General features: G+C 39.0%; 3 protein-coding genes across 8 annotated transcripts in view; 2 read left to right on the forward strand and 1 right to left on the reverse strand.

Moving 5' to 3' along the window:
- The window catches only part of NOL4 (nucleolar protein 4), a 200918-nt gene extending 168673 nt beyond the window's left edge, over window positions 1–32245 (forward strand). For all 5 annotated transcript variants that reach the window (XM_074819979.1, XM_074819996.1, XM_074819988.1 and 2 more), the window contains 3 exons: window positions 19771–19951; window positions 24019–24099; window positions 30301–32245. In XM_074819979.1, coding sequence (XP_074676080.1) covers window positions 19771–19951; window positions 24019–24099; window positions 30301–30494 — 456 coding nt within the window. In that variant the 3' untranslated portion in view covers window positions 30495–32245. The remainder of the gene's footprint in view (window positions 1–19770; window positions 19952–24018; window positions 24100–30300) is intronic.
- Window positions 32246–84548: 52303 nt separating this feature from the next.
- Window positions 84549–224145, reverse strand: ASXL3 (ASXL transcriptional regulator 3). 2 transcript variants are annotated; one of them, XM_074820037.1, is made up of 13 exons: window positions 223836–224145; window positions 199765–199847; window positions 199415–199417; window positions 158621–158729; window positions 157154–157265; window positions 147478–147599; window positions 134886–135003; window positions 133866–133985; window positions 129163–129326; window positions 103694–103790; window positions 103121–103226; window positions 96106–98059; window positions 84549–93437 (listed from the first exon to the last, which is right to left on the reverse strand). In XM_074820037.1, the coding sequence occupies exons 1-13, from the start codon at window positions 223887–223889 to the stop codon at window positions 89760–89762; spliced, it is 6720 nt and encodes a 2239-aa protein (XP_074676138.1). In that variant the 5' UTR covers window positions 223890–224145; the 3' UTR covers window positions 84549–89759. The 2 variants fall into 2 exon arrangements, with proteins under 2 accessions (XP_074676138.1, XP_074676129.1); XM_074820028.1 differs by lacking the exons at window positions 199415–199417; window positions 199765–199847; window positions 223836–224145 and having other exon boundaries at window positions 158621–158723.
- A 33342-nt stretch (window positions 224146–257487) lies between these two features.
- The window catches only part of CCDC178 (coiled-coil domain containing 178), a 177961-nt gene continuing 147090 nt past the window's right edge, over window positions 257488–288358 (forward strand). Inside the window, 10 exon segments of the mRNA XM_074822648.1 lie at window positions 257488–257560; window positions 259448–259569; window positions 261598–261632; window positions 263333–263427; window positions 264772–264972; window positions 267827–268047; window positions 270028–270170; window positions 279650–279803; window positions 282808–282903; window positions 283026–283162. Coding sequence (XP_074678749.1) covers window positions 257503–257560; window positions 259448–259569; window positions 261598–261632; window positions 263333–263427; window positions 264772–264972; window positions 267827–268047; window positions 270028–270170; window positions 279650–279803; window positions 282808–282903; window positions 283026–283162 — 1262 coding nt within the window. The 5' untranslated portion in view covers window positions 257488–257502.

A 288358-nucleotide genomic window follows, 5' to 3' on the forward strand; every position in this document is an offset into this window, starting at 1 on the left:
TTGATCTTCCTCAGGCCAGATCAGGCAGTGGGTACAGAGGCAATGCAGAGCTTTTATCTTGCTCTCCAAATCATCTCTGCTGAGTCTGGATACTGAAAAAGAATTACTCCAATCTTGAATTTTGAGGACTTTTTTCATCACAGTTGATAAAAAATATAGAAACAATAATTGGATTGACCTTCATGACTTGCTTCAGTCAAAGATAGGAGAGGCATTATCTGAATCCTTAAGATTTCCTGTGCTTCTGAGTGATATCTTGGGATGCTCTCCTGGGAAAATTACATCTCTAACAATATTCAGTGTGAAGCAGTTTCACTGAAGTGGAAGTTCTGGACTACTGTCAACAAGACAGTCATGAAACAAATTAAGTAGAGCTAAAATACAGCCTTTTTTACATGCATTCATTATGTGTGCTGAACAGGATGACTTCTTTTGTTGTGTCCTTCACTTTACAAACCAAGTTGTGTCTTGGTTGGCAAAAGAAGAATGGCTAAATAAGTAGAAAAATCTGGAAAAAGTCATCCACTCATTACTGTCCTGGGCAGTGAACAGAGGTTGGGATGCCTGTTTTGTGGGCTGCTGCTGCAGAGGCCTCGGCTCTGTGGCTCTACTTGTTGTCGATCACAGAAATGGAAGTTTTGTTTTAAGAGCTTAACCATTTTTTAATGGTTACCAGTCTTTGCTTTTTTGGAACAGGTATGTGTGTGGTATAGTTTTTATAAAACCTCATCATAAAACAGCCTGGAGCACTGTTGGGCTATGGTACTTTGTGGAAAGTGGAGGTGGATTAGTCTTGTTACTGTCCTGTCTGAAATCAAAAAGACCTGTGAAAAATCTTCAAGGGAAGATCTAAGAGGAAACAGTAGTTTATATACATCGGTGTGTGACAGACCTGCCCCTTTATTTTTCCTAAGGAAGATGAAAAGGTGAAATCTTCCTTTGGAAAAGCAAGGAAGAATGATACTAGAAAAAAATTGCCTTCACCTTTATTTGGACACAAGTATATTTTATAACAGCTGCCTTTTGTTTCATTGTTTTGTTTTTTAGAATTAATTCTTTTTGCATGCTATCATGATGTAAAATTAATGACTAAGCATTTTTCTTCTAATTGAAATAAGAAGTCTTTGGCGATCAAGGCAAAATGTCAGCACCTGGGAGCAAAGAAGAAGGATGAATATGGGAAAGCAGGAAAAGAACTGAATCACAGAGTAGTATGTCTGTAGAAGTGTATGAACCTTTTTATGGACATGTCGTGTATAATCAACTAGATCATTTAGAAAATTGATGTAGCTTCATTTGCACCACATTGATTTGTACCAGTTAGGAATCTGGACCTCTGAGAATTCATTATTATATTTGTGGATAGGACAACAGTGGTCACATATGACTGTGAAGCCAGTGGACTGGATTCTCTCCTGGATTCAGTCCATGTTATTTTAGCAATTTGACCTCCATTTCAGTGAATAATTCATGGAGGGGCTACGATAGCATGCAGAGCTTTCTGGTCAACCAAAGGAGTGAGTTACATACACATCCTTTCATCCAAGTAGTCAGACATGCAATGTATGATTCTTTTGTAGTTACGTAGCAAGTAACTAGTTGAGACCAAAGAGAGCTTAAGCTCAGAAGAAAATGAAAGTTATCTTACATATCTCCCGTCCTAACAAAGGCATTTCTCAGGCAGAGCTGGTGCTTTTTAAATCAGTAGGCTCTTCACAGAGTGCTTGTCAGTCAATATTTTATAGAATATACATAATAAGGAAAATGTTTTCTGCATTTTCTTTTTTTTTTTTAATGGGAGTTTAAAGAGTACAGTTTCTTTTCATTCCAGAGACTAGCTGAAAATAACAGTCATACAACTTTATAGCCTGACAAAGGTGTTGTCCTCATACCTTCACTGCACAGACATCAGAATAGTACTTTTCTTGTAAAATTCATAATTTCTTTAGTTTGATTTAATTCAACTATTCTTTATGACTATCTACAAGGCAAATGGAAGATAATACAATGAAGCTATTAGGATATCTGTTAATCTCCAAGTGCACATGGGAGACAATTTCCCTTTCACTGAACAAACCAGTTATATGCAGACTTACATTAATTCCTCACATGAGCTCGTATTTGGAGATGGATGCAAGACAACTTTGAAGTTGCAAGAGTATTACTTCATCTCTATCTCTGCTTGAATTATTTCACTCTCTGCTAGGCATCTCAATAAAGTTCCCTCAATATAAACGTTAAATGTCTTTTTTAATAATAAGGTTAAAAGATATGATGTAATGTTAGGATAAATAAGATTACGATAAATGTGTGGGTTACATTTCTGAGTCTCGTGAAAGCTACCAGTTTCTTTAATAATAAAAGCTAAACTCAGTAAAAAAAATCTTCAATTATTTGAGCTTTTCAAGTTGATAAGAGCAAGTCCACGCACTGTGCACAGACTGTCATGCACTATGATGCTATGAAGCAGTTCTTTATGATAAACACTGAATGCAGTTTTTAAGAAACCTCTCATCAAGATGACAGCTATAATTTTTTCCATGCTGTGATTTGTAACCAGGCAAATTAAATATCAATAATCATCATGGTGGAGTGAAAGATAATATCTAAACCCCAAGGAAGAGAAAGTTTAATGATCCCAGGTTTACACTGAAACATAAATGAACATAAATTTGCAAATAGGCACTTTAAACACATTCTTCACCTGTATTCTAGTTTGGGGGATAAAAGGAAGGCAAATGTAAAGTTTTCAGTGCTTTGGTAGCATATGAATAGGGTGTTAAGAATATTGCAATATTTAGTAATTTTAACAGTATTGCTTTTAGCTGTTAGAGGAGTAGGAGTAGGTGGCTATTAGGTTTCTGACAAAGCAATTATGGCCTAGACACATATGCTGGGAGCTGACCTGACATTTGCCTCTGGATAGTTGTCATAGCAGCAACCTGAATAGAGCAGCTTGATACAAGTGCCGGTTGCAGACCGGGGTACAGGTTCTGTGCTAATGCAATACATCTGAATATTAATAAAAGTGCACATGTACTGCCACTTGGAAATCACCACTACTGTGTTTCCTTCCATTTATATCTAATTCCTAAATGTTCATTTTTAAAGAAATTGAGGTTTGTAAGGAGATGTTAATGATCTGCCTCCATACAATTTCTGGTGCCATTTCTCTGCATGTAACAAGGGGGTTGACCTAAAGAAAGACTCTTCAAGCACAGTTTTGTTAAACAGAAAAAATGTCTGGCTGTTGCAGACCAGGAGCAGTTTGTGTCTCGATTAAGAAGGAAGGAAATTACTGATGGACAAATTACAGGTAATTGTAAAACTGTTTTGGAAGAAACTAATTAAAAATCTGAATTGCATTGAGGGCATGGACCTCCACTGCAGGATCACTATATGTGGCTTTCAGCAGTGAGGGGGAAGAGACCTTAAAACCTTTATATTTTGAGGACAGAGAATTTGTTTCAGCTGTGCCACTAATGCACAGCTTCTAAATCTTGACACTGAGCAGGTATTTCCTGTATTACCCTTCAGACAGCAGGAAAGAAGGATATATATTTGTGTCCCTGTATGTATGTTGTTGTTCTCTTTCCTGATCAACGCGTGCTGCAGCTGCCAGCAGGAAGGAACAAATTGTAGGGTTCTTAAATGCTCTCTTTCTTCTGTTACTTGTATTGTCTGATTTTGTATCAAGGGCAGACTTGGACAATATTGGTTACAGAAAAAGGAATTATGCAAAAATATCTCCCACTGAACGGTGGAGAATGCCCTGATAAGGCAGTGCTTCTGTGGCAGAAGGCTGCAAATTCAGAGAGAGCACGGAAAAGTGGTTTTGTTTCAAGGAAGTGGAGTCCTTGCCACAGCTATTCAATACACAGGAAAAGCACACCAACTATACATCCTTGTTAGAGGTGGAGGAGAAAGCATCAGGAGTTCCCTTCCTCTTGGGTTTCACAAAGCCTAATTTGCTCTAGAGGATGGGAAAGAAAAGGCGCTTCATCCGTGCTGACCACAAGTGGCAGCAGTACGGAGGGATGGGGCCATGTCCTTGCTCTGCTGTATATTTACATACGACCTGAAAAATTCCAGCTCAGAGTGATTTTTACTTCAGAATGGGAGGCTTACGGAGTCTTAGATAATAGAAAAGAGCAAAGGGAAGCAGATAGTTCACTTAACATAAAGCAAACAAATAGAAATTGGTATCCCAAAAACCACAGGAGGCAAAAGTCACTTTAACTTTCAAAGAGCTCAATGCCTCTTACACTACAGAAGCTTTATTAATAATAGCTTTTTGTATTCAGACATCTCTTTGTGATTTGGTATTTAATAGGGATCAGAGTGATTTCTGTACTTCAGTACTTTATCCTTTTTTATCTGTGTTCAAAACGATCACTAAGACGACTGTAACGTCCTTGGATACCCACATGCTAGTTTGCATTTCAGGCCTTATTCATTTCCATCATTTCTCGACCTAATGATTATTTTACTTCTGAGTTGGTCTTTGGTTTGCTTTTGTGGTTCTAAATGATATGCTTTAACCACTGAGGCACAAAATGTTATGCAGGCACCGTTTAGCTGCATGTGGATTATTGTCAAGAGATCAAATTATGTACTAGTATTGGGAAACTTAGCTTCCTACCCAGAATGCACTGGCCATATTGTCAAGGGGAAGAAAATAAGCAGTATGCATTGTAATTTTAAATCCTGCTGCCTTTCAAGGCAGTGGCAAAATTCCTGATTTCAGCAGTGCTGGATAGGGTTCTGTCATTAGCAGATGCAGCTGGAAGGGACTGCTGAGTATCACAGGGCAACCCCCCTCCCTCCACGCTCCAGCCCAACCTACGTTAAATTTGCCACATGTATTGGAAAGGATTAATGTGCAAGGCATGCAATTGCAAAGAATTTCATGCCTTGGATTTACAGTGAGGCCCTAAGGTGAGCAGCTAATTTTTCACCTCAACACAGAGATCGTTAAATTAGAAAATGCTTTATTTTTCCAGGCTCTTCGTGCTGAGCATATATGGTTGAATTTCAAGCTGCTGATTTCAGAGAACACTTTGAACACCCTGAGCTGCAATAATATCTTGAATGTGAAGTAAAATTGATGCCAGTGTAAGTTTTCTGTTCCGAAGGTTGATAAAACTGAAGACTCAAAAATGGAGTGTCAGGTTGTTTCTCGGACAGGAACTTTTGAACAACCTTATCCCCCTTCCTGTCATAAGTGGAATGAAAATGAACAGGGACTGGAACAACCTTCTTCTCTGTGTCTTTAATATCCATCTCCTGTCAAGGAGGCAGAAGAGGAAAGGCTGGTCGAAATGTAGGTATAGAAGTTCTCTCCTCAGGCCCAAAGATGGAGGTTTTGAAGTCAGGGCTTTTGTTCTTCCTGCTCCCATGTTGAAAGCCAGGAATAGAGAGCTTTTTACTTATCCCTCTCTTTCATATAGCAAGAAGATATTAAATGTGAAGAATTTTCTTGCCTTCACATGTTTCTAGCATAGAGACAAGTATGTTAAAAACATGATTTTGTTTTTCCTTTCCTGTGTTTAGCTATCGACTTCATTGCACACACCCTCCTGCCTACATCACAGGGAGGGAATAATATTTCTGGTGAGTAAATCCCTGTGGTCACTCAGAGTTTGGGCCAGTTTAATGAAATCAATGCAAACCCACTATGCATGTGCAAATTCTTATTTTTCAAGAGTGGTGTATTTTAGTTTTGGTTAATGAATTACTAGATGTAGAAGGCTTTAAACAATCATAAATTACTCCTAAATTCAAAACATCAGTTGCACAATGGATTGAGCTATATTCCTCAGTTAGAACAGTGCAATTCACCACGCGGAAAATATATGTAGAAATGTACGCACAGACTGCTTATGTTTGGTAGCCAGAACATGTTTGTGATTCAACAACTGGCTTGAGGTCCCTAAACTAAATTTAGAAACATATTTTTCTAAGAAAAAAATAAAATATATAATAAGCTGTGGGAGCAGGAGCCGAGTGCATTGCCTGGGAGCAGCACCAGCTGCTAAAGAGGCTAGGCACAGGGCAAGGCAGCCAAGCAGGCTGTGGCCAGCAGCCCAGGCATTGTGCCAGAAGAATCCTCCCCTGAAATGAGAATATTTGGGGAATAGATTTGTACTGCAGTGCACAAATTTCATGCTTGGTACACATGGTATTTCATATTAAGCTTCAGTTTTACTGTCTCCATTAATGAAGCAAATAAGAAAGTGCATCCTCCAAAGGCCAGTCAAAGTTCATTTCTTTGTTTTTCCAATGGCTTATGCCACTCTGGTTTGATGATTGTGGAATCAAAAGGCCATACCCCAAAGCATCACTTCTTATCTACTGAATCTTTTAAAATACTGGAGTTAAAGGATGTGCACCAACTTCTGTCAAAAATTTATAGCTGGTCTTCTTCAGTAGCAAAACATTTTCTTTCTACTAAATAGTTTGAGGCAGGGTGCTGAGGTCACATTTTTTAAAAAAATACCTTTTATTTTTAAAATATTTTTTCCTTTTTTTTTGAACTGTAAAAGTCAAGTTGTACCTGAGGCAGTGTTCAAAAGCAGACAACCAGACATCCTGCATTGAATTCATAGAAAGAATTTGGGTTTTCACAAACATGCAGTTCAAGTTTTAACACAGATTTGAAATTAAATAACTAGCAATCAGATGTCTCAAACATAGGGCAAAATATCTTTAAAATATCTGAACCTACTTTTGAAAAGAAGAACCAGTCATTAAGTGCGTGCAAAAAGATAATTGCTCACTCTCCAACAGACAAGAAAATAGTTTTTGTAAAAGACAGCTATGTATAACTCCCACTAGAATTTACCTGTGGAAGATACACCATACTATAAATATGGCAATATGCTGGAATCTCCAGTGTGCTTATTTTTTTCTTTTCCAAACAAGAACACACAGACATTTTTAATTAGTTGAAACTTGAGGAAGTTAATTCAGCACTGACTTCAAATGCTTCATGTCTAGGCTGTCATCTTCTGTTTCTAAATGAAGAAGTATTTCATTTAGAATCTAATGTAAAGTGCTTTTCTCCATTCCCCCTGCCACATACTCCAATATATGTAATATTAAAAGAAAGTGTGGGTCAGAAGAGAAGTAGGAAGAGGATCTCAAAAGTCCAAATCATACCCCACAGTTTTCCAATAAAGCCTTTTTCAGTAATTGCATCTCCATACTCCAGAGCTAGCAGGTGTATGGAAAGCTGGATTGTGTCAAGAAAATATGCTGTCAGTGGTGGGAGTGATACCAGTTGTAATGCAGTAGACGAAGAGACCTATAGTGGGAGGTTTAATTATGTTGACCGTGATGATATTGTAGTAATAAATCTGCAAAGCTGGCACAAGCACTGCTCCAGTACTCCCACACACTTTCCCCTGCATGCTCCCTAAACATTTGATTCATGAGTTTAAAAATTTTCTCTGTTGGTGCTCTGGTGCTACAGTCCTCCTGCACTGAATGGAGTAATGCTGATCTATCCCAGCTGAAAGTGTTGCCCATCAGAGTCACTGAAAATGTCATGTTGGCAAGCGGGAACAGAAATGTCTCTCCCTATAGGAATGTTTCACTAAGATAATTTCTTGAGGACAGTACACATAAGTATGAGAAATGAAGAGAAAAATGCTTGATTGTGATCATAAAAGTGGAGCTGCCTGAGGCGTATCAAGGCTTGTTCTGAATGAGAGGAATACACCGCGAAGGAGGAATTTCTCCTGCTTTGCATCCTTCTAGTTCAGTAGTAAGTACTGCTACGCCTTTGTCATCATGTATCAGTTTCAGTAATACGTTGGTTCATTCAGCACCATTACCTGCAGGCAAAACTGCTCTTGGGATGGAAAAAGATGACATTGTTTTCTTGTGGTTTATATTGTTTCTGTTTGGAAGAAAGGTCAGATATTCAGACTCCTCCATTTGTACTGCCTGTCAGTGAGGAAGCAGCAAAAATGATCAGTAGCCATGTTCTGCAAGGTTCTGGCCTCTGCAAAGGAACTAGCTTTGAAAAGACTAGAGGGGATATGCAGCAACAAAAGAATAAACATGACATAACCTGTACTTCATTTCCACTGAAGTTTTTTACCTTTATTTTCTTCAGATTTTCAGCTAATCTAATTTCAGCAGGGGCATCCTAGGCTCTGGAGTTTATTATGCAGTGCTTCACTTTTGGGATCAGGCATGTACCAAATGAGCTCTCTTAGGAGCAGGCTTAGCAAGCAAGGTTCTGTGCCTTGAGCTATCTTAGGCTGAGTGGTGCAGTCAACAGTCTGGAGGGAAGGGATGCCATCCAGAGGGACCTGGACAGGCTTGAGAGGTGGGCCCGGACAAACCTCATGAAGTTCAACAAAGCCAAGGGCAAGATCCTGCACATGGGTCGAGGCAATCCCAAGCACAAATACAAGCTGGGCAATGAGTGGATTGAGAGCAGCCCTGCGGAGAAGAACTTGGGGGTATTAGTGTGTGGAAAACTGACTATGAGCCAGCAATGTGTGCTCGCAGCCCAGAAAGCCAACCATATCCTGGGCTGCATCAAGAGAAGTATGGCCAGCAGGTCAAGGGAGGGGATTCTCTCCCTCTACTCTGCTCTTGTGAGACCCCACCTGGAGTACTGTGTCCAGCTCTGGGGCCCCCAGCATAAGAAAGACATGTGCCTGTTCGAACTGGTCCAGAGGAGGCCAGGAAGATGATCAGGGGTCTGGAGCATGTCCCTTATGAGGACAGGCTGAGAGTTGGGGTTGTTCAACCTGGAGAAGAGAAGGCTCTGGGGACACCTTATAGTGGCCTTCCAGTACTTAAAGGGGGCCTACAGGAAAGATGGGGAGGGACTCTTTAACAGGGAGTGTAGTGATAGGATGAGGTGTAATGGTTTTAAACTGAAAGAGGGTAGATTTAGATTAGATATAAGGAATAAATTCTTTACTGTGAGGGTGGTGAGACACTGGAACAGCTTGCCCAGAGAAGTTGTGAATGCCCCCTCCCTGGCAGTGTTCAAGGCCAGGTTGGATGGGGCTTTGAGCAACCAGATCTAGTGGAAGGTGTCCCTGCCCATGGCAGGGGGGGTGGGACTAGATTAATTTTATGGTCTCTTCCAACTCAAACCATTATATGACTCTGTGATCTATGGAGGTGGTACAGCAAAGCAAAGGATCCTTCGATATTCTCTCTGGTCCCATCCTCTGTGGCAGGCTGAAGGAGTCGGTGATGCTGTTTCCCAAGGGAAACCGTCTTTCATTTGAAGGAAAATGTTGGCTGAGAGTGGGTGGGGAGGTGCAAATAGAGGAGGTGGAGATTCTCAAGATTGACTACTGAAACAAGGCCTAAATCAGTAATTTATCATAAGGCCCAAGGCAAGAGCCATGCTGTGCTGTTCTTTAGGTCAGAGTAAAAATCTGCCTTTGTTTTCTGCCTGTCCTGAGAGGAAGAAATTCTGTATGAGGCCTGGGCCATAACAAATCTCTTTTCTCTGCTGGTACAACGGGGAGGAACAAAAGTTCTACCTGCCTCCTCTCCTCTGGTGTTCCTCAGCAAAGCAGAAAATGGTGGCCCTGAAGACTCTTCTGCTTTTTGCATGGCACCTATGTCCCTTTGATTTTCTACCACTTTCACCATGGGAAATGTCACATGTATTTTGTGAAATACACCGTGAGCACTTAGGAGTTTTGCCAAAACTCAAAGACACTGGCACAGTTTATGTATTCAAACCAGGTCCAGTTCTTCCTCTTACATGCTTGTAGCTTTTTGTAATCTGGTGGTGGCCATCATTGGACACATTATTTAAGATTGCACTGAGGACGTCACTGCTGTGCGTACACTGCAGTGCACTATGCAGTCTTGCACTATGCACCTGTCCTGTATGTTGAGCCAACTTTAAATTAATAGTGGTGAAACCATTAGCTAACTAAATTTTTTCATACATTAAAATTCTCTGGAAAAATAAAGAGCATGACCATGTCCAATATAACTTATGAAATAGCTTGTGAAGGGTGATAACTACAACCAAAGGCAAGAACAGCAGGAGCTATAGAGAAAGTTAACTTGCAGGATGCTTTCCATCATTAGTCCACCTCAGATGTGATTGCTACACTGAGTTACACTTTTTAACATTCCTTTGTCCCTCATGGAAGAAAGCACACCAGGGGAAGCACATTCAAAAACCAACTATCTAGAACTTCACTAAAGAACAGTAAGTTTATCTCAAGCACCACAGAAAAAGATAGATGCTATCCTTTTCCATTTGGACAGAGACATGGTCCTTTAGAATAACCCAGTTTCTCTTTCTCCAGTGACTTTGCATCACAGTTATCTAAACTGTAGGAATAGCTCATCCATGTGTCCATGCTCAACCAGCAGCACTGGTGACCTCTGAAAGCCCATGTTGCTCTTCTGCTATCACAGTGGATAATGAACTGTCTAAAGCTGAGAGGCTGTGAAAAATGATCCCTCTGCTTTGCTATTGCTCCAACAAAAGTGATTCTCTGACAACTCCTTGCAACAGCCATACAAATACCTCTTCCAGAAAAGTTTTGTGTTCTGCAGATGAAGTGGCAGTGGTGAAAAAACAGGACTCAGACACTGCAATGTGAAAACACTAGCCTTTTATTTAATGTTAATGTACCCCTTCTAGAGTATAAATAATGTGTCATTCTATCAGAAATGCTGAAGACTGAGGTTCAGTTTTCTCTCTTCTACACAATAGCACCTTTTTGTTTCCATCTTCTTTTTCCGTGTCAGTCTTATGCTTTCATTTCTTGTTGAACACTGGCTCGTGTCATTTTTGATGCCTGGTGACAGCACTGATGCTGGCAGTTCATTTCAGTGTTAATAACCTGAAAGCAAAAGGAACCTACTGCCCTTCTAATCTGAAACTGAAGCATGGTGCTTTCTTTTCTTGGCTCTGTACCCTGTGTCAGGAGGACAGTTTGGAGGTCTTTGAACTTTTGGCAGCCAACTTAACATTTTGATAGACACTCTTCAAGTTCCTACATCAGCATTGGCATTACAGGAGTTTAGATGCCTAACTGGATTCTGTATTACACCTGATTTAGCTCAATTAGAATATATCAATATTTTCTCACCATCTAAAAAATTGTGTTTATAGTTTTTTATCTAAAATATGAAAAACATTTTGATACTGGACTTCACAGCAAAATCATCATTAATACCTGGATGTCTGGCAGTAATATGTTCAATATGGTTGTATCTGCATTCTAGGAGCACTTTGTCATATAATGTTATGTCTATGCCAGAAAATTCTATGCTGAGACTGATGTGGTCTCCATGTAATGATGAGATGACAGACAGAAACAAGGAGTGTGGGATACAGGGTATGCACTACTGAGTTACAGGCAAGAGAAAGGCAACAATCTCTAGGTGTTTAAGAAGGGGACACCTTCCAGACCCTGCAGTGGGAACAAAGAATCCCATGGCTCATCTTCCTTTAAATGCCCTGCTCCATGCAGGTGAAGATGGCTGCTTACCCTGGCCACTGCTTCTCTGCGCAGGAGCCAGAAAACTCTAAACTGAGACTGATGTCTCTCCATGTAATGATGAGATGATAGACTTGCAGCTAAAGCACAAATGTTCATCTTAGCTGGAATACCCAGCTCCAACTGAGCTACAAATTGAGTAGTATGTCACACATGAATAGGCTTTCTCATTTTTTTTCATACTCGATTTAAGTAAGTAAAAGTGAAGAAAATAATGCAGAGGGAGTGGTAGAGAAAAACATGGTCTAGGTCTGATAACAGAGGGTGGGAAATTGAAAGCTGTGCAGTCCCCCAGCTGTCCTTACAAGAGCAGAAATAGTGTGCATGCCTGAGGACAGCAGTTATTGCCCTCTTGATTTCACTGCTAAGTCCACCCCTGAATTATCACTTCCCAATCTAAAAAATATTTGGCATGAGTTCTGTGACATTATTTGAACTTGGCTTCATGTTTTATTTTAGCGAGCTTACTCAAATTCACTCTTAGTACTTTTGGGGAAAACCTTGGGGGACTTTCTGGTGGTTGTGCGTAGACTTCATTCGTAATTCTAGTGTCTTATCCTCTGACAAAGACCTGGAATGCTGTTTATGAAGGACAACTAAACTTAAAGGATAAGGAATCTGTCTAGAGGTGCAGTTATTTTTTAAATCTATCTGTCCTGATGATTTTGGACAACAGGCTATGGGACTGTCAAAGGTGTTACCTTTTTCTACAAAACTTACCTTGCCTCCATGCTTAGATCACAGCTGTAAGAGCACCTTCTACAATATTAAAAGATGTTGTCCTTTTAAAGGACTATAAGTATTCAGTACTTTATATATGAAGGTCATCCAATGCAAAGGACTACTGTGAAGCTTCATTTGGATTTCAAATTCAGTGAATTATGTAGGTTTATTTTGTTTTGTTCAGACCGACCAGGTTTTATTTAGTGAGTAGTAATCCCAACACAAACCGTAGCAACTGGAGAGGGGAGATAGAATGTGCGATGGAAATCAAAACTAAAGTGAAAACTCACATTCATCATTTGCAGAAATACTGTTTCCACCATTGCTAAGCACACTGAGTCAACAGCCTTACTGCAGCGTTAAAGGAAAATTTAGCCTACTGTGATGTGCCAAAATAATGTTTAGCTGTCTAGGCTTCCAGGATATTCGTCATAAAATTAAAAGCTGGGTCAAACACTAGAGAATTAATTTAATTAAAGCTAATAAAAGATCCAGTGTTCTGTCCAAACAATGTGTGTCATCAAAGCATTTGGTAGTATCATCACTTATTAAGATTACCTGACAATTCCCATTATAATACTAGTTAGGCAGTTCGGTGATTAGCTTCATGACCTTCAGCCCCCAGGGATTACATTTACTGTTCTGTATGTCTTCCATCTGTTGAACTCTTTCAGAGACAACTTGAGCCACTTTCAAGAATGAGGAAACTTTTGTCCTGTAAGGGTAGTTTGATCCTTAAATGATTTGCCATTCTTTAAAAAAAAAAAAAAAAAAGGCTCTGTGTTTGGTCTTGACAATATAGTGGTGTTGTTTATGCCAAGGATGTGAGACTGGATGCACATGCTTACACTCTCAAAACATTTTAGTTGCTAAATTCCCAGATTATTCAAATTTCAGTGGGTGTGGCTAGGAATCTGATGTCAGTGCAGAGCAGAAAGGAGGGGAGGAGTGTAGGGGCTGTGAACCATGGCAGGAGCAGAGATAACAAGGGATGAAGGGAAAGTAAGATTATGAGATAGAGTTGGATGAGAAAGTGAGTAGCTGATGTTGGTCTTGGACCAGCCGGGATTGGGGCGACGCGCAGAATAATGACAAACTCACACCAGTTTGTTGAAGGGGGAGCATTGCCAAGAGCAAATGCCGCCACACTGTATGCAAGCTCCCAATTTATTACCACTTGTTTACATAGGTTCATTTTTATTTCTACATCCTACTGACCTTCAGATTTTGTCTGTTTACTGCTCACACGCTCACCATGCACTCTGCAGGTGGTGTTCCGACCTGCTGTTTCTCACGCTCGCAACATGGTGTTCCGTAATGTTGCCTCAGTTATCCACAATCATTCCTGTAACCTCAAACTCAGTTTACATTTTGGTAACTACCAATTCTTAATTCCCACAAGCTGAGGCTGGCAGTGAGAAGGAAACTGGTCAGGTGAATTAAAGAACTAGTGGTGAAAGAGTATCAGCTATTACTAGAGAAAAATAACGTGGGTTGAAAACAGGAGCTGCCCTGGCTAATTATGGAACCTGGCTTTGCTCCCTGTGGGACAGGATTTTGGGGGATTAGGAGACTGACAGGAGTCTGAGGAGGAAGAGAAAATCTCAGATGGGACCATCAGTGGATGTGACACTGATTAAATATAAATTAGGAAATTAAAGGGCTTATGTTGCTGAAGCTGCTCAGGTATCAGGCCTCAAGAGACTTGTTTGGGAAGTAGAGTTTAGGATTTGCTAGGCAAGAAGACTGAAACTGAGATAGAGAGTAGAAGATGAAACTGGAGAAGCAAGGAGGATGGAGTGAGGAGTCAGGGATTTTGAAGAGACAGTATGAAATGAGTTTGAAGAGACAGACCACAAGGTATGTCGTGGGCAGGGAAGTAGCAGTGATCTCCAGGTGTCTAAGAAGGGGCCACCTTCTGGGCCCTGCCAGGAATCCTGTGGCTCATCCTCCTTTAAACACCTTGCTCCATCCAGACGATGATGGCTGCTTACCCCAGCAGATGCTTCTCTGCGTGAGAGCTGAGGTGGACAGAGAGCTCCCAGCCCCACAGCCCCCTGCAGATTCAGCAGGGTGACCTGTGATGGAACTTCTGAGTTTCTTCCCATTATTTTAAAAATTAAGTTTCACAAACAGAAGCCTGTTATGTTGTTACAGTTGCAGAACTCAAGCACTTTACATATTAGGTAATGCTAGCTTAAGGTTGCCTTTGTTGCCAAAATCTCACCATCTGAAAAGCAGTGATAAAAGCCCTATCTAACAGGAGTATTGTGAGGATTAATTGGGTATGCTTTGAAAAGTGCTGCATGGTTTTATCATGTGTTTCTATTTATTTTACTTTTGATTCAAAAATCATAGAAATAAATTGGCGGGTTCCAAATGGGAAAAATATATGAAACATTATCTCCTTTCTTCTAAAGCCATACTACAAACTATTGAGGCTAAAAAAGAATTTAAAGCACATGAAAGCATGTTTTGTTTTTTCATGTGAATGAAATTTTTTTTCTATGCTGAAAAAATGGAAGACCATATGCAAATATTGGGTCCCTGGCTTGCCTATTTGTTTGAAGACTAATCTGCATTTGAGTTTTCCTAACCTCAAAGTGGTATTCTAAGAGAAGTGTTTCTTGACAAGAACAACAAGCAATCCACATTTTTCAGTTTAACATATTAAAAAAGAAAGCATCAAGAAACATGAGGCAAAAAAGTGTTTGCCTTTTTGTAGCTTTTCTAATTGAGTGGGAAAAAATCACCTTGACATAGGGGCAGTTAAAAGCTGTCATTCTCGGAGTTGTTAATTTGTCAGTCTGGTGGATGCTGCATTCATGAAAGCAGTAATTAAATGCACGTTGCCATCTTTGCCATTTTTGAACATTATCATTTCTATTGTTGTTGCAGAAGTTTTGTTAGCTTTCTGGTCAGCTAGCATTGTCCATGTGAGTTGATCTGCATACATACTCCCTTTTGGGATTTACATTTATATTTACGTATTGCCGAGGCAATAGCACTGCTCTCTCTTAATGGAAATACACAGAATTTCTGACATTTGTGTATTCTTCTGATCAAAACTCAACGTAGCACAGATTTGCCAGTGCTTTTTATTTTAACAAGGTATTACTTTTTTCTATTATTTTGGTGGTGGTGAAGGAGATGGGGAACAGAAAGGAGCAGTGGCATTGCTAGAGTTGCTTCCACGAAGGACAGACTTTTTGAAAAGAAATGTGTATGCAGTGCAACCGCTGGCATGGGGAACGGGAGGCTGGGACACTGCCAGTGAGCCTCGCTCTTTGTACCACAGTCATGACATTCTGCACTAGCATCTGTGTTGCTGTGGATAGTATTTCCTTTTAAACTATTCATTAGCTGCTCAGGATATCAGTCAGAGCAGAGTAGGGTTTCCTCGATATACGGGTTATGCAATAGTTAGTTCATGAAATCTTTTCTAAGTGTGTACTGCCCTTAGAGGATTACTTAATTGCTTCTGTGATTAAAATTAAAATAAAATAAATTGCATCTATCTGCACTTTTAAGGAAGAAAAAGTGTTTTCCTAGTACAGACCTGGACACAAAACTGAGACATAGATCTCTGATCTCTGAGGATCACAGTATATACTTAAGCTTCCACTTTTTCAAGTGACCAGGTAACTTTGTATTTTAGCATGCTTTTGCACCTAAAAGGTATTTTTGCCTTTCTGTGATTTACATCATTTTCCAGATGATATGTTCAAGACTTAAATTGCTTCTCCTCCAAAATAAATTCAGAAGAGAAATATTGTTAAAAGGATGAGTTACTTTCATTGCCATATACAAAACGAAGATGGTATAAGTCAAATTCTAGATGGACAAATGTTTTAGCCACATCTTGTTCATACTTCTTATTAAATTATAAATAGGTTAAAAATAGTTAGTTAATACTTTGCAGGTTTTATAAATTTGTTATGAATTACAACAGTGTGTGTTCCAGGTAGCTAGGTCAAATATTTTAATAAATGGTTAGTTAATTGTTACTGATTATTATGAAATTTAAAAAAAAAAACACCAACCAGTTTAAATAAATTATTAAGACTTTCTAGTGTAAACGTAATGTAGGGGGAAACAAGAAATGCTGAATGACTAACACAGAATATTAAAAAAATCTGTTCTGGAACAACACTATTTTTATTTAATGTCAACATTCGGTTAAAAGCAAAGGCAATGAAAATGAAAGAGGATGAACCTGTGCAGAGTAAATCTCAGGTATACAAAAGTCATTAGGATATTCATGTTCTCTCTCTCTAAGAAAAAGACAGCCTGGCTTCTTTATCCTTGGTGCGGCTGCAAGGAAAAAGGATACAGTTTTGCCTTTGGAAGTACAAAACATTTCTGAAAAATGGTTAAATCCCAGGGGAATGTATGAGAGGTAACACCTAACCCCCTGGGACCATGCTAACGGTTTATAATCTTACCAGTAAGGCTGACAGCTGAGCCTGCTCAGAAAATGCTCACCAAAAATCCTTCCCTGCTTCTGCATTTATTCATCCTGAAGCATTGAACTAAGCACTTACATGAGGCTCAGATTTCAGGTCTGAAATGTATGGTAACTGTTTCACCATTTAGGTACAGGTGATTGGTCTGCTCTTTAAAAATATATATAATATTTAGAGGAAGCCACCTTTTGTATAGTGGCCGAGAGATTAGAGCTCATACGCAGAACCGGGAGTCCTGGGCGCAGCATCTGCCTCAACCCCTTTCACCCCTTCAAGGAGTGCCTTCCCCACCAGGACACCGGGGCTCCACCTCAAGCCCCAGCCCATGGCACACCACGGTGTGGCACAGGGCTGCAATTAGTTCCATACAAAGATCCCCCTTGGGCAGCACGGCCCCAGCCTTGGATTCCTGACCTCAGAACAGCTTGTGAGTTTTGTGTTAGGGAGTAGCTGGAAGGGAGCAGGGCTGGAAACCTTCCAGGGCAGCACTTCTCTGAAAGGGAACTGAGTCATGCTCCCTTTTTGTTTGCTATCTCTGTAGCCCGATGAGTTGTGCATTTCTTTCCACACAGTGGCACAGCTTCAGCTGTGACTCCCACCACAGCTTTGCTTTGAGCCTGGTTGCTAGGAGATGGCAGCTCTGAGTTCAGGTCCTCTCCTCACCACAGCTAGCAAAGACCTTTCATTCCAAATTTACCGCCTCTTCACCATGTATTGCAACAAGGAACCAGAACTTAGTTGTCCCACTTCTTGGCCACGTGCTCTAACATGTGGGCTGGTAGGCACCAAGGTGCACCAGGTGCCCTTGCTGTGCCCTCTGGCCAGGCTCTGCTTGCGGTGCTCTCCTAGAAGCTCAGTGCATCAGCTCTGCAAGAAACTCACTGTTAGGTTTTCAATGCAATGACTAGTGGGGCTCTGGAGGACATATAAATTCAGGGACAGCAAACCTGTGGCTTCCAGACAGGTTAAGGAGACAGGCCCTGAGATACTCTGCTCAGCTATAGGAGCTAGTACCCTTTGCACTGTACTCCATGAACACAGTCCAGGCCTTGATAAATTTGCAGAAGGTCCCTTACTGATCTTCGTGAGAATGAAATGGCTCTGAGTGAGTCTATGGCAGGAAGTATCATCTAGTTCTAGACACAAGGATACAGAACATCTCAGCCTTGAGAGTGTTAAAGATTTGGACGATGAGTTAAGCTTTGTTGCCAAGATAGAACTTTACTGTATAGCTTATGAATATTTTCTCATAGAAAATAATACATTTTCTTTTATAAGAGACAGCAATGTCCTTTGGAGATAAAAAGTAAATGATATTAGAGTCAAATTCCTGGCAAAAATACGATGCAATTTTGGCCCTTTGTTTAAGCCTGTTATTACTTAAGAAAATGCGTAAGAGACCAGTTTGGCCAACTCTCTTAAAAATGCAAAGCTTTGCCTCAGCTCATATTAGTGCCCAAGAGGCCCCATTCTGATTGTTTATGGAATTAATTATCAGATGGTTAAGTGTTCTGTATTAAATATTAAAATTTCTGTTAATAATATATATACCTTCTCCTGAGTCATCTCAGTTGTGCCCAAGTCTCTTTCACCAACAAATATCTACAAAACAGGGATATCTTAATCTCAGAAAAGTTGATAGTTTCTTATTTGAGACATGGAACCGACAACTGCTGCTAATGCAAACAGGAAAGTTGCCTCAGAACCCTTTTTGCCTCAACACAGAGACTGGACACTTTGAATTATTTGATCCCTCTGTGCTGGTATATACATTCTTATTTTTATGCAAACACTGTAAAAAAGGTTTGAGATATTTTATAGCATTCTTAATAAATTTGGTATATTTAGCAACCATTGTTGTGCAGAAGAGAGAGGCATATAATGGACAAAATCTTACACAAAGGGGAGATAATTCTAACAGATCATTTTTCAGTTAACTACTCTGAAAAGGTCTGCAAACATTCTCACCTCTGTTTTTTAAAATACTGATCTTCCATAGATCCATTTTATTTGAAATCACTGAAATGTATTTTCATCAGATAAGACTGTAAAATCAGGCCCGTTAAAAAAGTCTACAAGTTAAAGGAAACAAAGAAAAAGTTCAAATACGTTTGCAGACTAAATCAGAAATCCTGGCACTTGGGTCCCTGTGGTGGGCTGAGCAGTCACACACTCATAGTTTTCCTTGTTTCCAACTACTAAAGTGCATTAAATCTCCTGTTAATGGTTTTCTTTTTTTTACCTGTGTCATTACTAAAGTTGCCGCAGGGGCATTCTGTGATCATGAGTGGAGGTGAGGTGCTCTAAGCAGTACCTACGCTAAGTGCAGATGGGGAAGAATACATTTTCACCTGAAACATCATCTCCTTTAGAGGAAAATTGAGGACTGTTGTGCTAAATCCTGTTAAGTATTATGCAAGCATCTAAGAGGCAAACAAGGGAGCATTGAGGGGAACTCATGGTGTACAGTCGCTGCTCATACACAGATAACAAATGCTTTCAAGTTGCGTTTGTAGAAGCATCCTTGTCACTTGGCCCTTGTGTGGCTGGACACTCACTCAGCCCTCTGCAAACATAGGAAACACTGTTTTTTTCCATTCCTCCAGTCATTTTTGAGACTGATACATCAAAAGTAGTTGGTGCATTCTGTATTGGTTTGTCTTATCAAGAACGGTATGATTCTTTGACTCGGAAGTGTCACTTCTGTACTCAGAAAGTAATGGCTTTTTTCTATCGTTTCCCACAGTATGGAAAGCGTGGACAGAGCTGGGTTTTGCAGGAGACTGTGAGCTCTTCAGGGTGTGAGAATGCTTGTTCTCCTTTGAGAAACAGTATATGGTTGGCTTGTGGAGCACAAATAAATGAATATTCTCAGATTTGTAGGAAACTTATATTCTTGCTTATTTCTATTCTTTTCAGCTGATACTTGGACAATCAGAAACACAACTGTGCTTGTTTAACATGTATTATACTTTTCTGAAACAGTAGATGTGGAGTTGTAACAATGGAAAAGACCCTCTCGTGCAAGGTAAAATGTAACAGTAATTCAAAACCTTTCCTTGTTTTTGCAGGACGAGGCTGCTCCAGCTGACAAGCAGTACAAACAGGAGCCAGCCCAGGTCACTTACTCAACATCAGCTGTTTCCAGCACACAGGAGGTGTTGTACATCAATGGCAATGGGACCTACAGTTACCATAGCTACAGAGGGCTCGGAGGTGGGCTGCTAAATCTCAATGATGCTTCTAGCAGCGGTGAGTTTCCTTACTTACAAAATGTGCCTGTGTGTATATGTGCTCATGTGTACGTTTCCCCCTGCTGTACAGAAAGCTAGTCCAAGGGGTTCAATATCCATAGGCTATTACCAGATAATGAGCAGGAACACAGTCCCACAAACAGCTACTGCTGAGCAAAATACTTGCTCACTGCATGCTAGTCTCCTTTTAGTTTCAAGGGACTAATTCACAATAGGGCACGACTGAACCTGAAGTCTCTAACAAAGCTCAGTAAAAAAATGCCAGGTTAGGTCTTCAGTCAATTTGCATGACTTTATGAGGACCTGCCCTGTCATTACTGTCCTCTCCTATATTGAGCACAAAATGAGGCCATTTGTGGAGTTTGGAGTTTGAAAACACTGAACTCTGTATTTTGTAACACAAATTAATTGACCTAGATTTCTTACATGGTCTTGCTAGCTACTTTAATTTACTGCAGATAAGGATCTGGCATACCAAGTGTTAAATGAGAAATCAGCATATCCATCTATACTCTAAACTAAAAATGATGCAGGCAGTTATGTGTCACCATGAGCTTCTATGCACCTCTGAAAAAAACAGTGGTGTCATTCATTTAGACAACATTCCTTTCTTCTTACATTAGCAAGCTTTTGTAACAAACAAATGTAAGTGAACTGTATTATTTGTTTGAAATAGTCCCCTGTATTGATTTCATACAAATTCAGAGCAAGGGAAAAGGTTTGCCCATTCTGATAAACAAGGGTATTGTCTGTCTGTCAGAGAAAAGTGATTACTCTGGAAGCCTGAGGGTCTTTTGCCTCCAAGAACAGTATTTAAAAAATGTCTCAGAGGATGGAGAAATCCCTGGGGTTTTGTCCTGGCTGATCCCTCTCTGGCTGAGGAGAGGGCTGCTTCAGGCACATGGGCTGACTTAGGCAAGATGGTAATTGTTCAGCTACAGCCTCTCTATTCAACATGCTAAGCGATTTTCAAAGTGCTATCAGGGCTGCAGCCTGCAAGGAGTTATTGATATATGGTGTCCTGGTGACCTTCAGTCATGTCTACTTCCTCACCCCCCACCCCCAAAATCCTCAAAGGTCTGTGAATGATTTGCATTAAGTTTTCAAAAGGCTTTAAAAAGATAGTATTTTAGTTGCCAAAAGTCTTTGACTTAAAGAGTGTGAATGATGATTACAATTGTTTCCATACGCATGAAAAACACATCTGAGATACTCAATATGATCTCTCAACAAGTATTTTTGTAAGAGTAAGACAGGCTGTGGAAATCTAGTTTCTTGGGAAAATGCACAAGAACTTTAAAATTGTCTTTTACATTGTGGCCAGAGAAGATCCAAGCCAGTTCCCACTGAAAACAGTTGGCATTTGCTCTTTCACCAAACTAAGAGTAGGATTACAACTCCCCATGTGTTATTTGTCAGAAGAAGCTATCAGAATTGTCCTGGTTTATATAATCTTAAACTGTGAGGAATCACAACTGTTTTGTGTATTTGTTCTTCCCTTCAAACCTCTAGTAATAGGATACATTTTCATAACTCCCATTTTTCAGTGAATTGTGGGATTTAGGCAAAAGTATTCTGTGTCACTTCAGCATGCAATTTTAAAAAATGAGGTACAAATTCAACATCATAAATTAGTGTTGCTTTCTGATTAGAAGCAACATTTTCTTTGTACCTTTAATGTAGAGGACTCCAGTGTTTTTTCACAATTAAAGCTCGAGATGGTTTTGCAGGACAAGCAGTGTTTATTCAGGAGTTGCCAGATGCTGCACAGCTAACACAGCCAGGGAACTGTGCAGTGCACTGCATTTCCCTGCGTAGCATCGCTGGGGTGGGGGTGAAGGGACCAGTGGATGCTTACAGTTTGCATACTGACATATGCTCAAACATTTCTTCTCCCTTGCCTTACATGCACTGGAAAAATTTTGTCTGTACGTCCTCTTACTTTGGCAGACTAGTAAACCATCGCACCTCTCCCAGATGGTTGTGCGTAGTTGGAGCGTTGTGGAAAGGTGTCTGTCTTCTCCACAGCGATCCTACAGGAGCCAAAGCACATAAGCTACACGAACCAAAAGTCTGTGTGCCAGCACTTGGAAAACTGTTGTTGATGCTAACAATATAGCTGACTGCTGATTTGTGACCCACCTGCCAGTTCAGGAAGATCATCAGGAAAGTTGTGGAAAGGCAACTCCATCAATTTCTTAGTTTCATTGACACAAAAGCAATCAGTAGCCAACCTAATTATCTCTTGTCTATTGAGGGTAAAGTGCTCTGCCTCCATTAGCTGGTTTCCCTATAGAAGAAATGGGAGGACTTGGAGGCCAGTTCTTCTCTGTTAGTCTTCTCTGATATGTCCATGGATGTTTGCTTTTTCATTTGTAGACTAAGAAGAGTGGATGGAGTTGCAGTTGAGAGGGGTAACCATTGCCCTCCTGACAGACCTCACAGGACTCTTGTTTGCAATAGTTATTCTGTTTCAAGGACTCTGGTTCCAAACATATGCAAGGCTGTTAGGATGGTTAATGAGTTCCCTCTATGGAGAATAGGGTGTTGCTGGCAAATTGTTTTCAGGTCCTGCAAAGTAATTTAAGAATGCATTTCCTTTTCAGTGTAGTAACCCATCAAATGTTCTTGTCACGTTTACAAATGTTCTCCTAGTGTAAAAATAAATATACACCTCAGTCAGGACGTGTGTATAAACAAATACAGTCTGTTTTTGTGTATCTGCTAAAACAGAAAAAAGAAGTTGCAAAAGCTAGCTAAAACTCACTGCTTGAATACCTATTTCTGGACCTTCCCCCACAGTAATATGACTATGTCCAATTAGCTCTCCTATCTAGTAGTCCAACTGATGTGTGTATTTTGTATGCTGTGACTCATTTAATTTGATTATTCCCTCCACTATGAAGTTCATCCCTACTCTGATCCCATCTTACAGACTTAGCTATCTGCTCACCCAACTGTTTGGTGGCTCTGGCTCAGGGACCTCTCTGTGCCCACTGTTGCAGTGCTTCCCTCCTCAGCCTGTCCTTCCACATAGCTAATTACAGAAACATAATTAGCTCCTTACACAACTGTATGGAGCAAGCCTTCATGCAACTGCTCAATATGAGCAAGCAGAATGCAACAGCTTGTACAGTGACCCCTCCTTTATTGTGGAAAAAAGCACAGCAGGAAAAGGTTTGGGCTTACAGCACCAAGGTCTTTTTTTTTCCCTTGCTTTTAAACCCTTCAGGCCAAGCCATCTCGGCTGGAAAGCTTCACCCCATCACCAAGCAATCTGCAGGTTGACAGAGCCTCTGTCAGCCTGTACATGGGCTGGGGAGAAGCCTTTGTGCATGTTATCCTTGATTCTTGGGGATGTTAAAGGAGAGCTGCTTTTTGAGAAGGGTGGATTTCAACAGCTGTCTGTTTTAAGGCTAATGCAATTCCTGCTACAGAACTGAATGGAGAATCTCCAAGGTGGGGTAGCCCAGTGCATGTAAACAAAATTTTCTTGCCAGCTCCTAGCCAGCCACAAAGGTTTCAGCTGGCCCTGCTCCATTACACCTGGACTGAGCTTGGAGGGATGCCCAACTTGAGGGCAGGAGGGTGAGGACAGGAGACAGGATGCTCTGTTGGGAGCAAAATCTCTTGCTGTCGCCAGAAGCTGTTGAAGTCCCTGCATGCTTCCCGAGTCTCTCCTGACAAAGTGAGATTGCCCTGTCTCCCCACATCCAGTGAGTTGCTGTCTGCCCTCTCCCAATGACTGTCAGCTGTCAGGACTCTCTGAAGCCAGGGCGGACTTGTCAGAGCCTTGCTCTCCACAGCCACTTTGTTTCCTGAAATTCATTTTCCCTAAGAGGTGTGGAGAGTGTTTCTGCTGCCATTGCTGCGTTTCCTGGAGATGATTTGGGGCTGTTTCTTCTGCATCATTGCCTAGTTTTCTAGGCAGAAGTGTCAGTCATTTCCCTTTGTGTGTGTAAAAAGAGAGGGTGTTTCAGACTTGATGGCAGACTGGCTGTGGAGAACATGCTCTTGTGTCATGATAAAACAAAGCAGCTGTTGTGTCTCCATTTCTCTACACAGATCTGCAGCCTACCTCCACCACAGCCACAACTCAGCACTGCATCCCAGGCACCACAAACGTCCAGTCCCCTTCCAGCTCAGGTGAGTCCTCCCACCGAATTCGAACACATTCACACCACGAGAAAATCCTGAGCCCTGACAAGCTTCTCTTTCAGCTTCCTCTCCCACAGATGGACCTTCAGGCCATGGCGAGTGGCCCCATGGTCCAGCTGGTAGCTGCCGGACGCCCACCACACGGCTCACCTCTCCCCACTGCTCCCTTCCAGAGGCCCAGAAGGGCTGTGGCCTGCCAGCCCTTCCCCGCTTTAGCCAGGCCTCTTACCCACATGAAAATCAGTCTTCCTGGTTCTTTTGGCTCCTGCTCCTCCAGGCGATGCAGCCCTGCTGAAGACAACAGGGTAGTTGGGGGAAGCTCCTGGAGCTGATGCTGCTGAGCTGGCTGAGCCCCAGTGATCAGTATGTCTGTGCTGCTCTGGGCCAGGGAGAGGAGGGCCGAGAGCTCTAGTCTGCTTTTGCATGTGACAGTACGAAGGGTGCCTCATTTCCGCACCCTCAAATTTGGTGAAGTTATAATGTTCTGTAAAATCTTGGCATTTGCATGAACAGTTGAGGCTTCCTGGCAATAAACTAGGGAAAAGAAAAGTCCAGCTGAGAATATCCAGTATGTAGCTAATTCTTAAAGTGCTCACTGGGTTACCCTCAGCATGGCTGGCCATGATGCCATGATGTAGGGATTGAATGGGATTTTTGCTGTGGTTGCTCTCTCTACCTCTTCTTTATACCTCTACTCTTGCTCAGTCTTCTGTGTTCTCAGTGCTACCCTGATGACATCAAAGTGGAGAGAGGGAGGAAAGACAAAACAGTTTGTCTCTAACACAGCTGGAGCCTAGGGCATCAGGAGACACAGAACAAGAGTGATAGAGTCAGGAACATGGGAGAGTGTGTTTAGTCCTGTTTAAAAAAGGAAAAATGTGGGGTTGGGAGACGTTAAATAGTTTGACCTTTGACAAAGGTGGGAATTTCTTGCTGGGAAATGCTGACTGAATTCTACATTAAGATCATCCCCACATTCCTCTTGCCCCTTCCTCCTCCTCTTCAAATTGTCGGATACATGACATATGCAAGTATTAGTCTGCTCCTACCATAGGAATGCAGATGGAATGTCTGTGGATATATTTGGCAGTATCCTATTTTTCTACCTTTGCACAAAACTCAGGAGACAGCCATTAAGGCAAGACAGGTGTATGCCACATAATTAATCTCCTGTGGTGGATAGGAGACATTACTGGCAGACCTCACATAATCATTTCATCACAAACCAGTGTGTTTGCTGATTGTTGAAAATGCATGATGTTCAGTGGCTATAGGCATTTCTGTGTTTTCACATCTCTTTCCTCAGGCAACACAGCAGTTTCTTCTGCTATCTAAACTAGCTGAAGGTATGTTTTCCAGAGGGAATGGTGTAGAAGGGAGAAAGAAGCTTAAAAGGTCCTATTCATTAGTCCCTGTTTTCTTGATCTGAGATCTCTTGGCACTCAAAACAATAGTTTTAGGCACATCTGCTCTCTGTTTGAAGGCAGGAGGAAAAGAAACACTGACAGATGCATAATATCACAATAAAACATTCTTGCAATAATAAACACATCTGATTTGGAAAAAGTGGGATACTTTGATACTTGTTTCTATTTGGTTTTATTGGTGTATATGAGAATTTAGTACATACTCACTTCTAAAGCCGCTCATGGAACAAAAGGGGAGAGGAGAATAGGTGCAATAGAAAAGATCCACAAGAGAGATTTCAAAGCATGGATAAATGTATTTTTCTATAAATAAATGCCACTGCTTTTTACATCTTCACTGAAAAAAGAGGTTGCTTAACTATTAATGAAAATGTAGAAGCACAGATGCTTAAGCACATATAGCTTTTTGAAATTATTTTTGTTATTCTAAATTATCTGCAATAGTGATAACCATTTTGAGATTCATTGACACATTTATTATTCTTTCAGTAGTTGTTAATTATAAGATTGGTAGCTACCCAGTGACAGCATACAATTCTTAAGGGATTTTTTGCTGAGACAGTTGATAGTATCTAACCAATCAGTTACAGCACATCTACATCTGACCCGTGTTTTGGAATTTGATATAAATCATGTTGCTAATGAGTAGCTCATGAGGCAATAACTAGTTCCATTTAAGTCTTGCAATTTACAGAAAAGCCATTTGTCCCACAGTGTATTTAATGGCAGATATTCCTAGCAGCTAATTTGATGAATGATTGTCTTGCGCATGAAGAGTGGGTTTTCAGAGTTCTCATATTCAGTTTGATGTGGTTCCAACAAGAACAATTTCACCTCACCGGGGAAATTAGGTCTGTGTAACTGGACTGAGGTGGTAAATCAAAAATATTCCCATGTTAAAGTGTCAATCAGGTGGCCTCAGCAAGAGGCAGCAGAACAATACTTCAGTCTTCTGAAAGAGTATAAAAGAAAGGATCTGTCTGAGAAATTTAACCCACTGCTTGAGAGAATGTTGTACTATTTTAAAAACATGGGAGGTGACAATTGTGAATTATAATAGTGTGCACTAAGAGAAATAAATAAATTTAAAAAGTATCCTGTCTTCATCTCTGCGATATATGCTTAATCTTTGCTTGCACACATAGACACTGTGGAACCTGGTAAGGTTTGCAATCAAGCTTTTTAATTGTCCTGAAGTACTCCAGGATATAGGAAGCAGTATGTAAAATGTACACTATCACCTTGAGGGAACCTGACATTGCAAAATTCATTGCAAAAATATTCAGATTGCTCTCTGTATAAGGGTACACTTCCTTGTTCCTGTGAAGACTGGCAGCTTAATAAATAATGTTAAGTACACTAAGGAAATAGTTCTATTTAAAGTAAGGATAGTTATTAAAAGAAATGGTGGTGAAGCTGTTCAGCTTTCTCCAGATATAGTCACCAGCTATTTTAAGTGTTCAGAATAGCTGTGATTTATTTGTCTGGTTAAAGAAATGTGATGGATATTTATGAGTAAGATGTAGGTTCCTGTGTTTCGATAGCCGATTTGCATGAAATTACACAGGAAAAATCTACACTATAAGAATAAGATGCATTTATTCCTTATTTTCTGAACGACCAGGTGTGACTGATGAAGCTACAGATAAGTTACAGCGTTTTTAGCATATAGCAGCCTGGACAACCTTTAAGAATCAGTAATACTGCCAGTGAGTGTCTATCACAGCTATTAAAAGCTGAGACCAGTATAATACATCCTGGAGCTAGTCTCTGAGTGAGGTATTCTCTCAGTTATAAAGCTTGGGCTGTTACAGGCAAGCTTTGGAGGTGGGATGTAGGGGTCACAAGAGAATTTAAAAAAAGAACTAAAATCCTTATTGCTACATCAAGCATGGCTCGTTCGCTTTCTGTTCAGCTCTCTGCCAGCACATGCAGCTTCCCTTCCTGAAAAGGCAGGGGTGTACTTGCTGTCCTGAAACCATAGCTAAGAACACTTTTCTGTGTGTGTAGATTTCTTTGCCTTTTTGCTCAGGGGGCTTTTCTTTGAGGGGAAGGAAGACAGCACTGTGACTTGTTAAGTACAAGGCAGAAGTTGGGAAGTGAAGTAAAATCCTACTTTCCTAGTATATAGAAATAAAACCAAAATCAAGTAGTTTGCAGTAGCTGGGGTAAGTTAAAATCTGAGATTTCTTATTTCCTTTGTATACCCAAACTCTGCTGGGTCCTGATGGTTTCTTGTGTATACAGACTGCAGATTTGCACTTGCACAAAACTTTATTTCCAGTACCTTCAGGGATTCAAAGATATATATTTGAAGAATTCAAAAACTTTCCTCAGGAAGGAATACAGGGCCAGATTTTCAGTTTGTGTAAATCACTGTGACCCTATAGACCTGGGATGAGTTACACTGATTTATGCATACTGGACATCTGGCCTTCTAGCTTTCCTTTCAGAGCAGTGCTTTTACTTTGTGTCATCAATTTTCATAAGGAAAACCTCAGAGATGTAAGCAAACACCTTTCTATGTATTTTTTACTTATGAGTGAAATAAACTTAATATCCTATTCAATCACTTAAAAATATGGATTGCCAATGAGAAACGCCCTTCAGTTTTGTTTCAGAAAAAGACATGCTCTGCCACAGAAGCTCTGTTCTGCCGTACATTGTGTGTGTTTTTGGCTGTGACATGAATGAGAGTCAAGGAAAGAACATAAAAGTTAAAGTAGGTTCATATGGAGCACAATGCCCTCAATATGTCAGTGGTAGCTTTTTCACTACCGCCTCAATAAATATAGAAGTCTTTAATGGCTTCTTACAACCATTCAGTCCAGCTGGCTTTATGATTTGTATACCCTTCTTCTTTGTGCTGTGTTAAGATTTTACTTAGAAATATCCTCTGAGCTTCTTCACACTGTGATCGTTTCCCTGCAGCGTGCGGTCATGCTGAAACAAATTCACTGGGCTAATTGTCCTTTTATTTATCCTTTGTACACTGGAAGTTATTTAAAAGTCAGTTCATTTATGCCGGTGTAAAACTGGATAATACAGTTGTAAGGCTAAGTGCTGTTCATGCTAGTTGCATAGTAGGAAATAAGATCTAATAGGACGCTTTCTGTTTGAGTAGTTTCTTTTCATATTCCTAGCTCTGCTTTCATTCACTCAAGGGGAGATTTTCATTAACTTCAATGAGTGTGGGGACGTGGCAATCTCCACATTCTTTGTGGTCTCAGCCATATCTCTACATAAACATAAAAGAAAAAAAATAAGGTTTATGACCAGATCTTCATCTTCTGGAAATCAGTACATCTCTTTCCGTTAGTGCTTAAGATAGTGAGTCTGGTTTTGAACCTTGTGATTCTGGTGGGATTATTTAGGAGAACCTCTAGAGTATGAATTTATATGTTCTGTATTCTACAGTTGAATATGCTAAATTTCAAGGCTTTTTAGGAAGCAAGGTCCATCCAATAAGCCAGTGCTGAGAAAGCCTTGGCATTGACATACATTGTCCAGATGAAATTGAACAGTGACATTTTTCTCATAAGAAGGCAAGACACATCGCTTTAGATAACTTGATCCCAATTTCCAGGAGAGTATTAAGATTAAGATCAGGCTAGTCTGATCTTCTGCCTCCCAGAAGTATAAATTTGCTACACTGTCAAAATGAATGAGCAGTATTTTTCCAGATTTGCACATAATAAACCGCTTGATAGGTATACTTGCCATCTGTATCCTTCTATGTTTAAAAAAGTTCTCAGTCTAATTCTACCTGTCCAGGTTTACACTCCAGGAAGAAAAAATATGTTGTGTTAAATGGGAAACACAAACATCTCGTCAAAGCACCATGCATCTTAGCTGATTAATAACTATGGTCAAACGACGAGGGAAATTCCACACAAAGCCAAACTTCCTGGTGGCAGATGGTTTTGCTGATCATGGTAACCTGCAGACTTGCCCTCAGGAGTGCTGTTGTCTCCATGCAGCATACATGGTCTCGAGAATATTCTTTGATGAAAAGTGCTAAGCATATTGGTATAAGCTGCCAGTGCAACATGGTGATAGCTGCAGATTCCCTTGTCAGTGTTCAGACCTTACAAGATCCTTGCAATGTATCGCCAGCTGTGTGCAGCCCCCCCCGAGATGATAGTGTACTCCTCACTGGGGCAGCCAGATTGTCACCAGCCTAATCTCATTCATGACCAGCTATTTATGTAAGTGATGACATGGCGTCAGGGCTAGTCAAGTGAATGACCATTTATCTACGTCTGTAAGGGATTCACAGTCTGGCCACAAGCTGATTGAAGCATAAAATGTGAAAATAGGTATCTAGACAACATAAGTTTTGATATTCTGTGATAAAAACTGCAAGCGTGCAGATTGCCATGAAGGCTACGATGGGAGCTGAAGCTGGGGGAGGTGCAGGAGATGAACCTTCTGCCTGCTCACCAGCATCAGATCCCAGGGCAGTGTTGGGGTGCAAGTGGCTTACACTGTTGGGATACGCCCCCAGAGGGTAATTTTCTGCTGGCCTTGCCCCTCCTGTTACTTAAGTAGAATTTAAAGGGTGCCTGTCATATATAAATATAAATCGCTGTGGTTCTTGTCAAGACAACTGGTAACTGAACAGTTATTGCTTGTTCCTGCTGCTTCTCACTGGCACTCAGCTGAGAGCAGATTTTGCTGCTCTGCGTTTGTAGCTGCAAACCTGGGAAATGTCTCTGGCAGTGAATCTGAAGCTTCTTTTCTTTTCCTTTCTTACCTGCAGGTCCAACAGATCTCAGTATGAAGAGGCAGTTAGCAACCAGCTCTGGATCCTCCAGTAGTTCAAGCTCTAGACCCCAGCTGAGTCCAACCGAAATAAATGCAGTGAGGCAGCTTGTGGCAGGGTATCGAGAATCAGCCGCGTTTTTATTGCGTTCTGCAGATGAACTGGAAAACCTTATTTTGCAGCAGAACTGAGTCATGTGACCTTCACACTGGCCTGGTCTTATCTCAGAGTTTCCACTAATGACATTTTGATTTCCCAGAGCACACACTTCAGTTACTGCACAGTCTTTTAGGAGAGTTAATTACCATAATGCCACACTGTTCTTGATCCATAAAGTGATGTGTTAAGGTGCTTCAAGTGAACTTCGACCTCCGGTATTTCTGAGGTACTTTACTGTGTCCAGCCTATTGCTTTTGTTTTAGTGTGTCAGCATAAATATCGAAAAAGTGGCTAGAAATTAACTCGTTCTAACAAGTGGAGGAAACAGAAGATGCTGTGATGGTTTAAAAAAAATGGTTCAAGATCCAAGTGCAATATTAGTGGAATGTGATACTGACTCATTGGACTTAAAGCTGCAGTATATGGCAAAACGTTGCCAAATGTCCTGTTGCTACAGGGCACAATTGCAATTAAAAGGATCTTGTATTTTAAAAAAATGTAATTTTTATAAAAAACAAAACAAAAGATTTTTGTTTTCATTCAAGATTTTTCATTTTTACTTTGGTAAACTTTTTCACTGGTCCTGAAAATGTTTTGAGGAGCTATTTTAAGTCCCCCCTTCCTCTCTTGAACCCCTGACTGTGCCCTTCTCCCCAACTTCATATTCTTTCTACAACGAGTAACTCCTGATGCTGGATAATTCTTCCCCCATGTACTGTAAATTGTCATCTATGGAATACCTTCCAAAGGAAGCATGCATTTCCTGCATTCATACCATTCTCAACTCCATTCTGTAATATATTGCAGCTTTATTAGCAATTAATAAAGAGTTGAGGGTTTTTTAAAAAAGACATATCATTGAGAAAAAAAAAAGATAAATTGATTTCTTACAGTGAGCTCATCTAAGTCCATGATCACTGCTGCTGTCCTATACAAGTCCCTCTAGTTGTGATTGGATGTAGATGATGAATGTTAAGAGGTTGCAAGTGACAATCTGAAAATTTGCACTCTTGTGTGTATTTATTTTTCTTTCCTTAATTTAAGCAAAATTCTACCGAGGAAGGTCATTGACACTTCTGGTATGATTTGTATAATTCCCAGGCCTAGCTAAAACCTGTACAAACCTGTAAATGGATGCAGCTGCAACTATAATAAAACTCTTCTCTCCCCTTCCCCACTCTTCCCAACCCCTCTATTTCTTATTTTATAATATTGATTACACATAAATGGTGTTTTCTTTGTGCACTACAGCAGGCTTATTTTTAAGTATATAGAAAAAAGTACTTTAGTTTATGCTTACTGTACTATCTGTTCTGTTGTTTAGCTTTTGTTGAATAACAAGTTTCTTGTGCATTCCTAAATTTGCCTTATTTCATGTACAAAATTTTATGTAATTCCGTTTTTGACAATGAGTTTAAGGCATCAGTGATATTTTATATCTACTTGTTACATATAGTTTTCCAAGTAATGACTGTGATTGTGACCAAGTAATGTGCACTTTTTCTTGTAACTGTGGACATTGCTATGCTTTTTTTTCTCTAGTGTTTCTAGAATTACTGTTGCTTACAGTTATGTAAAAGAAAAAGAACTTTTGTGATACTGTTGGTGAATATTAATGTGAAAAAGCCTATGAAATATGAGTATTTTGGAGGTACATAGATACACAAACATCTCTAAGTTGTGGACTGATGTTCACATATTTAAACAAGAACTCAAAACCTGAGGGCTGGAATCATTTCCTCTGTTTTGTTTGGGTAAATAAACAGATTTCTGTGTTTAAATATATGATTGTGAAACATTATCACATTTAACTTGACATAGCATTTAAAGCTGTAAATATTATTGTCTTTGAACAGGAAAAAGGGCCTTCCAGTCCAATTTATGCAGACACACAAGCCTCATTTCTCAAAATTATTGAGTAAATTCAGTAGGCTGATCTAGCTGGAGCTTTGTATTAATGAAGAATTTCCTCAGTAAGAACAGAAGTGGGTGGTCCATAAATCATGAGATCCGAGTCACTAGCATTTTATAATTTTGAGTTGGCTGGAGGCAACACCATTTTGCCACTCTACATTTGTTCTTAAAGATCTATCGGATGTCTTTTTAAAGGCACTTATTTTTGGCTATGAGAATATTGTTGCAAATTCTTACTAGTTGCTACCCATCAGATGAGAGAGATGCATTTGCTCCTAACATCTCACCATGCTTGTGAAAGCCTATAGCTTATCTCTACCATCAATGTGTGTTTGCCTCACCTTTCATTTTACCAGACAGTCAAAAGCCTGTTAGGAATCAAGTGCCTTTTTGCTCTCTTCCACTTTCAAATATCTACAGCTTCTTCTGTCTCTTGCATGCCAGGAGGGGATGAAGCAGGTACCTTGTGCCAGGTCACTATCCTGGCCTCATCTGAAAAAAGCTCTGGCATGTATCTTCCACAAAGAAGAGGAGTGACAACTGTGCCTAGGCTTCAAAGTTTCCTTAGTCCTGTTTCAGGGCACTGTGCCTCAAACTGCCAACTAAGCAGCAACCAGCAGTTTGTTTAAGAGGCTCTTTGCCAGCCAGGAATGCTTCTTCTCAGAAGGGCAGCCTTTTCAAGCTGTCTCACTAAATCTACATGAGGAGAAGACGCTAGAGGATGGGGAGGTAAGAGATTTACTTCAGTGCTCTACCCTCTGACTCCTCTTTCCTCTCACCCAATTACTCCTTCTCTCAAGGGAAGGGTAGGAAAGTTGGGGATTACCATATGATGTTCAAGGTCTACACCTGGTCTCCCCTTTTTCCTGCTCCACCCCCAGCCTACTTTGATAGTTCTCCAACTATGTCTTCTAATGCACACACATCCTCTTCTTCTGTCTGCCTTATCTGAAATATTTAGGGTCTTCTTCAATTATAGGATCAATTGATGTCCTTCTCTAAAGGCTCACACAGATACTTAGTTTTCAGTCCTCAGGTGGTTTATCTATGACAAATTCCAGCAGACTGATGGGGTTTTTACTCTGTAGCATTTCCACCTCTAAGTACTGGGTTTATTAATCTCTTCTTTGGAACAATCATAGATTCAACTATAGTTTTAATTTCCTCTTCTTCTAAGAAGGTACTGAAATTCAGACCCATCCTGTGAAGGACAGACCATAAATTTCAGTCCATTTTTGTGTGTGCAAATCTAGATCCAAGCATCGCAACTAAATCTGCCCTCTTGGATCCAGTGTAGGTCTCAGAGCCACCTGCTCTCTGCCTGCCTTGAACCTCCTAAGGAAGTAAAGGCGCAGATGGAGAAGATCTTGCTCCAGCTATAGACTGAGTCAGGTATCCAGAAATAACTTCAGAGTTATTTCTTTCTCTTACCCACATCTTCTGTAGTCAGTGCCTGATCACCTCACCCTAAATACTGCTGTTAGGATAAGGCCGGTCCCTTCCAGCATAGGCATGTCCCCTGAGTACAACTGCTTAAGGTTGCCTTCAGAAAGATGTCATCCTTATATCCAATATCTTTATTAAACTAGTACTTCGTGCTGATTGATGTCTCACTACAGAACCTCATCAGTGGAGACTGGCAAGTGCTGGTCTTCCTTGAGACAGCCTCACATCTTCCCAGCTATCCTGGAGTTTCCTTGGGAGTGATTCTGAAGATCTTCAGGCTTCAGGGAGTTCCTGGAAAGGGAAGGATTGTGGGAGAATGTCATACAGTGTCACTGTTCCCATCCAGAGTTAAGTACCAAAATTGACCATGGTCTCAGTGGGTTGAGTCTCTTCAGGCTTACATCCAGACTGGGAAGACAAGTCATTTATCCATTCTTCTCTCTTCTCTCCCTGATTTCCAGGGTAATTTTTGTTGATAGGGCAAGAAACTGTGGGTAATAACTTTAGGTGCAACCTTAGGTTGTGGGAGTGGACAATCCAACCAGCTTAAAAACTAAACCAGATTTGTTTACTGCTTTCGATGTCACATGAAAATGTCCTAGAACACATGAAAAGAAATCTGGAGTCAAAAGTTTTTATCCAGATTGGCACCTTGCTGTCTGTCATCGAAGGAGAACACCACCATATCAGCCATGACGAGTACCAAAAGCTACAGAAAGACAACGCATAGGTAAGCAAGTACTTGACAGCTGAAAAGCTGCCCGTCCCATATGGAGAATGAATTTTCTGAATGATGAAAAGCAGATGAATGTGTACATGACCATAACTATAAAACTAATTGGAAAACAGAGTTATACTGAAGGGATTGGATATTCTTGCTGTAATGACCTGAGTCCCTGCTGAATATGGTTTAAGTGGAGGTAAGTTTTGTTGGTAAAAATTCATTGAAATAAAGAACAATTTCATTTCTCTCAGGTTCCTAGCACTGTGTTAAAAACTTCCCATAAATTTGTTAAAACTCCGCTGAATTTGGCTTTGAGTGGATTGTGAGGCATTCATAAGGAGAACATATGTTTTTCTATATAAAGAAAAGCTGATCTCAGTAGATCCTGGAGTCAGGATCTAGCCCTAACTCCAACCACTGTTGAAGAACAGTTACCAGCACATGAAAAAGAATTGTGAAATAATGGCAGAAATCAAGCAATGCCACACAGATGGTTATTGGAGTAAGTATGTAAGAATATAAAATGGCTGTACTGGACAAGACCAATTGTTCACAGCCTTGTATTCTGTCTCTGATAATAAATAAAACAGATAAAGATGTAGCAGATATGGCAGACCAGAAGAATAGAGCAAGCATATAGCAATGTTCTCTAAATGTACATCCACGGCCTACAACAGTTTGAGGCTGCGGTGGGTTGCCCCCGGCTGGCAGGTAAGCCCCCACCCTGCCACTCGCGCACTCACCACAGTGGCACAGGGAGAGAGTCGGAAGGGCAAAAGTGAGGCAAAAAAGGTGGGTCAGGTTTAATAAGTGAAGAATGAAGAAAGAAGTGATGCAAAGGCGATCACTCACCAGCTCCCACCAGCAGACTGATGCCCAGCCAGTCCCCAAGCAATGGCTACTTTGGACACACAGCCCACCCCCATTCCCCTCCATGTTTTATTGCTGAGAATGATGTCATGTGGTATGGTATATCATAAAAAAAATATCAGGCACAAAAGGCAAATGAGTTGCTTGAGGCCATGCAATCTGTGAGTGCCTGAGCCAGGTCTGTTGCCTCCTTTCCAATGTCCTGCTCCAGTAAAGCGTGCTCCAGATGTGCCAAGTGCAGTATGTAAAGTCCAAAAATCAGATTCTCTTTTTCTGCTAAGCTGTCCTCAGGACTGGATCAACTGTTGGGGAAGAGGATGCAGAAATGTTTTTTTTACTCCAACTCAAATAACCTGCTTAAATCTCTTTTTTGCCCCTGAAAAAAGAGCACAAAGGAGCTGGAAAGGCTGTAAAATTAATAACTGCTTTATGAATAGAAACTGTATGTTGCGCCACCTTATTCAGTTAATTTTTCTGAGTGTGGAGAAAGATGTTTTATGCAAAGTTTTTTGTTCCTTTTTCTAATAATGTCTGGAAACACAATGGAAAGGAGTTCTAATTATTGTGACTACATACATTTAATTTGTTTTGTAAGTACACCCTTGCTGTGGTAAGCCAACTATAAAATTATGGTGTAAGGAGAGTGGGGAGAAGGATCCAGTCTACCAGTTGCACATAGATAGGATCGTCCTCATTTTGCCTGAGAGTCTAGGCAACCGTTGACTCAGCAGGGGAGTAGGTCACAGTAGCTAATTAAAAAGAAAGTGTTGCCATATTTTCAAGGTTTTTCTAGAAAATAATTTTAATTTTGATTTAAGTTTTTCCTAATGCTCCCCTGGAAATTTAAATCAGATAATTTTCCTCTTTTTCCTGCAAGGCTGCTGTTTTGTTATTGTAGGGATGTTAATCAGTTCTTGGTGCTGGTTCGTTTTTTACACTCAGTCATGACACAGTGAAGCACTTATAGCAGGAAAAGCACTAGGAAAAACTGGACAAATAGGAAGGATGTCTTACTATTTTTTCAAATATGTCTCTGTTTAACTGTTTTAAATTATTTTTATTTGTGGTTGCAAACTCAGGGTGCTTTAGCACCACAAGCTTGACCTATTTATTTTCTCTCATATGCTGTAGCAGGGAGGGAAGGATTTGCTGTGTGGAGGAATAGCTTCTAGCTGAGAAAAGCTCTTACTGTCCTAGCCAGCAGGCAGCCTTAACGGCGCTCATTTGCTGCCCCTGATATTTGAAAATTGCAAGCTACAAGGCATGCTTAACTTGCAGATCTGTTATCTAAGAATTAGAGGCACAGGTTAATTTTTTTTAAATGTCTTTCTCCAATCTTATTTTTTTTTCTTTTCAATGCAAACATTAAAGTATAAAGAAAAACAAAAAGTAAAATTATAGTTTTAATATAAATCTTTAAGATACAGCATACAGTTGAGGTCCACATTCAGAAAACTTTAATAGTCTCAGTGCTAAAGTAAAAAATCATACGATTGCTCCTTTTAAAAAATTATTATTAACAGTGTTTGTTTACAGTATATGGAGTCCAGATTTCCTCTGTTATGTGGGGAAATCTCTACAGTGGAAATCCACCCTCTTCTTTGGACTAGGGTGTCAAAGACAGCAGCACACCCTGTCTATTCTCCCTGCCAAGTTCTTTGTCACTCTGTTACCTTACAAACATTGCTGATGAAGGGCTTGAAATCACACTCAATTAAAAAACTATCACATGGTTATTGACTAAGTTTAGTGGTTTAAACACCAAATCCTTTAGATCCTGGTAGAATCACAGAATTAATGAATGGGTTGGAAGGGACCTTCAGAGATCATGCAGTCCAACCCCTCTCCCATGGGCAGGGACACTTTCCACTAGGTCAGATTGCTCAAAGCCCCATCCAACCTGGCCTTGAACACTTCCAAGAAGGGGGCATCCACAGCTTCTCTGGACAACCTGTTTCGGTGTCTCATCAACTGCACTGTAAAATATGTCTTCTTTATATCCTATCTAGATTTACCCTTTCAGTTTAAAACCATTGCCCCTTGTCCTGTCACTACAGGCCGTGGTAAAAAGTTGTTTTCTGTCTTTTTTATATATTGAAAGGCTGCATTAAAGTCTCCCCGGAGCCTTCTCTTCTCCAGGCTGAACAACCCCAACTCTCCCAGCCTGTCCTCATAGGAGAAACGTTCCAGCCCTCTGGGGTTTTTTGTGGCCCTCCTCTGGACTCGCTCGAGCAGGTCCATGTCTTTCTTTTGCTGAGAACTCCAGAGCTGGACACAGTACTCCAGGTGGAGTCACACTAGACCAGAGTAGAGGGGGAGAATCACTTCCCTTGACCTGCTGGCCACACTTTTTTTTAGGCACCAAGGATACGATTGGCTTTCTGGGCTGTGAGTGTACATTGCTGACTCATGTCCAATTTTTCATCTACCAGTATCCCCAAGTCCTTCTCCACTGTCAATCCATTCATCCCCCCGTCTGTACTGATATTGGGGACTGACCCAACCCAGGTGCAGGACCTTGCACTTGGCCCTGTTGAACTTCATGAGGTTCACATTGGTCCACTCCTCAAGCCTCCCATGTCCTGCTTTCAGCCAGGATAGAGTTAACTTTCCGTGGGCTGACAGGGAGCACAGCTGAAGGGCTAGGTCCTGATCGGTCATTGGAGCATTCCATATCATGTGACGTCAAAGCTCAACATATAGGCGGCCGCATGCTCTTGCGCATTTTGTTTTCGGTTTCCAGATTTGCTGGGTGGAGTTCTCTGGTGCAGTCAGATTGCTTCTGGGGACAGGCTCTGTACTGGTCACCGCTCGGTGAGCCACTACTGCATTTTACCTGTTTTGGACTACTATTATTACTGTTGGTTTTGCTAGTAAATTTTTTTTATTTAATCTACAAATTTCTTCTTTTGTCCCTCCCCTGTTTCACTGTGGGGTGGACGGGAAGAGTAAACAACTGGCCACGTGGCAATTTGCTACCGGCTGAGTTCAAACCACAACAGTTTTTGGCACCCAACGTGGGCCTCGAAGTTTGAGATAATGGCAGAACGGTTGCTCGGCTCCTTAAGATTTTGTTACCTCATTTGCAGTATGTATTTCCCATGCTGTTGCTCACAGTCCGTGAGAGTTGGGTTAAGATTTTGTTTTTGCTGTACTATGTGATGCTTATCTATGATGGGGTGCTGTCATCAGCCCTGGGGCTTTTTACAATTGTGTTTGAGGAATTCAGGAATTTCAGATACCTTTGGAATACTGATATTAACGTGGTTGTCTTATTGCTAGGAGCTAATGTGTTCCTGCATGTGGTTCAGGTTTTGTTCAGAGTTAAGCAACTATTTAAAAGTATCACTTGGAAACCTACCCCAAGATTGCCTGGGGGTGTGCAATAGCATGGACAAGTACCTAGAAAAGTGACCACCTCCAGTGTATTGGAGCTTCACTCCTGCGCAAGTGCAGAATCCTGAAGAACTAGTAAAATATTTGGAAAAAGTATGTTGTCACCCAGGTATTCCAGAGAGGCACAGCTCACTGCAACATGCTGGGGGCCTAGCCCACGCATACAGAGTGCTATTAAACACTGTTCAGCACCCTCAAGAGGAAGAGAAGGGCTCTGGATCTGTTAACAAAGTAACAGACAGTGCAACCACTCCAAAGTCCACAACAGAAACTGCAGCCACTACAAGCCCGAGGACGGACGCTGCAGCTGAACCAGAGAACCAACCCACGACAGTGTCAGTTGCTCCCATACAGAAGAAGAAATACAGAAGAAGAAAATCCCCTTGTGGCGTACAGGGTGATGACAAACCAGGCCCATCACGAGAACAGAAGGAGGCAGAGCCAGTGATAGTCACCTGATCCTTATCCCTGAGTGAGTTGCGAGACATGCAAAAAGATTTCAGCCGCCATCCAGGCGAGCAACTTGTTACCTGGCTGCTCTGGTGCTGGGATAGTGGGGCCAGTAGCGTGAATTAGAGGGCAGGGAGGTGAGACAGCTAGGATCCCTGTCTAGGGAAGGGGGCATCGACAAAGCCATTGGAAAGAAGACACAAAATGTCAGTCTCTGGAGGCGATTCCTGTCAAGTGTGAGGGAGAGGTATCCCTTCAAGGAAGATTTTGTATGCCGTCCAAGTAAGTGGATCAGTACGGAGAGAGACATTCAATACTTGAGAGAGCTAGCTGTACGGGAAAAGGTTTACTATGACCCAGATAATGCACGACTACCCACAGATCCAGATGAAGTCCAATGCACCCAGCCCATGTGGCGGAAGTTTGTACAAAGTACACCATCACCATATGCCAATGCATTAGCAGTAATGGATTGGAGGGACAAAGAGGCACTAACAGTGGATGAACTGACTCGCCGACTATGACAATATGAAGGAAGTCTCTCTTCCTCCTTCGTCGTGGCTGTGGAGAAATTATCTCAAGAATTCCAGCAATTTAAAGTGAACATGTCCTACTCCCCACCCGCACAGACTAGAGTCTCGGCTATTAGGAGCAATCGTTTCTCTACTTGAGAGAACCGGTACACACCACGGGGGAAGCTGTGGCATTGCCTGCATGACTATGGAGAAGACATGAAGAAATGGGATGGAAAACCTACCTACCTCCTAGAAGAGCGGGTATGTGAGTTGGAAGGAGGAACAAGAACAAAACAGGGTTCTTCTAAGAGAAATGCTGCTCTGGTTTTCAGTAATCAAGTGCCCGAACAGAGCAGAAAGGTCGACTTTGCTCATGATCCTATGAGAACTTCTGACTTGTATTCATAAGAAGTGAGTGATCAAGATGAGACTGAAATCCATGCACACCACACTAACCCATTTGTCATTAGTGGGTATTATGACCAACATTAGAGGGGCCCTGCCTCCAGCCAGGCGGAGGACAGGGACAACCGAGTTTACTGGACTGTGTGGATTCGATGGCCTGGCACATCTGACCTCCAGCAGTATAAGGCTCCAGTGGACACTGGTGCACAATGCACCCTAATGCCATCAAATTTTAAAGGAGCAGAATGCATTTGTATCTCAGGAGTGACAGGGGGGTCTCAACAGTTGACTGTATTGGAGGCCGAGGTGAGCCTAAGTGGAAAAGAGTGGGAAAAACACCCGATTGTGACTGGCCCAGACACTCCATGTATTCTTGGCATAGATTATTTCAGGAGAGGGTACTTCAAGGACCCAAAAGGGTATTGGTGGGCTTTTGGTATAGCTGCCTTGGAAACAGAAGGAATTAAACAGCTGTCTGTGTTACCTGGTCTTTCACAGGATCCTTCTGTTGTGGGATTGCTGAGTGCTGCCGTGCCAGACATGTTGGAACTTCAATATGAGCTAGAGTCGAAGGCAGCCAAGTGGTATGGCATGATTGATATTGCCAACACATTTTACTCCATCCCTCTGGCAGCAGAATGTAGGCCACAGTTTGCATTTACCTGGAGGGATGTCCAATACACCTGGGATTGACTGCCACAGGGGTGGAAACACAGCCCCACCATTTGCCATGGACTGATCCAGACTGCACTGGAACAGGGTGAAGCCCCAGAACATTTACAGTACATTGATTATATCATTATATAGGGTAATACAGCAGAAGAAGTTTTTGAGAAAGGGGAGAAAATAATCCAAATCCTTCTGAGAGCCAGGTTTGCCATAAAGTGTGGCAAGGTCAAGGGACCTGCATAAGAGATTCAGTTTTTAGGAGTAAAGTGGCAAGATGGACGTCGTCAGATTCCAATGGAGGTGATTAATAAAATAACAGCTATGTCCCCACCAACTAACAGAAAGGAGACACAAGCTTTCTTAGGCATTGTGGGTTTCTGGAGATTGCACATTCCAAATTACAGTCAGATTGTCAGCCCTCTCTATCAAGTGACCCAGAAAAAGAATGATTTTATATGGGGCCCGGAGCAACAACAAGCTTTTGAACAAATTAAGCAGGAATTAGTCCATGCAGTAGCCCTCGAGCCAGTTTGGACAGGACAAGATGTTAAAAATGTGCTCTAATACACTGCAGACAGAAAGAATGGCCCCACCTGGAGCCACCAGGGGAGACTCGGGGTTGACCCCTGGGGTTTTAGAGTCGGGTATACAGAGGATCCAAGGCCCGCTACACTCCAACCGAAAAGGAGATATTGGCAGCATATGAAGGGGTCCGAGCTGCTTCAGAGGTGATTGGGACTGAAGCACAGCTCCTCCTGGCTCCCCGACTGCCAGTGCTGGGCTGGATGTTCAAAGGGAGTGTCCCCTCTACACACCATGGAGCCGATGCCACGTGGAGTAAATGTGTTGCATTAATCACACAATGGGCTCAAATGGGGAGCTCCAGCTGCCCAGGAATACTGGAAGTGATTACGAATTGGCCAGAAGGCAAAAATTTTGGAATGGTGGCAGAGGAAGAGGTAACACGTGCTGAAGAGGCCCCACCATATAATAAACTACTGGATAACGAGAAGCAATATGCCCTGCTTACCGACGGGTCCTGTCGCATTGTGGGGAACATCAAAGGTGGAAGGCAGCTGTATGGAGTCCCACACGACTGGTCACTGAAGCTGCTAAAGGTGAAGGTGAATCGAGTCAGTTCACAGAGGTGAAAGCCATCCAGATGGCCTTGAATATCGCTGAGTGAGAAAAGTGGCCAGTGCTTTACCTCTATACTGACTCATGGATGGTGGCAAATGCTCTGTGGGGGTGGTTACAGCAGTGGAAATGGAGCAACTGGCAGCGCAGAGGCAAACTCGTCTGGGCTGCTGAATTATGGCAAGATATTGGTGCTCAGGTAGAGAATCTGGTTGTGAAAGTACGCCATGTAGATGCTCATGTACCCAAGAGCCAGGCCACTGAAGAACATCAGAACAACCAACAGGCAGATCAGGCTGCTAAGATTAAGGTGGCTCAAGTAGATCTGGTCTGGCAACATAAGGGTGAACAATTTATGGCTCGCTGGGCCCATGACTCCTCAGGCCATCAGGGAAGAGGTGGAAAATACAGATAGGCTCGTGACCGAGGGGTGGATTTAACCATGGATGTTATTGCACAGGTAATTCATGAATGTGAGACATGCTACGATCAAGCAAGCCAGACAGTTAAAGCCCATTTGGTATGGAGGACGATGGTTAAAATATAAATATGGGGATTCCTGGCAGATTGATTATATCACGCTCCCACAAACTTGTCATGGCAAACACTATGTGCTTACAATGGTAGAAGCAGCCACCGGATGGTTGGAAATTTATGCCGTGCCCCATGCCACTGCCCAGAACACCATTTTAGGCCTTGAGAAGAAAGTCTTATGGCGACATGGCACACCAGAAAGAATTGAGTCAGATAATGGGACACATTTCTGAAACAACCTCATGGATGCCTGGGCCAAAGAACATGGTATTGAGCGGATATATCACATTCCCTGCCATGCACCAGCCTCTGGGAAAATTGAGCGATACAATGGATTGCTAAAAACTACACTGAGAGCAATGGGTGGTGGAACTTTCAAACACTGGGATGTGCATTTAGTGAAAGCCACCTGGTTAGTCAATACCAGAGGATCTGCCAAGCAAGCTGGCGCTGCTCAATCAAACCTCCTACATACTGTGGATGGGGATAAAGCCCCCATAGTGTCCATTAAAAATATGCTGGGAAAGACTGTCTGGGTTACTCCTGCATCAGATAAAGGTAAACCCATGCGTGGGATCACTTTTGCCCAAGGACCTGGGCGCGCTTGGTGGGTAATGAAGGAGGACGGAGAAGTCCAATGCGTGCCTCAAGGAGATTTGATTTTGGATGAAAAAAGCCAATGAATTGAACTGTCAAATAACCCTGTTATTGCAATTGGTGCCTCACAACATCCTCCTGCCACATCCAAAGCCTTCTGCTTCACGGACTGAGCTGACTCCACCTCATTCCTCCAGCCTTAAAGACTGCCATGACAGATGGAACCCAAAGTTATGGACTAAATGAATCCAGTAGACATTTTGGAAGGATGGCCCGTAGACTGAGGGAATGATATCTGTGAGACCTGGGAAAAGGGTGGTGATTCCTTAGAATGTATTTGGAACCTGACCATGATGTCAATGGTATGGAATAAGGGGTAGAGACTGTCCTGGTTTCATCCAGGATAGAGTTAACTTTCCTTGGGCTGAGAGGGAGCACAGCTGAAGGACTGGGTCCTGATCAATCACCTGGCCACATGGTGATTTGCTACTGCCTGAGTTCAAACCACAACAACCCATTACTACATTGTGCATAGGAGTAGGCTGTGATGACTGTATGATGCTATAAAAAAGCTCTCTGCTATAGGAAAGCTATAGAAAAGGCAATGGCCTTTTGGCTGGTCATTGCCTTCCCAGTATTTTTGGGCTGAAGGGTTTGTGGAAAATCTCTGTGAAATGCTATAGCTCAGGTACTGTGGGCAGTTTGGGGATCTTTCAGTAGTAGTTCAGAAAACCCTCCAGTGGCAGTTTCTTGTACCACTGTCACTGGGACTTCAGATCGATGTTTTAGAACTTGAAAGAGAATTCTACTGTAAAGAAATTGAGAGGCAAATGTGGTTATTAGCTGTCACTCTGTACATCATGCTAGATGGTACATTTTTATGATGTGAAGAAGTGAAAATTAATCTTCTCTGCTTAAAAAGGGCCATCTGCCCTTCCTAGTCACTATAAAAGACCACTTTCTTCTTTTCTTCTGTAGGAGAGAATGGGAATACTAACAGGGATACTGATTTTTTTATTAGCCTTCTATTGCTTCCCACCAGTAAGAGGATGTCATTGTTATGGTAATATAGTGTGAATGACACAATACAATGGAAAAAATCTGTAGGCATTAGTTACTCTTATGAGCACCAAGCCCCGAAAGGACTCTACAGATTCAGATCTGTTTGTCTTAAGTTACTTGAGTTGAGACTCAACTCAACACATTTTGAGTGGGCACATTTTACTCTACTTGTCAACATTTTTTTCACTAAATTTATATTAGTGAAATATAGTGACTTACCTGCAGTTCAAACATTGCAGATCCTGTCCCAGGGTGTGAATAACAGCTACTGGGGATACTCTTGAGTGGGAAAAGGGATGGCACTTGTTGAACAGAGAGCAGCTCTCAAGCTAAGAACTTACAAAATCTCTCTAAAAATGAGAAGCACTGACCTAAGTCATAGCTTTACCCAGTTCAGCCTTTGGCAGACCTCATGAACAGGGTGCCTTATGATGAGGTGCAATTTCAGTTGTAAGTGCAACTAAAACAGTAAGAAAGATACTCAGCTAAAACAATGACATCATTTACCTGGCTGAAGTTCAGCGTTGATTACATGTCTCTCATTATAATAGTTCTTCCAGTAATCACAGCTGATCTGGGAAGCCTGTACCAAACACTCTGACTATATGTTGCTTTCTAGAAAGCTGACAGCTCTAAGATGAAGGTATAAAGCTCTTTCATTACTGACTGATTCTCCTTCAATTCAAAAAAAGTGTAAGCATTTGGTTTGGGTGCCAGAGACTCTGTGTTCATCCACTGAAACCTGCTAGCTAATTTGCTAATGTTCACTTGTAAAATTTAGTTACCAAGTAGTAGACTCAGCGTGAACACTAATAAATGGTAAACTGCCCTGAAGTGGTTATTATTCATGACAAGCAGATACATTGTAGTAGCTTTTCCTTGTGAATATTTCGCTGTTGTTTTATATGAGAATATTGCTTTGAAACTGAGGATGAAGTAGAGACAAGTGAAAAACTGGCCCAGTGTGGCACCAAGCAACCAGACCTGTGCTTTTGCAAGCTGCTGAGCAGCAGCAGTTTTGAAAAGCAGTCTCTGGAAAGGTCCCCAGAAGAAGGTAGTTACTTTCTGTTTGAGATGCACTTGGATAATTAGGAATAGGATTTAAGGTAAGTATTGCCAAGACTGGCTCCTGTGTCACTGCCTTCTCTTTTCCCGAGGTGTATTTAAGGTAAGTGTATTTATGGTAGCAGTTCAACAGAGACTGGACTTTTCCCCAAAGTATTTTGAGATACCAAAATAATGTAGTGATCTTGTCTCATTTCCTTCAAGAATGACAGTATGACATGGTGGAGGTGTACTGTGTAAAACCCACACTTGTCAAACTAAAGAAGTTTTATTAACAATTAAGCAGTTTTGATTCTGTTCTGCAGATGGCAGTGCTTATTGCAGCACTTGAGTGTTACATCCAACACTCAAGTAAGACTTGGGTGATCAGCCTCTCCAAGTCAGAGGTACAGCAAGATTTCTGTGTGGGTAGTTGGTGAGGCTGAGCTAAAGAGCTTGTCAAGTCTTGCCTGACTAGAGGTCACTCATGGGGTCCTCGTGATTAGCCCTGTACACTTCCATGGTGCCTTCTTAACCCCATGCTATCTATTTTTTCTTACACTTCCACTTGGCTTCTTTACTGAATTTGTAGGGTTGGGGTTTTCACTAAAAGGAAATGCATATTCTTAAATATTTTTGCTTCCATCTGTCCTGAGGAATCCATTTAATGAGACTCCATTTATTTTCTCATATTAACCCTTTAAGAATCTAGAAATTCAGTTGTAAGGACAATTGCCTTAAAACACAGGAGTAGCTTCAAAATATGTGTTGCAAAAATCATTAAAAATACCTAGAATGGATTTACATGATCCCTGGAGCTTCAAGCAAGACCGTTGCTGAGACCATGAAGCAAGGGTAGACAAAAGAGGATTTATACATTTCTAATAAGATACTACACTCTGTTTTTTCTTCCCTAATTGAACAGTAACAGCTCCTTTCATGTAACGTGGTGGGGTGTTTTTTTGCAACCACAATCTTTAAAGGGCTAAGATAAACACAAAAAAGAAAAAAAACCCAAACTCAAACATTTTAACAAATGCTTTCATTCAGAGCAGGAGACACTCAGGAGAAGTCGTCAGGCCAGCAATCAGATCAAACTTAAAACCACCGCTACTTTATTCTTCTTAAACTGCAACATGTCTGTACAGGCAAAGGCTTGAAAACTAAACATCCTATCTGGCATTTGTACCCTCAGCTTGCAAGGATGTCCGTGAAAGCTGAGAGTGACTGCTGCTCTGCAGGCTTGGTGTGGGGAAGGTGAAATAAAGCACGTGTTGTACACATGTAATTTGCAGCAGCTCATATCTGTGAATGCAGCTTTGCCTATGCTAAAGCATTTCTCCCACTCTCTGGTCATTTACCCCACTCTGGAATGTGCTTATTAATATGACATTCTTTCACGCTTATTTAAAGTATTTTTATGTTTCATCATCTTCCTAGCAGGAGGGAAGAGTGGGTAAAAAGTGTGACATGCAGTTATAGTCGTACTTTGCTATGATGTTTTTACATTTAGAACTGCAACTTCAGTGGGGAACAGCAACATTACTGAACGGGGATGATCCTAGCTAGTCCAGGCACCTGATTGACTATCTGACCATTACTTTTAATTAATTTCTCAGAATATACAGCTTTTTTTTTTTTTTTTTTCCCCCAGAGGGATAAAACCAGGATCATCACAAAAATTGACATGGCTGTGAGTGTGCTTTGATGTGTTACAAAAACATGTAAGCGGACTGCTCTTAGATGTAGCAAATATATGTGGCATTCATTTTGAATCTCTTTCTTCAAAGGAGAGGTTATCATGAATTTCTTCAGAGGATGTAACTCCTCAGTCACTTACCCACCCCAGTATTAGTGTGTCCCACTGAAGGGTAGGTACCATTCCTTGTACAAGGGAAACAGGTATATTACACAGGCATCAAAAAGAAAATTTTTGGGCAATGACAGAGGTTTTCATTTTCAGTGCACACAAAAGAAGGAGACTTATGTCTGGGTGGCAGCATCTAGCAGAATTAACCACCCTTTTAACCACTGACATCCAATAATTTAAATAAAATTCCATAATTATTAGTGTTTCTTTAACCGCTTTATCTCCTACTACACCAAGAATTTTCACAGGTTGCTGTATCATGACACCTACTGGTAGAGATAATCAAAATAAATAGATGCAGCTCTTTCTGAACCATGAAATAGATGTTTCTGTCTACATTAGGATTTTTGTTTCACATTGAAGTGATTACTGATGCATGTGCTTTCACACAGGCAGCTAGGAAATGGGTGAGGAGGAAAGGGAGGTGGTGTTTAAACACAACAGTGTCTGCAAGGGGCAGGTGCACCCCAGACTGGTGTGGGACGGATGAGTACTGTGTACTCAGCTCCTGTGCCCTGGAGTCAAGACAAGCCACTTCCTTTTGGGTTTTATCTTCAGTTGAAGCTGTAATTCATTTCTGGTTTGTCCTAGTTAAGAGAGCAGAGCAATCATGTCAAAGACACCATCCCTGCTTCAAAAGTATAGCTGCTGGTTTAGCCTAGGTTTTTGGAAAGCGGTAGCTTATCACTGAGAAGCAACTTGAACAGATGTATTCTACATGGGCTGCTGTAGGTAAGCTTGAATTTCTTTTAATTGAGGTAATGTAAGAGTTGATGGACTATTCTGAATACACTAGGGATGGATTGAAGGTGCTGTGAAGAGAAGCAGTAGAACTGAGCTTTAAACCCTTTTGTATGATTGTCATCACCAGGGGATTTTTGACTTACAGACCTTCTTACTTTATATCATCTGTCCTTTGTTGGGGCAAAAATACCCATATGAACAAATACAGAAAACAGATTTGTATGAACTATAATCAGGCACTGGTGGGTTGAAATGAAAATACCATATTTTACTATACATTTACTGCATCAATGGGTGCAGAATTTTCCAAAATATTTCTAAAACAAGAAACTTTTTGGCATGTTCACGAAAATAAAGCATCCTTCCATTCCTCAGAGCTAACTTGATTGGACTCTGACCCTTTCAACCATTTTATTCCAACTCAGACCCACACTCATACTTCTCTTACCACCTTGAAAGCCATCTGCTTCCCTAATGTGTCTTGTTTCTTTACTGAATAGAACTTCCCTATTTGACAGCACACTGGCAGAACTTTCATTCCTCAGGATATGGTTTACCAGTGAGCTATTATCTATGTCTACTCAAGCTTTTGAGATCTAGTTTAGGTTTTCTCCTCTTATTAAATTACCGTAACAATGTCAGTTATCAAATTGTCATCCCTGTTAAGTTCTTCCACTGTGCATAAATCCATTTTCACACTGCACAAGGCAGAATCAAGCAGCTTTTCCAGCAGTGTACAAGCAGTATGTCTGGCCAATACTTCAGCTGCATAAATCACCTTATGTCACACAAATATGAACGGGAGCTTAGGTATATGTAGAGATAGAGGAGCAAAAGATAGTAGGGATGCCAGCATTTCTCATTTGTTGTTTGGTCTTTCTAGGAAGAAGGAGCGTAATAAAAGGAACTTTTTCCTATTGCAGCTTCCAAAGCAGTAAAACAGATGGCACAGTTGCCCAGTAAGATAAGTACCTTTTACTATAACTATTTTTGAAAACTCCAGTTTGAGATGTCAAAGTATTTTTCCTCACATGACCATCCCTTTAAAAGCTGTGATTGTATTTTGGTTGCACTCAGCTGGATTTCACCTGGAATAATTTTTCAGTGTGTGTTTTTGTATGAGCTGGAGAAGGTCCTAAGCAGATACCCCACAGTTTTTTCAGGGAGGAAAGTGCAGATCCTGAATTTTGTGGTTAGATCCTTTTCGCTGCAGCCATGTTGCCTCACTGGTTTGTGCATGAGAAAAAAACCACATTCTTCACTTGTATTTTCTTTTAGCAAATGAGGACTTGCTCTTGGATGTTCCTTTCAACAGCAAATTGCCTCTCACCTGAGATAAGACAGTGGCAGGAGCCTTCTTGTTAGATCAACCTCTCCTGAGACCTTTAACTGATGGATTTACTGTGCACTGCAACCATCAGAGGCTGAGCCAGGATATTTGTCTGCTAAATCTTTGCAGAAAGAGACTGTTTCTTTCCATTAATTTACACCAGATAAGGTGATATCTAAGACATGTTTTTCCTTGAAAAAAGCTTAATTCGGTAATTACAGCTGCAACACCACTTCCACTGTCATCTTTCCTCCTGGGTAAAATTTTGTGCCAATTCACAGAGATAAGTTACTTAAAAGGGAGTACCTCTCCAAGAACCAGCTTTTCAGCTATTTTGCAGTTATGAGGAATCCTTTCCCAGTGTCATCCCCTATAGTAGTTCTTTTACAAGTTCCAAGGATGAATTTCAAGTCCAGTGAATTGACTGTTCGACACCATCTGCATTCCCATGCACTGGCATTGCATCCCTAAGCCATAGCAAAGAGGACAGCTGCCACTTTGGGTGTCCTGAAGGTCTTCTGAGCATGGAGCAAAGCAACTGCCTGGACTTGGGGATGGAAACAAATCTAGGTACTAATGACCACTAAAAAAAAAAAAAAAAAACCACGGAAACAAATTCCATTTACACATCTACATTTAACTCCATATAAAAACTGCAGGTTGCACTTATATATGATTCACTAATCCTCCCTTTTCTTGGTGGGGTTTTCCCTTTATAAAGTTAGTGACCTAGTGGCCCAAATCCAACCAAATACAATTACTGTGCTCCCCTTCCCCATCCTTTCCCCCATGCCTGGGGCAAGAGGGAAGAAAAGGAGGGAGGCTCAGTTCTGGGCTCCCAAACTCAGAGCAGCCCCACCTGCTTTTGCTAGGCCTGTGGAAACTGTGCCCTTAGGGATCTCAGGCTCCTGACACAGCAACCCATTTTTCACCTCTGTTCAGGCAATCAAAATCTTAAGCTTATCCTGAACACACAAAATCTGGCGTTTCTTTTCTTCATATGCCATTGTGTGCGTAAGAGGAAAAAGTGTGGATCAACAGCTGCCTTTAGTCAACACAGTCAATCGGCTTAAGAATGTAATCATCTAGGAAAAGGAAGGGAGGCTAAACTGCTGTCACTTGCTGCTAATAAAAGTTACAACATTAAGCAACAGCGGGAGACAGGCTTTTGTTCACTCTAAGTGAGCATTTGGCTCTCTGTGTGCCTTATACTGTGGCAACACTGTACCCTGAGAAGGGCTCTCACAATGGACCAAACTTGGAAGAGACATTTATTCAACGTGCTACTTACTCTGCCATTCATTTCCAGTGTCCCTGCTAGTTTGGTGAACATTAGTGCTCGAATAAAGCTTCCCTGTCCTCTACCATCTAATTCTGCATTGTTAGGCACAATCCAGTCATTTTGTTTCTTGGATTTTGGGGGGTTTATTTTCTAAACAGCAGTTGGTTGGTTTTGGCACAGTAATTACTGTTGTGTCATAAATTCAGCATAATGGCTGCACCGCAGGACGAAGCAGACAGGCTGTGAGGCAGCAAGCCCTTGTTTAAACAAAAGAGAGCTTTGATAAATAGCAATATTGGCCAGGAAAACTATTTGAAAATATTTGCAACAAAGTATGGGCTCAGTTACCTGACAGATACCATATCTTAACATGCCCTTCCCTTTAAAAATATATTATTTCTCTTAGTTTATTTGGGATTGTGGGTTTTGGGGAGGTCTAGCTGAGTTTACTTCTCATGTAGCAATCCCTAGGAAGGATACTAGAGTCCTGTTCACCCACAGAAGAGATGAACATTAATTCAGACTTCTGCATCGCCCAATGTGACCAAGAACTGATATGGGATATCAGACACCTTGGAGCTAGTACTTACCTGATGATTCAGGTCTTTGTGTCCTTTCTGAGACCTTCAGGAATCGTACCAGTATTGCCAGTAACTGTGATGTCCACTGTAAACTGCAAGAAGGAAGTAAAATCACTTTAGATAGATAGACACTGAATAGTTACCTGAAAGTTTGTCCCTTTTTCAGTATTGCTAATGTGCTGGAACAAAGCAAGAAAACTGAGGCTAAACAAACTGATCAAGCCATGACAAAAAGAAAAGTTCAATATCCAAGTACAAGACATGAAAAACCAAAGCCAACATGCAAAAATGAAAAATATTCCTAACTAAAACAACAACTCTGGTTGATCTACTGGCTACTGCTAGTTGTTTCTAGGAGGAATCCCAAATCTGATGAGTTTTCTACATGCTTTACAAACTAAGTAAATACGAAAATAGTGCTATAGTTGTTCACATGGTGGAAATTATGATTGCACCAAAGCACTTGAACTGGGAGAAAAAAGGCTGCCTTTCCTATACAGAATGTAAAAAAAGGAGGAATGATATAACATGTAACTCAGTGGATAAAGTAAGACTCCTAGACTCTAGTTTATCATTTACATTCCTTCTTTTTGTTATACTCTTGTTTCTAACATCATCAATATTTGGGGAGCTTGGGATGACAATGTATTAAGATTCAGTTAAGCATCTGTTTCTCCGCTCCTCTGAACCAACTCCTGTACTCTGCTCTGTATACACTGCACTTGGGATTATTAAAGGCATTTAACAACAAGCATTTAATGTAAGCCAGCATCAAGTATATTCAAGATGCTGGGATCAGCCCTTGAAAGAAAGCTAAGTGTGGTATTTCAGATAATGTCAGATGCTAATGATGAGTGAACACAGACTTGAATTGTAACTCACCACCATTTTCTGCCCTGCGTGGTGAGAAACTCTTGTCCGTGCAGGTCAGAAGTCACAGCATGCCTCGAATGCCCAAAGAGTGACTGCAAATGCAGCAACCAAAAACCTCTCATTTGAGTTCTCACTCACCACTCAGTGCTGGCCTGGTTAACACTTCCAGAGGCCTTTCCGCCAACAGAGAAGGACAGGCAAGGCACACACTAATAACACCGTGCTGGAGTTCATCCTATGAGGGACACAGCAAAGCTGATAGCCCTCAGAGGCTCGGGGGAAGAGTTAGGGCATTGCAGTTTCCCATGTGAGGTCTTGAGTTTTCTCACCTGAGCGCTAAGGTGCTAATGTCTCGCTGGGTAAGGAATGCAAGGGGCTCAGCAGCAGACAGACATAAGGAGTTGTTCAGCCCAGAAGTTTGGCTCTCAGCCTGAGATCCTGAACTGAAAGTGAGAGCCTGAGTCCGCAGAGCCACTCAAGGAAGGAAAGAAGAGCAGCCTTTAAGCCTGATATTTATGTGCCTCCCTGGTACCGGAATACCAGAAACATGTCATGGGAAGATTTAAATAGAAAGTGTTCCATTTAATAGGATTTTTGTCACAGTACTGTGGATCTCTTTAGCAGCATAAAATGTACATTTGAAGCACTGCCTCTTTCCCTTAAACTTCTGGTTCATTTTTCTTTGCTAGTGCCTTAATGGTGGGCACTTTTTTTGCAAAGGGAGAAATGATCTGCAGCACATAGAGAATTTGATGGCTTAACACATTGCACTGCCAGCTGCTGAAGGCAAAATACCAACCACTGCCTCTTTGCTTTATCTGTGTTATATGCTAAGTGATGTAACTGCAAGAAAAAAGAATTAAGTATGGGATTGTGCAGTTAATTTCATTGAACAAGAGCACTACACAAGTCAACCAATATGGCACTCCTCTTCAATTGAAGATTTTTTTCTCTGGTTTGTATTCCACTTCTTCAAACCCCTTGTTACTTCAATCCCTTCTTACTATACTGAAGAAGCTCAGGCTTCGTGTGTGAGACCTGCAACAGGGACAATAGAGAGGGTGAAATAGATGAGAGAGTAACTGGCAAAGAAGACAGGGGAAGAGAAGTTTGATGGGAGGGGAAGAAATAAAAGAGTGAAGGTGTGTCTTTACATTTTTCATCAGAACATCCTTTGCTATCATGTGCCCCAGTTCCAAGTGGGAAATGGCATGATTCATGGAGGAGCTGCCCAGTCCCACCTGAGATAACCATGTTTCCTCCATTCAACAACCTGCTCTTTTCTGAGGCAGACTGCAACCCCAAGAGTGGATACTGTTTTCAGCCATACTGCAAGATTCAAACAAAAATCAATTTGAATAAATTCAGGATATACAATTCTTCTACCACCAAGAATACACAATTCTTGATCAAGTCCTACATACTACCTAGAGCTCCTTTGAGGCCCTTCCACCCCTTAGGACAGTGGTGCACTCCGTCCCCACACAGAAATCTGTGACAGTGTATTCATTTCCCCTCTTTGGTCTGGTCATCATCTTCAGAAGCAGAAATAAGTCTTCATTACCCTACTCCACTCCCTGGTTCCCCTTCAAGACTGAAGCCCCCCTCTCCTGTAGAAGGCAATTCCTTAAACCTGCTTCCTTCTCTGCCCCCTCACTGCCCCCAGCCAGTAGCTTCTGAAGCAGAGGGCCTAATGATATCATTGCAATGCTCCTCTTTCTCACACCAACCATTATCCACTGCCAACACACTCTTTTTGAAGACCCTAAAAAACAGTACCTAGTTTCCACTCCGAAAACTTTCCTGATGCCTTCTACTATTTCTGCACATCCTGCAAGCATTTGCTAATGTTCCTGCCAAGAACAAACAGTACATGGTCCCATGATTAAATGGTGTTTTTAGAGAAGCTAGTAGTTACTAAGCATTCTGTATTTGCCTATAGCTATAACGTATCTGATTTTTTTAAGTTCAGGAGGAGAAACTAAGTGGGATTGTTATGCAAATAAGTAACAGAATGCAAATGTGATATGCAAATCACTATCTTTATAAAAATTATGGAATTGCTCCATAAATAATACTTTGCACAAACACTGACATTTGGGGTTAAGGGCAGGGAAAGTAATTCACAGTTCCAAGTGGCCCATATGGTCTTAGAAGAGAAACTTCAGCCATGGCTCCCACCTCACCTTTTGTTCTTCCCTAACTTTCAACATCTTGCTTTTTCTACTTCTCATGTCATATCTGCTTCGCTTCCCCTCCTTTCTCCTAACCCCTCAGCCACGGAGGCCCCTGTAAATGGTTTCCAGCTCAACGCATCATTGTGCACGCACACACAGCATGAAGTACATCTCCAGCCCTTCTCTCACCAGCAGCAGTGAGAGGGGTCAGGCTCCATGAGCCCATCCACATGCAGGAGAAGGCATTTAAACTGTAGTTTAGCAGGGACCTGCAAAGTCCCTGTTGAACCCCACTTTTGTCTGTTGCTTACAGATAATCTCATCCTCTTAGTCATTTTTGGTTTGTTCTCCTTTCTTCTCCAGGTCAGTATTCTGTAACTTGTGCATACACCCAACATGTTTTAACACTCCTGCTGAACAGGTAAAGGGCTAAGTCTCAACTTCCTTGGGAGTTCTGAGCTATTGCTTCCTTCCACCCTTGCAGCCATCCACTCTCCAGCAGAGAGGATGGGCCATTCTGTAAAGTCAAAGTTATCCTTTTACAGGCACAGTGGGCAGAAAAAATAATATCCTGTATACAAGGGCTTTCCTCCTCCTATGAAGCTCCTTCTTCCTTGGTTTCTTGGTTCAACTGCAATTCATGCCACCACTTTCCTGAAAACTCTGTTCTCACAAATGTGTTCCCAATTCCCAGCCCTGATTCTTTGCTCTGGTCTCCACATGGCATAGAACTGCATTGCTAAAGAACTGACATAAATACTATTACTTCAGGCTGAAATGAAGTTAGGTTCTCTGTTTTCTGCTCACTAAACAAGTGATCATGCTTTCAACCTCAATGCAGACATATTAGCAGCACCTTCCACTTTGATGTGCTGATAAGCCTCCTATCTTTCCATTCTTTTTGATGTTTCTCTCTCTGCAAGACACAGAGACATGATCATACAGCAAAGCATTTTGCATGCTTGTGATGAGCTGCCCTATATACCTCCGCATCTCCCCACTGGAGTCCCAGCACCCTGTGGTTGGCTACAGGTCCTCTGGCAATGGCATGTCTGAAAAAGGGGGTTCCCATGAGCCACGCACGGCTGAGCTGCCGGTGCTTTGTGTTGGCAACAGTCTTCTAACTCTTTGTGATCAGCAAAGCCCCAGCAGGCGACACTTGCCATTTCCAGTGGTGATGCTGCTGAGGCTCTTTGTAGGCTCCGTTTTGCATCTGTTGAAATCTTTGTACTCACTTCAGTGGGTGCAGTTTTGACCATCGGAAAAGGCATGACTACACTATGTGTATTTAATGATTCAAAGACTTCCTTCTCAGCAACATGTAGTTTACCCTCCGACAGCTTTCACTTGAGACCTCCTCTGATTACTTTTCCTATTCTACTTTAATCTTCTTCCTCATCGACCTCTGTTATTCTTTGCTTTGATACATCATCTACTTCCAGTTTCTCTATCCTGTTACCCATTTTATTTTTGTCTTTTATCTCATGCCAGCAACTGCATTTGCTTGGCCTTTACACAGAAGTTCACTGGATGGCTCTATTTCAGAATGTTACTTTGAACTTTGTTTAAAGACTAAAAATAAAAAATAAAAGTCACAACATTTCCTAACAGTTACTACTATGTGGTACCTAGTGTAACCCCTTAAGAATTGCTACTAGCAATGGACCCTAGTATCCCACTGAGTTATTGACTTCTATAGGTTAGCTTTTTTGAATCATCTTAATTTATGTGTTGCCCCATTTTTCCATTGAAATCTTGTCTCATTGCCCATCTCCCTGCCATAACTGAAGAGATCATGCGTTAGAGAGAAATTATTAGCATGACTTTTCTTGATTAAAAATAAAAAAGTGATGCAAAAATCCTTTTTTATTAACTTTTTTTTTTTTTTTTTAACTCTAGAAATCTGAATTTCATGGATGACATGGCAGTATTTCTGAAGTGTAGTAATCTGCACATTATCCTGTGGTGGTCCTGGAAGTGCTACCTTAATCACAAATAGTGCATATTAATGAAGGTCCTCACCAGATGAAAGAGAATGTTAAAGAGTAGATGAAGCTTGATGGAATTAATACAACCAACTTTGAGTTGTTCTCAGATTGAGTCAAACAGCTTCCAGCTACATTTCTGTAAGAGGGGGAGGGGGAAATCCCAAGATGACAGATGCCGTGCAGAGCAAAGCTCTCTCTAAAGAAAGAAATAAATCATTTATGTACAGTATTCACTAAAAACTGCAGGGGGCAAGAGACTGCAGGTTTTCCCTTCAATAAAGAAGAAAAATGCACATATAATAATTGTTGTTGCAAACATACACAGTACACAGAAAGTGAGTCTGGATAAGAGTCATTCCCTTCCTCATGAAGGAACGTGGCTAAGTTACTCCTGGGAGACCCATCTACTAATAGTATCGGGATTGTCTTGTTGTAAAACAAAAGGAATCTCTAACTTTATCTTTTATATTTGTGAATTTCTATCATTCAGTTGGACACTCCAAAGTGCACAACTACCCGTACTAGCAGGCGTGCACACATGGTCCACCTGCCTAAACATGAGAAGTGGTCACAGAGAGTACAGAGTTGCAAACAGAAGTGGTTGGATGGAGTTTGCAGGAAGGGGGGTAGGTTGCTGTGCTGCAGCACTGTTGCTGTTGTTGAAGTCATTAATTCAGTAAGGTCAGCGATCTAAGCAACTGTTGCCACAACCACATTCTGAGAAAGATTTCTGCTTTTCCTTTCAAAACAAAACACAATTCAGGACAGCAATCCGCTGACTGTCTCAAACTTTATAAATCAGACCACCCATTTATGTGCTTAAGCACACAGGAAAAATAAACTCTTATGGTCTAATGTACGACAATTAATTGAAAAGCCTTCTACGTATAGGTTTCCCCTCCTTATGTTACAATTGTGCTAGTTGTTGTAATTCTGTAAGCTGCAGGACCCTGTCCCCAGATGGAAAAGCCTCCCAGGGCGAGGTCTTCCCCCCAGACCCGGTGCTTGGCACTGCTGGTGCCCATCCCTCCTGCCTGTGGGCCGGAGGGCAGGACCCACATCACTGTTATGATCCAGCCATATCTGGCTGGTCGATGGTCCCTTGAGGGCTACTAGCCACAGACATTGTGTAGAGGATCTCTGAGAGATGGCTACTGATCTCTGGCTGAGTCACCTCCGAGAAGGACCAGCCTGTAACTCTTTTTTGGCCTCTTCCCCTGAGTTACACTCTCAGAGGATGACTGCAGCAGAATATCTGGGTGTCTCATACACTGAAGCAGTATTCATCATATGCATTCTCAGAAGTGTATTAATCATTGTAAGATAGGCTTTTAAACATTTCAGAGATCTCATTTTTTCAGTAGTTGCATCTGTTCTTTCCAGGGGGAAGTTTGTGACTAATGACACTAAGTGTACCAATCTCAGTTAACAGATCGGAGATCATAGCTGCACTTGCAAATCAATTAAGTGGCTAACCCACAAGCCTGCCTGTCATGTATGTGGAGGCAAGAAAGCTCACCCAAAACCCAGGTTCCCAGGGGAAAAACAGCTTTATGCTGAAACAGGTTGTGGCGGGCAGGCATGGTGCATGTTACAGCTCCTCCACATGCATTGTACCTTTCTCCTGCTGTCAGCAACGCAGCACCAGTTCACCCCACTTACAGACTGGGCCCTGTGTGTTTGAGAGGGCAAAGTCTGATGTGGTTGTTGGTGTTTCTCAAACATCCTGGCCTCGCATCTGCTGGAGGTAAGGAAACACTGGCATATCTTATCTCTTCAAGCCCTTGCTGTGATAGCTGGCGCACACGTTGCTGTCAGCTAAACCCACAAATGGCTTAATGGCAGGTACATAATAGCCCGTTAGTATGGGTTTGCCTGGGATGCTGGCAGGTGTTTACATGAAATTTTGCCCTGCTTGTCATAGCATATAGGACAGCCAGCACCTGGCAACCTCCTACCGAACAACATATTCTTTAATTGCTCCAAAGCGGTAGCAGCAGCTGCCGCCAACCTTGTTAAATAAACAACAGGTTCTGCACCTGCCTGAGCAAAATCCTGACCCGGCTCCCAGCCAGGCAGCGGATGCACAGGTAACCCTGCCTCCCCTCCGCACAGTGGCTTTGGGGATTAGTAGGAGTCTATCAGTATTGATTTGTCCTTCGGCTGCAGAGGTTTGCCCTGCCCTTCTCTTAGGAGTATTTTACTGAGCTAGGAGATGTGAAAATGTCCCTAATTAGATTTCTGGTTTATGGATGATTCTCGTCACACACACACACAAACACACACAGCTCCCCAGACATACAGACACAATGGTAATGAGAAAAAATGACCATAGCACGATAGCCCAGTGCCTGTCCCTTGTAGAGCACTTTGATATAGTACAGAACAATTCTGAGTTGTTTCTGAGGAAAGACTTGGTACAGGACAGGGGTTTTTATTCTCCAAGGAGTGAAGCTATGCAAAAAGCCCGATTTTTTTAGGTATAGCCAGCAAAGAAAACTATGTATCCTGATGTGTAGCAGGTGAGCTTGTACTCTCAAGGCCATAAATGATTATTTTATCATTGCCCTTTCCATCAGGTTTAATTAAATCTTGGTATCTTATTAGATTCTGCAGTAAATACAGTTGCCTGGATCCACAAACTTACCAAATCAGGAGGAATAGTGGGGAGAAGGAGTTACTTACCTGCTGCCAGGTTACTTCCCCTCGGGGCTTTTTTTTTTCCCCTTCTCTTCATGCTGTTGAACAAGATGTGCTCTGAGCAACACTGTGGCACTTCTTCCAGCCTCTAGCCAGTGGCAGGTGCCTGTAAGAGGCTGCACCTGAAGCACAAGGGAGTAAAAAGGAGTAAATGCAAAGGTCCTTGTTATTCACTGGTAAGACAAAAGCCACTGAAAGAGACAAAGTGATTACAGCAAAGAGAGTGGAATTCCAGGTGAACGCTAGGGAAAAAAGCAAACTAAATAAACACCCCTCGAAAAACAGGTGACAAAAGATCAAGATGGTCCATTTAAAAGCTGTATGGGACCTAGTTTGGGGCAGCATTCCGAGAGCAAACCGCCATGCTGATTGGGCTCTGTTCTTTTGATCCATAAAGCAACATTTCCTCCATATACATGTTTTCTTGAAAATTAAAAGGCAGAAAATTCGTAACAGCAGCTCTTATACTACAGCTTTAACATACAAACACAGAAAGGTCCATCTGTTGGGTCTCTCAGCTACAAGAGAAATGAAAAAGAAAAGGTGAAACAAGACAACTGCATCTATTTGATAGCTGTATATCCACCCAGACATGGGGATACATTAACTATGCTTTGGGAGCATTAAATTCCTGACAGGGACAAGTTATTTACTACTAATAGTTCACAAAACCAAGGTGGCACAGCTTCACACAGTCATACAGAGCTTCAGGTCTAAGAAACTAGATCATCAAGAGACTATTATTTGCATTTAGCTATTTTCCAATAAATTGCCATCAGCCTGCTTTGCAAACATAGCTGATTATAAATACAGTAAATGCTGTTAAAGCACAAGACTGAAACACCTGCGTGCCATCAGTGACCACTGCCTATTCTCGTGCTCTGCTTTTCAAATGGCATGTCACTGCAATCACTGCACAAGTCAAACACTGTATTTTTAATAGATCCCCTACTAATTACACATACAAGTGACAAAAGTGATTTTATTGAGCAGAAGTGCAGGTTTCAGCTTAAGTAGCTCCGAGGGAATATTGCCTTTGGCTGTTTGTGGGATCACGTTGCCTTCTAGTGGCTGGCCCCAGTTGACTTGTACCAGAAAGGTTTCAGGATACTTTTCCACAAATATATCCAGTGTGCAGGAAATTTTCTTAATTCCTTCTAGGGGAGTAACAACTGTCCAAGAAGACTCATGTTCTGTCTTGCTTAGGAGGCAAAAAAGAACAGACACAAAGAAAGTGACACACATTACTGTTTGTTTTGAGTATCTTCTAGAGGAAATTTTGAATCGGTTTTAAGCTCTCCACAACCTGTAGCAAGTCAGAGCAATGGAAGTTTATCAACTCATAGTGCTGAATAGGCCTGTCTTTCCTGTCTGAGCACAAAGAAAGAAAATTTTAAAAATCAAGAAAAGTGAAGTAATTTCTTTCAAAATACTGATCACACAACACCCATGAGAACGGGAGCTGAAGGAGAGCTCTGGGATGAGGTTTCCTTACTGAACTCTGAGAACCAAGGTGGTCTCCATCTTAGCAAGTGAGGAAAAACCAGGTACTGCTGAAAAGCAGAAATATGTTGGGGAAATATTTAAGTCAGTAGATTCAGGAATACGGAAAGCAGGCGAGAAAGAGAGATAACAAGGCAGATGGGGCAGTCTGCCCTCCCAGACTTGCTAGAGGAAGAATTCACTAGTGAGGCAGTTAACTAAAGCTCTTTTTTTTTCTGCATGTAAAAACAATTTCATCTGAAGTGGCTGCACTTGAAAGGCGTTGGCTGCTTCAACAAAATACTTCCTACGGGCTTGATGTTGGTGGTCCATATTACCTTCAGGATCATCTGCAGGGCTGGATCCTAAAATGTTTATCTCAAAATGCAAGAAAAGTCATTACAAGAATAGGAATTAGAAATTACTGCAAGAAAACAGTGAATAACCTACATCACTGAAAGAGGGAGCCACATGAAAATGACCAAAGCTGTGAATTATTTAAAGAAGCACAGTTATAGAAGGCAGTTTTTTCCTCCTTTGATGTACAAAACTAAGGCTGGGGCGGGGGGGGGGGGGGGGGGAAATAGAGGTTGGACACAAAGAACAGAGGGAGAGGAAACAGAATTACAGCTGAAAATTAGAAGCAGAAGCCAAATCACTGGAGGAACAGAGACTGGATTGTCAGCTCAGAGGGTAAAAGAAAATGTGACAGTAAGTAAAATGTAAGGGGCCTGTTACAAGACAGCTGAAGAAAATGAAAAAAAAATGGCAAGAAATTTGAAGGAAAGACTTGTAATTGCACAAACTACAAAGAAAAAGTGGGCAAGGACAGATGGATGGGCCTGGAAAGGAATCCAGTCATTGATGGGTTGGGTATTTTTAAAAATTCAACACCCACCCCACCCACCCCCACCCCCACCTTCCTGATTCAACAAATTTTATTAGCTTAGGAGAAATAAGGTCCTCAATACTGGGGACTACTGATTACCATAGCTAAGGAAATAAATATTTAAAATGAAATGGGATGTTTCCCTTCAAACTCTTTTATGCATGTACAGAACAGCATGATATAAATCGGATTAGACTCTTGCAGTCATCCCTCTTGGCTCCGTAATTCTATGAATATACTTGCAACACATGGCTGTGTCATTTCCACCTGTTCTCCAAAACCCTGCTCACGCACACATTGCATACATAATGGAGGAAAAAGCAACACATACGTGAACAGTAAGTGCCTTCAATGCAATCTGCAAGAGATAAACATGACACAGTTGAGTTAAACACATGACTATATCATGCAAAATCCAAGACTGTTTCTTCTATTCAGAGCTCCCAGTACTGACTCTTGGGGAACTACCAGTTTGGAGAACGTAGTTCATCTTCCTTGAATATTTAAGCAGCAGGATTTGTGGGAATGCAGGTTTCCTCTCTAATCTATTCGTTATATAATTGCAACTCTGAATCTCCTGCAAAGTAGAGGAGCACTAATTAGTATACATTGGTATGCCTCTTTTTTAAACCCAATAATCAGAAATAACAACTCCTCATAACTGTGAATTTATACAATTTATACATAATAAGATCGCATGACTTATTATGATCCCTTTCCCAAAGAGATTGCCATCCAAGTAAGTTAGGTGCTTTGTAGAATATTCCTTTCTGTTGGTCCAGTGAAGGAATGGATGCATACAGGACTGAATTTAACATATTAATTGCCTTTTTTTTTTTTTTTTTTACACCTAAGGCCATCAGTCACCTTTTTTCTGTCTTGTTAGATTCTTGGGCGACATCACACTGCACAATAAATGCAGAATGACTTGAAACACACAAAATAGTCTTCCAAATTGTCACCTGCGAACTCAGGTCATAAAAGGAAAGAGAAGGAGAGGAAAGAGAAGGAGAAGGAGAAGGAGAAGGAGAAGGAGAAGGAGAAGGAGAAGGAGAAGGAGAAGGAGAAGGAAGGAGAAGGAGAAGGAGAAGGAGAAGGAGAAGGAGAAGGAGAAGGAGAAGGAGAAGGAGAAGGAGAAGGAGAAGGAGAAGGAGAAGGAGAAGGAGAAGGAGAAGGAGAAGGAGAAGGAGAAGGAGAAGGAGAAGGAGAAGGAGAAGGAGAAATGTTAGAAAAATGTTACTAGTAACTTCCTTATAGTTTTGGTGTTTTAAGAAAGTTGTGGCTCAAAACTTAACACTGTTCTCTAATGAAATGTCACCTAAAGTATTCAGAGTGCTACCTCTTAGAAAGAGAAAATACTCCAGACTACTGTAATCATTGTGGTCTATCTAATGAGATGATCCTGAAGGTAATATGGACCACCAACATCAAGCCCGTAGGAAGTATTTTGCTGAAGCAGCCAATGCCTTTCAAGTGCAGCCACTTCAGATGAAATTGTTTTTACATTCAGATAAAAAGAGTTTGGCTGTGGTAAACAAAGGAATGCATTTGGTATAGGGTAACTAATCACTGTAACAGTCTGCCACTAACTGGAATACCACCTCACTCGACAAACAGTAAACTTATTCCTAAGCTTGAGAAAACTATCCAACTTTAGAAAGAGCAATTCCTTTTTCTTCAAGAAAGATAAAAAGCTCCCCCTCCCATATGTTGATAAGCCTGATATATATATTATATATATATATAATTCTACAATATGATCTTTCCAGAAACTCATAGTGTCAAATGAATGGTATTCGTGAGACAGATTGAAAGTAGAAAAGAAAGTGGAGTTCAGATTTTAAATATAAAATCATTGGGATTCAGTTAGATGAAGTAGTGCCAAGGGAGAATTCAAAATTTCTTCAATATTCTTCAGGTTCATCATAGCACATTGAATAAAAATCACAATGTCTGTTCCTTAATCTTCCAGAGCGGATTAATAACCAAGGTAGGCAGTGTGGAACAATATTAGTGTTCGTGTCTATGAATTTAGATAGTCATACCACCATTCTGCATTTCTAACTTCATTTATTTAATGAGACACAAAAATAAAGCCTGGTAGCCCTTATGTCAGCACCCCCAGCTATGCTTCACAGGGGCAAGGTTCCATCCCCTTGTGGATGGAGGCAAAAGTTTTTTGTTCCCAAGCAGGTAGTTCTTATTTTCCAGTGTAAACTGAGCTACAGGTATTATGTAGCTTAGTGCATATATAGCGCTTCATTATTATTCTTTCCCATATTGTTACCAAGACAAAAAAATCCCTGTGCTTGGAACTGTATTAGCCTCTCTGTTTACAAGCAATGGGAAGTTTGTCTCAAGATCATAAAATGCCATCTTAGATTCAGAAACAATGACTGCATGTGGATGACTGATTTCATATGAGGAACCCTAAAGTGTAAACCAAGCAGCTTTTCTAGGAGGAATCTCATTCTAAACAGGGAGTGTTGATTCATCAGTTTGCTTCCTTTTAACTTAATCACTCACTCTCAAATTGAAGTATTAAAGAAACATCATGTTTTTAAGAACCATGAAGAACTCGGTTACATCTACATGGCATTTTCTGTACTGTCATTCTCTTATTCTGCCCACACTAGAAGTTAGCTAGAAGCAAGCAACCTCGGAATGAAAGCTAGACAGCCATGCTTGCATAAAGCTGGGCCCAAGCTAGTCCGCCTTGCTGAGAATCAAATGTTTTTGTTGCTGTAGGCTGGCAACATGTTAACATGGTTATGTAGCCTCCAGTAAGGCTATAGCGTCAGTGAAGTAAGTTCATGTCTGCTCGAGGCATGTGTAGACATACTCAGACTGTGGGAATAAAAGAAGCAAAACAGAGGGTTTTATTTGTTTCAAACAATAGACTTAGTGCCTGTGCTGCAGTCATCCCCTACGGACCAGTCAGCACAGTCAATCTGCTGCTAGTAAGGAAACACCTACTAATCCTTCTCCGTCATGTCTCAGGGAGCACAGAACCATATGACAGCTTCCAGAGTCACAGCTCCATCCCCAGTCTGCTCCCAAGACTGCCCAGCTGTACCCCACAACTGACTGCTGCAGGGGCCATGTTAAAAGCTAACAATTGGCTTATGATTAGTCTTAATTTTCCATTACCAGACATAGATTTTGTCTCTTCTTTTACAAATATTGTAATTAAGATTATGTGAATGCTTAGTAATCCTGATTTACAATAATGACATATTATCCATTCCTAATTGTTATTCAATCCTAATTGTCTCCTTGGAACACATACCTGATTAGAACAAGTTTTAAAGGCAAGAACCAAAGCAACTGCGTGGGATCTCAGACCACTGAGGACAGGGCAAAAGAAGGTCCATCGAAGTCAGAGGAGGTAGCAGTGCAAGACAGTAGAGTACAGTTAGAAGAGAGACTCCACCATGCCTCTGCTTCTGCCTGGAAACTCCATAGCTGTAACACCAGCTTTGCATCCGATGTTAAAAAAAAAAAAAAGTCGATTTGGAGTGTGAGACACCACATGTCAGAAGTGTACTGTGAAACATATGTTCATGTTTTCCCTTTAAGACAGAGTATTTCACATTTCATTTTTTATATATACTTTAGATTACAGATGAATCTATTGTACCAAAATATTGGCAGCTGCTTTCCAACATGGGAGACTGCCTTCCATGTTCAGCGAACTCTCCGTGCTTTTGACTCTAAAACATTTCAGCAGACTCTTGTATATTGATATTCATTACCAGTACAGTTTGCATAACAGACATGCAAACAGCCCGACCAATATTATCAGCTCATATTGACTAGCTATTTCTACCCTGAAATAGCAATGTCAAGCTTCAATTGATTCACATTCATGCACTGTGTAAACTTAATTTAAAATTAACATGCACAAGATAGAGCACATACTATTACTACCATGTGGAGTAACCTGGGAGATGGACTGTAACACAATGCTGGCCTACTAAACAGAACTAGTCAATAAAATGCAAGGTATAATTTGCCAGCTAAATATCCCATAAACTCCAGCTGCTGCTGGCTGCTACAAAGCCCATTCTTGCACTAGCACCAGTAGCTCCCTGCAAGCCACAGGAGGGACAGTGAGAGAAGGTACAAAACATGGCTAACCAGGCCGGGGCTTCCCAGGAGGAGGAGCTGTAGCTGCAGCTAGAAGTCCAAGAAAGGGCAGTGACTGGGACAAAGGGATGCTCTGAGTACCAAAATACCTCTCTCTTTCCTCTACAGCACACTGAAGAAACAGACTCCCACCTACCTTGCACAACTGATTAGAAAACAAAACTTAGCTTACACAACATGGTCTAAATATTTCATTGAATCAGAATATCTCAAGTTGGAAGGGACCCATAAGGATCATCAAGTCCAATTTCCTGCTCCTTGCAGAACTGCCTAAAACTAAACCATATGACTAAGAGCATCGTCCAGATGCTCCTTGAACTCTGACAGGCTTGGTGCTGTGACCACTTCCCTGGGGAGCCTGTTCCAGTGACTGACCGCCCTCTCAGTGAAGAACTTTTTCCTAATGTCCAACCTGAACTTCCCCTGACACAGCTTCATTCCTACCACTGGTCACCAGAGAGAGGAGATCAGCACCTCCCTGCCTGCTGCCCCCCTTGAGGAAGTTGTAGACTGTGATGAGGTCACCCCTCAGCCTTCTCTTCACCAAGCTGAACAAACTAAGTGACATCAGCCACTCCTTGATATCTTGTCCTTGAGTCCTTTCACTAGCTTGGTTGCCCTCCTCTGGACACGGTCCAATAGTTTGATGACCTTCTTATACTGAGGTGCTCGAAACTGCACAAGGTACTCAAGGTGGGGCTGCACCAGGGAGGTGCAGAGTGGGACAGTCACCTCCCTCAAACAGCTGGCTATGCTGTGCTCGATGCACTCCAGGACATGGTTGGCCCTTTTGGCTGCCAGGGCACACTGTTGACTCATATTCAGCTTGCCATCAACCCAAACCTCCAGATCTCTTTCCACGGGGCTGCTCTCCAGCCTCTTATCCCCCCCAGTTTGTACATATAACCAGGATTACCTTGTCCCAGGTGGAGTATTTGGCACTTGCTGTTGTTAAATTTCATATCGTTGGTGATTGCCCTCAAGAGAGTCCACAGCCCCTCTTAGCTTAGCATCATTGGCAAAATTACTTAACGTACATTGGATTCCTGTGTCCAGATCATTTACAAAAACATTAAAGAGCACTGGCCCTAAAATTGAGCCCTGGGGAACCCCACTGGTGGCTGGCTGCCAGCCTGATGTAACCCCATTTACTATAACCCTTTAAGCCCAACCCATCAGCCAGTTGCTCACTCAGTGTGTTATGGACTTGTTGTCACAGATAGTATCCTGAAGGATACTGTGAGAGACTGTACCGGGTCTGGCTGAGCCAGAATTGGTTTTCCCCTGTAGCAGCCCTCATGGTGCTGTGTTTTATGTTGGGAGCTGGCAGGGTGTTGATAGCACACTGGTGTTGTGGCTACTGCTGAGTAGTGCTTACACAGCACCAAGGCTCTTTCTGACATTTCCCCCCCCCCCCCCAGTGGGACGAGGTGGGCAAGATCTTGGGAGGGGACACAACCAGGACAGCTGACCCGAACTGACCAAAGGGATATTCCATACCCTATGACATCTGCTCAGTATAAAGCTGGGAGAAAGGAGGAAGGGGGTGGGGTCACCCTTGGTCCTCCGAGGCAACCACTACGCGTATTGGAGCCCTGCTTCCTGAGAAGGCCCAACATCGCCTGTTCATGGGAAGCAGAGAATAAATCTGTTTTCTTTTTTTTCCTTCCGCGCGCGGACCTTTGCTTCGCTTTGCTTATATTAAACTGCTTTTGTTTTACCCACAAGGGTTGTTTTGTTTTCCTATCTTATTTTCTTTCCCCTCTTTGCCCTGTTGAGAAAAAAAGGGAAAAGGGGGGGAAGTGATAGAGCGACTTGGTGGGTACCTGGCATTTAGCCAAGGTCAAACCACCACAGAGACAGTATCAAAAACTTTGCTAAAATCCAAACTCACTACATCTACTGGCTTCTCCTGGTCAATTAGATGGGTGACCTTGTCATAAAAGGAAATCAAGTTGGTCAAGCAGGACTTTCTCCTCGTGAACCCATGCTGGCTATGACCAATGACTGCATTGTCTCTCAAGTGTTTTTCAGTAACTCCCAGAATAACCTTCTCCATAATTTTACCAGGCACTGAAGTGAGACTGACAGGCCTGTAATTACCAGGGTCTTCCTTCTTACCGTCATGAAAACTGGGACATTTGCCAGCTTCCAGTCAACTGGGACCTCTCCAGAATCCCAAGACCACTGAAAATGGAGAGAGGTCCTGAGATGGCATTGGTCAGCTCTGTCAGTACCCTGGGATGAATCCCATTGGGGTCAATAGATTTATGTGCACCCAGCTGGAGCAGCAAGTCTCAAATCATAGATTTGTACAACTTCATGTTATATTTGGCTTCTCATGCTGCACATGCTGGTTTTCGTGCACATTATCCATAGGAACGCTTCTCAATTTGGGCCAGTACCAGGTTCCGGTTCAAACCTCTGAAGACCTAGGAAGACCCCACTCACCCTCACTCTGAGGACCACTTGTACCATCCTCTCTCTTTCCTCCCCAGGTGCCTGCCACTATCTGCTGCCTTTGTCATTTGATCACGCTGGGGAGAGAAAGAGAGAGGTATGCAATCCCTTCTTTACTTATGGTCAACCGGGGCATAGCAATTCCCCCAACACACAAAGGAAAAATGTGGCTGAGTAGTGCAGTCCTGAGTTAACTATTACACCCTGATGCTCCTCAAACACACACATGCATTTCTGAACATCCACAGAACTTTTTTCAGTGCCTGTGCTGTTCAGTGATTCATGGCTCACCCTTTGCAAGGCTTTGATGTTCTTGTCTCAGTAACTAGGGCTGAACAAAACACCCAAAAGATGTTTTTCCATGAGTTTATATCCTCTCCTGTTACACTGACAGCCTAGAGTTGGCTGTCCTGGCCCTCCCAACACTTCATCCCTACTCTGCTGCCTTGGCAGTGAGCTCCGCAGCCTCTGTAATCACAAGGTGGTCCAAGGAGGGATGTGGCAGAATAAACAGCCAAAGTTTAGTTACACGTAGAGGTAAAAAGATACAACATAATTGTCTTTTAACTAAGCTACTATCAATTAACTGTGAGAAGGGGAGGGAGGGGACAAAAATCTCAAGCTCTAGAGATAGTAAAATAGATAAAATTAAATCCTTTCTACAGGGTGTCAGTGAAATCTATCTGGTACTGAAACACATCGTGAATCACAGGACAGTCACTAAGAGCTGTAGGAAGAATAGCTTTTTTTCTAGTCCTGGGGAACAAAAAAAGTCATTAAAAAATCAGGATAATATTCACAAACTCCTCTAGAGATTTCTGCCTCTCTTTCGGTACCAGCACAAAACCCCTGACAAGATTTTGCAGCTATTTTCTCACCTGGCTTTGCTTGCTTTTTAACAAAGAAAAACCCATAAAAAAACAAAAGCAAACTGCTCAGCACAAACATTACCATTATAATGACAGCCTGAATGAAAACAATTAAAAAAAAAAAATCAAAGAACTAACTAGTTCGTTTTACAAAAAAGAAAAAAAAAAAAGAAAAGGAGTTCCTTCAACAGAGGAGAAAAAGACACTTCAGCTGTCTTCTTATCAAGTCAGGACTAGACCCTGGTCCTGCAGCTCTCCAGTTCCACAAACAAGTTTCACTGACACTCTCCGCTGGTGATGAGAGGGACCATATTTTATCCACCAGCACCCTGATGCTGTGCCCTACATTTTTATCTATTGAGGTCTCATCATCTAATGTTTTCAAGGAAAAAAAATGAAGCTAAATGATGAGAAGAAAAAGATACCATAGAGCAGCTGCAGCTGTAATTGGCTGAAGGGCTAACAAATGACCTAATATTTCTCTATTCAGGATTTATCCAGCTGCTCACTGTTCTGATTAAATAGGACTAATCCATCAAATGAAAATTGGTTCGTTGGTTCAAGAAATAAACTTACCTGTTTCTTAATTTTTCTTTAATTTTATTATTAAGAGATAAAGCTCCACTTCTCTAAATCTAATGTTTGTTCTAAATTATTCATGGATAATTTTGTAAATTAACACATAAACCTACTCCCATAGAGCTCTCTTATGAAGCTGCTGTTTCTGATCTTTATTTAAAGCTGTGAATTAAAACAAAGCACAAGATGAACCACTGAAACTCCCAGACTTCTCTATCAGTGAATGTATTTCATACAAGCTACAGAGTTTTTTCTAGTATTTGACCTCTGAAACAGGAAGCTACTACAGTTATAATTAGCATTTGATTGATCACAATATATACGTATCATTGTTCCACTTCTGATAAACGGTTTGCATTCCGAGATAAATATGCCCATTTAAATTGTAATCAATATGATTTTTTGAAATCATTTGATTCCCATCATCAGAAAAAATATAAAAGGAATGTTAAAAATGATTGAACTTTTGACAGTCCTCACCTTATTTCAGTTCTCTCTCCTGATTCAATTTCTCAGCATCCTGCCCGTAAATCCTGGCTGACAGACAGGTTCCCTTTTGCCCTGAACTCCTCAGTGTGAACTCGCCAGCCACAGACCACCATCTTTTGGTATTCTGCTACGACAGTAATGGAGCATTTTCTATCTCATCACCATCTTTGTCTTAGCCTTCCTTGTACAGAGGAGAATAATGATTCAAAACCCTGAGTGTGCTTCTATCAAAAAACCTAAAACTTCTAGTATCAGATAGTGTACTACAGTATATTAGACACCTTTGGCTAATGTCACTGTGCTTCAGCAAACATTATGAGTCTAGTGCTAGTAAACATCACTTGATCTGTTACTAAGTCTTGCCAGCTGAATACATATTAAAAAAAAAAAAAAAAAAGAAGAAAAAGAAAAAAAGAGATATAAAGGGAGAAAGCAGGAAAACAGAACAGTACAGAAGCTTCCACTTAGAGGATAAACTTGTTATGAATCCACTTAATGAGCAGAATGTTCCTTTTCCAGTGACATTTGCAAAAGCCAATTTCCAACACTGCATGCCTTTTTGCACTGAAATACATGACAAATCTTCTCTATAAAGTCATTCAAGGGCTTAGCATGCATACAAGCAAACAAAAAATAGTCACTGTGGCAGCATTTCTTTCCCCCATTGCTCAAGTGACCTCCATCAGTATGTTTCACTTCAGTTCCATATGGCTGAGGTCATGTTTCAGGGTCTTGCTCCCCATCAGTACAGAGATTGCTATGGCTTGAGTTCTGGGACAGCTTCACTACTGAAACCAGGAAGAAAATGGAGGTGCTGGAAGGTTCTCCAGTGCTGGAATGGACCATTAAAAGAAACAAAAGACCAAAGACTGAAGAGTTTATGAGTGCAAGATCCAACTTCCAAGTCTCTCTTCATTTACAATACACAATGTGGTTTAACTACCAAAGAAATGGAACAGCAATCAAAGCTGTAATGTGACTTGTATTTCACCAGATGGCAACATCAAAAATAGCCTTTACAAGATCTAACCAGCCAGATAGAAGATGCGACTTTGGTAGAGCGCTGTTTGCTGGATCTGACAGAGTACCTTTTACAAGGTGCACGTCTCAGCATTAGAATAGTTCACTGTTTTATTCTGTTCAAATCAATAACTGCAAACTTGCTACAAACTAATTGTTTGTAAGTATACAAAATCACGAAAATCAAAAGAGTATAAAAATATTTACTCTTAAATTTCATTTATATTTTTGTTAATGAATCAAGAGCGTGCATTTTGGAAAAAAACCTGCAACCTTGCTTGGTCTGATTTCTTATCTGCTCAGAAACGAAGGCAAATAATAGAAGATAGCACTAACAAAAGGTGCTATATATGTTAAGTGCAAGTGAATACTGTTACTGAAAGAGCTGTGTATAGATATGGTCCTTCAGCAAGAAACTTAGACTTAAGCAACATACTGTCTTGCCTGAGGGTCCCAATCACCAGCCACAGGTTCATTTCAACATTTCTGACATTTGGTCCTTAATTCTCTCCGACATCTGGGAGTCCCTTGGGACTGAGCCCTCCTGGCAGAACAGGAGAGATGGCAGCAGTTCCAGGGAATGGGTTTCTCATGGGTAGAGCAAACATTTTCTAGTGCTAAAACTGGTGGTAGTCAGCTCCCTGCTAAGATCACTCCACACTTCCCATTTTCATCTTGAAGCTTACATGAAACCTGTGCTCTGTCTAAGGCTCCAAAAAGCTGATCTAGAAAGAAATGTCAAGGCCTTTACCATCATAAGAAACAGAGGCTCATAAAATTATTATTATTAAGCCTCCTCAGCCAAGTGAAGCAGGAAAAAAAAATGTATCTAAAGGTTTTAGTAAACACATCTGAATTTGTCATCTTGGATAACTGAGTACTGCAATAAAGTGCCAAGTAGAGATGAATACATACTTACATGCTACTAATTTCCTGGTTTCAATAAATCCAATATAATAAAATTGACAGATGCTGTTTTACCTACTCAAGTGATTCATGAAGGGCCTGAAACTGTAATGCTGGATCAAGATATGCCATCTGTGCTAGGGTTTGGGGTTTTTTTTAAATAAAAAGAACTGACTGGCTGAAGAGTGGTGACAGCACATGATTTGCCTAGCACAAAATGAGAAGCTTGCCACCTTTACCTACAGAGGTAAGAGAATTACTGGATTCGGTTACTATTTTCCTATCCATTGTCTACCCAGACTGTTATTTTGCAAATGCTCAGTAAATCAAATAAGTAATTGAAATTTAAAGCAAAATTAGATATTTTTTCATGTGTCCTTTTAAGATTATGTTAATTGGCATGCATTTTTAATGACAACATTAGCAGCAAGTAATAAAAAGTCAGCAGGATCTATACATGGATAAATAACAACACACTAATGATAATTACATAAACCTTCTGTGTAGTGACATGTGGGTCAGGAATTGAATTTGCACTCTCAAATTAAATCATCTATCAGGTCCCCACATCATCAGTAACAAATGTCACTCATAGGTTTCATTCTCCTGTATTGAGTGCTCTCGTAGTTCTGTTTGTTAATATCCAATAAAAGATTACGTTTCAAGGTCAAATCTTGACACCTAATGGTACTCAGCGGGAGTGCTGATTGCAAAAGGGTAGCAACATTTGAGTTTCAAAAAAGAGCTTATTTCAGAAACTTAGAGAGTGTAATGTCTCCTTTATATTTAAGCACTTAGAAGGGCCTTTCTGATAAAAATACATGTGTGTATAGTTATATGCTGGCATAACTGCCTTTCTGAAATGAGACATTTTCTTAAGCGGATGACTTTAACAGTGAAGATTTAAAGATGGAGCGAAGTGCTTCTGAATTACTGAGATCAGGCCAAACAGGGAATGATTGAAGTCAAATAGAAAGGTTGCCTTTAGTTTCAGAGAAAATACACATTTTTACATCCTTTTTTTTTCAACATAATGGGGTATGCTTTCTTGTCATTATAGAACACACTGAGAAAGTAGCTGAAAATAGTTCTCATAAGATCAGAACATGGTGCTTCTGAACATGACTTTTTTCTGTGGTACCACGAAACATTTTACAGAATAAGTCACATAACACAGGAGGTTTGGGAACCCTGAAAATGGCACCTGCTCTGCCTTGCTTTAGGCACAGGTAGGACAATGGTTTGCTTACAAAACCTGTGGTCCTGAGCTACACTGACATATGAAAAATAAAAACTAATCTAATACCTGTTCTAATGAGCATAACTGGCAGCATTTGGGTAGCTGGGGGCTGCATGGGAGAAGGTCATGAGTTGCCCTGAGCAGGTAACTGCTACATCCAGCCAGCTCTGAAACTGGTGTGAGCAACCCATTGCCTGCCAAAACTCCAATATGGAAGGAGCACGTGGTGCTTCTGCTCAAATGCATTTCAGAAAAAGTATCAGCTGCAAAGGGCAGGGGACACATGGGAAGATACTCTTGGGCAGATACATGGAGGAGCCACAGGGAAAGACACATTTTGAGGCATAGAGGTGACCTGTGTTAGAGTGGGGACAACTTCAAGGGACTGCAGCCCAGGGTGACCCATGTGAGGGTAGGGGCACTCCTGAGGGACCTTGGTTGTGGGTGGGCCTCACTGGAGCAGGGTCAAAATAAGCAAGGAGCAGCAGAAAGAAACCATTAGGCACAGGACCTGCCCATGGACTCATGGAATGAATACAGAGGAACTGAGCATAATCCACAGCAAAAACAAGGCAAGGTGATACTAATAAGAGGAGAGCAGAGATGTTTGCCTTAAGATGAGCCTAGGAAAGAGGAACGGGTTACTTAAGTGTTTGTTTTCTCATTTATGCTTCTCCTCCCCGCCCAATACCTGAATCAGATAATGGTGTTGATTGGCAGTAGATCAAACCAAGTGAAATTTCCCCAGTTGAGACTGTTTTGCCCATGACACCTGTGTCTTTTCAGTTGCAATTGTTGAAACAGAAAAGATCTAGTGAAACATCCTGTCAAGTTTGACATACAAATTTACAATGGTTGATGGAGAATCCACCACAACTCTTGATGCTTCAGGACCTCTTTACCATTTATCAGTTTCCTGTCATTGTTAAAAACATATATTTTAAATTGCTTACTTTACCTGCTAGCCAATAGATTTTGTTACACCTTCAACAAATACAGTGAGTTATTAATAATCCATGTTCAAGTTACTTCTTTACCTTCATTATTTCAATACTATGAACTTTCAGGGTCTTTTATCTTCAGATTTTCTAGTTTTTAAATCATTCTACAGTTATTTGGCAATTTCTTACCAAGTTTTCAATGTTATTCATTGGTTACGGACACCTGAGTTGGTGAATTTTAGTAGCAGATTCACAAAAGCCAAAGACAGAGGTAACACAGTCTTGACATTCCAATTTAAATCTTAACAGGGTTGCCTATTGCCGACAAAAGGTACACTAATTTGTTAAACTCAGTCTATTAAAGTCTATTGATGATTACACATGGAAGGGTAATACATTTTTAATTCATCCTTTTTGTTTGCGAATTTCACCTTGGACCAATATTTGCTGTGTTAATTTGAGATCCTGTTACTCTGTTTTCATGGAGAAAATATCAATTTCTTTTCATAGACAGTGTAGATACACAAACAGTGGTGAAACCATTGTTTCCTGAAAGTCAAGTTACAGTTTTGAAAGTTTGATATGATTCTCAGAAAGGATAAATTAAAAATAGGGTTAATTATGTATCAAAGTGCAATATGCATTTAAAGTTAAATAATGGGGAAATGTAGCCAGGCAAATATTTCAAACAAAATGTAAAGAATTAGCATTTTCTTCCCAGAATAACCTGTCTATTCTTTTTTTCTATAAAAGTAGTTATATTAAGTATGTATAGTTCATTAATATCATGAAAAAGAATGCATAAAATCTAATAGTCTAATAGAACACCTCTCACCTTTTGGATATTTCTTGACAAGGTCAGAACTCCATCAGAGTAACTACTGATTTCAAGAAGTTATTTTTATCCTGAAATCCTAACTCCAATTTCTTAATATACTTGAGAAGCCAAAGCTAGATTCCTTAGCGTGGACTAGAGAAAAACAGGTGACTAGCCAAACAAAAGTTTCTTTGTATATCTGCACCTCCACTTAAATAGCTTCCTTGAGTCCAGTCACCTCTCCCAAAGCAGTGAGAAGGCATCAGAAAGAGGAAGAAATTACTGAGAACGCTTGCCTCATTCAGCACTGTGTTTCAGGAGAGACAGATATAGATTTATTAGCAATTACAGCTACATGACTAAAGAAAATTTAAGTTAAATTAATTCAGTCTTAAAGTTCTGTGCCTTTTTGTTACTTTAGAGCAAGTTTTATTAGAATCTACAGATCTCTGAACTGTGGATTGATTTTCACTTTACCAATGAAATCCTATGCAAACACATTTTTTACAAGCATTATTCAGGCTTACTTCTCTTGGATATAGTATATACTGTGTTCAGACTGATGATTTTTACCAGAAATACCACCTAGGCTCTACCCATAGTTACCTCTTAAGTACACTAAGCACACCTTGGAATCCTGCTCATCAGATGTCCTCATCAGGCATTTTTGGAAGTCAAGGTGGTAGTTTTGACTCTTTTGCAAGCCAGGATTTCCTTTCAATTAAAAAAAAAAAAAAATCACAGATGAGGCTGAAGCATGACTCTAATATGGAATTGGGATGTGGACAGGGTATCTATTCAGCAGCACTGAAACCAGCAATTTAGATGTAAATCTTGGTCACCAAGACTGATATATCAGTTAATACCCAGGACAGTAATTCCATTGCCATATATAACTTGAATAACAGAGTCCTGAGGAAAGCCAGAGATGGTATGAACAGGATGTCCATCAACTGAAGCTTCCTTTTTCGTTCTTCACTGAATGTTCTTTTAGCAGAAAGTGGTGGGACCGTACTTTCACACAGCTCACATAAGCCAAGAATAAGAAGTATTATGTTGGGACTTGTGAGACTGCATAAAGAATTTTGGGTTTTTTCCCAGTTTGTAATTGAGAAGCAAGCAGAATAAGGATATTCAAAAACTAAATATTGAAAAACAGAAGGAGAAGACAATAATAATACATAGTACTATTACTACTTATAAATAACAATAATTAATAACTAATAACTGCAAGAATACTACTATTTTCTTTATTGTAATAAAGTTTTAGTTTAGTGTTAGAAGGAAATTTTTTTCCCCAATTTTTCTATGTATTTTTCCATATCACAGCTTTGAGGACATAAAATTGCAGAAACAGCAATCAAACAAAGCTGGTATGTGGTTTTTATGTACTGTCATATACTGAGGAGTTCTATTCAGAGACCAGAATACAGTGAAAAGTGCAAAATAAACATAAGAGAAAAGGATAGTCCTTATGTTAGGAAGATGAAATTAGAAAAAAAGGAAAAGACCCTGTTCCTATTCACAAAACAGAGGAGCTCCTTGTTCATGCATGCAGATGCCCTGCTGGCTTTGCTTGATTTCCTATTTGTAGGGATGGACCATTCTTGAGCTCAGGGTAAGTCATCCTTGAAAATCAGCCAGCTGTCGTGGACCCTTCTTTTCTCCAAGGCTGTATCCCATGAGATTCTCCCAAGCAGATCCTTGGATTTGTGGATGTATGAAAGAATCACCCTTTATCTTAAACACATCAAACTGGGTCTCCATTATCCTTTGGAGATGAACATGATCGGAAAGTGAGGACTTGTCTCAAAGACCAAACACTCCCTGGTTCCTTCAAAATGTCAGCAGCCAACAAGTGTTGAACAATTAAAATCTGAGGAACCAAGAGAATTAGAGCAAAGGCAGCAGATGCAGGAGACACAGTACCACTGAATAAGTCAGAGCAGTAAAATGAGAAGGAAAATAGATATGGAGGAGATACAATCAGAGGGTTAGAAGAGGAACTGGAGAAAGGTTACATTTGTGAGGCAGAGGAGAGAGAATGAAAAAGTGAGTGTTTACACTATGAATGTTCTTACCTGGGGAAAAATCCAATACTGAGATTTTGCAGAAGACAATGAAAATTTCAAAATGTCTTGTAAATATTGGACAAAGGAATTATTTTCTCTATTAGAGCTCTCCATTTTGCTTTCTACCTTCTGTGAAGTAAATTCTGGCTTTCAGTCAGTACAGTTGACTAACACAGCATGTTTAGAGAGAGCAAAGGAACAAAATTATACTTGAACAAAGTTCAGGTGATAGATGTGTAATGCTGAAGCCAACAGTATAAGCAAGACACATCTGTATTTCCTGCCTGAGAACGTAAGTGTGCTAAGCTGCTGAATGAGAAAAACTACTGGGAAACACAACAATAAGGAGATCATGAACAAAATCTGCAACTATGTTAATCTTACACTTACAGCTTTTCAACAAAGCACAGTAGCAAATGACAGAAGGAAGTGTACATCCTTAAGATCAAAAGGCCAAGAAAATTATTTGCACAGACTCAGCCCCGATCTTAGGGTTACCATATTACTGCCTGAAATTTTCAGGCTAAAAATGTGTCTATAGTGCACATGCAGTGAGTCTGGTATGCCCAGAATCCATCAAATTAACTGATGACCGAGGTATGTCTGTAAAAGTGATACATCTCAAACTCCTTGTACGGTTTTGCCTTTAGACATCACCTATGCAACTCACGTACAGGAAATAAATCCTATACATCATGATGGACACCTTGGCTACATCTATGATTGTAAATTAAGAAGTGTCCCGGACCTTTGCCAGCATTTAAACATGATCATGCCTACTAATAGACTGTAGGAATATCCTCTGCTGAGGTTCTGGGCTGCACCAAGAAGCACCATTCCGGGAAAGTCCCAGGGCTGGCTCTGCCCATTGCTCTGGGAGCTCACAAGCATTCTCGGTCACAGGTAACTCAGCAGCTCAGACAGAGCCAGTATGACCCGCTGGACGGCAAGAAATCTGGGGCATGGTCCTCCTATCTACGAGGGTAATACTTTTCAGCAAAAGAAGAGGACTTTGGCAGATATGCTCTGTAACTAGGATGTAATTTATATGCATAACATACCCAAATGCATATGTAATTAAGAAGTAATGGTGATTAACAGCACCCACGTACTTTGGGACAGTTTATGTGCCTGTGCTTTATGACACAGTTGTAGTACCAGCTACTTCAGTGTGAACACTGAATTCATGCACCTTTTAGTGGGAGGATGAGTATAAAGTATGTTAATAACTTTGAGGGTGTAAGCAGGCAGACAACTAAATATTAATAATTGAAAAACATAAGAACATTTTATTGTGTAAACCCAAGTACTTTATTCATAAAACTTTATTATTTAAGCAATAATAAACCTACTTCTCTATACCATCGATCTTCAGTACAAGAAAATCCATGAGTATAAACTCCATACTCTTTAATAACATTTTGTATTAAGCAGCAGAAAGATTCTTTTTGAGGCACAAATAAGGAGTGTTTACTTTTCTAAATGTCTGATTAGCATTTATTTCTTTTACAGTCCTGCATCTGCCAAAGCTGAGACCTGTCCTGCTTGGTAGAATGATAGAGAATTTATTTATTTTCCGCAACAGCCGCTTCTTGGCGAAGTGACAGGGGGCATTACTGCACCGGGCTGATAGCAGCAGCCGCAGTGTGGGTTTTGCTGCACTTTGGTTGGATGTTCAAATCTGGGGTCCTTCTGCATATGCATGTCAGTTCCAAACCAATCTCAATCTATTCTAAGCAAGAAAATCAAAACATAAATAATGCCAGTGAGTTTCTTTCTTTTCTGTGTACGTGTTTTGAATATGACTGTCCCCAGACAAGAGTTTTTACTTCATGCACTTGTAATGCTTCTGCATGAGGTGGCCCAAAGCCATATACTAACGTTAGAGGAAATAGTTTCTTGCTCCTTGACAACTGACAGAGATCTTTGCGCAGGTAAAACAAACATTAAATTGTTCTAAAATCCTGTAATTGTGAACTGGTACCCATTTACACTTTCTAAGACTGGAGCAAATAACTACAAGCTGTATAGCCACAGAAAATCAGTCAAAAAATATTAAATTCTGCAAAATGTGTAGCAAAGTAAGAAAGTGCAACTAATTTTAATTCACTGGTTATGACGGGTAAATTAGTCCTTTGAAATTATTTTTGTACAGTGTCTCAAAGGGATTTCCTCTATTAGGCTTTCCAGTTTGTAGACTGTACAGACACTATGCTCATTATTACTTTATTGTTTTACTAGATTTAGTATTTCAGTTCATTTTCTGATATTCAGAACAGATCCCTCTGTTTCATGACTAGCTTTAGCTTGATAAAAACATATGCTGTGTCAAAGTCCTGTTTTCTTCATGATTTGTCTTTATGATCTTAAAGTCATAGTTCGTCTCTTGTATGTTGTATATTATTGATCTTGAAGATCTTGAAATCCATTTGATCTTTTAATTTTTAGAACTTCTTAATAATGCTTGGTAGGTATTTTAATATTTAGTTTAATATTACTTTATGGGCTTGTATTGTCCAGAATTTCCTTGTGTTTCTTTTTCAGTTCAACCAAAGTTTTGAAGAAGCAAGTCAATTTTGCTGCAGAGAAGTGATAAGTATAGCCAGAGAATGACTTGTAAGAATGCTGCCTCTTCATGAGCACTTCTTTCTTCAAGGAAAGGTAGTACACAGAAAGTGGTAACCTATAGTACAAGCATATGAGGGTGAAATCAGAAAGGCCAAGCACAAAATTAGGTTTGACCAGCAAAGGACATTAAAAACAACAACAAAAAATCGCTCTTGAAATACATCAGTAGTAAGAGGAACACCAAGGTGCCAGCTGGTCAGCTACATAATGGAGAGGGAAAGTCATCCCTAGAAGAGTCAACTATAATCAGACAATTAACACAACTGGTACCAGAGACAAAAGGGTATTATCTCAGCCTTGAATAGGTTAGAGAGCACTTGTATGAGCTATATGTTTTAAAATTATGTGGGCATAATAGCCTTCATTGGATAGCACTTGAAGTGGGCTGATTCAGTCACAGGGCCACCAGGAGTTACCTTCCAGAGCTCATGAAAATGGGTGATGCAAGGAAGACTGGGGAAGGATGAACATAATAACCAGCTAGATTTCAAAAGAGGAGTGAAGGGAATTAGTATCAGCAGCTTCATTTCACTCTCTGGAAAAATGTTAGCACAAGTTAATGGTTTATAAGCACTCTCAGAAATAAATAGTAAATCAGCTATGGTCAACATGAATTTGTCAAGAAGAAGCTGGGTCAACAGAGTCTAAATTCCTTCCATGACAGTAACAGGCACCGTGGACTGAGGAGCAGTAGATCTCACATCTTGATTTCAGTAATGCTTTTAGCACTACTTCCATGACATTTTCATAAATAAACCAGAAAAATATGGTCTAGACAAAACTGTTACCCAGTTAGTCAAAAGTGGGTGGAAAACTGTTTTCACACAGTTGTAGCAGCAACCATATCAGCATCAGTTCTGGCATGTCTTCAGCTCCTTCCAGCATTTTAGTTAATGAGATGGGTGATGGGACAGTGACTTCTCAGCAGGAGGCTGGGCTCGATGACCTACTGAGGGCCCTTCCAACAGGAATTATCCTGTGACTCTGTAGTCCTGTTTTTCTGAATTTATAGATGATGCTTACCTGGGAAATACTGATAGCTTGTTGACAGATAAGACTAGAATTCTAAAGATGATCATGTTCATGTTACGATTTAAAAGCTCAGGGTAGCACTAAGTGCTGATAAATAGAATATTCTACACTTAGAAATAATTAATTATTCAAATACAGGACAGGGAAGAAGCACCTAGAAGCAATTTTACTGGGAAGGATGCAGGGGTTACTGGGACCAACCTGAACCTGAGTCAAACAGGCCATGGACAAAACAAACACTGTTCTGAGGCACAGAAGCACAGTTTTAGCCTCTAAGGCATGCAAACCAGTCCTACCCTTCTGCTCAGCCTCAGCTGAGATAACGTAGTCACTCTCAGGAACAGAATGGCAAAAAGAATTTGAGCTAACTGGAAAGAGTCCACAGAAGATCAATGAAAATGATAAGACGTTGGAAAACATGACCTATAAAGAAAGGCTGAATATTAGGATTGTTTAGCTTAAACAATGGAAAACCAAGAGAGACAAATTAACAGCCTAACTATCTAATAGACTGCTGGAAAGAGGAAAGGAAAAAGTTATTTTCAGTGTCTGTGAAGCGCAGATAAGACTGAATGGGCTTAGACAGCAGCAAGGAAGATTTGGGTGAAACATGAGGATAAGCTCTCGTAACTGTAAGCACAGAGAAGCACTGACACAAGCAGTGTGGGTGACCGGAGGCCCTGTGGGGTAGGCAAGGCATACTACCCTCAGCAGCAGTCTGAGCTTGCTGGGGGACAGCAGGGACAAGTTGGCCTTCCCATTTCTGGCAATCTTATTTTTCAGATTCTATAATATATGAATAAAATCAGTCTTCTTTTCACAGCACCAGAAATACCCTAATATTTAATCCTGATTTAAGCGCACTTCATAGCCCACTTTCCTAATGTCTTACTCTCCTTCGGTAGTCCTTAATCTTTTTTTTTTTTTTTTTTTTTTTAACCACATCAAAATCATCAGATTCCAGAGAGAAGAACCCCTTGTGACTGACACCTCACATGTATTTCTTTCTATTCCTCCCAAGCGTTATTTCATTTTCTGCCTAAGTCTCTATAAATCCTTTTTTATTAAATATTCAAGTATCATTGGCACTGGTGTACATATCATTCCTCTTTACTGTCACCTACACACTTCATAAAGATCTTGATATTATTCCTCTGAAAATTTCAAAGATGCAGAATGAAGGAGTCTGTTCCTCAAGTCCAGTAATACTCTACAAAGTCCCTTGAACAGCATGGCTGTGTTCACTGCCCTTTCATTTAATTTTAAAGGAACTGAAAAGACAAATGCAGGTTTTCCCCACCTGGATTAATTCTGTTCTAGGTAGCTTACTTAACAGAAATAGGTGACATTGAATGTATTTCTAGATTAATTTTTGAAGTGTCCTACACGGCGAAGAACCTAAGACTTGCCTGGCAATGCAAGCAAAGATTTTTAGAATCAGGAAGCTAAAGTAAGGCTCTGAAATTCCTATTTTAGGAAAACAGAACAAAGACTCTGTTTTTCTAATACTCTGAGATCATTTATTTGGACTTGTTGAGCTGTAAATGCTCACTTCTGGATGGAACCCAGGACCGTGGTCTATTCTGGCTGCTATGGGTCAGCTCCCACTCACACATTAAAAAATCTGAGGCTTGGACTTTTCCACTCAACAACCTAAAGGAAGTCAAGGAACATATGTTAGGATTATTGTATTTTCACAGCTAATGTTATTCTTTTCCCCGAAGACTCCATACCATGCTGCACAATACATAAGTGAGTGAGTGAAGGATGAAGCACTGCATACAAGTCTCTCCACCATAGCCCAGAATTTGCTCCTTTAAAAGCCAGAAATGCACACAGCAGTCACAAAGATTCTGCACAATGGATGTTGGGCTGAGAGTTCACAATCAGGGGGCATGAAAAAGTGATTTGCAGGATGGATCTGAGCAGTTGGGAATGAATCAGAAGCAAATAAGACTCTTTACAGCAAGACCCAATATTTTTTTTTTCAGGTTATCTCCTCCTTTATATTAGTATCAACAGTCATTTATTTACTCAATATAGCATTACTTCTTATTAATAGAAGTGAATTTTCCAATATATTCAGCTTATTTTCAGATGTGTTTTTTCTATGTTGGTTCTTAAACTGTTCTCTGCCCTGGTGGTACATGCATGAGGATGCTCAGCAATATTGGAAGAAAGCTCTCAGCTTTTTGTTGGAAAGGCCTGGAGATAAGACTCTGAAGGCTGAACTAAGCTCTACGAAACCAGGACAAAGGACACAGAAGAGAAGGGCTTTAGAAAGGTGACCTGTATACAAATTCACATTTATCCAAGGTGTCATCAGGTTCCAGAAAGTACAATCCAGGTATTTTTCCTACATCGATATGTGAAAACTGTTGATTTCATCACTGCTGGTGAGTCAATAGCCACCTTGGAGGCTGGAAGCATGAACTTTCGGTACTGTATGACTGTCATTTAACTGAGATATAACAAATTCCTTTCATCAGCATCTGCCAGGTATTTGTAGACTACCAGTGTCCAGGTTTCTGAATTATCTGAATTACTTCTATGTCTAGCTGAGTTTCCATAAAAACCAGCCATACTGATGATGTACTCTGTCTCTGTGAGCAGGTATCAGTGCCCGTGACTGTCTACCTTCCTTATCATGGAAAGCTGTCTCCATGGTGGTGCTCAAAGGTATTGCTGTCTGGTGGTCCTTCGGCTGTAAGCCATGTCATCCAACAAAGGCCAGGCTTGATAACAGCACACCCTCTGCGTCCCCAGCAGTGATAATGCCTTCATATTTATTTGTGAAGTGCCTCGGTACAAAGAGCTGTGCTGCTGTCTCTCTTCATCCACGAGTGGCAAAGGAAACAGCAGGAAGAAAAATATGCCCTGGCTCTGGCCTGGGGAAGAATTTTTTCCAGTGTATCAGTACTTCAATTCCACAGACTGCACAGCTCAGATGGTGCCAAGTGCAGGAAAGGATGATGCGAGCTTCAGGGCATCATTTCTATTGAAAGCTAAGTTCCAGGACTGGGGGGGGGAGGAGGGCTTGTTTTCACTGCAACTAAAGCGCCACACTGAAGGAAGAAAAACCCAGAAAACCTGTGTATTCGTGCTTGGTTTTCTCCGTGCTATGTGCTTTTGCTGAGGGACTGCAAAACCGGAGACCACAGCAGCATGTTTTCTCCTGATGCCATCTGCTGGTGAACTGACAGGGTAAGCCTGGGCTGACCTCAGGAGAGCACACGGACTTAAAAGCAATCACAAGGCTTAACTTACTCATACTTACAAGGTCCTTAAACAAACACCACAGAAAAGCTAAATACTTAAGATCGAATAAAAATGTGCAGAACTATTTTACAGGTTTTAAAAAGTAAGAAGAGGGAAAAGGACAAAAGCGAATATTCAGCTAGTACAGATTTAACAAATTGATTTCCATTACATTGCTTAGATGAAAAATTGTGAAGAAAAAAAAGCTGTTGTCAGAAGCAGAGCTGGTCCCTGATTTGGCATAGCCCCATGCTAAACCAAATATTTAAGCAGAACGAAATAAATAAGTTAAATAATCTGCATGAGAGCACTAGCTAAGGGAGTTTGCCAGGTGGGGTACTGGATATGAAAAAAAGGTCATCGGATTATCAGCTACATAGGTTGGTACTGTCCTCTTTCTGGATTTGGACAGGTTTTGGCAGAAAGGGCTGCCATTCACTGCTAACAGGACCCTCAGAGTATCACATCTGAAATGGCAGGAGGCTGGACAAAAGATGATGTTTAGATGCGCTGTTCTGGTATTTCTGAGCAGGTCTGTGAAAAAGCTATTTGTTGACCACTCTCTAACACTTGCACCCTAACCACCAGTACTCAAAGCTCTCTTTGCAGGGAAACATGATGAAAACTTTTAAAAAATGTTTAATATAATGGCTTTCCATTTGGAATATAATGAATTTCCATTCCAGGAAGGCCTTCCAGACTTCAAAAGATAACTGGTTTGAGGAATATAGCTTGGACTGGTTGCCTTCCATGTACCACGGACATTTAATTTCTTCTGCTGTGGGGATGAGAAATAACAGAGGTGCATGCCTGGGTTGCTGCTGTCATTACTAAGCACGTTCTGGACAGGGTTGCAGATGGAGGCAAAGTACTAAAAATACACCCGACATTAACTATCCAAAGCAATATAATCACTTGCATCCACAAACTATTCTACTTACAACAACTTAATATACAACACCTAGTTTTATTTTACTGGTATAAGATGATTAATACTTGAGTTACATCAGAAGTCATTCCAACTATGTATTACATCACTGTATTTGAAAAATCCTTTACAAAGGACTGATTTTTCTCTCATTTCTATTTCACTGACCTGTATATACAATGGATGTGCACAAGCAGGATCTCCTGCCTAAGGCACTGAACATAAAATAAATAAAGAAATAACAAATATTATTTTATCTCTTTATTTTTTTTCCAGAATATTTTAATATTGAAGCCCAAGTTGTTATTTTCAGGGAACAGGGAAGGGGAAAAGGAAAGGGAGAAGAGAAAAGTTATGAAGACAAATTATTTTATTTAATTTATGGTTTTGTGAATGGTCATTTCTGTAGGCAACAAAAGGTTGTTTTCTTAAAAAAAAAAATAAAACAAACAGCACCATTAAAGAAAGCATGATCCCTGAATTCTAAACAAAACACTGTCTTGAAACAAAAATTGCTAAAATGCTTGTTTCACCCAGTCATGTCTGGTGGGGTAACAAAGCAAAGCGTAACTGCATTAAACTGTAGCAATCCCGCTGAAACCAACTACACCCCCTTCTGAAGATTCAGAGAACCACTTTCTGAGCTTGTCCTGTGGGAATAATATTTTCTTTGGTAGAGGACTGAAGGGGGGTATTTACTTCACTGAATGCAGACAGGAAAAATGTCTATGCACATTAGGGATCTCCCCAATAAATCTGTATTTCTCATGCATGTTAGGTATGAGTGGATTTCACATTGCTGTTATACTGCAGGAGTAATACTGCCCTATAAAGGCATAGAATGGCTAATGTCAAACAGATGTAAACATTCAGAATACTGACAAAAAAATACATACACACAAAAAACCCTGTACTGAAAATGTGAATCGAGTTAAGTTTCCGTAAAGCAGAAAAAATATTTTACAGCAGTACAAGAGAATTATGGCAACAAAGTAAAGCACTTTTCTTGTAACATTCATGAACAGTACAAATACAACAAAGTTATTCTACGGACTAAATTATTCTTTTAACTATCAAATATAGTACAAAGCGAAATATTATGTGCTATAAAAGAAGCAGCTCCTTAAATTAGACTAAAAAATGCTTTTTTTTTCTTTTCGTTGGTTTTACAGTGACAAAGCATGATGACTGAAGACAACAGGATTTCATAGATTCAGAAACATTTAGCTACACAGGTCCATGATAAATCCACTGAATATTTTGTTGCTTCCCCCCCAGTGTTCTGCAGAGCCACAGAGGACAAACCGCTGTGCTGCTGCCAGGTGACTGCAGAAGTCATTCAGTGTTCAGAGCAGGGCCGTTCATGTGTGTCAGCTAAAATGATCCCTTTTGGTGACACTTCTCAGCTCATCTTGAGTGTTTATCCTGGTACTTCACCACACCTTGGAGAAACTGCTAAACCAGAGGCTACAATAACGATTCTGAAATTGTGCGTGTGTTTATAAGGGGAAGGGGGTGCAGCATAAGGTAATTTTACTTCAGAAATTGCATTTTAAAGCACCATATGCACCAGCTTAAAAACTGTGCACGGAATTGCAGGGCCCTGAAAAACCATCTGCACGTTCTGTAGCTTACCCTGACAACATGCACCACCCTCAAGAAGAAAGTCTATAGTACAGAGAATATACCTTTTGCTTTATGGCTCAACCTTTATTTTTGTCTTTTAAATGCTATTTCATGTACTAGACCTCAGTAGATAAATAAAATGCAAACAGGGAGCATCCAGTTCACCATTTCTTAAGTTTTTTTTTTTTTTAACATTATTTCAAAGGGAGTTTCTGCTTGGAAAATTAGTTCAGAACAGAAACACACAAACACACACACTGCAAATGCCCTAACATTATCTGCATATCTCACAGGTATGCAATTAAAACAATACAGAGGGAGGAAAGAAAAAAAAGACTGTTTCTCCCTCTCACCCAAAAGTGCTGCTCTGGGGGTAGGAGTGGGGGAACAATTTTGGAGGTTTTAAAAAAAAAAAAAAGGTAAATTATACATGCTGGACATTGGGACACATACGTACGTACACGCAAACACAGCGCAGTGTGTTCTTAAGCAATTCTTTCACCACTTTTCAGTGCATAAACTATTAACACCCCACGGTGCAAACTGCATGGTCATTAGAAAACACAATGACATTGGGCCTGAAACCTGGACAATTAAACAAAAAAAGAAGTCATTCAAAATTAACCTCTAAATGTGATTGTGTTCTTATTGAAGACCACGGGTCACTCTCCCCCAAGCATTTGTGTGATACCAGAATCCAAGTAAGGTTTTCAGTCACACTAGGATTCAGTCAGGCTCCTGTATCACCGCAGTTGCTTCTGAGTATTTTAATACCCTAAAACTGTAATCTGTAACAACACTTCACGACTGTTGCTAACTAATTGGTCAAATTTATTCCTGGTGCAACTCCAATGACTCAAGAATGAAAAGAGTGGAACTGCACTATGGAAGAGTTTGGTCGGTTGTGTAATATAACATAGCACCATCCAGTCTAATGCCATTTAAAATATTTTATCATGACCTCACACATGCAAGTTGCAATCCTGATACAAAAATGACAATATGACATGAATGAGTTACCTACCACATTAGTCACACTCTTATTCTTTGAACAAATTAAAACTATTTTGTGGCTGGAAATTATTTCTGTATCATGTCAGTAAATACAAGAAGTATTTCAAGATGCAAGTACAAACAAATATTGACTTATGTGCTGTGGACAGGAAAACCTGAGCTAGAAATAAGGATTCCAGCAGGCTTATATAAACATAGGTTATTAGAAGTCTAAAACTGGTTGCTCTCTTTATTTTAAATAGAAGTATCCTACCTCTACCAAGGATAAATACAATGCAATACAATTCCGATACAAAGGCTCCTCAAACATGAATTTGATATGTATTGACTGACTACACTCATGCTTATTCATGAGTATTTTCCAGTCGCTGTTTTGCCAGCAGCTGGTGTAGGACTGGATGCTAATCTTCATGTGGTTACTTTTAGGTTTTTGCTTGGCTGGCTTATTTTCCTACCAGAAGACCTGAAAGTGCTGAGAAGCCATTTCTTAACTCACATGTCATATTAAGGAGCACTTTTGTATAGAAAAAATACATTATTGTATCAGCAACAAATTTGTTAGTGTAATTATAAATGGCCTTTGTACCACACAGTGTCAAAAATAATATTGATATGTTGCTAATTACAATAAAAGAGAACATCAAGGTGCACCATAGAGCTTCCTGTGAAAGGAAGGTATGTTGTAAATATTCCAACTCACTTTAAGACAATAAATGGCATTTATCATGTTTGTGAAAATGGTCCCGCAAGAAAATAAATGTGGTTCCTCCATTCAGTACAACCTCACTAATATGCACCCATGTTAGGGAGACCGGTTACAGCTTATGAATAGGTACGCAAACAAAGATCGTATAAAAAACGATAGTGTAAAACGTAGTACACTTCTTATTTCCTAAATGTAGTTCTATCATTCACATTAATATTTCAGAATGCAACAGTAAATGCATCACGAAATACAAGCAGTATTACATCTCACGCATTCTTACTACACTGCTCTCTGAAAACTGTGGAAGGAAAATCAGTTTTCTTGAGCAGACTGTAAGGTCTTTGGATTAGTGAGGTTCTACTGTAATGGTAAAAATAACTTCTCTCTGATGCTGACATTTGGGCAGACCCAACCACATATTGGCAGATGGATGACTTGCACTCCACATTTTGTGTTCTTGAAGTGGGAGTAAAAAAACCCAAGGTATTTTCATCTCCCCAGCAACTGCACGTGCTTTATCCCTTTACAATATTTTCCTTTTAGGTGAATAGGGCCTCAAAATTATCGTTTTTCTTCTCTGCTGTTATGGTTGCTAGCGCATCTGGAATGCAGCTATAGTCCTGAATGTAAATACAGTACTGGATAAATACTGAAGGTTACTTTAAAGATGCAGTATCCCTTTTAAAAATGCCTCTTTGCTTCCAAATTTCTAAAAGATAGAGTAGGGGGTCTGAATTCCTTTGAGAAAAAAAAAAAAGTCAGTGTTGTAAGTAATTCTAAGGATTACTTTAAATGGCAAAATTCTGAGATGTTATTTAAATAGAGTAACTCACATAAGAAGAAAAACAACTGATAATCTAATATTCAACCAATACCAATTAGAATCTTTCCTTATTCATTTAGCATAAGAATGCATCATTTTTAGGCCATGGAAGGGCTAAAACATCCAGAACCTATTACGTAAGTCTGACCTTATATATATATATTTGGGACTGACAAACCAAATGGACTGATTAGAGACACAAATAAAAATAAAGAATATTTGCGTGGGAAACAGAAGGAGAAAACAGGTTTCTAATCCCTAGCAGAGAAGTTACTTTCTCCAGACTCTGTTGAAGCCAATGTAATTCCAGTGTTGGTCCCACTAACCCATCGCATATACAAATCTTTCTCAAGGAATCAACAAGAAGAGATGATGAGTAAGATTTGAGTTCCATAGTCCCTGACAGGCATGTAAGGAAACTCCTCTAACAATCTAAATTCCTCTTTTTTTTTTTTTTTTTTTTTCCGCTAGGTGAAGTGACTATATTTTAGCCCTAGATAGTGAAAGTCAATTGAAGAAAACAATCCTATCAGCAGAAAAACTGCAAACCGACTAAGAAGCTACGATGGCCAATACACCGCACCTTGCCACCATCCCACTCAAAACAGACACTGTTCAGTGTGTTACTCATTCCGCATAGTTACTCCACTTCTTGCAGAGTTATTCTTCCACTGATCTTTAACCTGCAGCTTGTATCAACTATCAAAAAGTGGAGAAAAAAAAAAAAGCTGCACTTTGTGCAAATAAATAGAAGCTACGAATGACATGCATTAATGCCTTTTTTTTTAGCACAGCAAGAGAGCTCATAGAAGCTTCAGTAACAAGGATATCTTTTTTTTTTTTTAAAACTACTTTTACGGGTTTCCTCTTCTTCCCAGAAAGCGGCACTCAGGCAGGAATAACTAAATTCTGAAAGCACCATGTGGAAGAAAAAAAAAAAATTAAAAAAAAAATCAATTGACTAATTGCAAACCATTAGTGACCTAAACTGTTCCAATTTCTCCGTTCCTTTGTCCTGCTCTCCCATGCTGATAAGGGATACTGCATCTTTGATTCAGTTCCTACCGTACAACCAGACAAGCTACACACAGTTTGGAAGGCCCTATGCAGTCATCATGACAGAAGGCTCCGCAGCCTTTGCACACGATCATGGCTTTCAGCCTGCAAGAGCATTTCAGTTCCAGTTCATCGGCATTGCTACTGTCAGCAAATTTCTGAACCGGGATCTGCGCGTTCTGGTTAGACAGGCCTGTGGCAGTGTTTGAGCCACTTCCTAAAATCCCAATCGATTTCTCAATTGCAGATGCTGCCCTTTTGAAGCTTGTGCTACCGAAGTGTATTGTTGGATAATTTCCACAGAGCTGCTGCTGCTGCTGCTGCTGCTGCGGGTGCTGCGTCTGTATTTTCTGAGCAGCAAGTTGGGTAAAAGGCTTCTGTGGCTCAGAAAGTAAATAGGAAGAGAAATCTGCATTTTTTAATGCAAACGCTTTTAACTGTTCTTTCACTTCGTTCTGATCATAGGAAGCTTGTTTCATGCCCAGTTCGCAGCTGCTGCTTAAACCTTCCTCAAAAGAAATAGGTTCAGATTTTATATTGCTACAGATGCTTGCTGGCTGAGGCCAACTAAGTCTTTTAGTGGTTTCCATAGTAACTGTCGGTTGTTTTTGATCAGAGGGGACTTCTGCATTTGGGTGAGGAGGGGGAGGAGGTGGCAGGGGCGGAGGGGGAGGAGGGGGATGCACTAATGTTTTACTCTGCAGAGTTTGAGAGGCACTGGCAATGTCATCACCTTCCTTAATTTGAATATTAGGGGAAAACACACTTCCTAGCCTCAGCTGGTGAGCTGCTGTAGAAATATTCACATCTCCCAAGCCCTTCTGTTCCAGGTGTCTGCTAAAAGCAAATGCGTTGCAGCCAGGTGGGCCTTTTGAAGTAGTTTGCAACAAAGCTGCCGTAGGAATGGGGCCTCTTGCAGCCATGGACATTTGGTAAAAATGCTGTCTATGTGAGGTACTAGCTTCTGCATGAAAGCTGCCATTTTTATCAATGTGAAATAAGCTCTGCTGGAAACTGCATGAAGGCAACGGCCTCTTCTGCTGCTTGATCTCTGGGCTGTGAGCGATTCGGCTCTGAATGGCATGTTTGTTCAGCCACTCCTGCTTAAATGGCTGACCATGCCCTAGCTGATTCATGCTGGAACTAATTACACAAGGAGCTACTTTAACATCTGTGTCCATTGACACCTTCCCAGGCTCACATTTAATTTGAGCATGTTCCCCTACAGTCCTGGCCATCCTCTTTTTCGGATGGTTTTCACGCTTTCTGATTTGTAGCGGGGCTATGCTGCCTGCTGTAAATCCTTTACCATCTGGATTAGGAGAGTTGGAAGGATGTTCAACAATATTTCTCTCGGACACTGCTGTTTTACATACTGAGGTAGTTTGCAAAGGCAAAGGAAGCCTGTTAATTTCTAGTTTGGCTCCTGATCTGGGCTGCGGCAGCACTTTCTCTAAAGGCAGATTGCCTTGCAGTAACTGTGTCACTAAAGGATTGTTGGCCTCCACTGACGACAAGCGACAGCTAGAGCCCCCGGCACTGGTAACTCTCTTTAGGGTTTCTGTTGTCAGGGACAGGGAGTCTTCCATGGAGTCCGCAATGGATGTCTTGGAGGTCTGTGGCGGCTGCGCACTCGTGGCTATTTCTGCGGTCTGGGCAGGCATTTCAGGTCCTGTAAAATCCTCGGTGTCCATCCTGAAGCACTTGTCAGACTCATTAGTTTCCGATTTAACGGGAACAGCAATGCTTGTCAAAAGACTCCTGGATTGCAGTTCTGACATTTGCGTGTAACTGGAAGGTTCGGTTTTGACATTTTTTAAGCAGTTTTGCTCTGCGTATTCCTTATGCTTACCAGAGTTAAGGTGGCTGACCACTGGCTGGTCTGTACTCATTGCCTCTTCATCATGCCAACAAATTCTATTGTTAGTGTTATACTGATTGGCACAGGCAGCATCTGCTTCACTTTTGAATGCTGAAGGACCTCTTAATTGCTCAGCAAAACCTTGGCTGGGAGTAACCACCTCAATTAATTTATCTTGAGGAGCAAGAGGCACTTCTCGAAGACTTGAACAACCTGCCTGCAAGTTCTTGCTGTCTTGCTTTGCTGTAATGGTGATAAAGCTGGAACTGTGCTCAAGGCTTTCATTAGAGACCACTTCAGGCCTGCTTATGACAGACACCTGAGGACAGGCTATACTTTGTAAGGCAGCTTCTGTCCTTACAGGTCTGCTCTGCAGGTCAATGCTGTTCTCTGTATTTTCAATAGAAGAAGAAAGTGATAGACTGGAATTCAGATTTGTAGTGTGGTCAACAATGACTTTGCAAGGTATAGACCTATTCATGGCAGTTTGTGTAAAGCTCACGGGCTGAGATTTACCAGAGAGATCCATTCGGTTTCGTGCTCCAGAGCTTTTTTCTAAGAGATCAGCATTTAATTTAGTAGCATTATCGTAAGAGCTTATTGTCACCATGTTACCAGTAAACATTGAAATGGGTGGCCTTGCAACAGAATCTGCTACTGCAAGGGCCTCGCTGCAACTTAAAGCTGACCTAACGGTAGTGTGAATGGAGACAGTGCTTTGCTCGTTACACCCAGTTATGGCTATCTTATCAGAAGAAAATCTGTTGGTAGTCCCCACTGGGGGAATTAGTACGGAACTACCAGAGAGATGATTTGGCAAGTTATTTGCAATAGATGAAGCTGGCACAGTGGCATAATGACTGGAGACTGCGTTATTCGCATTGCTACTTGGTATCGGCAACCTTTTGTCATCGATGGCATTTGATAAGACCGTATTGTCTATGGAGACTGGTACATTACTGTTATCAATACATTTTGGTCCAACGGTTATGCATGGAGTATCAGCCCCTTGGATGGTTTTCAGCAAATTTATATTACAAGCTGAAACTGCCGTGTTTGCACTGTCAACAGACATTAAAACAGAGGATTTATCAACCGAACTTGCAAAAGAAAGTTCTTTAATTGCTCCAGACATAGCAGTGCTGCAAACAGACACAGAGACTGAACTTTTATTATAAAGCACTGGCACACTGTTACTTTCAGTAGAGGTAGATGAAATAATTTTCTCACACAATTGTGGCATAGGTATATTTTCATCAGAACTGTGCACAGATATCTCAGTAGCAGTTTCTGGTAATGTAGCTGTGTTAAGTGACTGCTGCAATAAAGTGGTAGTCTCACGGTGATGAGCAGACTTGTTGCTAGGGGACCTGCAGTTAGGATTAACTATAATGACACCAGTAGAACCTTCAATCTTTGTGTCAGTAGAAGTTGGTATCTCCAGAGAAGAGGTACTTTCCTTTGAGCTGAACTGTGACTTTGATTCTTTATTAGTCTGGAGTAAATGAGCTCTGGCTTGATGCTTTGCAAACAGCTTAGCCTTTGTTTGCTCCTTGATGTGTGCCAGTGTTCTTGTCTTCCCACCTTCGCATGGGGTCCCCATTGCTCCAGAGACTATGCTCGCAGCTGCTGCCACGGCTGCTGCAGCTGCAGCTTCTCTTTGGGCTCTTGCTTGCTGAGCTCTTGCTTTGATATCTGCCAGAGTTCTAGCCCCAGTGTTTCTCCCACTGCTGACCGATGTACTTGGGGAAACTCGAGGTTCTGGTTTAGAAACAGGTTGGCTCTTGATGATAAAAGGTGGTCCAATTTTTGAAAGCTGAATCTAAAGGAAGAAAAAAACCAATAATTTTAATGAGATCATCGACTTGCTAAAATCACCAGCTGTCTCTTAAAGGGTCAGAGAAAGGTAATGAAGGGAATTACTGTTCAGTGCAGCTGGACAGAAAAATGCTAAAAATGAATGATATTTACACTTCAGTATTTTATCATCTCCAACATGAATACCTAACACCTGCATTAGCCTACTCACATTGATCCTTCTGACAGGAAGAAAGATTGAACAGTATGACAATATGATGCTTATCTGATAGAATTTGTCAGACCTTTTTTATATGCAGTGTATCTAACAGAGAAGATCCACAGCCTAGTGCAATGATAGTGGAAAAGAGCCTACGACTAAGCATTTGCTGCAAATGTGTGAAAAAATAATGATCACGTAGTGCTTTTGCTTCTTGGTTTCCAAAGACTAAGACGTTAGGAACAGCCTGTCTTTCACTTATATACCAGACAACAAATCTTGCTGTTAGATAGGAGGTAGCAGTGTCTCCACTGAGCCTCTTTTTCATGTTACACCACAGAGCAGTTTAGAGTAGTAGTATAAAAGAAGTGAATCACCAAAGGATATTCCTTTCTCTTCCTCACTCACAATTTTAAGACACTTGCTTTAGTACATCCCTGGGATACCTCCCACACTACTGCATTTCAAACATGAAATCCTCAAACCTACAAATACTAAAAATGCAAATATTGAAGTTTTAAATACCTAAAACTTGAAGTAAAATAATAACCTGTAAAATCACTGGTATTATTAGTATGTTTCCAATTAGGCACATCTGTTTCCAGAATTAAAGACTGAGAGTCCTGGGACCACTTCATAATTCATATACTCTCTCAGAATACCCAAAGGTTGGCAAAAAAAAATTGGGACATATGTTTACCGGCTGTCCACAGTAATAGGACTTAGTGGCTAATGCTGTGACTTCTCTTCTGAACAGAACTGAGAAGAAAACTAGGTAGTATTTATAGAAGAAGTAGTGTAAGGTATGATGGGAAGTGAGAGCCATATAGCAGAACGATTCAGGGGAACTGGGGTTCTTTTTCCTCTTTTAATTACAAAGGATAGAGGGTTTTTGGTGAGATGACCCAAGAGCCCAATATTTGTTACACAGAAAAACATACTAGAATTGATTGTCCAAAATTATTTTTTGAAATATTTTTCAGTGTCCTCAAACGCTGTCTGGAGGCTTCAGGGAGATTCAACTCTTAAAACTGTGCAAGACTGACAGTATTTGATTTTCCATAAGAGACCAGTGGAAATCAATATTAAGATGATATCGTAATATATAACCATTTATATAACCATATTATGCTGGTCTGGAGGGCTGGAATACTTCACTTTTCCTAGCAGTTAAATTTTTGGCTTATAAATAAATACTCATGCCTAATATTGTGAGGCTTTAACATTTACATGGACATATTTTAAAGAATACAACAAACTCACAATACTTCAAAACATTTTCCTGTTTCAGTAGCAACTTTTTTCAGTTTCCACTTTGCATCACCAGAACTGCTAAAGCTCTAAGTGCTTGATTATTTTTATTATTATAGTCATGACCTTTTTTTATTCCCTAGTGATCTATTTTCCTTTGTGCTTAGAGAGTGATTAGAATTTATTAGGCTAGATAAAGACCTTCCAAATATGAAAGAATATCACTAAACTCAGAATAGGCTAACTTCCAATTGCATCACTGCTCATAAAAATAAATTAGCTGAAATACGCTGCCGCACTAGTGATTAAAACAGTTAGCCTATTTGCCCTCCTGGCCATATTAACAATGTTCAGTGATTGCAGCAGTTAAAAATACATGCAGAAAAGGGCATTTCTGAATAATCAGGAACTAGTATTGCAAAGTCAATGGCTTAAGTTCAGCAAATTGGATCTAAAACTTGGCTGATGTCATCATGTACAAAATTAAAAGGGTCAAAATGCTGAGCCTATATATAACTAAATCTATAGATTCTCTCTTAAAAAATAAAAAGAAGCTTTGAACTGGAATTTACTTTCTTACATAGCAGAATGATACACATAAAAGTGTTTGCTTAGTTGGTGTATCTTTTTTACCTTCTGCTTTGCCATTAACAAAGATATCTACACATATATCAGTTAGACCCTTCCCCCTGATAGCCAGGTCTCTGTTTCCAATTAATTCCACAGGGAAATCTTATACTTCATCCTACCCCAAGCCCTGGGCTTGCAAAGGGATCTCCAACTATTCTGACTCTAGGTTCTCTTGCTGGATTAAGGCACTGGTTGTTTTAGTATTGGTTGTGGTAACATTTAGTATTCATGCTTGCTGGAGAAGTCATCCGCAGGAGAACAAGTGGACAATACAGTTGGGCAATTAGAAATACAAGTAGCACTGTGTAAATGATGGGGAAGCTCTTGAATTATATTAAGCCATAGATCTTGGAAAACTTTCCTTCACACAAAAGCAATTTTGCAGCAAAGACCCTGACTGAACAACTGTAGATATATTTATATCAGAAGTAATTTGGCACCGTAGGAATGTAATAGTAAAGCGAAACCATCAGTACTAACACCCTTCACACCTCCACAAAAAATATACCATGCACTGTGACTGCATGCAGTCAGTAGGAGGGAGATAATAAACCTTTAGTTTCCAAGTCAGCCTGTTCATTCATTACTTTACCTTAAGGGGTGGAACTCGGGGTTCTTCTCTGTGTGGCTGATCTTTATCAGATGGACTCGTTGATGAAGCACTACGGTTAGGCTGATCATCATCTATTCTAGCTCTCTTCTCTTTGCAGATTCCAAAACTGTGCTGTTCTGCTGTTTTCCTCTTTGGGATCTCCGGGTCTCTACTTTCATTCCTCACTTCAGGTGATTTTGTGGATTCTAGTGACTTGGAAGAATGTGGACTCTCTAGACGGCTTTGGGTGCTGCCTGTTAGCTTGTGAGATTTACTTCTGCACACTTCAGAGAATGTAGCTTTCTCTAGAGATGAGGTATATAGTTTATCATGTGGCTTTGATGGAAGCAATTCGATATTTTTGCCAACCGATCCTTCTGATAAGACAGCTACCTCTGATGGCAAGAGTGTACCTTTCTTGTCACATCTTTGCTGAATACTGTGATTTTTAATTTTGATCACCTCTGGAGGAGAGTGTTCTGGAATGGATGCAATGTAGGATTTCTCAATTTCAGAATGTGACTTACATGGCTGATGACTGAGGTTTTTGCTTTGGGGCTCTTCCAATACTGAAGTATCAGGTATAATTGTTAGTGGACCAACTTTCATATTTTCAGGGGCACTCTGAAGTTGCTTTGGCTGAACAACAAGATTCTCTTCTTGAACCACCTTAGGAATGGCAGAGCTTTCTTCTTTCAAAGCGGGAAGGGAGTCTTCCAACAAACATGGTGATTTCCTTTGCTGAAGAATAAGTCTTTCATTGCTTGGGGAATTAGAAACTGGAGATGTCTCTGATGGAAGAGGCAAACTATTTGCCACGGATGTTTCAGAAGTTAGAAGAACAGAAGATACTGAAGATGTTTCTGATGTTAAAGGCAAATCAGACATTGGAGATGTTTCTGATGTTAAAGGTAAATTAGAAGCTGGTGATGCCTCTGATGTTAAAGGTAAATTTGACATCAGAGATGCTTCTGAGGTTACAGGTGAGGTGGACATTGGAGAGACTTCTGACATTAAAGGTGTGTGCAAGTTTTCATCACTGGCCTTTTGCTGAATATCACCTTCAATGTTTTCAGTACTGGACACTTCAGATGAGCAAGCTGTTTCAAGAGATGCTGGAGTACAGGGTTCCTCTGAAGTCGACTGAGTGTCTCCTCCAGGAGAGGCAATACAAACACACGGTCCTTCTGGACTTCCAGAGGAAAAAGAAGTTTCAGAAATACAAGCATTCTCAGACAACTGTTCCTCAGGGTCACTCTGAAGCTCCATATCCACTGCAATGCCTCCACCAGTGAACAAGTTGCCTTCCAGAGCAGCATTTTGCATTTCTGGTGCAATTAGCTCTTTTGCAGACTCAGAATCCTTCTCTGCTGTATCACTGACAGAGTTTGTGGATGAAGCTGATCGTGCTGGTGATACGCAATCCTCCAGCTGATCTATCACAACTGACATCTCCTCCTGAGGGCATTCTGACTTCAACTCCACCTTAATTTCAATGTGAGATACAGTATCAGTTACATCATTCATCATGACACAGGACTCAGTGCTGTCTGCAAGCTGTACTGCCTCTGTTTCTTCATTTGTGCCAGCTGGACTTACTGACTCCTCGGAAAACTCATGTTCTGTTTTATGGTTCTCCTCTTGGCATTCACAAATACTTGTCTCAACCTCTTCAGCAATCTCCTCCTGAATGATTGATTCTTCAGGTATCAGTATATCCTCTGAGTCTGCCGTTAGATCCTTGACAGGAGCCTGTTCCATGCTACAAAGAGATGGACAATAATCTCTCTCTGGTAAAGGAGGAATTTTAGTGCCTTTCTCTTCTTGGTCCTCAAAGGTTGCTTGCTTAGAAGGACCAGGTGTGCCAGAAGATCCACACAAAGAATTGCTTTCATCTTCATCATTGTTCTGCACTGTAGTGAGTTTCATTGATTCCCCTCTTGACAGTCCCAATCTAAATAAAAACATACAAATTAAGAAGGTCTTTTCATCACAGATATGATAAAGGAATAGGATTGTCTTTCTTGTCTACCTCTTTCATTTACAATAAGGACATATTTTCCAGTTTAAAATACTGGTTTTGTTAAGTGGTGGCCTACTAATTTATATATGGTTTTATAAATTTTGGAAACCTAACTACCCAGATTTTCTTACCAGTGTTAAAAAACTTAAAATATTTTAAAAATAAGTAATCTATTATTCATTATTTAACTACTTGGCACTTCAATGAAACAAAAAGGCAAGCTACACAGATTCACCACTAGTCATACTCCTTAAGCGTGGTTTTTTTTCCATTTTTTTTAAATACCAGCACAACACTGCCATACTAATACAGCATGCATTGCAGAAGAAATGCACAAATATATGGTCTTCCATCAGTAACAGTTCTAAAGGAAATCCCTTTTTTCCTCCTGCACTTACGGTCAACACAGCCAGCAATATGGCTTAAATGCTGCACTTTAAAGTAAAAGCTGCACCTGAAACTAATAAGGCAAAGTATGAGTTTGTTTTGTAATTTGATGGTCATTTCAAATCTATGATGAAAATCAAAATAACTCCACTTCAGCCTCATTTTACAACTTGAGTCAATTATGAAGATCTCTGTTGAAAGCTTGTGTTTTTGCTCCGTTCTTTCAGCAAACTAAATACTTCAGTTAATATAAAAACTATTTCTAAATAAACAGATCTATGTGTATAGTATTCATTCAATTTCACTATAATTAAAAAGAAGTTTAACATTCTTAAGGAGTTAAAAAGACACATATTTATAATCTATGCATTCATTCTTAGGGATGAAGTGTAAAGGAGCCATTCCTACGTATACTTCTCCTCTGAAGATTTTCTTACCTTTGGTCCTGAAAATATTTGTTTAAAAAAAAGTTTTATTACTTCAACAGAATTAAAAAACCCCACAACAAACCAAACCAAACCAAACCAAAAGCTAAGGGCCAAAAAAAATGGTTATTTAAAAAGAAAGTATGCACTCTGACATCCTCATTTCCTTATAAGGACAATGGGAGTACAAGTGTTCATCCTCTTTCGTAAGATTTTTCAACCACACTTTGTGCCTCAGTAATTCCGTAATAGTAGAAAATACACAAAAGCTTGGTTGGAGACCTTAAAAGGTCTTAAAAGGTCTTAAGAACCTTGTAATCTAATTAATAGAAGTTTGATCTCTGTTCTCATTTTAATCAGAAAACAAAGAATAATATGGAAATAAGTGAGCATAAAAGATATTCAGAAATTATCAAAGCAAGATAACTTGTCAATTTGCAGCAGAGGATACAGAAATCACATAGACCCATGTATATGAAAGTACAGAATAAACATAAAAAACCCAAAATTTGTGTTGCGCATTTTAAAAATACTGAATAGATGCATTACAGTGATAGCTGTAAATGCAAAAAACAACCCCACAGCCTGGAATTGGTACCTTAAAAAGCACTCTCTGGGTAATTACTAATATTGCCTACTACTAGTCACTTAATATGCACAAAGTCTCCCTATGCCATCAATATGCTGAGGAAGGATCCTCTAGAGAGCAATTCAGAACAGCAAATTTACATCTTCCACATTGAACGCCTTTCAGAAGATGCGTGTTTCTTCTATATAGACTAAAGGTTCCCTATATAGTCTAAGTTTAGGTTATAACTTTAGGTAAGTAAAGTTTAGTTTACCTAGGTTTAGGTGTGTAACTTCCTCTAAAATTCCTTGTGTAAATGAGAAAAAGTTATCTCAGGAAAATGAGGAGGGGAAACAAATCTACTACATTACTGAAAACTGAATCAGTGGTCTGTTTCCTCTAGCTGACTTACATCATGAAAAGATATTGCCTGATAAGTTATCTTTATGGAATGACAATCAGCAAAGGAATGAAGGATGGGATAAAGGTGATTGCAACTGTCACATGGACACTACACAAATACACACTTTCTAGTAACATATTGAAGAGGAGGAAGTGTAAGAAAAACAAGATAATGCAGAATTAAGTCCAGCAGAACACGTACTGAATTTTAATAGTTTTTATGCAGTACTGGAAATACTGCTATCTTGAAGAAGATGCCGCAGTGAAGAAAAAGGCTTTCAAAGGAGAAGGCTCAAGATCAGCATGTTTAAGGCAATCTCAGATTGCAAGATAAACAGCTGATCTGTCTTCTTCCTTAGAGAAAAAGACACCCAAAGTTTGCAAAACAGCACAAAAATATGAGGACAGCAGTAAACAGCCATCAGTGACAGTGCTAAGGACAGGACTCAACTGGTAAATAAGGGCAGTAGTCAAATAAAAAACCCCAAACAGTTACTCAAGGATATATGGATGCTGATATTCTACTGCTGTGATAAGTAGTACTGGGGAAAATAAATAAAAAAATTAATGAAGGATTAAATCAGCAATAAAATTTAGGGGAGGTCTACCCAAAATTAAAGCTTTGATTTAGTGAGCTGGCAGTTCTATCCTGACACGTAACTCTCTCAAAAGTGGAAAAAGAAACAATATATTGAACAATAGAGTATAACCCTCATAATCCTGGGGCAAGAAGTCAGAAGAACGTGGATTTCTGGCAACATGCATCAGCTGATCCTAGATAAATGTCTGCAGAATGAAGTTTTTGTTTTTTAAAGAAAGTCAGAGAAAGGAAAAACGAACAACTATGAGGAAGTGGAGAGAGCATAAATGGATGGAAGTAAACTACAACCGACAGTCCTGTGATAAACAGCCTGCATACAGATAAGAGCAAACACAAGAAACATAATGTGCAGAGCCAACATGGAAGAAGCACTCTGAAGCCTTTGAATGCCATGAACTGGGGAGTGTGCAAAAATGTTTACAAAGATTCTGCATCTATATAAGGTGAAACTTGAATTTACTTATGGAATATCAAAAGATCAAATTAGCTGAAGTCAGAACAAAAATACCACATTGACTGTAAAGTAAGCAAGTTAGAGTGCAAGAGAGATCCATTTTGCAGACAGTGCACATGAGAAGTAGCTCAGGAAGCTTTCAAAATCTGCTACTTCAGTTGAATCAACATAGCTGAAAAGAGACAAAGCCCAATCATATTCAAAGCAAGTTTAAAAACCATAGTGAAAAAAGGTGAGAGAACTTAGACAAGGCGGAAACTACAGCAAAAACTAACATTCAAGTCAGTAAATAATGAGAAAAAGTACTTAAATCTGGCCAAGCAGCAAAGAGGTAGAATCTACCTACATAATAGCCAGAAGAAGAATGCCAGTGAAACAACGCAAGCTGGGGAAAGGGCAGGGGGGACCAGATTTAATACTGTAGTCAAAATGGAAATTATGTGCAATATGACATTTTGCATAACAATGTTGATGTCAGGAACCTATCAACCCAAATGACATGTATCACTGCAGACTGAGTAATTATCTGCCAACCATTACAGTGTCCAGCATTCAGCTAGCACGGCAGGACTGCTGGCTCTGTAAAATTATGAGTAGCATTCTCTGTGCATGTGACAGTCATTTGCAACTGAGAAATACACTTCAGCTAGAGTGAGCTGCTCATGTTTTGCTGGTACTAAACTTCTACTTCTATGCCAATACCTTACAAAGCCCCTTCCTTCATGAAAGGTTGGAAACCAACTCTTCTCTTGACATGCATAATGAAAAGTCATTATGTTCCTTATCTAAAAACCTAATTAATATTTTTTGATGCTAAAGGGATCAACACCTGGACTATATTGAGGTCTTAAAGCTGTTAAGTAAGAAATGAAGCACTTGACAATAAGAAAGTCTGCCATATTAAGACCCTAAATTTCCATTATATGTAAAGATAAAGTGGTGCAGAAATAGTATTCACACTGGGAGAAAGCATGTAGCCAGGATGTGCAAAATAAAGTATTAAAACGGATCTGTCCATTTGCTGCCTTGTTTTCACTACATTTCCCAGTGGTCCAAGGCAGTGGATTGTGAGAAGTAGCATTGTTACTGCAGAAATACTTTAGTTAATGCCTTAATCTTTAAGGTAATCACTTATATGAAGGGGTCCCTGTGTCCTGGATTTTCTAAGTAAAAAAACCATGTAATAACAAAACAAAGGCATCTCATGTGATGATGGTTCCCATGGAACATTTTTCGCTGCTAAGTGTTATGCATAAATTCCATTAAAACATACCTGAAAACAATAAAAAAAAAAATCAGTAACTTTTAAAGAATGTTTATAATATTTTTAATACTTAATATTTTTAAAAACAGAGATGTAATTCTAAGTATTGATGGTTTAACTTTTTAAAGCAATTTTTGAAAGGAAGATTTCTGAATTTTAAGAAGATGTGAATTTCCTTAAATTTTTATTTAAAAAAAATCCCTGGATACAAGAACTGAATCTTCAGCTGCTACAGGATGCCACATCTGTATCATCAATAAAATTGTGCTGACTTGGACAACTGTGCACCTGGAACGATACTATCTAATTCATTTTAGTCAGTTAAGGGTATTTATTCTTTGCATCTCATTTCTAAAATTAGACTAGTCATTGTCACTTTCATTTGTCTCTAGCCAGTATTTCTTTTATGTCGTATATTCTACTCCAGCAAAGGGCCATCTCAGTCAAACAATAAAAAAACATTATTTGATTTTAGAAACTTTGCAACTAGCTTAGAAAAAATAAATAAAAACACACTAGAGAAATATCTCTGCTGGTCTTCTAGTCTATAGAAGCTGTATTTATATTTTGCAGGAGGAAAGAATTACCCCAATGCTATTTTTTAAAAGATAATTAGAAAATACTCGCATGCTTGGGCCTTGTGTCTTAAGCTCTCCTTGGAATGAATTTTTACGGATGAGTTATGAACCTTTAAAAATGCAATTGTAATGCAAGTACAGACACACCACTATAATTCTACCCACAACTTCTTATACTGGGGAATAACTGCCTTTGATAACTGCTTTATTAAGTTTTACAGCATATGACCGTGCCATGTGAAGCAGAGAATTATATTTTCATTTCCTCCTAAAAGAAAATAATAAAAATGCTTTTATTTGCTTCAATACTTACTTTTCACCATAAAACCTTTCAAAGAATTTTTCTTTCCAAGGTTCTGTTTTCTTTTCCTTCTCAATCTCTTGTCTGATGCGCAACTGCATTTCTGGTGTGAATTCTCCTAAAAGACAAATACTAACATATTCAATAAAAGTTGTCATGGATTAACTTACTAGGGGTAATTATAAATTACAGAGATGACATACAGTGATTTCTGTTACAGTCATTCAACAATTCCAAATGAAAATAATGAAAAACAAAAGTGAGTGTGACATAGAAAGATTTAGTTTACCATATAATATCAGTATTTCAAAAGTATATTGGTGGGATTTAGTTGCATGCATTTATGTTTCCAAGGCTGGCAGTGATGAGAATGCTTGGGGTTTTTTTTAAACTGTCAAAATAAGCTGCCACAGCAAGCTGTAAAAATGTACACTAAATTCAAAATGGAATCAGCAATTTTTCTTTTGCTGAATTACTGGTGTATTACACTTTCTATTCTAAAAGTATTTTTCAAACGTAGAAACAGAGACATTCTTCATAAAAACAATTAACCTTTGGTAGATCTGAGAACAAGTAGAGAGTTACCTTCTGCCAATCGCTGTTTCCACCCTTGTGCTGCATATGCGAAGAATTCATTATTTAGAGCAGAACTACTGAGGCGCAAAACTCCATCACTTCCCATCTAGAAAATAAGCCGATGGTAGCAGAAGATAGTGTCAGAAATAGTGTCAGCTAAGATTACATAAAAGCAGAGTTCCAATTAAGGGGAATGGGAAGGGATAGGGAGTGGGAATAACAAAGAAAATTACCTACTACTACTAAAACAGCATTTTCATTATAGCCGTTACTGTAAGTGCAAGTGGGCTAATCCAGCACCAGTGTGTTCTCTTCAGTCATCAGTATTACTGATGATAACTCAGTTTACAACTGATTGATGTGTTTTAATCACAGCCCTCTATCTTGAGCCTATGTCTAGAGCTATCGTACACAATCAAAAATCAAGATCATTATTGTGCATCTGCCTGGAATATGGTACAAAACAAATTAATTAAATGTAATGAAGACAGTAACTTTGCTGTTTCTAAATAAACCTAACACTCATGTTACCTAATATGCTGTACTGGCAGAAGAGTGGATGACAGGTAACCTTAACAAAATAACTGGTGTAAACTCAGCACTAAAACTAAAACCAGCTATACACGTAATTTCATAGGCATCGACAGTGAAAACTGTGGAAGAACATTATAATTATTTTTAGTTTCTACATATGTCAAACATTAAATGATAAAACACCATTAAAAGTCTTAATGACAGTAATTTCTACAATAACTTTTAAAAGCAATTGAACTATTGAGCTTTCTTTTACCATAAAACAATGCTTATTTTCAGGTTGTGAGGATATGTCTGACTATTGAAGGAATTCTAATAACTGAAAAAAGTAATTATATCAAAGAGATTAGCAGTGGATATGACCTCTAGCATAATAAATAAACAGATAATAAAAACAAACTAGCAAATAAAGAGAAAGGGAGTAAACAGCAGAAGAGGTAACGTTGCTAGAACAAGCACTCTCACTATTTTACATCCTTTAAGGTAACTAGGAGATAATGTTTGACAACACCATTTGTGATCTAGCAGTAAAAACCAGCACATTTTCCAGCATATTAACACATGTTTTAGCTACGCAGTATCCCCTAATTCTCAGTGCTTGTTTCTGGAGCCAGAAAGAAGCAGACGTGTCAGTAACATTAAATTATATTTAGCTGTACCTCCCTCGCTGAGCTCTATATTTCACTGATAATACTGGCCCTACTTTCAGATCAGTCTTTGCTAATTTACTCATTGCCTAGCTGACATCCTGTCCCACAGTAATCTCATAGGAGTAAACCAGAAAGATGTGAAGTAGTAAAAACAGAAATAGAGTGATAAGCATGGACTCTGAAAAACAGGCAATGCTAAAGGCATTTGATTACAGCAAGAAAACAGTATGTGCATGGTACCAGGGTCCCTCAGCAGGATATGAACCTACAGTATTGCTGTCTGTGATTTCCTGCATTGTTTTGCCAACAAGTCATAGGATTTGCATTCAAGTAGGGTGGATATATAATGCCTCTACGCTTCTCATGATGGGGGTTGTGGAACACATGCATATTAATTACAGATAGGCTATGACTAATGCTGAAACTGGAGAAAAACTGGAAAGGAACAGTGAAACATACAGCAGAAGTAGCAAGAAAATAAAATCAGTGAGACGACAAAGGGCATAAAGAACATGTACTGACTGTATAAATCAAACTGGTATGACACATTTTCTTCTTCCTGCACAAATGAACTTTTCCAGAAATATTTAAATTCCAGAATGAATATATTAATATTAATATAAAGTGACATTTTACATACCAGTGCGTCTTGCAACTGAACAAACCTTACACAACAAAACAACACTTACACAATTTCCTAAAAAGGTAAGATGAGAAGTTACAATAAAAAGAATCACAAGTTATTAAATAAACAATTTTTTGTTCCTGAAAGAAAGGTGCTGAAGCTACCTTCAGTTTCAACATAAAAAGAGATGAAATAGTAACATCCATTCATGTCAATGTAGGTTCTACTCCAAATTTCAGTAAATTCAAGATTTTCTCCCTAAGCCTGACAGTGTTTTGCAGGAAAGAGTTATACAGACATGGAATTATTATTATCATATTTAACCTCATTTAACTGCAGGCAGACTCTGAAAGACACGGTCCTCCTGAAACTCCACTGCTTAGCTGATGGCAAACAGTGTAGCCGTATCACTAGGCAGATCAACAAATCTCATAGGAAAGTAATAATTTGCAGACAATAATTTTCTGGTAAATCAGCAAGATGATCCAACTTATCCTAAGGTCATACGATCATTACATCTCCTGCAAAGTTGGAATGTACCACAAGAGGCGGAAAGAGAATGCCACTTTTCAGCATGAAACTGTAGCCAAGTGTGATTGAGCTATTTCACTAGGCTGCATAAATCAAGAGCATTCTGAAGACTGCCAAACTATATTACCATGTGAATACAAGAAGAACAGTATTAGTTTCATTGTAACCCTGTTGTTGTAAAGACAGGAGAAAAGAAAGCTTTGTAGGAAGAGTTGCTGCATCTTTTCTGTTATTGGCTAATATACTTGGGAAAAAGTGCCAAGTTTTTGGGTGCACAATTTCTTGTAAGGTGTGAAAAAGAAACTGCAAACCCCAAGCTAAATGCTAGAAAGAGGTTCGACCAAATTCAAATGTTAACTAGTCCACCTGAGAGAAAAGCACAGGCTGGAACTTCAGAACAGAAAGCAAATGTTAGCAAGGTCATAGGTAAAGTTCATTAATTCTTGTGGACCAGAAAAAAATGCCAAGTAGTGGTGGAAAAATGCCAACCTGTGGAAGAAAAAAGGAGGAGTAGAAAAAGCAACTAGAAGAATAGCAGAAAGGAAGAATGAGAAGATTACAGTGGGTTACCTAAGAAGAAATATTAGTATAGGTCAACTAGCAATGGAACAACAGATCATTTGTGAACTGCACTGGAAAACAGATGCATGCTGCACTGACCACTTTAAATATTAACCGTAACAGCTTACAAGTATTAGGGAATTATGTTCACAAGATCGAAAATATGATGTTAAAGATGCTTAGGTTAAGAAAAGTAAGAACAAACTCAAGAAGAAGCCACTGCTGACTTCATGATAGTCACTGCCTTTGATGAACTGACAAAGAGAAGGACCTTTCCTGAGACCTGTGTTCATGGGGCCACACAACTCATGGAAGATTTAAGTAGCTGGAACAGCCAAAATCTAGACAGAAGAGCATATAATGACACAGAAGGTAGAAACACAATAATTAATTAGAGGAGAAGCTTCCCGTGATATATTTTAACATGATACGAAAGAATAATTTCAGGCTAAAACACTATGGAGAGATGCATGAAAGTAGTCATCATTATCTAGACTTGGTACACATAACTTAGGGTAAGAGATACCCATGGAAAAAATGCAGGAAATAAAGAGTTGGCCAGCCCCAGTGAATTTCTTGCTAAGAATTTTGAGATCAAAGAAAACCTGTGCTGGGAATACAACAGGAAGAATTTATTCAGTCAGTTAAAGCTCAGAGAGAAAAGGATGAGGACAAAAAAGCTAAAGGAACTCATAATGGCCAAAGAGCTAAAGTCAATGAGACAGAAATTTTCAAAATGTTGTAAGAAGAAAAAATTACTAAGCAGAAAGCAGATCCACTACCAAATGAGGAAAACAATCCAAACTAAACTAACAAGAAGTTCAATCATTTAGCTATTTCCGATTCATTTAAAGATTTCTATACAGGGAAAAAAGTTTGAACAAGTTTGAACAGACACAAAATGGGCAATTTTACATCTATTTGTTTTGAAGGAGTCGAAACAACACCGCTAACAAAGATGTTTTAGTCCTTTTCTCAATACCCTAGTCATGTGAAATGACATTTTTTCTGCTCTGTTAAACTTGGAAGGACTACGAATTCTTCCTCCTACGGTATTAGCTAACAGCCTCTACTGAAATCTTTTCTTACCTCACCCAGAGAACACATTTTCACCTAAGTCCAAAAGTTAAAGTGGAAATTGAAAATTTTGAAGCCAAAGGGTATATTTACTTCTCTATGCTCTGATGACAGAGACAGCTCAATTAACCACTAGGTCTAAATTAGAATTTGAAGAAACATGCCAATAAAGCAGTTCTTAAATACATTGTTAATTTTTATGGTATTTAAAAAATGCTGTCCAACAGAGACAGTGTGTTAATGAGCTGGAACAACAAACATTTCTTGGAAAGTTTATGTTTTATTCTGTTGAGCTTTAAATTTCTGTTTTTCTGATTAAGCACAATGGTAGAATTATGTTTTCTAATTAATACTTCTGTGAAGAATTCACAATGGCTTTTAAAAGTTTCTCTTTTTATTGAAAGCAAAAAAACCCACATGCAACCCCAAAACATATCTGCTAAACCCTGACATCTGTTTGCATTAAAAATCAAATGTTAATCATTTTTATCAAAAGGAACTGAGTCAACTTTCTATGAACAACTACTTAAATTATTTTCCTCCAAGTTCCACTGAAAATTCTCTTCTGAGAATAAGGCAGGGATTATTTTTGTAGCTCAACCTGAAGATGCACACTGGTGGTTTAGTAGGGAAACAGCAAGTATCGCACAGGTGTGTACTGGTAGGTTATCTGATCTTGGCTAGCATGTTTACAGAAAGGGAATTAGCAAATCTATTATTTCTCTCTGTCTTTCAAATGATTCAAAATTCTCCTAACGTATTTATAAAACTACTAATGATACATAGTTCCTGTGTAGTATAACGTATTTCCTACATAAAAGCTTGTGAGAATGTCACACCATTTGATCATAATACCTCACTATGCAAAAACACAAAATCAGCAAGAGAAGTGAAGATTCATCCAAATTAAGGGTTCAGTACCACTCAAGTAATTATACACTTTCTACAAATTCCTACTAACCCTCTTTTGTGCTTTTATATTTTATCTTGGAGTAAGAACAGTCCTAGAATTCAGAGACTTTCCCGGAGGTATGTAAAAGGAATTATGTGCAAAAGATGGAAGGTATGAGAAAATACATTTTGACACTTTTGCATTAAAGCTTCGAAAATATTAAAAATGAAAAATTTAGCAGCATTTATATCACATACAGAAAAAATTACATTTTATTTATGTATGTGAAGAGACACCACTGCCGATTTGTAACATGGAACAAATGTTCCAGTACTGGTCACAGTATCAAACTGACCTGTGATGAATGTACAGAGCAAATGTAGCATCTGAAGATGCAGCAACCTTAGTGACTGACTTTCTGAAGGCAAACACGTTGGAGAGCTGGCTAGACAACATGCCAGGCCTGGCTCGTTTTATTCTTGACGATCATAGAGCAAAAGTTCATAGGTGACAGGGAAGACCAGTATCTGTATTTCTGCCACAAAATGTGTAATACTAAGGGGAGCTCTCTCCAAGAAACAGAACTGTTTTAGTCCAAGTACACAGAAATAAACACTTAGTTTAGGTACTCTGCATCATCACTCTGGAAGAGCTTCTCTGCTTCCACTAACAGTAAAGGAAGAAAAGCATAAAGAAGATGAAACTCCTGATTAGGGCCTCTACATTTGCTGCCTAAGCCAGTCAAGCATGAAACAGACCCTCGCAACCGAAATCCAAAGAGAACATCAATAGATATGTTTGTAGCATACCAGATGCTCTCTTGCTCCACAAAATCCCCAAAGGATTAAAAATTGCTATCAAATCTAGTAAAACGTGATAGTAAGCTTTGGAAGAGATTGCAAAAACACAATGCATGTCTCAACATGCATGAGATTGTACTAATTGCACATTCTCTGAATGCAGACTACTGTGAACCAGGTGAATACTTTGGAACACACATTTTGGTGACTAATTTTTATGCTTTTCTTAGACATCCATTATATTGCGTAGGCCAACCATGTCCAAATTCATGTTTGTTGATCCCATAAATTTCCAACACTTCCTACTGGTAATCATGAAGGCTGATGCATTAATTGTTCCTTCATGCCACAGTGTCTTTGTCAGCAAAAACCAGATCTCAAGGTGCTTAACACCAAGCTTGGTGGTTCATGTTGTAACAGGAGTGAACTGCCTTCTTTTTTAAAGTCCTCACTTTTTAAAATAGGCTACCTACTCAGACTACTTTAGCCACCCAAATACAGATGTAAGCAATAACTATAACTATTTATAGCTATCAACTATACTAATAGGCCTGAGACTTTTTCAAGACTTGTGAAGCAGTGTGTCTAAGACAGAATGCAAAAATAAGTTTGGTTCAATTGTGCTGGTTTTGGTTCAGATGCATCTAATTTTCTCCATAGTAGCTGGTATGGGGTTATGTTTTTTATTTGTGCTGAAAACAGTGTTGATAACACAGGAATGTTTTCCTTATTGCTGAGCAGTGCTTACACAGAGTCAGGCCTTTCCTGCTTCTCACACCGCCCCACCAGTGAATAGTCTGGGGGTGCACAAGAAGTTGGGAGGGGACACAGCTGGGACAGCTGACCCCAACTGACCAAAGGGATATCCCATGCATGACATGAGATGTCATGCTCAGCAGTAAAAATCTGGGGGAAGAAGAATGAAATGGGGGACATTCGGAGTGATGCCATTTGTCTTCCCAAGTAACCGTTATGCATGATGGAGCCCTGCTTTCCTGGAGATGGCTGAACACCTGCCTGCCGAAGGGAAGTGGTGAATGAATTCCTTGTTTTGATTTGCTTGTGTGTGCGACTTTTGCTTTACCTGTTAAACTGTCTTTATCTCAACCCATGAGTTTTCTCACTTTTATGCTTCCAATTCTCTCCCCCATCCCACTGGGGGGAAGTGAGTGAGCAGCTGTGTGGGGCTTAGTTGCTGGCTGGGGTTAAACTACAACACCAATACACAAGCAAGTCCCAGGTATCAAATATCTGTGTACACCACCAAAACTGGATGCTTGCCACCTGTTATCAGTGGCTTTAGGCTACTACTTAAAAGTGCTTTTGGGATTTTTTGAGGGGGTGAATAGGACTGACTGCTAGCAGTCATAACAAACACAATATCCAAACTCAGACTTTATAAACTATCCTTTGATGACAAAGATTAGTATTTGCTAGTAATGACTTCTATAGTGTTAGTGACAAAGGCATACAAGCCTAAACTCTGCAGCTCTATACAAATGTAACTTAAAAAGTAATGGAGGGTGGTGGCATTCCTGGCTGGAATTCAGTTTAAGATTAAAACAATCTATGTAAACATCTAGACCTGGCCTAGGTTTCCGATTGCCTATTACAGTCAACAGAGGTCTAGCCGATGAAGTGAACGGAGCCTAGAGGACTATTCAGCTGACCAGCAAGTCAGCATCTACTTTACAGTGAGACAAATAGCTCCTCAGGCTCTTTGTTCATGTATTGACTCAATCTGCATTACCTGTAATGGGAGTTTAGACACTTAGCACACTTGCACACATAGAATTGAGATGTCTCCATTTGGGGGTGAATCCTATCCTCTGTGTCAAACAGCTCAGAAACTGGATACAGGAAAGCTACAAAGGGGCAACACACTGCAACCACAGACAAGTGTAACAACAAAATCACTGACCAAATTAATTACTGTTAATGCTTATAAAGCACAGCATAAAAGACAAGGCAATGTGTTTCTAAAGGCCATCTACCTTGTCATTAACTATGGAGAACTTAAAAAAGACACCCTTTGTCGCACAGAGCAGAACTAGATATAAGCTCTGCAGATACATTTGGACAAAATGTTCCACGTATAAGCAGTCACAGCATGCTCCTGAGCACTGACACAATAGCTATAAACCCACACTGGACACCAAAGACTACATTCTTATTCCCCTTGAAACAGCATGTTTAAAATGGGCACATGTAAACTTTAAATAGGCAGTCTCGGGCATGGGTAACTAGTTTATATGTGTGACTGTTTGGCGAGTTTGAAATTCAGATACAACAGCACAATGCACCCAAAGCATACCATCAGAGAACAAAAAGCTCTCTCTATGCTAAACCCTCCAAACCTTCATATGATCTTTATATACAGAGCAAGGTAATCCCAAAATTAGAGCCTGTTCTGGAAAAAGAGAGGAACAAATCTCCAAAACAGATTAAGAAAAGCCAGTGCTCCTGGTGTCCAAGAGACTCACCACCTCCAAAGGGGATTCCAAGGCGCGAATGAGGGCAACAGAGAGTATCTGATGAACCTCATGAAGGTCTTGGTAGGTATGATGCCTGCAAAATCTACCCATTTCACTGGTTATTAAACTTTGATGTCCATCTACCTTCAATCTAAGAATACAGCCAGCAATAGGTGCTACAGGCAGAACAGCTTTGGCTTCTTTACCCACGGAGTGATGGCCTAAGAAGGTTTAGAAATATGGCAATAGGTAAGCAAAGATGGAAAACAGCCCTCACAGAGGAAAGGGACATCCTGTAAAGACATACTTGCTAATTTCTCCAAAATTTTAATGCTGTATTTATATACGTGGCCCAACAGTATGGGCAAATCAAATCAAATAAAATACTGTTCTGTGGACCACTGCCAAAACAAGCTTATTTATAAAAGGATGGGTTAAAGAAGGGGCCAATGTGATGACAGTGGTACATTTCTCTCAGTCTTTGATGGTTAAACACTAATGCAAGAACTACAAATGGTACGTAGGAGGACGTGGAAGATTTAGTTGACAATCAACATTTTGACTTAATGGGCAAAATGGACATCTGATAACTCCTATGACTGATGGTAATATAAAAGAGTAAAGCTTGTTTGGGAAAAAAAGAAAGAAGAAATGGCAACGCAATAAAAAAAAATGTGTTTCAAGTAGGCATACTTTCATAAATGCAGAATTAGTTGGGAGAATCCCCAAGAACATGGTGCTAGTGAAAAAGGAGTTAAAGAAACCTCACAGTTCTTTAAATAAACAATACTGACCACAGGGAGCGCAAAGCCTCCTGCAAAGGAATAATGGGGACTGTACAATGAAACCACATTGTCTTAGTTTGGACCTCACTGTTGATCTCACAGCATGCAGGGAATGGAAATGAGGTCAACTTACTAAGCAAGAATACCACAGCAGAACATGGTATAATGGGCCGAAATTAGACACAGTTGGCAAGGGACACATCAAACTCAGGAAGAAATAATTCCAGAGAATGTACTAAGAAAGTACATTAGGGGCAAGAAGATGATGAAAGAAAAAGTCCACTGTGCAACACAGAGGAAAAACTAGAGGGATATGGAGGCAAAGCTAATGTTCATACTGCCTTTTTTGCAATTTTCTTCACCACAAATCTGCTGCATTGAGGTGCTTAATACAATTAACACCAGCAACAAAAGGCAAAAGGGTAAGATCTCACCCTTGAACAAGCAAGGAGCTGAATAAATATTACTTAAATGCATTCAAATCATCTGGGCTTGATGGACTAGTCTGTTAAATGTCCACTTATGAAACTATTTCAGAACTGTTAAAAGACAGATTTGAGGACAACTACAAAATTATACGTGCTAGCTATATGTTACAGCACATATGTATCACCTGTGTCTAAAGGAGATAAGCACAGCTAAAGACTTACAGATTAAGCCAGCTTCGGAAGAACTCTATGGCCTACACACAGACAACCGATTCTGTTTTGAGATGCCCTAGGGTGTCCTACGATATTCATATGGATACATCCTGAGCAGATACAACCCGGAACCTAGATGGAACCTATAACCTTTTGAAGAAGTTGGGTACTACACTACATACCACAGCACATCTCAATCAACACAAGAAGCCTATGTTTAAATACCTTGCTTGCTCCCCATCTTCAAGCTCTGAAGAGATCTGCAATGATTAAAGCACAAGATATCACACTATACAACTGCCTAGAAGCTAACAAGGAGCTGAGCAATAGCCAACATGAATTTGTCAAGAATAGGTCACGTCGAGTCAGTCTATTTTCTTTCTGACAGCATAAAAAGCCTTGTGATAGAAGCGAAACAGCACAAGTTTTATATCTTGATTTTAACAATGCTGTGTCACATGACATTTTCTTAAGCAAAGCTAGGATACATAAATTGTATAAATTGCTACAGAACTACTCAGAAATCTACTCAAGGAACTATTGTTTATTTATTATCAACTAGGAGGCTGTATTTCAGGGGCATGAGAAAAAAAAATTGAAGGAATTTGCAAATAACATCAGTCAGACAGGGACCGAGTACACTGAAACCTACAACTAAAATTCAGAATTCTCTTGATGGATTTGAGAATTACTTTGGAAACAATAGGGATAAGTAGGGCATTGCAATAGTGGCAAATGCAGAAGTTTCAGACTCCTGTAGTAATACATAACTAGAGAAATACAAAATGAAGAAACTAAGTGGCTATGCAGTGCTTCTGTAGAAGCACATGGGCTGATCACAAACTGAATATAAGTCAACCTTCCTATAGAATTGCAAAGAAGGTGAGCACAATGCTGGAAGTTATAAATGGGAGTACTGTGTAGAAACACAGAAATCAGTTCTGCTCTCCTTGGTGTTACTTATCACTTGAGCTGGAGTAATACATTCAATTTTGATTGTTGCAACTCAGAACTGGTACAAAGTCCAAAGGACACAAATGAGTCTGAGCACAGATTTAAGCTCCTAGATCTACAAAGACTATATTAATAAGGGCTGCTTCTCAAAAAAAAAAAGAAAGAGGGAGATGGGGAATGGGTTACTGCCTTCATGTTTGAAGGCTATTACAAAATGAACACAGTAATCTCCATGCTCTCCACGTAGGTGCCAAACTGAACAAAGAATAATAGTCAGAATTGCAGGGAGAGAGATTCAGATTAGACACTGAGGAGAAAACTTTCTAACAGTGAAAACAATAAAGCACTAAACTTATTTGGAGAGGCTGTGAATTCCCCATCAGTGAACAGCCAAAAAACCTTTTAGACAATATCCATCAAGAATAACAGACATTGTTGATTCTGCCTTAGTATAGAGAAGCCTAGATAAATTGTCTTTTCTTTGCATATTTTCTACGTCAAGATATAAAAGATGCTAAAGAAGTTTAAAAATAAATGAGTGCTTCACAGTTTTCAAATTGCAATCTATTACATTACCATTAAAAGAAAACTAAAAACACTTTTGCAGGCATTTCTCTTCTGGCCAAGTCAGTCCTTGCATTTTGTCTTCAAGGCTTCTAGCCTCTTAATGCCCTTCCAGTGGAGTCACTTGATGCAATCTAGTGTAACTGATCACAGCTCATGATTCATATCTGAAACAACCACTCATTTGGACAGAATGACCTTCAGAAACACTGTGATTTCATAAGATGATGGCTTAGCTTTGCCTGCATGTGATTTTAGCCTTAAATTGCAATTAATTCTAAAATATCTTAAATGGATGTCATAGCACGGAGCATTGCACTGTCTTCTGGCTCTGCTTGTATTGCAGACACACTCTCTCAGTTTCTGGAACCATCTTTCTCAAACACAATCCTGTCATATCAGCCACCAGAATTATGCTTCATGATGACTGGAAGGAGCAGTTGATAGCTTGAAGCATATTAAAAGCCAAGTTAGATACTTTCTGTTCTTGAGGCTGAGTGTGGCATCCCTATAGAACAGACTTCTCATTAAGCCCAATAGTCAGAAATTATCATTGGGAAATTAAAAATGGCTGCAGAGAGTAGTATTATAAAGCCACATGCTTCGTCCATACCAATGTTTTCTAGAAAAAAATATTACCATTGCAAAATGGACAAGGCACTAAAAAGGGGAGCAGAACTTATTACTATATGTGCTCTTGTCAGTTTCTGGACTGTTTAATTTCTGACTAGCAGATTCTTCAGAAACTAACAAGATCTGCTTGCACTTATGTAAGACTAAATTCTATATAATACTGCAAAACAATGATTCTCCTGTTCATTAATTTGGCTAATGATCTGAGAACCAATTATGGCAAGGAGTTCTCCACAGCTAGAGCTCTCCCTGTGAAGTAATAGTTGGCAATTAAAAAACTTAACTTTTATCCATCTGAAAAATACTTTTAAGTGAATTTGCATGTATTTCCAGTATGAGAATCATTGATGAAGTTTCTCCATTTCCTACAGAATACCGCTGACTGTTCAAGTATGCCATTACCTATCTAAAAGTTATTTTTCCACTTATACAACTACCATTCAAAGTGATTGTGATAAATGGGACCAAACTAAAAGGATGCTCTAACAGTTGGCAAGTCTATAAGAGAGAATGAGTGTGAATGTTCTTGGGTAAGAAAAGGAAAAGCAGCTGTAACTGTCACAAAAAATCTTTAAGTTCTGTTAAACAATGGCTGCATTTCTGATGATAGTGTTTCTGCTACACAACTCAATGTTAAGCAAAGTTTTTCATCAGTCAGTAATATGTGAGTGGTACCATATGGTAACAATATCAGATCAAATCTGAGGTTGAACTAGCCCTTGATAATTGCAAGGAATAGATCATATAGAGAAAGCTTGTGAAAGATCATATAATACCCAATTACTAGAAAAGCTGTCAAATAGAAGATTTCTATTTAGCTCAGCTGGCATAAGACTGAAAAAGGGAATTTTTATTTTCCATAAATATTTCAGTCTACTTATGGCTATTACTTGTATGTATGCATCCACCACCTCCTATTTATATCAGTTAAACTCTATTTATATCACTTAACTGCCAGAAATCAATGCTAACTTCTCGTATGCAAAAGACTTCCATGGGTTAGTTGCCTATTGTATGAAATACAGCACTTATTAAAGTTGCCACTCTTCACATTTAATTTGGCTCTGGTAGATTAAATTCAGTAATTTTTCTTTAGAACGTTTTTTTATGGTTCATGTAAATTTTGGTGCCCTTCTCTGGATTCTTTCCACAGCTTCTGAAGTGAACTGGCCATGCTTAATATTCAAGATGATGACTTAATACTATTTATTTAATGAAAGGGTATTTTCTTTAGTGCAGCTTCCCTGTTGTTGTTGCTTAAAGGTTGACTGAATAGATGTTTCTGCTGAGCTGTCCATAATCACGACCGTATCTTCTTTTCAAATCTGATTTAGAAACTAGAAATGGAATAACCCACATCATTATTTCAGTGCAAAATGGTGTATGCTTTCCTACACTAGAGCCCCACTGCCACCATTAAGCTTCAATGTCTAGCCTAGACTGCCTTACCATAGAACTCCTCCAATACTGGATTACCTCTGAACTTCTGGGTAAACCTCAAATGGTAAGGGAAACGGCCACAGACAGAACTCAAGAGTCCACAGGAAGCACCTGCAGGTGTAATAGATAATTCGTATTTCCCTCAGAATTGGCAGGGAAGCAGAATGTGGAGATCCAGAAAAAGGAACTATATGGGGACAAACTAGTGGCACTACCAGGACCTGAAAAAAAGAACCTGTGTGAGGGGCCCCAACAGGAAAGTTGAGAACAGCGAAACAGAAACACCTTGAATGCAAGCTGCCACACAGTGACAGCAAAATAAAAACACTGGACTTCAAAAAATTATTGGATTAGTAGCTGCACAAGTTTGGTTCAAGAAATAAAGAGTTCTGTAAATTCTTTACAGAAATGGTGCTAGGGCAAAGTACACCCTTGCAAATTATGTCAGTGTAGGGAAAAAAAAAGACAGGAACCTAAAGCACAAGCTTTTCATTAATCTCCAAGACCAGAAAGAACCAGATTGAGCGTACTAACCTGGCCGTATTATTAAACTACAATAATACACTTCAGATGGGGACAAAAATCAGGGGCCAGGCCAAAAATGAGATATACTAACAAAGGAAAACAAGAATACTAACAAATCATCTTAAATCACAATAAAGAATTAGACCATTACTGAACGTATGCTGTGTTTGTACTTCTCCAGTTTTCACACATACAGAAAGTAGATTTCAAATCCTGGGGAAAAAAAAGGGAAATAAACAACGAGCCCAGAAGATTACAAAAAAATGAGCACCAACCAGGATGGACCTCTGAAGAAGAAATCATATCAATCCACATGCTTTCTCTGATAGGTCTGAGGAGAAAGCAGTAGATATCACCTACAGAATCATACATAGAATCATGTGGGTTGGGCATGACTTCCAGAGGTCATGAAATTTTCAAAGCCATTCCACTTAAAGCAGCTTGTTTAGGACCTTGCCCACTTAAGTTCAGTGTATCTCCGAGAAGAAATCTTCCACAGCCTCTCTGGACAATCTCTTCCAGTGCTTAACCACCCTTGCTGTGAAAATATGTTTCCTGATAATGAAATTAGAATTTCCCACATTTCAGCTTGTTTCCATCACCTCTAATGCTATTACTATGTGCCTCCAAGAAGACCTCTGTTTTTTCTACAACCTCCCATCAGATCCCCTTGCAGCCTCCTCTTGTCCTGCGTGAAAAAATCCAACTCTCATGTGTTACAGTCCCTTAACCATCTTGGTAGCTCTCCACTCGACTTGCTCCAATATGTCAATGTCTTTCTTGAAAGAAAGGGTATCAATGATCACTTCTCTTGACCTTCTGGCTGTGGTCCTGCTCATTCAGCCCAGGATGCTGCCAGCCTTCTTTACTGCCAGGGTGCAATGCTGGCTCTTATTTGACTTGCTGCCTACCAAGACCCCAGGGCTCTTTTAGCCTTTTTTGAAGATGGGTACAACATTTCCTTTTTCCAGTCATTGGGGACCTTCCCTGATCTCCACGGACCTTCCCTGATCTCCACGGCCTTTCAAAGATAATAGAGAGTTGCCTTGCAAAGACATTACCCAGCTTTCTCAGCACCCTTAGATACAGTCTGTTGTGTCCCATGGATTTCTATGGGTCAAGTTCTCGCAAGTAATCTTGACTTGGCCCTTATCTACTGTTGGCAGTTCTCCTCTTTGAACGCTTTTATGAAGTTCAGAGGCCTGGGAGATCTTGTTGGTGAAAATGGAGGCAAAGAAGGCATTATGTCAGCTGCGTATGTGTTCATAGTCAGTAAATCATACACAGCCATCCAGCAACAGTCCCAAATTTTCTTTGTTCAGTCTACTACTACTTATTCTTCACTCCCCTCAGGATCTTGAACTCCACTTCACAATCACTATAGCTATGGCTAGCACAGTCATTTATTATTACACCCCTAACCAGCTATTCTATGCTTCAAACAGCAGATTCAACCGTGCATCACCCCCAGCTGCCTACTCCATTACCAGAGTCAAGAAGTACCCTGACACCCTCCAGAAATCTCCCTGTATGCATTCCATTGTGTTGCCCTTCTAGCGATAACAGGAAGGTTAAAGTCCCCTAAGAACCAGGTCTGTGATTCAGACTTCCTCAAGTTATTTAAAAGAAGAGTTTATCCACTTCCTCACCCTATCAAAGAATAGTTGAGGTTAGAAGGGACCTCTGGAAGTGGTCATCTTGTCCAAGCCCCTTGCTCAAGCAGGGTCATGTAGAGCCAGTTGCCCAAGACCATGTCCAGATGGCCTTTGAGTATCTCCAAGGATGGAGAATCTACAACCTCCCAATGCAACCTGTGCCCTCACTAAAAAAAGTTTTACCTCATGTTCATATAGAATCTCCTGTCTTTTGGTTTGTGCCCACTGACTCTGGTTCTGTCACACCCTTCCTTCAGGTTTTTGTACACTTTGGTAAGATTCCCCTGATCCTTCTCTTCTCTAGGCTAAGTTCCAGCTCTCAAAGGCCTTTCCTCATAAAAGAGATGCTCCAGTCCCTTAATCCTCTCAGTGGCCCTTCACTGTAGTCTGCAGTAGCTCCATCTCTCTCTACGGTGGAGCCCAGAACTGGACAAAGTACTCTAGGTGTGGCCTTACCAGTGCTGAGTTAGATTGGACGGTCTAGCAAACTCCCAACACAGTGGGGTCCATGCCACTCGACTCTCCTCTGACCCTGACCCCTAAGATCTGAACCAGACTGTAATCCACCCTGTAGAAGAGCTCCATACACTTACACCACTCCCCTTGAGGGCAACCACTCCCCTTGTCTTCTCTACTGTCTTTTCTCAAAAGAAGCAAATTTTTGTCAATGGTTTTGATATACATAAAAAAAGGGAGGAGAAACATGCAGAAAAAGGCACAGTATAATACTGGAGAGAAGCAAAAAAAAGGAGGGGAATGAATAGTAAAGGACTTGGTAATTACCAAGTGTAATACAAAATGTTGATGATTTCAGGTCTTGAGGACACAGATGGTAGGAATGTGGAAGAAGTAACGCAGTTGGAAGCTACAGAACATTTGAAAAAACAGACAGGGCTTGCCAAAAAACAGAGGCAAAAGGATAGCAACTGTTTCTTTGCCTGAAGATAAGGAACACTTAGAGGCTCATCTCAAACACAAAAATACATGCACACATTTACATACAGTGCTATGACTTTGAAGAAAAATCTATCCTTTCTTAAAACAGTTTCCATGTACTTAAAGCCAACAATGGAAGAGGTTCTGAGTTTAAAGTAGCTAAACAGGAGTATCAGAAAATTGCTTCTGACAAGATGCAACTACCAGGACCTTTTTGCTGTTGTGACCACAAAACAGTTGTAAGTAAAACGGAGAAGTACACAAAGTACACAATACAGATACATCCAACACAAAGGAATACAGTAGACAGCAATACATGGATTGACTTAAGAGCTGCTCCCAGAACAACAAACTCAGCCACCCCGACTTCATGTTTTAGGTAGGTGACATGGAAAGATACCAGCTCATACTATGTCTCTCACGGCAGTTCTGATTTAACACAACCTGAGTGCTAATGTTCACTCTGTATAATCTCTCTTCCACGGCCCCACCTTTTTGCAGCAGAGTATAACCTGACCCAGAATATGGCTAAGTTTTATTCAGTCCTGATTATGAAGTTATCAGTCCTTATAAGAAAAACTCTTGTCATTCTCAGCTGATCATCGACGTAACATAAACAGTTTGTCCTCAAATATAATACGAAAAGACAGATTCTGAAGGCAGATGGTGAAAGCAATTCTGAATATTACTTTAGTCCTTTAAAAAACAACCAGACTAAACTTAGAAGTAAAACATCAAAGGATGAAAAAGAGAGTATCTACTGCTATAGGAATAATTGCTTCAGACAAGAAGAGAAAAGGAAGAGGAGTCTTTTAAAGAAAGAGACAAAGACTTTTTCCATCTTCAGTAAAGTGGGAAATATGCCGAGTAAGACTGAAGAATTACAAACATATGTTTTCAAAATGAAATGTGACTTGTTAATTTAGACCTTGTCTAAATCAAGAAGACAAGTGGGATAGCTATATTCATTCCAATACACTGTAGTGTCAAAAAAGACAATAGAATCCAATCTGGTTGAGCTCAGATGCAAGAAATTAAATGAATTTAAGGACACTAATAAATCTGGCAAAATGAAAAGATAAAGCATGTTTTAAAATGAAGCAAAAACCAAGCAAAATATAAGGAAAACCAGAATATGCAGCCTACAGTACCTTCTAACTGCATTCAAATTACAGAAATTACAATTAAGATTTATTTTTCTATTACATACATCATACAAGTACCAATCCCAAGCATGTCAAGACATGCAACAAACAGTAACTATTTATTAAGGTATTAGAAGAGGCAAATAAGCCTGGGGAAAAAAAAAAGGTAAAATAGAAAACCATATATTAGATCGTGATCAAGGCAGCATGTATGAAACTTGTTTAAAAAAAGATGCTTGGAGACTTTGAGAAAGTAAAACATTAAATGATCCAGCAATGCTCATATGTTGGGGAAGGTGCAGGAAAAGATATAAATAGCCAGGGTCTATTCATCTAGCTTTTGATAAAAATAAAAGAATATGCCTTTGACCCTGGGAAGCAGAAACTGGGGGGATGTTACACATGAACATCTAAAATTAGTCAGTCATTTTTGATGAGTGTCATAAATGAAAACCCTGCATCCAATCCCTTTTCTCTAGGCATTAGAAAACATTGCCCTTCTATGCAAAAAAATGGCTGTATGTCCTTAAGACAAGAGAGAACAAGCTAAAGGAAATTTGAGTTTAAATAATTCAAAGACAAAGAATAGCAATCCTATGAAATACTTAGGAAAAAACCCCTCAACCTCTTTTTCCCTTTTTTATTTAAGCAAAACAAATATACTAAGAAAGGTAGGGGGAGAGGGGTGGAGTGAGGGGAAGGGGGGGTAGGGAGAGAGGAGGGGGGAAGAGGAAGAGGGCGGGGGGGGGGGGGGGGGGGAGAAGAGAGAGGAGTAGAGGGGGAGAGATGGGGAGAGAGGGGGAGATTGTGGCAGAAGCATGGATGGATCACTTCTGCTTGCTCTTCTTTCCACTGCACCTGCATCCAACATCCTGTTTCAAGTCCTTGGCTGTCTTCAGATTCAGAACTGTAAGGAATATTCCGTTCTCCATTTAATTCCAGTGCAGCCCTACAGTGGCAACACTGGAGGCACTGCAGACCAACTCATATCACTTAATTATTAGCACTTCGCAAGGAAGGAACAGTTGAAACACTACACACTGCAGTAGTGCAATGCATCCTTAATAGCTACATAATTTGAAGCATGCTGGTCCCCTGTGATCATATATGTTACCACTGACATTCACATATAAGTTATACTCTCATAACGCAGCTCCTAGCACAGTCATTTAAAAAGGCACTTGTGCAAGTACCTTCCCACTAGAAGAGAGGTGTTTTATCAATTATTTTCTCTTTTTAAAGTACTAATAATTCTGTCAAATGTAAACGGAACTGTTATTGCATACAAGGTCCTGTTTTTTTAAGCACTAAAATGGTGCACTGCATTTTATAAAATTTGTCTGGAGGGAAGGAGAGGGGTACAAAAGCTTCACTAGCTTACATCAGAACAACCATGAGCACAGGGTCCCTCACATGTCAGAAGGACTTATGGGAAAGGATGATGCAGAGAGTTGTGGCTCTTGTATTTTCAGCTTTCAGTGGGCACAGCACCATTGCTGCGTCCTACTAGATGTTCTGAGTTGAGCTTTGCTACAGACAAAAGCAATTGCAATAGTTCTGCTAACACCTCTGCAAAACTTGTTCATAAAGGTGAGACATGCTTTAGGTGTGACAAGCTAGGGCTTTAGAAATGAAACAAGAACTTCCACAACATGGATGCAGCATGGTGGAAAACACTGATTCACACTTCTGAAATACAGTGACCAAGCCTGCAGAAATACAAAAACGTGACACTTAATCAAAAATGTAAAGCCTCCTATCCACACATGTAGAAGTACCGATATTGACCTGTAAGGATTACTGCAAACAAGAATTCCATTACCACATCAATCAGAGCAGCCAGACTGCAATGCAATTGCAGTGAGCCTTAGTGGACTGCACTAGGGAAGCTAAAAGAATATTCCTGTAGCTAAAGCCAACAGGGATTTTGAAGTAAAATCCTTCAGCCTTCACTCATGTAAAGTGAAACTGATGTTTGTTGTTAATACATGACTGTGAAATGTGCAGACACGCCATTCATACAGCTGCATTTGGTAAAAAAGGTATTAACTTGCAGCACAAGGACAGAGGGGCCAGCTGGGTTAGTAACCTCTCTGAACACCCCTGGCTAGCCAAGCTCAGGAATCAGAGACCCAGAATCTTATTGAAAAGGTAGCTTAAATGCTTTGGAATTTCTTCATCCATCTAGTCTATAAGATACCTATATTAAAACTACCCTAATAAAGCTGTACAAATAAAGCACATTCCAACAAAACCATGCTATCCACATTAACCAATAAAACCAAAGAAAAAATGTCAGTTAAAGGGAGAAATGGGACATAAAATGACCTTCAATTACTACACACACAGGGGTGTCAATTTAACAGCTTTTTAAATATGCTTAGGTGCAGAAGACATATGTTACATTTAACCTTCTATTGCAAATGTTCTCTGAACTAAGTGCTTTTGTCATAACCCTAAAACTATTTTAGTGTAAAACTCAAAACATTTACAGGAACATAACAATAAATATTTGAAAGCTACTGATGATACAGAATTGAAAAGGACATCTAAAAGGTTGCAGTATTATCAGAAAAGGCAGCTAAGTAAGGTAAGGTAACCATTTAGGTACTACTACAGAATAATTCCATGGAGAGAAATGTAAAACAAACGTGGGAGCAAATAATACACACAGGACTAATTTTTGCAGTTTGATGTCTTATAAAGAAAATGCTGGAAAAGTCCAACAGCAAATATAATCCTCAAGTACTGATGAAGTTAAGAAAGCAAACAGGAAGATGGTTACACTGCTACAAGGAAGGAACTGTGGAAATAAAGCTTCGCTTACTCTCTTTTAATATAAAACTAATATACAGTAAGATAAATACTAAATAGTATTTATTTTATTCTTTATTCTTTAAGTGTCAGAATGGCACATGCCAGACCTCTCTCCTTGTCTTTTACAAGCATAAGAATTTCGTGTATTATTCATTACCCACTCTCCACTGCAGAACTCAAAACTGATGTGCTTGGGAGTAAGAGTAATTTGTGCACATCAAAAACAATGGTTACCTTTTGTTATCATTGCTCAAATGGTAGGAACAGATATTAAGCTGATTCATACTACATGAAAGCAAAGAGGTTTTGAAATGGAATTCTGTAGATAACCTCCCCCAAATTACTTCTAACTATTTTAAACAGAAAATCACTGACATCAACCTGTGCTTTTTTTCAATGCAAGGTGAGAAGGAATCTTTGCAAGCTGATATAATCAACCTGGAAGTGCCAGCATCAACCTAAATTGAGTAGGCCAAGACAGAAACACAGAACCTGCACTGACCTTAAAATGACAGGATGCTGTAATGTTATTACATAAGAACAATACTGGCACTGACCCATGAGACAGCTATTATTTTCAGATTCATTGATTTAGAAATTAAAAGAAAGAGTTTAAGGTGGGTTTTGACCCATTTTAGAATCTTTTGATTTGTACATCATGTTTTTCTTTCTAGTACGCTGGCTTACTATAAACCTGAAATATTCACAGGCACTTCTGCAGTACTGCATGGCTTAAGTATTTCCTTAAGAATATTTAAGTTTATGATTTTAAATTTAAGTAACTACCTTGACTATCTATAAACTAGATTGATTCAGAAAATAAAATATTGCTAAATTTCTTTCATAAAACAAGTAAAGCTAAGACAAGATATAATTTTTACTATGATATCCTCTACTGCTTTAGATGCTCTTCATGAGTAGGTTTGGTCAGATAAAATGGCACTGCAACAACACGCAAGTCTGAGGAGGCTTTGAGATCCTTTGTGGATGTTTTTGCAGGAGGAAATTCGCATCCTATGTGAAAGGGCAGGGCAGATGCAAACCACAGGATGCTCAGAAGAACCTAATATTACCCTAAGAGAAAATACAGGACAGGGAGTTAAATTCTCAAAGATCAGAAAGTTGTTAAGCATTTGTAGAGTCTGGAAAGACACATTTTTTCCGAGCATTCAGGAAAGAATATTTTTTTTAGCTCTCTAAGGATGTGTAAAATCACTTCAGATTTCTACTACTATTCAGACGAGACAGCACTTCTCTTCATGGAAGCTTACCACATGGGTGTATTTCCAATTCTTTTGCCCATACCCTAGTGTTAATAGGAGGAATTTGACTCCCCAGTAGCAGCAACAAGGAAAGCCGGTGTAGACAAGATACTGCCAGCTGCCAGTCCTTTTCAGCAACCTGTCATACAGACCTGTTACTCGTCCTTGTACAACATACGTTGTTTAATTAATATTTAAAGAGGCAATGATGAAGTATAGCAATCTAGATACAGAGAGAAACTTCCTGCTTTGAAGATGAATATTTGCTGAGAGGTGGTCAGGAAGGCTTCTGTTATGTGTAATTATCAGCTTGATGTATTAATATTAGAAGCAGGTATTTCTTTGATGAAAATTGCATTGTTCTTCAGCTGTAGAATGTTCTAATTAAAGCTGAAAAGAAAAATACTTTGCTGGGATTTGTGACAACTGAAATCTTTTGTGCAGATGCTTTCCATATAGTTTCTATATCTACATGTTTTCTTTATTGTCAGCTCAGTCATCTAGGTCTCCTGGGGGATCACCCAACAAGCTTCTGTATCAGATGAGCTTTAATGTTTCTGAGCCTTTGAGCCCATATAGATTAACAAAGATCTAAAAATGTGGATGTTCAAATTTCAGATGAGTTTCGCAGTATCCAGTGATGAAACATTTTGGAGCAGTCTGCTAAACAGACAAGTCTGGGTCACAGCTGCTTCTTTGAACAATGTCCACATACTATTTCACTCTAAACCCAAATGAAAGCAATAAAATCCTTGATAAAACATATCTACCATAAATGACAACTTGTTCCAATTTCTTTTATAGGCATTTTGAATACAGAAATTTACATGGGCCTCACTGCTATCAAAATAAAATTTAAACTAATATACAAGCTGAAATCAATTTCAAGTGTGAATAACTGATGGTAAAATTTATTTTTTCCTAAGGAAAAAAACCTGCAATGATCCCACACTTCCACTCTGTCAAAAGTCTAGCTGGAGTAGGAAAAATGACAGCACCAACATTAGTGGAGTTATTCTCAACTTCTTCCATTCTGGGACATCTATCCTAAGGCCTTGCGTTCCATGGGCTCCCATGGCTCCCTGATAGCAACCACCAAACTTGAAAACAACAGAAAAATCAGAAAACACACCCCAAGAAGCTCCTGACTTGGCCCTGAACTTTTTAAAAACATATTAGACTAACCAGGGTTGAGAGAGAAGTAATTTATTTATAATAAACACTTGCATGCAAATTATAAGAAAACCTCAACTCCCTTAACTAATGGTTTCTAAAAACGCTTATTCAAACTGACACATGCATGACAAGTTTCAACTCAGTACGATTTAAGGAGGAGGAGTTATACCGCCCAGAAAAATGGTGTTTATGACAGAAATGACAAAGGATCATTCATCATAGGGTTTTTCTATGTGGAGCAGTAATAAAGCCTAAATGAGACTGCACTTCATTAGTAATTTATTTCACAGATCACTATATATACACAAATAGCATAACTCTATTACATTTTTATAGTGCCATTCATTACAGTACTTCACATACTATACCCACACGACAACACAAAAATGCAGCTTTCTCTGGGGAAGACAGCAGCAAACTGCAGAGCAGCACACAGGGAGGAAACACTTCAGAGCCAGAAGAGCACGAGTAGCAATTGTCAGGCAAAACAAGAAAAGGACAATATAAACCAACAAAACTGAACCTTCAGAGACAGGCAGCTAACTCAAAGAATAGTTTTACACCCCTTTTGTTTGCCTGACGCCCCACTTGATTTAGACAGCAGAAATAAAAGAGGAAGACTGAATAGCCTTGCCTTGTCCAGTTGGAGTGACCAACACCAGACTCTCATCAGAGCTCCCTGGCTGGAATTCTCTCTCTCTCTCACTTGATCCTTGAGCACTACACTGCCATTTTCCACTTGCCACAGGAAGGAAAAGAGTATCAGTTCAATTGCTTTCATCAGTCCATATTTGAGATGCTACTCTTTAGGCATAGAAAAGGACATATTCTCGGATATCAAGAAAAGGGATGCAATTCTTTCTCTACTAAGACCTCTGCAAAGTGAGAATCTGGGGCTATCTCACTCCCCACCAGAAGACAATCCTCAAACTATCACACTGAAAGGACAAACATTTCCATTAATCTTCCAGAGATGAATGGAGACTCCTGCCTTCCAAATGCGTGTTAAAACATGGTATGCTCCACAAACCTACAGAATGCTGTGAGAAGACGACAGAAGGACTCCTGTAAAGGTCTCATGACAACTGCTTTTTTGCGACTAGTTCACTTGCGAAGTAACAGTGTCCAATTATATAGCGTTGGGCCTTTGAAATAACACCTGCAAAGTATGTATTATGTGAACACTTTCTCAAATAAAAATTAAAAAGAAATGCACTGCTTTTAATTAGTGAGGTGTGATTAAATTCAACAAATACTCTCTTGATTTTCTTGCCAAAAGCTGTGCTCTAAGAATCCTGATAAGAAGGTAAATGGTTTGTCAGTAATAAAGGCTCCATTTTTAAAAATAAATTTTAAAGCAAGAAACTTCTAAATAAGGCCCCTGTACTTGAAATGTAATTCATGAACACTGGGATCTTTGATAGTTGGAGAGAAAACATGATTCTACCTAGCAGGTTTTTTTTTAAAATCTCTTCTGGTAAATTAACTGGAAAGAGAAAAAAAATCAAAACTATCAGGAAAATATTTGCTGGGCACAAAGTTAAAATCTGTTTTACAGCAGAGAAAAAGGTTCTCTTAAACTTTGTCAATACTGACTTTGACTGCCTTGTGGGAGCTTAAGAATAAATACATTTACATTGTTTCTCCAATGGCTCTGGTCTTAATGTGCTTTTTAAAATATTCCATTATCAAAGTGCATAATGTTAGTCCACAACATACACATCTAATTTGACAAGAGGCTGAGTAAATGTACATCAATACAATTTTTCTTTCTCTTTCTGTCTCATATTGCACTGCCTTCCCCTGTATTACTGTGGAAGACACTAACTACAAACAGCTTAAGAAATGAAACCATGGCATTTAACATACTGATTTAAGATGCAGGTTTTAATGAGTCATTTAAGTGACCTGCATTCTCTAGTTATTACATAAAAAGAGGGATACTGACCATCTGCAGAAAATATAATAACCTATTTGGGAAAGTTAATATGTCTGAATTAAGTACATGAGTATTCCCCATTGAAATTGGTAAGGCTGTTTAAATCCAGAAGTGAGACAAGTGCGTAAATGAAATTGTTTTGGGCCCTCTTTGCTATTTTAACTGCTAGACATGCTGGAAAGATTTTTTTCTTGCTCCAAGAAGCCTGAAATCCAACCAACAAATGGACCAACAAGGAAGGACCAAACACTGTAGAAAACAACATGGAATTGAACTTTTATTTCCACCCTGTTACTCCACAAATCATTCTTCTCAACGGAACCAATTAACAACCTGTATGAGCCTACAGCTGTGAGCTCTGAACAAGAACTTCCGTACAAAGGGTGTGAATGAATGGATTCAGTGCACTGGAGCTGAGCAGATACATACGTGGGCATGAGTAAAAGGTGAGAAGGAGAAGAAACTGACAGAACTAATATTGACCTGGACAGTGCTGGCAGAATGCCCAGGAAGATCACAGATGAAAAGAGACTCAACATAAAGTCTTGAAGATGAGAAGTTTATCTTCAACACCATAGGTAGAAAGCTAATTAAGAGATTTGGCAAGTTCATAAGATCTGTTGGCCCGTTTCCATTTAGACAAATCAGGGAGCTGCAGTTTTCAGAAAGAAAGGAAGCAGGAGCTGGTTGACACTTAAGATAAACTTTACAGTCATTCTACATCTAACAGTTTCACCTAAGAAAGTATGGAAATTTTCTTCTTATTCTTTCCTGGAACAATTCCTAGTCAATCAAATCAGCCTATGCAAACACACTGTAAAAAGTCTCATTAAAGAAAGAAATATTTCATGATGCTACTTACCTGCCTGTCTACTTCTGGAAGCAAAAGCAGGAGGTATTGTTGAAAATGCTGAGGTAAAGAAGCAAAGGTGTGTTTATTTATTAAAGCCCTCAGGTTAGTGTTCACTAGAATAGATCCTGGTGTTTCTATGTCAATATCCTCAGCTTTGGTCCATTTCAAATGTCCTGGAGTAAATAAACAGAAATAACTTTAAACATAAATAAAGGAAGAGAGTAAGAACAATCCTTCTTTTTAAGTTTTTAGCTTTTATTGTATAATACAGCAAGCTCCAGAGAAACGGTACTCTGAGAAGGGCAACACAGCCGCTTCTAGGTGTCTTAACAGCTTCTTTTCTATTCCCTGTATTTGTCTCTTGAGTTCTTACAGGATCCATGTTCCAGTCAACATCACAGCTGACATATTCTTACTTCCAGCTCAGGAGACCAACTCAACTCAGCAGCAGCAGAAAATTTTCCTGTCATGTCATCAACATAAGCATCTATTTCCAAGCAAAAGGCTGCTTGACGAGGTTGATGTGAATCAATCATTACTGAAAGCTTCTCTCACGCCATGCTCCGCATCTGCAGTGCACTCTGACCTACGTAACTTGTCCCATAGCACCTGCTAAAAACTCTGTGTGAAGAGACAGTGATCATAGAGATAAGAATATTTAATGTGTTAAATTAGTATCTGAAAACATGCATTTTTCAGAATTTTCATTAGAACCTATGATCTAAAATGATCAACACACAGAAGGCAACAGCAGGAATTATCAGAGGTTTAGAAAACAGGGTCTGTGAGGAGAAATACAAACCCGGGAATGAGTTAGATAGAGACTCAGCAGAGGGAAGAAGAAATACTTAAATGGCTGATGCACAGGGTAAAGAACAATGTCTTCTTACCGTCCACAGCAAATGTACAAGCTTAAACTCTTGCACAGAATATTTCTGTTAAGATACTGTTAAGATACTGGGAAAAGAGAGCTTTCAACCACCAAGGACAAGGAGACACTGGATTAGATCCATAGGGAGGCATTACAGCCTCCATCAGTGGAAATCTTTAGACAAATGTTAGACAAATACCTCTCAGGAATGACAGGTGTATAACTGATTTTTCCCTATGAGGGATGAATGAATTAGATGACCACTGGAGGTAGTCTGGTCTCATTTTGTTATTGTTTCTAGGATATTTAAAAGATTATTTTTTTCAGCTCCTTAAAGAGCAATTACTACTACATGCTTCAGGGTATATAATAGTGCTACAATCCTTTCTTCCTCTCAGTCTTAACATGGAAGAAGTAGGGACTCCTGGTGGCTGGAAAAACTCAAAAGCTTCTAACCCCTGCCAGGGAACTCCTCCAAGTTTTGGTCTGTTGTATCTTCAAATATTTCAAAGATGCTACAAAAGGGGTCTTAACTAAATCATACACAAACTCTAGCAGAATCTCTAAAAAAGCAATTGAAAAGAATATTTCACTGCTATGAGCAATGATGGCATTTGGCATTCACATTGAACCTCTCAGCAAGGATTACAACTGACATGTTAAGAAGAATAAATATATTTTACAAATGGAGGAATTTAGGCATACTGATTATAAGGAAGTTCTCAAATGCTACAAACTACTTAACAGTAACATTAATAAAAATAATGCAATTATGGTTTAGATTTCTTGGAAGGCCTATAGAGGTCTCCCCTGAAAGGCTATAACATCACCCACAAAACATAACAATGAAAGAAAATGCAGCAGATCTGTAAGTTCTAAAAGCTCCCCTTCAGCCATAGCCTCCCACAAACATTCTTGCACTTTCCTTTTACTTTCCAGCAGACAATACTAACTGAATGAGACAAGGATTACTTTGCACTCAGCACAAGATAACCTTTTCCAACACATATTTCCGACATACTGCATTTCAGTACAGCAAAGACTCCATTACAAACCAATGAATGCCCTGTTTTAAAGGACAATTGTATAGAAATAGGGCTCATTTTCATGAATGCATGACAATAAACTGTCCTCACCATCTGTTCCACCCACTAAATATAAATGCAAAAAGAACACAGTCCCCAAGCATAACACAAGTAGTATGATGGATCCAATTTTAATGCCTGTATGTATACTCTTTTCTTTAATCAATAAGAATACACATCCCCATCTTCTAAGTGACTCCAAATTGGAGTAACATTTCCCCAGCTAATGCTTCATATCCTACGGAAAGACACACCCATAGAGATGATCCAAACTAAAAGAAGACATATGACTGCAAAGTCAGTAACATCCTTCAGTGGCAGATATTTTACTAGTGTGAAAAGCCCAAGATAGTATCAGAAAGCCAAACCTAATTCTGTGTGCCTGTGTCAGGCTTTTGGTACCAGGTTTTTGACCTGCTACCACTTACAGGCTACTACGGAGGTTTTATGAGCTTGTGGAAGAAACATATATATTATTCCCAGGATGACAGGCCAGCAGCTCACTGTGGATGCCCATCATAGCCATACTTTAAAAAACCAAAATCTGTTCAGAAGAACAACATATTCTCTCTTCTGCACCCTTCCTATGGCTAATTTAGGACCTTTACTGAAGGTCTCAAGTTTGTAATCAGATTTAGCAAAGTATCTGGGAGTAGCTTGGAAAGTAGTACCTTTGTGGAGTATGAGAAGAGTATGACACCACTACATAGCTAATCATAACTCTGAGAGGAGTTTATGACAAAACATACGCCAACATTTTTTATATTGTTTTGCACAGAGAAGGATATTTTGAATCCTTATATAGCTGCTACCAGAGGTTGGGGGATCACTGCCCTGGTCAGAAATAGAACCGGGAAGATGAGAGAGAAACTCAAGCTTACAGCTTTGGAAAAGAAGAGATTAGTCTCCAACATAGAGAATTAACTATGAAAAGGATAGGAGCACCATGGTTCTACATCAAACTATAAAAATCAAAATAGGAAAAGGATAGAAATCACATAGTCATCAGAATCAGTTAACTAAAAGGGGAAAAAGTCGTCATATTTAATGGGAGCTCAGAAAGTCTACCAAACAAAACATGCAGTCAATGTTGGGCAGATCAGCAGAGTTTCAGACAATCAAACAATGTCTGGAACTGAATCTTGCACTATATAGGACACCGGACCTATTTTCAAAGATGCTCAACAACTTTCTATTAGTATCCCAAGAAATATTATGTCATTAGAGAAACATTTCAGCAGGTACAAGAATAGAAACCCTTAAACCTTACACAAAGTACCCTGCATTTCAAGTGTGGTATCCCAAAAGGCCAGAGGATTTTTTCTGAAATCCACAAAAAATCTAATGAGTTCCCTCTACATTTGGTATCATCGGCCAACAGTTGATGAAATATCTGGGGATGGGGAGGGATGTGTACATCAAATTATGTATCTCAGTCTTAAATGTAGAGAAAAGTTACAGGAAATAATCTAAAATTGAATGTATCTGCATAGCAAAAGTTGTAATACTGAAGGAGTATTTTTGGTTTTGAATAATGCATTTTGATCAACATAGACAACTAGCCATCCATCTGAAACTGACGAATAATCTGCAGAAAGATCACATGAAACCAAAGTACACTTTCATGGGATGCCATGATACAGTAAGGCTTGCAGGTAACAGTTTGCCAGAACTAGCAATAGCATATTTAACAACCAACCTATGATATTTAGGAAGTAAATTACCTTCAAGCTATTTTACAGAATCGTTATATGTAACAATAGGACTAGGCTGGATCATTAAAAAAGAAGAATAATCTTATCACCACAAAGACAGGCATTTAATAATTCTTAGGATGATCCAACCATCACAAAAACCTTGTTTGCTAACTTTTCCAGTATGGTCACATTGCAAAATACTTCTGTAAATGATTCAGCAGTCTGCTAAATGCAAAAAGTCCTCTGTAAAGGTAAAGAAACAGTTATGTAATTATTCTACTTTACTTTAGCCAAGACAAGAGTCTTAGTGAACACTACATTTTCTGCTCCTTAGGGAATATTTCCAATTATATTTCATGCAGAGCAGGAAAATCTGCCTATCACATGGAGCTACTGAGAATTTACTCTTAGCATCTCTTCAGAGAAAATTCTTCATTAATTACAGATCATCATCCATGAATCTTGCTAAAAAAACACAGAAAATAAAACCAGAAACTGTATCTACCACCTCAAGAGATGCAGCTTCAAAATAATTAAGGATCCAGTTGAAGAAACAAATCAACCAAAGAAAGAGAATCAACCAAAAATGATATGCCAAATCTCTATATGACATGGAATAATGCAAATGAAGAAAGGAGGGTTAACGTCTAATAGGACAGGTATGTAAGCAAATATGCTATTATCTTTGGGAATGAATGCATAGTAGACTGCCAGCAAATTTACCAGGAAGAAAGAATATTTGTTACACCTCCCCCCCATTCCCCAAAAAGTCATAATGCAGCATTCAGAAGCTAATTGGTAAATGACCTCTCTGCCTGCCGTTGCTTAGGTCTGTCAAACTTTAAAAAGCAACTACAGAAAAGCATTCTGGGGGGAAAAAATGTCCATGGATTTTTCAGGTAGCCAGGAAGAAAGATGCCTTCTTGAGAAAGGGTCAGCTGCTGAGTTTGAAAAAGGGACAGATAAACCAGAAAAATAAAACTTTTAAAGAGATCATAGAGTTTACAAAAATAGCAGTATTACAATAACAAGTAAGATATTTATTTTACTCCTACTCACCTAAACCAGATTTTTTTAACCTCTTTAAGTGCTGGCTTGTTTGTTTTCCAGTTGGAGACTTTTGCCCATGTTTCATCTCTTTATCAGAACCATCTGCTTCACCATTTTTAGATTCAGATCCTTAGGAAAAAAATAAAACCCCCCAAACATGATACTGATGCACTTGCACCAACAATCCCCCCACCACCCCCTACACTGTAAACAAAACGAAAATAGGATTTAAAAACAACTGACATCTACTTGCTGAAAGGCAATACACCTTTCTGGTCACAATACGATTCCTCATCATCAGAGGAAATGGAAGTAAAAGCTCAATAAATCAATTAAGTGCTGAAAACTAAAGTTTACTGAACACTGCAGTCAATAAAAATGTTCACTGATCTAATAAAAATAACGTTTTCCTATAATGCCCAAGAGATACCTTTAAAAATATTTTAACCTCAAGTTATGGGGTTGTAAAACAATCTAAAGGCAAAAAAAGATCATTTCTTTGTGAAGAAACATTTGTAGAAGAGATATGCCTGGAAATACAATTGTCAATTTGTGTTAAACATAGACATAGAAATTTCTTAAAATTAAACTTAACCACCAGAACTAAAGGTCAAGGTTATGCTGCAGTGATAAGCATGGTACCAGAAGAAGAAAAAGCTAACAAAAGGATCCGAATATTGCAATGCAGAAGTGAGACACAAATTCACATTCACAGAGAAGCTTGCCTTTTTTTTCCCCTCCCTCCCCTTTTTATGGCATTGAATACCAGCATGTGGTCCTCCATTAGAGTTCCAGAGCCAAACAAAATGTTACTTTGCATTCCTTTAAAGCTGCTGCTATTACCAATTGTCATTTTACTGTGTGTCTTCAGTTCTTTATTAAAGGAAAATCTCCATCCTTGAGACACCAGATTTGATAAGGAAATAAAGACGTTAAATGAAGCCACCAGGTGGAAATATCAGTTCAGCTGATACAGAGGAAAGCTCTGTGACTAGAGCTGATCTTGCAAACGGTCCTTTAGCTATTTACCTGAAGGTGAATCCGACTGCTCATCAGACACCTTTAATGGTGTCAAAACAACGCGAGGAACAGTCTTGTTTACCATCATTGAGACTCCATTTCTTCTTTTCTGCTGTTGTCTTAAAGCCTACAAAAACGATAACAAAACATAAAAATGTAACAAAAACTAATGCTTATAAGTGAATTACATGAGACATTTCTCTGCCATTAAACTGAAATCTCTTAAAATAAGCATAATTTATATAGCTACTGACTTGCCTGTCTTTACCCTCGTCCCCTTTATGTCATTTTCCTTTAAAATATAAAATCAGGTTTTTGGTTATAAAGAGAAAGAAGATGCACCTTAGATCATTTTCCAATACAGTTTTGACAACAAAGAAGCACGTAACTGTTTGCTCTACCTTAACAGCACAACATAATAACCCATGGAATGTGAAACTAAGACTTCCTAGTAAAAAAAATGTAAAATAAATGTTTCAAAACCAGAATAAAAATATATATGTCTGCACATCTCTCGCAGGTGCATCCTCTCCAGTATACTGCTCAGTCAATCAAGTTAACACAGAGTGTCATCAGTATGTACAGCATGTAAGGACTACAGTATTGATGCACTCACTCAGCCGTGAGTAGTGCTGCACAAAATCACTGAACATGGCAGGAATCATTTATTTTTGTGAAGGGAATCAGTCCTAATCTTGGAAACCTTGCAGCACTTGGCTTCTGTCTGCTTGACTTTGGGCATTAACCTTCAGAACACGAACATGATGGTGTTCTGGCAAATCTGGGGAAAAATGATACAAGAATAAATCTCTACAAATGGGAGTGCTTTGTGTTTCGTAAATGGATCAAATACAGGGTTGATAATGTAATACAAAACATTTAAAGATTAGAAATAGCAAATACCTGTCAGACTGTTTTATATGGAAAATGATATCTGATTCAAAAGATCTTAAAACATACAAATATTACTACTTGCCAATTAATACATTTGTGAGCATTAAAATTCTGGAATTAAGCAGAATGGGCTGGGCTTAATACAGATCTCTCCTATCCTCCTGTCTATTTTTCTCCAATCTCACTGTGCACTCTCTTTATAACTGTGATTTGTGTTATGATCCTGGGGAGGGATTTATTAAAGTAATACTGTACCAATGAGGAACATATTTGATACGAATTATCCCTGTAGGTTTATGAGCATGAATGACTGATGCCTTACAAGGTTTAAGTCTGTAACTTCAATTAATCTGTAATATCTTTCACAAATGTTCACATAGCTAAATAAAAAAAAAATCTCTGGAAAAAAAAATCAATATCACTCTATTCCCCTAAATAGCACACTACACAACATAAAATACACCAAGCCACACAAAAGCTATTTCTTCGATTAACCCCTTTTATAGTACACTTCTTAAAAGACACATCAGCACTGTACAATAAAAAGCAAATTAGAACACTTGAAAGCAAGCAAAGAGAGGAACCTGGTCAGATCTGCACTGAACCAAAGAAGCAAGCAGAAAGCCATGAAGACCATCCTATACTTCACACATTTTGAGACAGAAAATTCATACTGGTATTGAGCAAGAACAGCCAGACTTGTGGACAGAAAATTAAAAAATGTTAAAGTTTCTCAAAAATTCCACAAAATTCAAAAAATTACCCTCAGTGCACAGTCCTGACAAACTGTCAAACCAGGTGATCCTTATTTAATAGTAATACCACTGAGACAGTAACATATAGTCCACTAAAAATTAACTGAAAAGACAGTAAACTTCTGCACTAACAGCATACCTATATAAGCACAACCCAAACTTTGCATTGTTGTGCCCCACAGCTTGATTTGCCTGATGAAGAGCAAAGAGAAGAAATATCCATCCTCAGTGTCATCCTCCCTAGACAAATGAGTAAGAACCCAAATGATGTCCCATGTTCTCCTCCCTTCTGACCTTTCAAGACAATTTCCACCTCTACCAGGGACCACAGCCTTGTTGTCAGCACCCATACAGAAATACCATTTTAATGATTTATACAGCTACTGTGACAAAGGCAGATTCTTTATAAAGCCTCGCAGTTGATTTTCAATGCTTTAGACTGAGCTCCCACAAATGAGAGAAAGTAAGCAGCAGTGTATCCTCTATCAATGACAGGTAGTCAGCATTCATACACCTTAGGTGACACATGCGCTGCTGGAGTGAGGGCAGCAGTATCCAATCTGCATCAGGCGCACCACTTACCTTCTTTTGTGTTACAGGAAAGCCACTTGTGGACCTTAAGCACAAATTTATGCAACTTATCTGGCACTTCCAGGAAGCACAGGCCACCCCATGCTCACAGAGCACTAATGCAAGATAGCATGGCTCATCCCAGCACTCTCCAGACACTCAGAGCCACAAGAGAGGTGAACACAGCTGGGAGCCTGCAAACATTGCTACCAGAACTACTTACTTTGGGGCACAGCCCACTTCTGAGCTACAGGCTAAGCACCTCAAAATGTGAGGATCAAGCACAAACTTTAAAGACACCATTTCTCTTTGGCACACATTTGCTTTTCAGGTTTCTTTTTCCCTAACATTCATTGTTTCACTGTCAGTCCCTCTCCCATCTCCTCCAGTTTCACAACACAAGGAACCGAACCCCACGCAGGGCCCATAGTTAAATTTGGAAATCAGTCTGTATGGGATGACTCAAGCTGACACTAAAGCTTCACATGTGGACACCTGAGAGACAGGTTGTAGAATGGAAAAAAAATTAAAACCATGCAGACATCAAATTCTATGTCTAACTTTTAACAAAAAGTGCCCATGAATTACACTGTGCCCAGAGAATAAATGAATAATCTTCCCTGTGCCTCTCTATCTTCTCATTTGTTAAAGGAAAGATATGAAGCAGGGGAGGAGGGTACAAAAGTATCAAGTAAATAATCTAACATTTGACCTGTAGGGTAAAGAGGTGGCTGAGATTTTGCTCAGTCATCTTGTTTAGTGGGACGCATTATTCCCAGGTAATCACAACAATTTTGTGTTAAATTCTCCTTTGAATTTAAGGCTGCAGGGTCTGAAATTTTGCATAGACAAGTCTTTGCAAGACAACACTAGGAGCAACCCAGCAGAAGGAGAAATTGCTGACTGATGCCTAGTTACTAATAAAGCCAAACAGGAGTTAAGTATAAACCAAGGACAATCTGTGCAGTCTCTGCTGAGGACGAATATATAACTTCTCTACACTTAGCCTGAGGGATATTAATTTTAGGATACAAGACTACTGTAGGCTAAGACAAGAATCTTGTATCCCAAGATTAATTCAACTTAGCTGGGAAGTCAATGGGATTACTCAAAGTGAAACATACACCAAATGCTTTGCTATATTGAGCTTTTAGTGTACCAAGCTAATTTAGTGCTTTCCTAGTCACCACGACCAAATAAATCTCTAGTTTTGGCTCTTCTAGTGAAGGGAATAATCACAAAGCAGATGAGTCAAATTTGTAACTAGCACTGAAAAAAAAGAGAAATTTTATAACTTATTTAAAAAAAAAATGGTTCCAGATCTCACTGTAGATACAGAAACAGTAACTAACGCAAACTACATTGGCATCTTTTACTGACACAGCCTTTTGCATCTCATCCATATTTAGAGATATATAACCTCCTAGCTGGGCTTCCTATAGATCTGCAAGAAAGAGACGATGATTCTACCAAATGATAAGGTGTCATTTTTACTATGGAAAGTAAGAGAGAAACACATACAGCACATATGATAGCTTACATAAAGTATATTTTTCTTTAATGAGACTCTATGCTTACATTTCAGATGTATTCAGTCTTTTGTGCTAAATGCTTGAGTTAAAAAAGCTGCAAGTTGTGAATTCCTAGAACTGATCACTGTTGAAGTATTCTGTAAAACATTACTACCATCCTATCTTTACAGCACATAAATAGAAAAGGAAAGAAAATGAAAGTTCATATGGTATATAAGTTAAACATTAAAAGCTCTCTTAATATCACCACCAAAATATAGTACTTACATCCAGCCTTTCACAAGCAGATTTGCAAAGGGCATCTGTGAATCTCTTGCACATAACGAGTATGGAGCATTCCCAATATTCCCATTCATAAAAATGAACCTGTGACCATCTGTTGAATAACACTGCCATGGTCATTATACAGGGCTTGGCATAATTAATTTGTGTAATGAAATTATTTTTATTGCCAAAATCTTTAAGTAACCTCTCAATCCATTTTCATCCAAAGAACTCAAAATAACATAAAAACATGAGTATTAAGAAAACACAAACTCTGAAGATAGATGTCAAAAGAAAAACACCATGCAATTAACAGTAATCTTCTAATTCCAAGCAATTTTTTTATAAAGAGGTGACAAGAGCAAGTCTCCTTCTCTTTTTCAGGGAGTTTATGCCCCTACTGGAGTATAGCAGTGTATTGGAAGTTTCATGAATGCCATTATCTGTTCTTAAGAATAATAATTTCATATTTAGTTGACCTTAACACAGGAAAGACTTCTTCACCCATGTGACAAAATGGTTGATTCTCTGCAGTAAAAACTAATAAAGTCATCTCTGAAGTAGGAGTGAAAGGAAACAATATAAACTAAAAGGTAACTGGAGAGAGGGGAAAAATACATCCCCAAAAGAGCACCAGAAGCAAAATGTCAAGCTCTATGATTTTACTGCTGCTCAGGATAGTTTTTTATTATTTTTCTTTCCCACATCTTTTCAACTCAGAATGAAAAAATGCAGCATACAGATAAACCATTAATGCAGAAAACCACTTTCATTTGAGCTTAAATGCATGACATGCTGAGAATGTTAAAAATTAAGTTATTAACAACAAAGATATGTAACACTTGGTTGCATTAAGCAACATTGTCCCACATTTCTATTTGTTCCATAAATGTCAAGTCTACATTCTGAAACTCGTATCATGAAACATAACCTTTGAAATTTCACACATTATGGATCAGAAATGTAAAGCTATGGAATTCTTCCGTTCTGCCATGTGGAAAACACAAGCTATGATACACTGAGAAAAGTCTATTGCATAAAATAAATAACAACTCTACATCATGGTCATGGTCATGGATCCCAAATTGGCAAAGATGAAACAGATTTACAGTTTATTGCTTAACACCACCATAAAATTCAGTCTTTGTCCTCTTTCTCACCCTCATTTTTTTAGTAAAATTAAGACAGCCTTTAATTTCCATGTCTCTATTAAATTAAAATTTCTCAGTGGCAACCTGTTTCATGGATACACAGAGCAGTTAAAATAAAACAGTAAGCACCACAGATCACGAAGAATAAATACATTATTATTTTCAGGATGCCACTACTTTTTTTATTAAACATACATTAAAAGCACTCAGTTATAAGCATGCAAATGTAAGATTAAAACAATAATAAAGACGTCTTATGGAAACAGCTACAAAGTATAAAGTGCCATTTCCAAAGCATAGAGCAAATTATTTTACTTCCAACTAGACTTGTACACCAAACATAACAGTACTGGTGGCAAATGTACACACTGATCATTTGGAGATGAAGAATATTGGTCGAACACCAGTCTGGAAGTTTGGAGACCTAGGGTTTATTTTCAGACTCTGCTAATAACTTCTCGAATAAGTATCTATCCTTGTCCCATGTCATCCTCTTTCCCTGTGACACTTACATCTGTATTTGGAACAAAAATAATTTCTTGCTGCATATTTGTTCTTTAGGTCCCAGTAGCGGTAAGGGTTTTTCTGTACAACTACAATATACATTAACAACTGAACATTTATCTGTATATTAACCAACATTGAACTAAAGTGCTTGAACATTCATATGTGTGTATTTATGTGTGTGTCTGCACACCTGCAAGCCAGCATTATCTTCTATAGGATTACAATAATGCATTCATAGCTACAGTTGCTGCAGATCATGACAGACTGCAAAGTAAACATTTTTGTTGCCTTCCCAACCACAGAAACAGGAGAAGGACAAAAAACCATGTGACGTGTTCAGTGTCTGTTCTGACTTGCATGTGAATGGGAATGACGATGGCATATGCATTGACTCAGTGACACTTTTTTCCAAAGAGGTTTTTTAAAGTTGTTTGTGTAGTATTAAACATCAGCTATCAGCTGAAAAGTGCTTTATGGGGAAATCAGTTTCTTGGAACAACAAAGCACATACAGGTAAGGAAACTGTAGAAAGCAGTTTAAAAACTAAAATAAAGATAGCAATGACAACACAAAATTTTACAACAGTAATCAACATTTTCCATTAGGTCAAATTTGCAAACATACTCTGCACAGGATCCAACGCATACAGTGGGGGCTTCAGGGCTAGACTACCATTCTCCAGATAAAAAATCCTGTCATATTACCTCTTGGAGAAACACGTGCACCAATTCATATTGCACCAATGTAAGCAGTTACTTTCTGCCAGACATCCTGTTTGAGCCTGGGTTCTGCTACATGCCCACATACCCTGAGCACACAACCTTCTGGGGACCTACCCAACAGCTCCTGGAACAGCATTTGTAGATGATTGCTTGTCAGCATTTTGTAGGAGACTTCCTAGAGCTCTGAAGAGTTGTGAGCTGTTGCAAGTCCTGTCTTTCCCTGAAAAGGCCAACCATTTCTAGGATGCACTTCAAAATCAAGGCATGCTTCATTTTCACCTGGGTACAATTTCATGTTACAAACTATTCAAATCAAAAGCTGTTCTTTTCATATGGCCCAGAAGAAGATACTCACTTAGACACCCACTGTCACTATACGGAAAAATCACGTAACATCATTGGAAAAGCTTGACTGGGACTCTCATCTCCAGTGATGATATTTGTCATTAATGCAGTAGCAATGACCAATCCAGCTTAGACAGTTCCCCAGGTTACTTCAAGAAAAACATGATCAGACAAGTGCAATGCTTAGAACTCAGCCACTATCATCAGCTTGCTTGTCTCAGACCTGGGACTGCATCTACAGAACAGAACAAAGAGAGTGCTTTTGACCTATATTTGGGAAGGAGATTCCACTACGTAGCAGTGGTAGATTTAGCCAAAGGTAATGTTCATGTCAGGACATATTTTAAGTGAGGGACACAGTGAGGCAGAGAGGCAACTACACTGCAACACGGTACTGTTCTAATGTTGCTTTAAAACTCTTCTTAGTCATTTCTCAGAGTAAGAAATTCTGGAAAACACATTTATTAAAACACAAAACATGCAGGAGTGCTGCAAAAAGCATGCTATGCAAACAACCCCAGAGGAAAAACAAACAAGCAGAATGCCCCAGCAACTGGGAGCTAGTTATTAAAAAGAGGTACAAAAAAAATAGAGAGATTGTGGGGATTCCTGTCCCTTTCTTTCCATCACAGGTAAGGGTTGAGGACCATAGGGATGACCCAGAAGAAAGTCTCATAAACACTGTCTTGCATCTTACCAAAGCACTGTGTTGAGCAGCTGGTACATGCTGCTCATGCATAGGGACCTTTAGAGGGACATACCGTGCAGCCTGCCTTCGGGCAATGCATGTACTCCCTGAAGAGCTCCTGCTGGAACTCTTGCTCTTCCAGCTTCTTTTCCCCATTATGCAGTCTCCCTGCCATAGTTTCTCTGTCCTCTTCCCTAGACTTGTCTTGGCAATCAGAAAATCAGTTTAGTTTATCATCTTCGAACTTCCATTTTCCTGAACGCATTTTGTAAATTCCACTGTCCCTTCCCATGTCTCTCTAGAAGTCAAAAAGCAACACGTTTTCCTTGTTTTCCATTTGTTGACAGGAAAATTTGTCAAGAATCATCACTTATGTTGCCAGACATCTGATCAAATGCTTCAGCTAGGGAGCCAGAATTCTCCAGCTGTGGCCTTGGTAAATTTGTAGCATCTGAAAAGAAACATAGGAAAATGGTTAACAGAGACACTGAGAAACTGCAGCAAACTATACCAAGGAATTCAGTACAAAAAATACCTCTCAGTTGACAGTGGATTTTCAGAGCCTTTCAGGAAGACACCCTGTGCTCAAATTCTAAGTGATAAGGACATAATCATAAAGATCTCCTCTGTCATCTGCTTCTTTGGGGGAGAGGAGGGCAGGCAAATATATCAGGCTTATATCAGAACGTGTGAGTGAGTAGTTGCTCAAATGAGTCAAAGGATAGACACCACAGACAGACTCATACTGGATTACTTCCTATGGACAGCAAAATGCTTCAAGATAACCTGCATCTGGCTGTAGTCAAGGAAAGAAGTCCTAACAGAATGAGTGTGGAGGGAGCAAGACTGGTGAGTTTGCTCTTGTTCTTCTCTCAAAGCAAGATAAGCAGTGTGCCTGAGCTGAAGACAGGAAAGCAAATCCACACCAGCATCAAGGGAGATCAGGATTCTACCTTCAGTGCCAACCTAGGCACCTGGACACCAGTGTCCTTAAAAAACAAACAAACAAACAAAGAAATCTTGATAAACTAGTACTGTGAATTTGGGTAAATCAGGGCTAAATTACACTGTTCACCATTCTGCTCTGAAATTTAGTCTCTTATTGCTTCAGGTTGTAGCTTGGTTTCTAATAATTATTACAGTTGTGCTAGAAAAGTCAGCCTGAAATGTTATTTGGAGCTGTACAGGTCTAACATCCTGTAATTCAGAAGCAACACATAAGCCAAACCATAACTTCCCCATAGCTCTCTTACTGCTTGGGGCCTGAGCATCCACTGGAAAAAAATGGGTGTGGAATTTCCACTTCTACTGTAAGAACAAATTGTAGGGATGGGTGCCTTCCTTCTCCATAAAAAAAACGCATCTACCCACTTTATGAATAAAATAGTGGCACATACATGAACCCAGCCACCGAGCATGCAGACAAAGCCCAAAGTTAAGAAAAACAAAACAAACCACGGTAGTAACATACCTTGTGTAGATTCCCTTATTTCCTGAGCTTCTCTCCTCCCAAACCCACTTGGCTGCTGTCTCTGGAGTTTCTGTCTCTACAAAGAGATCTGGATGCCCAGCACAGTCTCAGACATGTCCGGGTCTGTATTCAGATCCTGAGTCTGAATGGAGTATCCTTCTCTTCTCCCAACAGAAAATTTATGGGTACCCTTCTTGGTGCTGATTCCAAAGTGCCAAAAGTGAGGCAGGATTTTCTTCAATGTCTGGGAGGTCTACTATCATCCCAGACATCATTATAGTGCATCTTGAAGTTCTTTATCCTCTCTTGGTACTGCCCCAGGAAACAACTGGTACACTGATGGACAAGGTGCTCTTATACTTGGCTATCAGAGTCCAACAGACACTAATACCACCTCAAAGTCCTGGATATTCACACATGCTCAGTGTTACCTACATGAGGCCAGTTTGCAGGTATGATTGTTTCTTCCGAGAAATGTTCCAAGAACATCTTGACAGATACAGACAAATCTGTACATAGCGAAGACTTCCCAGAAAAGTATCACCTCAAGTCAATGGAACAGAAACTGAACCAGAGAGGAGCATGGTAGATACTGTGCCATGACTTGATGTCCGTACTTGAGTTAGCCTTGTCCAGAGCAAGAATAATTCACACAGTAGTGTGACCATGTACCACTGCTAGCAGATGCAGATGTAGTTCAGTACTTTCCCAGGAAGAGGTCTTTACATGGGTCTGCATGCCAAAACTCTTGAGTGTGAAAATGAGGTAAATCAGTATGGAACTGATCAGTACTGATAGGAAATCAGCGTGTGACAGCGTGCCATAAACCTTCGTTTCAAAGGTACTAGATGAGCAACAGCTGGGCACACACACCCGAGCACTTCTAACAGCAAAAGGGAAACAAATCTATAAAATCTGCCATCAGAAAGCCAAGCATAAAAGGCAGCTCTACACCACAGACTCCTGTCTAAACCCTCAGGAAGGGGAACTATTTTGTTGGACATTACACTCAGATACTATACAAACGCAAAACTGAAACTCCCTCAAAAATGAAAGAGAAGCATGAAACACAGCGGTAAAACACTCAAAACCTTTCTCCCAATGAGGACACTACGGAAGGGAGTGAAGCTAGAAAGCTTCCAGAACAAAATGGCAGCCCAGCCTTTGAAAGGTGAGGAGATAAGGTCTGAACTGTGACACAGACCTTGTGAGAGTCCACAGCAACTGCAAACCTCCTTAGCCCCTGCGAAGTACCCCAGATCCACTGCTACCTGAGAGAAATTAAGATCAAGAACCAGGGCTGAAAAATTGCCCTTTCCTCCAAGCTTCTAGCGTAACTCAAGAAATGCAGTGTTGTGACTAATTTGATTCACAAGAACGTCCTAAAATGCAGGCTGTTACAAGGAAATGTGAGATTGCTCTTTGCAATCTAAACCCAGGAATATACCTCTAGAATTCATTAAAAATCAAATCATATGTAAATCCAGCATATAATACTTTCAAGAGAATTACATATGACTAGAGTGGTTAATAAATAGATAAACAGTGGAGAAAATCTTCTAATTCTAGCTCAGATCTTCAAGCAGTACTGCACATTATCAACTTGCCTCTTCCTTTAATTTTAATGGATTACAAAACACATACACACAAGATCAAGTTAATGTGAAGAGTCCACTGTTTTAAAATAAATTGAATAGGAAACTGTTTGAAATACTATCTTGTAGGTTTTCATTCTGTGAAGACTGTTCAGTAATAGAAAAAAAACAATAGCTAGGGAAGACCACATTATGACATATATACAGTATATGTATGTTTAGTACAAGCACTTGCTGAGAGCATGATGATGGTTCATCTTCCGTTACTTTAGCATGGAACCAGTACGTTAATATCAGTTGGAGGAGCACTGCATACAACTGTCTAAAGTTTCTTGTGTATTCAAAGGTACTACAGGTTCTTCTTTGTACAAATTTTAGGTATTATGTATCCATAAAAGCAACAGAAAGATTGGAAAGTGAAAGTATACATTTTCAACAGCAATTTTATAAATAAAATCACTGTTAAAGTTTATTCACCTCTGCTACAGTATCAAATTAAATCAAATCTGCAGCATGTATATGGCAGTAGCCAACACCTGAAACTTTATAGAGAAAACAAAGCAAAAATCCTCTACTATTCCAGAATACAAATGTCCGTTTGTCTAATACTGTACATAGAGAAAACATTTTACTGATAGCTGTAATAATACTCTCATACTCTGAAGTACAGGATCTAATTACCATCAACTTAACTAAAACTAATTTCTTTTTATCGATTACTTAATTTTCTGATGTTGTTCTAAGCCTACTGCCTTAGGGAACGTTTTCAAAGATTTCCATCCATGTTATGACTTTTTATATTAATTAAGCTATTCTGATTAGTTTGCCCTTTTAAAAATTATTCTCAATGCTATACATCTGCAAAGTGACAAACGGTAGAGTTTAAACAGTTATACAAGTTCAAACATTTGTGGCTTTGCTCTTTTTTCCCCCTCCTTTCCCTTTGCCCGCTCTCTCCACCCCTAAGAAAGTTCATATATTGCAAAAGATCTGTATAGAAGAGTTTCCAAGAAGTGTTTTTCAAAACTATCCACACAGTTAGTGAGATGCTTTGTGCCCACTGCTCAATTTTCCTGACCAAACAGATGTGAGAACCCAATCTAACAATCCTTTCCAGTCCTCAAAGCCTCTAAGTACAAGATAACCTTATGTGAATCATAGAGGTCTATTAATTTTGGTGTATTTAAAGTCGAACCGCATGAAAAAGCTAAGCACAAATACTTAAGTGTTTTGAGGAGATGTGGACAGGGATTGCTTAACTCAAGCCTAAATCAACAACTCAGCAATAAACTACCCCATGAAATACTAGACCTCCGTTAACCATAACTAAGAGAGCAGTTATGAGAAAAATTAAAACAACATAATCTGATTATGCTAACACTTTAGAAATGTTATATTTCATTTTTAAATAGTTTTTTTAAGACTAAAACATATTTACATAATCAAAATTGAGAGGAAATGATAATTTTTTTTGAATTATGATTTTTTAGCTTTTCTTTTTCATTTGCGTGGCTGTAAGCTGAACTAATTTGGCACTGTTGAAAAATAATTTTTACATTGTTATGCTTTCAGTTAATATCTGACTTTCAATAATCAGCTACTTTTGCCAAACTTTACTACTTATCATGCAATCTAAATCATTCAAATCATAAGTTATTCAAAAAACAAAAACCACCCCACTTCTATACACTGTAGTGTCAAATACTGTATGAAAGAAAAATTACTTAACAGACCATAAAGAAAAACTGAACAGCAAGTATACCCAGATTGTCACCTATCTGCAAAACTTCTTTCAAAATATTTTTTTTTTTTTACTTTAAGCCTCACATAAAATTTCCAACACAAATGCTTACATAGGAAAAGCAGGGATGCGATAATATCAACAATTCTGCTTACTTGAAAAGCACTTAAAAACCATCAAACTCACAATAAATAGCAGGACTGCACCATTGGTAAAAAGAGAAGAAAAAAACCCCAGCAATACACCACTAAACAAAGCACGAAAAATCCTCAGAAACATTTTGAAATTCTGCTGAGATCTTATTCATATAAGACTGACATACATGCTAAAGGGAAATCAATTGATTGTCAGTCAATACAAGCTTACCTGCTTAAGTGCTTTCTTTGTGTGCTGCTGGAAGGAAGATACTAGCTTGCTTTGCACCGGTGCATTAGTAAGGCTCGAATCACGATTGGAAGACATTTCTTCAGATGTCTGCTTTGGGCAAACTTTATAAAAAGAAAAAAAAAAATCAGAATACTGTTATGGGGGTTATCTTCCCTGTATCTTGGAAAGTCCTGAGGACAGAAAGCAGAAAGGCAAGTGCCTGGAAAACAAAAAGCTCACTATAAGAAATTCAACTAATTTTGAGGTCCAGATGAGCTGTAAATCCAGCCATATTCTAAATAAATGCATTGCTTCACAAATATTTGTACCTCATCATACCCTTTCTATGCAGCTCTGGAGGCCTTGCATATTTTACCTTTCAGGTCCTGAAAGGTAACTGAAATAGTTTGACTTCTGTATTTCACACAGAAGCTAGACAAAAATTATCTTCTTCACCAAGACAATTTTAATGGATTATTATGTGTCTAAACGTGTATTTATACAAGAGACACTGATGACCCTGTGTTCTAGAAATATTTATAAATATGTAACTTCATGCCAGATTGTAATGGCTTCTTAGGAGCCAGACTCATCTATTTTATAACTACTTCTTGGTAAAGCTAAGAACACACACTTTCCTGTTTAACGGGTAGACTGGAATATCCTGCAAAGAGGAATTCTGGTCTCTCAGGTAATACACACTGCTACTTGTCAGCCTTCTAAATAATACATGTTTTAATGAACAAATACCACAGTACTTGCATTAAACAGCTTCTTGAATACATGTTGTGTGAGACACAGAAAAAGTCTCCTGGTTAAAAATAAAAGGAAATATGACTAATGATTTAAAAAAAAACCAGCTTTATTAAACAGATATGAAAGCTGTGAAAATAGCTTGAGGATCCTATTAGTCTTGGTAATCAGCAAGCTTGACTAAAAGGGCTGTAAAAACCTTTCCGCTCTTAATGCCTTGCACTACTATTACTCTCACTAGTATCCTAAGACAGCCCAGCTAAAACAGCATTAGTGTGGATCCAGAAACCAAGCAGCTTTTTTTCCATTCTCCTCTGCTGCCTCAATTCAAGTCTGTCTTCCAGTGCTGCTCAGAGCTGGTTTGCATGTTGACATACCTTCTTTATAATGCTCTGCAGCTGCATACGGTTTTCCAAGGTTTCCCATACTTTGCACACCTACCAGAATAGTTTGAAGACACTCAAAGCAGCTGCACAGACACATGCAAGAGATAATTTTAGCCTGACGTTTCTGTTTGCCTATGGTTTTCTCCTCCATCCGTCAGTGGGATGAGCACACACCTGAAGTAGCATTCTAACTCCCTTGCCTTTAGCAGAGTTTCACAGAAGAAATATTGTAATGATTTTTTGTGTTTGTAAGAAAAATGGAGAGAATAGACACAATTTAGTTATCAATAATTAATGGCCACTGTAAGATGCATGTGACATTAAACATTTGTTTTCACACTGAAATAAAAAATAATTGATACTTACCTCACAGAGAATACAGTTTTATGACATTTGTATTACGTCAAGATAATTTTCATAATAGATTAAAAATTTTCATTAGCAGATAAGACAAATCCTATTTTGTCACAAGATTTATAACTGGTATTTGTCACTTTTTTCCCTTATACCTGAAGGATTTGTCAAAATATACAAAGAAGCTGCAACATAAAACAGGTTCTGAGTTTACAGCATCACCTGGTTTGGATCAATCTTTTCCACATGATGAGCGAAGCTTACTATGAAAAAAGACAACTTAAAGGAGCAGCAAAGTGTCAGCAGAGAACAAACAATAGCTGGTTTATATAATCTAAACCACTGCAATAGCTAAGCTCCTGAGACAAAGAACACCTACACCAAAATGAAAACCTGACATTTTGAATTACCCAGCTTTTGTCTTTTCTTTCAAAGAGAATTTTTTTAGTTTTCTGGCAAAGTCTGAGAGTCAAAGAACTGAAGAAAAGATAAGAAATAGTGTGAGCATACAAACCCAAGTGTTAAGGAGAGGAAAACAACAAATTTTAAAATGTCTAAAGAATGGAAATTGTTATATACTTAACTGTCCCTTCCTAAAAGAGAATCCAATAAGACCTGTCATGAAAAACCTATTCCTGTTCTCCAGGATGACTGCAACTACTATTACCTTCTTGTTCACATGGGAAATTCTGGTTTTCATTGCTCTGATCTAGGACATCATCCAAGACTCTCCCCTATCTATTTTGGTGATAAAGTTCATCCTGGACAGGTTTAGAAACACTAACTGATGATGCTCAACACTACAGCTGTTAATGTCAGAGGCACGATACAGCACAGGAATAAAAATATAGATAGATCTATATTTTGTGCTTTCATTCACTTTTCATTAAAAATAAACACTGAAATTGAGACTGGGTCTATTAGAGGCCATACTTCTTATTTGTATCATTAATTCAATTTTACATAAAAATATTATCAGTGGATTGGTTTCTTTTGCTTCTGTTTCTTTAAAGCTTTGACAACAAAGTTAAACCAAGGAACAGGGATTGTTCTAATGGGTGAAGCAACTGGAACCAAAATCCACTGAAACAATAGTTTTCCAGCACTGTAATCTCTTCTGCAGGTACAGAAGGAATACCTCCCTTTAGGCTGGTTCAGTTTAGTGCAACCCAAATCTAGCTTCTTCAGAGCTTTGGAAAACAAACTTTTTCCTGTAGTCTATGATTAAAGAAATAGATATGTGAGGCTGAAATCTGCTGCTTAAAAAATTTAAAATGACGTTGACTGGAGAAAGTCAACTTCGTTTATTATCAACAAATGATACTTCCTTTCGAAAATATATTTTGTACATTATAAATATTTTCCTTCATATATCTAGTAGCTTAAAATAGTAAGAAGCTACTTTAAATATCGTTTTCCACGTTTTAATTAAATTTCCATTTCCATTTAAAACCAGCTTGATCCAAATCATGGCTTTAAACCTAAGCATCTAGTAAATAAGAGATGTCATTGTCTATTTTCCAAAAGTAGAAGACAGAAACATTACAAATCTAAATACATTATGCTAATTTATATAATTGCTTAATTACTTATACAGTCTTTTTACTTTATTAGTAAAAAAGAATACTAAACTTGGTATACAGGCTTTATTTAGAGGATAATCAAGATATTGTTTACAAAACAATATGAATTGACTTTTCTGTAGGAAATTAAATACAAATATGAGACAATGAATAAGCTTATTCTTTAAAACATGTTCTGCTCCTTAGTGATTTGGCAATCTGTGCCAAAATCTCACTATACTACAATGTCTGTGACCACAGAAAATTGTACTTATTTATTTGTTCATTTATATGGCTAAAGTCCAACTGCTTTTCACTGAATGGGTCAGAAGTAAAAAAAGGGGAAAATACGACAGAAAGATATGTTTGAAATGAACATTGATGATTCTAGTGAAAAAACCAATGCCTTAAGAACAGAACAGGCATTTCTTCTATGGAAACCAAAGAACACAGTAAAAGAAAAACAAACCCAAGAAGAGCCAGTGGTCTTTGTACATACGTACAACTTTGTAAAGCTGCAACTACTTTGTCCATAAGCATTGAAGATGCATGAATATTATCAGATCCATGTTCGCTCGAAAAGCTTTATCAGAAAAGAATGCTAAAAATAAACTGGATGCTGGGGAGGAAAAAAAGAATCCTGAAAGAATGCGACAGATGAAGGAAAAATATTTGGGTAGCATATAAAGAGGATTCACCATTATTGCAACAGTAGAAAAAGCGAACAAGAGCAGTTTTAAGCCTACAGGAGGCATTTCCATTTAGTGGAGAATAATTAGGCTCCATTCTTTAAATCGGCTTCTTCAAGGGCCAGGACTGAGTGAAGGAATAAAGCAAAAAGCAACTATTAAGCCATAAACTGTTAGGTTATGAGCTGGAAGAGCAGCTGGGTTTCTGAAGATAAGACCTCCTTAGCGCGTGTTCAGAGAGTGTTAACATGAATGATAGAATTAGAATTACTTAGCAAAAAGAGCATGTTAAAAATGTTTTTGACAACCTCCATTTAAAATAACTTCCTCTCTTCCATTTTCCCAAGACCAGTTTTGGTAATTATTATGAAAGGCTATCATTTATATAAATCAGCAATGCTATCTTTTAATTTCAAATTTTATAGGCTATCTCTGTGATTTTTTTATTACCTTTTACCTTCCCTACCCAAGAAATATGACACCTACATAAAACATTTTAGAAGACATGTTTCTTCAAAGAAACAATTTTAATAGGAATACAACTTAAAATTATTTTGTCTCACTGCCACTGAAAGTTACTGGAAAAATTATAAACAGATTTATGAAACTAAGATGGACAGAAAAATTCCTGGAGTGGTTTAAGGGACTTATTTTCCCAAAATAAACAGCACAATTAATTCTGATTTCAGACAGACCATACTGATTTAAAATCAAACCAGTTAAATCGACAGCAGTTCACTTCCTTCTTTGTTACAGAAACCACAGCAGATGAGAAGGATTGTTTACTAATGGCCACATTATAAAACACAAATTAATATTGCTACCATATGCTAAAGACTAGAGTCTACCTCAAGTATAAAATGTATGCACACACTCCTGAGATACGAAACTTCACAGAGAACTCCCTTAGGAAAACATATACACAAAATCTCTCTCTAAAATATCCATAAAATTCAATATTTTCTTTGGGTGACACAGATCTATACTTGTATTGACATAAATGGTCATGCTTTGCCAACACAGATGTATCAAGTAATTCACTTCCATCTCTGATCTCTAGAGCCCAACTTGCAAAATCTGAACAATTCAGAACTCAACTGTTGCCATCAGCTCTTGAAAATGAAAACCAGTTTGGGAGTTAGTTAATTGTACAAGTTCGCCAAAGCAAGCAAAAACAGATGCATATATCAAGGGCACTACTGTGACTGTAATACTCTTTTTAAAAAACAATACTAGCACTGTGAAATGATAAAAAATATTGAATAGTATTTTTTGGAACAAGACATCATATACCACATCAGCTTGATAGCTTGCACTGAATCACATTATATTCTCGGCATGCTTTTGAGCCCAAACATTTCACAAAGCTTTGAAAACTGTGAATCCTTATTCCAAAGGAAGTCAACATTTTCCACTAAAAATACACAGCCTGTCATCACTAAGCCACCAATTTCTTAGGCCTCATTACTGTACAGCAAAAAAAGCAGATGAGAAAGACCTCTCCCTCAAGCTCCACAGTACCTTCTCTCATTCTTATGACTCCCCTCCAGTGGCAATGAAACAAACAGAAGTTAAACTTGATCATGGGTACAATAGTTTTATTTTATAGCTACTTGCAGGGAGATGAAAAAAAACCCCACCAAAACAAAAAGTGAAAAACCGTCTCTTTCTGATATGTCAACCAAAACTCTGTATGTTCGAGCTGCTATTCTGTTACTACCCTTCTGCTTTTAGAAGAGCCTATTCCACATCCAGATGTTGTCATGTGCAATGGACATATTCAGCAGAATCATCCAATATTATTCCCAAGAGACAAAATGCCAAGGATAACAGGTTTCCCTGAATTGTCAGAAATCCCATTCCCCGAAAGGAACTGAATATCTAAATGTGGACTCAGGTTTCAAACAACAGTGAGTATTCATTCCTCGCTACATGAATTATCCTAGTGGCTTCCTAGTCCAAAAAGCATAAGGTGTTCAAGAGCACAGTAGCTACAAAGACAGAATTTCAGGATTCAGCACGAATTTGATCCTCTATCATCCGTCATTTCGTTTACTATCTCTAAGAACACTGCCTAAGAAATTGTACTGCCGTTTCATGTTCACAATTGAAGAACTTACAGTTTTAGGAAGTGCTGAAAACCAAAGTGTCTCAAGAGGAGACATGTGTTGCTCATATTTGGGCAAACATCAGAACTTATGTTTGGGCTGAGTTGGGGAGGGTAGTCACGCTACGGTACGAATTGCTACCTCCTCCACAGTTACATCATTGTGCATTCCACTGGCTTGTGTGAAGACAATTTTTAATCAACTGCGCTCCGTGGCTGATGGATTAGCCCTGGCTTCAGAAACCCTAGGGACAAACGCTTTTTGAGAACAGAACATCTTATTGATGGGCAAAAGGATATTATAGTCATTGTTTTCCCAGGCATCAGTAATTGGGGTTTTAATTCTGTTACTGACTGCATCTTTTACATGTTACCCCTGTATTTGAGGGAAATAGAATTTATAAAAAGATATGAAACTGCTAGAGAGCTTCTATAGAAATCCCATTCCAAACCAAATCAACTGTAGTGTAAAGAGTTTCTTTAACATATCCCTTTGGAGAAGGTGGGAAAAGAAAGATTTCTCCACAGCATCTGAAAAATCCAGAGGTGTGACAATTTCAGTTGCCAGTTTAGCAATACTAATGTGGAGTAAAAGCTTTCGCCAAGTCATGTGTTTATAACTGTGAGGAATTTTTATATTATTTTGCTAATAAAATTGTTCAGCAGCCTGCAATATACTGGGAAAAAATGTGCCTGCTGGGGAATAATGTGATTCTTCTCTGTTTGGGTGTCAGCTGCTACTTTTTACTCCAAAAGCTGAAGACATCATCTAAAAGCCCACAAATGGACTGAGGCTGTTGCTTAGGGTTTCATCCTCTGCTTCTAGCTAACTTTAAAGCAGCACTTCTTAAATTCTTGCTAAACAGTTTCTGATCACTCTGTCAGAACTGGGGTTTCTGGACTCTACCACAGTGGAAACAAGAGCAAATAAAAATGCAATCAATTGGGCAATTAAGAATACAATGTGCAAACAATGTCTATCCTCATCATATGTATCATATATCCTAAGTCTGAAAGGAGACAATATATCTATCAACCTTTTCTAAAACACAAGTCAGAAAATTTCATAAAGCTTTTTTTGTACTGAATCAAATGTGATTTTTATGCCAAAGAATAGTTTACTGGAAAGAAAAAAAATCCCAGCTTTAGTGTGAAAAGTTTAATTGATAAACACCTTGTTAGATTTGGTCTGCTAAACCAAATATTTTCTATAGAAATACTTTTTCTCAAATATTTACAAACCGATCAAGTCACCACCTCATCTTTGGTAAACTAACTAGACTGTCCCTATTAAATTTCCCAGAGCAAAGGAGGTATTTGTTCACTCAGGAGTTCTTATGTATCTTTTCTAAATCCTTTCCTGTTTTTCTTAATTCTTTCTTACAGTTATAATGAATGCAATACACCAGTAATCGTTTAACTAGTGCTATACCCAAAGGAAACACTGTGTCTATATTCTTTAATCAGTACTACCAGAATTGCATTGGACTAATTACCAAAAGCATCTCATTCATGTTCAATTCATTTTCTATTGTGATCCTTAAATGCATTTCAGATTTACTGATTTATTGAATATGTTTCCACTGCGCAAATGTGGCCTTTTTTCTTCACTTTAATGTCTAAAAAAAAATCACGCTATTCAACTGTAATCATTTACAAGGCAATCAAGAGAGGTCTCAGCATTTTTATTTATTATCAATAAATTTAATGAAGAAGGATTTTACACTTTTCAAAAAGTATTGACAAAGATATTGAATGACGAGTGGTCAATCATATCCTCAAGGGAACAGCAAAAATACCTCCTGTGGATGGTAAGTCCTACACCTTTGCAGATCTAATAATTTGCAATTTTCAATCCACTTAAAACTGGCTGCATTTCTCAGGCATGGTCCTGTTTTTAAGCCAAGCGTTCTGTACTATAAACGAATTCACTTCTAGAATTCTACATACATATCAATAGACACCTTTAACAACAAAACTTACAGTCTCAAGAAAAGCTATTATCAAACATGTTTAACAAAATTATGTTCTGCATCAGCTGACTGATACAAGATATGCTGTCTTCAATTTCTTATTGTTCCCATCCAGCACCAGCCTTTCTATATGCAATATAGACACACTATTGCCATCCCATTTGTTCTTTTTAAATATATCCACTGCATGACATCAAAAAAATGTAAATGTCTTGTTTTCAAAAAGTTAAATATATTGCAGTTTTCCAAGATCTATTAAAGATGAAACATGAGGAAAAGTTCTCAGCTTTAAAAACAATCTAGGTGTAATTTACTGCTCTACCCCAAATATTTTAAAATGTTTAATTTTAGCAGCTGCTCTTTTATGTCACCACAAGTGCCAGAATTATTTTTATTACTGTAAACTCTGAAAATAGTATGCAACCTCCTCCCAGTCAAAACCCAGCAATTTTCTACTTCGGGCATTCTGGCATCCTTATTTACATCCTACCTACTCCCAAATAATTGCCAGGTTTTTGCCATGATTTTTATTTGTTTATAACAAGTAACATCAACTTTTTCTTTCTTATCTGTATTTACACTGGTTTTAACCATTGTATTCTTCCTGCGACTTAAAGTGTACATCAACAAATTGTCTGAGTATCCAACAGGAATTGTTGAAGAACTACAAATATGTACATTCACTTATACATGCAGTATATACTACATAAGCATAAAATCACTGCACATGCAGAGTCTGTTAACTTATACACATAATCAAAGAAAATGAAAAAACAGAGCCATTTAATAATTCTTGACTTTTGGATTTCCACTGAGCTTCAAAACTTCACCACTAGATCCACAACAACCTGTTTTAGGTAGTTCTGTTATTCCTATCACTGAGCGTTTTGTGATTTTTTCAATGCTGCTAGTAAGCAGTACTGAAATAGCAGTATCAGTCCTGTACAGGTGCAGCATGGAAGCTAAGTAAGTTGCTCAAGATCAAAAACGAAGTCTGTAGCAGAACAACATGAGCTGAGCCTTTTCATGCCCTAGTTGTAAACAGGACACCCTCTCACCATATATGAAGTGAGCCAGAACAGTAGGCCAAAGTCCAGCAGGGGGAAAGGTTGTAAGAAGGCAGCAGAAGAGAAGAACTGATCGAGGAAAGGTTTATTTCAGAGGTCCTGGGAAGCTCAATTTTTGTATAAAGCATTCACTTTATAAGCATTACATGAGTGTAGTTTTAATAAGAAGAATATTAATTTCTATTACTTGCAAGTAATTTTAGGTGACTGAAGAACTGCATTTTCTTTATGAGCAATTATTACCTCTCAAAAAGAAAAAATATTTCTAAGGTCGCCATTTTCAAGTTCTTGCAATATTTCAGTTTGTCATTATTTCTGAGAAAAAAAAATGCATAGGACTTGGTACTTCAACATGTCTTTATGTCAACATGGCACCCAGGAAAACCTCTGCCTGAAACAAAAAAAATACAAACCTTTGTCCTGTGCCCAGAACTCTACTGAGGGACCAACCCCACACACCCACACTGAAATCAGTGAGATGTCTATCTGACAATTGCAAGTCTGAAGCCCAGTAAGGCAAAATACTCTTTAGTTGTGGGGCCTAGAACAAAAAAATTGTAAGCCAAAAAATGATCTACTCAAAATACACCAAACAGCACTACTCATGGTGTTTTACAGATCTAAGTCAAATACAGGTACTTGGTGGTCCTGATTTCTTTATAAGGACAAAAATAGTTCCACTGAGTACAAAGCACTACTTATACTGTTTAGAAATCACACCATGAAAACCTTAAGCAATACTTTTCCCAAAATATGCCCTCTAATATAAAAATTAAAACACCTACCACCATTTTCTTCTCCATTATTATTGTTTGTCTCAGCCATTTCAGTGCCATCTAACTCAGATTCACATCCTAAATCCAATGTTCCATCAGTAGGGCATGTTGATTCTTCTTTCTACAGTTAAAAAGGAAAAAGAAAACTAAAATTAACAAGAAAAAAATCAATCATGATCCGGCTGCATCTCCGAAAATAGATTACTGCAGTGTACTCTCATGCTTACATTTCAAAAAACAGAATAAAATAAAATATGCTTGTGAGTTACTTCACAGAAAGACATAAAAACAGACCTTCATGAAACAACTTGCAAAGAAAAAGCCAAAAAGCTATTTTGTGAAGTCGTAACATACTCTTTTTAAAAAAACTCAAATAAAATGCAAGATCTTCCACCTCTTTTTTTTTAACAGAAACAGACTTGTTTGGTTGTTAGAAATCCTAGTTTTCCAGTTGGGTGTCCACAACGCTGCAGCAAAACACAAATCCTTTAGTGTTTCTTTTCTGCCTTTGCCTGTTTCCTGAATTCAAATAGCTGAAGCAACCTGGAGCTCACAAGCATGGGAGTGATTGTGAATACTTGGATTTCTGCCAAGAATATCTCCCGATTTAAAGAAAAACAACAGCATTTGTTTTAGTAAATTAGGAAATTTTTTTTAGTAAATTAGGAAATAGAGCTTCTGAAAACTATTAATTCAATCGCAGATGCAGAATTTTTACTTATCAGGAGCAAGGCAAATCTATATAGTTTTATATTTTTAAACCCTTACATCAAATAAGTCTGTCATAAATTGCAAAAGATCCTTCCCTCCAGCCCAAAATTTTAATTGACTACATTTAGACTGCCAAACATATAATCTCACTTTCTTGTTTCTCACCTCTGCCTCACATTCCTCCACTCCTATTGTGAATCCCCTCTAAGTTTGATCATGTACAGCATGAAAAAAATTTCCACCCACAGAAACCATCATATACATACCAAAAAAGAAAAATAAAGAGGAAAAGGAATAGAAATAGCATAAAGGCAAAACTATCACTATAATTATATTCCTTCTGAAAAGCAATGATGCAACCTGTAAATTAAAGGCTGATTTATATTAGTCTTGCAAATAATTTTGCCCTGCTCAAAAATCAAATATTAATACTATTACTTAATGAGAACTCAGTGATCCTCTTGAGCTCACTGCTCATAAAACAAAGGCCTTTCTGTGAACAACTCTGAAAAAGCAGCATTTTAGCTAAGCTACATGTTTTTTATACCATATGCCAAATTCAAGAACATGTATATGCTTTCTAGGATAAAACATTCAATGTTTACTTTCATTATAAATCCTTTTAAAAGACATCTGAAAGCAGTTAGGACTATCAGGTCATTTCCTCTCCAAAGAATCTAATCTGTTTACCTTTATATCTATTGAGACATTCATAAAATGGATTAATAGCGCTATGTACTTTCCATATACAAAATTTAAACTTACTTTGAGAGCGTAGAGTCCTGACTTCCCAGGGATTTTGAAGAATGTTCCATCACCTACACGAGTGTTAGTATGAAGCATTGCATTCAGGCATGCTAATGGAGAGGTTCCACTGAAAAATAAAATTGTGCAGTCCAAGATTGAGTGCCTCTTGTAAAACTATTCCCTCGGTCTATTTTTTTTAAAACTCATGCTTGCCTGGCTTTTTTTTTTTTTTTTAATTCTCTCAACCCTGAAAACATCTACATTACAATAACAGGCCAGTTTCAAACTTAATCATATGCATCTGTCCTCTAGGCTCAAGGCAAAAAGTCTGTGAATTATAATTATGCTTTTCTTCATACACCAACCAGCTCCACATTCTAAGAGAACCAAAGTCCAAATATTTATGTGAAATTACTTTGCAAATAACACCATGAAGCCTCATTTCTAAAATGTTACAGACAATGTGGCTGCTGCACATGAATGATCAAAACAGTACCAAGTTCAAGGGCAGCTGCATCCCATAGGATGAAAGGCAACAAAAGAATAATAAAGAGCCCAGGAAGAACACATTTAAAATTAAAAGTGATATATAGTTAAGCCTTCTGGCTTAACATGGTCAGTATGCATCACTATACATAAATACAAGCACGTTTGTACCTTCTATGAAGCACTATCTTTTCTAATTGAGAGTTGCTTTAGAGATTAAGAGATTGACCTACTCAATGTAGTAATTATAATACCACTGTGGAATGCCTGTTAAGGGACTATTTAAAAAGAAACACAACACATTACGAAAAAAAGAGTACTTGTACAGAGATGTCTTTGTAATATATGCATGTTTACATCAGAAAAAGCAAGCAGATGTTTCTACCCCAGCTACACTACACTATTCTGAAAAGTTGATCTAAGAAATGGTGGGGAAGAAGGTAGTCATAAATTGTTTTATTTCATTTTAATTTGAAAATTAAAATACAAGATTTAGAGATGTACTACCACATCTTTGTCCCCATTTACTGACTAATGTACACGGTGTACTCAGGGACTGAATCTGAAACTGTGCTTCTTCCCTGGGGTCCCTAGCCTGCACGCACGCTTATCTTTAGCCACATAAATATATTCCACTTGGTTAAGTGGAACAATGCCTGTGCATTAAATTAAGTGTGTTGCTAAGTATTTCAGGATTAATTATATACTCAACTATAAACCAGGAACAGGGCTTCAAAAGTCCATCAGAAACTACTGTTCTTTATTATGCAATATTATAACACAACATCCAATCTTTGTTGAAAACTGCATGACTGATTTTTTTTTTTATAAATAAAACTGGACTGAAATTGTCATATTTCCTATGATGATGCTTTCTGTTGATTTCCATTGCTCTGTTACAACAAAATTCATCCTTACTGTGCATGTATTAATTTAATGGCAAGATGGAGAGTGTTTAATTGCTCTTCCGGTAAAAATTAAACTATAAAGTGCCCTCAGGACAGGAAGTCCTGTCCAATATAATTAATTTACTATTAGTCACCTAATGTATCACATTACTACATCTAAAATCAGAAAGTATGGGTAAAAATGCTGCTTGTTGATAACCACATCAGATATTTAACAGATATCTATTTTATGAGTCTTCTAAACATAGTCATGCAATATGAAAATTCTGACAAGTTTTTGTTGTTTCTTTTTTTCCCCTGAAAATAAAACTAATTCCACATCTGGTTTTGATACAATACTATAACAGAATACAAAACTAAATATGGTAGAATTATAACAATACTGCTAACAGTAGCACGGAAAACATTAAGAGATTTCATTGAGTTTAAAAATTACTTAAAAGAGATTTGGAATAAGTAGGATACTTCTCTTTACCCATTTTCCTTATTGTATTAATGTTTGACAAGCAAAGACACAAAGCGTTTAATAGAGCAGTTCTAGTTACATAATTTCTTCCATATGTTAACATACATAACGTGAAGCAATTCCGACTCTCACAGTCTTGGATCTTTTTAGTGAAACATTATCACAGATTAAGACTTACTCTGCAAGATCGAAAGAACTTGCTGACTCTGCAGTGGAAGACAAATTCAATATATCAACAAGAAACAAAACTGTGTGTGCATGTATGCATGATTTGTATCCTTCTATTCTGACGCAGATATTCTGGACTCCACACTTATTTTTAGATATCATTAACCAATTAAAATGATACAAGATGAATGAACCCAAAATAGAGGATCTGGCAATATCTCATGACCACTACTGTGCTCACAGCAGATATCTTAATCTTCAAAGTCTAGCCAAATGGCAAGTGGACAATAGAAACTACTCTCTGACTTAGAAAGAAATCTGTATCAGCTACTGAGCCAAAAAGTACTTTAACTACTGTTATGCTTGTTTCATACAGATATCTGCAATTCCTAAATAATTTGGCATGTAACCAAAGGGCCATATCCACCCTTCTTGAAAACTGGACTTGGATATGTCTATAATGAGCACAAAACAAACCACACATACTTAAGTTGCAAATGAAATAATAATCTGGACATTGTGGGGTGGGATTTATTTCAAGCTAGCAGCTCAAACTGAAATTCCATGGTGTCCCTTTATCACTGCTATTTTGACCCATGTTAACCAATGACTTGCCTATTCTTCTGTCAGCACAGGCATCCTTAAAACACTATATTAAAATTCCCAAACGTTACCCACAAGGGATGCTGGAAATGCAGTACATGCCATCACAACACATGGGACTGCGGTTAGAAAAGCCAGGAATCAAAGATCCTATGATGCAGACTGATGTCTGAATCATAGAGCAGTTTCTGAGGGATCCATACTACTTATCGCATGCTTTCTAAATTCTCCTACAGCCTGAGGACATATTCGTTCTGCTCAGAACTGCTGGCATGTATTAATGCAGCAGCCAAGGACTGCCAAATATAAGATCAAGTCAATTTTTGAATGTCAAAAATGGCACAGTTTGACCTAAGTTCTTGAAACACTCCAAATCAGTTCAACTTTGATTCAGTTAAATCAAATTGGATACAATAATATTCTACTTTGTAACTTGATATCTGTGAATTTTTAGAGCCATAACATATTTTAAACCAATATGCTACAAGTTTCGTTGCCATAGCCTACATGCGAGGAATATGTCTACCATTTACATTGAGATGCAGAACTTCCATACTATTTATCATCTTTTGGGTAAGATTGCTTTAAACAGTTGTGGCATTCTAAAAGTCATTCATACATGGGAGTCATCCTCTGTAGCAGTATGTCTTTAAGATTGATCATTTTCAGCTCGTATGTTTATTTTATATACATATACATCTATACATACATACAAGCAGTATACCCACACCCATGCACTTTCAAATAGATTTAAAAAATGGAAAGTTACTTACTTTCTGTAAAGATCATATGAAGTTACAACAACCAGCAACATAGGAAAGAGAAAAAAATTACTAATTAGCCTTCCAATATAAAAGTTGTTAATACAATTTGATCATTTAAAAGACATCAGGCATTTCAATGTTTCATAAGTGCTCTTTCCCAGAATCACTTTAAGTTGGTAGTATTCAGTGCACCCTTCCAAATATAATTACAAAATTCCTGTACATTATCAAAAAAAGCTTCTCACCCCAACTCCCCTAGTCAAAAGTATCTCCAATATTCTGTGATTATGGGCTCCCTCTACTGGTCATGCAGCCGTTGTTACCTAAATTGAAATGCGGGAGTACACCGTGTCTACGCACAAAACCGCAAAAACATGTAGGGGAAGTACAGATTTCAGTTACCTTCTCCCCTGCCACCCTCCCCAAAACCCTAAAAAAATCTGTAAAAACACCAGTAAAAACACTACTTATTTTTATACTGTAAACTTCTCAAACACACGGTTTTCTCAGAGAAACCCTGAAAACTTCTATGGCTATACTTGTCATTCGAATGGTCTTTGCTAGACTGCTTGTCAAGAGAAAAAGATGATGGGCTTGCAAAAAAAAAAATGTTTTAAATATGGAAAATAAATTGACTAAAGCCAACCTCTCCAGACAATGTAGTGTGGCAGACAGTGAAAGTATCCTGACACTATGCAGACAAGGCACCCTGGGTCCTGCAGCAGGCAGCATGTCAGCTGCTCAGCCCCTCTGCACACAGCACAGCCCCCTCCCAGAACTTACAAGGGTTCCTGATCTGCGCCCAAATCGAACGACTGCTGTAAGAGGAGCACTTAGCTATCGTAAATGTGATCAATATTTATTTGTTTGAAATCATCTGCTCATTTTATACAGATCCATAAACAGTCACAAGGGAGGAACAATTGTTACTGACTTCTGGAAACAAAGTAAAACCAAAAGGCTTCAGAACTAATTTCTAGAGCTGATATGAAATCACACAGAATAAAATATGTTTATAATGCATGTTAAGTTACACCAGTTCCAGAGTACACAAGAGTGATAACAAACAAAGACAACAGAACTTATGAGGGAAGACTGTAGAAAACACACCTGTGTGATCCAAAAAACAGAAAAGTAAAACAAGCTGTAATTGTAATTTTTCATAGAAATGTAAAATGCTGTTGAAGTCAATGGAGATTAATGTTCTTCATGGCCACTGGGGTAAGAAAATGAAAGTTCACAGATAGTCTAAAAGTGTGAATGCAGCTGTTGATGTTTTAATCAACACTAGAACAGAGCAGCAAAGTCTGTAAAATGACCCTCATCAGAAGATCAAATGCACACCAGTAAATATACCAGAATGTGTCCCAGTCTTAGTGCGTGTATTGAATGATCTCTTGAGTATGCGTCCAGCACTGTATTCTAGGATTCTTTATCTCTTTAATAAATCAAAATGTTGTTTAAACCTGAGGTTAACCATATATCCTAAGTATATTTTTTCCAACACATGCAGCAGCCAGAAATGCTGGAGAATTGACTAGATGTCTAGATGTGCACTGCTTGCTGAGTGTTTCATGGAGCAATGCATGCAGTACTGGATGCCCAGTGTGATGAAGCCAAAGAACACACAATCTTCAAGGAGCCATGTGCCTGTGGTCTGCCTATTATGTGCCAGCAAAATGTCCGAACTTGACTCACCAGACTGTAGCTGCATCCTAGCTTGAGTGACACACAAAACCACCAGGACCTAAGCAGCAACACCAAGGCAAGAAGATAGCTGTCCTATGTATCAAGAAGACAGGCAAACTGCTACTGACCACTCTAGAGCTGCCCTTCCCCCACAGCCATGCTTGACTGAGCTGGCAGCACTGCAGCAGCCCTTAGCGCTGGGGCTGAGGCAAGCTGTTCCATCCCAGGCTCAGGAGGAAAAACCAGGAGAGGTCCACTGAACAGAAGACTGAAGAACACCCAGACATTTTACCATATTTACATGGTACAGGCACAGGATCCTTTCCCTGGCACAGAGGGAACTACAAAGTACAGTAAATGGCTGCAAACAATGCTGTAGAGTGCAAGATTTCCTGCCAACCATCTACAAGCTTTTCAGTAATAAAGGCTTCAAGTTAGGCTGAACAAATTGAATCACATGATGGTGAAGTCTCCACTGTCTTCCCTGGTGTCCTGGTTTAACCAGGATAGGGTTAAGTTTCCCCAGCAGTGGGGGGGAGCTCTAGCCGGGTTATTCAGATACCATGCGGACTTCACATCCTGGCAGGTCACATCTCCTGGCACCGGAGCGCAGTGCATGTGTGGTTTTGTACATCTGCTCCTCTCACTGCTGTTTTGGTAGCTATTTTGCTCTGTTCATTGCTATCACTATTACTGTTATTGTTATTGTTGTTGTTTGCTGTGTTGCTATTGCATTATTGTATTAAACCTTTCCTTATTTCAGTCTTGGGGCTTTGTATTTCACTCCCTTTGTGGGGGAGGGGTAGCGGCCGTGTGGTCTCAGACCCCAGCAGGGGCTAAACCACCACACCTGGTTATTTTGTAGATCCCTACATAGTGTGATGGGTTGACCCTGGTTGAATGCCAGGTGCCCACCAAACCCACTCTATCACTCTCCTCCTCTGCTGGACAGGGGAGAGAAAATATAACGAAAGTCTCGTGGGTTGAGATAAGGACACCACTCACCAATTACTGTCATGGGCAAAACAGACTCTTCTTGGGGAAATCAGTTAATTTATTACCAATAAAATCAGAGTGGGATAATGACAGAAAGGCTTGCCAAGCTGGTGAAGAGGGCTTTAAACTAAAGTTGCCGGTGAAGAGGAACTTCAATCCATCCCACTCCTACCAGCTTGATGCCAGTGCCAGCAATAGATGCCCAGAGCCTGGAGAGGGGTCACAGGTCAGCAGGAGAGCACCTGAGGAGCAGCACAAAGGAATTCCAGCCACTCCAGCCATAAGTCACCTTCATCAGGGCCCAACTTAAATGCCTCTGTGCAAACACACATAGCATGGGCAATAAACAGAGGAGTTAGATACGTGCACGCCTGCAGGGCTACGATCTTATTGGCATCACAGAGACATGGTGGGATGACTCCTATGACTGGAGGGTTGGAATGGAAGGATACAGCCTCTTTAGGAAGGACAGGCAGGGGAGATGAGGAGGGGGTGTCACCCTCTGTGTCAGTGACCATCTGGAGTGCATGGAGCTCTGCCTGGGGATGGATGAGGAGCTGACAGAGAGCTCAGGGGTCAGGATTAAAGGGAGGGCAGGGACAGGAGATGTTATAGGGGAGGTTTGCTACAAGCCACCTGACCAGGAAGACCGATCGGATGAGGCCCTTTATAGACAGATAGGAGCAGCCTCACGTTCACAAGCCCTGATCCTTATGGGGGACTTCAACCACCCTGATATCTGATAGAGGGACAACACAGCAGGCATAAGCAAGCCAGGAGTTTCCTGGAATGCGTAGATAACTTCCTTCTCCAAGTGATAGAGGAGCCAATGAGAAAAGTTACTATGCTGGACCTTGTTCTCACCAACAACAAGGAATGTGAAGCTCAAGGGCAGCCTTGGCTGCAGTGACCATGAAATGGTGGAGTTCAAGATCCTTAGGGCAGTGAGGAGGGTGCACAGCAACCTCACTACCCTGGACTTCAGGAGAGCAGACTTCAGCCTCTTCAGAGATCTGGTTGGTAGAGTACCACAGGATAAAGTCCTGGAGGCAAGAGGGGTCCAAGAAAGCTGGTTAATATTCAAGGATCATCTCCTCCAAGCTCAGGAGCGATGAATCCCAACAAAGAGGAAGTCAGGTAAGAATGCCAGGAGGCATGCATGGATGAACAAGGAGCTCCTGGATAAGCTCAGACATAAAATGGAAGCCTACTGAGGGTGGAAACAAGGGCAGGTAGCCTGGGAGGAGTACAAACTGTCCAATCAGCCAGGGATCAGGTTAGGAAGGCCAAAGCCCTGATAGAATTAAATATGGCCAGGGATGTCAAGGGCAACAAGAAAAGCTTCTATAGATACGTTGGTGATATAAGGAAAACTAGGGAGAATGTGGGCCCTCTCTGGGAGGAAATGGGTGACCTGGTTACCCAGGACATGGAGAAGGCTGAGGTACTCAGTGATATTTTTGCCTCAGTCTTCACTGCCGAGGGCTCCAGCCACACTGCCCAAGATGCAGAAGGCGAAGTCAGGGACTGGGAGAATGAAGAACCACCCACTGCAGGAGAAGATCAGGTTTGAGACCATCTAAGGAACCTGAAGGTGCACAAGTTCATGGCACCTGATGAGATGCAGCCATGGGTCCTGAAGGAACTGGCAGATGAAGTAGCTAAGCCACTATCCATCATATTTGAGAAGTTGTGGCAGTCCGGTGAAGTTCCCACTGACTGGAAAAGGGGAAACATAATCCCCATTTTTAAAAAAGAGAAAAGAGGAAGACCCAGGGAACTGTAGGCCAGTCAGTCTTACCTCTGTGCCCAGCAAGATCATGGAGCAGATCCTCCTGGAAACTATGCCAGGGCAGATGGAAAATAAGGAGGTGACTGGGGACAGCCAACATGGCTTCACTAAGGGCAAATTGTGCCTGACAAATCTGGTGGTCGTCTAGGACAGGGTTACAGAGCTGGTGGATGAGGAGCAACTGACGTCACCTACCTAGACTTGTGCAAAGCTTTTGACACTGTCCCACATGACATCCTTGTCTCTAAATTGGAGAAACATGAATTTGATGGATGGACCACTCGGTAGATAAGGAATTGGCTGAATGGTTGCACTCAGAGTTGTGATCAATGACTCAATGTCCAAGTGGAGAGCAGTGAGGAGTGTCATTCCTCAGGGGTTGGTATTGGGACCAGTGCTGTTTAACATCTTTGCTGGTGACACAGATAGTAGAATTGAGTGCACCCTCAGCAAGTTTGCTGATGACACCAAGCTGTGTGGTGCAGTCGACACGCTGGAGGGAAGGGATGCCATCCAGAGGGACCTGGACAGGCTTGAGAGGTGGGACCATGTGAACCTCATGAAGTTCAACAAGGCCAAGGGCAAGGTCCTGCACATGGGTCGAGGCAATCCCAAGCACAGATACAAGCTGGGTGACGAGTGCATTGAGAGCAGCCCTGCGGAGAAGGACTTGGGAGTATTGGTGGACGGAAAACTGACTGTGAGCCAGCAATGTGCTCTTGCAGCCCAGAAAGCCAACCATGTCCTGGGCTGCATCAAGAGAAGTGTGGCCAGCAGGTCAAGGGAGGGGATTTTCCCCCTCTGCTCTCGTGAGACCCCACCTGGAGTACTGTGGCCAGCTCTGGGGCTTCCAATGTAAGAAGGACATGGGCCTGCTCGAGCAGGTCCAGAGGAGGGCTAAGAAGATGATCAGGGGGCTGGAGCACCTCCCCTGTAAAGACAGGCTGAAAGAGATGGGGTTGCTCAGTCTAGAGAAGAGGAGGTTCTGGGGAGACCTTATAGTGGCCTTCCAGTACTTGAAGGGGGCCTACAGGAAAGATGGGGAGGGGCTCTTTAACAGGGAGTGTAGTGATAGGATGAGGGGTAACATTTTTAAACTGAAAGGGGTCAGATTTAGATTACATACAAGAAAGAAATTCTTTTCTGTGAGGGTGGTGAGACACTGCAACAGGTTGCCCAGAAAAGTTGTGGCTGCCCCCTACCTGGAAATGTTCAAGGCCAGGCTGGATGGGGCTTTGAGCAACCTGATTTAGCGGAAGGTGTCCTTGCTCCTGGCAGGAGGGTTGGAACTAGATGTTCTTTAAGGTCCCTTCCAACCCAAATCATTCTATGATAATGTGAGCTTAAAACACCTTCCTTGCACCCCTCCCTTTTTCCCAGGTTTAACTTTACTCCTGAATTCTTTGCCTCCTCTACCCGAGTGGTGCAGGGAGACAGGGAATGGGAGTTTTGGTCAGTTCATCACACATTGTCTCTGCTGCTGCTCCTTCCTCCTCAGGGGGAGGACTCCTCACACTCTTCCCCTGCTCCAGTGTGGGGTCCCTCCCACAGGCTGTAGTCCTTCAGGGACAGACTGTTACAGTGTGGGTCCCCCACGGGGTCACAGGTCCTGCCAGCAAACCTGCTCCAGCACGGGCTTCCCACAGGGTCACAGCCTCCTTCAAGCACACCCACCTGCTCCAGTGTGGGGTTCTCCATGGGCTGCAGGTAGAGATCTGCTCCACCATTAACCTCCATGGGTGCAGGGGCACAGCCTGCCTCACCATGGTCTTCACCACAGGCTGCAGGTGAATCTCTGCTCTGGCACCTGGAGCACCTTCTCCCCCTCCTTCCTCACTGACCTTGGTGTCTGCAGAGTTGTTCCTCTCACATATTCTCACTCCTCTCTTCAGCTGCAGTTCTGCAGGGTATTTTTTCTCTTTCTTAAATGTCTTCTCACAGAGGCACTACCACTGTGGCTGATGGGCTCAGCCTTGGCCAGTGGAGCATCTGTCTTGAAGCCGACTGGTATTAGCTCTACTGGACATGAGGGAAACTTCTAGCAGCTCCTCACAGAAACGCTACCAAAACCTTGCCACACAAATCCAGTACACACAGGAAGACCACAAGAAGTAAATTTTCTTTCTCACCCAACGTTAAATGCACACTATATGTTCCACATAAAATTTCATTCAGAGTCATCCTTCTTTCAATAGACAGTAAAATCATGGACTAAACATGTTAATCCAAACTAAACCAATTTAAATTATCAAATAGAAAACTTGATTTGAACAATAAATCTAAAACTTGCTTTTGAATTTTTTCCATTTATTTTCCTATTGCAAGGTTAATTCATTCATTGCTTGAAATGATTAAAATACCCCGATCAGCAAATAAATAGAGCTTTAATGTAATACTACTTTTTGCTAATCGAGAGACTATAAATGCATTCAGCAATTATCTAACTTAACTTACAAAAATGAGTTGTATTTTCTGATGTTAAAATAGCAATGACATCTTATTTACTAAATCATTACAAATGTACTTAATTCTGTTAAGTCATTTTTGGAAAGAAACTGGAATTTGATTAAAAGATAGGCTTTTAAATGCTGAATGAAAATACACTAGATGTGTTGGATATAAAAGGAAAAAAGGGAGACTTCAAAATATTACATATCTAACATAATTTATTAAACAATAAACACATTATCTTTTAGTATGTGGGTAGTAGGTAGCTAGGGAACCATCTATTATTTTTATAAAAAGACTAATGAAACTGTAGAGCTGGTAGATCCCAGCCTCTGACACAAAGTTTCTATTCATAAATTGGAATAAGAAAAAAGCATTTTACTTTTTGAACTTCTAATCAGCTTCTTAATTTTGAAGGGACTACTAATGAGAACTACAGAAAATACTGTTGATACCTACAGTTGGTGTGATGTCAAAAGTATGCTCTGAAGTCTTAACCACTTAGTAAATAAAGTCATAATAAATAAAGTCTTAAGCCTTAAAACAGTTTTGCTAAATTTTTACAGGAATGAAGTGCATACAGGTAGGATACTATTTACAGTTTGAATAAACTATACTTAAGGTTTATTTCTAATATAAGCTCTTCTATTTGGATCTTTAAATGTATTTTAAAGGATTAAAAGCAATTATATATTTTTAAAGTTTATTTTTAACCAATTTTATCCATGTTAGCCAAAATTAACATTGGTTTTGTTCTAATTTGGCTAGCACCCTAAAGAAAATTTTTGCATCTCTGGTTCTACTTATGCTTCACACGTGACACCTGACTTTCAGCCTTCAAATATCACAAACACAGCTACTATCTTGAGCAGAGCAAGTAAGCCAGAAGGGTCACAGCTATCAGGCAACAAAACAGCCTAGTGCAGCTGATTTGACAGTAGTCTCTCAGACTGCACAACAAATCCCAGAGGATGCTAGGGAAAAAGACCCAGCAACTGACATTGTTTCATATTCAACCGTTATATAAATTTCTTGTTTTTCTAAACCAGATGAAGATAGAGGCAAGAATATTGTTAGTATGATGGAAAAACCAAGGGCCAGTACAGACATGCTAAAACAGAGATACCTTGTGTGTGTCTCACAAGCTAGCAGAACCCATCAGCTTTCACTGAAGTTAACCAAGGTAGTGAATCCCAAATATCTAAAGCAGAAGAACACAGCAATGAACAGGAACCTTGCCCTTTGTAGCTCGGGAGGGAGTCACAAGCAGCTGGAATCACAGTTGACTAACGTGTCTGACATATCACCAAGAAACCGAATCTTTTCATTGTCCTCCAAATGTGAAATAATCTGGAGCAATACTGGAGAGGAATTCAACATGAATACTAAATTCAAACCAGGTATCATGAAAGGGTATTTTTTCCATTCCTTAGCAGGAAATCTCATTTACAAACTCATCTAGTCTGGTTTTACATTTTGAATTCAACAAACCTGGAATCAGGGAAGGAGTTGGAAGTGAAACTGCTTTCACAGAACAGGTGTCATCTTTTATCAGACCGCCCCTGAAGCATTAAACAACGCTGTCTCTCCTTGAAAGAGTGGCAAGCAGCCACCCAGAGAGACACACAAAGATTATTCAAGTCTTCTGGGAAAGGATATACATAATAAACAATACTGGAGATTATGTCACTACCCTTAAGACCTATTTTTACCACTTCTTGGATCCTCCTGCATGAACTAATCTCCCTCTGGGCCTTTTGAACATCTCCATACAGCCATTGTGTGCAGTGATTACGTGACATCAGAACACACAATAAAGAACACAAACGTAATAAACCTCTAGCCATACCTCACCATGTGAAAACCAAGGTGGACAAGTGATGAAACTGTCAGCTGAAGGTGAACATGACAAAAAGACAGGGGATGCTGGTAAGAAAAGGTTGGTTTGTTTCTCTGTTTAAGAGTTTGCCAGACTGGTTGCATTCACCCACAGTCAATCACAAGTGAATAACCGACCACACAAACTAAGATGATACTTAGGTTTCTGGGTAAAGCAAAGCTCTCATGCGTGACTACCCGTAAATTTTTATTCCAACTCCTTCTCAGTAGCTGAGAATTTGGCTCACTTTTGCAAATGATGGCACAGACTTACGTTTTTTCACCTCTTGGCTGTATTGCAGCTCTGTGGTATATCTGATCTTTCTTTTTTTCCTCAGAGGTAAAGACTACTGAAAACACATCAGATCTGCCCTCTGCTCTGTACAATGGCCTTTGATAGACATTTCAATCAAGTTCAGCATTTCCACCCTTATCTTTAGAGCACTCTGTGGCCTGAGGCCAGGTTATATGAAGTTCTGGTACCCTGCAACACTGATAATGAATCTTTCTGGTATCTAGAGCAAAGTGTATTGTATGGCCTGGTGCTGGCAGCCTGGGAAAACGTCTGACGGTGTCAAACCTGGTGACAATAGCCACAGTCATGTTCCAGAGAAAAAAACAAATGGAGTTCATCTGTGGTGAAACCAGAACTTTACTATGACTCATCTAAAACAATAAAATGAAAAGCCCTGGGAGCGAAAGTTCATCACAAATCTCAGTACTTCTTAAGCCAGTGAGGCTTTTTCTTTTTTTTTTTCTCTTAAATAATTTTCTCTCACAAGAAAGCCTTTACATATAAAAGTTCCAGAACTTGTGTAAAATTTGTAAGTGTTCCTGAATAGAATTTTACAGAGTTATTGCCATGGATTTCTCCCTGAAAATATTTTTTCTTCGAAAAAAATGTTTTTGGAGAAAACATCTCCAATGGAGATACAAATTTACTCTAGGTTTATAATGTATTTGAAAACAAAATGGTAGCAGTATAGCAGTAAATTTGAGAAGGAAAAATAAGAAAAAAAGAAGCACACAAACATATCATGCCAATGCCATTATACACTGCAGACAGAAAGATACAAACATGCTTTCCTGAAATTTAAATATCCCTACCCATTATTTTTGGTGATTAGTCTCGACCTTTGTCAGCCACGTGTCTGAGTAGGTCTCCCTGAATATCTTGAGTGTTCTGAAAAGTATGCTTGAAACACCATGACACCTCTTTAAATGATATTCACATATGGCAACAAGCATTCCTCAACCAGAAAGGAAATGAGAATACAAGTTTTATAGAGAATGTTTACACTTTTCTGTACTCCCTAACACCTGGGAAACCCCAGGTTTTTCTTCTTTCTGAAGAAAAATCTCAAAGAAAGGATATATAGTAAATGCATCTGTACTTTGAATCCTTACCATTTCATTAGATGTAGTACACATACTAAAAAGAAAAAAGCAATGCTAAGAAAAGAGCATTCTGAATGTGTTTTTGAAAGACACAGGCAAAGATTAAAGAGTACATTTTGAAATCATCCTAAAAGAAAAATGTTTCAGAAAGAAAATTATCCCAAAAGAACAAGAAATCAGCATGCATCAGAGATGGTCACGACAGATAAGGTATCCTCTGGACTGAGAACACCTTCCTCATTCAACATCACTTGAAAGAAACTACTTGATTTCTTTGTGTAACAAATTCTTATACTGGTCAAATACAGTTCTCTCTGACAGCTACTTCCTATTCAAGAATATACATTTTTTTGTTTTCTCTTTTAATAAAATATTTCCTTTTAATAGTTTTAACTCATTTCATTAAAACGTAGTAGTACATTTTTCATTTTCTACTCTAATGCCAATGATCACCATGAAGGACAAAATTATAAAGAAAGGAAAAAAAAGAATTCCTGCCACATGAAAGGAACTCTGGAGTAGAGGTTAAAAAATGGCTTTCTTAAAGAAACCATGGTTTTGATATACATGATGTCTTATTTTAGTATCAGATTTCACAGGCCCTTGTGGGTTTTAAATACATATGTTTAGAAAAATGAAGTAATGACTGCGCTACAATCATAAATGTACTAAACCCAAGAAAAACACTGCCACAAAATGTGCAATGTATAAAATGAAAAAAACCACCCCACCCTTCCAAATATTCTTGGCTTCAAGTTGGGTGAAGCTTATACCTCAAAAAAAAAAATTAAGGTGGAAAGTAAAGTGACTATGCTGAACAAGACATAGTCAGTTATCACCAAATGCCTTTTGGCCTCTAAAATTTAATCATCCTACACAAGGGACCTCTATGAAGTTATCCCAAGTTCTCTTGTTTAATTTGGCTTTTTAATTGGCCAGTCTCCACAACCTTCTCTGTACTACTTTAAGACTATCTTGTGTGTGTTACTGAGATATAACTGGTTAGTCAAATGCAAAATAAAAAATGCACCACCCCCACCCCCAAAAAAAGTTACAGCTATTTTTAAGAACATTCAGCTCCATCAAGGTTCACACACTCATATAATTGTAGACTAATCTACATTGGAAGGAACTTCCAGAAGTCATCTAGTCCAACCTCCTGCTCAAAGCAGGGCCACTTGGATCTGGGCTTTGTCCAGTCAACTTTTGTGCAATCTCCAAGAATGGAGACCACAGCCTCTCTGGACAACCTCCTCCTGCGCTTAACTGCTCTCACTGGGAAAATATTTTTCTTCGTATCAAATCAGAATTTTCCATGTACCAGTTTGTGTCTCTTGTCTCTCATTCTTTGCTTCTCATGCTGTCACTGTGCAACTTCCAAGAAAAGCCTGGCTCTGTTTTCCCTACACACTCCCATTAGTGAGCTGTGGGCTGCCATGGGATCGCCCTGAGCCTTCTCTTCTCCTGTGTGAACAAGCCCAGGTCTCTCAGCCTCTCCTCATACATCATATGCTCCAGCCTCCAGCCATCTTGATGAACCTCCAGTGGACGTGCTCTGGTATACGCATCTCTTTCCCATACTAGGGGGCCCAAAACTGGACATGGTACTCCAGATGTGGTCTCACAAGTGCTGAACAGAGGGGATCAGTTCACTTGACTCACTGGCCACGCTCCTGCCAACATAGCCCAATATGGGCTTGGCCTTCTTTGCTGCAAGGGCACATTGCTGGACTAACAACTGGCTTGTTAACCATCAAGACTCCCAGGTAATTTTCTGGAAAGCTGATTTCTAGCCCATTAGCTCCCAACCTGTACTGCTGCATGGGTTACTATGTCTCCAGATAAAGGAGTTTTCTCTTGCTTTTGTTGAATTCCGTGAGGTTGCTATTAGGACAATTCTCTGCTGTCTTGATCCCTCTGAAGACCAGTCCAGTCTTCCAGTGCACCAACTGCTCCCTCTAGTTGAGGATCATCTCCAAACTTGCTGAATAGGCACTCTGTCCCGGTGTTCAGGTGTTTAATAGCAACATTCAACATTAACAACCTCAGTATCAATGCCTGAGCAACACCACTTAGCAACGGGTCACCAACTGGAGTTAACATCTTTCATCAAAACACTTTAACCCTGCATTCCAGGCAAATTTCCATCCACCTTACTGTCCACTTACTGAGTTCCTATCTCACCAGTTTGACTGTGAAGATACTACGGGAAATGATGCCAAAGGTCTTGCTAAAGTCAATGTAAACAACATCCACTGCTCTGCTCTCATGCACTGAGCCAGACATCTGATCATAAAAGGCAAAGAGGGGCTGGTCAGGCACTATTTGCCCTTGCTCATTCATATTGGCTTTCTGCTACACTTGCTTGACTTTCTGTGCATTGGAATAGGCCATTCTCATTCACCAAGGAAGATAAAACAGCTTTCCTGGGCCCTTTTGTCCACAGCCTGATGATCAACCGCTGCCAAGACAGTCATCAACCTTCACACCTTCAATCAGTTCTTCCTTGTTCATGTGTAACACATCCAGGACAGCATGTCCCCTAGTTGGTTCATCAATCACCTGCATCAAATTGATTTTCAGGAATGTCCTGGCTTCCTTCCATCCCCCACGACTACTATGGCCTGCAGTAATTGCAAGGCCCCCTACTTAAATGCCTCAGTCTATTTCTTGGCCAGATGGTCTGCAACAGATGCCTACTACAACATTACTCATGTTGTTCTGCCCTCTGATCTCTCTCTTAAATGCTCGATAGGCTCAGTACCTATTCCAAGGCAAAGCACTGTGCACTCCTGCCCCTTTGCATGCACTGCCCCTCTTTGTCAGCCTGTATCCATCCATCTATTCATGGCAGCACTCCATTATGTGAACTAGCCCACCACATCTTTGTAACCAACCATAAGGAGCTCTGCAAGTGCGCACAGACTTGCAATTCCTGCTGCTTATTTCCCATGCTCTGTGCATTTGTGTACAGACACTTGAAATGGACATCCCAGTCACACTGCCTGCATAAGGAAAGTGACAGGTTTCTCCAACCATGTTGTTCCCCAGACACTTCCTCAATGTTCCCCATGCCTTTACTTCTCTTCAAATTGCAGTAACCCTCCCTTCAAAGTCCTCCAGAAAAGATTATCGAGACTGTCAGCAAAGATGCTCTTGCCACACTCCATCTCATGGATCCTCTCCCTGTTCAGCAGCCCTTATTCCTCAAAGAGGGTACCATGGCTTTGCCTGTGACACCAGCCATGCAGCTACACTTTGGCTTGAGGGATATGCCCTCTGCCACCTGTGCATTTCCACCTCACTGGCAGGATTCAGGAAAACAGCAGCTGGCCATCTGTGCTCTTCACATTTGCCCCCAGGACTTTTTTTTTACATACTTGGGCTCACCCCAGTAGTATCATGGTGGTCACATTGATGAACAGCAAGGGGTGAAGTCTGAGGGCTGGACAAGCCTCAAATATTCCATCTGCAACATCTGTGATTCAAGTACCCAACAAGAAGTAAACCTCCAGCTATAGCACATACACAGGCTGAGCCTGTGGTCTCAAATAACTGTCACCCCCCTTTCCTTCTTTATGTACACTTTGGCTGAGCCTCAGCTGGCTCTCATGTCTCCCCTGACAATCTTGCTCACCTCCTTCCAGTGCACTACACCTATCCTTCTCTGCAGGCAGAGAATCTGCCTTCTACTGTCAGAAGGCATAAATTCCCAACTTCCCAATCTTAGCAGTCTCTAGCCACAGCTTGTTTGAATAGATTCTCTAGCTGCCTCTACTTCACATTGCAGAGCTTGGGTTCTTGCCTCTGCAAAGATCCTGTTGATCTCCTCTTTGTCCACTCTCATGCTGTGCAGTCCACTCATCTCCTCTCAGAGCTCCTTCACCTGGTATTTCAGTCCCTTGACCAGAGTGCACTTCCCATGAGTGGAGGCCACAGCTCTCCCCAGTGCAAGTCCTAGACCCAGGAGTGCAGCCCAACACCTGGAGTTCTCTCTGGGCCAAGGCCTCTGATGTGCCAGGAACAGTTGCTGGTGACCATGCCCTACAGCACATTAGTACCATCACTGCACAATTCTAAGCAGTCCCACATTGTCCTGAGGTAATTTTCTGCACCCCATTGTGCCCCTAGTACTAACCGCTGTGATAACTGCTAGGTCTCTTAGTTCCTTCTGTTTCCTGGGCTTTGGGAGCTGCACTCTTGCCCACCAGTTACACAGCTACATACAGGAGTAGCTTCAAACAGATGCTCGATCAACAATCAGCTGAAGATGTAATAATACATAGGTAGTCCACAGCCAGCAAGTGGCCAAAAAAAGCTGTCTGTAAGAGCTGACAGAGGCAAATGCCTCCCTAGGCTGGCCCTGACCTGCAGAAGCAAGCCACCAAAGTTCCCAGAGGCAGGAGCTCCCAGAAGATTTTCCCTGAAGCTTCCTGAGGAACTCTGGAAACCACTGCAACTGCTCAGTCTCAGATTAGCTGCCTCTGCTGGAGATGTGCAACAGAGTGACAAAATATACTGCAAAACAACAGGACTTCTGAGCTGCTGTACTACCCACAGCAGAAGCCCATGCAGCATCTGATAGTGGCTTCATTAACTCTGCTGCACAGTGAAAAAGGGAAAAGAAGGCAGAACAAAGTGCTGTCAGAAAACCACTGTGGGCCAGGGTCTAGTAAAGAAGCATGAGTAGGATTACTCCATTTTTATGCTATACCATATTTATATATGGTTTATATATATGGATTATATATGTAATCCTGATGTAGTCACACCTTCCAGCCACACTCCTCCCCTGATTGACTGGAAGAATCCCCAGCTTTTCTTATCAAGCACAGCAGGGGCTTTTGTTACTGCAGCTGTGTCAAGTGACACAACACCACCTTGCACTTATGCCAGCCATAGTGCATCTGTGTAACAAAATATAAGGCAATGGAGAAGTTTTTGCTTTCACAAACAAGGTTTGCACCAAGATTAATACTGGGCTCATGTCACTTTCAGCCAGCTCTGCCACTCAAAGCAGCTGCTTGAGCAGCTTCCCTCTAAGGCAGACCACGTGTTCCTGCCTCCATGACATGTTGTCCCTGCCCCCCCTCCTTTTTTATTTTTCTCTTTAAATCTTGATTATTTCCCCAAACAGCCACATGAATGCTTGTGCCAGCACCCAGGGAGGTGGGTAGCCCAGAACAGGAAAGGCAGCTTGGAGAGTGCGGGATTATTCTTTCGGCTGCAATATTGGTTTACAGTAACTGGAGAAGGATGGCCTCAGACTGACACAACTGGTTCCCATTTCAGACTCCTCAGAGCAAGGCCTGTATTTCACCTTTTGTCAGAAACGCAACATGCTCCCTTCAGCCGCTCCCAAACCTACGTGCCAGATGCAGCTGGTTCGCCTGAACTGTAACCCCTTGAGTTGCTTACATCTGGCTTGAGAAGACGCAGAGGAGGGGAGAGGCGGAGGTACCACCCTGCTGAGGGAAAGCAGAATTACCAAGTTTGAAGGAGCCCCACCCCCCCCACATTCTTCCATTCGAGCCTAATGTCATGTCCCTGATCTCTCACGTGATTTCAATGCAGTTTTCCAGTCGTTGCCATTAAAACCAATTGCAACTAAATTTATAACATTAGAGTGGGTGCTCATGTATAGACATCTTCCACTTTTCCCCAGTAATGAAAACACAAGAGGGAAAACACATCTGAGCTAGTTGTCATCTTATCGTCCTCCACGAGTAGACTGAACCATGGTCTCCACTCGCGTCAAAACCACCACCAGAAAGAATGTGGCAACCCAGACGGAGCTGCCACGCAAACATGCAGCGGTCCAGGTCCTGGGCTGCAGGGAGTGCCTGGGCCCGTCAATCCTGTCGGAGGGCAGCACTGACAGCACCTGTGTGCCCTGCGATCAGCTGGATGACCTGCTCAGCCTGGTGGAGGAATTCAAAGAGGTCACAAGATTAAGAAGTATTGGAGTGTGAAAGGGAGATTGATTGGTGGAGTAGCACCTTGGCACCTGTGAAGCAACAGGAGCAAATGGAGGCCCCAAACAATGCAGGCAATCCCTCATCCTCTTGCTACCAGGCAGAAGGAGGGGACCTAAGAGATGGGGGAGGCTGGAAACAGGTCCCTGCTCAAGGAGGCAGGAAAATCCTCTCCTGATCTCCCTCACCGTCCATGGTGTCCCTTCACAATAGATTTGGGGACCTGGAACTTTTGAATGAAGAAGAGAAGGAGGAAGAAAATGAGACAAACAAGGAGGAAGACCAAGGTCCACCAAGGCCGGGTCGTTCTGGACCAGGTATTAAAACCAGTTCTAAAAAGAACCCCAGAAGAGTCATTGTAGTGGGTGACTCCATTCTGAGGGGTGTCGAAGGCCCAGTATGCAGACCGGACCTGCTTCACAGGGAAGTCTGGTGCCTTCCTGGGGCCCAGGTAAAGGACTCACGGCAAAACTCCCCGCTCTAATGAGACCCAAGGACTACTACCCTCTCTTGGTTTTTCAGGTAGGTAACGATGACATTACCAGGAGAAGGCCTAAAGCAATGAAAAGAGATTTCAGGTCCTTGGGGACACTGATTAAGGGGTTGGGGGCACAAATTGTGTTCTCCTCCATCCCTTCAGTTGGGGGGATGGATGAAGAATACTGGAGAACTCAACAGATGAACTCGTGGCTCCAAGACTGGTGTTACCGGCAGAGCTTCAGATTTTTCAATCATGGGTTGGTATACAGGACGCCAGACCTTTTGGCACTGGATGGGAAGCACCTGTCCCAGAGGGTGAAAAGGATCTTGGGGCAGGAGTTAGCTGGGCTCACTAACAGAGCTTTAAACTAGATTTGAAGGGGGAAGGGGGCAAAACATCAGCCCAACTGAAGTGCATGTATGCCAATGCACACAGCATGGGTAACAAACAGGAGGAGCTTGAAGCCATGATGAAACAGGAAAATTATGATGTAGTGGCTCTCACAGAAACATGGTGGGATGTCTCCCATAACTGGAGTGCGCCTGTTGATGGCTACAAGCTCTTTAGGAGGGATAGACAAGGTAGGAGAGGTGGTGGGGTGGCACTGTATGTTAGGGACTGTTATGATTGCTTTGAGTACAAGTATAGTGAAGACAGGGTGGTGTCTTTGCGTTAGAATCAGGGGGAAGGCCAACAGGGCAGATGTTGTAGTAAGAGTCTACTATAGGCCACCCACCCAGGATAGAGAGGTGGATTAAATATTCTATAGGCATTTAGGAGAAATCTCACTATCGCTTGCCCTTGTTCTTGTGGGAGACTTTAACTTCCCAGACATCTGCTGGAAATAAACACAACAGAGCAGGACCAGTCCCGGAGATTCCTGGAATGTGTGGAAGATAACTTCCTGACACAGCTGGTGAGTGAACCAACCAGAGAAGGTGCCCTGCTGGATCTCCTCTTTGTAAACAGAGGAGGACTGGTGGATGATGTGGCAATTGGAGGCCGACTTGGGCACAGCAATCATGAAATAATAGAGTTCTCTATTGTTAGAGAGGCCAAGAGAAGGGGTAGCAGAACTGTCATCCTGGACTTCCAAAGGGCTGACTTTGTCTTGTTCGGGCACCTGCTTGACAGGATCCCTTGGGAGACGGTCCTGAAGGGTATAGGGGTCCAGGAAGGCTGGACACTCTTTAAGAAGGAAGTCTTAATGGCTCAGGAGCAGGCGGTCCCCAGGTGCTGTAAGAGAAGCCGGAGACAGAGAAGACCACCCTGGCTAAACAGGGAGCTTTGGCTGCAACTCAGGGAGAAAAGAAGAGTTTATGGCCTTTGGAATAAGGGGCTAGCCACTCACAATGATTACAAAGATGCTGTGATGCTATGCAGGGCAGAAATCAGGAGGCCTAAAGCCCAGATGGAAATAAATCTGGCTTCAGCAATCAAGGATAACAAGAAATGTTTCTATAAGTATGTGAGCAGCAAAAGAAAGACCAGAGAGAGCCTCCATCCCCTGCTAGACGCAGAAGGAAACATGGTAACAAGTGATGAGGAAAAGGCTGAGGTGCTTAATGCCGCCTTTGCCTCAGTCTTTAGTAACAAGACTAGCTGTACTGAGGGAATCCAGCCTCCTCAGCCAGAAGACAGAGACTGGGAGAATGACTCCCCCACAAACCAGGAGGAGATAGTCAGTGACCTACTGCATCACATAGACACACGCAAGTCTATGGGACTGGATGGGACACACCCGAGGGTGCTGAAGGAGCTGGCTGGGGTGCTTGCCAAGCCGCTTTCCATCATTTACCAGCAGTCCTGGCTGACTGGGGAGGTCCCAACAGACTGGAAATTGGCCAGTGTGACACCCATATATAAGAAGGGTCGGAAGGATGATCCGGGAAATTACAGGCCTGTCAGCTTGACGTCAGTGCCCGGGAAGCTGATGGAGCAGCTCACCCTGAGTACCATCACACAACACATGCAGGACAACCAGATGATCAGGCCCAGTCAGCATGGGTTTATGAAAGGCAGGTCCTGCTTGGCAAACCTGATCTTCTTCTCCAACAGGGCAACCCACTTATCAGATGAGGGAAAGGCTGTGGATGTTGTCTACCTTGACTTTAGTAAGGCCTTTGACACCGTTTCCCACAGCATTCTCCTGGTGAAACTGGCTGCTCGCGGCTTGGATGGGCACACACTTTGCTGGGTAAAAAACTGGCTGGATGGCCGGGCCCAAAGAGTTGTGGTGAACGGAGTTAAATCCAGTTGGCGGCCGGTCACGAGTGGTGTCCCCCAGGGCTCGGTTTTGGGGCCACTCCTGTTTAACATCTTCACTGATGATCTAGACGAGGGGATTGAGTGCACCCTCAGTAAATTTGCAGATGACACCAAGTTGGGTGGGAGTGTTGATCTGCTCGAGGGTAGGGAGGCTCTGCAGAGAGACCTGGACAGGCTGGAGCGATGGGCTAAGGCCAACTGTAGGAGCTTCAATAAGGCCAAATGCCGGGTGCTGCACTTGGGCCACAACAACCCCCAGCAGCGCTACAGGCTTGGGGAGGAGTGGCTGGAGAGCTGCCAGTCAGAGAGGGACCTGGGGGTGTTGATTGACAGCCAGCTGAACATGAGCCAGCAGTGTGCCCAGGTGGCCAAGAAGGCCAATGGCATCCTGGCTTGTATCAGAAATAGCGTGGCCAGCAGGGACAGGGAAGTGATCTTACCCCGGTACTCGGCACTGGTGAGGCCACACCTCGATTACTGTGTTCAGTTTTGGGCCCCTCACTACAAAAAGGACATTGAATTACTCGAGCGTGTCCAGAGAAGGGCAACGAAGCTGGTGAAGGGTCTGGAGCACATGTCGTACGAGGAGCGGCTGAGGGAACTGGGGTTGTTTAGTCTGGAGAAGAGGAGGCTGAGGGGAGACCTCATCGCCCTCTACAACTACCTGAAAGGAGGTTGCAGAGAGCTGGGGATGAGTCTCTTTAACTAAGTAATAAGTGATAGAACAAGAGGTAACGGCCTCAAGTTGTGCCAGGGAAGGTTTAGACTGGATATTAGGAAGTACTTCTTTACAGAACGGTTTGTTAGGCATTGGAATGGGCTTCCCAGGGAGGTGGTGGAGTCCCCATCCCTGGAGGTGTTTAAGAGTTGGGTCGACATAACGCTGAGGGATATGGTGTAGTTGAGAACTGACAGTGTTTGGTTACTGGTTGGACTGGATGATCTTCAAGACCTTTTCCAACCTAGACAATTCTGTGATTCTGTGACCTATGAGAATTAAATTTTAAAAGGTAAGCATATTATAGAGAAGAAGCTTAAATTGTGGCAATATTTAACCATTAAAAAGAAATAATCAACAAGTACTGCTGAGCAAAGTTTATTAACTACTGTACAGTTTAAGACGATTGTTTATATTTTATGAGAATTATGGATCTTTCACTTCAGAAATCTTTAGATCTTGAATATGTTACTCAATGTTGAGCTACTAGACTGTAACATGAGATTATTAAATAATATTTCTCCCTGATAGAAAAGCACAGCATTAAAGCCAATCGCTATGCTAAAAAGAAATCACTTTTAAGTTCCTTTCCTTTACCCTCACTAGCAAAAATCTTATTGAGTTATCCTAATTAAATTGTTTCAGTAATTTTGCCCATTCATAAAAATTGACACATGCCAACATGCTGGCCTGCTGGAGTTTGTTACATTGTGCCATTTCAGCCATACCATCCATGTGCCTAAGTAATCAATTTTCCAAATCAGTAAGACAGTTTTTAATGCTTATTACAATTTCTGTGGAAATTTTTACCTGGAAAGAATGTATCTATTCATTGAATGGCAATGCTAAAACCACCAAAGCTGAGTTATTTTAATATGAGGATTTTACAGTTTTTACTTGATGGAAAGTAATTTCCAGGGTCTTAGTTACCATGTACCAGTACCACATACAAGCTTTTCCAGGCAGTTAAAAATTTTGATTTCACTGCTAACAGCATTCAGTTACGGATTTCTCAACCACAGTGGACTTGCTTGGACTCTCTTTGCTCTCATTTTCCTTTGTCTCCATTTCTTCTGTCTTTTCCTTTTTTATTTTCCTTTTCTCTCTTTTATCTTCCTCTTTTTCTCTTCTCCTCTTCTCTCTCCTGCCTTTCATGTCTTTTTCTTTCCCCTTTTCTCTCTTCATTCCTTTTTATCTTCTCTCCCTCACTCTGTTCTTCTCTCCTTCTCCTCTCCCTACTCTCACGTTCCGTTCTTTCCTTTCTGCTTTTTTCTGACACTTTTCAGTCTTCTCCTTTCTTTCCCTATATTTATTTTATCTTTTCTTTTTCTTTCCTCTCTTCTCTTTTCATTCTTTCCTCTTTTATCTCTCCTTTCTTGCTTTTCTTCCTTTTTCTCTCTTCTTTTTCACTCCTCTCTTTTCTTCTTTTATCTTTCTTCTTCTCTTTTCTTCTCCTTTTCTTTCTCTTCTCTTACCTCTTTTCTTCCTCTCTCTCTTCTCCCCTGCTTTCTCTTTCCTCTTGGGGTGGGTTAACCTTGGCCAGCATCCAAATGCCCACCCAGCCAGTCACTCCCCCTCCTCAACAGGAAACAGGGTGAAAAGGGCATGAAAAAGCTCATGGTTTGAGATAAAGACAGGAAGATTGCTTACCAGTTACCGTAAGAGGCAAATCAGCCCCGACGTGAGTGAAATTAATTTATCGCAAATTAAAACAGATTTGTGTAGAGAGAAACAAAGACAAAAAAAATTAAAACAACAACTCCCCACTTCCAGGCTCAACTTTCCTCCTTCACTCCTGATTTCTCTACCTCCCCTGCACTGAGGGGCCCTGAGGGATGGGGGGGTTACAATCAGTCCATAACAGCTCCTTTCTGCCACCACTTCCTCCTCACACTTTTTGTCTGCTCCAGCCTGGGCTCTCCATGGGCAATAGCTCCTTCAGGAAATATCCAAATGTTCCAGTATGGGGTCCTCCACAGGCTGCAGTGCAGATATCTGCTCCAGCGTGGCCCTCCACAGGGGGCAGGGGAATCTCTGCTCTGGCACTTGGAGCACCTCCTCCCCTCCTTCTCTGACCTTGGTGTTCACACTACTGTTTCACACTCTCTTTTTTACCTTCCTCTTCTGTCTGAGTGCTGGTTTTGCCCTTTCTTAGATATGTTACCACAGAGGCACCACCATCTTGGCTGCTGGGCTCAGCGGTGCCCTGCGATGGGTCCGCTGGAGCCAGCTGGAACCGGCTGTGTCCATCTTGGGACACCCCTGGCCTCTCCTCGCAGAGGCCACCCCTGCAGCCCCCCCACTGCCAGCACCTTGTCATGTACACCTTTTCTTTTCTGTCTCTCTTTTATTTCTTTCATTTCTCTTTCCTCTCTCCCTTCTCTCTCTACTTCTCCATCTTCCTTTCTTTCCCTCTCTCTTCCTCTTCTTTCTTGTTCTTCTATTTCTTGCTCTCCTCATTCTCTTCTCTCATTCTTTCTTGCCATCCCCTCTTTCTCACCCTATAATATCCTATTCTTATAAAAGAATCATACTTCTTTTAAAGCAGAAAATAATAATAAACCTTTTTATGAAACAAGAGCAACTGAAATCACTAAATTTCATTTTGTTTTCATCCATTTCTACTCAAAAGAAAGTGTATCATATCTTATTCCTTCTCACTCACAAAAATTCCGAGAAATCTCCAGGTTTTTTTACTTTGTTTCTTCTCCCCGATTTTCAACTAGGGCACGACTTCTAACTGAAGAAATTTAGAATTTTGAAACTAAATGTCAAATTCTGGGATAATTATGCAAAAGCGTCATGTTTATTTTTAGCATCCAAAACATTGTATCCAACCCAAAAAGAGAACAAGGAAGTCAGAACATATGAGAACTACCTATTTCTCACAACTGAGTGTGAACTGAAGATTGTTCACACAATTTTTCACAATTGAGTGTGAACAATCTTCAGTTCACACTCAAGTGACAAAAATATTTCGAAACTCTATGGTATCATGAAAGAAAGAATGAATAAAAAGAAAAATTCCTTCCCTTACAAAAGATTTCTCTCAATATTCTCGTATTTGAAGAGTAATTCAGCACTTGAGAATGTTTTATTCAACCACCAGTACAGGCAGAAAAATCAAATTGATATAACAAATAAGGAAGCTGGGAGTAATCACAAACAAATGAAGATTAGATCCAAAAGTAAATTACCGTTTTCTAGCAATATTTATTCCTACAAAAATATTTCTGTAAGCAAGATGATACTTTCACACCTGACATTAAAATAAATGTAACTACTACAACTTTGATGACTAATACGTGTCAATTGTGCCCTTAAAATATTTCTGTTAAGAGCTCTTACCTGTAGGAAAGGCCTGAAATTAAACACAGAACAGGCAGTCACAGTACATCCTGTACCTTTAAAAATATAGCAACATGTGATTTATTGTATTGGGTTAAATTAAAATATTTGGGTGGATGTGAAATGTTTTAAGTTATACTTGCTGTACATAAGGGAGTTTGACTTGGCAAAACAGCATAGCAAAAGTTTCTTTCCTTCCCTCAAAGGATTGAACAGATACTTGTATTTTTGTGTTTTAACTTAATCCAGCTGTTGCAATTCATACTATTAGTAGATCTCCTTATTATTTTTTGACTTACAACAGCTCATTAAGTCTGGAACTGACTTAAGTTTCTATTTAACTTTTAATAGCTAAAAGTCAATCTAATTTCAAAATGTCACAGACAATGTTTTAAAATTATAACAATAGTAACTGTCAAATAATTTGTAAAAACAAAGCACTGATAACTAAAGTAAAAGTTTTAGACTGGATATTCTTGATAGGCACATCATTCCATCTGAAAGGAAGCTTGATTCTGCTGATGTCATGAATAAAGTCACTTTGAATGTAGGGGCTGAGACACACACACATAAAAGGAAAGAGCCAAAGAAACATAACATAATGTGGCATCACAAACAAAATTCAGTCTTAACCAGAAATTGTCTTCTGTTAGTCAGCCCAATCACTGTGACTAAATGTTTTTTAAAAATAATTAAATGGTAAGTATAATATTAAATCAATTGACAGTACCAATCATGTCATGAATTCCTGGATTGTAAACCTGGGCACAAATAATCTTGTATCACTACTACTTTAGTTATACAGTCCAGTACATCATCTGACTGAATGGTATTTTGATACAATTGCTTACATTAGTATCCTTAAGCTATTACTACAAACAGAGAAGCGTTAATGGTTGGATTTGTTTAGTGGTGTTGGTTTTGGATGAAGGGGACCAACAGTTAAGAGTATACATACAGTTTGCAACTGCCTAATTTTCACTGTCCAAGAAAAGATTCCCTGACTGAAAACAAGGAGTCTTTAAAAAAAAACCAAACCCAAACCAAAACAACAGCTTCCTGCTTGCCATATATTCTTAAAGATTTCTTCTCAAAAAACTCCTTGCTGTCCTTCATAGGTCATAGTTTTTTTCCTTTGTGATGACTATAGGGGACGTGTTATTTTTGACACAAGGATTCCATATGCAATAATGGCTACCTAAAGTATTTAGCAGCCTGTAAAAGAAAAACTCCAGCTGTATTGGTAACATAAGAAAAAGAAAGGAAGAATAACAAGTAATGGCGGTCATTTGCAAGACAGAATAATAATTGTCTAGATCCTGTGCTTGTTTTATTTTATTTGTAAATTAAATATAAAAGCATGCAAGTGAAGCTTGTTTAGGAAAAAAGTAGCAGATAAACATATCTTAAGCAATCCTACTGAAACATATAAGAGGCTATGGATGCTATAAGACCCTAATTAGGGTGACTCAGCTATTTTTGCTTGTTTTTTCTTTAATAAGTACTACCTTCCAGCAAAAGAGGTACTAGATCCCATTTTCCTTTTCTCATATTACAAATAAAATGAAAACAAGAAGAAATGAGGGGAAAAAAAATCAATTTGTTCTGTCTTTTAGCTATTGAGAGTAAACAGCAAAACAGTTCTTCGGAATTTTGGGAGCTCTTTCCCATAGTCTTTGCTATTAGAATAACTGAGCAAAGGATGTATTTGAGTATAATTTTGTGATTTATAACTTTGTATGCATATAAGTGCATGTGTATGTGTACAAAGGTGAATTTGTGTCTGTAGGTGTATTTACACACTCAAGCACATAAACAGTTTCATACATAGAGTATTTAAGTTCTTTTATATATACTTTAATTTTATATGTATGCTTTCTCAGTTCTCATTTGATAGTGTAAATATTTGCCAGCCACACAATTATTGGTTCTAGTGTACAGCTATCATAAAACAGCCTCACTGACAAATGCAGAGTTTATTGGGATTACAAGGAGGAGATGGGAGCTTTCTATACCGCTGAAAGAAAATCAGATCTTGCATAAAACATATTTTTCCTTCACATGATAGTACATAAGCAGGCAAAAGATATTTAGTCATTTTTTAAATTCTGTTTTGAAATGAAGAGCATGCACGTGGTTTAATTTCACAGTAATTAAGATGACTACCTATGAGACTCCAAATAAATAAAATGGAATTCCTATCAGCTAGCCTTAGAAAAGAAATTCACATATGAAACAAATTTTCTGAACAGTTATACTTAATCTTTTTCATAGTCCTCAGACAGTGAAATTCTGAGGCTTTTTTGGTCTTGATTCTATGAAAACATACTCCAAAATTTTAATGGAAATATGCCAGTGCATAACTATAAGAGAACTAGTAAATTTTTCAGCTCATGCAATATGAAGAAGAAAAAAAGATAAAATAATTCTTTCTCTATTTTTTCCCATTCAGTTAAGAAATGGTTTAATTACAGGTAGACTGAAACATATACCCATATCTTTATACAAACATAAAGACATCCACAGCAAACTGTTGCAGAAAATAAATTATTACTAGAAAATGATGCTTTCATAGAAAGCCTGACAATGTTTTCTTCTTACACTTTCAAGTAAAAGACATTTAACTCAGTCTGCCAGAAATGGCTATGCTTCTGCTCTGTGAAAAATATGCTAATGATGAAAATAAGGACAATTTACTGAATACTAAGCGGAAAATCTGTAATGAATTGCCTGTGTTATAGTGTTCAGTTTAGGCTTTTTTTTTTTTTTTGCCAGTTGCTATGGAATACTAGAAATAGCATAAAAAAGATTATACCATTTTGTGGGATGTTATGTATGTCCCTTAAGACAGAGTGCTTAGAAATAAAGACAAAAGTCAGCTGTGGGATAAATGAAATTCAAAGCTGTAATAAATAATAGATTCAAATACTAACTTTTCAATGCAAAAGAGAACTACAGAGAATAAAACAGAAGTGCCAAAAAAATCCAACCCCAACAAATAAATCTCAATCAGTAACTAGCAAGTTGAAACCTAGAATAATTCATTTTACACCTGCAAGAAAAAGCAGCTTCTTAAGTTACTTGGATGTTGCAACAAAAGCTCATAAATCCATTAAACTAGGCATGTCTTCAAGTTCCCAGCCAGACTTCAATTTTCACTGCAGGTTTTAAGTCCTCAACAGATTAAACTCTTTTCCTAAGAATATTTTACCAGAGTGTTCATTCAAAAGGTGACTCCTTCTAGCTAAAGTCTCCATATCATTCTGTGTTTGAAAGTTTGATATATATGGCTGCTCCTGACAGGCTTATGCGTTGAATTGCATTTGCTCAAACACTTCCTAAAGGAAATATAGTAGATTATTCTTGCCTTTTCTAAGCACAGGAGAGCTGAACAAGGTTGCTGACTACTCAGCAATAGTTCTCCCATTTTGCCCCTCACTAGCATACACTGATATTAAACTCCCTTGCAACTCTGATTTCTGACTTTTATTTTAAAATACTAGTTTATTACCCATGTACTTTAATGTCAATATGTGACAGATCACCATTTCAGAACAATGACATAAAGAGAACACATTCTTTCTAATCTCAGTTTCCCAAAGATGTTTTTGAAAGTTTTGGCTCTGGACAACAATGGACATCTATTACTAAAGCTCTTTCATGTCCTTGCTCCTCTTAAAAAGATGCTAGCAAAGCAAGCCGATAAAGGCAGTAAAATCGAAGAACATATATATCTACCTACCTTCCACACAGTCATGGTTCAGTTTATAGAACTGCAGGCAGACTGTGGATAAAAGAACTGGAAAACATTCTGTAGACTGTGGAAGGTGTCTTTTTCATAATTTAAAAAACGAAATCAGGCTTAAAGCACTACACTGTAAGAAACATACTATACACACACACAAAAAAACCAACCACCAAAACAAACAAAAAACCACCCCAAACAAACAAACAAACCAAAAAACTTGCACTGCTGGGATTAAAGACCTGGTGAAACTTTCCTAACAGAACTTCTGTGAGTATCTGATTGTTTTGAAAGTGTTTAGAGCTCCTGGATATCCTTATTTAATTTCTCTTTCTGAAAAAGACACACAAACTTTTACATAAATTACTCCTTGAAATAGAGAAACATTAAAGAAAAAAGATCTGTAGCATACTTACTTAAATATTGCTAAAAGAGAAGTCACACTTTCTAGAAGAAATTTGGGAACACAGTTACCATACAATATACACTTCAAGATAATAGTATGCATAATTTAACACCAATTTATAATGCAAGAGGCTTCTCTTCTCATCAGCCTGAACTACACTATTACTTTTCAGTCTCTTTCAATAGTAGTCTACACTGAACGTAAGAAAAAGAAAACACAACTTAAATTCTTACATTAAACATCAAAATATATTGATAAAGAAATTATTACCCTATGCAAAAAAAGCCAACACTGAATCTGTTGACAAATTCACACTATTTAGTCACAGCTGATGTCCATCTCCTACTTTAAAATAAAATGTCCTTTAATAGGAAGTGGTGTCATTACTGCAGAAAATAACTAGTAATTTCATAAGATCATCAGCATCTGCACTGCTATCCATCATTTGTTACATTTAAGTTTTTGGATTTCCTCTTGCATTAAAAAAGGAATATCTTTAATACGGCATTAACATATTATGGGGGTCTTAATTTCAGCAAATTTGTCTGTGATAAAGGGAACTTGGGCATGCATTCAATGATACAGACCTTTAGAAGTTGAAACATATTTATCACATCACAAAATTAAACAATCATAATTTTTCCTATTACAGCTAAACAAATTAACTTTTAAAATTTTCCTATTTCCACTGAATTATTATAACTTGAATACCTAATGATCATATGGGCCACTCTCCCTTACCAGTAAAGCATCAAACAAATAAAAAAGCTTTATACACTACAATATCTTATGTTTTTTGAGAAAATACAGGCTAGGCTCGGGCAGGCATAGAAGAAACCTAAGCAACTGCACAAGTAAAATAAAAATATTTTAATAGTACCAAGGAAGCAAGTGTGTCACACAGACTGGATTCCTGTTTTCCTAATCTTTGCAGACACATTTTGCAGAGCTGCTAATAGATTTAAAGCAAACAACTTTATGGCAGATCTTTTAAAAAATAAAAAAAAAAAATCAAGCATCACTATTTCCTATTACTTCCATGAAAGGTGGAAAGGTGGTTAAAATATATGTTTTAGCACTGAGACACAGAGAACTATTGTACCAAATGGAAAACTGAAGTACTGAACACTATATGAGCAAAAATGTATATGGAAAAGTAACAGTAATATAATAATCTTTTAAAAAAGAATCAACTGTTCTGAAATCTCAGTTCACCTGAGCATACAGGAACAGACTTCAACATGATGACAAATCAGGGGCAAAGTACAAAACGGGAAGCCATACGAACTTTTCTAAACTGTTGTAAATCATCTGTTGAAGGTCCCAGACATGATAAAATGATGGGATTGTGTTTTTATTTCCTCATAACTGGATCTGGAACCAAACTAAAGAAAAAAGCTTGGTTGGTCCTGAGCCACAATATGAAATAAATACTGAAATCTGGGATGTTCATAATGTATTACTTAAGAAAACTTCAGGCATATAAAATGGCCAAATGAATGGAGTTTGAGTCCTCATATATGGGAAGGGAAATAGGATGACAGCAGATTAGGGTAATTGGAGACCATGGGATTGGTGACCCAGTTTGAGAAAGAGGGAAGATTCATGTAGCAGAATCTCTTGGGACAAGGGACTGCATGTAGAAGGAAACTAGTAGAGCTACTGCACTAGCAACACCAATTTAATGGACAGGATATGAGGAGTGGAGGAGCAGAGGACCAGGCTATAGTCTTAGCTCTTCATTTAGCTTGGAAAAATACTACTTTGCTTCTGTCTCCACTCTCTTTTTACATATGCTCAATTAATATTCTTAACAGTAAGAACAATATCCTCCAAAGTATTCTGTATCATACTCAAAAGATTCTTACTATTTACATTGTTCCATTTATCATCTCTAACATGTCCAAAATTAAATCCACACCTTAATAAAACTAACACAGGAATTTGCATCTGTGACACAAGAATGATTTTTAGCCTGCCTGTAAACAGCTGGGGCACCTGTTACTACATGCATCATGCAAAAAAAAAAAAACCAAAAACCAACCACCAAACAACCAAAACCAAACAAATAGGTAGTTTTATAAAGAATGCTGACGTGCAGACTGATTTTACTGGACTGTTTCTTGAAGTCCCTAGACAGGGACTCCATTGTCCTGTGAAAGGAAGAGGAGCAGCATCAAAACAAAACAAAACCCCAAAAAAACCCTAGATAATTTCTAAAAACTGAAACATGGAGCAAAAATGAAGATAATGGTGATTCAGGGAAAAAGAAAAATACATTCAAGGTAGTTAAATGCCTTATATTGAAATATATCTTTTATAGGTATACACAATGGAAGAAGCACTAATAAATAAAAATTCTGTTGTCTTTGCAGTTAGCTGAGGGAAAACACTTGAGGTTTTGTTATTTTACATCTGTTTCATTAGCACCCAAAACCAGTTTTCCAAATCAATACAAAGACAGGATTACCATTGTACAGACATAAGCATGCTAGGTTTAAACTAACGGTAGGGTAATCACAATGCAGCAACATGTAATCAAGAATTAACAACCTTGCTCTTAGGCTCTAGTTAATACCATAGTTGTTTTAGGGCTACAGCACTATCAAAAACTGAAATAGTTATCACAGATGTGACATGGGTGTGATATAGAAGTTACAGTTCCAGTGCCGGAATGCAGTAACGTAGGAAAACCATCAGTTTTTACCAGGTTAGAAGGCACTGTGGCATAACAATGCTGGGAATGCCTAGGCAAGAAGGAACAAGCCTGAGATTTTCAGCTGATTAATTGCTGCTATCACAACTGCCTACCAAATTAGGCAGTTTGTTGTTACACTGGGAAGAACAGTGTTTCAAAGAGGTGTCTGATGTGAATTCATGCAGAAAGACAGGTTGTGCCGAAAGTTTGTTTCTTTCACTGCTCTACAGCCAAAAGCCACATCTGTAGAAACACAGAAATCAACCTAATAATGCCAGACAAAAGAATGTGAATAGCTTTCTCTCTCTCTTCCCATCAAGGCTTCCTTTCAGTCCATTACAGGGAATAACTACCTTGAAGACAAAACATTGCACTCCTTCAGCTGAAGAGGCTCCCAAATAAATTCTATCAGACATATGCAACCACAGAAGCCTCTTAAGTGTCTGTGCTTTTCCATTAACAGTCAGAGCCCTAAGACAAAAAATGTGGTTCTTTCAGTGAAATTTTTAAGAGCTTTTGGTTATTGGAGGGCATTTGCCTTTTTTTTTCTCCCCCTAAGTGGAAGATAAAAACAATGACTTAGTAATTATGAATCACAATGACATCTTGGAATTACAGAGAAAGGAAGTAAAAATTTCTCTGTCTACATGCATACACAATAAAAAAAGAACCTGAAAATGATAAACAACAGAAGACAGTTGCCAGCTCATTTAGCCTATTTACAGAAACAGTAGCATTCAGAACAGGTTTTATTTTTAAGTCAATAGCTCTAAGGATGAAGTATGCAAAGGCTTAAAGAGACACTGTCAAAAAGATCAAAGGATTCAGAAGTGACGGTAATATTTTCAGGAGTACCATCTCACTTCAGAGCTAAAGACAGATTCTGCACAGATCATGTGTTTTATGCCATTGATGACTCCACTCAGCAGTTCAAAGTGGGTTTCACTCTAGCTAACCCACTAGTTTAGTATTTCTGCACACAGAGTGTAAATCTAGTAAAAGTGTCTTGAGATTTATTAGGGTCATACTTTGCTGCTTTCCTAGGCTCACAAGACTTAATATGTTATGATATCATTCATGATAGATATTATCAACACTGTGGAGTGCAGAAGAAACAGCACTACTGCTAGTGCCAGTGGCAAGCATCTCCTCCTAGTCTTCTGAAAGACTACTGTCACAACAATAAATCAATAGATAGCTTAATCTTGCATAGCAAAAGACAAAATATGCAGAAAAAAAGGAGGTGGAGTTAGGACTGATGCCGTGATTCTCATAGTTGAAATGAAGATCAACGAAGAAACATCAAGAGAAAGAAGCTTAAGATTCCTACTGGATAAATGAAAAACAGAATGAGATGAAGGGATTTTTTTTTAACCTCTTCTGTGAATTATTTGAACAGAATAATCAAAGTTACTTGACAATACACAGGTCAGTTACTCTAGCTGAACAGGAAAAATGAAATTATGCCATTCCAGGGTTCACAGTCCTGAGTCTAATGGAGGAAAGTAAATAGCTAGCATAGCTGTGGGCTAAAGTTGCACTCCAAAAAATTAAACACTGCTTGTCCCAGTTTGAAAGTTTATTGGCTTTTAACTTCTACTGAGGATCTTTGACTTTAATCTTAACCAGGCAAGTCAATTTCCCAGCCTCACCAAGCAAAGGAGAAAGGGAACTACAAAAAGCCAAAACATAATCTAGGATTATTAGCATCAAACATTTATAAGAATTTGGCTGGATATTCTCCCCTAGGACTCAAACAATATGTATGGCCCAAGTACTGCAAACTAATCTAAAAAAAAATCATAGAAAAATATGGATCAAGTGATATGCTAGTTCATTCCCCTAGTTCAAGGCAGGATCGACCAAATCTACGTAATTCCTGACAGACATGTATCTAAATTTTTTTTTTAGAGAGATCTAGGGATCTCTCACATCTCCCACACAGTTCATGACAAAAATCACTTATACCTGTTAGAAAAAAAAAAATCTTCGTAGTAACTAATTGGAATCTTTTCTTGCTACAATTTAAAGGCCTTATTTCTTTCTGTCCATATCAGACATGTAGGGTAACTTATTCCCTTACTTTTTTCCTATCTTTTATGTATTGGAAGACTTACAATGTCTAAACTCAATCTTCTCTTCCTTAATCAGAACACCTAATTCATACCAACTTCTGTCTTATTTTTATCTCCCTGATAATTTTAAGCAGTCTTCAATTGGTCCTATCCTTCATGAAGGTGCAGTGCCCCAAACAGAAGGGCATAGGTATGTTATTCCTGGTGGTCCTACAGGCAATTTCTGGGTAATGACAAAAGAGGGCAAAACCAAGGATGGTATGAGGGTCAGAGTTTAATATAGCAAGAAACCAGGAGAATTAGAGAGAGAAGCTTTTTTTCTGTGAGAATCAGCAAAAACTTTTAAAACACGACCTATTTAAATATCCCCATTATGACCACACAGGCACCTCTGGGGAAAAGATAGACACAGAGAAAGAGAAGCATTTGGCAAATTCCTGGGCCTGTTAGGAACAAAAATGCTTGAACAGAAGATGTAAAAAGCAGTTAGGAAGGAAGGCAGTACTAGATCTGGCTTGAACCAGTGGGGAAGAAGCAGCTGAAAACATTGAGAGTTCATGACGGGAATGATTCTTCATTTTTAGGAAAATAAGGGAGAACACAAAAAGAAGAAATTGGGCTTCAGGAAATTAAACTTTGGCAAACTCACCCATGCACCATGAACAAAGACATTTCTGTAAGCACACCAACAGATAGGAAACTGGCTTGCTCTTCCCTGAAGGGGTGGCACTAAGCACTTACACCAAAAGCACAGGAGTGCTAGTGCCTTTTCTTTGTTGACACCTAATTAGAAAGGTGTCTATGATTAGACAGCTACTAAAACTAACACCAGAAACAAACACGGGAAAATTATTAGATGATAATTAAATAAATTAGATGTTCTCAAATCAGTTAAATCTGTTGAAACTCACCATAAGGTATTTAGAGTTGACTGGACTAGTCTCAGAATTATCAATAGTAAATTTTGAGAATTTGTAGAGGACAGTAGTGATTCCAAAAGACTGGAAAACGTCTAGTGACTAGCTTTAAAAAAAACAAAAAAAACGCAGGGGCAAGGAAGTAGATATGCAGCAACTGAATTTCAATTCCCCCAAAATATGGAATAAAAATTATTTGGAAGTATGTAGCAGATAAGAAGTTGAGTAATACATGACCTGTCAAGAACAAGTTACTTCAAATCTATCACAATATTCTTTATGACATAGTAGCAGACCCTGTAGTTAGAAAAGCAGCAGTAGGTACCATATAGCCCAACTTAATGAGTCTTTGGACTTTTATAAGAAAAGAGAAATATAATGCTGCAAAAGGAAACAAGTTCTAATAAGCAGATGACACTAAACTTGGAAGGGCTACATGCATGCTGCAAGACAACACTACATGTTAAAGCAATCTTAATAAATTTGAGAAACGGTCTGCAGAAGACCTGAATACAATTCAGCAAGAGGAATTCTAGACCTTAACAGAAATAAGTAACAGCAGAAATATAAGATGGAGAGTAACTAGCAAGGCAGCAGCACAGTGGAAAAGGAGCACTGAAGCTAGAGTGGATCATATTCTGACTAGTAGCCTATGTCACACTAGCAAAATCAGCAAAATCTCATGCTAGGATGCATAACCAGCAGGTTGCAAGTCTAGAAATTTACAATAGGACAGAGAATTTTTTTCAAAAGAATGGGACAGTGGATGCTAGGAAGGAAAATCCAGAGCACTGTGCACTGGAGTGAGCTGTTGTCTCCTTTCTAAAGAGATTTTAGTATCCAGGACTGTTGGCCTGACACTGTTCACTATCAGAGCAGGCATGAATGTAAAATAAGTACTTCTCCCTCCTCCTTCCTCACCCCTGGAAGAAAACTATATATTTTCTACATCCCAAAAAGGTTTTCCCTGAAAGTTTTTACTCCTTATAGGTAGCAGAAAAACTGCCTGCTGATCATTTTACAACCAACTATCATAACAGGAAAGATATTTAAAAATAAAATTGAGCTGTACATCCCCCAAGATATAGGAAACCGGGTAGGTGTGTAACCTCTCACAGGACATGTCAGTAAGTTATTATTTTAATTTCTAACATATATCTGCTTTGTAACTTCGGAATTTTCCTTCTATTGTATTTAATTATTTAAGTAATAAAAAAATAAATGTGCAACTTGATGTCTTTACTGCAAACAAAGAAAAGAAGAGGCTCAATAGTCTGACAGTGTCTTTTTAAAGATTACACATAATGACAATGAGATTGCTGAAAATCATATGTTATTCATTCAGATTTACTACCACAGCAAAAAGCTTTAGGTTAATTAATGCTGCAATATATTTGAAAAATGACTAAGCCAATTAATCTTGTTCATCTATAAATGGAACAGTAGAGGAAAATTTTTGAAGAACTTTATTTAGGATTGCCAAGGTTCTGCCAACAATGATAAGCAATATAAAGGAATAAGTAAAGTGTATTAAAGTAGTAACATATTGCTGGTACAAGCTCAGACTTGAAGAATATACAAATCAATATAGAATAAAATATGCTAGTGTCATTCTACTGCTTATGATCCGGTGACTGCATATCATAAATTTACATCTCTTGCTCATCCTAGCTGGCTGCAGCAGAGACCAGGAAAGATTATCTTTAGTAAGGGTAAAGGTACCATACTGGCAGAACGGTACTGACAGAAATTGCAGAGCTGGATCAAGTAAATGGGAGACTCTAAATTCAAGAACCGTGAAAACAAAACAATACTTACACACTGAGACCCAATCAACAAATATGTGCATGAAGTCAAATACCTTAACGGCTCCTATTAAGAGTTAGGCACTCAGATAAGTTCGCAGGTTTGTGCCTAATCAATATTAAAATACAGCAGAAGCACAACTTTTACATAAGAATCCAAATGCTTTAAAAAAATAAATAAATACAGAATCAACATTTTTGATTTTACAACTGCAGAGTTTAGAATTTTTAGGCTAATCAATTTAGGAATACCTAGCCTCTAGTGCAGTGCAATGTTTCAATTAAGGTGTAAAAGAACATTGAATTTTATCCTTCTCAGTTATCTAGATACTCATGACCACATATGGCATCCTGCAGTCGACTACAGATTCACTTATACCGGCACATACTATACCATGAATAAAAATTAGAATGAATCTGAATTTCCTTCCTATTTCCCTGCAATTCTCAGTTTCTTAGTAACTGAAGAAATGAAAGATCTAGCTTTGAACCTCTTTAAAGGAATCCTTCTCTTATTATTCATTCTGCAGCAATTAAAAAGGGCTTCCACATTTTCTAATGTTAAATCATAAAAAAGCTGCCTTCACTCCCTCTCAAAGGTTTTGCACACAAAATTTTATTCATGAACTGTTCACAGGAAAAAGAGTTTTTAAAATTACAAAGAAATGTTATTGTGAGGCATGGGAGCCTCTCCCATGCAATTGCCTCAAAGGTGTAAGAAGCAGCAAGCAATCTAATCACTGCTGTGAGAAACAGTATCTTAATAAAAACAGATTTTCAAAGGTGGGGTTTCTTGCTTTTTTGCTGTTGTTCTATGCAAATCCTTGCAGCATAACACACACGTTTGGACATTCATTTTCAAAAGTTTTCATTTCCTTGTTTCTTTGGCATCACTGCCAAATATACTTGAAGCAATTTCTTGACAGTAAGTAAAGCATTTTATATCTGTAAAAGGTGGCAAATTCAACTTCTTCTTGCATACCATCTTTTGCAATTTTACCAAAGTACAGCTGTTACAAGCATGTTATGAGGTTACCAGCAAAGCAGTGCATGGTTATGCAGTGCAAATGATCACAGTGTTCTGTTTCTTAGGAACAGTGAATTCAGTAAAATATGCCCCATAGTTACTTCTGGTTCACCAGAATACATTCAGAAGTTAACGGACACAATGCATTACTACTCCTCTACATGGGCTTTGAAGTTCTCCATCCTAAATGTTAGGTTCCATACTAAAAGAACATAATTAAAATAAAAGCAGGTATCTCCCTTTGCTTTGACACAGCAGCAAGTACTAAAACAATTTATTAGAATAGAAAATTTTTACTATGTGTTGGGTTTGTGTGTGGCGGCATTTTGGTAGAAGGGGAGGGTGCTACAGAGGGGGCTACAGAGGGTCCCCCAGCTCCAAGCTGGACCTGCCTCTGGCCAAGGCCAAGACAATTAGAGATGGTGGCTGCACCTCTGTGATAATGTATTTAAGAAGGGGACCCTGAGAGGAGGAGGGGTTGTGAGGGAAGTATCTATGTAAACACTGAGGTCAGTTGAAGAAAGGAGGCGGGGAGGAGGTGTGCTGGAACAGAGACTCCCCTGCAGCCTGTGGTGAGAGGGCAGGCTGTCTCCCTGCAGCCCATGGAGGTCACCACACCAGAGCAGGTGGCTGCATCTGAAGAAGGCTGAGACTCTGAGGGAAGCCCGCTCTGGAGCAGTCTGTTGCTGGGAAGACTGCAGCCCGTGGAAGGGACCCACGGTGGAGCAGTTCGTGAAGAGCTGCAGTCTGTGGGAGGGACCACGCTAGAGCAGTTTGGGAAGAGCTGCAGCCCTGTGGGAAGGACTCATGTCAGAGAAGTTTGTGGAGGACTGTCTCCCATGAGAGAGACCCCACACTGGAGGAGGGGAAGAGTGTGAGGAGTCCTCCATCTGAAGAGGAAGGAGCAGCAGAAACAACGGGTGATGAACTGACCACAACCCCCATCCTCCATCACCCTGCATTGCTGGGAGGAGGAGGTATAGAAATCAGGAGAAAAGCTGAGTCTGGGAAGAAAGGAGGGGTGGAGGAAGGTCTTTTTAAGATGTGGTGTATTTCTCACTGTCCTACTCTGATTGGTGAATTAAGTGTTGGTGGTGTTCAAAATTAAATTGATGTTCCTTCTCTTCCCCACTTGAGTCTGCCTTTTGTCTATGACCATAACTGGTGAGTCATCCCTCTCTGTCCTTGTCTCGATCCCCAAGCCTTTTTCTTTATTTTCTCCTCCCCATCCTAGAGGGAGAAGGAGTAAGCAAGCGGCTGTGTGGTGCTCAGTGCCCTCTGGGCTCAAACCACGACACACTAACATTTGGAGAAGACAAAACTGCATCTTGTAGGGGACCCCGACCAATCAACCAGTTTTTCCTTAGCTTATTTTCTGGCCAAGTTTCCATCTGCAGGTCACTAGAAGACCTACCAAGTAGTCAGTCACCTTTGAGGAATAAGAAGCTTCATGCCTATCTCAACTACATGTCAATGGAAGACAACCACTGATTTCTACAGGCTCAGGATAACCCCTAACAGCTTAACATTGAAATCTATAACCAGAGTATGCTGTTATTAAGCGACTCAGTATCCAACCTCCGCAGCCATACAGACCAGCTCCCAGTGTTTAAACCACCCTCTCCTTCCATTCCCGATTCTTTATTGGCACAACCCCTGTTACCACAGGCAACACTACCATGTCATAACATGATTTAAGTATCAGACCACAAACCCAAGTGAGAGAAGGAGTGCGTCTAGTTCCATCTCACACTTTCTCCATGCACATGGTAGTAGAGGCAACCCAGTTGTCAAGCTTCGGCCCTTAAGCAAAAATGAGATGTAGCAGTGGGCTGTCTGAGCAGATGACACTGTCTTTCTAAAGAAAGGCCATTGGACTGGAGCTGGCCCCCAGACTCCTTTTGGAAGGTACAAAGCTAAGTCAGTCACTAACCATTTTAAAAGCCTTGAACAAACAAACAAAACCCATCAGCTATATTTCCCACATCGGTACTGGAAATCAATTCACACATTAACCAGCACTTTATGTTTTGTAAAGATTATCTACCCTTCCTAGATGGTTTTCAAAGAGATGGCAAAAATACAGAACATATAAACACTGACCTTGTTTCTTTTAACCCTTCTTTCTGAATGACTTCCAGTATTTGTTTTGCAGTCATTGGTGAGTTGGGGTACTTTTCCAATGCCTGAAAAGAAATAATAAATGTGTAAGTGACAAGACACAGCTGTCCTGTGAATCTGAAACGTTATGCGATCATGCAGTTTTTAATGTAGTAATTTGCGAAAGGCAGGGAACGGTTGCGTTGAGACTGGAGTCCTCTGTCTGTTGGAAGGCCAGATACAATCCAGGGAACTGCAGCAAGAATAAGATTTACTTGCTGCTTTGTGAATCATCTGCTACATCTGCCTGGGAAAAATTCTTACCAGGTTCCAAATAAAAGAGTTGAAATATGCAACTAATTTTATGACACAGCAACAGAGTTCCTTTCAGACAGGAGGGGGAAAAAAAAAACAAAATCAAACAAAAAGAGACAGCTAGTCTTCCTTTTTTGATTTTTATTACTTTAGAACTATTTGAGGTCATCTGAATATTCTACACTTAGGTTTTGTCATGACCTCAGGAACAAAATTGGCTAAAACCTTCCATTTGTAGAGCAGGAGCTACTATGAGAATTGACACAGATAGGTTTCAAATTTTAAAATGCTTTTTGTTTCTAAAAACGATGAAAAATGAAGTAGTCAGAACAGTCACAGCACACAAAATGCTACATGACAGAGTGCAGTATATTTTTCCAGTTCAGCTCAGTTTTCCACTCCTTTGCCTTTTCCAATTGAGCCCAAGTAACCCACTCCTCTTTCCAGATACAACCATCTTGTACAGATTTTTCTGGTTTTCCACTTCCTTTTTGTCCCCATCAGTTTTAAGCTGTTAAACAAACAGCCACTCTTTTGCTTATGTAAAGTGCCAGACTGACAGCCCTGGAAAATGAAACCTTTCAATCAGCAGTAAAAGGTGCAGCACAGGCCACAGCAACCCAGCTTCCCAGAGCATCTTGCCAACATATCTCAGACAAAACTTGCATTTCTACCCTGGGTAAGTAAGAAATCCGTTTGGTCTCCAAATTCCTCCAATCCTGAGCTTCTCTTTAGTAGTTACCAAATGATGGCAATTGTCAAAGTAGCTACTACTATGTGGATACCTGCCCACTAGGAACTAGAGACTCCACCACATCATATCATGCAAGTCATCAACCTGAAGGGTGCTAGCCAGGGCTGTAATTCAAGCAGCTCATCTAAAGCCAAAGCATCCCTATTCACTACAGCTTGACCACCTCGGCCCTCTCCTGTCATTTTACAGTTCTGATTTACTGCCTGTTCTCCCCTTTCGCAGCCAAAACACAGTTTACCAAATTCTTCGGTTCTTTATTACAGATGAGCTTTGTATCCTTTATCTTTCAGTTCCACAAAGGAAAACGCAGAAGTGAGGGCTGCACTAGAAAGGTCTGGGAGGTGAACTGAGCTTATCTCATGTACATCAATATGCAAGATTCAAAAGGGACCCGTCAGGAAAGGAAAACCGAAAGGTGATTTGAAACGAGAAAGAAGAGTGGGTAGGAAAGAGTACGGCAATGAGTAAGGACGGAAGAAACTGCACAGGGCTGGGAAAAGGGCCATTGCACAGCAAGGGAAGAAAAATGATAACAATGTATTAGTGACAGAACCACAATGACACATTGGAAAAATGACAATGCGCATCAAGATTAAGACTAGGATGAGAAAAGATTAATGGTGTGAAGAGACAAAAATGGAAACTTTAACCTTCGGAAAGAAGACAAAGAAAAAGAACAACGTAAAATGAGAATACACCAAAATAAAGGGAAAAGAAGAGAAATGAACTGGGAACATTCCAGAGGGCAAACTGGGAAGGACAGAAGAGGAAACTACACTGTACTGGACACGGCTATGAAGGAAACTGTGTGCACTTGAAAGTGGGGTTACTCACTGTGGAGGATTCCCTGTTTCTCTTCCTGAGTACAGGCCCCTCAGCACACCTGGGCAGCTCCTCCCTGTAATTGAGAAAATTTGGGTAGCCCTGTCCCCTTCTCTACGACATCACATCCTACTCTATAAAGTCAGTAAAAGTGCCAAGTATTACCACGTGAGTTTGACAATAATGGGAAGGAAACAATAAAGCTACGCAAACATCAGAAATCACCCTGTTCTGGACAATGGGAGAAGGGAGAGCAGTTTGTGCTGAGGAAGCTGCACTGAACTGGTTGTGGAAACAATGGCCAGACATAGGGATACGTAAGATCATCTTCACCAAACAACAATGAAACCAACAAGCAGGATGCATAACACCACTACAGAAAGTTTAATCAAACCCACAAGGCAGATTTCAAATAGCACAGTATGAAGTGAACACATTCAGGGTATAATGACAAACTGAAATGCAGAGTATGTTAGACAGGCTGAAAGTGCTGGAGCAAACAATTGCCCATTGTGCGGACTTGTTTTACGCCGGACATGTAGCGTGGGCTGCAGTTCATACACCCCATGAATTTAATTCTGTTCATCTAACCCTTTAAACCCTTTAAAGCCTGTTATTTAAAGAACTGTTCATACCCTAACTCAAAAGCATTTATTCACCAATTCTAACACTGCTCAAGTTGAAAATCCTGTTATTGTGTACCTGATTAAGTTTTCTTTATCAGAACGAAGATTAATTTAGCAGAGAACCTTAGTAAGGATGGTTTTTTCTGCCCCTCCCACCATGTTGTCACACACCCGCCCCCCCCCCCCCCCCCGCGTTTTAACCTAGACATTTATCACAGTAAGAAAATAAAAATAATTACTTGTTAAAACATTTTAATGATAATCTCATTTTCTTCCCCCAGTTACGGAAAAGAGCATCAGAGTATTATTTAAGAGTCTGTGAGCTAACGAATATAGTGAACTGATAATTGTACTAGTGTCTCTTGCCTCTGTATCTCACCATAAACACTGCTAAAAGCCCACAGTCCCTTTTGCATTTCTAAGACTTTTAAAAATAATATTAGAAATTCAAAGTGAATTACTAACTGTGCCTTAAGGCAACTAAAATACTAAAAAGCAGTAGCATAAAGTAACAGACATCAGGGGAGGAAGCCTTTATCTGTTTTAAATATCTTTCTCCTTCCTCCCACTCCATCCACCAACACTCATATCGTTATATGGGCAGTGACTAATAATGCTGAAATTAAAACATGCCAAAGTACTGTCATGAAGAATATGACTCTTTCGATGTATTTTGTTAAGAAGGACAATGGCAGAAGAATGGTTTGCACTGACTGCAACCTCTATCACAGAGGATCAAATATGCTCTATTTATTCCTGCCATTCAACCACAGCCTTAAAAAGGGACAGCCGCTAAATAACTGGGACAAGTTATTTGATATTCATCAGGACAATCTGGAAAAGAACAGAAGTAGTCATTGCACTGAACACATTCTTGGTGTTCATTCAAACCCTGGTTAATGACTCAAAGAGAAGACGACTCAGATCCTACCAAGCACAGTGGAAATCAAACCTCTCAGCAAATGGTAGCAGTCTGACAAATTCTTATGTTTGTATCACCTACACATATCAACCCACAAATTCAGAGATACTAAATAATTACACAGATGCCACAAACACATACATTCCCAGTTTCATTGTGGCAAAACCGTGTCAGTTATATAGGAGATGAAGAAATCCAAATTTCTTTTCTCACCATGGCATCTACGATCTTCTATGCATTGACAACTGCTCAAAAAAATCAGTTGCCACGGTGGGGAAAAACACGTTCCAGTGAAATGTTAACAAGAAAACTCTAGAGCTTTGCATGAGAGAGAAATCCTGAATGCTCAGCTCACCTACAAAATCAGAAGAGAACCTCTGTGTAATTGATGGAATTATTAGTTTAATTTATATACACAGCTGCTTGTGACTACATGAGTCAGATCCGTTCAATCGTTTGCATTTCAGCCACTAGAGGGAACACAAGCAGAGGGACAGAATGACGAAAGGCAATCTAGAAAGTCAGCCTTCTTGCCACCCATAAACATTCCTGCAGAAAGTGGGAAGCTTTGCCAGAAAAGCAGCAACTACTCCTGCAGCTATCAGTTATATTATGCTGACAGAAAATGATTCTTCTAACCAAGAACCAAGTGTGGTCTGATACTGTGCTGTGGTCAAAAAGCAGCATGCAGATCAGTCTAGTGGGCTTGTTGATGCTGACCATGTGGTCAAGAGTACAGTTAGCTGGAACTGGACAGAGCCTCTTCCACTTCTGGAAGCTGCTTGCAGGGATCTGAAGGTCAGCTAGCTGACAAAAATCAGGATCATTATATCACGTCCACTGGGTCACACTATAGGCTGAGCCACTACTCACAAACTGAAGCAATTCTCTTTAGAACATTATTTAAATAATTTGGGAGGAGAAAGAGGAATAGTACAGTTATGGCCAGTGCTCCCACTCAACAGCTAAAATACAAATCAGGCTGAACTGCACAATAGGCAATCTTTACTGTCCAAAGACAGCAGGGTGAATAAAAGAACAGAAAAATAACTTTCCTTGTCCTAAGCAGAAAATATATGATATTTTCTAGCCACCCATTACTAAATTAATGAATTGAAAGATGGAGTCCCAAACAGGGTACAAGAACAGCATCCTGGAAAAAATCCAGCATTGTCTTTTCCAGCTGCTTGTGTGAGGTTAACAGGAGGAGTGACTTCTATTGTGGGAAATGCCCCACTCAAATCTTTTGTATTCATTTTTGATTAATGGCTTTAGTCATTGGGGAATTATCAGCAGCCTGGTAAAAGTTCAAAGCCCTTTGTGTGAAGAAAGATGGGTAAACGGTTAGGAGAGGAGGGTAGGGTAGGGTACAGAGTGGGGGAAGAAAGGACGTGCATAGAGATGGATGAAGAAGAGAAAGCAGCAAGATCAAGAGGTGAGAGGGTACATGATACATGAAAAAGAGGAAAGAGCGATGAGAATAAGAAGGGAAGATGCACTACAGCCTATTTTAACATAAGCTCTCAAACAGATATTCATGGAGTTCTTGCTGGTGGTGATTAAGGGAAAGGTAAAGAGTAGTTTCCAAGTACTAAAATATTAAAAGAAGCTGAAATGGGAGTAATAATTCTCCTGGTAGGACTTTTGTCTTTGAGCAGCTGCAGTTACAATAACTAAGTTATAAAATCTGAGTAGAAGAAGGTGCAGACATAAGATGTGACTTTCATGGTATGCTCCATAGTATGAATCTGTCTCTGTAATCCGTGCATCAGTACAGATAAGAAAGAAAAGTAAAATCAAGCAAGGAACGGAACAAAGATGTAACATGAACAAGAAAGCAACACATAAAAATACCTAAACCTGCTGAAATACATTAAGTTTTAACATCAGTTATGTGCATGGTTGCTAGTCCACACTTTTTTTAGGTTCAGAGGTAATGCTACTGACCTGTAGAGGTTTAAAGTATACCCAAAAAACGGTTTTCCCTAGCCCTCTTCTAGACAAAAGCACTTTACAGTTCCTTTAGCATGAACTAGAGGGAACAACTGGGAGAGTGTTTCCTGCAAGAGAATTTCTACTATAGAATTTGTTTGCAGGTCAGTCTGATCCACCTAGCTTTGCTAACCTGCCAGACACGTAAGGCACTATCATCTCCTAAAATACTGAATGAAAGAGCAAGAAAGAGTGGAATGATTGTTTGTTCATTCCATTGCTTTGACTGGCTGGTTTGAGGCCTGTTCTGAGATGTCTGGACCCTTTTTATTGTTCTTTTCAAAATTTATTTATAATGTCATATTTTAAACTTATAGAAAGACAGCAACAGTGTTTTGGAAATTCCAGATAAACTGTACAATTGACATTTTGAACTCAAAAGAAATTGGATTACAATTCAGCTAAAATTAAACATACAATTGTGTTATTCCTTTAAAAGGCACAAGCTCTAGCAGCAACGACATCTTGCCATTGCTAGTGGCCTCATACATCACACCAGAAAACGTAGGGTAAAGTTTTCAACCCTAAACAACTGGCTTATAATAACTTATTGATCCGGTCTGACATACTGAAACAAAAGGAAAGCTATGTATTTCTCTCTTTACTAAAGCAATCAGCCTGTCCGAGCAACCAGGAACTTTCACTTAAAGGCTCTGTCAGCACAGATCCATAAACACCTCAGTGACTGTAACAGGATGAAGCCAGTGAGCACACCAAATCCCATCAGATTTCTGTAAGATCAAGATCAAAGATACATACCCTAGTGAGCAGGATGTCAAACTTGCTACCCCGGCATGGGTTCCATTATTAGCAGCAGGATTACTAGTGATGACTTCAGTTCAAGCGATGGAGCATCCTGATTCTCAGAATGACTGCTCAGTTCTGACAGTGCAGTCCAACCTCCAGACTTCTGCTTAGCCATGCAAGCCATGCCCCTTCTTGCTTTGTATCACAATATCCCGTTGCCTCTCACGCTGCCCAGCCTTTCTCTACTCTCAAAGTGATACTCTCATCTTTTGAGGTGTTGCAATACCCCTAACTTCTTTATCTCCCACGTTTCCGCATCCCAACTGAAATACCTTTCTTTCCTTGTCCTTACCCCAGTACGCTCCCACAGTACACTCCTATGTCCTCTACCTCCCCAAACATTAGCAGATCCTTACAGATGCAGTTCATTGCCACGGGTTCCCCAAAGCCCCCACACAGGTACACAAGTGCTGCGTAGGTAGTCAGTACTGAATAGCTAGCTAGCAGCATGATGTAGCTCTTAGGTGCTGACAAGACAAATGTGAACTTCCCATAGCTTGTAGACCATATTCTCTGACTATTTAAGTTTAGAGTAGAAGTTTGAATTTCTATTTCAGTGCACCCAGCTGAAAAAGATGGGTCAAAGCTGTTTACAACTACGAGTCATTATTCCAGAAAAGGGGCCAGGAGCAAAACACAGCTCTGCCACCCAAAAACATTACTGAAATTGCACTCATTCAGTGTTCACACAGGCCATGATCCTGAAATGCCTCTAATTCCAGCAGGGATAAAAATTCCCCTTTGGCACCTACCCCTGTACAAAATGAAGAGAGGCCATGCTTAGGTGACTGGAACTAATGGAGTGGAATGGATATGAGTGCCCTGTCAGCTGCCCTTATATTACTGATAACAGAGGAAAGAACTACCACCAGTGTGAATACATTCATCATTACTAAGGGAAGAAGAAAAAAAATACTAAGAAGCACCAAACCCCAAACATATTTGCTTTTATGTATGCTGTTTTCTCTACTGAAAGCTGAAACAGATTATTTTTTTCTGAGACACTGAAAGGTGTGCTGTATGTTTCAGCATAGTAAAATTTAAAAAAAAGAGTAAAACTTCCCAGAAAAATCAACAGATAGAATGAGTATATGTCTGTTTTAAAAGCCTTCATCGTGTAATTTCCTCAGGCAAATGTAATGTGTAAGGATTACTTTTAATGTGAGAAATAAAATTCCTACTGGCTACTCTCTGAATGTACCAAATTTAACAGGAGGTGACAGTTATGCCGGTTTTCTTGCCGTTGCTTTACTATCAGAGCTTATCTTGTTAGACAGTGTCCCAAAGATACAGACCTAAGACTTCCAGAAGGCAAAAAAATTAAAAAAAAAAAAAAAAAAAAAAAAAAAAAAAAAGGAGGGGGAAGAGAAAAAGAAAAAAGGATAGCTGAATACAAATAAAATATTTTTAATTATGCACTCTACCTAAATATTCTTACATATTAGTTCTGGGCATTTTAAGCATTTCACCCAGGTAAAACTCACCCACTAAAAGGGTAAGACAAGTTTCATGCTGTAACTGACATCGACTCAATTGATGTACCATGAATATATTTAACCAACCAAAAGGCACTTCTACCCATGTTACTAAAATATGGTTAATGACAGCAAGCATAAAAATAAAACTTTAAAAATTATAATTCCATTTTAATTGTCAGATAGATGGCATGATACCACCTCATGAAATTTACAGCACATTTTGATGCTCAGGTGAAAAGCCGGTATAGGTCACATTGATCCTCTTAACCTCTCAAAGGAAGTCCATAAACTTCACAACTCAGTTGTTTGCTCTGTTCCTCACTCACAGGATGATACACAGCATCACTCCCTTCAAATTAATAAGCAAGCAGAGATGCAGAAAATTACAAAAAATGTATCTAATGCATGGAACCTGGAAAGAAATTCCCAAGAGGTGTACAGCAAGTGATAAAGCTGGAAAAATTAAAAGTCCCTTGCAATCACAGACACAACAGAAAGCCACTTTCAGTTCCTTAAAACCACCACGTACTGAAGGCAAAATGGAAAACCAAAATCTCCACAGAAGGAAAAATGATTAAAGCTTTGGTTTTGTCTGTTTGGGGTGTTGGTTTTTTTTGGTTAGTTGGGGTTTTTTTGGGGGAGTGGTGTGAGGCCGGTGGGGGTGCTGCTTGCTTGTTTGTTTGTTTTAAACAGGAGAGTTATTCTTTCTTGTCAGAACAACCAATACAAAAGAGTAGAGTCTTAAGAGTTCTTGGGTATTACGCAGTTTTTTCCTTCCAAAGCTTGCACAATTATTTCACATCAGTTTTTGTTAGTCTGAATCATGACATCATTGTGTACAGAACAGACTTCACTGGCACAATCCAGATCTCCTGCATAAATTGCTCTGAAAACAGATACGATAAGTCATGGTTTTGAACTAAAGAAATACAGCCTTCTCATAGAATGTGTAAAGAGAGAATTCTTTTGTTAGCTGTCAGTGGGATTTTGCTATCTCTGTTAAATATATAATGGTTAGTGTCATAACAAAGATCACCCATCATGTTATGGCATTTATCTTCATGAGTGAAGAGAGGAAGGGCTACTGTGATTTATTCCGTCTCTCCTCATGAGACGATTAATGTCATAAGAGATTAGTCTTCAGTACTGACTTTTACACAGAATAAAATACAGGGTTGGAGTGGGATGCTAGGCAGTTTTAATTGCCACAAGTTTTGAAGCCCACGTTACTTACAGATGGCACAGTTGACAATTACTCATTTATGATTTTCAAAAATAGGAGAATATTTTGCAGTTCACTAACTCATATCCATTTTGTGTCATTTATTTGTTCAGTCCTTCCTACCAGTCTTTCCATATAGTCCTTTCCCCCCTCTCATCACCTAAGTCCGCCCACACTTGTCCTGTTAAATACACCATTTACTGCAGAAGTGAAGTCCATACTGGTGGTTTATAGTGATATTTGGTAGCATCTGTTTAAAGGTTTGAAAAAAACACTGTTTAACAACTATTTCGAAGAAACATTTGTCACAATACAGGCAGATCAGAAAGAATATATGATGGCTCTGCATCTGTGTTTGTATTCATATGTAACTACATAAACAAAACCAGGATAGAAGGAGCAGCTTTCCTCATGTTTTGAGAAAAGTTACATGCTAACTTCTTCCCAGAGACCTTGTAAAATAATCTGGCCATCCTAAATTTAAGTTAATAATCATTCAAAAGCCTATCACTTCAGAGAAATACACACAGAATATTTTGTTTATATGCTCCCCACTCCTTCTTATGAAAGAAAATACTTCAGACAATACTGTGGTGAAAAAAAACATAAGCAAAAGTTCCACTAAAGAGGGAAGAATTATTTTTCCTCAAAAATGGAACATGGATTGTCTGTATTTTCTTAAATTCTCCTTTTCTGGATACTGCTAAATCATGCCAAGCTAGGTAAACTTTAATCCTTGATATAGAAGTTTTTACTGTTAAAAACAGCAATCCTTTACCATTGGTTTACATCAAATAGAACACATTATTAAAAAGCTCTCACCACAAAGCATTATCTTTATCTAGGTTTCTCAAGTACTGACTTAAACACTTTTATCAGGCTGTTAATCATATCCACATATAATGCGATCAGCAACTAAGACCAGCCCTGACAGTGAAACCAACTAGGTAACAGGGCAACATTATGGCAGGGAGGAAGTATCATGAAAGCTAAGGACACTTCTTATTGATGGTAAGTGGATAGGAGAGAAAAATCAATGGGTCCTCATCAGTACAACTGTCTACCAGCTGATTTCCCTTAGAGATTTAAACCAATAGGAGCAATCCCTTGGCATAGGTAAACAAATTCAATAGGACCTCCAGCCTATAAAGAAGAAAGGTGAACTGTGACTTCAAAACTGGAGTTCGTAAGGAGACAAAAGGCTGATTGTTAAACAAAGTTTGTAATCAGATCTCAAAGCAAAATACAGAACATGTCTTCCCTCACGGGGGGGCGGGGGAGAACCTGAAAATGTTCAGAATAATCTGCAATTGTTGTGGAGGTTCCAAACTCCTGACCCTGCTTAAAGGCATTACTCCAAGCTACAAGACTGGCTGACCCCTCCAAGTCAAGCTGGACAAGCACTGACCAGGTTACAGTGAGAAACGGCCATCAGCCATACACATCATGCAGCTACCATCACTGAACTCCAGAATCACAACAAAGTAATTGCTCAACAGAGAGAAATCACACAGGATTTTATAAAGGAATATAAATACAGAGACTTCCCAATAAGCTAGGCTTTCTGTGCAAGACAAACTTCTATTTTTAAGGGTCCTTAGTATCACAGCATATTTCTTATCCTAAGACCCCTCACTATACATTGAACAGATTCAGCTGTTACCCATCAGGACGGTAACTGCAACCCAAGAAAAGCAAACCAAGAGACAGTAAAACATGGATGGTATACAGTATATTCAGTTGTGGGATTTATTCTTTTTCTATGAGCACCGACATACATACACATGAGGATGTGAGTTTTCCTGAAGTCACATGTCCTCAGCAAATACAGCAGTAAAAATTGTCAGCTCCTAGGAAATGCTACTGGCAAATAAATTCAATGTCTATGGGGTTTGGACACATCATTTTAGATTTAACGTTTCAGAGGTTGATAATAATACACGTTTTAGCTATATCTTCCATTTCCCTCCAAAAGTAGGTAGCAATAAGTGAACAGAAAAATGAAAACTGCTTTACGGATAAGTTACACTGCCTCAACTTGGGCTTGCAGTGTAACTACCGAACTCATACTGTGCCTTTGGAACAATGAGAATTAGTAATGAGATTAGCCTTACAGTTCAAATCCAGGAATGCAACTGTCCTTTACCTGTACCGGACAATCTCATCCAAAGACATAAAATTATACTTAGGAGATTTACATGCTATGTCCTCTGAGGTTAAAACAAAAATAAACCAAGGTGTCCAGGATCACAAGAAAACTACCACAGTCTCATATTCAAGCATCATGTCAAACAGACTCATGGACATGGGAGATTCTAGGAGATGTATATTTTTTTGCTGCTCTAGAAATAACCTGAGCAAGATAATCCAAAAACAATTCTGAAAATTCCAACAGGAGATCTTACTACCAAAGGGATGAAAGAATATTTCAGAAGACAAATAGGTCTTTTCAATTATTTCAAAGGGATTACTTACAATTTCAGCCAAAGGAATACTGTTGTTAGCTGGTTATCTAAGTGAAATGATAGCAAAATAAATAAACAAATAAAATGCAATTTTATCCCAGAATCCAAACTTTTTTTTCTTTTCTTTCATTGTCAGTCATAGATTTATTTCCCTCCCTTTGGTACCTTTGCTATTCTGCTTTTCATTGCTACAAGAACATCTCCATCTTGTTCTTCACTGCTTCCCAATGCAGCACTACCATTTTTCTTTCCAGGATTACATCAGTATCACCCAGGCACACACTCTCTTCACCACATGCCATGCCAACAGACATAACCCAGTTTCATTCTCTTCTACTAATCCCAGAAAATGTATGCAAGTACTAAAAGTAATAAGCTTCATACCTATTATTATGTATGTATGTAGCACTTAAAACCTCATTTTTTTCAGAACATTAGTCCTCAGAATGCTTTCCCCAGATCCCTTCCCTCCTACTCCATATGCATATTTTTCTATAAAATTAACTCCAACATTTAACAACACTTTAACTAACACATGAAGCTTCTTGCCATAACAGCTCTAGGAATGCTGATAACAACAAACAGGTGCAGTGATTCTTTAATTTTTTTAAACCTCTCATTCTCTTTGCAGCTCTTTCAAAATTATTTCCCAATCACTATGCCTATCTACCAAGTTCAGTTATCTAGGCAGCCACTTTTGTAGATCTGGCTCAGAATGAAGACAGGAGCATTATTTTACTTTAACACTAACTTTAAAGAGCTTGAAACATTCTCCTACAGCTCAGACACTAATATAATGAGTTAGTGCATGAAAATTACAGTATGAAACTGTGTCTGTCCTCATTAAGGATAGTTAAAATTGACTACACAGACTGAGATTTTCTCTTTTTTTGCTGTTTTTTAATTTAATGGAAGTGTTAAAGATTTCAAGAATTATAGTAAGATCAGAATGTTTTGATAATGTGTCAAACAGTCTATCTCCATGCAAAGTAGGTAACCCTACAAATTAATGGAGACAGAAGTGTTCTCTTTTGCAACACAACAATTATTTCATTAGACGTTAGTCTAAAAAAAATTCTAACAGGTCCCTGAAGAAAAAGTAAAAAAAATCCCATTTAGGCCAAACTAATTTGCCAGATTAAGGTATTTTAGCTTTTTTTTTTTTGTTGGTTGGCTGTTTTTTCTAAACAGATTAAAAGATAATAAGACAATGTTTTTCCGATCTAACTTCCAAAATCCAAACAAAACATTCTTGATCAACTGCTTTGACTCTATTACCCCAAAATTTTTTCTAGTTTCCCATCTTCTATTGAAGTTTTCAATCTGTAGTTCACAGACCAGTTGAAAGACTACCTTTTTGGAATCCATGAAACATAGTAGCTCAAATGATTGCTCAGACACTGACTTTCTCCTCAAGGCCTTTCACTCTGCCCACTCTTCTTATTGCTTATCTCTTGCACTGTATCCTGCACCTTTCAGCCAGTCAAGCATCTGTTCACTTCTCCCACATTTATGATCTCTTTCCCTGGAAAACTCCCCAGACAGCCATATAAGAGTTCTGCAGTCTCCTCCTCAAGTGCCACTGCTGCTGTGGGCCTGGAGGCTAAATTAACAATCCACAATCATTACAATGAACATCAAACATTTACTGTGCAGGGCTGATCACAGCACAGGTACTGAGAAGTTCCCGTGGAGGTACTTAGTAAATGCAACACTCATCAGCAGTGCACGTATACAGCATGCAGTAACTTGCACAGCCAGACTGATAAAAATCTCCAAATTTACCTTGTGAAGCCACAGCCCTCTAGTTCTTAAGTGCTTCTACAACTCTAAAAAAGAGCATGTTTTAGTATCACAAACACTTAGTGGGGCTCACCATCACTGGAACACTGTATCACAAAGAGCAGGAAAGATCCCTCATAAGGTAACTGCAATGTTCAATCTAGCTTAAAGCAGTAATCCCATTTTCTTTCAGTATCTGCTCTTTGGGGGCTGATCCCATGCTCTAGAAATCAGTAAAAGTCTGTTAGTGAATACTCTAACAACAAGGAGCATCAGCCCAAGACAAAGACATAGCATTGGCTATCATTGACAAGTTCCGCTCAGATGGGTAGCTCTTCTTCCAAAAGCGATAGGGGAAATTGGCAGTGAGTCAGCTGAGCCCTGAACACTGACTGGAGGAACAGGATTTCAGCATGAAGAACTTGAATTGCAAGATGAAACACCACCACAACTGGACCAACCCAAGAGCTGGGAGCAATGGCCATTTCTTGCTATTGCTGTCTACCCAAAGGATGCTGGGGCTCGTTATGGGCAGACCAAATGTCCCAGGCACGTAGACTTGTTTCTATGATTCTCCTAGTCAGTCTCACAGGGCTGGAACCCAATACTTGACATGGTGTATACATATATATATATATATAAAGATATATATATATATAAAAGATTCAGGCTGCTAAGTCAGGAATTCAAGGAAGCACATCAAAACATGCAATCCTTATTCTGTCCTCCCATCGAATATTTCCTACTGGGATACCTGGCAAAAAGCACTTCAGCTATTACCCAGGAGGCCACTGTTGTACTGTGATCTATATTCAAAGTCTCCAGCTACTCAGATGTACTGGGCAGGATGAAGTAAATCATCACAAGAATCTCCACCATTCTTTTAAAAGATTAGTAGCCTTATAAAAGACAGCTCAGGCTCTACAGTACTGCTTTCCCTTTTCCACAATCTGGCCTGATGGACCCAAGCACTTGCTGAACTGTCCAGCCATTCTGCTGACATGTGCTTAACCGACAGGAGATGTTTAATAATGCAACACAACTTGACAGCACAGCACCCTGCAAACAGAACAAAAAGGAAGACAAACAACCTGTTTGACAAGGATTGCCAATGTAGCAAAATTGGCTACACAGATTTTTCTTCTTCTTGGTCAAAAAAAAAAAAAAAAATTCAAACCCAGACACCTCAGTACAATAACAACCCAAGAAAATGCTTGGTAGTCCCTGACATCTTCAGGAAGGTACACACTTGTGGAGTCATGGGTCATCTTGAAACCAGTAACAAAAAGGTATTAATGTATCTTCAGTAGTAACTTACTTGAAAATGTCTTCAACAGTGATTTACTGAGTTAATTCCACAGCTAGACAGTGAGACCCACTAAGTTATTCTACTTTTTTTTTAATAGAAGATGAGTGCTTGCAAGATGTCCCAAAAACTTGCATTATGAATGAAACAAATTATGAAGTGGATTATAATGCATTAAGAACTACTGCTCTAAGTACAAACTTGCTGCAGCATTTCTACATCAAACTGCTGAAAAAATCCTGAGACTAAGTCCAAAAAAGCCTCAAAAAAGCAGAGAATGTGAATGAGCACCATTAAATGGATACAGAATTCTCAATCTGCACAAGAAAATTGATGTTTTCTGTCTAGTCACTGTCAGAAAAAAAGAGGTAATGATGCGTTTGAATTCTAAATCATGCCCATTGGACAACTTTTCCTAATCATTTTATTCTCTTAGTTCTCCCATTTTTGTAAGTAGGATGTGAAATTCCACAAAAAGACCAGCTTCTGGCAAAGGTTCCTATGGGTAACGAAAGTTACCAAGTGATTTTATTGATTTCACAAAACTAAAACTACTTCGGGGCGTGTGACTTACTTTAAAGTCTAAACAGACAAGAACCTTGAGGTCTTTTTCCAACTTCATCTTCTATGATTATCGGTTCTATAATTATCAAAGTAATGTTCTAATTAAGATGCTTTTCCTGCTCTAAACCCCAAATTCCAAAGAGGTTCTAATTGGTCTTACCTGTGTAGAATTTCTAAATGACAGCAATGCCAAATGACATGAAGGAAACTAGTGTGATCAGACAGTGTCATGATTTTGAGATAGGTGCCAGAATCTTGGTCCAGAAGAATGACAGCAGGCTATGGCCAATAAGGGCCTATTTTCTGCCATTACCCTTGTTGGTATATAGACGTAGTGACATGGAATGTCACGTGCTTCTCTGATATAGCAATGCCAATAGATATCCCAGCAGCTGGGGGGTAACTGAGAATTTTGAGGCATAAAAAGGGTTAACATTTATCCAAAAATCGACATCAATAGATGTACTGAAACATCTGGATGTGGAATTTGTTCAGTTAAACTGACAGAACCAAAAGAAAAATAATCAAAACAGAAAGTTATCACTTAATGAAGGATGAAGTACTTTGGCAATACGATGATAGTGGTAGAGCCTCATCTTATATAAAGAAAGTTCAAGCTGCAAAGGCTAGAACAAATCATATGGGACATGAAGATTGTGACTTACTAGACTCTGTAGATATTTCACAAGACATCTCACCAACTAGAGCACAGTTAGGCAGGTTCTCCAGGCTGCTAAGAATCAGCTGAAATGGAGTAAAACTTTGACCTTCAAATGGCTGACGTATACTTTGGTTAAGGCTCTTCTTCCTCTCTAGACACCAAGTTATACAGGAAGCTAACCAGGATAAAGCAATATAAACCCTGACTAGAATGATTGCTTCACTAAATCCTGTCTATACTTAATCAAGATCACAACAAGAAAAATAGATTCAACATTAAGTTCTCCAAACTAAATAATCTACTAGCTCAAGACGTTTGTCTGTCAAGGAACACTTTTGAAGTTGTAGATGTTTAGAAAATGTTGTTATCTGTAAATCAGACTATGCGCTGTAGGATGCGACTGTCACCCACAGGATAATGATCTCTAGAGTTGAACCTCTACAAGCAGTGAGGTGACACTCATCGTTACAGGCTCAGCTAGACCAATCTATGTATACAGGACAACAAGTTTTAAAACAGAGTATGTAATGTCTGCCATCTAAAGAAATTACTTTCTGATGCTCCAAAACCATGAATAATAATCTAGGACATGACCTGGAATGTCTTCTACAGAGCACTACAGCCCAAGCGTCTTAATGGGTCTGTGAATGCCCCTGGTGATTCCAGAATAACAGACTGAACTGTGATTGTTGATCTTGGCAAAGGTTGTCAGCAACTAAACTCAATGCTACACTACAGTCTCCTCAGACACCTGAAGTACAGGATGCCACATCAGACTCAGAACCTGCAATATAACAGCTGGATCCCGTATGTTAAAAACCTCATCTAAAAGGTCCTCCAGTATTGAGGAAAGATACGTGCCAGGGTCCACACAGACTTTGTCCTGCTGAGCTCAAGCCATTAATGAGAGCTGAACTCTTAACATTCCAAGGGTGAATACATCAGATCCCCCTAGCTTCCTGTTCCAATGTCAAAAACACCAGAGCTTGCTTAGACCAAAGTGAATAGTGCTGCTCTAGATCTCTCCAACACCAAGTGCAGTCCACAAGCCCAATCAGTGCACTGACACCAAAAAGGCTCTAGGAGGAAGGTACGCACTGCCAGATGTCTCCTGATAATCATGACATCTGTGCTAAAGTACTACAGTCATAACTGGATATATTTAGGTAGTGGTCTGCTTAAGGTACGATATTCAGGAAGACATAGGTCATCCCTTCAAACCAAGATTAGCTGCAGGTAAGAAGGCACCTCTCTACCCTTTTTACACTCCCAGCAGGTACACCTCCTCCCACGAAAGTAACTGCAGCAAGACTTTGCAAAGACAGAGCAGCCTCACAGGGCCAGTAAATCAATGATATGGGTTTCTTTGGGGAGGGTGACTGTCACTCAAAGTTGGTAAGAGATTAAATGGGCCACCTACAGCCAATCTGTTGTCCTTGAGCAGCATGGAGATTTGCTACCTGAACTAACAGGATGAGCAAATGGGCTGAACTGGGATGTGCTGCTCAGAGCTGGCTCTATTCCAGGTTGTTGTCTACCTTTGCATAGAAAGCTGACTGTTCCAGAGTGAAGGCTAAGACATTTGATTCCTTCAGTCTGTAAGTTCCTCAAAAGGAGGATCTGGTCAGTTTTAACCAGAACCCATGGAATCGTAAAGAAATCATTTCCACTAATCACATCTTCTCCCAGGTCTTCTCCCAGGACAGCAGAAAAGGAGGCCACTATTTAGTTATTGCTATTTACAGGGAATGCCAAGATTATCATCATCATACCCAGGAAAAGGGAAAACATTTTGAAGCTTACATTTAAAAAAACCCTTTTACTCCAAAGCCAAGAGGTCAAGTTTAGCAAATGACTCGTCAAGTGACTGTAATCCACTGGTCACAGTATAAAGAAGAAAGAAAGGCTCCAGCAGGAAGTACAGCGAGTTTGGCTTTTCACCTTGCGGACAGCATGCACCCTGGTCCAAACTAGGATGCTGCAGTGACACGATTTGATGCAGGGAATTGGTGAACTGGGCTAGCAAATCGAAAGCACCCTAGCTGTGAAGGGTGGGTAGGGCCTTGGGTGTGGTTAGTGGAAAATATTTCACTGGGATTCTACCAGTTCCACACGCAACTGACCAAATCTCATTTGTGAGAAACTTATCTGCCGGAAGAATTAAAAACAGATCAGTTATTTCAACCAAAACATGCAGTATGACAGGAAAATACTGGTTCTTCTACAGAGAAAGGTAAGCCAGGTGTCACTGGAAGCATTTACTATAACAGTGAGCATTAAAACATATACCTTACGGCACTGAGAATGCCTTCACATCGTTGAGGAATGTTCACATTTAGGTTCCTGTAAGGGTTTTCTCCTATGTTACCCTGCTTTGATAGAAGTAAGGTGACATTACTGAGAACGGGTCCCATTCCTGGGTTGGGTTCCTGCCTTCCTAAAGGTCTGTGATGCCGAGGGTTAAAGGGCTGTCTCAAGATAAGAGTTAGAAGCTTTCAGTCTGCCCTAGAAGAATGCAAAAGGTGAGCTGAAATAGATTAAATTTATATTTTATTTGTAGATCACCTTTTAAAATAAAAAAAAAATATTAAAGCACACTAATTTCTGTATTTCATGCTAACAAAATAAAATACTGACACTTAAAAGACAACCACAGAAGGAAAAAAAAAAAAAAAATAAGTGCAGGTTCAACCTTGTCTAACAAGTGCAAAAATCACTTTGAATAAAACAAACCGGAGGAAACCCTAGAGCAAACCAAAATAAAATATAGCTCTTCAAAGCAGCATTGACTGTGGATCAAAGGGAAAGGCCATCAGAACTTCCCAAGCCACGTTTCTGCATGTCTGAAAAAGAATTAACTCAGAACAAATATGGAAATAATAGTAGGTCTCTGTTAAGCCAACAACAAAGAAATCCTTAATACCATAAAACAAAGTTATGTCAAATCTCCCATTTTTAAACATACCCAAAGCTCCTTTCACACAATGCTTTAAAATGTTATTTATAGTAACAAAAGACTCAAGATAAAAGTCAAAGGGATTATCATCAATGGTCTAGCTACAGAGAAGTTAACTCTTCTGATTTTTTGTTTCATTTGTGGTCTTCAAATATGAAGATGTAATGCAAAAATACTTCCATACCACTACATGATCTGTTTCAACTACACTATCTTAGCAGACCAGATGAAGCAACAATCAGCTTTTGGACAGCCAGTCACATTAAACGGTAACGTGCAAGCTAACAATGCCAATGGGCTTTTGTTGCTTTTCATGACTTTTTTTCAGCATCGGTTTCCTTAATTAATTAGTATAATTTTCTTAAAGTTTACAGGAGCAAGAGAACAACTCTTAATTAAGAGCCAGATCCTGTCAGGAGATCAGTGCAAGAAATACAAGAATTAAGGTATGAGTATTACTCACCCAATACACACAGGTCACCTGAACCATGAGGACTTTCCATAGCACCATAAAGCACACAGTCTTCAGTAACACAAGAAAACCTTTCTTTCAGAACAAAAATTGGAGAAGAAAGAGCAAAAATACTGGAGAGGAGATCCAACACACAAATGACCGAACAAGCACTACTGTTCTCATTCTTGGGATTTTCTTCTGGTTTATTGTCAACTAGTGGTAGAGGCTTAACTGAACTGTGTTTCAAAACACCACTTGTAGGGGAAAAAAAAGAGGGCAATAATAAGGGCAAGCTACTCATAAAAAATGTTTTTAAAATACCACCATAAACCATCACCCTTCATAGGCAGATGTTCTATGCTTCATACATACACTGAGCTCTGCATTCCTGAAGCGAGCAACTTCCACTCATTTTGTTCAGGCCTCTTTCACCCTTCTATATCACAAATAACAAAGGATCGTGTCTAGCAGTCAAATGATAAAAGTTGGATCACTGCTACCTACTTAAAACTGTTATCAGTTCTTGTGTGGCAGAGTATCCTTGGACGTGTTTTGTTCTCAGTATTTTTCATTTCAGTATTTTTTATGTAGTATCTTATGGCATGAAATCATTAAGAAGCAGAATTCACTATTTCATGACTTTCAGCAACTGCTTGAGAGTCCTTGTGAGTTTAAGAACAGATGAAACTAAACGGATACAAGTTTTTTCAACTGAAAGGAATCATTACAAATTGCTTAAACTACTCAAGTGTTTAACTTTTCTATTCATTTTTTATGAGTTCCATGTATGACCAGAAAACAACACTATAGTTTCAGCAAATGGGGATCAACTGAAAGACAGAGGAAAAACAGGACATTTCTCCTCCTTCCTTTTAAGATTTTCATTTGTTCTCATTCTTAAGTGTTCTATCTTAGTCTATCAGACACAAAAAGCAGAAAACTGGTATGGAGATAATGCCCAGGTCGTACGTAAGCATTGCCGTAGTCTGCTGCAAAAGCGCAGTACAAAGTGAGTTGACATATCGGGTCTACATCAAAGATATGCCCTGTGGCAGGTTGTAAAGACAGGTTGCAATTTTGTCCATAAAAATGCATGTTCTACAAAATGGGTTCTGTAACATGAACTGTTAGTGGTATGCCACCATTCCACTGATCCTGCACATGCGTTCATTTCTCAGGAATGCTTGTAAGCTGGGCTATGCCTTGCCCTAAGATAAGCAGACTTGCATGAGGAAAAAAGCAGTGTGTCGCAGACAGAAAGATTCAACTCTCGGCAGGAGACTTTGTCCACAAAATGCGAGTTCCAATTCCCATTCCAGGACATGCCAGTGGCTCCTGTTTTAGTGCCTGTATCACATACGTGGTACTTACAGAAAGAGCTGAATATAATGGGAGTCCTTTCCTCCTTATGTTTTAAAAATTAAGGGAACAGCTTGAAAAAACACTGCATTGCAGGAACTTAAGTTTTCAAAGACCCTTTAATCACATACCAAAAAACACTAAATGCAATGCTGACTGTCAGTTTGGAGCCTCACCACTTAGACTTACACATTACAATGTATTTTAAGACTGTCATGTAATATATTTTTCTAAAGTACTTCTTCTTTCATTGTGAATGTGGGAAATGGAGAGCTGTGTAATGATTTCAGGCTCGAGTCCAGTTTTTGTACTCTTTTTTATCCATAACTATTACATGGTGCATTATGAGTTTCAATATAGATTGAATATAGAGACGTGACCATATCCATTTCTCTCATAATTACTGTGAGAAAAGTAGTAATAGAGAGTGAATGAGGCAAAAGTGTGGCCACAGAAGGAAGATGATTTTATGACTATGAAACAGAACTACTACGGAGACGCTGTCGGTACCGTAACTGCCTCTCCCACAGATTTCCTGCACAGCTTTGAGTAAGGTACTTAATCTTTCCATGCCTCAGCTCTGCATGGGTAAAGCAGAGGTCAAAATACTTAACTTCATAGGCATGTTATAAGTATAGAAACATTTGCGTTTGGGAAGCTACCGGCTGGTGCTAATAATAGCTATGTATGTACGACTGAAACATAAAAGAAAAATAGATTTTAGCACGGAGTTTGAAAGGGGTATAGAAAATTAGGTATGGCACCTCCCATGAAACAAAGAAAATAAAATGAAAAATCAGCAGCTCTAGTGAGTGAACTTAAAGTACCTGGGAAACTAGCATGCAAGTATGTCATTTAAATTCTAGATTGTAACATATGGACGTGCACAACAGAGTGAAAAAGCAATGCCAGCAACGTTACCTCTGTCATTTCATACTTCTCAGCACTTCACTTTGAAAGCCCAATATTGTTGTAATGTAAGGGCTTTTGTAGAAAATTTAACACGTAAATATCCATACATTTGCTGTACGTATTAATTCCAGCTCTTGTTCCTAAAAATAATTCAGCAGCATACAATTTTACAACGTATTGATCTAGGTAACTCATGAGTCGTTTTTTGTGAGTAGGTATCAATCACTTCATTGTTTACTTGTCGTTGGAAAGAAATTGATTTAATCAAACCTTGCAGTAATACATTATTGATGTATCCCAAGAAAACGAAGTCATAATGAACCATCAGGGTCCTAACATAAAATGCTGTAAGGAGTGGCAATTTTGGCTTCAATCTTTGTGATTTGCAGACATATGTCACTATACAAGTGAAGCCCTGTGCAAGGCTGTAGTTGGTCTGAGCAGCACTATCATTCACGTAACAGACTTGGGAAAAGTCCTCCATAACTTGGCAACCCCAGGAGGCTGGACAAAACCACACCATGGACCTCGTGTATCTCCACCACTTTTATACAGCGTTGTATCATTTTTACTCAGTTTTAGCAAATCATGACCCTTCTGGGGGAGCATGAGGTGATACGACATCATGAAAATAAGTCTTAGCCCTTCTCCTCAGCACTGGATCAGCCTTTGTTCTCCAGAGGCTTTAAACTTTTCCGTATATAGGGCCACATGGGAATAGCAATTTTACTCAATACACAATAAAATTCCTTTATGCACATTTGTCAAACAAAATACAGCTTACAGTGGCAACTGCAGCAGCAACTTGAAAGAGTAAAGTTACAATAGCATTTGATGTATTTTATAGACTTTTGAATACATGATGCCAGTTTAATGCATGGAAAAACAAGTATTCTAGCAACACCCACTGATAAAATTATTTTGGCAAAGGCGAGTGCTTTACTGCAGTTCAACTTGTTACAATCGTGAGAAATAAGAGAGGACAGTAGTGACACTGTATCAGAACGTCTTCACTAAAGCCGCATTATTACAAAATCTTGTAGGATGTACAATGAGCCGTATCAGAATTTAGCACTGACCAAGCATATGAGAACAGCTCGGTACAGCTTACAGAGACATCTATAGGTAGTGTCTGTCTAATACCTTGTAATTATTTACGCAGGAGAGGCAGGCTGAACTTCCCATGTAGGAATTCATACAACAAGGTAAAAACATTTTTACAAGAAATGTGCTTCACAACTAAACAAATAATAGTAATAAGATATGAATACCCATTACTAGAAACAGATGCACCATTAGCACAGGCATGTTACTTAAGCAATTAAGCCTGTATCGGAGATGGATAAAAGATAAAGTTGATGTAGATATGAAAAGCAATATAACCAGCAGCCTATCTTTCTAGCTTTATCATCTTTCTACACACCCAACTGAAGCCGAACGAGATCCAACTTTGCAGAAGACACACATACAAATGTGTACAACCATACATGCTGTATTGTGCTTAACTATTTGTTGTAAAATTCCTAGAAAGGAGAGAACCTGTACATACTCCAGAACTGAAGAACAACATAAACAATGTGCTCTATTACACTTAGCAAACAATAAATACGGGATCATGAAAACAGATACAGTAGGGTAAGGGAGACAGTTTTTTAATGAAGTGGGAATGGACTAGGTCTCCAGAGCCACAGAGGCTTTCCAGAAGTGGGTTTGATTGCCCTGGATTCTCCCTGCTTGGTGGGGGAGGTAGAGAGGGTGAAGGGAAATCCCAGGACAGAGTTATCTCCAACGTCCTCGCCCCTCACCCGTTCTCCCGTCCACACTAAAGGGATGAAAAGGCAATTCCCGTGTATTTCACTTTTCTCCAGAATTAAAAGGAGGGATTTTCTTGGGATAGCTGATGCATGAACTTACGGAGATAGAAACAATCCCTGGGTATTTACACACACACACACACACGCAAAAGAAGAAAAGAATAGGCATTTCCTCACACATACACCGAGGAAGGGATGTAGCTATTTCTCCTCTCCAGGCGGGGACGGGAGGAGAGCAGAGGGCTGCCTGTACCGCCAGCCCGGGCTCACCCACGCTGGGAGCGGGCTGCCCCGGCCCCGCCGGGGGGGAGGCACCCCCTCCCCAGCACCCCCCCTCACACACACAGAGGCACGCCCGAGCTCCCCTCACGCTGGGGCACCCCGGCCTCTCCCTTCACACACTAACTCGCACACGCACCAGCCCCTTCGCACACTCCCTCCCTCCGACCCTCTCACACGCTCGCACCCTCCCTCTCACTCGCACACTCGCTCACACACACTCCCGCACAGGCACTCACAGGCACTCCCTCACACCCGCACTCCTTCACGCTCCCTCACACTCACACACACACTCTCCCCGCCCCCCCCATTCTCCCTCTCCCACAGAGTCCCTCACACACGCTCTCCCTCAGTCTCTCACACACACACTCGTTTTCTCTCCCTCCCCCCCGGCCCCTCACACGCACGCTCGCCCCAACGGCCCCAACCGCCGGCAACAAAGCGGCGGGCAGCGCGCGGGGCTGGCGGCGGCGGGACGCGCGCGGCGCGCGCGCACACACACACACACACACGCGCACACACACACACACACACACACACGCGCGCGCGCACACACACACACACAATGCTGCCGCGGCACCTACCAGGCGGGCAGCCTCGGCCCAGGTGCGGTCCTTCTTCTTCCTCTTGTCTTTCATGTTTGCATCTCATTGAGGTGGTTCTGGGGGGGGGCGGGGGGAGGGCGGACCGGGGGGGGCGGGGGGGCCCGGAGGGGTTCCGCACGGACAATGATACGGTGACACCGAGATCTGGAGCCCCCGGGGCGGGAGGGGCGGGGGAGGAGGAGGAGGAGGAGGAGAAGGAGGAGGAGAAGGAGGAGGGGAGAGGGGGCCGGGCCGGCTCGGCTCCCCGCAGCGGCGGCAGCGGCGGCGGCACAGCTGACAGCTTGAGGGATGCTCCGCTACGCTCACAACAATGCACTATGACGTCACGCGGGGGAATGGCGCCCGCACCAAACATCCCCACGGCGGCCGCCCTCGCGAGGAGGCCGCCCGAGAGCGCTCCCGCCCCCAAGCCTCGCGAGAGCCGGCCGCGGCGCCGCGCTCCCCCCCGGGCTGGGGGCGGCGGCGGGGGGCGGGGGGGGCGGCCGGCCGGCGGGCAGCTGGCGGCTGGCGGGGCCGGACTACAACTCCCGTGGTGCAGCGCGGGACGGCGGCGGGCGGGGCCCGTCCCCGGGGACGCGGCGCTGAGGGCGCTGCCGGGGCGGCAGCGGTTGTGACTGTTGGCGCCGCGGTTGCGATGGGGGCCCCTTCGCTTCCCCTCGTCGCCCGCGGGCGGCTGCTCTCCCCGTTTCACGCCGAAAGCGCGTTCGGTAAACCCGGCCGAAAATAGGGCCCGGCCCTCCCCCGCCGTGCGACCTCCTCGCTGGCGCTTACTTACGGCTGGGGCAGCCCGCGGCCTCGGCGGGGCCGGGCCGGGCCGGGCCGGCGGCGGGCCAGCTGCGGCGGGCCGCGCTGAGGGGAGTGTCGGGGGGCGGCTGTCGCGCCTGTCGCCGCGGCCGTTCCCGCCTGTGCCTTCCTCGCTTCGCTTCGACCCGCGTGCCGAAATCTGGCAAACCCAGCCCTGGCCGGAGAGGTGCCAGCTCGGAGAGATCCCGCGGTAGCGTTTTAACTCCCTTGTCGGAACAGGAAAGAACATCTTCTTGTTCCAGTGTAACAAAGGAGCTGATGTACCGTGCTCGTAAAACTGCCGAAGGACGTTTTCTGTTCTTGGATGACTTAGGAGTAAGATACCCACGAAATGCGAAGCAAAGGACTTGGTGCATCTTCCTGAGTTGCACGATGTTGTGATGCGGGTTTTCTCCCCTGCTTCCTTGTCTCCCCCAGCTATTAAAGTACATTTGGAATACTATCGAAATATATTTGGCATTTGTTGTTCAGACTGAAACGAGTTAGAAATTATTCAGCCTTTTGTTTATCCATCTGTTCAGTCCCTGCTCCCCCCTTCATCCCTCTCCCAGGAACACCCCTGTTCTGTCTTCCCTTCTTGTCTTTGGTAACATTAAACCTCATTTTCCAACAAATGTACGGTTTACTAGGGGGGAAAAGAAGTTACCAGTTATCATAATGCTCAAGTTGTTTTATCTAGAAAAGGACTGGGGCAGCCCTGAAGGAAGCAGAAGTGGCAGCCTGATAGCGTTCCCAAAACACTCTTGAAGAACGCTCAGATAGTGCACACTGTTCAGCATCCTGCTCTTGCTCCTCATCCTTATGGTCTAATTGGAAATGATACATGGAAGATAGTTCTTCACCATGACACCTTTCCAGATTTCATAATTCATTCCCACTTAAAATAAAAACATTAATGAAACAAAATTCTATTAAAACAGCTGCTTCTAAATTAACTTTTGATTCCAGACCATATAGCACTGAGCAGGGGATTTGGGTATGCCTCAAGAATGTTCCTGAGAATTTAAAATGTTGTTGCAACTGGAATGTTTCAGGTTTGACAGAGTTAGGTTGTGTAAAAATTTTTAGTCATCCAGTTGTCAAAACAGCTACATATTCCTTTGTTATTTACTGAATACCTTCTTTGTCATCTTAGTAACAGTAAGAAAGGAAATCCTTGTTATTAGGATCACTTCTTTGTCTATATTTTGTTTCTTTGATTTGTTTTCTGCCTTTTATGTCTGTATCCTTCCTTTTTCTTCCTTTTGCATTTCCTCATCTTTAGTAACTTTCTACACCTATAGGCTTCATTCACATCTCATACCCCATGCTAAAACCTGTAGTAATTAAGTACTTCATTAAAACTGCCTCTGAAATACCCTCATTGTTTTCAGTATTGAAACTACAACAAAACAGAAAAGCAGAGGCAGATTTATCAGTCGCTTCCATCATAATTGGCTGTTTCAAGACTGAAAGAAATGCTCTGCATTCGTTCCCCATCTGTTCACAGGTAGATGATGATCCAGTTGCTGATCCAGTTGCTTCACGTACATAACATGAACTCAACTTCCATTACTCTGGAGAGCTCTGGTGTTGCAGCATTGGTGTTGGACAGAGGAGGACATTTGTCAGGTAAAAGAAATTCAGGAAGCTTCTAAAGCTAATCTGACTTTGTGGAATTTTTTGGTTGGTTTCTACTATTGCCTATTGCAGTCAGGATCAGACTTTCATTTGGTATTTCTATGGAGACCTGGAATAATCTTTTTAGTATTACATCCTTTCTATTCAGCTGGTGAAGAAATGAGTGTCTGTGCTGTCATTTAATTCATTTGCATCATTCCTACAAGGTCCAGGTGTTCCTAAGTTCCTTCTGTTGTTCACATGTAAATGGTTGGAAATCATATACTTAGAGTTAACAGCACTGACTTTGCTGGAGAAAGAAAACCACTTCTGCTGTTTGTTGTATCAGAGCAGAGAGCTGGTGTGCATTCTCTATGCTTTCATGATTAATTTTTTTTTCCTGAAACGAAATACATTTTTTTCTGCAATGTTGTAGCCGAATACAATAAAGATTGCCAGCATACACAGAAACCAAGTGACTCAATAGAACAGTACACTGCTGCTTTAAGGGAGTTAAAAATCATGTGTAAGTCTAGAAGCACAGCAAAAAAAGGTCAAGTTCATCTTATGAAATAAAGCATTTCTATTGATTATAGATAGTATTTACTGCATGAATTGGACTTGACACTATGAGAGATCATAACTGTTGCTTCTCTAACTGAATTTGCACTAGGAAAATTGAGAAATGGTGAACTGCATTCAAACTGCAGCCACTGAAACTATGGCTAAAAGCTCAGCATGTGTAACGTGTATGTGTGTATATGTATGTGTGTGTGTAAATATACTACTGCTGTCTCCACAGCACATTGTAAACCAGATTGGATAACCTGCAAATACTGCAGAAAGATGTTATATTAAAATATGCCATGAATTTCTACCTAAGCAATACTTCTGTGACTAACAGCGCCGGATGTTACTGTTTTGACCACGGATGGAAGCAGTTATTCATTATGGATGCATTTGTGTCCAGTTACTTTTTCTTGTGTCAGAATGGTCATATGCTACTAAAATAACATTGGATACTGGTTTCTCAGCTTTAGTACTCAGTGAATGCATTCACCTGCAAAGCTGTAGAAGTTTGACACTTGACATTACCTAGTGAGCTACCTGAAGAACATTGTTTTGTTTCCTGCATAGAAAAATGACTGCTGAATTTTTTGTTGTGTATAGCGATATTCCTGTTAAGCATAAATCTGAGAACTGCACTACATATGCAAATATATAGATATGTGCATTGCTTCAATACAGTGAAACACTGCTGCAATACAAATTCCAGTTTCAGCTCTTACAAAAGAAACAGTATCAGCTATTACATGGAAATGCCATATGTGTGTAGAAGGATTTATTCACAGCATGACAATTCAATCTAATGTGCCACTTTTACAATGGAAATTATATTCTCTACAATTGAATGAGAGATGCTGAGTTACAAGATAATTAAAAAAATAGCCCAGAATGATACTAATGGAGACACTGCATTTTCTGAATTAGTTTCAGCACAGTGGTGACAAAAAAGCAAACCAGAATACTTGTTTCTGTGTGGACTTAGGGAAGCCAGACAAAGCCATTGTGATTGACAGTTAACCATTTGCAGATACTGATGTCATAGTTGCAGAGTATGTTTTCTACTCTTGGTTTAAAGAATGCATATTGCCAAGTATCGAGACAGCTTGAGTTTCACAGCATTTATTACACTTAATGGAACTTTTCTCTTTTAGTCATACGCCATATGGACCTGAATCAACATCCAGAGCTTTTCAAATATGTTAATAATTCTTAATAACAAGCTCAGAATCTAGTATTATCTGGATGATGCTACTGTATTTGGAAAGACTCCTGAATCTGATGGAAAAAAACCCTACAGGCTGTACTTCAACATGTCAATACAGGAGGACTGAAGCTGAATTTTGCTAAATATTAAATCAGATGCACAGAGTAGTCTTTTCTTGAGCACGTCATCTCTCCATTGGGATTGCAAACCGTCATAGAACATATAGAAGAGCTCACCCTTCCCAGAAAAAAAAAAAAAAATTAAAACCATTTTTTCCAGGTCTCAAATGAAGGTGTACATTGTCTATTCCTGACTGTGCGATGCTTGCAGAACTATTAAGAACAATACATTGTAAAATCTAGAATTTACCCGAGACATCTCTCACCATAGCAAATTTTCAGACAATGAAAGCTTTGACTGTGAATAGCCAGGGTTTATACTGTTGGCTTCAGTGTTCACCACAATTGTCATTACTTTTGTCTCAGACCAGGAATGGCCAAATGCTATAAACGTAGGGCTATTTCCTTTACTCCCTCCTAGTCCTCCGGCAGCCAGATAAACACTCAGGTCTTTTTTATGGCATTGCAGCTGATCTAATAAACCTGATTGCAGCTAACCTGAGGTCCACTTTGCTCTCCCAACAGATGAGCAGTGGTACCCCCAGCGTGTAGAGCTTACTAAGCAGTCACCTTCCAGTCAAACTACCTCCAGGCAGCACTTGCCTCAGCCATGCTGGCCATCACTTTTTCATGCTACGAATATGGAGCCACTTCTCCCCATATCCATGGGGACAATTTCTATGAGAAGACCATTGTGTCTGAACATGAACAGTTTACAAGATGCCATAAAAGTGTTGGAAAGAAAACATTTCTTTGTGCATATACTACAGAAGAGTAGGGAACCTGCCTCTGAGGCATTACACTCCAACTGCATACAGATCACACCTCCTGGCAGTTCTGTTAACAACAGAAAGACTCAGAGGAGCAGGAACTGTCTGCAGATGGCTAGCAAGATTACTTTCATTTTTATATGACACAGTTTAGTCAAAACCACAGCAGCTGATAGTTTATCTCATCTGCTCTTTTTTAGATGCTTATCTAGTTGATTATATGGAAGTTGCTGCATGGATTATAAATATGTTTGCTGCAATTACAGGAGAAAAATTTAAAGCTGTTTGCTTGTAGTGTCCGATTTCACAAAAATTTCATATCTTTCTGTCTAGAAGGTGATTCGGGAATTCCAAATGCATGGATGCTATTCTAATACTGTGTTTAAGCCTACAGAATGAACTTCACCTGCAAGATAGATATGTAATGAAATGTCACCTCAAGTTATAGGGAAGTTATAGGAATGTGAAGGTGTCCCAGAGGAATTTCAAGCAAAATTTATACAACATGCTTATGGTAAGTCCCAAGTTGTCACAACAAACCAACAATTACAGGATAAGTACTGGTGGCCAGAACTCGATATGAAGGACTGAGGCTTAATACTGAGATCACTTACCAGAATTAAGACAAGTGCCATTAGAGCCTACTCCTAACATCTTTTTCTCCATGAATAACTGCATCACAGTCCCTTTGGGCAGTTACTCGAGCTATCCATCTACCTTTCTGTGATAGCCAACATCATAAAATGACCAAACAGAGCATTTACGTTGTGTGACATCTGCTGCTATAATCACTTTCTTGTCTGTTCTCAGCCAAAAATGAAAGCTGTAAGAGTTAGTACCATTTAACTTCTTACAATGTGCATTTTTTTCTGGGAATATATGTAAAAGGTCATCATCAAGTTACCTTAAAGCTGATGAAGAACCAGAATGTTGAGGAGAATTTTGAAAGAGACTTCACAGCTAACCTGGAAAAAAGCTTGGAAGACCTTCTCAATGGACTAATTACAAATTTAAGGAGTAACATACCATGTAATCACATAAATCATTTCCTAAACTAATGCCTGCAGAGCTACACACACTGAGTTAAATGTTGCTAGGGTGAGGATCTCTTAACCCACCATAGTAGCACAATCAGATACAAAACACGCAGTCCAACAGCATGAAAAGTAATAAAGATCATTGTTGTACTACGGATCTGCAATTCAAATTTGGCTTTGTAAGTGCAAAATCCTGGAATCCTCTGAAAAGGGGAGTCAGAGTTTATGTTGTCTCTCAAGCTCGTTGGGAGAAAGGGACTACATACTTATAAGCTATCTTTGTGATAAGTACACACCTGCTTGCACCTGCTTGCCAAGGGCAACTTAGAAATATTTTGAATTGTTTGCGCATAATAGATTGCTTTCCCTTACCTTCTCTGCATTACAAGACAAATGAACAAGATAGTCTGGTCAGCCTTCTGCTAGCTGCAGATAACTATCTGCATGCATCAGAAACTTTTAGACAACAACAACAAAATAGCACAGAGATAAAATGTTAGTTTATTAACACCACAGACTTCTTAAAAAGAATACGGTCGATGCAGTATTGGTGATAAACGGCAGAGGGCATTTCTCAGATGCACTGATGCGAAAAAGCAAATTCAGTCCCGGGAATCTCTTTGTGTGTTTAGGCTCTTGCTGCAGATATGGTGGTGGCTTTCCTCTTTTGCTGCTCCTTTATGACTATGGAAGCAACCATCAGTTATACTACACCACATATGATACTTCAGCACAAGTCAATAAACAACTGGTTTAGGTGTGTTATATTACATTTCTCTAGCTGAGCTGTGCTGACTCTGCAGGAACAATAACCACCTTCTCTCCTGAAGTCAGCAGAGAAATCTGCGCATGCTTGGAGCAACTCTGCTGATTAAGGCCTTGGCTCTGCAAGAGGCCCCATTCACGCCAATACTTGCAGCATCAGTGCCATTTTACATAATGACTTACATGAGCTATTTAAATCTGAGAATTATAAAAAAATAGAAATGCTATTAAAATGACAGTATTTTCTTATTATGAGTAAAAATGTATGTGTTGTAATCTGGGGCAGGGACTGATCTTTGGGAGTGTGATTGTAGTGTGGTAACCACACCAATCATTGGTCTGTAAGCATCCCAACAACAATATATATATATTTTTAAGATTATGCACATTTGAGTTATATACTCTTTTTAAACTGTTAAATAATAAGTTTAAAAATTCTATGAATATCACACAAGAAACTGGGAGTCTTAATTAAAAACATACTAGGCAGAACAATGTTAATTTTAATGTCAGAGTATTTGGTGCTTGATTTCTTCAGTCATTCTGTTTTCATCCTCAGCTACCCTCTACTATATATCTCAGATAAACTTATGCCTACACTAGGTCAATTCTCTTCCTGTGGGCCATCCATTTTCTATGCTCTAGCCATTTTTTATCTCTAATCCCCAGATACTTTTTTAAAGCATCCTTTTAAAAATGTGAGTTTATAACGTTAATCCTTGCTTAAGAAAGTTAATTTTAAATAACCATTTAAAAATTAATTAAACACACATTCAGATGATTTTGTATGTTCTTCTAGAAGAATTAGCACCTATGGAGGTTCACTGCCAGTGCTGCAAGTTACCTACATAACTACACTGGCTTTTATATGGCCATCATGAAGTTTATGGATTGGAAACACTTTCACTAAATTATGACAAGTTACTGGAAGGCTAATTGGGAAAATTTAAGGATTTGCATGGCAGATGACTCCTTTTCAGAGCCCGAGATTAGGGCAGGGACTGGAAGTAAAGGTTACAAGGCAGATGATTATAAGTAAGTGTGCAATTCATAATAAAGGTTTGTGGACTGTGAGCTTTTTAGATCAATCACTTCAAATAGCTGGCTTTTAGGTTATACTCAACAATTATGAGGGGGAAAACCTTAAGGAAGTTATTTTGGAAAATGAAAGAATCTCACACATATTATTAGCGGGAGAATATCACTTCTGATCAACTGCTTTTATAGCTGACGAGGTTGGTCTACTCAATTTGCATTTAAGGGACGATTAAAATAATCTTATAATTTTCTGCATTCATCTTGCTAGAATTTATGAAAAAGGAAAGAAAATAGTTATGCATAATTACTGAAAATGGTTGCAAAGAATAATGTGCTGCATGCAGAGCATCCACCCTGCCTTTATGAAGGCCAGCCATTTACATACATGTGAGAGAAGTAACCAAAAATAAGACTTTTTATAGAAGAAGGAGAAATTGCCTTTCTTTATTTGATTTAAAAGATCTAAATTGGTTATTTAGAAAAAACAGGGTGACTGGTACAAGGAGTGAATTATAAGCAGTTTTTCAGAGCATACAACAATGTTGTATATTAATAAGCATTGTGGGAATGAAAACATCACTTATACCAATCCAGATATAATGATATTTCAGGTAGATAAATTGGAGTGTTACAGCTCAGCAGCAAAAGGCATACTGGAAAACCTTCTTAAACAAAACCCTACATATGCTGGCTAAATTCTTAGATGGAGATTGCCATTGAGCAAGGGGCCAGCTCACAACCTATATATCATTTACATGGCATGCTGCATGGCAGTATACGTTAGCTGTTATGCAATAGAATCCTTTAACAAAAATACAAAGATGTGTTTTTAATCTACCACCTGACAGAGATTACTGCTATTTTTCAGCTGATCAGTACGCCAGCTGTATCCAGTCCCAGGTCCATTCAGCCTATAATTAAATGTGTCCTTGTAATTTCAAAGAAAAATTTTTAATTTTCAGTTTTCCAAATCAGGCGTACTCTAAGGTTACTAAGAAGTATACAACACTGTTCCTCTAATTAAGTCTTTCAAAAACCAGGGGTTTTTTACACGGAGGATTCATTTCATGTATCCATGAGGTGATTGGAAGAAACATTTCTTGCGCTTACAGGCCAAAAAGAGGGTAAGATGCCTGAATAAGACTTGGGCAGAAATGCCTTAATCCAAAGTCACAAACCCCAAAGCTTTTCCCCAAGATTTTCCTTGCCTGGAAATGTGTAAAGTCCCATGGAGCCTGCCTGTTGTGCTGCCCATTCTAAAACTCTACCTTAAAGGTAATAAGCAGAGTACGATGGGACTCCTGTTGACACTTAGTGATGTACTGAAAGAAAACGGTCTACTTGTAATTGAATTTAGCAAGGTACCTCATACTCCTCTACTTCTGAAAAATAGGAAGGTATTATTTACTTACTTTAATGTAGTTATACTTTTAAAAAGAGTGAATAAGCTAGCTGGAATATACAGATTTTCTTTCATAAGATCAAGTTTCACTTAAAATTACTCTAGCTCTACTTTTGTGGTTATCCATATGTTATTAAAGCATTTTTTCTTTTGGCATTTCCTCTGTGGGGAAGAGACTGGAACAAGAGTTTCAAGTTCCAAAATAAATGGAGGATGGTTATTCTGGTCTGAACAAGAAAAACTGTGGTCCCTGTAGTCAAGATTGCAAACCAGTTTTGGTTTAAAAAAAAATCATATGTGAAATCCCACAAGGCATAGAAGGAAGATAATGTACAAATGCTGTACTATCGCAGAAACTGTGCACTCAGATCCTGGCTCTGCTCCCTCTTTGAATCCCTGGAAGTCAGTTGCTTTTTCTGTAGCACAGTTCTCTGTCTCTAACTAGAGATATTAATATTTCATTTCTTCCTCCATTTGTCTTCCTTGCTTATTCAAATTGAAAGCTTGTCAGAACAGGGACTGAAAATCTCTTGCTATGTATACATCATGAAATAAAGTGGAAACCTGATCTTGGTTTGGTCTCTCAGGCTACCATATGAAAGAATTTATATATATTTCTATATATATTAAGGTAAATGGCAGTTGTATGATGTGTGAAAAATACAGTTTTCCCAGTGTAAAATTATTACCTCACCCTTTTATCCATATAGATATCTATGGAAAGCCAAATAATGAAGTGTGGCATGTGAGTAGTCCACTCTGTCAGACTGAGTGGGATAAAATTATCAGCTGGCCAATGACAGCAGCTTTCTGGATATTTTGCACAACTGGAACATCACAAAGATATGAACCAGCAATAATTTTATCAGACTGCAAAACTGACTGAATTTGGCAATTCTGTACAAAGGAGTTTTCAGCACAGATGCAAACATAATAAATTATTGTACTAGTGGTTATATATCTTTTCTAAGGAGAATTCTCTTTATTTATTTTTAAATAAAAATATTAATTGTATGGCTGGATTTTTCTAATAATTCAATTTTCTGATGAGTTCAAGACTGAGAACAGTGAGGTAAATTGTCATACCTCTTTTCAGTTTCAAAGGGTCCCTTAAACTCAGATCTTCTCAGCTGTTGCAATATTGTGACTGAAAACCACTAAACCAAACATTGTTAAATATAGTAAAAAGGTTTAAATTCAGGTGAGGTTGGTCAGGTTTAACTTGAAGAAAATTACTCTTCAAAAAGTTACTCTTTACTGGTTAAAATATGAGATACCGAAGAGAAATTCAGCCATAGATTTAGTCATTCTTTCATTACCAGAAACTGAAGCCAACATGGTTTGCCTTACTTACATAACTCCTATACCTCTGCTTTCCAATATTAAGACCACACAAGCTGATTTCAAAGTCTAGAGGTAATGAATAGGTCTACATTATTTTTATGTGATTCCAGGGAGAAGTACACAACACTGTTCATGATGTTTGCTTTGTCTTCAAATGAATATATGCACCTCTACTATGCAAAGAGGTGGGGTTTTTTCATCAGCAGTGAGAGGGAAAAAGAGGTCACTCGCCAGATTAAATAGTTTTTTTGTAATCAAAAAGGGAGGCATAAAAAAAAATTACATGTATAATGTCATCTATTGACTCTTTTAGCTGCCTTTGTTCCATTTCTTTCCAGATTGTTATTCTTTTAAAATTCAAATTCTCAGTATTCTTTGAACACTGGCAGTAGTGTTCTATCTTCTACAGCTGGGGATTTCAGCTTTCAGAATATTATTCCATCTGGAATTTATAGGTTTTGACCTTTTATCCTAAAGGCCAGATTTCAATAGCTTTCCAGAGTTCAATAATCCACACGGTATATTTCTTCCATATTTTAACAGTCTTAGTGTGTTCCATAATTGGTTGATTAAAAATGTAAAAAGGTTGAGATGCAGAACAGTTTGTATTTATGCACCTATGATATTTATACTTCAAATAGTTCCCTGACATTTTATTTGGAAACTGATGTGTTCTTCTTCCAAATAAATAATTCATCTAATGAATTACATTTTTGTAACTCAGGGATGAAAGTCAATACTATTCATAGAGCTGTTAACATGCATTCTAGTAATTTATGGAATAATTATGACCATGTTTGGGATATGTCTATTCCCTACATTTCTGATTTGTCCTCCTCCAATACATCTTGACAATGTTGTTGTAATTCATGTATATTGGACAGAATGAATATATTTAAAGACAGACAATTCATTCCAGACAAATATATTAAAAATATAACACAGCTGTTTGGAACTCACTTTGTCCATGAGACCTTTACAGTAGACATTTGGTTAGTAATGAAAGAATTCTGCAATTCTACCCTTTATTCTTGGTCCATGGGACCATGAATGATAATTTGTACTGAATCATTATCTAAATCTGTTTAAGCTTCTAAAGAATTCAGATGATACATGTATGAAGTGCTTTATTTCAGCAAGTTGGTGGTAGGCAGCACTGTACATATATGGAAATAATTCTTCGATAGCTTAGACAAACTTTATTCAAACATCTAGCCTTACTTATCATAATTTTCTCAGATTTTAATTTTCTCAGTTAAAAGAACCACACAAAGGTATAAACTTATTTCCTCTTTAGTGGTTTTAATAATTCTTACGATTGTATTTTACAAGTGCTTTAATCTTAAAAAAGTGTCATTCATGTTGAAAGAGAGAAAATATTTCAAAGAACAACACAGAGAGCTTCCAATTGACATTAATGCAAATTTAAAAATGGGGAATTAGACTCAAGGGAAGAAAACCAGTGGGAATTCTGCCATTGACTTCATGAGGTCAGGATTTTTTCTAGCCCCCACTATATAACCTGGGAATGTTGATTTTACACATCTTGTTGAAATTCATGCTTCCAAAGTACACAGCTCATGGATAACATTCCATGAGCCTTAGAATTTGTGAGGGCGGCAATATTAACAAGTAAAAACACAACTAATGCTTGTCAATACATGTAACATTTTATAAACCTACATGCATGTTGTGATTCATTGTCATCCAAAAGCAGAGTTCCATCAGAAGTGACATGGCTATTCACTTTGTGAAAACAGCTTGTTTTAAAAATTTCATTAGAAAGAAACAGATTTGTCATGTTCTCCGAGCTGAGTAACTGAAAATATAATTAAACATCACTATTGGGTTCATTGAGAGTAATAAACTTAATTAACAGACTCCCTTTTGTTTAAATTGACAATTTTCTTTAGGACACCATTGATAATTTATTTAAACTAATTCCTCATGAAAATTAAGTATTAATTATGAAATTGCTATTTCATAATGGTATCATAAAAAATGCAGATCAGATGCAGATAAAGATTGGCATTTTTAATTGTTTTTGCCTGCTACTAATTTTCTTTCATCATAAATGAACACTGGATTACTTTCAGTGATTAACAAGAATATCCTAATAATATTAGAACATTTAAAAACCTTGACTGTTGCTAAAATGTATCTTGTCACAGTTATGTGGTTATTCACAGAATTAAGACAATAATTAGTATCAAAAACTCAGCCCAGAATAAACATATATAAAAGAATCAGAGGTAGACTGTCATAATTACATACCATTTTGTAAATAGAACTATTATTAAATCCAGAGTGGCAGAATAGGAAATTTTGACCAATTTTATTTTAATTATTTAACATAATTATTATGTTGTAGGAATTGTTTATATTTCTTTTTCTCTCTGGTCAGAACTTTTTCTTGTAGAAAGCCATAGAAGAGACTCTGATTTGGGAGGATGTTCATTATTTAAACGTAACAGAAATATAGGCAGTACAGAAATATATCTGTGCTCCATGCATCAAATATATAAATATATAAACTTCCTGTACCAGTGAATGTTTTAGATTATTTCCATATATATAACAGCTCTAAACATTACCAGGGACAGTGTTATTATGGGAACACTAGCTTTTTTTAGAAAAAAACAGCAGAACAAATATTACTAATAAATTGTGAGACCCACAAATGAACGTGTGATAGGTAATGTATTTCTTTCTGAATGCTCACATAACCAACAGAGCATTACTTTGTGTAGATTTTTTTTTTTTTTGTAGAATGTGAAGTCATTACAGAAGAGCTATTCAGAGAAATGAAAAGATAAATTTGGAATGGAATATTTTTGGTTTTCGAAAATATCATTTTGGTGACAAAGCAAAGTAGGTCTACATCATCAACAGGAAATAACTGACTTTAATAAAGGAAAAGGTTTCAATTTGATACATATTTTTAAATACCATGTTGCTGGAAATATGAACACTGCATTTGTAGATTCTGATTTAGAATGTCATTTCCCCCCCTCTAATTTACATTTTATTTGAAATAAAAATTTCAGATTCCAGCTGCATCTGCTTTCACATTTTATTTCAGATAACTCCTTCATCAGCCAAGCACCTCTTTCCAAGACTGTTGTGCTTCCTGTAGACTGAATCTTCAGGATGACTCTGGGCTCTCACTTGTGCTCCAACAAAGTAGGTAAAAATCTAGATGATAAACCAGTGACTCTTAATGGAATTAAAATTCTAGCTAGACGACTACAGCGCTTTTGGAAAAATATTTCCATTGTCAAGTTCCAAGTAATATTAGCACTTTCTGAAAACTCCTAATATTGTATCAGTTAGTTCTGATTTACTCAATCTGTAACAGATTTTATTTAATCAGTATCTGTTGCGGTATTTTTTAAATGAAAGGTCCTAGCAGGATATTGCTGTGGAACCTTTTTATCCAGAAAAGGAATTCTGTTTGAAACATGGGGATACTAAAAGCTATGGAGTGGTATATCCAAACTACTAGGTGCAAACTAGTAAGTGCATTTTTAATTAGTGTAAGTAAATGAAACATTTATTTAAAATGTAATAAGCTCTTCCTTAGCAAGGTCACATCTTCATTTTCACCTTTAAAATAAACATCTGTTCTTACTTCTGAATGTTTTTAACAAGTTTAGCAAGTTTTAAAAGTAAGACAGAAAGGTAATAGTCTACATGCTTGCACAGACCAATATGAAAAGGGAATTCATTTTTTCCTTTCTCTTTCGGTCCCTTATTACATATACTTCTAGGCAATTTAGATAGTGAGCATTCATGAGCATAACAGTCAAAATAAATCAAAGAAAATTCTGCCGCTATTTCTTCACAGTGTAACGAAAACCTTTAGAAGGCCTTCTCAAAATCTATTACATATATATTATTTAGCTTTGCAGTCTCACCAGATACTGTATCATGAAAATATACTGCAAATAGAAAAACATAATTTTATTGTTCAGTAATATCCATGGCGATAATGATGTGAAATAAGAATGCCACTTTCTCCAACTAAAACAAACATTATCAGATTACATGCATTTTAAACTTATATGAAGTATTCACTAGATTAAAAATGCATTACATTCATTGTAGAGATTTCTGAAAGTCAGAAAAAAATCTCTTCCATTACTGGATTCCTTCAAATTTTTCCTATGAGAGCTATTTTAATAAGAGTTCAAATTGTAAAGTATAATTAAGGGCATAAGAGCATCACTGCTGTGAGTACCTGGGCTGTTGTCAGTACACATGATTTAAGTCTTTGCATCATCTAGGAAACATGCCGATAGTTAGAAAACACAATTGCTTCCTCACAAGTCACTAAAGTGTAAGATGTTTAATCTGTTTTCTTCTTGAAAGCCAGTCAGAACTATGGAATTTTATGACCTTAGACCTTCTGTGACACAAGTTTTGAGTGACAGTTCAGACAGGGGAGATGTGTATTTGAATATATCAGTTGCAGTCTGAAAAAACTAAAGACTGTTATTAAAACAATTATTCTTTTTATCTATCTTCAAGTATTTTTCTGAAGTCTCATTTACCCTATATAATAAATAATAAAAAATATTAGCACTTGCCATATGTGAGAGATAAGATGAAATTATTGGCAAGACTTCAGCTTTTAGACAGCTTCCAAGTTATTAAACAGTTTTTGTTGCCAGGAGTACACTTTGGAAGGTATTTAGATTGGCTGTTTTTCTCATTGTTAAGTTGTAAATTCTATTTTAAAAAAATGAAAAAGCATCTCAAGTTTACACCACCAAGCTTTCTGCTGCTGCTATTATTATATTGTATATAAATACAGTGGCAATCTAAGATATATTCAGGAGCCTGTCCAGTTTCAGTATCATCTTCTAGGAGTGCTTAGGTAAGGAAGGGATCTTAGGGAAAAAACCTGGAAAGAATATGTATATTTTTCTGCATTAATTGTAATAAAATCTTCTAGGTTAAAGATTTGTTTAAAGGATATGTGTTCTTTTTATGTGTGGAGGTGTGTATACATTAATTCACTCACTAGTTTCGACTAAAGCCTGTGAAAGGTTTGTCTTTGTCCTCGGTGGGCTTTGTATGCCTTTTTGGATAAAGATTCATGATACTACACTGTTGCAAAGTAAGAATTTTAAAAAGGGAAGTAATGACACTGAATCAATGGAATAGCAACTGGTAGTGGTTTTGCTAATGGGTAATTTCTAGTTAGGAGTGCTGACAATCGTACTAATGTACATATTTCTGGATTATGTAGAAACACAGATCCATATTTTAATATTTCTTATACACAGATATATTTCTTGTGAAGAAACAAAGATCCAAGTCCTCAGCCGGTTTAAATCAATGTTTTGTTTTTGCTTATTTTCCTAAAATTGATTTTTATGTCATTTTTAGGTCTTAGGTTCAGAATCTTCCAATCCATAACTTACTTTCAAATGAATATAAAGTCAACCATAGTTTTGCAAATAGTATTATGTCCTTCCACACAGTGATGCATTTCCATATCTATTATTAATGCCTTGGTTGCTACGGTCTATTTTAAATTACTTTGTGTATATTATGCCTGTAGCATGAGTTTGTGTGCATTATCTTCACATGCCTCATCTTGTTTTCCTGCTCTGATCTGAGTGGGGAACTTTTCTATTTAAATTCACGTCAGCAGCTTCTGAGTTATTAACAACTTTGTCACAAGAATTTGCATCTCCCACCTCATAATGGTTGGAAGAGAATGGCTGTCTCCCTGTACCATGTATTTTGATACCAGATATGATCTTTATCAGTTCAATACAAACTAACTCGACTCAAGTGAGAAACTCTGTTCTTTTTGTGACAGTTTTCTTTTAGACTTACAGGAATCAACAAAAACTGGTTAGATAGAAAGAGGTATATGAATATCATGCAGAATTCCTGTTACAGTTAGAGAATGGAACAGACATGGCATTTATATACATAGACAAGCTAACCCTGTAAAAAAGTTCCTGTTGGTCACAGAACCTGCATTTCAGCACCTGCAGTTAGTTTTGTGAGAGGCCGGGATAACCGTCATGTGCAAGGGTATTAGTCTGGGCAGCCAAGACACCATTTCTAAGAATAATATTTGGCTTTCTAGCATTGTCATAGCTGCAGTCTGTTCTAAAGAGGGTTGCATGAATAAATGAATATTTGCCTTCCCAGCCAAAGTGAAAAATATAAGTGGTGGGAATGAGTCATAAAGAACCAAATTTGTGGCTTTTCACACTAGGAAAAAGAAAAGTTTTATGCTAAATTAAACATACTGTTTGTTCTGTAACACAATTTTTATTTTCAGGCACTTGAAAGAAAAGAAAAGCATATAGACATCCACATACACCAAACTGCTTCTGTTCAGTAACCCAGTAATGAAGCAGCCCGCCCAGATTCCAGAAACCCGTATCTAGTGTTTCTTTCTACCTTGAGGAGCTCTAACTCACATTTGCAATCCCATGAGGGATTAAAACTATGCCTCACCAAATCTGACTCAAATACTTCAGCATTTCACACAGAATCACAAAATAGTTGAGGTTGGAAGGGACCTCTGGAGGTCATCTGGTCCAACCCACCTGCTTAAGCAGGGCTAAACAGAGCATTTTTGAGACCATAATAAAAAATGTGAGATTTATAACTTGCTGGAAAATCCTGTCCCTCCAGTTTTCATATGAAGCTCTTCTCCATTGCTAGTGTAATAATCTGAAGTGGCTTGTTTTGATTGCATTTGACTAGTCTTTTTCAGTTAATGTAATTTGAATAATTACATCACACTATTATAAAATTGACAAATACATTTCATAGAATAGTCTATAAGAATCAATCAAAAATCCTTCAAAAAATCTGTCTGTTGTGTCCTTCCATGTTATAAAACACTCTTGCTGTTAAGTGCTCTTCCCAATGGTACAGCTGCTTTGGGGTGTTATTCACACTTTGCCCTGAAATGTAATTGCAAAAGCTGGGGATGGGGCAGCAGTAATACATCCTGCAGTACACTTCATTTTCTCCCACCCTACATATTACATGATGAGCTATAAGCGTGATACAGGAAGAACTTAAACTTTCGTCCACCACACTAGGAGTTTCTCAAAGCTGCATAATGGACAACTCATTATGATAAATAGAATTAATTTTGCACAACTTAATTTGTAGAAAGCAGATGTTATGAAGCGAATCTGGGACACAGATTCTATTTTCCCACATAAGGCAATACTGGTTTATTACAATTTTGCAAAAAGGCTGAAAACGTAAAACCTCTTTAAAAGACAACCTTAGGGTCTGGGTTTGTTCTGAAAATGTACTTCATGGAAATGGTGTGCTGCTAAATAAGTACATTTTCTCCTTGAATCAGCTGAAACATTTGTAATGCGTAACGAGCAATTGGGGGGGGGGGGGGGGTATCAGCTTCTTATTAGCATTGCAGTGTGAGTGAGTAGGACTATCTTGCTGCTTACACATTGCCAAAATTTGTGTTAAGCTATAGCCAGTTACACTTTGCACATACGTAATTAAAGACACAACTTGGGCATCTAACAATTTATTAGTGCTGCAGTATGAAAAGGAAGGAAGAAAGAAGGGAATAAAAGCTGATGTATGTTACCAACATTTTGGTTCAAGGCAGTTTCAGCCACTTACACAAATCAGACTGGGCAACTCCATTCCATTTTTTGAGATGCATCCCAGAGAGGTAGCACAGGAGAAGGGAGGTTGTTCCAGGTAAATTCAGGTGCTGAGGTTTTGCGTTGTAGATGATTTTAGGCACCTCATTCTAAATGAAAGCATTGGGTTAAGTTTGTCGGTACCAGTTAGGTATAGAAATACTGCTATGGATGCTGGCCCTGTGCCTCTTCTGATGTGGCTTAACATCTCTCCAATATTTGCTCACAGAATCATAGAATCATCTAGGTTGGAAAAGACCTTGAAGATCATCTAGTCCAACCATTCTCCGTTAGTGGAGAAGATACATAATGCTGTGTTTGCTTTTGTAATTTTTTGTCATTCATGTACAAATTTCTCACGTTGCAGAAGGGAAGATTAAAGAAGTGGACCCTGAATTTCAGTATCACAATTCAGCATTCAGTACTAAGAGCTTGGCTTCTTATAGATTCTGCATGCCCCGGTGCAGTGTATGTAGGAAGGAAGACATGGCACAATTGGTGCCACATTTTCAAAATTTCCTATTCTGCAACACACACCATGCAGACCGTCTGCCCTTCCTTTATGGATGGATCTAGCATGTATTTTACTGACAATAACAAAGAAAAAAAAAAGCAGTTTTGGACAGTGGAAGAAGCCTACAGAAGTTAAAATAATCCATATTTTAGAGTATGGTGCCTTTTTGCAGTATTTTCTATTGTGTCATTTTACATTCTCTGGATTGTAAAATAAATCTGTGAAAAAATCACAAAATGGTGCTATATAGTACATTTTCAGGATTTTTCTTGTTCTGTTAAGGTCCTAATTAGTCTTTAATAAGGGTGAAAAGTTATAAAAGAGGTGTAAAGAGATGTTCACTGGAAATAGTTGGTATCACACTAACTAGCAGTTGACGATCTCCATGGTTTTTTGCCCATCTTGTATATGCCTGTAATTCCATAATTGTAAAACTTGAAAATGTTTAATATACATATACATGAGTAAAACATTATGTACTTAGTCCTGATTCTTTTAAGCAACTTTTAAATCCTTTTAAAGTGTTTAACTGTAAGAATAATCTTCATGTTATTCTAAGAAAAAAAAGACACCAGGCAATGCTTTCTATGAGATTAATGAATGTATTAATACAGTCTTGAAGCTTTATTCCCATTTATGAATAAATTATGCAGCTAACTACAAAGACACTCAACTTTTTGGAAAACCTAGCTTTTAGTAACACCATCTAAATTTTTCAAATGTATCAGATAGCTGGCAGTTATCTAAACGATTTTTTCCTGAATTTGTTTAAGAAAGCTACAACTAAGGATGACCACAGTACTTTTATGATAGCAATCAAAAGATTAGACAACATGTTCTTGTTTCACAATAGTTACCAAGATCAATAACTACTCCAAAAGATCAAACACAGTAATGATGAAACTTGTCATACATTTGTGACTCAAAAAAGCTCCTTTTATTGCTCAAGAGTGGTTTCCTTTTTCCTTGGAAAAGCCTAGAAGAAGGCAGAAACTCTCTATTGCCAAGGAAGTAGTGATAAATCAAAATATGAGAAATATGTGCAACAGCTTGAGGGTCTGAAGCCCAGGATTTAACCTGGAAAAGTAAAAATGCAATATCTATCACTTTTACCTATCTTCTTTCTTCAGTCTTGGTAAAGATAATTATCTCAAGGTTAAGATTGTGATTTCAAAACCTTAAAATATCTACGAACATGGTATTTCTTCTCCTGATAACTGCTGCCCCACAGCTTCCTTGAGTAATGAAGAGTATTTTGTTGTTCTCTGTAAAAGGGTATTTATCCTTTGTAAAAGGATATTTTGAGATAACTATCTCAATGCAACATCATTAGAGAGATAAGGGTAGTTTTGAATTCCACAGAGTGTCCATGGTATTAATTTCCCCCATTGCATGAATCACAGAATCACAGAATGGTTGAGGTTGGAAGGGACCTCTGGAGGTCAACTGGTGCCACCTGCTCAACCTAGAGCCGTTTGCCCAGGACTGCTTCCAAACAGCTTTTGAATATCTCCAAGGATGAGACTGCACAACCTCCACAGGCAACCTGTGCTAGTCGCCCTCACAGCAAAGAAGTACTTCCTCATGTTCAGAGGGAACCCCCTGTGTTTTGGTTGTTGCTCATTGCCTTTGGTCCTGTCACTGGGCACCACTGACAAGAGCCTGACTCCATCCTCTTTGCACCCTTCCTTCAAGTTTTTATACACATCGAGCAGATCCCCCCTGAGCCTTCTCTTCTCCAGGCTGGACAGTCCCAGCTCTCTCAGCCTTTCCTCAAGGGAGAGATGCTCCAGTCCCTTCATCATCTTCATGGCCCTCTCCCCAGTATGCCCATGTCTTTCTTGTACTGGGGAGCCCAGAACTGGACTCAGTACTCCAGGTGTGGCCTTGCCAGTGCTGAGCAGAGGGGAAGGATCATCTCCCTCAACCTGCTGGCAACACTGCTCCTAATGCAGCCCAGGATACCATTAACTTCCTTTGAGGGAAAGGCATATTGGTTTTACCTCGTCCAGTTTTACTAAAATAAAAACTATTTACATCTTGTCTTCATTAAGATTATATTGAGGAAGTAAGGTGAGGTAAGGTAAACACTTCATCACCCCTCTCTTTTTTTTCTCATTAAAAACATTTAGGCTGAACATACTAGAATGCATGTAAAAACTAACATAAAGAAGTGATGAGAAGGACACAGAACGCAGGGGAAAGTGATTTTTGGATTGTCTCCTAAATGTCTCTGACTTTTTTTTCCTTACATGGTACAAGGTGTTGTAAGAAAAAGACAAAAGGCAATCTAGGAGTAAATATGAGTGAGGCACCCTCTCCCCATTTCTCTAACTTAAGTTTAATCTTCTACCTTTAAAATAAGAAGTATAGAAGGTTGCGCATATACTTCTCATGAGGAAAACCTAGATTTAATTAAGTCCCATTTGAGCCCTCTATGAGCCCTAGTCTCTACTTAAATTTGAGTGAAATGGCTTTTCACATCATTATACCATTGTGCAAGAATTTCCAGGAGTGGATTTTAATAATCAGGACTGGTAGGAACCATGGGGACCAGTCTGGGCTGGGTTGATTAGTAGCTGATAATTTATGTAGGAAAGAATTAAACAGGCAAGGATTGGCTTTGTTCTTCAAGATGGTAGTTCCCAAATTTTGGACCGTTGACCGTTATAAATTTTCATTGCACCATCAACCTCAGCGGCAAAGTTTTAACCGGAAACATGTAAAAGCGAGATGATTCACAGCACGGTCTGTGTAAATCTTTAAATACCGAAAGATTTACTAAAGTAAATCTTTAAGTACCGAATTCCCTGCACGGAAAGAACGACGGCGAGCGTGCGGGCAGCCCTGCACCCCCGCGGCCTGTTTCTCCCTGGCGAAATGAGAGCGGTGCGAGGCTGGGGTGAGCCACCGACCCCCCCAATCCCTCGGGCGGCGGCTCCCGGCCGCGCCTCTCACACCCCCCGGCCCACCGCCCCGCCTGGGCAGCGGGCGGCGGGTCTCTCCGTCCCGCTTCCCGCCCCGCCGTGGTATAAGATTCGGGAACGGCCCGGCCTGGCCCGGCCCTGCCGAGGTCGCCGCCGCCCGTTAGACCCGCGCGGTCGGCCATGGCTCCGCGCGCGCGCTGCCGCCGTTACCAGGGAAACGGACTAAGAGACGCCGGGCAGGACGCGCTGGCGGCGGGCGGGCGGGCTGCCTACCCCCCCCCCCTTTCCTCACCCCGCCCGGCGGCGGCGGCGGGCGCCCAGCCGGAGCCGTGAGTACCGGGAGGCGGGGCTGGGGCCGCCAGCCAGCTGGGGTGCCGCCGGCGGGCGTGTAGGGGCGGGGGGGCAGCAGCTCCGCCAGGGCCGCGCCGCCCCCCGCTCGGGGCGGGGCTCCGGGCTCGATGCGGGGCGTGCAGGACAGATACCCTCAGGCTGTACTTTATCGTCCTCCAAGCGAGGGGCTGGGCCGGTGCCGCTGACTGGGCCGCGGGCCGGCGCGGGAGGCAGCGAGGGGCCGCGGTGGTGGTGGGCTCCGCCGCCGCGGAGGAGGTGCGGGGCCCTCGCCCCGCGGTGGCGGCGCCGGCGCCTTCCTCGCCGGCTCGGAGCGTCGCTGGTGGCCGGGCTGGGCAGGGCTGGGCTGGGCTGGGCTGGGCTCCCTGCCGTGGGCCGGGGTGGCGGGGGGCTTGTTCAGTTCTTCCGCCTTGACTACCTTGTGGCGGCAGAATCGGCCAAAGTACCTGCCTTTGTCTTCAGGAGGTTGCACCTTCGGGGGTGTCCGACTGAAGCCTGGGAAAGCGCTGAAGTGGAGGGCACGTCCCCCGTTGCAGAAGCATTCGGGCATCTCTGTCTGGCAAGAGGTTCAGTCAGAATGGCTTGTTGGGGCTTCCAGAATGAATCCCCTTCTTGGAATGCTTGATGCAGCAGCTAAAGCATCTTTGGGAGATCCGATTTTTCAAATAAAAGCCTAAACAGGCTCTGCCCTCTTGTTGCTGAGTTATTCTTAACTGACTCAAAGAACGCAGTAATCTTTCTGATACATAAAAGAGTTTCAATAAGCCTTCTTTTTCAAGTTTCAGATACATAACATTTTGCATAGGCTCAAGAATGTGATGTGGCATTACTGAAGAGGAGACTGGTTAAAAATTACATTTTTTTTCTCCCCTCAGAGGGTGTAGTAATCATTCTGTCTCCTATTTTTTCCCCCTCTTTAAATGAAAAGCAAAATGCATAAGGCTAGAAAACATGGAAGGACTTGATATGGGAGTTATTCCAGCATTCCTTCCAAAAGCTCTTGGGTTGTTTTTTGAAGCATGGAATCTCTTAGTTTCACTCCATAATAACACCATGTCAAGGTAGAATAGACTTTGAAGAAATTTTGAAGACCTTGTGGAAAGAAGAGGTAGCTGTTACTACAATGATGATGATTGACCTCTAATTTCTGTCTTGTTATTTCTTTGTGAAAATAATTAGCGAGGAAAGGGGGAATTAATGATGGAGGAGGTTTAGTGGACTTGTTTTAACAGCTCATAGGGTTGTAAAGTTTGGTTATGCTCCCTCACAGGAGCCTAGATGAATATATTGAGGAAATATGTAAAAAAAAATAATGATAAAGCACTGTAGGTGGTTTTCTCTATTGATCATACTGAGATGTATATTGGAAGTTGAGGGGTTGGTCATGATCCCAAATGAAAATCCAGTATGTGATCATTTTGGGACTGGTCGTGTTCTTTCAAATTGCCCTGATTGGAAAATTGAATATGTTTGCTAACACAAGAGATCCTTTTTGAATCTGCTTTTGGGATTTCAGAGATTTACTAAGGTTTTGGAGGTGTTTGATTTGCAGTCCTTTAAGATTATTCCTCATGGAGTTGCAGTGTGGCTATCTCTAGCGAGATAGTGCTGCTATTATCTACAAAATTGATACATGTGTCTCTTAAGCCTTCTTCCCTACTGAGGGGCTCTAAATTTTTGTAAATGCTCTCATCTTTTCAGACCATACAGTCTATGTGAGATTAGAGTTCATCTGACCTTAAGATCTGGTATTAAGATGTAGATATGATGGTCTGCATGATAGGTGGCCTTTTGTATGCCCTTTCATAAAGAGTTAAAAAGAGGACATGGTAGCAGTTAACTGCACTCTAGATGATTGTTTCAGGTTTGATACCTTGCATAACAGGACAGGTAGGTCTGAAACTGTTGACATGAAGACAGAATGAGGGAAAGTGTCCTCTTTTCAAGGCTGATGTTAGAACTGTTATTTCGATTTGGACATGAGACAGAGAAATTTCCTATTCCTCTTTCAGTACTTGATGCAGTTTTGGATGAAATTATCATTTGGAAGATATCCACACTAACATCAAAAGTTAATACTGTAATAGTGGCCCGATATATTTGCTAGCATATTTTAAGATCCTATAGAAGTTCTTGTGAAATAAACCTAAATGACAGTAAATTTGTTTTCCCTGATATTTACAAGATGCCTACTGGAGCATTACAGTTGATGTTAAAAGAGAGTTTGGAGTAGGAATGGAAATTGAATGATTAAAAATGTTCATTATTTGTAAAGTGATAAAAATCTCCTAATACAGAAGTCTACTTATCCATTCCAACTTTCTGTGGGCTTCCTGATTTTGTATACTGTTACGACCTTTGTAATAGTCACAGCATTGAGTTTATCTAGTATGTAAGCAAAATTTTAACCAATTTTGAATTCTGTATCTCAAAGTTGGACATTAGAGAATTTACAGAACATTTCTGGTTTTCTGAATCAGTTGCCTTCAGAGTGTAAAAGAGGAACAACTAAACAGTGAATACTGAGAAAATCTGGATCACTCAGGCTCTTCCTATTAACTTCAAAGGACTTGTCTATACAGAAAACTTGTGCCATGAATGGTGATGAGTTAGATAATGAATTATAGTAATTCTCCTAATATTAGGCTAACTACATGCATCTAAAAGGGCTTTGTACTGACATAGTGGATCACTCCCAATAAGGAGAGTAAAGACACTGAGGATTATGACAGTCTGTGCGTATGTATAAGAAATTAAAACTCTCCCTCTAGCAAAAAATGGGTGTTTATATGCCTGTGTACATGGTGTGAACTATTATGTATTTGAGAACAATTTTGTGGTGAAGAAGAAATATTGAGACAGAGTAAATCTAGCAAAAAACCCCATTTCTTGCATTCTTTTTGCTCAAATATGTAATAAATCTCATATTTTTTTAAAAAAAATATTCATTTTACTGTGTGTTTTTAGGTTTGTTTGAAAATTTAAGTTGAATTACTGAATCATGGAGCACAATCACCAAGTAAAGGTAACAGTCATATTTCCTAGATAAAAAGTTTTACGGCGTAGGATGTCTCACTTTGGAAGGTAGATGGTGAGAAAGAATTAGCTTGGGCAAGCAGCAGCTCCAGTCATCTTGAGGATATTGTTGATTCCTTAATTATCATTACCTTTTTAGTCTTTTTTTTAATTGTTCTTGGTTTTTTTTTTTTTTAAATTTTCCTGTTATGCAGAGCTTTGTCTCAGAGATGTCACCTTCTGAGGTTATATTGCAGGACAGCTACAAGAATGTACTCTCAATGGAGCTATATTGAATTGTATAAGTTAGTCTTTCCTTTAATGTTGAATCCTTATAAAAAAGCAGTCTGAGACTGTATAATTTAAAAATATTTTTCTATTAATTTTCTTTTTAAACAAGACTTCTATATAGCATCAGGAATTAATTAGCTACTAAGATCTGAGCAGTGCCACAAAATACATCTTAGTCCAACTGAAAAAGAATGTGTTTATAGTTACTCAGCACTCGATTTGGAATTTGGCAAGATCTTCTCTTCAAACTAGAAAACACACAGATGCAATTTCATGTTATTTAGTAGTGTGTTGTGTTCCCTTTTTTATTTTAAATAGATTGTATGATCCTGCCAAATTTTCAACTAATTTTGTTTCTCTAATCTTTGCAACTAAACTATTTATATAATATACATAATGGCTAAAATTACTATTTAACTTCAAGTCCCTCTGAAACACAAAGTAATAAAATACAGCTTAAAATGGAAAATCAAATAGAGATGTATCAGCATTTTAAAGTGTTTCTTTCTCCATTTTTTTTTCTTTGAAAGAGCATAATATTGGCATGTTAAGCACAAACCATGTCTTATGCATGGCACTGTAGACCAGTGGAGGTACTCTCTGAATAATACAGACAGCAAGGGCTTACTACATCATACTTTCTCAATTTGGAGACCATGTCTTGCTGAGAGAAGCTGCAAGCACTCTGGTGGATAGGATCATTTGAAATTTGAAATGGTCTTGAGAAGTCAGAGGGTAGGATGTAAATCAGTAAGAACAAGTACAAAGTACTATACATAAGCAGCAATAATGTATACGGAGGAGAAGAAAGTGCTAGGTAGGATAGCAAAAGAGCTGTGGGTTGAAGTGCTAAACATGAAAACCAGTATCATGCTGTTGTGACAGAAGCAAGGGTTGTATCAGGATATGAAACCAAAAGCATTGCATAATACTTCCATTCTTCTTAGTACTGGTGAGGCATCAGCTGGAAGGCTGTGGCCTCTTTAGGATGTATGTCTGGAAAGACCTGGACCAGCTGGGGAGAACTTGGAGGAGGAGAATGGAAAAACAGTTGGAAAGTATAATCTCTAGGGCAGGGGTGTGTGTGTGCAAAAAATTAGAAGAATTTGGTCTGTTTACTGTAGAGAAAGAAAGAGATAGCAGTTCTCAAATGTTTAAGAAGTTGTTTACAAGATGAAGGCAATCTATTATCTTCTGTGTCCATACAGATACAACAAGGAGATTATATTATACATTAGGATGGCTAACTAATGGCAAGGATGGTTAAGTTTGATTTAAGCTTGCCTAGACATCTGGTAGAAACTGTCACTAAAGGATTTTAAAACAGATTTGACAAGCATCTATCAGAAATGCCTTAGATTTAGTTGAAACTGCCTTGGATTTTTCAATCCATGGAGGCATTATTTTGCAAATGGAATCTGTTTTCACATTCTACTACACTTGTGTCATTACTAAAGAGAAGGTTTCTACCTAGCTGGACCCCTTCTGCTCTATCATGGAACTTTCTAAGTGCTTAATTAAATAATCAATTTATTTTTTTCTTTTACAGATCCTCTGTCATTTTTACTTATATTGTCCCAATCCAGTTTTGGCAGCTAGGCTTTGTCAGTCTCTTTTTTTTTTTTTTCTTCCCTTTAGCTCCCGTTTACTTTGCCACCTTTGTATTTTTTTAGTAACTCCCTTTCCCTACTGTGTAATGTTTTCTAGCTTTGCCTTGCAAGCACCTTTCATTCCTTGACTGCCCTATCCCACCTGCTTTTCTTTACCATTTCTTTACCAGCACCCTCACACTTTGTTCTTTCACTTGTTTTTGTCTTTTTTTCTATGTTGTTCTTTATTTTTTAGCATATACAAGATGTTGTCTTTTTCTCTGTCTCCTATATCTGTGTTACTTCTAAAACAGTGAAGTTTAAGGTCCCTACAAGATAGTTTGATGGAAAGATTATGAAATAAATGGAGGCAGTGACTTTAGGCAGCCTCCAAGGTTTTTTTTGATACATCTAAGAAAACAAAGTGTACCCTGTCACTATATATGGTCTGCCAGTGCCTGTCCTCCAGTAGCTTTTGTCTATTCCAACCAGATTTGACAGATGGGTAGGAGTCTCAAAGATGTTAAGTTCTTCAGGTTTCATGAAAATGGGCAGCTAAGTAACGGGAAGAACGACCCAAATAGAAAGGAGTTATAAATTAGCCCTCTACATATTCTGTAGGGTAGCAGTAAGCTGACTGGTACACTCATCTCTTGGTTAGCCAGCCAAGCTCCAAGCCAGTCCTATGTACATGCCCAGAAGGGAATACCAAAGGAGGCTGGGTTGGTCAGGCTCAGTGACACTGAGAGGAGCTGGGCTTCTGTGAGGGAATGTTGCACAAAAATCCATGGAAAACCACACTTTACTGATCCTAATGGTTATGGGGATGCTGTAAAATGTTTTTAGTGTTTTTTTTTTCTCTGTTCTTTGCAACGTTGAGACCATTACTTAATAGATAGCAACTATGTCAAATAATACTGTGATCTTTTGTTCATCCATTATTCCTGTTTTATCTTCATTTTTTTTGAGAACCTGTTATATCCTTCAAAATTTGGGCTGATCAGTTCGGCAAGTTCATTAAGACCTTGACCTATTCATGCCAGGAAGGTCTGAGGATATAAGGTAAACCAAAAATTATATTGTTGGTACTTCAAGCTAGAAGCATGATACTGTGTGCTAAACAAATTCTTGGACTTCTACTTTGCCTTTCTTTGTTGTAGTGTATTGGTGGATTACAGATTTTTGTGCAATGTATGTGCCAGTTTAAGAAAATACTTTGTTTCCAAGACTTAAAGCTTTCAAGTAGAGATGATCTCTCTGTGTTGTTTTTAACTGATTTGTCTGTTTATCTATTCTGCATTACCAAACTCTTTCTGAAATTATTTTTGTTTGTATTTCTGAATATTAAAGTGAAAGGTGCTGATGGTAATGAACTTGCTACGTATAAGGGAGCTCTGAAACAACCGAATCAGAACTAAATTATTGTGCAACCAAAGCTAGAGAAGGTAAAGGATGAAAGAATTCTAGTGCTGAAGCAAAAAACATAAAATCCCACTGTTCTACTTGTTCATCTGGCCTGTGGGGTTGTGGGTTTGTTTTGGGGTTGGGATTTTTTTGCGACGTCAAAGATTCATTGTAGGAGCTGATAAGGAAATGGAGAGGAGTTTGTAGCTAATTCACAGGCTGGTTGAATTGAGTTAATTTGTTCCTGCTGAATGCGTGTTTTTTAATGCTGCTGAGGAAATTATGCTGTTGTAAGACTGAGTGTCAGCATGCCTAGAGCGCTTTTTCCTTTTCTACTATTTCTTGAAACTGAAGAAACAAATAAATTTATCCTTATTCAGTGTGAACCTCATTGCAAGAGAAAAAAACAAAATAAGTTTGTCACAGGCTGTTGGGGGTGTTTATTTTTGCTGAAGTTTCTTTAGCCCTTTCTGGATGTTTGACTAATAATGTATTTATTATTCTAAAATAGTATTTTGAGTTTAATGACAACAACAGAACTGGCTTAATTATCAATAAGTAAAAAGATAACTTAAACAGTACTTAACTAAATGGTTTAATGGAATGCAAGAAAATATACTCTAATTGTAAAAGAAAAGTGAATGAGTGAATTAAACAAGAATATGTTGTGTTATGTCTATAAATACTTGATCTAATTTTTTGTTTCTTCATTACTCTATTTTTAAAAAATTGAGTTCAAAAGTGTCTTCATTTCTAATGCTCAGAATAAGAGATGTGATTTGTATGAACATATGCAGCAATTATGCCAAAACTAAATTTCTTCAGTTCTGTTGTTACTATGGTAACCAATATTCACTGTATTTCATTTAGACATATACAACAGAATGGAAGATGGTAGGTTTAAGATTTAATAATCTTTGCAAAAATTGTGCTATAGTACATGATATTTTAATTATGTGTAAGGGGACAGATCAAATAACTAACATGCTTAGTAACATGAACATTGGTAGTAATCATCTTTAAAACATATTTGGATGATTCTTGTGGTAATAGAATTTCAGATGCTCATTTCTAACAATTGAATTAGTTTTATTGCTTGAGCAGGGAGATTGTTCCTACTGTCAGGTCTCTTTGACCTCCCAGGAATAAGGAAGAGAATAGTAATTCTATTGTTTTGTTTCTGGCCTTGGTATATGTGAGGAAGGACACTGAAATAGTAGATTAGGTAGCACCTTTAGTCAGAGATAGTTATGTTTTATGTGAACCCATGTAGCAGAATGTGAGCAGCTCTAATCTTAACGTATTTATTTTCTCAGTACTACTTGGTAGAAGTATAATTCCTCTGTTCTGATTCATGGCAGAAAGGTGGAACTCAAGGATATATGTAGAAAGACAAAGTGTATCATTCATGACTATGACACAGAATGCCTGTTTTAATTCCTTTACCTATTACAGATTTCCAGTGTCCTTGTTTTTCATCCTTTTTAATTGTCTGTGGTTTTGCTTGTTTGTTTGGAGTTCATATTTGCACTAAGGTCTGTGGAAAAAGAATAGGGATTAAGTTTTTCTGAGTTGCAGACTATCTAGCTGGAATGAACCACAAAAATAGTGGAATACTGGGAAAAAATTAAATTGATTCTGATACAGAACTATTTCAGGTATTTATATGATAGTAGTAAGATCTCAGCTACAATATTTTTAGTTTTGGATAGAATTAGAAGTTTGTGAGAGTACATTATTTGATCTTAATTCCCTTCTTAAAGCTTAAAGTGGCTGGTATAATAGGCTAGTTCTTGGGATCATGTTCCTCTGAAAGGAACAAAATACAACAAAGAACCTAAGGAATTTTTCCTGTCTTTTGTTGCTTTTAATAATAATTCTAATCTTTTTATTAGAGTTGGTCGTTTATATGAGCCAGCCTATAAAATTCTACGTTGAAGCTTTGTCTTCAAGTGTGAGACCTGACTATCACTAGAACAGATTTTAATGCTGCAAACTGCTATTAAACAACACAGTGTACCATTTTGAAATATCTGCACTAATTGTGGTTTGGGGGAGTAATTTCAGGGACATTAATCCTTTTTCTGTGTATTCTGAAGTAATCTGGACTGCATTTCAGTGGTTAAAAGGATTCACTGCATCATTTGAAGACAGGCAGAGATTGTGCAAGAAATTCTAGGACCCTAAAACCAAATTGTAAAATGCTGTATTTGCAGAAAGTTAACACTTGGAGGTCAGGAAATGATAGAAGAAAATGAAGACTATTCATGGAATGTTAGCTCCTTTTAACTATGAATTAGTTTATAATTTTTATTTATGCTGACTGTATTTTGGGGAAGGAGGAAAGATTCCAACACAACTGGCAAAGTCACAGTGAAGCAGGTATCAATGAGAACATTTTTTAAAAAATTCTTCTGTGATTTGACCATATCTATTGTAATTATGAGGTAGATAATCTCAATTTGCACTTAGTTTACTTAATAGTGAATTACAGTTTTTGTGAAGAGGGAGTTGCTGAGAAAAAGGTTCTTATAGAATAAGCTTTTTATGAAGCATATTTGTGAATATCCCAAGACTCTTCCTGGGGAATGGAATTTATGATGAGAAATAGTAGTACTAGCTTATGTTAGGTGGATAGAAGTTCATCTAGATTCTGATCTCTTTAATTGAAAAAAATTTATGGAGGATTTTGCTTTTAACAGAAATTTTGTTAGTTCCTCATCCTTCTATTTGAGATGTTAGAAATTTATTTTTAGCAGCTGACAAATTCTTTCTGTTATGGTAAAGTACAAGATAGTAATTAAAATGTTGTGTGTTTACTTTAGCTTTAGTCATATTTAATGATATATATATAATGTACATATATTTTTATAAATATATATATAAATGTACCTGATGAAAAATTTACAATGCTTTTTTTTCCCCTTCTTTATGGAATACCATACAATGACTTTAAAAGGTATACTGTAGTAATATGACTAATGCAGTAGTTATCTTTGTCAGGGTGAGGAAGTTGGTTTGAATTTTGTAAAACAGTTTGTGCAGAATAACACTTCCTGAAGATCAGAGATATATATTACAAAATTGTGAGTGATAATTCACTGGATCTGGCTTATTTTTTCTGGATAGGACAATATAAATTTTTTTTTTTATTTTTATTTTGGTAGCTACAGCTATGAACATAAATAGTTTATATATATTGAGGCTAAGATTTTCAACAGGTACTAAATGAACTACATGATGACTAATTCTTTTTCCAAGCCTCATATTAAAATGATGCTTCTCTAATCAAATGCAGATTTGTCCAATGTATTTTTTTTTCAGTGTATTGTTATGTACAGTGGAATGCATCTTTGTGTTGTGTATATGATTACTTATCAGGCAAGTGATGTTCTCACCTTTTCCTTAACACATGCTCGCATATCAGATGATAGTCTGTTCATACCTTGTTCTGGATGTATTACTGGCTATATAAGCAACAACAAATGGAGACTGTTTCTTAAGCTTTTCTTCTGGATTTCATCCTTTCGTATGTAGTATTTTTCTCATCTTTCCTCCTTTCTCTAGAGCTATTCTGTCTGTCAATACATATTTGACTTACTAAGAGTTTCAGATTCTTTTGTACTCCTTGTTGGAGCTAATGTGGTCCATCTGGTCTGACTGTCAGGATGAGCCTGTTAGGAGAGTAGAATTTCACTTTGCAGAGTCCAAGAAGCTGACATCCTGTCACAGATACAGTTAAAAATTCCTGCTTGCCAAATCGGCATATTTCTTTGAACAACACTGAATCCTACCATTGGAAATAATTGTTTCATAAAATTGAAAAAGCCACCAAACTTGAAAAAAAAAAGGTATTGATGTACAAACAACATGCAAGAATGGCTCATATAATACATTTTTCATACATTTCCCAAGGAGAGTTGCATAGTTGAAAATGTGACTTGAAACTTCATTATATGTATTATGAACTTTATTTAATTAACAGAAATCTTTTCCATAGCTTTAGTTTGAAAGAGTTTGCTGGTATTGTTCAGAGTTTCTAAGTCAATTAGTTTGTTGCAGTAACAGAACAATAATGCTGTCTGCATTGCAGTGCATAGAAGTTCGTGTAGAAGATCAGCCATGGATGCAGCATTTCTTCTGCCAAGCTTGGTACACTTACATTCTTCTAACATTTCTTTGGAACAGACTTCAGTTTGAGTTTGTTGGATCAATAAACTGAGGCGTGGAGAATGTGAAGAGCATATTCCAGTCTCGTTCTTTGTTTTCTCTGACCATCCATCCAGTTGGACTCTTAGGCAACTATTTTCCATTTCAGAGAGTTTGGAATAAACATATCTCTATTTTTTAATAGTACTACTTACAAGAATATGGAATGCTAAAATCTATCATCTATGTGATGTTTGTTTCTGGTATTTTATATTGATGAAGACTGTAATATAGGTGTTGGGGTTTTTTTGCTTTTCTACTAGTAATTTTTCATAGGTTGATAATAGTTGGAAACCACATTTTACTGTGGGCTTCTAATATGCCAGTTGCACAGTCCAGGAGGTATCCACCTGGATCTGTGTATGGCAATACAGTTGTTTATCAAATGTGTGAATTTTAAGGGTGATAAAATAGTTTGGTAAATTACCTCAGCTTGATGTCCTGAGGCTGAACTATCTAAGTTTTTAGCCAGTATTATTTTTCTGAATTATATAAATTATAAATAAATAATGTTGGTTTTGATTACTGTAGTAAATCTGAGTTATGAATTTGTATGCAAATAAGTAGATTATTTTCCTCTTACACGTCTTCTGTCCATTGAGATGACAATGTTTGAGACTACAGGCTTATGGACCTCCCTTCCATTCACAGTTTGTTAATTAAAATTCATCTCAGGTTATCCATTTTGTTTTTCACATTTTTCCAGTTAGTGTTGCTACCACTGTTATGATGGGATCCAAAATAACCTGTATAATTTAAAAAAACAGGTCACATAGGTTGAAATTTGGTTGTCTTGGTTTTTATTTGCTTTTTAACTGTAATTTCATTACCTAAATAGGATCCACTGTGTGATATAGTTGTTGCTTTTTCCTTAGTAGGAAAAGTGAAAATGGATTTGCTAACCTTTAAAAATACTGTAAATACATCACTACTGGAACACATTTTGTTTGCTGATGAAAATAAGAGTTTTTAAAATGTGTATATATGTATATGTGTTATTATTTTTCTGATCATTAGACTGAAAAGTGCTACCAGCAATATGTTTGGAACACCATCATTTTCCTGTTCTTCTAAGGACAGTAATGAGCCATCCCAAGGTATGTCAGATATGTCTTCTATTATACAGTTTTCAAATAGTTTCATGAAGGGCTTAAATTTCAGACATAAGAAATTATTTTATATTTTGTATTTGTAATATTATATAACACTAGTGCTCCTTGGTTCTTATTTGTCACACTGCTTGAGAAAGCTTCATACAAATGATGTGTTTGTAGACTTTGAGTGTCAGTCATTGACTTACTGGTGTCACTCCACCCTCTAATGATCGTTCAGTTTTTTATCTGAAAACAAAATTGGCTGCATTTCCCTTGTCATTTAAATTTAATTTTTAGATTTTAAGAAAATGGTAAATAATTCCATTTTCTCACTGAGTTATATTTCTAGCTTGCTTTTACAAAGGGATTAGAAGACCTGCATGTAAAAATGTTTGCATTTATCAAGGAAGACCAAAGCAGTAAATGAGTAATCTTTTTTTATTAAAGCTGTTCAAAATTTTCACATTTTTTAAAATGGCTGTATTGTTAGTTGCATTAGTGTTGTAAAGAAAATAAACATAATTTTTACAACAACATTAATCTTAATTTAGTAAAGTGTAAGAATAATAACAGTAGAAGTAACTAAGTGAAATTAAAATAATGTTCATCTCAAAATCTGAACTTCTGTGTTGTGCTTCAGAGTACAAGAAAGACACAGTTATATATGCTTTGTTAGGACTGTGCTGTGTAGACATCCTGTGAAGGTTTCTGGCTTTAGAAGTAGGCAGATCAAGAACCTATGAAATAGGTTTTGATATCCATTTTAGTGGGCTGTCTTTTCAAACAAAATTTTGCAAACCATCTTTTTGATTCTGTAAGGCTGTTTATGATAAAGTGAAGTTAAAAGAGCCTTATGTAACATACAGACGTTTAATGTTTTAGGCTGACACTTTAAGACACTGAGATTATCCTTTTTTTAAAAAAGCCCCAAATCCACAGACTGTATATGATTTAATCCCTATTACTGTTACTGTTATTTTTGGTATATCTCCAAGGCGCATTAAAGCATTGTGTCCCCCTGAACATAATTAGGTTAATGTTTCATGTTTGTAGGACAGCTTCTTAGACTTTTTAATAGCTCTACTGGTAAATTTCAGTGTCTTGTTCTGATTCCTGACACCTTTCATTAGTGACCTCTGCAGTCAGATTCCCATTCTGTGTGTTAATTAAATAGTTAATAGTTCAATAGTGTGCCACAGTATCATTTATTTATGTGGTTATAAGGCTAACAGAGTTTAAAGAAAACATAATTGTGAAATTGGCATGTTCTCGTAAAACAGTTCATTTATGTCATGTAGCTTTAAATTCCCAGCAGGGGAATTACTGTTCTGGAACTTCATCCATTCATAAGGTTGAAGCAAACATTTGCTGGAACTAAGTTTTGTATACATAAGAGTAGTCTAAGCTTGCCTCTAAGGCCCCGTGTCCTTCTCTATTTTGCTCTGGGTGTTTCTATACTAGCTCCCACCTTTGCCTTTTTGGGTTCTGATACTAATTTTTCTCTTTGGACAAAATCCTTGCTGAGGACTAGCATAAAATCATCAAACTCTATTCATTTGGGATTAATTATGTAAAATTAGTTAGAGCAAATTGCATTTTGACCCTAGCTCCCTTTGTCATGTCTCATCTCTGAAATTATTCCTTCATATTCTTCAAGCATTTCTGAATCTCTCTCTCCTTGTATTTGAGATTCTATTAAAGTAGGAATAACACTTTGTACAAGAAATGTGCATAGTAATTGATATAGCTGTTACATTCTTTTAGTCGGTTTCAAGACCAAAGCTTACCAAGTTCCAAATTACAGGAAGAAAATTAGGTATGAGAAAATCTGTTATCAGCCCGCATATGAAGTTTAGTAGCTATCTGTATTCTCTTTCTTTCTTTCTCCAGACAAGAGGAAGTGGATCACCACAAGACAACATAGCTGTGCTTTTGTAAGTACTCCGTTACCCTGTATTAACAAAGCTTTTCATCACATTCAAGAGTTAAAGATGGGCAAATTCTTCCAACAGGTACATTTGTGGTTGAAAATGACCAAGTGCTTTTTATCTTTATAGGAACAAGTATATTTTTAAATAGTATTACTATGTTGATTTTTATAAGAATTTAACTTCATGTCATATGTACTCTCCAAAATAGTGCCCAGGCGGTTAATTTGCTAGTCATGATGTGGTTTTCATCTACTTAACAGTTTTGGCAAATCAAACCACCTTATTAAAATCAATATATCACAATATCGTAATGTCATATCAGTATATCATAAAGATTAGTAAATTCATATGTGATTCAGTTGCACAGAGTCAGGTTGCTTCAATGATATAAATTGTCTGCAAAATAGTTTTTTATACTAATCTTGAGTAGATAGTCAAATTGAGCTGTGTGCCATTTTCTGTCATTTATAATAAGCAATGTTTTTTTACTAAACAGTGCTTAACAATTCCTTAATTAAAAAGTTTCTTTATGCTCATATTGAGAGACATGAATTTGAAAATGTTATGGTTCTTTCTCTAGCAGTACATGATGTCTTCCTAGCCTATATAGATTTTGTGTGAATAGAAACAAGAATAAAAGGAAGCTAAGAAATGGGTATGTAGGTGAAGAAAGAATGCAGTATGGTAAAATCTTCCTAATAACTTCTTTGAGAATATGATTAGTATCATTTAAATAATTCACTTTTACTGGAGAAGTGTTTTCCAAATGTTAATAAATTTTGCATATGTCTACACTGTAGTAAGAAGATCTGATTGCTGCTTGCACAGACAAGTTATATTTAAATAATTTATCTTCAATACCGACAATAATGTTGTCATAGCAGCACATCAAGAAAACTATCTTAGATTAGTATTCCATAAACGGTGTTAAATACTTTGCAGGGAGATATCTGCGATTGCAGCATAGATACTAGAAGAATCCAAGGTGCATGAACTACAGTCATATCTTGATTTACAGTATAGACATTATTTTGATAGAAAATTTGATATTGCCTCATTCACCTTTATTTATATTAATGTGAGAACAGTGAAATTATTTGAATGTCAGAATTTCGTCATCAGTATACATGAATTAGATGGATAAGCACAGACATGTCGAGATTTTTATTCACTTTAATGTTAAATTGTTTCTGTAAGTCTTGTGCATATTTTCCACATCTCTTTTAAGTTTTTGTTACTTAATATACAGAGATTCAAAACAGTCTGAGGCCTCTAGATGGTAGCATCATTATAACTACGAGTTAAGAGGAGAAAAGGTGGGGTTGCTATAGTACAAGAATTTCATTAATGCTCTTAAAAGTCAAAATTAGGCATATATACTGAAATAACTATACTACAAATACAGGGAGTTTGGATTTTACTTGTCTATATATGAATTTATTTACACCTCAGCTAGTAAATTCAGTGTTACTAGCACTGTGTCCTGTTTACATGGAAAACCTCATATCCATACTGTTAAATTCTTACCCTCCAGAACAGCATAGACATTATGCACACTGCCCTTGAGGAATGGTCCCTGACCCTTTCCAGTTTCTGAACTGTGCTTGGAAACAGTTTGGGAATGGTTTATGAATGTGGTAATTTCCATTACCACAGGCTGTAAGATTTAGTAACAGTTTAATGGTGTAAGTGATCAAGTTGCTGGGCCCAGAAAACTTCCCTGGCAGTGTTTAATTTACTGTTGTAAACATAGCCCTAATGAAGAAAAGGCGTGTGAAGTTCAGACAGAATCTCTACTGATGTTTTGGGATTTAAAAATACAGAGGTTAAGAGTGAAAAAGGATTTTCAAAAAGCATTCTCCAAAATTGAGTAATATATAACATGTATGTACAAAACCTAGGTTTTATTACCATTTGGAGATGCACAGTTTTTAGGAATTCAAAAACTTTGCAATTATTTTAAAATGTTAAAAAGCATTCATCTGTATGTACACTAACTAGATCCTCTTATGATGCAAAATTAAGTGGTGTATTATGCTTTTTGTTAGGAAACAGAAAAAGTGTATAACATCTGAGATGTATAATGGAGTTTATGTTTTGCTTTTGCAGTACAACTATGTGTTTAAGGATGAGAAAATACCATGGTAAGAATCGTATATACAAAGTCATAGAAAATAATGCATTTGTTTTTATGTCAGGTAATTACTTGATGAGGTGTTAGTCTGGCTATAGAGTCTGCTCTGTGAACTGTAGAGTTGCTTCTGTAATGTAGAATGCATCTAAAATAAGCATTCTTAGTGTCTGCAGGATCTAGTTCAGAAGACCAGAAGTATTTATGCAGAATTTCTCATATCTTTCCTACTCAGTGTTTAATTTTCAAAGATTCAAGATGATTTCAGGTCTCAGGACGCACCTAAGTGATGAATTTTTGTTGGTTACAGTTGTTGATACTTCTCAAATTGTGCCAAGTCCACCAATTATCTCAGGTATCTAAGTATGAGTAAGGGTGCTTCTTTTAAGCTCTTACTGTTTTAAGTTTTGGGTTGGAACATGATGTAGAAGCATTCTGAATGTTTCTGCATACTTACTCCGATCTTTGTGAAGTTCTCTAAATACTGTGTACAATTTTCTGAATTTGCGTAGAGGATCAAATTTACTCTCAGTTTGGCTAGACACAGGGAGACAAGCAATTAAAAAAGGGAATAGGAAAAAAGTTTAAATGAAATGGCCATTTCTACATCACATGCTGTAATAAGATGGGAAAAAACCCAAGGTTTTTTCCATTTTTTTCTTTCCTGGATTTCCTATACTTCATACTCTTAAGATTCTTATTAAATGCGTGACTTCTGTGTTTTCAGTGTAGTTTGCTGTTTACTTATTTATGCTTAGTTCAAAAAACTTTTGTGTGTTTGAGTGACAAATTTCCTTGGATCACACTATAGTGCCTGCAACTATGTGTCTTCAAAGTTAGAAGGCAAGAGAGGATGCTTATTAAAATCAAAACAGAACATAATTCCTAAATTAAAAATAACAAGTTAAGAATTGTTTTTTTCTAGATATGTTTGCACTGAAGATATCTAGAATGTATACAGATTTGTTAAAGGTTATAAATTTAAAATGTAATTTTAAAATGTAAAACTCATGCAGGTTTTTTTACATTTTACATATTGACTGCATGTATTTTGAAATACACTAAAGAACTCAGACTTTTCCTAAGCCTAGGGTACAATATCATACAATACAATACAAAGCCAAGTACTGAGAAAGTACACAAGGTAAGTCTGAATGTGTGAGTTTAAATTGTATTATTCATGATGCAGGCTACTTTATGATGTAGTTCTAGTTACAAAGATTAAAAGAGGAGTTTGAAGAGCAGAATGTATCTCTCGTACACTGAGCTTGTTGTCCTGGCTGTTTTGCTTAACAGGAAGCACTAGTGTTTAAGAAGCACTAAATGCTTTTGCTGCTTAGAATAGTCTGGAAAGCATCACATGTATTGCTCCTGTATATTCAGAACTTGGAAAGAGTAACAGCTTTTCTACAACAGTTTCTCTTTGGCAAATCCTTGGGTATGAGGACAAAAATTGAAGATCTTTTTAAGTACAAGATGTAAAGAAATCTGTTTCTTGTATCTCTAAAAAAAATACAGGAAAAGCATTTATATGGGAGTTATACAATTAATAATTCTTCTGTATGACTTGCCATTATTCCATTTAACTAGCTAGCATTTAAATGTGTAGTATTTAAGAAAGGAAATTTTGACTTAGTGAAAGTAGTATTTACCTAACAATGCTAATTTAAATTCAGTCTAAAATTTTTTATTGGCAGTGGCTTTTGTCTACAGGATAACAAAACAGGTCAGTGCTGAATCTATTGAAGATAACTGGTTATCATTATCCACTAAGTTGGATTTTAAAGAAGCTGGTGTATCTCCTGAAGGTAAAAATATTTCATAATACTCAGTCTGAGTGGTGAGAGTTACTTATCCTCATTTAGTATATGCTTTGCATTTGTAATAATAGTTGTTTGTTGCCTGCTCTATGTCTTATGTAAATGATGTGAGTATCCTTTGAAATCTGTGTGTATCATCTGTCAAGCTGAAAGATACATACTTTTTAAATGTTATATTAAGCACTATTAAATCATCATGTTTGCAAGAAGATAATTTACATTTCTGTATTTAGATTCATTTTAACCCATCTTGGATTTGAACCAGCTAAACTAGTTATGTTGGTTGTTGGAAATTCTAGGGGGTTTTTCATTTAATTTCTGTAAAACAAATAACTGCATTGCTGTTACAGGTTATTCATAGTGTACTCCCAACACAGAGTTCTGTTTTTTACAGTTTGCATGTTTACTCAGATTATATATTTTTGAATTAAGTTTTAAATATTAAAGAGATTATGTGCAATTTTCTTTTAAGCCAATCTGCAACCTTTGTGCTACTAGCCTGAGGCGATCCCGTCTGCAGTAAATTGTATGATAAAATTTCTGTTGATAGCAGTGAACCCAAAATTTCACTCCAGATTTTAAGAAGTTGTACTTCTTTCCAATGCATGCAGTTTTTAATCAAAATAACTTAGGGAATTATTGACTGTGGAATCAAAATGGAAATTTCTTGGACTCTGCAGCTTATATAATTCCCATTTTTTCATAGATCAAGACAATGGATGATGACTTCAAAGAATCTTTTATCAAAACAAATAACAGGCATTTTTGATAGCCACATTTCACAGAATGAATTGATGATTTGTGTGTATCATGAGTAAAACAGTGCTGTTGAGATATTACACTGAATATTCTTAGATCTCCAAAGACTTTAATGAAGTAATTGATACTTAGGAAAATAAAGTGAAATAAGTATTCTTAAAAAAATTGAGATAATTAGGAACTTGTACTATTATTTGGACTATTACTTACCCAAGCAACAAAGCAAAGATGAAAATTTTGTAGCATCTCTATTAATACATTTTTGTTCCACTCTTCATTGGAAATAAGCTGGAGGAAAATGCTATTGAACATGAAAGTTTTGTTTGTAACCAATTGTGCTTACATTGACACATGTGAAGAGGCTAGCTTTATGTTAAGAAGGAAGCTGGAATAAAGAGTGTATGTTTAAACCTTCATAAGAAATAATTATAGTTTATTTTTAAAGACAGAAATGTAACCAGTTGTGCTTACTGTGATACATGTGAAAAGGCCAACTTTGTGCTGAGAATGAAGCTCAAATAAAGAGCATGTCATTAAGCATTCATAAAAAAATATTTTAATATATTTTTAAAGATGGCAAGACATTAACCTTGAAGCAGGAAACAGAAGCTTTGCTATTGGAAGTTACTGAGCTAATTAAGCGTCTGGAGGCTGATCGTGAGGAGGCAGAAAAAGCTTTGGAGTTGGAGAAACAGCGAAGGAAAAAGCTTGGCATGAAAATTGATTGTATGTCACTTTGGAGGCTTCAGGAGCTCCCCACAGCTGTGCAAAAAGGTATTGGTATTGAAACGAAAAATATTTGTTATTTTTCAGTCAGTTCATTGCCAAGAATAAGAATTATGATATGACTATAGTTGTATTTATTGTAATAAGAGAACAATATTTACTCTTCTGAATTTGGTATGCTTGAATATATATCCAGAAAAAAAATATGTAAAGTCCCGTGGGATGTTCAGCATTGTGTGAGAAACAGCATGAGTAGACAAGACACTCTTAAGATGGTAATAAATACTCAGTTTGGGTCAAGGATTGAGAAGCTGAGACAGAATTATAAAATAATGAATTTGAGTTAAACCATAGATTCAACCACAAATAAAAAAACTAAATTTGTTTTGAGAAAGATTTAAAATGCGATAGATAAAGTACTTACATATTTAGTAAGAATTGTTTAAGGTAACCATTGATAGGTCTCCTTGAAATCCCAGATTCTAAGGACATTTACTATGACCTTTTGTGATGAACTGACATCTACAAAATAGAATTAAAGAAAAAAGAAAAAAAAAGGCAGCTACTTAACAGCTGTTTGCTGTTTGTCTTCTGACACATGGTCAGAAGCAGGTACCATCTGAACATAAATTTATAGGAAAGTTGTGTAATTTGTAACAGTAAGTTCACAGCTGGCACTCTAGTGCATATTCTGGTGCACATCATCCTAAAATCTTCGACAAATACCTCACAATACAGAGAGTGGTGACAGTGCAACAGTCTTCCATAACTGTGTTCACTGATGGGTAAACAGTGAGTGAAAATTAGCGTATAATGGAGGCAAGCCAGAAGTCATTTAGTTGCAAATGTTTGGGTGTTTTTCTCTCTCTTCCCCCTCCCTCCCCAGGAAGGCAAAATGTCAAATAGTGCACATTCCTAACAATATATGAGAAATATATATGTTTGTTTATTTTAGCCAATGGCTAGCACTTGACTTCGAAGATTTTGCAGAGGTTGTTTTCCTTAAAAGCGGTTGCCTCTGAAGGACAATTTATGATGCCCTGAAAACAGAGGAGATTGAATAAAGAATCAGATTTAAGATTCATTGATAGGTTAGAAACTGCATTCAGGAGAAAATCCTGTGGCAACTGAAAGGTCAATTTTACAGAAGTAAAGAACTGCAAGAAGAGAAGGTTGATAATATAATCTTCGTTCTTCAGCACAGTAGTTCAGGATTTGAGCTGCAGAGATGTTACTTTTTACTTTTTGATGACAGTGATGGATCTGTAAATAGTTTTTTGTGTGTTGCTATACATTCCTGTTGCTTTTACTGTTCAGCATTTTCTATAAATATCAAAAGTTTGGAATACTGGAATATAATTAACACATTTTCAATTCTGTTAATATATGCAATGATAAAGTATTAAAAAAAAAAAAAAAGGGAAATAAACCAGCATGAAGTTTGGCTGTGAAAACTAACCAAGTCTTCTCCCTTGATTTATCAGTGGGCTACATCAGTATGACGTTGTGTCCTTAGAGTAGATTTGTAATTTTCAGGATTATAACTTTTTATAATATTATCTATAAGACAAAAATTATGCTAAAATCGAATTGAGGATAAAGGGAAAAGATCCTCAGGGATGTTATAATTATCCCTAATCTAAGTATTGCAAACCCAAGAGATTCTAGAGTTTGCATGACCTGTTCAGAGTAGACTGAATCCTGTTATTTCTTCAGACTTCCCTTGATTTCCATTATTGCTAGCTCCTGCTGCATCTATGTGCTGTAGCTCATCCAGGTAATTACAGTGACATAACATATCTCCAGAAATTACCTTCTCTGAAACACAGCAAAAATCCAGTGTAAAACACATTTTCTTCATCATAATGTTAGGTATCACTTAGTATGATGTAGAAAAGCCACTTATTCATACAATGTCTCTTTAACTTTTAGTAGCAATGAAATAATAATTTTGTAAATTTGTGATTTATGTCTTGTTAACACAACAAAATTTATCAGCTGTTAAGGGATTGCATTGAATAATTCCACAGCTACTTCTCAGAGCTAGAGAGCCTTTTTTTCTCAGTAAAATGTGCTTCTCTCAAATTTATGGCAAAGTTTACTGCTCTTGAGATATTTACTGATTTTTTTCTTATCTCATAATCTTACTTTACTTTCCTTAGTTTCATACCAATACTTTTTTCATATAGAACATCAGCTGCTGCAGGATACCATATCATAAGCTTTTTTTTCCTAAGCAAAGTAAAACATATGTTGTCATTCAGCAACCACTGGTCTAGTCACATATTTTCTTGTAAAGACCCATCAGAAATTTATGCCAAAGTCAGAAAAGTAAATGCAGCAAACTGAATTAAGAGTGACATATTTCTGTGTGGCAACATGAAAATGTTTTGTTTGTTAGCTTTGAGTTTTTATCTTTAGTTTAGCTTTCCTGAAGCCACATTTAGTTCAGGCAGTATCCCTGAACTGAAAATAGTTGGCATATTAAGAGGATGTGGGATTTATACTTGCCCTGTCTTCCTCTACATCCACATGTGTCTGTTGCTGGAGACTAGGAAGCTCAGTAGAGTTGTTCTTGTGTTACAGTAGCCTGCTCTAGATATGCCTTAAGGCTAAATGATTTAATTTCCTTCATAAAAACAAAACCACCCCTCACTTTGAAGATTTGCTTGCATTACCTACTAGGATTATTAAGTATGATTTTAAAAACAATTCCACTGCTAATGCAATATTTGGTGATGTCTTTTGTCACCAATGTCCTCTTTTGGCGTTCAAAGTAGTTTACAGCAAATTTTGCAAATCTTACGCTTAGTATTATGACAACATATTTCCTGATCTCACTAGGTATTCATGGTGTCACTCAGATACTCACATTTTGTTATGCTAATTATCTTTTTAACAGAATATGAAATGTGTACTCAAGATACCTTGGAACTACAATGGCATTTTGATTGTAAAAGCCGTCAGCTGCAACAAGTACAAAGCCAAATACTTAACATAGGAACAGTCAACAGAAAGATTCAGGAGGATATAGACTTCATGAAGAAACACAGCCCTCTGCTGGAAGAAAAGCTGAATCTAGAGGGCAAAGCTGTGAAGGATGTCTTACTGGCTTATGAAAAGGTAAATGCAAACAATATGAAGATGTTTGTTTTAGAACCGTTCCACTACATAGGTACATAATCTTTTAGATGACACAGCAGTCTTTTGGAAGTACCAAAGTCCGTTTTAAATTTTGTACACAAAGACTGCGAATTGTGTGCCTATACCGCTACCTATAGGCACTCTGTGCAGACAGAATCCAGGGAGGATAATGCTGTTGGCCGTTAATAAATGTCTCTTAATCATATATGAAATGTAATTATACCTTTGTAGGTTGATTTCATGTGGGATTTTTCATGGGGAAGGTAGAAAGCACATATCTGATATTTGCATAGATTCTTCTCAGATTTCTCACAGACATCAGCATTTCTTCCAGAACGTGGAGATGTTAGAAGCTGCCAAAAAAATGTTTGTAAGATTTAATTACAAATAATTGCTGATGTGTATTTTTCCCAATTTATTTGCTGATAGTATTTATTGATAATAATATTGATAATAATTTATTATTTGTTGATAAATGCCTAATGTGGATAATGTCAGGCTGAATACTCAAAGTGTAGTGAAGTTGTAGGTAGTTTAATGTCTAAAAGGGTAAGGATACTGTGTTACTTCAATTACAGATTTTTTTCTATATATTTTCTATAGTAACTTTTAAATAAAAATCTAGAGATTAATCTCTTTTTCAAGGTACTAACAGTCTAAAGATAGTATTTTGTTTGTAGATAATTCTTAATAAATATTGTTTATTTTAATTTGTTTTATTTTGAACTCGTATTTTGAGGATGCAACAAACATGTCAAAATACTTTTAAAATTAAAAAGTTAATTGCCTATTACACAAATAATATGAGAATTATGAATTAGTTCTGACCTATGAAATAGCTCACATTGCTACCAGTGTTATGAGATATGTTCAAAATACTGGCTAATTAAAATTCAAGTTGGTTATTTTAGTTTTTATTTTGTATCTTTTTTTCTTATTAATGTCTTAGAATATGTTGTATGCAGTTAAAATAGTGACGTGTACTAAAATACAACTCAGGAAGTAGACTTAAAATATTTTTCTCTAAAGACTATTTTAAATAAATACTTTTTTTTCCAAGGGTTTTTTCTTCTTTCCAAAAAGTGACGCTACATATCATAAGAAGATAGATTTGGTGTTACTGTAGCTTATTTTATATTTCATTTCCACAAAATTTCTAATTGTCAAATAAATTATTTATGATTTATTGTGCTCTAATTTATATGCTGTTTGTTACTTAGGGTATTTTTTCCTCCCATGGCCTTAAAAATCCAGCTGATACTTAATTTTCTTTGCAGTTAAAAAAAGTATTTCATTTTGAATCTCTAACTTTTAATATCGAGAGAAATTGTTTGAACTGTGAAGTGTTGGATTATAATAAAGATTTTATGTCATGATGTTATTTGTTTATATTTGTAATATTTTAAAAAGCAGAGACCATATACATGCATATCCCTATTTGAGAGTTCTTAGGAACTATACTATTTATGTATACACTAAATATAAATGTACTATTTATACCATTGAAAATTGTGTTCATTGTCTGCGTTGTGTCATGCCCTTCTTTTACATAGGTGACTGCCGAGTTTGCACATCCTTCAGGGGATGTTTAAGTAATGATTTTGTCAGATTACTGAGTGAAACCTCAGTGACTTATTTCAACATTATTTCTTTCTTTCTGCTCCAGAGGTCACTATCTTCCCATGGAAGTAGCCACCTTTTCTCAGTAACTTCAAAGTTTTGTAACAGAGTGAAAGCCCTCTTGCTAACATGTTTTTATGTTATGCAACTTTATGACCCATTCTGTTGTCTATCACTATGATTGTATCTATTGCAGACCACGCAGAATTTGTTAAGCTGTACGACATCACAAAGTACTAGTTCAACTTTAAACTTCAATTTTTAAACTGCAAATAATCAGACAAATCTTGAAATAATTTTTATATAGCATCTTTCAGAAAACCTGTTTTATTTTCTTAGACATCAAAAAGATATAATGATGTTAGTTGTGAACTCATGGAAATCCAAAAGACAGTGACAAGAATTGGTGAAGAATCTGAAAAGAAGATAAAATCAATGTATAAGAAAATTAAATATGCCGAGATGCTATTGAGTCAATACAAGTAAGAGCTATTCAATATGGTGTTATAATGTTCTGTTAATTTTAATAGTGACAATCAAACTATATCAAATTTGCTTTTAGAAATAATTTTAAATTCTGGTTTTTTAAAAATCAAAATGAATAGAATTATACATAAAAGAAGTGTTGACCTTGTTTGTCTTAGCTTACATTAGCAGAATAAGGAAGGGATGATGTCCAGAAATATACCCAAATGGAAAGTTCCATGAATCAACTCCTTAAGCATGCCATTTTTACCTTATATTACTTATTTATGAATTTTTAATCCCTTTGACAGAACATTTTGCTATCATTCTTATTCACTGCACAAATTACTTGCAGTGGACATCAGCACTTACCATAGTACCATAGTTATGTTATAATGATAACTTAATTAACATATTAGCCAGAACAATTCTAGCAAACACCACTTAGTTTTTAACTTATCAAAATAACTTGTCTTTCTTTTTTTTAGCAAACCAACAAAATTACTATAACTTTATTGGATTGCAAGGTAGCTTCTGTATGACAATGACTTATGTTGCAGTTCCCTCACTGTAACCTCTTGTCAGGTTATTAACCCTTGAATTATCAAGTAGAGCTATAGTAACAGTAGGACACTGCTAATGGCCAGTCACTTGCAAGTAATCTCTCCTTTCTGTTGCTGAACATACAGATAGAGTCAGCACCCAGAATAACTATGCTAAAGAACAAGAATACCAAGTATTTTCATGTTTGGTAGGAGGTTGCACTTGACTTTGCTGCATATGCCTATGGCTAGTTGCCAGGTTTTATTTGGCAAAGTAGCAAGAGTCACAGTGGCTCTTTTTCACTTGAGATGAGGAAAGCTTACAGGCATAATTGAAAGACATCAGTAAATTTTTTAGATAACCTTTCTGACAGTAGCAGATGTTTCCATACTGCAGCCATGTGACAGCAACTGTTCTTCAAATATCAAGTATTTAAAAAACTGTGCATGGTAATTATGGAGTGTATATATGTTTTGTAGTAAGTCATCAGATTTGATCCAGCCTATTCATTCAGAACTACCTAGGTTCACTAGGAATTTACATGCCGTTTCCATAATTCAAGTTGTGCTATGCACTACCTGAGTTAAGACAGCGTGCACTGTTTTGGTATTCCAGGGAATTGATGTTAGAAAGTGCCTGATGTACAGTAGCAGCTGAAAACTTGTCTTGCTCACTGATGCTTCATTCAAGGCAGCAAGACTAATGCTAATGGTTGAGACGTATGTGCAAACTCATGTCCTTGGTAACCTCATTTCAGTAGATGTTAATTTCCCATCCAGCAAAACCATTACCAGGGACTGTTCCATCTAACTCCTATTCCCTGTTTCTTTTCAAGGATCATTCTCATAAGAAGAATAGACTTTATGAGTTTGCCTAAGAGCAGTAAAGGAGTAACTACAGACCTGAAGAGGAGTTTCTGGTTACAGAATTTCTTAATTTTTAAATAAATGAGGGCTTTAGAAGGGTGTCTTATGCAAAGATCCACGTATCATTTCAAGTTAGTGCCATATCTCTTCTGCAGTTGTTCTGTCTTCAAAAGTAAGACACTGTGGTTCTTTTGAAGTCCTTATCACTGTGAGTGATGAGGAAAAGGCTGGGGTGCTTAATGCCTTCTTTGCCTCAGTCTTTAATAGCAAGAGTAGCTGTATTGAGGGAATCCAGCCTCCTCAACCAGAGGACAGAGACTGGGAGAACGATCCCCGCACATTCCAGGAGGAGATAGTCAGTGACCTACTGCATCACATAGACACACACAAGTCTATGGGACCGGATGGGATACACCCGAGGGTGTGAAGGAGCTGGCTGGGGTGCTTGCCAAGCCGCTTTCCATCATTTACCAGCAATACTGGCTGCCTGGGGAGGTCCTGACAGATTGGAAATTGACCAATGTGACACCCATATATAAGAAGGGTTGGAAGGATGATCCGGGAAATTACAGGCCTGTCAGCTTGACTTCGGTGCCTGGGAAGCTGATGGAGCAGCTCATCCTGAGTACCATCACACAACACATGCAGGACAACCAGATGATCAGGCCCAGTCAGCATGGGTCTATGAAAGGCAGATCCTGCTTGACAAACCTGATCTCCTTCTCCAACAGGGCAACCCACTTATCAGATGAGGGAAAGGCTGTGGATGTTGTCTACCTTGACTTTAGTAAGGCCTTTGACACCGTTTCCCACAGCATTCTCCTGGTGAAACTGGCTGCTCGCGGCTTGGATGGGCACACACTTTGCTGGGTAAAAAACTGGCTGGATGGCCGGGCCCAAAGAGTGGTGGTGAATGGAGTTAAATCCAGTTGGCGGCCGGTCACGAGTGGTGTCCCCCAGGGCTCGGTTTTGGGGCCACTCCTGTTTAACATCCTCATTGATGATCTAGACGAGGGGATCGAGTTCACCTTCAGTAAGTTTGCAGATGACACCAAGTTGGGTGGGAGTGTTGATCTGCTTGAGGGTAGGGAGGCTCTGCAGAGAGATCTGGAAGGCTGGAGTGATGGGCTAAGGCCAACTGTATGATCTGCAATAAGGCCAAATGCCGGGTGCTGCACTTGGGCAGCAACAACCCCCAGCAGCGCTACAGGCTTGGGGAGGAGTGGCTGGAGAGCCGCCAGTCAGAGAGGAACCTGGGGGTGTTGATTGACAGCCGGCTGAACATGAGCCAGCAGTGTGCCCAGGTGGCCAAGAAGGCCAATGGCATCCTGGCTTGTGTCAGAAATAGCGTGGCCAGCAGGGACAGGGAAGTGATCTTACCCCTGTACTCGGCACTGGTGAGGCCGCACCTCGATTACTGTGTTCAGTTTTGGGCCCCTCACTACAAAAAGGACATTGAATTACTCAAGCGTGTCCAAAGAAGGGCAACGAAGCTGGTGAAGGGTCTGGAGCACATGTCGTATGAGGAGCGGCTGAGGGAACTGGGGTTGTTTAGTCTGGAGAAGAAGAGGATGAGGGGAGACCTCATCGCCCTCTACAACTACCCGAAAGGAGGTTGTAGAGAACTGGGGATGAGTCACTTTAAAAGTAATAAGTGATAGAACAAGAGGTAATGGCCTCAAGTTGCGCCAGGGAAGGTTTAGACTGGATATTAGGAAGCATTTCTTTACAGAACGGGTTGTTAGGTGTTGGAATGGGCTGCCCAGGGCAGTGGTGGAGTCCCCATCCCTGGAGGTGTTTAAGAGCAGGGTCGACTTAGCGCGGAGGGATATGGTGTAGTTGGGAACTGTTAATGTTGGGTTGATGGTTGAACTGGATGATCTTCAAGGTCTTTTCCAACCTAGACAATTCTGTGATTCTGTGATTCTTACTGCAGGCTGTCTGTTCCCATACACTGATCCATTCAGCTCACAGGAAGTATTGTGAACACAAAATACTCCCTGATCATTTGTAGAAGAGGATTATGTTTATTGGACTAATAGTGGAATTCAGGAAGTTTGTGGCAGTAGCAGTAGGTCCCTCAAAGAGATGGGCCATCTGTGTCTGCTAGATAGCTGGGTGATTCTAGAATGCTGTGACAGTCTTTCTCTATGCTTCCAAATATGACTGTGAACTGCAAGAGCTACTCTTCACACCAGCACAGATGTAATATATGTAAGGACTGTTATTCACCACTTCTCAGTGAAAGACTGTTTACCAAAGATGGTTCTCATCTGTACGTTTTTAAGAATCTTATGCCACATGTCAACCCGTCTTTGTCTAGAAATTGTTACTAGCACAAATAAACTTCGGGATTTTGCATGTTTACAGGCCAGCAGCATACTGCCAGACTTTCTAAAAAGACAGAAAGTAAGCAGTTATGAATTGTCATGTTTTAACCCCAGTAGGCAGCTGAGCCCCACGCAGCTACTCTCTCACTCCCCCCAAGCAGGATGGGGTGGAAAATCAGAAGGGTAAAGGTAAGGACAGTTTGACAGTTAAAACAAAAGCTGCACATGCAGGCACAGCAAAATAAGGAATTAATTCAGTATTTCCCATTGACAGACAGGTATTTAGCCATCTTCAGGAAAGTAGGACTCCGTCACATGTAACAGTTACTTGGGAAGACAAATGCCGTAACTCTGAATGAACAACCACCTTCCTCCTTCCTCCCTGCATCTTTTATTGCTGAGAGTGATGTCATATGGTCATATCCCTTTGGTCAGTTGGGGTCAGCTGTCTCAGCTGTGTCCCCTTCCCAGCTTCTTGTGCATGCCCAGCCTGCTCGCTGTTGGGGCAGTGGGAGAAGCAGAAAAGGCCTTGATGCTGTGTAAGCACTGCTCAAGAATAATGTAGACATCTCTGCATTATCAACAGTGTTTTCAGCACAAATCCAAAACATAACACCATACCAGCTACTATGAAGAAAGTTAACTGTATCCCAGCCAAAACCAGTATACTTACACACAAGCCCATTGTAATTCCTGCATTCTTTCAGTGAAATGTCTTTTATAGGCTTGTCTGCCATGAAGGCCAAAACCAAATCCTCAAATAACTGAGTAGTTGTGAGAGCTTAGGGTACTGCGAGTGACCTTTTTATTTGATGTACCAAATAGGAAGAATGGTTATACTTTTTAAGCTGTATGTAAACTGCTTTAATAATATGTGATAGAATAAAACAAGGCACACAGTAGAATTTGGGAGTGAGATATTTTGGTCCCCTCTGTGAAGGGACCCACTCTCAGAGGGACATAAAGAAGAGGTCATAGCTGCTGTAGCTGTTTTCTGTTGGCTTTAGATTTTCTTTTCATTTCTTTGTTCAAGAAGTAATTGGAATTAATGCGTGTGATTGTTTTGCTTACCGTTTATGGTGCTCAGTAGGCCATGGTGAAGAGCTGCACCTGATTAAAATAATGGGGGTTGGTTGTATCATTTACAGTTTCTTTAGATTCTAACATCTCTGCAACTTTATTTCAGAAACTGATTAGTGCTCAGGAACTTGAAACACCTTTTTCAGTCCCACAGAAGGAGTACTTACTGCCTGCCTCAGAATCTTACATGTTTTTAAGCACAAAGTAGCACTGACTTCTGCAAAACAGAACAGTCTTACAGTGTATTTTGGGGTAGATATCAGCCTCAGGAAATCATTACTTTGGCTAATATGGCTGGTGCTTTTGATGTCTGCTATCCAGGGAGATCTGTGCCTGCCAGTCAGCTAGACCAGAAACCTTATTGACATATTCTTGAGGAAAGGAAGGTTATTTAGATGCAATAATCCTGTTTCTTTAAGATACCATATCACTGTGGATCTCTTTGCAGTAAACTGCAGAATTAAAGAAGGATCATAGCTCTTCCTGTAATATGTTTATACTTTACTATGGGAGCAGAAGGCATCCTGGATAACATGCATTTACTCAAGCGATGTTACTGCTCAAGAAGTTCCAGTCTTGCACTCATAAAGTGTCTGTGAACTTGTAATAAGATCCAAACTGTCCTTGTCTCACTGAGTTGGTGTAGGGTAAAAAAAAATGTATTTTCCTATAAGATGGATAGCTTAGCAATACTAGAGGAATAAGTGTCTGATTTTTTTCTTTTGTCAGCATGTCTGACTTTTTTCTTTTTTGATTCTGACCTTTACAGTGAATTTCTTGGTCTTGTTTTTATTGAGTTCAGCATAATTTTGACACTACATTAGAGGTATTTATGGTAATTATATTTTACTGCCTCTAAGATTAAAAAGTGTCACAGTCAACATGTTTGTATTTAGTTAACTAAAGCTGAAGTTTTTTCATTTCAGAGCCTAGTTTGCAATCTGGAGAAAATATTAGTATATGAAAATTAAAATTGTAGTCAGAAATACAGCTAAACCCCAAGTATTTTATTATACAAAACCTGAGACCAGAATTCTGTAATACCAATACTTGTCAAAGCTGGAGTGACTTCTGGAAATTACTATGTGATTCTCCAATTAAAGTCACTGCATGTATCTAAGTGATGGAAAAGGTGTGTAAAGAGTAGGAGGTAATATTTACTTTTGATGGATATGAGCTGTGAATGCAAGCTTCACAGTGTCTTCACAATGTTTGGAATTTTAATTCTAGCCTAAATTTGTATATAGAGATGATCTGATCAGATGCTCATTAGCTCCTTTGTGGGTTCCAGCTGAGAGAAATCAGACAGCATGGACCCTGATTCTGTAACTGGTTAAGTTCATTGCAAAACTCATTTTGATTTTAATTATGGTAAAGATCAGGTCCTGAGTAAGAAGTATTACCAAAAATGTAGTGTGATTTATTACTATGTATTCAGATACTTTGCAAATCAGTTAAGTGTTTCACTGGCCTATTTAGTGTTCTGTCAACTTGTCTGAATTAGTAGATGCTGGCAAGAATTGTTAGCAATGATGATAGTGATCCATTGCTGGAGGTGATTTTATCATGTAATACCAGAATAAATGATGTTAAAAGTATATGATTTTACTTTAATTATTTTTTTATACTATTCCAGCATATACTTACTATTAAACTTTATTCCTTATCGATTCATATTTACAAAGTGTGGTCAGCAGCAATTTGTTATTGTCCTCTTGTAGGCAAATTGCTGTAGCTTGGGAGTCTAAACCGTAAGATGTATGAAATAATAAATATTGCTGTGTATTGTGATCCTTCTTCACTAGCATATATCCTCTGTGAAATTGGATTTTTACTTTGTTACTTCTTCCTGTTTTCCAAAGCAACTTCCATTACTTTCAATGTGCTTTCAGAAGACTTCTATATTTTATGACCTTTCCAGGATGTCTTCTGACTCCTTTTCACTTCTGTGAAATACTTTTCTGAAATGGGTCGGAAGGTAATGCAAGCAGTATTCCAAATGAAGCCATGTCAATTATTTTAACAGGGACGTCTTACTCTTATTTTTTATTCTAATGTTTTTCATCCTATTTCTTAATCTTACACCTTCTTAGCTTCTTTAACTGTGCTAAATGTTGAGTAGACTTTCCAAGTGTTTGTGGAAATATGTACATGTCTGTCTTGATTTGATATAGTTAATTTAGAATTTTTAGGTGTACTTAATTTCTTTGACCTTATACTTCTTTTGAGTTTGGACCCTAAATGGTACGTGCTGTTTTGTTCACCAGTTACTTAGTTTGTCTTGAAATTTTTCTTAAGTTTCTTAGTTCTTTTTGGCCTTGCCTATTGTAATCACATTATATGCAGACTTTTAATTTCACTACTCCTTGCCCTTTCAGATCATTTGTAAATATATCAAGGTAACAGAGATGGGATTTTGAGATACCATGCCGTTGACCTATTCTTTCAATGAAAATTGATTGTTTAATCTTACTTCTGCATTTTTTCATTAGGATTAGAATTTTTCATCTTGCCTTCTGACTACTTCACTTTTTAACAGCCTTTTATGCAGGATTTTGTTCAGTTTCCTTTAGAATTCTGTCATTGTGTCACAGCTGTCAGCTTGCAGTTGTAGGGCAGTGTGAGCAGTTTTCCTGTTTCGTTTTGGTAGTCTTGGTGGAAATCAAGGCTCTTGAGATTATTTCATGTGCAAGAAAGTGTGGTGTTTTCCTGTAACAAGCCTTTGTTCTGAGGTGCATTAAAATTGCTTTACAGGAACTCTTTGTTCTTTTGAAAAAAGTTATAATGTAAGTAAAATCCCAGTGATAATGGCAATAGTTAACTAATACCGGAAATTCATCATCTATACTGATAGAAATATACCATGTATGTTTTCTGTTTCATCTAGTTAAGTAATTTCCTATTCATACCACGTGACAGTGATGTAGACTGTTGTGCACCTTGTAACCTGTTTGTTTGTGTGAATGTGAATTAAATGAGTAGAAGACTGTTTTTTCTATCCCTCAGTGAAGAAATTAAATTTTTTTGCCTACTGTATCTTTTTTTTTTTTCCTCAGCCATTTGCTAGACTGGTAATTAAAGTCATACTCACATTACAGAGGAAGTAGACCCTTCAGCTGCCATCTGAGAAGGACTGGAATAACATGTGGTATTGATAGGTGTGAGAAAGACAGATTTGTGATGGCACAGACTTGGAAGACTGTTCTGCAGTTGATACTCTTTTCTTTATGTTCAGTACCATCAGTGAGAAAATGAAGATTGCATGAAACTCAAAGTACTGAGGCTGGGGTACATCACACAGCACAGTCTGTTATTTTTACATATACTTGCTGTGGCTGGTAGTACTGTATTTTTCCATGAGATTATACTCAGAAAGTTGTAGCTGATAGGTAATATGAGAAGAAAATTACAGTCTATGCCTGTTACATGTCTGTCATTAGAATAATTCCAAGTATCATTTATGTGTTTCTTTCATGAGTAGTGGGAACTAAGAAAGTAGAGGTGTTTGAAGTGTTAGGTTTCACGCTCACATTATATATATTCTGTGACATTTCGAATGCGACTTTGCAAGATAAGTCTTTACTCCATCACTAGATGAAATCTTGGAAACAAATGAAGAATGTCTATCAAATAATCTTGTAGGAGTGGCTCTTGAATTAGGGATGAAGTCTCTTCATTATTTTCTGTTGTCTTACTGCGTTTAAGTATGCAACACTCATTCAGGGGTTTTTGGGTTATAATGCAATAGATGTCTCTAAAACTCAACTACTGTTGGTCTTAGTTCTGCTGTGGTGGATTTATTTTGCCATTTAAGGCATGCTTCAGAATGTGTTATTGACCAGGATAGTTCTCTGGGGAGCATGGAGAAAACTCCTCTTTTCAGCCTGGTGAAACAATAATAAAAATAATGGACAAACACCAGCAATCATTATAAAATTTTAACCTGATGTTCCTCTATTTCTTCTGCCTTTCACCAAATCCATTCTCATACACGGCTGTAACAAAAGGCCTATGCACGGCCTATAATGAGGCCTAATAGTGTCTTGTGGGAGTGTTTTCCTGATGACTGTTGTAGTTATTATTATTTCTTTCTGTAATTATGGACAGTTTTCCTTCACATAATGCTGATAAATCTGCTATTCAGAGTGAAAGTAAAGTCCTTATCCCCTCCTTTGACCTTGCATACTGTCTGCAAGTTCCTTTTAACATGAGGAATTGATGTCAGTAAAAAATTTTCTTCACCAATGACATTTGTCCACAAAATGACAGGGCAGTGGATTGATTAAGTGAAAATGGCTCTGAAGTAGATTCAGCCACTAGCAGAGAAAGAAGTTGACTCCTGTTCTGTTTAATTAATGTATGAGGTATGAAACAAAGTCTTGTGTTTAACTACACCAATACCTGTTCAGAGGTCAAATTAGAAGCTGTAATGTTGGCAGGCTGTTTAAGTGCAAGTGAACTGGTAGCATGAGTAGTTTTGATATCTGGCTGAAATTGCATGAACCTGCCAGGGTAGATATTTTGAAATTCTCTCATGCATACCTGTTCAAGAAACGTAGTAGAGAATCAAAATAAATCTTTACTAATTCAGATCTGCTTTACATTTTCCTTTATGGAGAGGGACTACCTTGGAATATTTCCAAATAGATGGATTCACTTTGTGTGTATTTCTATTAGGAATGAGTTAAAGCATTCTGAATTTATTTGGACCGAATACTGTATGAAGTTAAAAGAAACAGAGGAGAAGATTATAAAGGATGAAAAACACCTTGAGGAGTTAGTGAAGCAAAAAGCAGAAATCCAGGAAGATGCAAAATGTTGGAACAGCAAAGTGAGTCTTGAATATTTATAAACAAGCAAGTAAATGAGTATCTTTTATTGAAAAGTACATGAATGTGTGAATATTTTGTATGTTTAAGAGTTAAGGTCCTCTGTAAACGTAAAAATACAAATACTGACAAAAATAAAACATGGTAAATTCTGTAGAACTCTCATGTTCATTCTTCTGTTGTAGTATTATTTTTCAGCTTTATTTATTAAAAATATCATAATAATCTTACATTCCTTTAAGTGACCTGGATATTTTTAGTTGTTGGATGTATATCTGCTTAATATTGCTTATCCTCTTAAATTATCTGGAAGAAAGTATGCATTTAGTGGGACAGCATAAACCTCCTCTTTCATTAGTAGATCTTTTGACCTGAAATGGCTCGTGATGCACTCTTACAGTATGCAGAGTGATACCCTATTTTACTTAAAATTCCCCTGTTTTCTGCTATATTTGTCTAGCATTCATTTTGAAATCTTGTACTTGGCAGTTTAAAAGCTAAACGGAGTTCCTCACACTGCCTGACTAGGAGTTAACAATTAATTGACAGCTCCATATGTGGAACCAGTAGAAAATGCCTAAACCAGGATTTAGATGCCCACAACAGAACTTATTATTTTTTTATATGTATGTGTATATATGTGTATGTATATATGTATAAATAAAGTATGAAATTAATTCTTCTGTACATGTCCAGTACTGTTGTGGTTTGTGCATCTAGATAGCTAGGTCCTGCTAAGGATCCAGTGGAATCCAGAATCTAGGTGGAGTGTTTCTGAGAAGCTGAATCTAGCAAGCATGCTCAGGACTTAAAAAAAAAACAAAGCACCCCCCCTGCAAAAGTAAAGATACAGTCATATTAGACAGCAACCAATGGGCACGTTCTTGCCATTTTTTTCCAACTATATTACAGTTTTCTTCCTGTTATTGGCACCAGCAATTGCTACCAACTGATAATTAGAAAACCACTACTTTCAAATAGAGCCAATACGTAGTAGTAAAAATTTTTTTTTTTTTTTGTCTTTCTGGATTTTTTTCTATCTGGGCTTGCCTGACCTGATATACTCCAGTAGGTACTACTGGGTATTAAGACCAGCACAAGGGAAAGAGAGAAATGCGCAATAGGGATAAGGTGGAACATGGAACTGCTCCGTTTGGTGACCACCTTTGGTTTGATTAGTTTATGCTAATGGTGAGCCAGAGTTAGGTTTAGCATAAAACTGTTCCATTATTGTCAACTTTGTTCAAAAACATAACTAAACCAACTAACTGAATAAATCTTTACAAATAATAACAGATTTTCAGAAAGCCCAAAGTAATTCTTCTGATCATCATAGAAAAGTTACTGGGACAATTGAGTTGTTTTGGGAATCAGGAAAATATTGGAATTATTTTCAGTGACTTCAGTGGGGTTTGAATTTGACCCAAATTATAACATGACAATTATAACGTACTTCAACAAGTTTGAAGACAGATTTAGTGATGTGAACTAGTATTTTTCTGCATTTTTTTTCCTGCTTTTTTTCCTTGTTTTATTTCATGCTGTCTTCAAATTTTATGTATGACCTACTGGGAGTGTTACAACTTTTGACACTGTAAGGACAACTCTGAGTTTTCTTTTTTTTTTTTGCATTACAAAAGGTATCTGTATGCATTAAATCCATTTTCTGTATCTGCATGGGCTTTGCTCTTCAAAGATTAGAAGAAACCCTTCTTATAAAATTAATCTCATACTTAACTATTCCTCCATTATTCTTCTGTCATCATCACCTGCACAGCGTGGCAGTATTTCAGGTCATTCCTGTCAAAATGTTTGCTCTAAAAACTCTGAAGGAAAAAAAATTCTGAATCATGTTTTTCTCGTGTATCAGCAATTTAAAAACTGGGACATTTTATTCATACTTAATCCATTGGGTTTTTTTCCCTGTAGATGTAACCAATTTCTTTGCCTTTCTCACACTTCCCCTGAACTATATTTTGTAGAATATTTTAAATATTGAAAGACTTCACAATTTGTTTTTTTATCTCCTTTTTCTAGGTTAGTAAAGGTGCTTCTCTGCAGTTTTTTCTCATAGATCATGTTTTATGATCCCTAACCATTCAGGTTAGGACCTTCAGTCCCCAACTAGTTGGGAAGGTACAGCCATACAAGGACAATGAGCAGAATCCTAGAGAAGTACAACAGAGCAGTGACATTCTGGACAAGATAACAAGACAAAGCCTGTATTGTTTCCCTCCTTGGCTGCTGGAACATAGGCACAAAGTATCTTATGTAAATCTGCTCTTCATCAGATTCTTGAAGTAGCAGTAGGAAATTACATGCTATTTAGAGTACCTGCATCCTAATTCTGTCCTGATCTTCCTGCATGTATTCTTTACCCTTATGCTAACATCCTTATCAGCTCTGATCCTGCTTGGACAGATTTGTTGTCTAGTCATATTCCAGTTAGACCCATATCTCTATGGAGATTGTTTAAATAAGTTCTGCCAGGGTAGCTATGTTGTTTCAGCCTCTGCAGAAGAAACAGAGGCAAAGGAAACAAAGGCTCAATGTGAAGAAGCATCCCTTTATCCATCTAAAGCCACTTTAGATGTTTTCCTTATCCTGTAGATACTTGCTTCCCTAACATCCTCATTTTTCCTTAAGCTCCAATGACTGATTGATCGTTGACTCTCTGTATGAATCTGTATTAAGTCAATAGGTATATTGAGATATTAAGGAAAAGCTTGAGGTTGAGAGGAGTTTAAGATATTCTGCTTAATTATACCACATATGTCATGTATGAATTAGCAGGCTGTGAGTGTGTGCTTACTGATACTGTGAAGTCTAAAGATTCTGCTAGGATACATCTCAATGATAATGTGCATAAGAGTAATATAGCACGAAATATCTCTAGTTACTGTTTCAGACTCTTCCTTCTAAATTTCTTTTTAAAATATATTGCTTATATATTACAAAGAAATATAGGAGATATTTGTGTTATTTACTTTACAAAATATTTTCTAGATAGAAGATTTGAATAATAAAATAGCTGCCCAAGGAGATGAGAGCGTAAAAATATCAGATGCTTCTTCTGAAGTGATTACAGCTGTGGAAGAATTAGTAAGTTTTTTATTGTTTTTATAGAAATGAAGTAGAAATGCTTGCATACTTGCATTTTCTGTGTTGTCCTGAAATAATTTCAACTTATGCTAAAGGTGTCTTAATGTTTTAATGTTCATTAGAAATCCACCAGAGAAAGTAATCTACAGAATATAAAGCAAAAGCTTCTCAGTACTAATGAAGCATTGGAGATTTTGAAACATGAAGATGAAGAACTTGAGGGAGAAAATGAAGAGTTTTTGCAAAAATTTGGAAATAGGTAATGCCTGCAATATGAATGTAGGAAGCAAGCATTATTTTTTCACTGAAAGTATGCCTATAAAAGCAAACCTTGCTTTTATTTTTAGTCTGTCTGTAAATATAACACTTTGATAATTAAAAATCACTTCAGGCTGAAATTTATCATCTTTTTTGGCCTTCACTTGAAAGGAAAATAACTAAGTTCTGCAAAAGACAAAACACATACTTTGACAATTAAAATAAAACAAAATGAGGAAGATTCTGAAATTCTCTGTATGTTAACAGAAACCTCAGTCCCCAAAACATTTTGGTAAAAACTTTTATGAATTTTATTTGTATTTTTTCATATACGATTGTTATAAACATAGAATCTGAAATACTGGGATTTTTTAAAATTCTTGTAAGACATGCACACATCTTTTGTCGTGCCTCAGTTTATTGATTCCAAATAGCTATACTTTAAACTATATTTTATATAATATTCTCAGGGCATTTACAATACAATAGTAAATAAACTCAATTTTTGGTTCTTTCTTCCTTTGGACACTAGGTGAATGCTGGTTTTATGTATCTGACAGGGTACCCTCTTTATCCCCCCAATAACTTTGGATTTTATTGTTTGGATTCAGTAAAGTCAACTGAAAAGAAATGTTCTTGAAAATAATTAGGTTCTTACAAGTTTTGCAGAAATTGATGACGTGAGTTGAATACAGATGTCTTGTCAACATGAAAACATTCCTTACTAGACCCCAAAAATTCCATACAAGAGATGTGGGAAAAGGGAGGAGATATAAAGATTAAAAAGAGGAGGAGGTATGTGCATACTCTTTAATAATGCTCCAAGTTGGAGCTCACACATTACATTCCAAACTAAATCAATGATGGGACACAATTGGGTAAGAAACCAGGCTTCATTAGTTCTGATGTTGATGGAATTACTTATTGGGATTAGTAGAACATTTTAGAATTAGTGCTGTAGCTTTGCAAAATTATTATTTTTGATTTAATCGTCATCTTTTTTGATGGATTATAACTTCTATTTCATCATACATGTAAGACAATGGAGAGAGATCTTGCCCACGGTGGATGTATTAACTGATAGGCTGAAAGAGAAAACTCAGATTTGTAAGAACACGTGCAGGCAAATGCAGAACATCAGGAGAGAGAGGGGAGTTCTCAGAAAACAGATTTGGGAAGCATTATCACTTGAGACCATCTTATACACTAAAATGTAACAGGGATCCTAGAAACACAGGACAAGTTCACAAGAGAAATCTATTTCATATATAATTAGTATTGTTGTGAGTGTGTCCTGATTATTGTTCTTCCACATGTTCAGGAGTTCCAGAAATGGATATGAAAGTTCAGATTCAAGACCCAGAGAATGGTTATGACAAGTCAGAGTAATGAAGGATTCCAAGATCTTAGTTTATTTATGTCTTCAAAGGATGATCTGAAGACATCCTTTGAAAGGGAGATATCTTTTCAGACTGCTATTTAGTCTAGTCCCAGGAAACAAAGAGGGGAGGCTGAATATAGAATTCAATTTAAGTATTTTTTTAAAAGAAAAATATTAATTCAGAAGAATTAAGTGTTAAATTGTACTCTAGTGGAAAAACAGGATTCTTAGCCTGATACAATCCCAGATTTCTGTACATTGCTTTCTTATGATAATTTAAGTTAACTCTTAGAAGGATTTCCTGGAATGCTATTTTACAGAGCCCCTACACTCTCTCAAATCTACTTTCAAGACCACTGACCTAGCTTGAAACATATTAGTTCTTAAGGGAGAAAGCAATTGCTAATCCCTCCTAAAAATTAGAAGTTGCATGCATTCCTCTTATGTGTTACAGAGTGCAAACTCAAAGGAAGAATGCTGTTTGTAGGGCTTTTTATTTGAAAATCCCCTTTTATCTTTTTGGAGTTCTCGACTGAATAAGGAGTGTTTTAAACAAAGGCTATAACTAACTATAGTTCTCTTGGGGAGCTTGCCATTAAGTGTTATGAGAGAGGCAAGATATGTGGTTCTGCTCAGAAATCTTTACTTTCTTTGATCTGCCACTAATTTCTTGCTTTATATTGGAAATATTTTGCATGTCAGATCATTAGTCTGATACTCTGAGCCTTTTGAAGCCTCTCACAAACTTTCTCAATATAATTGTGCTTTATTTTTCATTTTCCTTTCTGAGTACATTATGATTTCTGTATGGTCTTTTGTATCAGGGAAGAATTGCTGTACTGTATTTAATTGCTATATTCCATCAGAATGGGATTCTTAAAATCAACACATTGTCTCATGTTAGTCTAAGAATCAAAGTGCTTGTTTTTATTAATTGTATACTAACTGAGTCCTGACATGTACTTCAACAAGACTAAAAAGTGAGTGACTGTCCACCTCCTATTAGGCTGCAAGAAGGTAGAGAATTGTTTTCTAACATTCTTCCTAAAAAGCTTAGTTGTGTCTCTTTCCTATTTAGAACATGCAGTACCTGCAAGAAATACATCTCATGATCATCAGGGATTTTAGGGGTATGTGCAGTCCACATAGTCTCGTTTCCTATACAAGGTGGCTAAAAACCAAAGTTCAGCTGCTCCAGTTCATCTTATTGACTGAACTTCTAAGTTTGTGTCCAACTGTTAGTATTTTTCTTTAAAGTATTTCTGTCCTAGTTATATTTTGGTAGGATTTCTAATACAGTGGTCAACTGAGAATATTTGTTGGCTTGTCTAAACAGTTTTAATTTTGTTCTCTCACCTTTCTTTAAAACGATTCTTATTTTAGATCAGTTACCCAATAACCCTATGATATGGAGATTTAATCATAAGTATTATGTTCCCACTATGAAGTGCCAATTTCATTAAACACCCTCAAACCTGTCTTCTATAATGGCTGTCATATTAAATAAGAAGGGAAAGTGTTCTTGCAGTAGTAGCTTAGAGAAGAGTCTCAAATGTCTTAATGCTTTTGAAGAGAAGATAACAGTTCCTCAATTGAGTTAAGGCTACTTTACTGTCTAAATAATAATGTCTTCTGCATGACTTTTCTGAAGCCTGGGGAATGATTTTAGATACAATTTTTCTTCTGTCCTTATGGAAGTTTAACTGACTCTTCCGCTGATCTGTAAACATATGGTTCGTACCATGAGATATGCAGTCTTCTTTTGAAGACTTAACCATTTGGTGGGCATCATCTCATAATGCAAAAAATAAACAGATGAAATGTGACATTCCTTTACTTATTCCCAAGTGATCTTTATTCTCAGAGTGTTTTCTTGAGCATTTCCATTTTGTTTAGTAGAGATAATGTTTCACCTGCAACTACCTATCTTCCTTTTCAGAGGATGAGGTAGCATTTCAACAAGAAAAAGATAAGCAACCTGTATGTTTCATTGTCTCATACACTTTAACAAGAGTAGCATTTTTGTAAGTGCAGCTAAACATCGTAAATTTTCTCTTCTGTCTGTTTCAAACTGACTACTTCAGTCATACACAGAAAAACATTATTATTAACAGTTGGATCCTGGATACAATGCAAAGATTTTTATGTCTGTTTGGTACACTCCCTTCTCTCAGCCGTTGTTCATGAGAATCTGCTTTAGCTAAGAGAAACTTACTTTCTTACTACAACCAGTTTCCAATCTGAACAAAGTGAAAACATTTTCCTCTTTAGTTCAGAATATAGCAGCTGTAAAAAAGGTACTCTGTTCCAGACCTTCATGTGCAGCTGACAGTTCAGATGGTGACTCTAGTTTTCACTGTGGATTCCTTGAGTAGGAGTGGTTCTCATCTCTCAAACTTCAGTACTACTAATTTAATGTATTTTTAAAAATATCTGTATAATGCAATAATGCATGTGTTTTCAATCTGTTGGGACCACTTCCAATACAGTTCTGTCACGTGGCATTCCCACACCTTCAAGGCCTTCACCAAGGTTGTTGCAAAGGGTAACAGGTACCATCTGTATCTGGATAAATAGCTAAGACTTTCAAAGAAGACTTATTCCTCACTTTGTCCAAATTCTCCTAGTTCTTTTTCGTTCTCTGAATAGCTGGTAAACCATCAGTTGTCCCATCTATATCCTGTGCAAATTCTGGGGGTTATTTGGGCCATGTTGGAGTCATGTGAACTCAGAACAGATGACAGTATATATGATATATTCTGTTAGACTCTGCAGATGAAATCCATAGGTTGATCAGTTTCAATGTGCCACTTGAGAAAATGTGAAAATTAACCTTGTAATGAGATTGTCAGAAGATACAAAATCATTGGAGCATCTGTGTATGTCTTTGGCATCCAAGAGGATGCTAACAGGGTGTAGCTCTGCTAGGTGGTAACTCAAAAGCATTGTCTACCAAAGAACAAAGTTTGATCATCAGTGCTCTGAAACTCATATCCTTGGTGACCACATTCATATAATGACAGATAACAACAATATTGGTGGTATATATCAGCAAACTCCTTTCCTGTGAAGCAACCTGTCCCTGGAATTGAGACATCTAGCATTGTATGTTCTCTGTTTTTTACTGAAGATGCTAACAAGTTGCATCAAGCTGGGGGGTGTTTTTTGCCATTTTCAAGGTCTGTGTCTCGCTGAAGTAACCCTTTTGCCTTGAGTTGCCACAGTTATGACCAGATGTCTTGCTCCAAAGACAACCTGAGCTACTCAGGAGCTGGAGACTGCCAGATCACTTGAGCCCAGGAGTTCTGGGCTGCTGTGTACTGTGCTGAGTGGGGGTCCACACTAAGACTAGCATCTATATGGTGATCCCTGGGGGACTTGGTCAGCATGTTGTCTAAGGAGAGGGAAGGTGTTACTGCTGATTGTCTTCAAGAGATGGTTCCCAGCGTACTGGAATGACAGCAGTGTGTGGGCTGAATGCCAGACTAGGCTCAAGGCTTTTAACATACATAATTCAGGCAAAGGAAAAAAACACAGCAGACAGCAAAAGCTGAAAGCAGCCATTATCAAGACCTACCCATTAACACACTGATCAAATACATCATTATCTTGCATCCCTCTTGAGCCCCCATATTGTGTCTCAGAAAAGACTGGTGGGTTGACCCTGGCCCCCACCCCCTGCACAGTGAGGAAGGGAATAGGGAGAATAAAATCAAAAAAACTCATGGGTCAAGATAAAGACAGTTTAATAGGGTGGGGGAGGGAAACCACAACACCCAAGGGATGCAAAAGTAGTCACTTGCCACCTCCCACAAG

This window comes from Strix aluco, chromosome 1, assembly GCF_031877795.1.
Source record: "Strix aluco isolate bStrAlu1 chromosome 1, bStrAlu1.hap1, whole genome shotgun sequence".
Lineage (NCBI taxonomy): Eukaryota > Metazoa > Chordata > Aves > Strigiformes > Strigidae > Strix > Strix aluco.

Bases quoted from the DNA above. Each gene is read 5' to 3' on its own strand.
- ASXL3 (XM_074820037.1), bottom strand. From the start codon at position 223,889: ATGAAAGACAAGAGGAAGAAGAAGGACCGCACCTGGGCCGAGGCTGCC. The intron at 98,060-103,120 runs GTAAGTATTGAA...GTTTTTATTTAG, and splicing joins GAAAGGTTTTATGGTGAAAA to ATTGGGACTGTCAAGAGGGG. The intron at 93,438-96,105 runs GTAAAGTAATGA...TTCTTCCTTTAG, and splicing joins CCCGAGTTCCACCCCTTAAG to ATTCAGCTTTCAAAAATTGG.